Source organism: Hyperoodon ampullatus (genome assembly GCF_949752795.1).
Source record: "Hyperoodon ampullatus genome assembly, chromosome: 7".
Lineage (NCBI taxonomy): Eukaryota > Metazoa > Chordata > Mammalia > Artiodactyla > Ziphiidae > Hyperoodon > Hyperoodon ampullatus.
In genome coordinates this window covers 62,938,240-63,211,490 of record NC_136920.1, presented here as the reverse complement: position 1 = coordinate 63,211,490, position 273,251 = coordinate 62,938,240, and the positions used below count along the sequence as shown (strand labels likewise).

Sequence of the window (273,251 nt, the reverse complement as noted above, 5' to 3'; positions counted from 1 at the left end):
CCATTCTGAGGGTTGTCTTTTGGTCTTGTTTATGGTTTCCTTTGCTGTGCAAAAGCTTTTAAGTTTCATTAGGTCCCATGTGTTTATTTTTGTCTTTATTTCCATTTCTCTAGGAGGTGGGTCAAAAAGGATCTTGCTGTGATTTATGTCATAGAGTGTTCTGCCTATGTTGTCCTCTAAGAGTTTGATAGTGTCTGGCCTTACATTTAGGTCTTTAATCCATTTTGAGCTTATTTTTGTGTATGGTGTTAGGGAGTGATCGAATCTCATACTTTTACATGTCCCTGTCCAGTTTTCCCAACACCACTTATTGAAGAGACTGTCCTTTCTCCACTGTACATTCCTGCCTCCTTTATCAAAGATAAGGTGACCATATGTCCGTGGGTTTATCTCTGGGCTTTCTATCCTGTTCCATTGATCTATCTTTCTGTTTCTGTGCCAGTACCATACTGTCTTGATTACTGCAGCTTTGTAGTATAGTCTGAAGTCAGGGAGCCTGATTCCTCCAGCTCCATTTTTCGTTCTCAAGATTGCTTTGGCTATTCGGGGTCTTTTGTGTTTCCATACAAATTGTGAAATTTTTTGTTCTAGTTCTGTGAAAAATGCCAGTGGTATTTTGATAGGGATTGCATTGAATCTGTAGATTGCTTTGGGTAGTAGAGTCATTTTCACAATGTTGATTCTTCCAATCCAAGAACATGGTACATCTCTCCATCTATTTGTATCATCTTTAATTTCTTTCATCAGTGTCTTATAATTTTCTGCATACAGGTCTTTTGTCTCCTTAGGTAGGTTTATTCCTAGATATTTTATTCTTTTTGTTGCAATGGTAAATGGGAGTGTTTCCTTGATTTCACTTTCAGATTTTTCATCATTAGTATATAGGAATGCCAGAGATTTCTGTGCATTAATTTTGTATCCTGCAACTTTACCAAATTCATTGATTAGCTCTAGTAGTTTTCTGGTAGCATCTTTAGGATTCTCTATGTATAGTATCATGTCATCTGCAAACAGTGACAGCTTTACTTCTTCTTTTCCAATTTGGATTCCTTTTATTTGCTTTTCTTCTCTGATTGCTGTGGCTAAAACTTCCAAAACTATGTTGAATAAGAGTGGTGAGAGTGGGCAACCTTGTCTTGTTCCTGATCTTAGTGGAAATGGTTTCAGTTTTTCACCATTGAGGACGATGCTGGCTGTGGGTTTGTCATATATGGCCTTTATTATGTTGAGGAAAGTTCCCTCTATGCCTACTTTCTGCAGGGTTTTTATCATGAATGGGTGTTGAATTTTGTCGAAAGCTTTCTCTGCATCTATTGAGATGATCATATGGTTTTTCTCCTTCAATTTGTTAATATGGTGTATCACGTTGATTGATTTGCGTATATTGAAGAATCCTTGCATTCCTGGGATAAACCCCACTTGATCATGGTGTATGATCCTTTTAATGTGCTGTTGGATTCTGTTTGCTAGTATTTTGTTGAGGATTTTTGCATCTATGTTCATCAGTGATATTGGCCTGTAGTTTTCTTTCTTTGTGACATCCTTGTCTGGTTTTGGTATCAAGGTGATGGTGGCCTCGTAGAATGAGTTTGGGAGTGTTCCTCCCTCTGCTATATTTTGGAAGAGTTTGAGAAGGATAGGCGTTAGCTCTTCTCTAAATGCTTGATAGAATTCGCCTGTGAAGCCATCTGGTCCTGGGCTTTTGTTTGTTGGAAGATTTTTTATCACAGTTTCAATTTCAGTGCTTGTGATTGGTCTGTTCATATGTTCTATTTCTTCCTGATTCAGTCTTGGCAGGTTGTGCATTTCTAAGAATTTGTCCATTTCTTCCAGGTTGTCCATTTTATTGGCATAGAGTTGCTTATAGTAATCTCTCACGATCTTTTGTATTTCTGCAGTGTCAGTTGTTACTTCTCCTTTTTCATTTCTAATTCTATTGATTTGAGTCTTCTCCCTTTTTTTCTTGATGAGTCTGGCTAATGGTTTATCAATTTTGTTTATCTTCTCAAAGAACCAGCTTTTAGTTTTATTGATCTTTGCTATTGTTTCCTTCATTTCTTTTTCATTTATTTCTGATCTGATTTTTATGATTTCTTTCCTTCTGCTAACTTTGGGATGTTTTTGTTCTTCTTTCTCTAATTGCTTTAGGTGCAAGGTTAGGTTGTTTAGTCTAGATATTTCCTGTTTCTTAAGGTGGGATTGTATTGCTATAAACTTCCCTCTTAGAACTGCTTTTGCTGCATCCCATAGGTTTTGGGTCGTCGTGTCTCCATTGTCATTTGTTTCTAGGTATTTTTTTATTTCCTCTTTGATTTCTTCAGTGATCACTTCGTTATTAAGTAATGTATTGTTTAGCCTCCATGTGTTTGTATTTTTTATAGCTCTTTTCCTGTAATTGATATCTAGTCTCATAGCATTGTGGTCGGAAAAGATACTTGATACAATTTCAATTTTCTTAAATTTACCAAGGCTTGATTTGTGACCCAAGATATGATCTATCCTGGAGAATGTTCCATGAGCACTTGAGAAAAATGTGTATTCTGTTGTTTTTGGATGGAATGTCCTATAAATATCAATTAAGTCCATCTTGTTTAATGTATCATTTAAAGCTTGTGTTTCCTTATTTATTTTCATTTTGGATGATCTGTCCATTGGTGAAAGTGGGGTGTTAAAGTCCCCTACTATGATTGTGTTACTGTCGATTTCTCCTTTTATGGCTGTTAGTGTTTGCCTTATGTATTGAGGTGCTCCTATGTTGGGTGCATAAATATTTACAATTGTTATATCTTCTTCTTGGATCGATCCCTTGATCATTATGTAGTGTCCTTCTTTGTCTCTTCTAGTAGTCTTTATTTTAAAGTCTATTTTGTCTGATATGAGAATTGCTACTCCAGCTTTCTTTTGGTTTCCATTTGCATGGAATATCTTTTTCCATCCCCTTACTTTCAGTCTGTATGTGTCTCTAGGTCTGAAGTGGGTCTCTTGTAGACAGCATATATATGGGTCTTGTTTTTGTATCCATTCAGCCAATCTGTGTCTTTTGGTGGGAGCGTTTAGTCCATTTACATTTAAGGTAATTATCGATATGTATGTTCCTATTCCCATTTTCTTAATTGTTTTGGGTTCGTTATTGTAGGTCTTTTCCTTCTGTTGTGTTTCTTGCCTAGAGAAGTTCCTTTAGCATTTGTTGTAAAGCTGGTTTGGTGGTGCTGAACTCTCTCAGCTTTTGCTTGTCTGTAAACGTTTTAATTTCTCCATCAAATCTGAATGAGATCCTTGCTGGGTAGAGTAATCTTGGTTGCAGGTTTCTCTCCTTCATCACTTTAATTATGTCCTGCCACTCCCTTCTGGCTTGTAGAGTTTCTGCTGAGAGATCAGCTGTTATCCTGATGGGGATTCCCTTGTGTGTTATTTGTTGTTTTTGCCTTGCTGCTTTTAATATGATTTCTTTGTGTTTAATTTTTGACAGTTTGATTAATATGTGTCTTGGCGTATTTCTCCTTGGATTTATTCTGTATGGGACTCTCTGTGCTTCTTGGACTTGATTAACTATTTCCTTTCCCATATTAGGGAAGTTTTCAACTATAATCTCTTCAAATATTTTCTCAGTCCCTTTCTTTTTCTCTTCTTCTTCTGGAACCCCTATAATTCGAATGTTGGTGCGTTTAATGTTGTCCCAGAGGTCTCTGATATTGTCCTCTGTTCTTTTCATTCTTTTCTCTTTATTTTGCTCTGCATTAGTTATTTCCACTATTTTATCTTCCACCTCACTTATCCGTTCTTCTGCCTCAGTTATTCTGCTATTGATCCCATCTAGAGTATTTTTCATTTCATTTATTGTGTTTTTAATCGATGCTTGATTCATCTTTAGTTCTACTAGGTCCTTGTTAACTGTTTCTTGCATTTTGTCTATTCTATTTCCAAGATTTTGGATCATCTTTACTATCATTATTCTGAATTCTTTTTCAGATAGACTGCCTATTACCTCTTCATTTGTTAGGTCTGGTGGGTTTTTATCTTGCTCCTTCTCCTGCTGTGTGTTTTTCTGTCTTCTCATTTTGCTTATGTTACTGTGTTTGGGGTCTCCTTTTTGCCGGCTGCAGGTTCGTAGTTCCTGTTGTTTTTGGTGTCTGTCCCCAGTGGCTAAGGTTGGTTTAGTGGGTTGTGTAGGTTTCCTGGTCGAGGGGACTAGTGCCTGTGTTCTGGTGGATGAGGCTGGATCTTGTCTTTCTGGTGGGCAGGTCCACGTCTGGTGGTGTGTTTTGGGGTGTCTGCAGACTTTTTATGATTTTAGGCCACCTCTCTGCTAATGGGTGGCGTTGTGTTCCTGTCTTGCTAGTTGTTTGGCATAGGGTGTCCAGCACTGTAGCTTGCTGGTCGTTGAGTGAAGCTGGGTGCTGGTGTTGAGATGGAGATCTCTGGAAGATTTTCGCGTTTGATATTATGTGGAGCTGGGAGGTCTCTTGTGGACCAGTGTCCTGAAGTTGGCTCTCCCACCTCAGAGGCACAGTACTGACTCCTGGCTCCTCAATTTGGGATGATTTGTTGTCTATTCATGTATTCCACAGATGCAGGGTACATCAAGTTGATTGTGGAGCTTTAATCCGCTGCTTCTGAGGCTGCTGGGAGAGGTTTCCCTTTCTCTTCTTTGTTCTCACAGCTCCCGGGTCTCAGCTTTGGATTTGGCCCCGCCTCTGCGTGTAGGTCGCCGGAGGGCGTCTGTTCTTCGCTCAGACAGGAAAGGGTTAAAGGAGCAGCCTCTTCGGGAACTCTGGCTCACTCAGGCCGGGCGGGAGGGAGGGGCACGGAGTGCGGGGCGAGCCTGCAGCGGCAGAGGTCGGCGTGACGTTGCACCAGCCCGAGGCGCGCCGTGCGTTCTCCCAGGGAAGCCGCCCCTGGATCCCGGGACCCCGGCAGTGGCGGGCTGCTCAGGCTCCCGGAAGGGCGGTGTGGACAGTGACCTGCGCTCGCACACGGGCTTCTTGGCGGCGGCAGCAGCAGCCCCAGCGTCCCACGCCCGTCACTGGGCTCCGCGCTTTCAGTCGCGACTCGCGCCCGTCTGTGGAGCCCCTTTAAGCAGCGCTCTTAATCCCCTCTCCTCGCGCAGCAGGAAACCAAGAGGGAAGAACAAGTCTCTTGCCTCTTCGGCAGCTCCAGAGTTCTCCCGGACTCCCTCCCGGCCAGCTGTGGCACACTAGCCCCCTTCAGGCTGAGTTCTCGCCGCCAGCCCCAGTCCTCTCCCTGCGCTCTGACCGAAGCCCGAGCCTCAGCTTCCAGCGCCGCCCGCCCCGGCGGGCGAGCAGACAAGCCTCTCGGGCTGGTGAGTGCCGCTCGGCACCGATCCTCTGTGCGGGAATCTCTCCGCTTTGCCCTTCCCAGGTACGTGGGGAGTTTCTTGCCTTTTGGGAGGTCTGGGGTCTTCTGCCAGCGTTCAGTAGGTGTTCTGTAGGAGTTGTTCCACGTGTAGCTGTATTTCTGGTGTATCCGTGAGGAGGAAGGTGATCTCCGCGTCTTACTCTTCCGCCATCTTACCCGGAAGTCCCCATGTTGTTTTCTATAAGTTGTAGTGTTCTTCTTGCCCTTTTATGACTGCTAAAAACAGCATTCTTAGAAAGACAATTCAAATGTCTTGTCCCTCGGAATTCTCCTCGAACCTCCCTATGTGTGTTAGTCATTTCTTCTTTTAGGTTTACATCATTTTATTGTGAGGAGGTTGGGGTTTTTTTGTTTTTGTTTTTGTTTTTTGCCTGCCATGTGGCATGTGGGATGTTAGTTCCCAAACCACGGAGCGAACCTGTGCCCCCTACAGTGGAAGCATGGAGTCCTCACCACTGGACTGCCAGGGAATTCCCAGGAGGTTGGGTTTTTGTTGTTGTTGTTTGGGTTGTTTTGTGTGTGTGCTTGTGTGCGTGTGCTTGACTCCTGTACTACACAGAGCAGAGACTTGTTTTAAAATTTTGTATGCCCCAACTTGCATCCTGAGCCTAGTGATTGTAGAATTTTTACTAAGGTTAGTTGAGAAGCTATAGGGAAAAAATCCATATTCTTCAGAAAGCCTCCATGCTTATACTTCAGTGCATTTGTTAACCCCTCTTCAATACGCCACTTGTTCTCCTTAGTATTTATTTTGTTTGATGTGTACAAAGCATAGTTGGTTTCTCTCTAAATAGTTTTAAGAATAATGTCACGTAGCATTGTGAACGCATGTATAGATGCTTTCTACATTCTTTTTAATTTTTTAAAATTTTTCTTGAATTTTATTTTATTTTTCTATACAGCAGGTTCTTATTAGTTATCCATTTTATACATATTAGTGTATACATGTCAATCCCAAGCTCCCAGTTCATCACACCACCACCATCAACCCCCCACTGCTTTCCCCCATTGGTGTCCATACGTTTGTTCTCTACATCTGTGTCTCAATTTCTCCCTGCAAACCGGTTCATCTTACCATTTTTCTAGGCTCTACATATATGTGTTAATATACGATATTTGCTTTTCTCTTTCTGACTTACTTCACTCTGTATGACAGTCTCTAGATTCATCCATGTCTCAACAAATGACCCAATTTTATTCCTTTTTATGGCTGAGTAATATTCCATCATGTATATGTACCACAACTTCTTAATCCATTCGTCTGTCGATGAGCATTTAGGTTGCTTCCATGACCTGGCTATTGTAAATAGTGCTGCAATGAACATTGGGGTACATGTGTCTTTTTGAATTATGGTTTTCTCTGGGTATATGCCCAGTAGTGGGATTGCTGGGTCATATGGTAATTCTATTTTTAGTTTTTTAAGGAACCTCCATACTGTTCTCCATAGTAGCTATATCAGTTTATGTTCGCACCAACAGTGCAAGAGGGTTCCCTTTTTTCCACACCCTCTCCAGCATTTGTTGTTTGTAGATTTTCTGATGCTGCCCATTCTAACTGGTGTGAGGTGACACCTCATTGTAGTTTTGATTTGCATTTCTCTAATAATTAGTGATGTTGAGCAGCTTTTCATGTGCTTCTTGGACATATGTGTGTCTTTTTGGAGAAATGTCTACTTAGGTCTTCTGCCCATTTTTGGATTGGGTTTTTTAAAATTTTATTTATTTAATTTATTATTTTTTTATTTTTTATACAGCAGGTTCTTATTAGTCATCAATTTTATACACATCAGTGTATACCTGTCAATCCCAATCGCCCAATTCATCACCCCCCGACCCCCGTGGCTTTCCCCCCTTGGTGTCTATATGTTTGTTCTCTACATCTATGTCTCAATTTCTGCCCTACAAACCGGTTCATCTGTACCATTTTTCTAGGTTCCACATATGTGCATTAATATACGATATTTGTTTTCCTCTTTCTGACTTACTTCACTCTGTATGACAGTCTCTAGATCCACCCACGTCTCAACAAATGACTCAATTTTGTTCCTTTTTATGGCTGAGTAATATTCCATTGTATATATGTACCACAACTTCTTTATCCATTCATCTGTTGATGGGCATTTAGGTTGCTTCCATGACCTGACTATTGTAAATAGTGCTGCAATGAATATCGGGGTGCATGTGTCTTTTTGAATTATGGTTTTCTCTGGGTATATGCCCAGTCATGGGATTGCTGGATCATATAGTAATTCTATTTTTGGTTTTTTAAGGAACCTCCATACTGTTCTCCATAGTGGCTGTATCAGTTTACATTCCCACTAACAGTGCAAGAGGGTTCCCTTTTCTCCACACCCTCTCCAGCATTTGTTGTTTGTAGATTTTCTGATGCTACCCATTCTAACTGGTATGAGGTGATACCTCATTGTAGTTCTGATTTGCATTTCTCTAATAATTAGTGATGTTGAGCAGCTTTTCATGTGCTTCTTGGCCATCTGTATGTCTTCTTTGGAGAAATGTCTATTTAGGTCTTCTGCCCATTTTTGGATTGGGTTGTTTGTTTCTTTAATATCAAGCTGCATGAGCTGTTTATATATTTTGGAGATTAATCCTTTGTCTGTTGATTCATTTGCAAATATTTTCTCCCATTCTGAGGGTTGTCTTTTCGTCTTGTTTATGATTTCCTTTGCTGTGCAAAAGCTTTGAAGTTTCATTAGGTCCCATTTGTTTATTTTTGTTTTTATTTCCATGACTCTAGGAGGTGGATCAAAAAAGATCTTGCTGTGATGTATGTCAAAGAGTGTTCTGCCTATGTTTTCCTCTAAGAGTTTTATAGTGTCCGGTCTTACATTTAGGTCTCAAATCCATTTTGAGTTTATTTTTGTGTATGGTGTTAGGGAGTGTTCTAATTTCATTCTTTTACATGTAGCTGTCCAGTTTTCCCAGCACCACTTATTGAAGAGACTGTCTTTTCTCCACTGTATATCTTTGTCTCCTTTGTCATAGATTAGTTGACCATAGGTGCGTGGGTTTACCTCTGGGCTTTCTATCTTGATCCATTGATCTGTGTTTCTGTTTTTGTGCCAGTACCATATTGTCTTGATTACTGTAGCTCTGTGGTATAGTCTGAAGTCAGGGAGTCTGATTCCTCCAGCTCCGTTTTTTTCCCTCAAGACTGCTTTGGCCATTTGGGATCTTTTGTGTCTCCATACAATTTTTAAGATTTTTTGTTCTAGTTCCGTAAAAAATGCCATTGGTAATTTGATAGGGATTGCATTGAATCTGTAGATTGCTTTGGGTAGTATCATCATTTTCACAATGTTGATTCTTCCAATCCAAGAACGTGGTATATCTCTCCATCTGTTGGTATCATCTTTAATTTCTTTCATCAGTGTCTTATAGTTTTCTGCATACAGGTCTTTTGTCTCCCTAGGTAGGTTTATTCCTAGGTATTGTATTCTTTTTGTTGCAGTGGTAAATGGGAGTGTTTCCTTAATTTCATTTTCAGATTTTTCATCATTAGTGTATAGAAATGCAAGAGATTTCTGTGCATTAGTTTTGTATCCTGCAACTTTACCAAATTCATTGATTAGCTCTAGTAGTTTTCTGGTGGCATCTTTAGGATTCTCTATGTATAGTATCGTGTCATCTGCAAACAGTGACAGTTTTACTTCTCCTTTTCCAAATTGTATTCCTTTTATTTCTTATTCTTCTCTGATTGCCATGGCTAGGACTTCCAAAACTGTGTTGAATAATAGCAGTGAGAGTGGACATCCTTTTCTTTTTCCTGATCTTAGAGGAAATGCTTTCAGTTTTTCACCATTGAGAATGATGTTTGCTGTGGGTTTGTCATATATGGCCTTTATTATGTTGAGGTAGGTTCCCTCTATGTCCACTTTCTGGAGAGTTTCTATGATAAATGGGTATTGAATTTTCTCAAAAGCTTTTTCTGCATCTATTGAGATGATCATATGGTTTTTCTTCTTCAGTTTGTTAATATGGTGTATCACATTGATTGATTTGCATATATTGAAGGATCCTTGCATCCCTGGGATAAATCCCACTTGATCATGGTGTATGATCCTTTTAATGTGTTGTTGGATTCTGTTTGCTAGTATTGTGTTGAGGACTTTTGCATCTATATTCATGAGTGATGGTGGTCTGTAATTTTCTTTTTTTGTAGTATCTTTGTCTGGTTTTGGTATCAGGGTGATGGTGGCCTCATAGAATAAGTTTGGGAGTGTTCCTTCCTCTGCAATTTTTTGGAAGAGTTTGAGGAGGATAGGTGTTAGCTCTTCTCTAAATGTTTGATAGAATTCACCTGTGAAGCCATCTGGTCCTGGACTTTTGTTTGTTGGAAGATTTTTTTTTTTTTTTTTTTTTGCGGTATGTGGGCCTCTCACTGTTGTGGCCTCTCCCGTTGCAGAGCACAGTCTCCGGACACGCAGGCTCAGTGGCCATGGCTCACGGGCCTAGCCACTCTGCGGCATGTGGGATCTTCCCGGACCAGGGCACGAACCCGTGTCCCCTGCATTGGCAGGCGGACTCTCAACCACTGTGCCACCAGGGAAGCCCTGTTGGAAGCTTTTTAATCACAGTTTCAATTTCATTACTTGTGATTGGCCTGTTCATATTTTCTGTTTCTTCGTGGTTCAGTCTTTGAAGGTTATACCTTTCTAAGAATTTGTCCATTTCTTCCAGGTTGTCCATTTTATTGGCATAGAGTTGCTTGTAATAGTCTCTTAGGATGCTTTGTATTTCTGCAGTGTCTGTTGTAACTTCTCCTTTTTCTTTTTTAATTTTATTGATTTGAGTCCTCTTCCTCTTTTTCTTCATGAGTCTGGCTAACAGTTAATCAATTTTGTTTATCTTCTGAATGAACCAGCTTTTAGTTTTATTGATTTTTCTATTGTTTTCTTTGTTTCCATTTCAGTTATTTCTGCTCTGATCTTTATGATTTCTTTCCTTCTGCTAACTTTGGGTTTTGTTTGTTGTTCTTTCTCTAGTTCCTTTAGGTGTAAGGTTAGATTATTTATTTGAGATTTGTCTTGTTTCTTGAGGTAGGGAATAGCTATAAACTTCCTTCTTAGAACTGGTTTTGCTGTATCCCATAGGTTTTGGATTGTCGTGTTTTCATTGTCATTTGTCTCTAAGTATTTTTTGATTTCCTCTTTGATTTCTTCAGTGTTATCTTGGTTATTTAGTAATGTATTGTTTAGCCTCCATGTGTTTGTGTTTTTTACGTTTTTTTCCCTGTATTTCATTTCTAATCTCATAGCGTTGTGGTCAGAAAAGATGCTTGATATGATTTCAATTTTCTTAAATTTACTGAGGCTTGATTTGTGACCCAGGATGTGATCTATCCTGGAGAATGTTCTGTGCGCACTTGAGAAGAAAGTGTAATCTGCTGTTTTTGGATGGAATGTCCTATAAATGTCAATTAAATCTGTGTGGTCTGTTGTGTCATTTAAAGCTTCTGTTTCCTTATTTTCATTTTGGATGATCTGTCCATTGGTGTAAGTGAGGTGTTAAAGTCCCCCACTATTATTGTGTTACTGTCGATTTCCTCTTTTATAGCTGTTAGCAGTTGCCTTATGTATTGAGGTGCTCCTGTGTTGGGTGCATATATATTTATATTGCTATATCTTATTCTTGGATTGATCCTTTGATCATTATGTAGTGTCCTTCCTTGTCTCTTGTAACATTCTTTCCTTTAAAGTCTATTTTATCTTATATGAGTATTGCTACTCCAGCTTTCTTTTGATTTCCATTTGCATGGAATATCTTTTTCCATCCCCTCACTTTCAGTCTGTATGTGTCCCTAGGTCTGAAGTGGGTCTCTCATAGACAGCATATATATGGATCTTGTTTTTGTATCCATTCAGCAAACCTGTGGCCTTTGGTTGGAGTGTTTAATCCATTCACTTTTAAGGTAATTATCGATATGTATGTTCCTATGACCATTTTCTTAATTGTTTTTTTTTTTTTTTTTTGCTGTACGCGGGCCTCTCACTGTTGTGGCCTCTCCCGTTGCGGAGCCCAGGCTCCAGATGTGCAGGCTCAGCAGCCATGGCTCACGGGCCCAGCCGCTCCGTGGCATGTGGGATCTTCCTGAACCGGGGCATGAACCCGTGTCCCCTGCATCGGCAGGCGGACTCTCAACCACTGCGCCACCAGGTTTGGGTTTGTTTTTGTAGATCCTTTTCTTCTCTAGTGTTTCCCAGGTAGAGAAGTTCCTTTAGCATTTGTTGTAGAGCTGGTTTGGTGGTGCTGAATTCTGTTAGCCTTTGCTTGTCTGTAAAGATTTTTTTTTTTTTTTTGGTAAAGCTTTTGATTTCTCCATCTCAGATTCTCCATCGAATCTGAATGAGATCCTTGCTGGGTAGAGTAATCTTGGTTGTAGGTTCTTCCTTTTCATCACTTTAATTATATCATGCCACTCCCTTCTGGCTTATAGAGTTTCTGCTGAGAAATCAGCTGTAACCTTATGGGAGCTCTCTTGTATGTTATTTTTCGTTTTTCCCTTGCTGCTTTCAATAATTTTTCTTTGCCTTTAATTTTTGCCAATTCGATTACTATGTGTCTTGGCATGTTTCTCCTTGGGTTTATCCTGTATGGGACTCAATGGGCTTCCTGGACTTGTGTGGCTATTTCCTTTCCCATGTTAGGGAAGTTTTCGACTATAATCTCTTCAAATATTTTCTCAGGTCCTTTCTTTGTCTCTTCTCCTTCCAGGACCCTTATAATGCGAATGTTGTTGAGTTTAATGTTGTCCCAGAGGTCTCTTATGCTGTCTTCATTTCTTTTCATTCTTTTTTCTTTATTCTGTTCTGCAGCAGTGAATTCCACCATTCTGTCTTCCAGGTCACTTATACCTCAGTTATTCTGCTATTGATTCCTTCTAGTGTACTTTTCATTTCAGTTATTGTATTGTTCATCTCTGTTTGTTCGTTCTTTAATTCTTCTAGGTCTTTGTTATACATTTCTTGCATCTTCTCTATCTTTGCCTCCATTCTTTTTCTGAAGTCTTGGATCATCTTCACTATCATGATTCTGAATTCTTTTTCTGGAAGATTGCTTATCTCCACTTCATTTAATTGTTTTTCTGGGGTTTTATCTTGTTCCTTCATCTGGTACGTAGCCCTCTGCTTTTTCATCTTGTCTATCTTTCTGTGAATGTGGTTTTTGTTCCACAGACTGCAGGATTGTAGCTCTTCTTGCTTCTGCTCTCTGCCCTCTGGTGGATGAGGCTATCTAAGAGGCTTGATGGGAGGGACTGGTGGTGGGTAGAGCTGACTGTTGCTCTGGTGGGCAGAGCTCAGTAAAACTTTAATCCACTTGACTGTTGATGGGTGGGGCTGGGTTCCCTCCCTGTTGGTTGTTTGGCCTGAGGCAACCCAACACTGGAGCCTACCTGGGCTCTTTGGTGGGGCTAATGACAGACTCTGGGAGCGCTTACACCAAGGAGTACTTCCCAGAATTACTGCTGCCAGTGTCCTTGTCCCCACGGTGAGCCACAGTGCCCCCTCTCCCGCCTCTGCAGGAGACCCTCCAACACTAGCAGGTAGGTCTGTTTCAGTCTCCCCTGGCGTCACTGCTCCTTCCCCTGGGTCCTATGTGCACACTACTTTGTGTGTGCCCTCCAAGAGTGGAGTGTCTGTTTCCCCCAGTCCCGTGAAAGTCCTGCAATCAATTCCCACTAGGCTTCAAAGTCTGATTCTCTAGGAATTCCTCCTCTCGTTGCTGGACCCCCAGGTTGGGACGCCTGATGTGGGGCTCAGAACCTTCACTGCAGTGGGTGGACTTCTGTGGTATAAGTGTTCTCCAGTTTGTGAGTCACCCACCCAGCAATTATGGGATTTGATTTTACTGTGATTGTGCCCCTCCTACCATCTCATTGTGGCTTCTCCTTTGTCTTTGGATGTGGGATATCTTTTTTGGTGAGTTCCAGTGTCTTCCTGTCAATGATTGTCCAGCAGCTAGTTGTGATTCTGGTGTTCTTGCAAGAGGGAGTGAGAGCTCATCCTTCTACTCCGCCATCTTGGTTCCTCCTCTATGCTCCCTATTATAGGAGCAGTTATGGCAATTGTGTCTTATTTGATGCCACAGAAAGTGAAACATATTGTCCAGGCCAGAAAGTAATAGTCCTCTTTTCTTTGTTCCAAGTTTAGAGGGGGAGAGGGGAAATACGCTTTATTCATTAAACAAACATGTATTAAATACTGGTATGTATTTACTTTTTTCTTTGCTGAGTCATGCATTTATTTATTTATTTAAACTAATTTCATCCCTGGTTTCCTACTCTTTTGCCTGTCTTTTTTTATTGTTAAACTATAGTTGATTTACAACATTGTGTTAGTTTCAGGTGTACAACTTCAGATTCTTTTCCATTATAAGTTATTACAAGATATTGAATATAGTTCCATGTGCTATAAGGGAAATCCTTGTTGTTTTCTATTTTATATATAGTAGTATGTATCTTTTAACCCCATACTCCTAATTTATCTCTTCCCTTCTCCCTTTGGTAACCATAAGTTTGTTTTCTATGTCTGTGAGTCTGCTTCTGTTTTATAAATAAGTTGATTTGTATTTTTTTTAGATTCTAAATATGTGATATCATATAATACTTGTCTTTCTCTTTCTGACTTACTTCACTTAGTATGATAATCTCTAGGTCCATCCACGTTGCTGCAAATGGCATTATTTCTTTCTTTTTTATGTCTGAGTAATATTCCATTGTGTGTGTGTGTCTGTGTGTATATATTATATATATATACACACACATATATATATATATCACATCTTCCTTATCCATTCATCTGTCAGTGGACATTTAGGTTGCTTCCATGTCTTGGCTATTGTGAATAGTGCTGCTATGAACATAAGGGTGCATGTATCTTTTCAAATTAGAGTTTTCATCTTTTCCCAATATTGCGCAGGACTGGAATTTCTGGATCATATGGTAACTCAATTTTTAGTTTTTTAAGGAACTTTCCAGCTATTTTCCATAGTGGCTGCACCAATTTACATTCCCATCAACAGTGTAGGAGGGTCCCCTTTTCTCCACCACCTCTCCAGTGTTTATTATTTGTGGACTTTTTAATGACGGCCATTCTGATTGCCGTGAGGTGATAGCTCATTGTAGTTTTGATTTGCATTTCTTTAATAATTAGCTAATGTGGAGCTATTTTTCATGTGCCTATTGGTCATCTGTATGTCTTCTTTGAAGAAATGTCTACTTGGGTCTTCTACCCATTTTTTTTTTTTTCTTTTTGTGGTACGCGGGCCTCCCACTGCTGCGGCTTCTCCCGTTGCGGAGCACAGGCTCTGGACGTGCAGGCCCAGTGGCCACGGCCCACAGGCCCAGCTGCCCCGCGGCATGCGGGATCCTCCCGGACCGGGGCACAAACCCGTGTCCCCTGCATTGGCAGGCGGTCTCCCAACCACTGCGCCACCAGGGAAGCCCTTCTACCCATTTTTGATTGGGTTATTTGGTTTTTTGATATTGAATTGCATAAGCTGTCTGTATATTTTGGAAATTAAGCTCTTGTTGGTGGCATCATTTGCAAATATTTTCTCCCATTCCATAGGTTGTCTTTTCATTTTGTTTGGTTTCCTTTGCAATACAAAAGCATAATTTTGATTACGTGCCATTTGTTTATTTTTGCTTTTATTTCTATTACCTTGGGAGACTGAACTAAGAAAATGTTACTGCAATTTATGTCTGAGAATGCTTTGCCTATGTTCTTTCTAGGATTTTTATGGTGTCATGTCTTATATTTAAATCTTTAAGCCATTTTGAATTTGTGTGTGTGTGTATGGTGTAAGAGAGTGTTCTAACTTCAGTGATTTACATGGGGCTGTCCAGCTTTCCCAATACCACTTGCTGAAGAGACTGTCTTTTCTCCATTGTACCATCTTTCCTCCTTTGTCAAAGATTAATTGACTGTAGACGTGTGGGTTTATTTTTGGGCTGTCTATGTTTGTTCCATTGATCATATGGCTGTTTTTGTGCTCAAACCATGTGGTTTTGATTACTGTAGCTTTGTAGTATTGTCTAAAGTCTGGGAGGGATGTGCCTCCAGCTTTGTTCTTTTTCCTCAGAGTTGCTATATCAATTCTGGGTCTTTTGTGGTTCCATATAAATTTTACGATTATTTGTTCTAGCTCTGAGAAAAATGTCATGGGTAATTTGATAGGGATCACATTAAATCTGTAGATTGCCTTGGTAGTATGGCCATTTTATCAATATTAATTATTGCAATCCAAGAGCATGGGATATCTTTCCATTTCTATCATCTTCAATTTCCTTTATCAATGTTTTAGTTCTCGGCATATAGGTCTTTCATATCCTTGGTTAGGTTTATTCCTAAGTATTTTTTTTTGATGCAATTTTAAATGGGATTTTTTTTTTACTTTCTGATATTTATTTGTTAGTATAAAGAAATGCAACAGTTTTCTGCATATTAATCTTGTATCCTGCTACCTTGCTGAATTCATTTATTAGTTCTAATAGTTTTTATGTGGAGTCTTTACGGTTTCTATAGAGTATCATGTCCTCTGCATACAATGACAGTTTTACCTCTTCCCTTCCAATTGGGGTACCTTTTATTTATTTTTCCAATTGCTGTGGCTAGAGCTTCTAATACTATGTTGAATAGAAGAGATGAGAGTGGGCATCGTTGTTTTGTTCTAGAATTTAGTGGGAAGGCTTTCAGCTTTTCAGCCTTGAGTATTATATTAACTGTGGGTTTGTTGTAAGTGGTATTGGTGTGTATTGATACTATCACAATGCTAGGTGATGTGGCTATATCTTAATGGGTCTTGAAATGTATTGAAAGAGACAGTGAACAACATTTAGCACATGTCCCATTTAAGTAAATGACAGAGAAAACAATTTAATTGGAAATAATTAGTCAGTGCATCTAGAAAGAAAACAAGGGACGCTTCCTGGGAGAAGATGTCACTCCATTTACTCACTGAACTCTCATGACATAAACTTTTATATTTACCATATTTTGCTCCAGGTAGGATACAAAATGGTAAAATAGTCCTCTGCTCTGACTAGTATAGAAGTCATATATGTTAAAATGTCATCCTAATACAATCAGACATGCACACAGAACTCATAAACTCAATCAGTGATTGAAGATGATTTTTTAGGAAGGTGACTTTTTTTTGTAGAATTCCATTTTAATAAAATTCAAAAGCAATCAAGATGAAACTGTATTTTTTCTGTAACATATATATGTGTAATGAAATTATTTTATTGAATGAAAGATTCTTTAAATTCTGTAGTGCTTTTCAGTTTTAAAAGTTTCACACATGTGATTTCGTATAATCCCATAATAAGCCTTTTCCCTGCCCTTACCCCTTTATTGCCCCGCCTCCCTTCCCTCTCTGCACTGGTAACCACTAGTTTGTTCTCTATATCTGTAAGTCAGCTGCTTTTTTGTTTTATTCACTACTTTGTTGTGTTTTCAGATTCCACATATAAGTAATATCATACAGTATTTGTCTTTCTCTGTCTGACTTATTTCAGTTAACATAACGTTCTCAAAATCCATCCATGTTGCTGCAGATGGCAAAATTTCATTCTTTTTTGTGGATGAGTAGTATTCCATTTGTGTGTGTGTGTGTGTGTGTGTGTGTGTGTATATGGTGTGTATACATGTGTGTTTCCATTCATCTGTTGATGGATACTTAGGTTTCTTCCATACCTTGGGAATAGTAAATAATACTATGAACACTGGAGTGCATGTGTCTTTTTGAATTAGCGTTTTTGGGGTTTTTTGGGTTTTATACCCAGGAGTGGAATTGTTGGGTCATATGGCTGTTCTATTTTTAGCTTTTTAAGAAACTTCTATACTGTTTTCCCCAGTGGTTGCACCAATTTACATTTAGGGAGGTGACATTTAAACTGGGTTTGAAACAAAGACTGTGGTTTAAGAAGCAGGGGGGAAGAACACTGCAAATAGAGAAACAATGTGTGCACAGTAGGAGAGCCACCAAGGGGCATTCCATGCTTGGGAGATGATGGGATGCTTTCCATGTAGAGGAGGTTGGTGGCAGAAGATGAGATGGACAGGTAAACCTTGAATGTCATGCTAGGGCACTTGCACTTGCAGGGACTCTTTAACTTTACTAGTTAAGAAGGTGTTCTCCCAAGTGACTCTGCCTGGGTATAAATACCAGCTCCTCCTTTAACAAACTTTATCACCTTCACAAATTAAGTAACTCCCTAAGCCATAGTTTCCTTATTTCAAACATGAACACAATACTACTATTTATCCCGTAAGGTATTTAAGAGAATAAATGAGAGAGATGGTCTGATTACATTGGCTATCTTGATATTCTTTAAATATGTCAAGCTCATTCCCACCATGGGGTCTTTGCAGTAGTGTTTCCTGTGAGTGTCATGTTTTACCCCTAGATCTTATATGGTGCATGCTTATCAATTCTAGTCGCAAAGTAAATATCAGTTCCATAGAAAAGGCTTTCCTGACTCTACAACTGGAAGTAGCCACCTAGTCCCACACTCTCATATCACTTTCCTTTAATTCTCTTCATGGCATTTTTCTCAGTCTGAGATAGGAGAGGTCATATGTGTCTTATCACATGTTATATTTCCCATCAGAGAATTGACTAATACATCATAGACATTAACTAAATATTTTTGGAGTTAATTTATTGACTTTGCATAGTCAATTAAGCAACCTGTACCTTGGTTTCAATTTTTGTAGCATCAGGATTGAAATACCTACCACACAGAATTGTTGGGAGAAACCTAGTGAGAAAATTCTATCAAACACACAGCGTATTGTCCAGTATATTTCAGATTTTGAATAAATACTGGTTACCTGCATCACTGCCTTGTAAATTTTTTCCAGTATTTCAGTACATAAAGAACACACAGACTTTCCAGATAAAGGTATATTTTCTCTTTTCTTCAAGCTTTGTGGATCCTACAAAATACTTTCCAGTGTTGTCTCTACCAGTCTTTCCCCAACCTACAACTCCACACCAATGTCTTCTCACTTTTCCTTTCATTCCCTAGTGCCTGAAACCAAGCTCTGTATTGTTTGGAAACTCTGTATGTTACTTTCATGCTGTCATCTCAAACACAGAGTGGATATTTTAACAATGGATGAAAACGACCTGAGGAAGTTGAGTTCTTAAAAGAGCTGTGCTGCGAAGAAGTCCTATCCGATACCAGTATATCAGCTAGATTTATCCTGGAAGTTTTCCTGAAAGCTCAAGAGTTGATCAGAACATCATGAACCAAATGAGCTATTCAGGATGGGAATAGTCTATCCATAACCATTTTTTAAAATTAATTAATTAATTAATTAATTTTGGGCTCTGTTGGGTCTTCATTTCTGTGCGAGGGCTTTCTCTAGTTGTGGCAAGTGGGGGCCACTCTTCATCGCAGTGCGCGGGCCTCTCACTATCACGGCCTCTCTTGTTGTGGAGCGCAGGCTCAGTAGTTGTGGCGCACAGGCTTAGTTGCTCCGTGGCATGTGGGATCCTCCCAGACCAGGGCTCGAACCCGTGTCCCCTGCATTAGCAGGCAGATTCTCAACCACTGCACCACCAGGGAAGCCCCTATCCATAACCATTTTGCTTCCAAGATCTGACTGAATGACAGACAATTATTGAAAAACTCCACTTCAACTCATTGTTATGTACAGAAAATAGTACAAATTTCAAAATGGTAAATTCACTTATTAAGTCATCGGCATAATTGTTAGCCAAGCAGCCACTGCCTTCTGGAGAGCACCTCTGAAGATATAATTATTTTCCAAGAATGTTTGGAAGCCATTCGAAAAATTTTCCTTACTTCTTAAGGTAGTATTGATTCAGTCAACATAGTTAAGTACTTATGTATGCCAGGCTGTGATTAGACCACACATAAACATTGTATACCCTTTACTCCTCATACTCCTGTAGGTGAGAAAATGAACTTTCTTTTTTCATATTTCCCTCATTCATTCAGATTCTGACTGTAGAAGATAGAAAGGGGTAATAAATTAGGGGGTTCCCAGAATATATTTGGGGCTACTGTATGGCATTTACATACATTCTCCTATGAGAATCTTTTTCTTCATCACTCTGAGTCCTGACCTGGAATTCAGCCAGGTACATTTAACTTCCATTTCTCAGGCTTTCTCATTAAGAGTTGTCTGTCAGTGTCCTCGATTAAAGGCCAGGTGACGTCAGTGCTTTCTACAGTCTCATCAGAGTTTTGACCCCAAGAAGCTCTGCACCTTTGGAGGAGAGTTGTTATGTGCACCAGGAGGATGGACAATCATACCACAGTGAGCACATTCCTTCTGTGGGGATTTTCCAGTTTTCCAGACCTGCAAGATCTCTCCTTCGTGATGATTTTCTTCTCCCATGTGACCATCCTAGTTGCAAATGTGTCCATAATGGTGGCCATCAAGCTCAATCACAATCTTCACACCCCCATGTACTTTTTCCTCTGTGGTTTGTCCTTTTCAGAAACCTGTACCACTATGGTAATCATCCCCCGCATGCTAGTGGACTTGCTATCAGAAAGCAAGACCATTTCTCTTCCTGAGCGTGCTACACAGATGTTTTTCTTCTTTGGATTGGGAGCTAACAACTGCTTACTCTTGGCTGCCACGTCCTATGACCATTACACTGCTATTCACAACCCGCTGCACTACACCATCTTGATGACCCAAAAGATCTGCTTTCAGCTCATGACAGCTTCTTGTGTTACTGGGATTGTGGTGTCACTGTGCATTGTCCTTGTAGTATTCAACTTGTCGTTCTGTGACTCCACCATCAAGCACTTTTTTTGTGACATTACATCTGTAGTCTCCCTTGTCTGTGATTACACCTTTTTTCAGAAAATGGTTCTTCTTGCCTTCACTGCCTTTGTTTTGGTGGGGAGCTTTATTTTCATTATGATTTCCTGTGTCTTCATTGGGTCCATAGTTAAGAGGATGCCATCTGCCCAGGGGAGGTATAAGGCCTTCTCAACTTGCTCCTTCCACCTCACTGTGTTGTGCATACACTATGGATTTGCTGGCTTTCTCTGTCTGAGACCCAAGGACAGTGACTCATTCTGTGAAGATATGCTGATGGCTGTGACATATACAGTACTGACACCTCTGCTTAATCCCCTTGTTTACAGTCTAAGAAACAAACATATGAAAATATCACTAAAGAAAGTACTAGGCAATATATGTAGGTTTTCCCCTAGATGGTAAATAAAAGAGCTCTGAACACTTTTTAAAATTTTTACAGAGCATTGATAAATTAAAGTGGAGAAAGTGGAGTACTTCCAATAAAAATCATCACGTTGTATACAAAGCAATTAAAGTGTGTTCTAACTGCCTGAAATGCTCTGGTCTCACTTCTTTCTTACTATGAAACCAGATGTAGTTGTAAAATATTTTAAAATGAGATAAAATATTCTAAAATATTATTACATATATATGTACATATACAGATATACACATCCATGCATACACACATGCACATATGTATGTAGTAAATGTATCAAAAATGTTTTAGAATACTCTATTTTCATAATTTTGGTTTCCTTTGGAGAAGGAAGAAAATTATATTAAAAAGGAAAAGAAGGAAAGAGAGGGAGAGAGAGACAGCGAGAGAAAGAGAAGGAGGGGAAAGAGAAAGATCACTGATTTACTTAAAAAAGGAGAAAGCACAAACACACAAATTTAGTGCTGAAATGAGTGAAAGACCACAATGCAGAGAAATTTCAAAACATTTTTTATTTTTTAATTTATTTTTTTACATCTTTATTGGAGTATAATTGCTTTACAGTGGTGTGTTAGTTTCTGCTTTATAACAGTGAATATATGAATATACATATGTTCCCTTATCTCTTCCCTCTTGCGTCTCCCTCCCTCCCACCCTCCCTATCCCACCCTCAAAACATTTTAAGAAAATACCTGTTTAACTCTATTCAAAGAAACATGGAAACTAGATGGGAATGGATGAATTTCTGAAAAAAAAATAAAATGATGAAAGTTACTGCAGAAGAAATATGCATTTTTAACATACCAAATTCCAGGAATAATATAGACGTCTGTCAAAGAGCTATTCTTTCCAACCCCCAACAAAGGAGTAGACTAGATGGTTTCATAATGAACTTCCACAAAAATCAAATAATTCAAATGTTGTTTGAGTTACAGCATAGACAAAGATAAATAGCTTGGAATTTTTGAAAGCCACAGAGGTGGAAGGTGCTATAAATAACTGAATCTAATCGAGGCCATTGTCGTAAGGTTCTCACGTGGATACTTAGGGAGATGCTGTAGGGAGGGCTTGGCATTTTGAGGTCACATTGTCTAATGGTAAATCCGTATGGTGAGTGATGTTACCAATGCTGTGGCAGGACTGAGGGACCGAGATGGGAGAAAGAATCAAGGGGCTGGTGGCAAAGTCTTTAATAAATGAGAAGAAACTGGGTGGTCAGTAAAAGACTCTGAAAACAGTAGTATATTGTTTCATATCTGGATAGTATTTGTGTCAATGAGTGAAATGTTTTGTCATGCAGATTGCCAATAAATGATTTCGAAATATGGTAAGGAGCTAGGAGAATGTCAACATTGTGTGCAGATATCTGTAGAATAGGAGTGAGCAGCTTCTCTTCAATATTGCTGAGAAGCATATGTGCCCTCCTCGGACAACTAGGTTTGGTTAAGATGGAGAGGTGGAGCATGTACTCTGGGAAAAGTTGATGGGTGGAATAGAAAGGAGATTCCAGAATGAAAGTAAAACATATAGGAGAAACCCCAGCAAACAAAGAGAATTTCAAAGAGATGAAGCCGAGAGCTGTGAATAAGTGAATACTGGCGGAGAGAGTTCCCAAAAGGCTTGCAGCTGAGATTCAAATCATAGCTCCATTGACTATAGGTGGTGTCGGAGCCTATTGGGTCTACAGTTCTCATTCTTTGCTCAGCATTGAATTAAAGTTTGGCTAGAGGTTCTGTGACCGACCATTTCATAAACTTCACCATTCCATTTTCACAAATGTCCTTGTTTAGTGTAAAAGTGTCTGCCTCCTCATGTAATTATCTAAACTTTTTATTTCATTCATTATTTTAAGACTCAAAATTTTGACCAAATGGTATTTATCCCTGCGATGCAAGGTTGGTTTAACATATGAAAATCAATCAGTGTGATACACCATATTAATAGAATGAAAAATAACAACCACACGATTGTGTCAATAGATGTAGAATATATACACAATGAAATATTATTCAGCCATTAAGAAAGAAGGAACTCTTGCCATTTGTGACATCATAGGTGTACCTGGAGACATTGTGCTTAATGCAATAAGCCAGACACAGAAGGAAAAATACTGCATGAGCTCACTTATAAGTGAAATCTAAGAAAGTCAAATTCATAGAAGCAGAGAATAGAATGGTAGTTACCAGAGTTGGGGAAATGGAGGGAATGGGGAGATGCTGGTCAAAGGGTACAAAGTTACAGTTACATAGGACGAATAAGTTCTAGAGATCGAATGTAGAGCCTTATAACTGTAGTTAATAATACTGTATTTTATACTGGATATTTTCTAAGAGTAAACTTAAGTTACTCTTATCACACCTAAAAAAGATAAAGAGATGTGAGTAGATGGATATGTTAGCTTGGTTATATTTATCACTTCACTATGTATATGTATGTCAAAACATCATGCTGGGGCTTCCCTGGTGGCGCAGTGGTTGAGAGTCCGCCTGCCAATGCAGGGGACCACGGGTTCGTGCCCCAGTCTGGGAAAATCCCACATGCCGCAGAGCGGCTGAGCCCGTGAAGCATGGCCGCTGAGCCTGCGCGTCCGGAGCCTGTGCTCCGCAACGGGAAAGGCCACAACAGTGAGAGAGGCCCGCGTAGCGCCAAAAAAAAAAAAAAAAAAAAAAAAAATCATGCTGAACACTTTAAATCATAAATTTTATTAAAAAAATAAAAACATCTTAAAATTGTTTTAAAGGTTAAAAGAACATGTCAACTAGCACTTTATTCATACCGCTTGAATGGAAACCATTGTATTTTTAAGAAACATTTCTTTGTTGTGAACTTCTTGAAAGAAAAGCACATAACCTATTTAACTTTGTTTCCTCAGTTCATAACCTCGTGCTAGAAATAAAAGAGACACTAAATATTCATTGAATTAGAGTTAATGTTTAACCAACAGACATTTGTTGAATGCTTGCTGTGTACCAGACACTGTACTTTGAGCTAAGGATAATTAGTTCAACCTCCCACATCACTACTTTTATCCACCCACCAAAGTTTCTGCAACTGCATTACCAGCTCTCAATGACCAGTTAACTCTTTTTTTCCTTATGCCTCAGTTTAAATGTCATTTCTCTGGTAAAGCCTTTCTTGAGCCTCACAAATAAATGCATTTGCCAAATGATATTATGAGGAATAGAGACTGAGCAAAAAGACACAGCCTGGGGCTTTTGGCAGTGAGGTAGGGTAAGTACATAGAACTTTGAGGTCAAAGATACCTAAGACTTGTGAGGCCAAGATCCTGTAGAGGAAAAAGCTATAGAGAAGTGATCCTGAAATTCTACATATAATTCCTTATTATGGAATTTGACTACTCCCAAGTTGCACTTGGGCTGGTGAGATATCAAACACCAAGTGGAAATCAGCCTATGAGAGCCTGATGATCTTAGCAGAGGTTTTGGCATTTTGCTTTGCTGGTTTGATAGAGTTTGATAGATAGACTGTTTAAGGTAGAGGGCCCCACAACACCTTATGCTTTTATTTGAGAGTCCTGAAGTACTACACCTTAGGAGGAATTGCTGCATCTTAGAAATAAGGTCAAACCAGAAATAGATTATCCCCAACAAAGTACAAACACCACATTCTATTAGGATGCAAGTTTAGGAGTTATACTGTACATGGAGACATCAGTTCTTTTTTTATGTGACTGACCCCTTTAGGCACTCTATTTTCATTTCCTCAAAGGGATCAAGCCAGTGCTTTATTTTTCTGCTAGAATAAAATTGAAAACAGTACGGAAGAAGATAATCTCATCTAGAACCTCTAAAATTTTTTTATCCAGATTGTTCATCAATTAAAAAAAAAAGATAAGATATGCCACAAGATAGGACCAAATGCATAAAAACCAGGTATGTAAATATTAAATAAATATTTATAATACATCTAAGAACAATAGGGGAATAATATGAAGAGTCACACCACAGAAATGAATACAAAAAGAAAAAAGAAAAGGAATCAAGTTTAAATCTTAAAAATGAAAAACAAAATAAATTAGGAATTCAGCTGTTGGGTTAATAGTAGATTGGACACAGCAGAAAAGATCAGTAAACTGAAAGGTAGGTTAGTAGAAAACATACACATTACAAGACAAAGAAAAAATCATCAAAAATACAAAAAGAGTGTGAGAGCTGTATAAGAAATTATGAAAAGATCTAAGATATGTGTAATGAACTTCTAGAAAAAAGTAGAGAAATTTCTGAAGAAATATTCAATGATAATTTTCCAGTCTGATGAAGGAACGTGAGCTACAAATTCAAGAAACTTTGCAGGGCTTCCCTGGTGGCGCAGTGGTTGAGAGTCTGCCTGCCGATGCAGGGGATGCGGGTTCCTGCCCTGGTCTGGGAGGATCCCGCATGCCGTGGAGCAGCTGGGCCCGTGGGCCATGGCTGCTGGGCCTGCGCATCCGGAGCCTGCGCTCCGCAACAGGAGAGGGCACAGCAGTGAGAGGCCCGCGTACTGCAAAAAAGAAAAAAAAAAAAGAAACTTTGCAGATTCCAAACATGATAAGTTATAAGAAAAACCACACTCAAGGAAATCATAAAAAGACTACAGGAAGCCCAAAACAAAAGAAAAATATTAAAAGCTTCCAGAGGAGAAGTAAAAGACATATTCCCTTCAAAAAAAATCAAATGACTAATAGCTGAGTTTTGGAAAGTATTGATGGAAGCAAGAAAATTAAATCTTAAAAGTGCTCAAAGATTTTTTACTAGTAACCTAGAATTCTACCTAAAATAGAAATATCTCTCAAAAATGAAGGTGCAGTAAAGACCTTTTTTGAAGAACCTAGGGGTAAGATGGGAATGGAGACGCAGACCTACTAGAGAATGGACTTGAGGATGTGGGGAGGGGGAAGGGTAGGCTGTGACAAAGTGAGAGAGTGGCATGGACATATATACACTACCAAACGTAGAATAGATAGCTAGTGGGAAGCAGCTGCATAGCACAGGGAGATCAGCTTGGTGCTTTGTGACCCCCTAGAGGGATGGGGTAGGGAGGGTGGGAGGGAGGGAGACGCAAGAGGGAAGAGATATGGGAACATCTGTACATGTATAACTGATTCACTTTGTTATAAAGCAGAAACTAACACACCATTGTAAAGCAATTATACTCCAATAAAGATGTTAAAAAATAAATAAATAAAGACTTTTTTTTTTTTTTTTTTTTTGCGGTATGTGGGCTTCTCACTGTTGTGGCCTCTCCCGTTGCAGAGCACAGGCTCCGGACGCGCAGGCTCAGCAACCATGGCTCACGGGCCCACCACTCCGTGGCATGTGGGACCTTCCCGGACTGGGGCACGAACCCGTGTCCCCTGCATCAGCAGGCGGACTCTCAACCACTGCACCACCAGGGAAGCCCAAGACCTTTTTTATGGTTAAAAAAATCTGTTAAAATGCATCACAAGCAAACCTGCATTAAAAGAAGAAATAATAAAGTGTTTTTTAAAGCAGAAGTAAAGTTAATGCTGATATAGGTATAAGGTTTAAAGAAAGGAATGAAGGTCACGAAAAAGAATAAATATATAGGAAACTAGAGGAGGTACACTAGGTAAGGGAAGATCTTTGAGAAATAATTAAGAAACTCAGTTGGCTTACATGGGTAGGTAGATGATGATACTGTCACCACTTCCTATAGACTCAGATTAAAATGGGAAAAAGAAAGAGTACTCTTTTGTAATACCTTCTAAAATAACAACTTTATTGAAGTATAATTTACATATGAACAATTTAAATATACAGGTTGATGACTTTTGACAAGTATAACCACCAACCCAGTCACAATATACAGTGATTTCCTCACCCCCAAGAAATTACCTCTTGCCCCTTTGCTTTCAATCTTCTCCAGCTCTCCATTACAGAGTGAGTATTTTATAGAATCTGGGAAATGTCAATGACTTCATAAGTCCCAGTCCGTTTCAGAAGAAGAAAATCTTCCTGAAATTTATATAGACTAAGAATCTTTTAATACCACAACAGTTCAGGATCTTTTAAAATTTCCCCAATCAAATCCTACCTTCTATGTATCAATCTATAATCCATAGTAAGTAGGGAACTTCCAAAAAAAAAATCTTACAAAAGGAGTTTTTTATTGTCCCCACAGGGGTGTTCTTGATCCTTAGTTTTTGACACACTGTTTAGGGAAGATGCTTTGTACCACTCCTAATATTTTTTTTTCCCCTTTTGGAGCGACATCCATTAGCATAACATTACTGACATCTTTCTAAGCCCTCACTTCCTCTTCCTCTAGGATTAAATTAGCTGATGGTAGACTTTGAAGGGAAAACTAGATATGCAATTGTATTAGTTTGTGAGGGCAGCTGTAACAAAAGTACCACAAAGTAGGTGGCTTAAACAACAGAAATGTATTGTCTCGCAGTTCTGGAGGCTAAAAGTTAAGATGAAGTTGTCGGCAGGGTTGGTTCTCTCTGAGGGCTGTGGGATCTGCTCAGTGCTTCTTGCTTAGATTCTAGTGGTTTCCTGGCAATCTTGGAAGTTCTAGATAAAGAATGGCAATGTATATCCTCTCCAATAAAGACCGTAATAGTGCTACACCTCACTCCCTACATCTGGGTGATTGAATTATTTGAATTCCCTTAGAGTGGAAATAAAAAGGAAAAATGAGTGGATTTATCACAATCAATCGGGGACTATTTATGTGCCTACACAAAATAGATAAGGAAGAGGTCAACATGTGACATGTATTTCATCTGAGAGAAGGAAAGGGATGGAGGGGAGTAGACCATTTTGATGGGTGTGCAGTGAGGGTCACCCCAAATTTATTGGAGTACTAAACCTCACAAAGATTTGCCATTTATTGGGACTTCCCTGGTGGTGCAGTGGTTAAGAATCCGCCTGCCAATGCAGTGGACATGGGTTCGATCCGTGGTCTGGGAAGATCCCACATGCCATGGAGCAACTAAGCCCATGCACCACAACTACTGAGCCTGTGCTCCAGAGCCCATGCTCCACAACAAGAGAAGACACTGCAATGAGAAGCACACACACCACAACAAAGAGTAGCCCCTGCTCGCCACAACTAGAGAAAGCCCACGCACAGCAACAGAGACCCAACACAGCCAAAAATAAATTTATTTTTTTTAAAAAAGAGTTGCCATTTATTGAGAAAGGAACAGAAGGGAAGGAATAGTTTGGGGAGAAATATAAAAATTTCAGTGAGGGCACAATGAGTTTGAGAGTCTTGAGGAAAAGGCCAGTGAAGAAGTTCATCTGTCCTCCAAGGAAGGTTGTATTTGGAGATAGGGATACTGTCCCCACACAGGTGGCAGCTGAGCTCATGGGAGAAGATGAGCTCACCCAAGAAGACCATGGGGGATGGAGAGAAAGGCAGAGGGCTAAGGATAAACGCGTGAAAAGCAAGAAATAGTGGGAAATGTAAAGAGGAATACTGCCAGAAACAGTCAATAAACAACATCCACCACCAGAGTGCAGAGCACCCACCGGAACTCTAGGATGGCCCTTTCCAAGACTGAAGTCATACCTTTGAGCTCCTTCTCTTTGCAGGGGACAACGTCTGTGCTGTCTCTTTGCAGGGGACAATGTCTGTCCCCAGAATTATTGCACTGGCGGGGTTATAGGCCTGTAATTGATGTAAGAAGTATGAATGGGGAAACAGGGCCAGAGAAATCCCACAAAGAGGCTTCCAGGCAGAAAGCTTCCTTGATCTGGTCAGTGAAGAGCCCAGGAATAGGAAGTCAGCTTATAAAGTGATCTCTCCAAACTGTCTCAAAATTTGTCTGACATTATTAATATGCTAGAAATAAAATATACTAGCTAAAATATTAATCATAAGCATTATGAAAGGAGTACAGGAGGAAGGGAATCAATTTAGAGACAATTGCTATAACCAAACTGGATCATAAGCACCTTCAAAAAGGGCAGTGGAAGAAGTAGTGACAGTGGACAACTCCATGAGAAACGGTACAAAATGTGTGGTGGATATTCTTTGCCTAAAACAAAATTTCAAATGTCCTACCTTTCGACTGTTGTTAAAAGAAAGTCCCAGCATCCCAGCCTCCCACTCCAAAGAAATGTCAGCGTCCAAAATCCTACTGCAGTATTCATCTGGTAAGACCACCTATGAGAGGAGTCAGCTGAAATTTATACAGCTTCTTCTGTGTTATCTGGGTTGGATCTTTTAATTGTCAAACAGAGGAATCATAATCTTTGCTTTGGCTTAAATAAAGTAAAAATAGATAAAAGCTTTTCTGAGACACTAACATCTATGTTTCCAAAAGTTGAAATATCCATTGACCAAGGGAGGGCAGTACCTTTAATGGAAGTACCCTTAACTGCTGACCTGTGAATATCGTCACCTATTATACATTGTTGGGGAGAAGTTTCTTTCCTGAATGTTATTTTACAAGATGGTATTCAAGTAAATTTGATCTTTGGTTGAGATCTCTCTCCATTTAAATAGGACTCTATCATTGGTAAATGGAATTTTAAGTAGAAATTATTTTCCAAAGGTATTCTTAACTTGAAAATTCTATATTTAATTTGAACCAAGCAGACATCCATGTTAGTGATACACTTAACTTTATAAATAGAAGTAAACATTGGATTTTTATATTTTCGGGAGCTTATCACTATAAAAGTGATAAAGTTAATGATAAATATCATTAAAATATCCATCAAAAATGTTCCCCAAATTAATGGTTTGTTATTTATAGATTTATATCTGATTTAATTCAGGAAAACCAATGTGCTCTAGCCCTTAGTTTTCTCATAGCCTCTTTCACTTCCTTGTTCCTCAGACTGCAGATGAGGGGGTTCAGTATGGGGACCACCACTATGTAGATTACAGATGCCACTTTGACCTGATCAGCTGAATAGCTCGATTTGGGCATTACATAAACAAACAAAACTGTCCCGTAAAACAAAGTGACTGCAGTGTGGTGGGAAATGCAGGTAGAGAAGGCCTTCTTCCTCCCCTCAGTAGAGTGCATCTTCAGGACTGAGTGGAGGATGTAGCTGTAGGACACGATTATGGTAAATAGTGTGCTTTTGAGGACTGATGCAGAAGAGATGGCAGGAGATATTTCAGCAATAGAAACATGGCCGCAAGAAAGCTTCAAGAGTGGGAAGAGGTCACAGAAAAAATGGTTCGTTTTGTTTGGTCCTTAGAAGGAGAGATTCATCAAACAGCCTGTAAATGAAGAAGCATTTATGCATCCACCCAAGTAGGAGGCCTCCAACAGGAAGAAGCAGACCACTGGGGACATGTGGGTGGAGTAGCACAGGGGAGAGCAAATGGACCCATAGTGATTGTAGGCAATGGTGGCCAGCAGGAAGCACTCTGTAGTCCCAAAGGTGACATCAGAGCCAAGCTGAGCTATACGGCCAGTGACTGGGATGGCAGTTCTCTCTCTTCAGAAACTCGTCAGCATGATTGGTGTGACTGATGTGGAATACCCAATGTCTACAAAGGCCAAATGGCTGAGGAAAAGGTACATAGGCATGGGAAGCTGTGGGCTACTTCGGATTAAGATGATTATGCTGATATTTCCCACTACGGTAACTATATAAACTCCTAGAAAAAAATCAAAGAAGATGGCACATAGTGTGGGATTATCTGTTAATCCCAAAATAATGAACTCTGTCACTGTTGTGTGGTTTGCAGTCTCCATCTATTCATTTAACAGTGCCTACTGAAATCAGAACCAGAGGAGACTAAATTGACTGAAATGACCCCGCATTTATATACCTAAACATAACCTAAATATAACCTTACAAATATTTTAAATGGTAAATTTGCCTCCCTTATAGTATACTTTGTGCATATAAATTTTCTTTTCAATTTCCATGAAAATATTAAAACTGAAGACTTGATTACCTTAGGACTCAGCTATTTTACTCCTATTTATATACCGTGGGGTAAATCTTACTCTTGTGCATGGGTGATATGTAAAAGAATGTTTACAGCAGTATCGATTGTAATAACATGAACTGTAAATAACCTACATTTTCAAAGAAAGACCAGCTCTTGATTTTCCAGCCCCATCCCAAATGTGCCTCTATTCAGTAATCTCTGCCTTAGTAAGCGCTATCTCCATTTATACAACTGATTGGGCCCAAACATATGATGTTGACTTGGACATCTCTTTCTTACCTGATCTTTTTCCTGGAATAAAAAATATCACATCCTTAGTTATAATATTTGATAGCAAGGGCAAGAAGATGTCCATGTTCAGGATGGAAGGGAAATAGAATTTTTACTGTTTTTATGAGATAAACATCCTGGATATTTTGCAAAATCTTTCAGGACTTACCTTCTATACCATACCTTTTCATACTTATGGGATTGTATGAAACAATAAGGAGAGTCTGGATATTTTTATGGGCGAGGATTAAATGCAAAGTGAACTGAAATATTTTGGGACTTGGGTTAGTTAAGTTTTGGTTTCTTCAGTTTTATTAAGCAACTATATAGAAATAAGAAGTAGGGGCATATGATGAGAATGGGAGGAAGGGGTAGTTATGGAGGTAGGAATAGAGGTAGCCAGCAAGGAAAGCTAGGAAATTAGACTGAAAGAAAGATTAGTATTTCAGAATAATGCTCCCTTACTTCAAAATAGATCACACGATCAGGGGCAGGAGAGAATGTGTTAATTACCTTCAGTCATTCCCATGACTCCTCTAATTTAAAGATTAACATATTCTTATGAATAATTTGTTTTTTCAAGAAACTCTATCTTAAGAATTAAGAAAACATACATACATACTATCAGCGACCACACACATTCTACTCGGTGTTACATGTGAATCATGACAATGGTACGTTATAGTATGAATGGTACTAGGATTATGTATATGAATTATCAAGTTCTGGCTTTTTTAACTAGACAAAGACCCAAACATGAAACGAATTTTATATCTTTAAAGAAAATAAATGTATGAAACACACAAACGTTTTCAAAGTTGGATATGAGTACCAGCGTGGAAGGCAAAGTGACATGCAGAATACCATGGACTTTGGAGCCATGCAGACCTAGGATCAGTTTCTAGCTCTGCTTCTTGCTGTCCATGAAATCATAGGCAAGTTACAAGAAATGTTTGCTCTTCTTTTTCCTTACCTGTAAAAAGGAGAAAATACATACCTCATGTGATTCTTGGGTTAAATTACATGATGTGGGTGATAACTCCAAGCACTGTTAACACAACAAATAAATGCTCAATTACTAATAGTTTGCTTGAAATAATCAACTTGTAATTTCTGGTACATAGAAGAGAATCAACTATGTCTGTATCCTTAAAAATGAACAAGTATGAATTAGTGATACATCCACTGCAACACTAGTGATAGTCTCCAAGGAATTGTTGCTGTACAGCAAAGGCATATTTAAGTGAGATTGGTGTCATTTAGGATAAGGCCCAAGTCACCTATTTCACTTGTAATTACAAATTAATTACTTCACTTGTTTTGGAAAACTTCATTGAGAATCTGTTGGGATAGAGAAATTACATGTATACATCCACTGGGACAGAGAAATAACATGTAAACATGATTATGTAAAAGTGTATAAATAAAATATTTCCTAAATACCCTCAGGTTCCATTACTTTTTTTAGTTAAATGGAAAAAAGTGAAAATTTTGGTTTAATTAAATTGTAAAAATTTTGGTTTAATTAAATTGTAAAACATAACATTTTACTATCCTTGAAGTTGATTATTAGATCAACATGACTAATATGGTTGTGAAAATTTGTGGCATTTCTGAAATGTGGCTGTAGTCAGTGGTCCAGGTTTTCATATTACATGTGTTTAGATTTGGGTTCGCTAGTACAATTTAGTTTACAAATATGCATCTAATGGAATTGCAGTATTATTATCAACATTCTAAGTGACATACATTTTTAAAAATTGTATAAAATTTCCATATGTATTATAGAATTGTACTAGGACACTTGAGATACACACCGGGCTTGTTGGCTGTAGACATTTCTCACATACATGGCCTTCCCTCTCCCCAGTGACCTACCAACATGTATGCGTTCTAATAAAACCATGAAGCTCACACTAACATTTTTCTTATCACCCTGCCATACACAGCTGCCACATTGACTAGCAGGTTGTCCAAGATACATGGCCACAGTTGATTCTGGCTGTGTTCTTAGACCATGGCCTCATAGCAGAACACTCTCTAGGTTGAAGGTCAGGCTCCTTTGATTCTGGGCTTGAAGGAGCCTATAGATCAATAACCTTCAGAACAAAGTTAAGCCTGCTAATCCACATAATGAGACTCTGATAGCTCAAAGACCTCAACTCCAACAAGTTAGGAAATGGATATGCTGCGAGGTTCCATCTCTCCTGGAAAGACACAGCTCCTTTAGGCTTTAAGGAAACCCAACTGTGGCTGATGAGTGATACACCAAACATTCCAGATGACATCTGGGAGAATTAAATTCCCTTCACCCCACCCCTGCCCTCCTCCTAACGTTTTGTTCACACCATTTAATTATTACCCATTATAGTTGAAGATCTTGCTCTTTCCCGGGAGTGAAGATGTAGTGTCCATGACAAATTATTTTGTATCCCTTTTTAAATGGTGCAATATTGGGAATATAGATGGCAATAATAGATGTTTGTTAAATTAGTGTTAAACAATTTTTAAAAAGTCTTTCTATGTATAAGACACTGTGTTATGACCTAAAGATATATAGATACTCCCACATCTCTATCTTTACCCAAGTACAAACCATTTTACAATTGTATTCATCACTCAACAACCCCTTCTAATGGAAGACTAACTTCTAGTCACCTTTATGGTCTCAGGTTTAAATTTCAGTGTTGAAACCTCCTCTGACACTAGACTAAGTCATATTCTCCTGGCGAACAATTTCAAAGAATCCTGAAATATGTTTTGCACTTACACACTTTTAATTATATAGGTACTGGAGCAAATAATTGCATTTGTCTTTTTTATCTACTATCCTACAACTCCCATGAGGGAGGGGGTCATGTCTGCCTTGTTCAACAGTTTATTCTTAGAACATTGCAGAGTGCCTGGTACATAGCAGTACTAAATGAATGAATGGGTGAGTGAATAAATGAATGATCTTTTTAATGTTTATTCTGTTGTAGTAAGAATACTTAGCATAAGGGACTTCGCTGGTGGTCCAGTGGTAAAGAATCTGCCTTCCAGTGCAGGGGATGCAGGTTTGATCCCTGGTCGGGGAACTAAGATCTCACATGCCATGGGGCAACTAAGCCCGTGAGCCAAAACTACTGAGCTCGCATGCCTCAACTAGAGCCCACGTGCTGCAACTAACACACAGCGCAGCGCAAAAATAAAATAAATAAAATGTTTAAAGGAAAAAAAAAGCCTTTGCTTTAAAAAAAAATTTAGCATGAGACTTATCCTCTTAGTAGGTTTTTAAGTGTACAATACAGTATTGTTAACTATAGGTACAATGTTCTACAGCAGATCTCTAGAACTTACTCATCTTGCTTAACTCAAACTTTATGTGTATTGATTAGCCTCCTCATTTCACTCTAACCTCAGCCCCTGGCAACCATCATTCCACTCTTGATTCTATGAACTTGACTCTTTTAGATATCTTATAAAGTAGAATCATGCAGTACTGTCCTTCTGTGACCAGCTTATTTCACTTAGCATAGTGTTCTCCAGGTTCATCTATATTGTCACATATTACAGAATTTCTTTCTTTTTTTAAGACTATAATATTACATTATATGTGTTTACCAAAATTTGTTTATCCATTTCTTTGTTGATGGACATTTACATTGCTTTCATATCTTGGCTAGTATGAATAATGCTGCAATGAACAAGGGAGTCCTAATATCTCTTTGAGATACTAATTTCGGTTCTTTTAGGTAAATATCTAGAGATGGGATTAGTGAATTATATGGCAGTTCTATTTTTAATTATTTGAAGGACCTCCCTACAGTTTCCCATAACAACTGCACCATTTTGCCTTCCCAGCAAAACTGTACAAGAGTTTCCTCTTTCTCTACATCCTGGCCCACACTTGTCTTTTTTTTTTTTTTTGGTAATAGCCATCCAGACACATGTGAGGTGATACCTCATTGTGGTTTTGATTTGCATTTACTTGATGATTAGTGATGTTGAGCACCTTTTCATATCCCTGTTGGCCATTTCTATGTATTCTTTGGGAAAAAGTCTATTTAAGTCTTTAGCTCATTTTTTAATCGAGTTATTAGTTTTTATGCTGTAGAGTTTTATGACTTCCTTATATATTTTGGAAATTAACCCCTTATCAGATATACAGTTTGCAAATGTTTTCTCCTAGTCTGTAGTTGCCTTTTCACTCTGTTGATTATTTCCATGCTGTGCAGAAGCTTTTTAGTTTGATGCAGTCTCACGAGTCTATTTTTGTTTTTGTTGCCTGTGCTTTTGGTTTGGTATCAAAGAAATCATTGCCAAAACCAGTGACATGAATCCTTTTCCCTATGTTTTCTTCCAGGAGTTTTACTCTTACAGTTTTAGGCCTTACATTTGTCTTTAATCCATTTTGACTTGATTTTTTTGTATAGTGTAAGATAATTGTTAATTTTATTCTCTAGGGATATCCAGTATTCCCAGCACTATTTATTTATTTATTTACTTACTTATTTATTTATTTACTTATTTATTTTGCGGTATGCGGGCCTCTCACCGCTGTGGCCTCTCCCGCTGCGGAGCACAGGATCCGGACGCGCAGGCTCAGTGGCCACGGCTCACGGGCCCAGCCGCTCTGCGGCATGTGGGATCCTCCCGGACCGGGGCACGAACCCATGTCCCCCACATCGGCAGGTGGACTCTCAACCACCGTGCCACCAGGGAAGCCCCCCAGCACTATTTATTGAAGAGACTATCCTTTGCCCACTGTGTATTCTTGAAGCCCTTGTCAAAAATTAGTTGACTGTATATGCATGCGTTTATTTTTGGTTCACTATTCTATTCATTGGTCTGTATTGTGTCTTTATGACAGTATCATACTGTTTTAATTACTGTAACTTTGTAATATATTTTGGAATCAGGAAGTGTGAGGCCTACAGCTTTGTCCTTTTTTCTCAAGATTATTTTGGCTATTTGGGGTTCTTTGTGGTTCCATATGAATTTTAGAATTGTTTTTTCTATTTCTGTAAAAAATTCTATTGGGACTTTGATATGGATGTATTGAATCTGCTTTGGGTAGAATAGATATTTTAGCAATATTAAGTCTTCCAACTCAAGAACACAGGATGTTTTAATGTTTGAGTCTTGTTTAGTTTCTTTTATCAATATTTTGTAGTTTTCAGTGTACAAGTCTTTCATTTCCTTAGTTAAGTTTATTCCTAGGTATTTTCTTCTTTTTGGTATTATAGTTAATGAGATTGTTTCCTCATTTCCTTTTCAGATAGTTCACTGTTATTGTAGAGTAATGAAAATGATTTTTGTATGTTGATTTTGTATCTTGCAACTTTATTGAATTTGTTTATTAGTTCAAATAATTTTTTGATGGACTTTCCAGTTTTCTCTGTATAAAATTATGTTGTCTGCAAACAGGGACAATTTTTCCTGATTTGTACACTTTTTTTTCTTGCCTAATTACCCTGGCTAAGGACAACCTTACTCAGATTTCCAGATATCGTCATTAGGATGATCGTGAAGAAGATGACTCTTGTAGTGTCTTTATATGGCTTTGCTATTGAGGTGATGCTGAACTCATAAAATGAGTTTGAAGATGGTCTCACTGCTTCTGTTTTTGGAAGACTTTAAGAAGAATTAGTATAATTTTTCTTTGAATGTGTGGTAGAATTCACCCATGAAGCCAAATTATCTTTGGCTTTTCTTTGTTGGAAGGTTCTTGATTACTGATTTAATCTCTTTATATGTCATTGATCTGTTCAGGCTTTCTTTTTCTCTTTTTATTCCCCAAATTTATTGAGATATTATTGACCTGTAACATAATTAAGTTTAAGGAATACAATGTGATGATTTGATGCACATATATATTGCAAAATGATTACCACAATATGGTTAATTAACACCTCCCCCCCTTACATAATTATCTTTTTGTGTGTGTATGTGATGAGAACGTTTAAGATCTGCTTTCTTGACAACTTTCAAGTATATAATACAGTATTGTTTACTAAAGTCACTATGCTCCACATTAGATCCCCAGACCTTATTCATCTTATAGGTGGAAGTTTGTACCTTTGACAAACATCTCACTGTTTCCCCACCTGCAGAGCCTGACAGCCTCTATTGTACCCTCTATTTCTATGATTTTGGTTTTTTAAGATTCCACATATAAGTGAGAACATACAGTACTTGCCTTTCTCTGTCTGACTTATTTCAGTTAGCTTAATGCCCTCAAAGTCCGTCCATGTTGTCACATAAGGCAGGATAGCTTTTTTATGGCTGAATAATATTCCATTGTGTTTGTGTGTGTGTGTGTACATTATGATATATATGTGTGTGTGTGTATATATATATCATATTTTCTTTATCCATTCATCTGTTGATGGACACTTAGGTTATTTCCATGTCTTGGATATTATGAATAATGCTGCAATAAACATGGGAGTGCATGTATCTCTTTGAGATGATGTTTTCATTTCCTTCAGGTATATATCCAGAAATGGGATTGCTAGATCATATGGTAGTTCTATTGTAACTTTATTCTTGATTCAGTCTTGATAAGTTATATGTTTCTAGCATTTATGTATTTTTTCTAGGTTATCCAATTTGTTCACACATAATTGTTTGTGTAATCTCTTATGATACTTTTTATTTCTGAGGCGTCCTTTTTTTAAAAATAAATTTATTTATTTTTGGCTGCGTTGGGTCTTCGTTGCTGTGCATGGGCTTTCTCTAGTTCGGTGAGCAGGGCTACTCTTCGTTGCAGTGTGCGGGCTTCTCTTGTTGTGGAGCAGGGGCTCTAGGTGTGTGGGCTTTAGTAGTTGTGGCTTGTGGGCTCTAGAGCACAGGCTCAGTAGTTGTGGCACATGGGCTTAGTTGCTTCGCTGCATGTGGGATCTTCCTGGACCAGGGATCAAACCCATGTCCCCTGCATCAGCAGGCAGATTCTTAACCACCACCAGGGAAGTTTCTTCTTTCATTTATGATTTTATTTATTGAGCCCTCTTTTTTCCCTAGTCTAGCTACAGATTTCTCTATTTTGTTTATTTTTTAAACTACAACTCTTAATTTTGTAGATTTTTAAAATTATTTTTCGATTTTCTATTTCTGCTATATCTTTATTTAATTAATTTATTTTTTTGAGTTATGAGTTGTGTTTTATTTGGGGCAAAATGAGGACTATAGCCCAGAAGACAGCATTTCAGATAGCTCTGAGAAACTGCTCCAAAGAGACTGGGGGGAAAAGTCAGTATATATGTGAATTTGGTGAAGGGGGAGTACATGCAATCAAGCATACATTTTTTTGCAGCAGGTTTCTGCTAGTCATGAGGAGCAGACGTCACCATGAAGGATTTTAGTGCTTTTCTAGTTATGAGGAGATATAAGAATTGGGCTCATAAAATCGACTCCTGAAAATATCTAACTATCTGAAGACCTGTTCACCCAGTCTTTTCCAGAGTACAGAGTGCCTCATTTCTCCTCTCCACCCTGAACTCCTTTCAGGGAGTATTGAAAGTCATCTGCTATGATCTTTATTTTTTCCTGCCTTCTGTTTGGGTTTAGTTTTTTCTTCTTTTTCTAGTTCCATGGGATGTAAAGTCAGGTTGTTTATTTTAAATTTTTCTTCTTTTTTAATGTGATATTTATCACTATAAACTTCCTTTTTGGTACTGCTTTAGCTGCATATCCTAAGTTGCATTTCCCTTTTCATTTGTCTCAAGGTTTTTTTTTCACATCTTTATTGGAGTATAAATGCTTTACAATGTTCTGTTAGTTTCTGCTGTACAACAAAGTGAATCAGCTATATATATATCCCCATATCCCCTCCCTCTTGAGCGTCCTCCCACCCTCCCTATCCCATCCCTCTAGGTTGTCAGAAAGCACCAAGTCGATCTCCTTGTGCTATGCAGCAGCTTCCCCCAGCCATCTGTTTTACATTGGGTAGTGTATATATGTCAATGCTACTCTCTCACTTCATCCCAGCTTCCCCTTCCCCCGCTGTGCCCTCAAGTCCATTCTCTATGTCTGCATCTTTATTCCTGCCCAGCCACTAGGTTTTTCAGTACCGTTTTTTTAAATTCCATATATATGTGTTAGCATACAGTATTTGTTTTTCTCTTTCTGACTTACTTCACTCTGTATGACAAATTCTAGGTCCATCCACCTCACTACAAATAACTCAATTTCGTGCCTTTTTATGGTTGAGTAATATTCCATTGTATATATGTGCCACATCTTCTTTACCCATTCATCGGTCAGTTGGCATTTAGGTTGCTTTTATGTCCTGGCTATTATAAGTAGTGCTGCAATGAACATTGGGGTGCATGTATTTTTTTGAGTTATGGTTTTCTCAGGGTATATGCCCAGTAGTGGGATTGATGGGTCGTATGGTAGTTCTATTTTTAGTTTTTTAAGGAACCTCCATACTGTTCTCCACAGTGGCCATATCAATTTACATTCCCACCAACAGTGCAGGAGGGTTCCCTTTTCTCCACACCCTCTCCAGCACTTATTTGTAGATTTTTTGATGATAGCCATTCTGACTGGTGTGAGGTGATACCTCATTGTGGATTTGATATGCATTTCTCTAATGATTAGTGATGTTGAGCACCTTTTCGTGTGTCTCTTGGCCATCTGTATGTCTCCTTTGGAGAAATGTCTATTTAGGTCTTCCTACCATTTTTGGATTGGATTGTTTGTTTTTTTGATATTGAGCTGCATGAACTGCTTGTGTATTTTGGAGATTAATCCTGTGCTATGCAGAAGCTTCTGCATAGCAGAAGCAACTGACGTTGCTTCATTTGCAAATATTTTCTCCCATTCTGAGGGTTGTCTTTTCGTCTTGTTCATGGTTTCCTTTGCTGTGCAAAAGCTTTTAAATTACATTAGGTCCCATTTGTTTATTTTTGTTTCTGTTTCCCTTACTCTAGGAGGTGGGTCAAAAAGGATCTTGCTGTGTTTTATGTCATAGAGTGTTCTGCCTATGTTTTCCTCTAAGAGTTTTATAGTGTCTGGCCTTACATTTAGGTCTTAAATCCATTTTGAGTTTATTTTTGTGTATGGTGTTAGGGTGTGTTCTAATTTCATTCTTTTACATGTACCTGTCCAGTCTTCCCAGCACCACTTATTGAAGAGGCTGTCTTTTCTCCATTGTATACTCTTGCCTCCTTTATCAAAGATGACCATATGTGCCTGGGTTTATCTCAGGGCTTTCTATCCTGTTCCATTGATCTATATTTTTGTGCCAGTACCATACTGTCTTGATTACTGTAGCTTTGTAGTTTAGTCTGAAGTCAGGGAGCCTGATTCATCCATCTCTGATTTTCTTTTTTAAGAGCGCTTTGGCTATTTGGGGTCTTTTGTGTTTCCATACAAATTGCAAAATTTCTTGTTCTAGTTCTGTGAAAAATGCCATGGGTAATTTGACAGGGATTGCATTGAACCTGTTGATTGCTTTGGGTAGTATAGTCATTTTCACAATACTGATTCTTCCAATCCAGGAGCATGGTATATCTCTCCATCTGTTTATGTTATCTTTGATTTCTTTCACCAGTATTTTATAGTTTTCTGAGTACAGGTCTTTTCCCTCCTTAGGTAGATTTATTCCTAAGTATTTATTCTTTTTGTTGCGAGGGTAAATGATATTCTTTCCTTCATTTCTCTTTCTGATCTTTCATTGTTAGTGTATAAGAATGCAAGAGATTTCTGTGCATTAATTTTGTATCCTGCAACCTTACTAAATCCATTGATTAGTTCTAGTAGTTTTCTGGTGGCATCTTTAGGATTTTCTATGTATAGTATAATGTCGTCATCAAACAGTGACAGTTTTACTTGTTTTCCTATTTGTATTCCTTTTATTTCTTTTTCTTCTCTGATTGCCATGGCTAAGACTTCCAATACTGTGTTGAATAATAGTGGCAAGAGTGGACATCCTTGTCTTTTTCCTTGTCTTAGAGGAAATGCTTTCAGTTTTTCACCATTGAGAATGATGTTTGCTGTGGGTTTGTCATATATTGCTTTTATTATGTTGAAGTAGTTTCCCTCTATGCTCACTTTCTGGAGAGTTTTTATCATAAATGAGTGTTGAATTTTGACAGAAGCTTTTTCTGCATCTGTTGAGATGATCATATGGTTTTTATTCTTTAATTTGTTAATATGGTGTATCACATTGATTGTTTTACGTATATTGAAGAATCATTGCATCCCTGGGATAAATCCTACTTGATCATGGTGTATGATCCTTTTAATGTGTTGTTGGATTCTCTTTGTTAGTATTCTGTTGAGGGTTTTTGCATCTATATTCATGAGTGATATTGGCCTGTAATTTTCTTTTTTTGTAGTATCTCTGTCTGGTTTTGGTATCAGGGTGATGGTGGCCTCATAGAATGAGTTTGGGAGTGTTCCTTCCTCTGCAGTTTTTTGGAAGAGTTTGAGAAGGATGGGTGTTAGCTCTTCTCTAAATGTTTGATAGAATTCACCTGTGAAGCCATCTGGTCCTGGACTTTTGTTTGTTGGAAGATTTTAAATCACAGTTTCAATTTCATTACTTGTGATTGGTCTGTTCATATTTTCTATTTCTTCCTGGTTGAGTCTTAGAGGGTTATACCTCTCTAAGAATTTGTCCATTTCTTCCACGTTGTCCATTTTATTGGCATAGAGGTGCTTGTAGTAGTCTCTTAGGATGCTTTGTATCTCTGCAGTGTCTGTTGTAACTTCTCCTTTTTCATTTCTAATTTTATTGATTTGAGTCCTCTCTCTCTTTTTCTTGATGAGTTTGGCTAATGGTTTATCAATTTTGTTTTTCTTCTCAAAGAACGAACTTTTAGTTTTATTGATCTTTGCTATTGTTTTCTTTGTTTCTATTTCATTTATTTCTGCTCTGATCTTTATGGTTTCTTTCTTTTTGCTAACTTTGAGTTTTGTTTGTTGTTCTTTAGTTCTTTTAGGTGTAAGGTTAGATTGTTTATTTGAGATTTTTCTTGTTTCTTGAGGTAGGCTTGTATTGCTATAAACTTCCCTCTTAGAACTGCTTTTGCTGCATCCCATAGGTTTTGGATCATCATGTTTTCATTGTCATTTGTCTCTAGGTATTTTTTGATTTCCTCTTTGATTTCTTCAGTGATCTCTTGGTTATTTAGTAACGTATTGTGTAGCCTCCATGTGTTTGTGTTTTTTACATTTTTCCCCCTGTAATTGATTTCTAATCTCATAGCGTTGTGGTCAGAAAAGATGCTTGATATGATTTCAATTTTCTTAAATTTACTGAGGCTTGATTTGTGACCCAGGATGTTATCTCTCCTGGAGAATGTTCCGTGCGCACTTGAGAAGAAACTGTAATCTGCTGTTTTGGGATGGAATTTCCTATAAATATCAATTAAATCTATCTGGTCTGTTGTGTCATTTAAAACTTGTGTTTCCTTATTAATTTTCTGTTTGGATGATCTGTCCATTGGTGTAAATGAGGTGTTAAAGTCCCCCACTATTATTGTGTTACTGTCGATTTCCTCTTTTTTTTTTTTTTTTTTGCAGTACGTGGGCCTCTCACTGCCGTGGCCTCTCCCGTCGTGGAGCACTGGCTCCAGACGCGCAGGCCCAGCGGCCATGGCCCACGGGCCCAGCTGCTCCGCGGCATGTGGGATCCTCCCGGACTGGGGCATAAACCTGCATCCCCCACATTAGCAGCCAGACTCTCAACCACTGCGCCATCAGGGAAGCCCCCAATTTCCTCTTTTATAGCTGTTAGTATTTGCCTTATGTATTGATATGCTCCTATTTTGGGTGCATAAATATTTATAATTGTTATGTTTTCTTCTTGGATTGATCCCTTGATCATTATGTAGTGTCCTTATCTCTTGTAACAGTCTTTATTTTAAAGTCTATTTTACCTGAAATATGAGTATTGCTACTCCAGCTTTCTTTTGATTTCCATTTGCATGGAATATCTTTTTCCATCCCCTCACTTTCAGTCTGTATGTGTCCCTAAGTCTGAAGTGGGTCTCATGTAGACAGCATATATATATAGGTCTTGTTTTTGTATCTATTCAGCCAGTCTCTTTCTTTTGGTTTAATACATTTACATTCAAGGTGATTATCAATATGCATGTTCCTGTGACCATTTTCTTAATTGTTTTGGGTTTGTTTTTGTAGGTCCTTTTCTTCTCTTGTGTTTCCTGCTTAGAGAAGTTCCTCTAGCATTTTTTGTAGAGCTGGTTTGGTGACACTGAATTCTCTTAGCTTTTGCTTGTCTGTAAAGCTTTTGATTTCTCCATCAAATCTGAATAAGATCCTTGCCAGGTAGAGTAGTCTTAGTTGTAGGTTTTTCCCTTTCATCACTTTAAATATGTTCTGCTTCCTGTGTCTTGCAGCGTTTCTGCTGAAAGATCAGCTGTTAACCTTATGGGGATTCTCTTGTATGTTGTTTGTTGCTTTTCCCTTGCTGCTTTTAATATTTTTTCTTTGTATTTAATTTTTGATAGTGTGATTAATATGTGTTTCAGCATGTTTCTCCTTGGGTTTATCCTGTATGGGACTCACTGCGCTTCCTGGACTTGTGTGGCTATTTCCTTTCCTGTATTAGGGAAGTTTTTGACTATAATCTCTTCAAATATTTTCTCAGACCCTTTCTTTTTCTGTTCTTCTTCTGGGACCCCTATAATTCAAATGTTGGTGCCTTTAATGTTGTCCACAGGTCTCTGAGACTGTCCTCAATTCTTTTTATTCTTTTTTCTGCTCCCTAGCAGTTATTTCCACCATTTTGTCTTCCAGCTCACTTATCCATTCTTCTGCCTAAATTATTGTGCTATTGATTCCTTCTAGAGTATTTTTAATTTCATTTATTGTGTTGTTCATCATTGTTTATTTGCTCTTTAGTTCTTCTAGGTCCTTGTTAAACGTTTCTTGTATTTTCTCCATTCTGTTTCCATGATTTTGGATTATCTTTACTATCATTATCTGAATTCTTTTTCAGGTAAGTTGTCTATTTCATCTTCATTTATTTGGTCTTGTAGGGTTTTACCTTGCTCCTTCATCTGTAACATGTTTTTTTGTAGTTTCTTTTTTTTTTTTTTTTTATGGGTGCAGCTGTTTTCCTGTCTTACTGTTTACTTGGCCTGAGGTGTGCAGCACTGGAGTTTGCAAGCAGTTGGGTAGAGCCAGGTCTTGGTGCCAAGATGAGGACCTCCAGGAGGCTTCACTCTGATTAATATTCCCTGGGGTCTGAGGTTCTCTTTTAGTCCAGCGGTTTGGACTCAGCACTCCCACCACAGGAGCTCGGGCCTGACCTCCAACCTGGGAACCAAGATCCTGCAAGCCATGTGTTGTGGCAAAAAAAAAAAAAAGATAAAAAGAAAAAAAGCAGTACAATAATAAAGGATAAAAAATAAAAATAAAATTAGAAAGATAAAAAATATATTAGGAAAAAATATATAATTGAAACAACTGTAACAAGGTAACACAAAACCTCAACAGAAAAAAGAGGGAAAAAAAGGGAACAAGTCAAAAGGAGAAGAACAGTAACAAAGTGTAAATAATAAAATAAAATTAGAAAAATAAAAGATTTATTAGAATAAATAAAAATATAAATGAATCAACAGCAAGGTAAAACAGAACCCCAATCTAAGAGGAAAAAAGAAAAAAAAAGCCTTGGCTATGGGGGCAGAGTTTAAGCAGGAGGTAGAACTTAGGCAGAGGCGGGGTTTAGGGTGGGGTGGGACCTCTGCTTAGGACCTGCGTGGAAGGGGAGAGGCAGCACGTCCAAAGCGGGGCCTCCGGAATGTGGTGTTTGGAGGTAAGGTCCTGGGTGAGGATGTGTGGGTGGGGTTTAGGCCCAGGAAGGTTGGAGGGGGTCCCAGATGGGGTCTCTGTGTGTAGATGTAGGGCCCTGGGTGGGGGTTTAGGGGTGGGGCTTGGGCTCTGCACAGTAGGAGGGAGCCTCCAAGGGCAGAGGATTAGGCCTGGGAGCCCAACAGGCTCCCGGGTGCCTAAGTGGACAGGGAAAGCACTGGCCACTTTCCCTCACATTCCTCTGTGCCCCACCCCTGGGTCTCCCCCATCCCTGCTGGACCCCTAACCATAGGTGTGTCCCACTGGGTGCAGGAACTCCTCCCCTCCCCCAGTGCCCCTCAGGGGTGCTGGTCCCAGAGGTCTGGCCTTTACTTTTGCTCCCACTTCCCTCCCTCCCACTCCCTCAGGACCCACACGGCTGGAGTGGGCCTTGGTGGGCAGAGGATCAGACCTGGGATCTCAGCAGGCTCCTGGGGGCCCAAGTGGTCAGGGGAAACTTGGCCACACTCCCTTTTGATCCTCTGCCCTCCAGGTGGTCCCCCAAATTCCCCCTTCGGGTGTGGGATCCCTTCCCCTCCTCCACCTGCCCCTCGGGCACCAGTCCCCTCCCACCTCCACTTCTCCTCCCTCCTCCCCCCCACACCCCACGTCCTACCCCGTCGCTGGCGTTAACTCCCATCCCCTTAGGTGCCCATGGTTCCTCACTGGTGCCTGGTAGGTGCCCTAGTTGTGTGGAGACGTGAATTCTGTGTCCTCCTAGTCCACCATCTTGACTCAAGATATTTTTATATTTTCTTTTGATATCCTCTTGGACTCAGTGGTTGTTCAACAGTGTGTTATTTTGTTTCCATGTATTTGTGAGTTTTCCCCCTTTTCTTGCTGTCATTGATTTCAAGTTTCATTCTACTGTGGTTGGAAAATATACTTAGTATAATTTCGATTTTCTTAAATTTGTTAAAACTTTTTGTGACCTAATACGTGATCATTCCTGAAGCATATTCCATGTCTGCTTGAGAAGAATGTGTTTTCTTCTGCTGTTGGGTGAAAAGTCCTGTATATGTCTGTTAGGCCCATTTGGTCTATAGTATTGTTCAAATACACTGTTTCTTATTGATCTTCTGTCAAGATGTTCTTGACATTATTGAAATTGAAGTATTTAAAAATACTATGATTGTATTGTTGTCAATTTCTTCTTTCAGATTTATCAATATTTGTTTCATATAATTAGGTGTTTTGATGTTGAGTTCATATATCTTTATACTTGTTATATTTTCCTGTTGAAGTGATCCTTCTATCATTATGTAATCATCCTCTTCGTTTCTACAGACAAAAGTCTTTTTGACCTAAAGTCTACTTTGATATTAGCAGAGCCACTAAAGTGAATTTTTTTATTTCTATATGGATCTTGATTTTTTATTCATTCAGCTATTCTGTCTTTTTATTGGGGAGTTTAATCCATTTACATTTAAAGTGATTATTGATGGAGGATTTACTGTTGCCATTTGTTAACTATTTTCAGTTTATCTGATAGTTATTTTGTCCCACTTTTCCTCTCTTGCTGTCTTTCTTCATCTCATTGTGTGTATGTTTTTAAATTGATATGTTTTGATTCCTTTTTCTTTTGTGTAACTTCTGTACATATTTTCTTTGTGGTAACTAAGGAGTTTACCTAACATATCTTACAGTTATAATGATCTATTTTAAGCTGATAACAACTTTACTACAAAAGTTGATCACAAATCTAGTCTCAATTTTTTTTTCAGGTATTTAAATCTTTCATTATACATCCTTTGTCAATAATATATATAACTTGAATGAATATTGCCAAAATTTTGGAAAATAAACAATATATTTGTAAATAATACAAAATTTAAGAAAGAAATCATGGTAAAAATTAGATGTGTTCAGTTAGATAACTAAAATACAACACATTAAATCTTACTGGACACCACTAAAACAACAACTATAAGGAAATTTATAACCATCAATGCTATATTGCAAAAAAAAGACTAAAAACTATTATCAAAATGTCTTTCTCAAGCCTTCTCAAGAATTTAAATAAAGAACTTTAAATTAAACCCAAAGAAGTAAAGAAGAAAATAATAAAGATGAATATAAATTTATGAAATAGAAAATTAATGTACAATACAGAAAGGCACAAATTAAAAGTTTATCCTTTGAAAATGCTAATAAAATTGATAAACCACTAGCAAGATTTATTAATATATATAGAAAATACAATATTGGGATGAAAAGGGAACAACATTACAAATCTTACAGAAAATAAAAATAAGATATAATTTTAAAATATAAAGGAATTGGAAAACTAATTTGAAGAATATGTTAACAAAAATGACAAAGAGGGCTTCCCTGGTGGCGCAGTGGTTGAGAGTCCGCCTGCCGATGCAGGGGACACGGGTTCGTGCCCCGGTGCGGGAAGATCCCACATGCCGCGGAGCGGCTGGGCCTGTGACCCATGGCCACTGAGCCTGCGCGTCTGGAGCCTGTGCTCCACAACGGGAGAGGCCGCAACAGTGAGAGGCCTGTGTACCGCAAAAACAAAACAAACAAACAAACCAAAAAAATGACAAAGAAATAAACTGAGAAACTAAATATTTCTTTATTCATTAATGAAAATGAGCCTTACAGTGAAAAACTTTTCCACAAAAATGGAAAGCCCAGATGGCTTCACCATTGAAGTCTTACAAATATTACAGGAATAAATATCACTGATCCTGTAAAAGTTCTTTTGAGAATAGAAAACAAAGAAACCCTTTCCAAATCATTTTTATATTTTGATATCCCCACCTGAAAATTTCATTTCAAGAATGGAAAATGATAAGCCAAATTCTCTCATGAACATAGATGCAAACATCCTAAACCAAGTATTAGCCAATCAAATCCAATGATAATAAAATGGATAAAAAAGCAAACAAAGTTGGTTTATTCCAGGAATTCTAGATTGATTTAGTATTCATAAATCAATCAAAGTTGTACTTGCATCTCTGAATTAGGATGTACAAGGATGTGAAAAACATTTGATCATATGGTAACAAGATAAACCTTAATGAAATGGAAATCGTACCCATATATTCGATGAACCAGGAGTAGAGGATTCAAGAAAGCCTTGATGAACTGACATCCATATAGGTGAGCAGGTTGCACACCTAAGGACAGGTGCATAGTCTTGTCTGCCATACAGAGACAATTTGAAGGGATGAGAAGGCATCAGCCAATTCTTGGGTGACAGTGTAAACTGTCTGGACAGATAGAAATTTAGAAGAAAGCCAAATGCAAAGACAAATCATTTCACCCCAAAATTCCCTTCCCTTATGCTCCAAGGGTTTTACCTAGAAAGCAGCAACAGAGGAGGAGCTGATAATAAGAGAGAAATCATATAGTCCCACACAGCCTCACAGCAAATAGATGTTATTGCATTCATAGATGAAAAAAAAAATCTAAAATTGCTGTTCAATGCTTAGTTTCAGAAGTATAAAGCCTCTAGAAGATAACATGAGAGACTATCTTTATAACCTTGGATTAGGCAAAGATTTCTTGAACTTGTCACTAAAACATTAAAGAAAATATTGATAAATTAGACCATTAAAATTAAAAATTTTGTTCATCAAAACATACAGCTAAGAGAGTGACAAGGCATACTTCAAAATAAGGGTATACCTTTTATGTATAAATCTGACAAAAGGATTTGTAGACAGATTATAAGAACAAATAAATAACAAAAGTTCAATCTGAGAATAAAATTGGTAAAAGGCCTGACGATACATTATACAAAAAAGGACATACAAATAACTGATAAATATATATATTTTTAAATGCTTAACATAAGAGGCCCAGGGAGATGAGAGTGGACACTGCCTACTTGTTTGTGAAAAATTGTGTCTATTCCTGGATTTTATGGTGATATCCTTTTTTTAAAAAAATATTTATTTATTTACTTGGTTGTGCTGGGTCTTTGTTGCAGCAGGTGGGCTCCTTAGTCACGGCTCTAGGGCTCCTTAGTCGCAGCTCGCTGACTCCTTAGTTGCGGCAGGTGGGCTCCTAGTTGCAGCATGCATGTGGGATCTAGTTCCCTGACCAGGGATTGAACCCGGGCCCCCTGCATTGGGAGCGTGGAATCTTCACCACTGTGCCACAGGGGAAGTCCCGATGTTATCCTTTTTAACAACTGTGGATACATAACTTTTTGTCTACCAAAGTGCTGAGTTACTGGGACTCCTTTAAGCCAGCTCTTTCCATAGATTGTCTTCATATCCCTGACCCTTGTGTAGTAAAATTGCTTTACAATGTTGTGTTAGTTTCTGCTGTACAATGAAGTGAATCAGCTATATGTATACCTATATCCCCTCCCTCTTGAACTTCCCTCCCATCCTTCCCACCCCACCCACCTAGGTCATCACGAATTGGGAAATTAGGTTTGACATAAATACACTAAAGTGTAAAATGTATAGCTAGTGGGAACCTGCTGTATAGCACAGGGAGCTCAGCTCGGTGCTCTGTGACAACCTTGTGGTTCTTATTGCAAGATGCTCTCAGCAATAACCATCAGGAAACTTTGAAAGAATCAAAGCTTGTTACTTACAAGTCCTGGAAATCATGTAGCACACCTGGGGTCGCACAGGGTCATGGGATAGAGTGAGAGAGACAGAGATCTTAGGGTTCTGCTTTTATTGGGGTAGAGAATGGGAGCCTAGGGTTTAACGGGCTCACTCTTTATTGGTGACTTTGAAACATAAGAGCAGGAATTTAAAGCAAGGGAAGAGAAAATACAAGTCGTCCAAATGGTCAGTTATCTAAGGAGCTTGGGAGTGGGGATCAGCCTGGTTCTTTAGTTGTGTGGCTGGCAGTGTTTATTCAAAATATCTGAAGTGGCTGCCTCAGTCAGTAAAGCTTAAATCTGACACTTGCCTTACCAAAACAAACAAACAAACAAACAAAACTAACTGTCAGGGCTTATGCTACACACCTAGAATAAGGCAGTGACAGAAGTGGTAGCAATAAACACCTTCTTGAGAGATATTACAAAGAAGGATGGCATGCATATTTCATGCCTGCATCAGCCTAAGCATCTTAATCTGTAATTTTATGCCTTGGAAATACCAACTAGCTTGCTGAAAGAAAGCTCCACTGTGCCTCAGCCCCCTCCACACCACCACTCCCCAGTAGTTTTTCCTACTACTCAAAGGCTTGTCTGCAAAAGTTCAAAGACAAACCTTAGCAAGCCAACCTTTGCAAACAAACCTTTGAGTAGTAGGAAAAACTTAAGGGAACTCTCAAAGGCTAATAAGCCTTTAGAGTTCCTTCTTTGTTATCTGGATCTAGTCTCCTGGTGGCAATACTGTGGAATTATTTTGGTCTGGCTTACATTAGGTGGGAATGAAACTTTTCTAGATCCCAGCATCACTATTTCCAAAGATAATGATAACCCTGTATAAGAGGCACCAAGTCTTCCATAGAAAGTAACCTGGCCTGTCAATACCACCATCAATTGCATTTCCAATTGAGTTTATGATACCTTCTGAGATGTTAATTTACAAGGTGATATTTTTTTAAATGTATAATTTAACAGAAGAAAAAGAAAACACCCTCTAATCAGACTCCCGAAATAATGAACAGAGGAGAGGAAAAAGTGAAACTATGTTTCCTCAGGTATCTTCATCCTGAAATATACACACTTAATTTGAACCCAGCAGATTTTTGTGAAAATGCTATACTTTGTGACTCTAGAAAATTATAAATTAAAGTTGGCATTAATCGACATTCAGGTATTTTATATTTAAGATAGTTCTTCACATAAAATAAGACTAATGGACAACATAAACGCCCATCACATATGTTCCTGAAATTATTGTTTTGTAGTTTCTGGATTCACATTGTATTCATTTCAAAATGACTGATGTATTCTAGCTATCAATTTTCTCATGGCCTCTTTCACCTCTTTGTTCCTCAGACTGTAGATCAGAGGGTTCAACATGAGGATCACCACTGTGTAGAAGACAGACACCACTTTAATATGTTCAGGTGAGTGGCTCGACTTCGGTATGATGTAAACAAATGTGACTGTCGCATAAAACAAAGTAACTGCAGTGAGGTGGGAAGTGCAAGTAGAGAAGGACTTGTGCCTTCCCTCTGTAGAGTGTATCTTCAGGATTGTGTGGAGGATATACAGATATGAAACTATTTTGGTAAACAGTGTGATTACAGTGATTGACCCAGCTGAGATGGCAGGAGATATTTCAGCAACATAAACATGGGTACAAGAAAGCTTCACTAGTGGTGGCAGGTCACAGAAGAAATGGTTGGTTTTATTTGGTCCACAGAAACTCAGACTCAATAAACATCTGATAAATGATGAAGCATTCACACATCCTCCCAAATAGGAAGCAATCAGTAAGATGACGCAGACCCTGGGAGACGTGTGTGTAGAGTAGGGAAGTGGGAAGCAGATGGCCACATAACGATCATAGGCCATGGCAGCCAACAGGAAGCACTCAGCTGTTCCAGAGATAACATCAGAGCCAAGCTGAGCTATGCAGCCAGTGACAGGGATAGTAGTTCTTTATTTTAGGAAACTCACAATCATAATAGGTGTGACTGATGAGGAGTACCCAAGGTCCACAGAGACCAAATGGGTGAGGAAAAGGTACATTGGGGTGTGAAGCTGAGGGCTTCTTTGGATTAACATGATTATGCTGGTATTGCCCAACATGGTAGCAACATAGATTCCTAGAAAAACCACAAAGAAGATGGAACAAAGTATAGGATTCTCTGTTAACCCCAAAATAATGAATTCTGTCATCATTGTGTGGTTTCCAAGCTCCATCTTATTTGGAATGATGCCTGTTGAAATAAAACCCAGTGGATATTAAAATGAATTGAATGATCTCATAATTAATATATTTACCAGCCAACCTATCAGAAAATCAAAACATCGACCTCACTTTTGTCTAATGCTTTCACTTTACAAAATGTTTCCAAATGTATTTACATTATGCATGATTTGAGAATATTAATGTCCATTACCTTAAGGCCAAAGATACAAAGGGACCAATGACTCAGATCAGAACACAGCACTCACGTTTGTATCATTTGATCAATTCAGGTTGTTGAATGAACACTTACAGCAATTGTATTATTAATTATACTTTAGGTACTGTATAGACCTAACAAAAGAATACATTTCATAGTCATACATGAGTAAGGTATATATTAGAATATGTTGACAAAATGCCTACATGTGTATATTATACCAGCCACATGAGAGCAAAAGAGTAATACACAAATGTTAAAAATATCAAGAAGTCTTTTCACTTAACAAAATATTAATGAATAGGTTTAATCATAAAAATGCAAAAAACTGGGGCCTGGTGGCGCAGTGGTTGAGAGTCCGCCTGCCGATGCATGGGACATGGGTTCGTGCCCTGGTTCGGGAAGATCCCACATGCCGCAGAGTGGCTGGGCCCGTGAGCCATGGCCGCTGAGCCTGCGCGTCCGGAGCCTGTGCTCCGCAATGAGAGAGGCCACAACAGTGAGAGGCCCGGGTACCGCAAAAAAAAAAAAAAAAAAAGCAAAAATTAAAATTAAATCAGATTTTCATTTTAAGCCATACAGTGTACATGAAATATCTGAAAATGTTTTCAACAGAATACTTGGGTAAACTATTAAATAAAAATTTTAAATGTTCAGAATACAAAAGTGAGCTTCATGTGATAAGGGAAATCTCCACCAACCAAAAATGATGTGAGAATTGATAATCAGCAAAATAAGCTGAACCAGAAGTGCAACTGTCTAGACTTATTTGCCAATCTCCACGAGTAAGGACCTGGTGCTTTAATAGCTGTGCAGGCATTGGAAATAAGGGTTTGGTGGTATGTGCAAGTTGGAGAGTTTAAACTGAGACCTTCATGCCCTTCCCCACATTTCTACTCATAATTCAAGAGTCCTTTCCTTCAGCCTCAGTGTAATGATAGTCTTTAAAATATCCTCTTATTAGTCAAGGGAGATGAGAATTTTCTGTCTCTGCTTAGTCCCTTGGAGAAATAAAACAACGACAACAATAATCTTGTATCTTCAGAAGTAACTGTAATTGGTTTATCCTGATACAGGTTTGGGATTTGACTTTACTTTCTTTGTTTAGTGTAAAACCCCAAACTGAATTATCATAAAGTAGTCATACATGGGCAGTAATGTACAACAGATTACTGTAATTCATTAAAGATGTGTTATATCAAAGGTGTATCTGTGGTAGATTAAAGATGAATGCAAATTTTGTTCTACTACTCCCACTGAGGAAGGAGTCTAATTCTCTATCAATTAAATTTAATCAGGAGTTAGTAACTTGTTTGACAGGCTGAAGTTCTGGGACTTCTGAAGCTAGGTCACAAGAAGTCTTGCAGTTTCCTTTTAGGATTCTTGGAATGTTCATCCTTGGAACCATCCCTCTGGGACCCCAGCTGCCATGTTGTGAGAAGCCTAAGTCACCCACCTGGAGTAACAATGTGTAGTTGTTCCAGTTGACAGTTACAGCTGCCCTCCCAGCAGATGGCTAACATCAACAACTAGCCAGTCCAGTCCAAGCATGTGAATGAAGACCCCATCTGGGAATTGGATCTTGTAGCCTCAGCTGTCCCAAGTGATGCCACATGGATCATAGCTAAACCACCTAGATGAACCCTTCCCAATTCCTGACCCATAAAATTGTGAGGAAAAATAAAATGGTTCCTGTAAACCATATTTTGGTGTAGTTTATCAGCAATGGATAACTAAACATTGCCTAAAAGAGCAAAATGCCAATACTATCTGAAGAGGCATATCTTCATCCAAGTCCCAAAGGATCCCACACTGATAAAGCTGCACCAGAGATAAATGAATAATTCAAAATTACCCCACACAAGAAGAAATGAGCCACCATGAATAAGAGTTAGCACAAATAAATAAATAATTATACGCTAAGATTTCAGATAATAGAATTATCTAAAACAGAATACAAAATAATTATCTTAAATGTTTAAAGAAATAAAATACATTATTAAAAATCAGAAAGATTCAAGGTACTATATAAGAAAGCAAATTTTATAAAAGAATAAAAAAGAACTACTAGAAATGAAAAATATTGTCATTTAATTAAAACTCAATAAATAGTTTAAATAGATTAGACACAGCTTAAAAAGAAGATATGTAACCTAGAAATAGATGTTAAGGTTTTGTTGAGAAACAGAGAGACCAAAAATAAAATTGAATAAATAAAAGAGAAATTACTTGAGAAGATAGAATGAGAGGGCTCATTTTTACATTCAATGAAAGTTCCAGAAGAAAAACTTTGAAGGAATAAGAGAGAGGTAGTTTTTTACATAGACAATGACTGAAAATCATTTTTGATAATGATGAAAAATATGAATTCTCATATTTAGCAAGCACAACTTCTGACAAGTAGAATAAAAAGAAATGCTCACATAGTAAAACTAAAAAATAACAATGAAAAAATATTTAAATTAGCCAATGATAATAGATAATAACCTATGAAATCATGAACATTGAGACTAACAGCAGACTCTTCATCAGTAACAATAGAAACCAGAAGACATTGACATAATAACTTCAAAAGCATGAGAGAAAATAATGACCAGAAAGATTAGCCAAAGCAGAACTACAATTGTCTGCAGACATTTTTTTCACCTGAAATTCAATAACTAGAGGTAGCATGAAGAGAATAGATAGAAAGAAAAAATTGCAATATTTATCACAAACAGAACATCAATAAAAGAATTTTCAAGTCAGTGAAGGAAGAAGGAAAATGAACCAGAAGGAAGGTCTTAATACACAGGAAGGAATGTGTAAATATACTGGCAAATATGTGAATAAGTATAAATAAACATTGAGTGCATAAAACAGTGATAATAATGATTAATTTGGATGTAATAATAATAATAAAACTAGACTTCTGGATTGCAGGACAGTATATAGGTGTTTAGAAATAAATTATCACTCCTTCCTAACAAGAATATAAAGCTGAATAAACTGAAAAACCAACTCTTCTTAATCCATAAGAGAAGTGACATCACAGGGCAAGCCACTGCCCCCAAAATTGGAGAGACAGACAGGCAGCTACAGAGGATCACAGCTTAGTGGAAAAGAAATCCATGCGCAGAAATCTCCTCAGGAACCAGTACTGGGTTAGGAAACCCTCAAATGTAGTTGATTAATTGCTGGAGGCTCAATGTGGACAAGCTTGAGAAATAAAAACTCCAAGGGGGCTCAGTCATGTGGGGTACCTCACTTATGAGTTTTACCTCCAGGAGCTCTTACCATGTCCTCAGAGCGAGTATCAGAGAAAAATCCCCTCAGACTTCCAACGGGAAGGGAGGAGAGGAGCCATTTTGATATATGCCAGAGAGTTCTGTTCTTCTTAACAGGGTCTGTCCTCAGGAGAAACTATTTGACCAGAGCCTAACCTACCTGTGGTAAGGAAAATACATAACTCTAGTCTCTTCCACTAGAAGAAAGGAAATACGCAGCGCCAGCCCCTTCTAGCCATTCTCTCCCATCTAAGGAGAAAAAAACTGAGAAGCATTGGTGAAATTCACGGTCCAGGGGCATGGGCTCAACAAAAACTGCGACCCAATCATAAGACTGTGGAACACTTCCTCACCCCCCAACACCTTACTACAACATTACTAAAGGCCTCTTTACTGAAGTTTCTTTTACCTAGTACATCATGTCTGCCATTTAAAAAAAATTCAAAGCATGCTAAAAGGCAAAACATACAATTTGAAGAGACTAATCAAGCCATCAGGCCCAGAGTCAGATATGGCAGGAATGTTGACATTAGCAGACCAGAAATTTAAGTATCAGACTAGGGACATCACTACAGATCCCATATACATCAAAAGGATAATAAAGAAATACTATGAACAATTTTATGCCCATAAATTTGATAACCCAGATGAAATGAACAAATCCCTTGAACACAATCTACTAAAACTCACTCAAGAAAAAAACAGATGATCTGAATAGGCTTATATCTGTTAAAGATATGGAATCAGTAATTAATAACTTTCCAAAACAGAAAGCACCATATCCATATGGGTTCACTGGTGAATTCTATCAAACGCTTAAGGAAGAAATGATACCAATTCTCCACAACCTCTTCCAGAAGATAAAATCAGAGGGAATACTTCCTAATTCATTCTATGAGCCCAGCATTACCCTAATACCAAAACTAGACAAATACAGTACAACTAAAGAAAACTATAGAACTGTATTTCTCAAGAATACAGATGCAAAAATCCTCAACAAAACAGTAAATTGAATCCCACAATATATAAGGCACAAAACTACATATTCCAGAAGTGTTTGAGCAAACATGACATGGGGAGAAAAAAAAAAACCTCTCATAATACATAGATGATATCATAGTCTGATCTATATAGAAAAATTTAAAGTGTATAAATTAATTACTATGATTAAAAAGTTTGGCAATGTTTTTGGATTTAAGATCAAAAATTTAAAATAAATGACAAAATTCCACTTCCAGAAAGATGGAGTAGTACATTTCCCTATTCGTACTGTTAAGAATAATTTTAAACCCTGGATATCATATATGAAATAAGCATAAGGAGACTCTAAAAGGTAGAGAATGGAATACAGACTGGCTAGGAACCCCAGGACCAAAAGAATGACATAGAAGTGAGTTGCCAGGCTTTTCTTTTTGTCTCTTATATCCCAGACTTGGGGCTGACAAAGCCAGCAACTTAAAAGCACCAACAGGTGAAGACCAAAAAATAGCCCCAACAAAGTTTAGCTCTTTCTAGCCAAAGAACTGGAGAGGAGGCAGCCTAGTAAGACAGAAAACTTTTGGACAATAAGTGTTCTACTCCAGCTAAATATCACATGCACACAAAAATCCAAGTCTCACTCCCGCCAGAAAAGGATGAATGGGGAGCCTAGACTTCCATATTCACCAGGATATAATGAGATATCTCAACCCTCTGCTAGGATGGTGTCAGAAACGACTGAGTAGGAAGCTAAAACTTTCATCTCTGCCTCTGCCCCTCAGACCACACTGTTATTGGAGACCCCATGGGGAACCTAAACTTCTATCCCCATCTGACAATAATAAGGTAGCACCCTCACTCTCCACCTTTCCCCAACAGAGCAGTGTTGGAGGAGGCCAGTTGCACAGAAGATTTAAGGGGGAAAAAAAAGTTTTAAGGAATATTCAGAGTCTCATAATGTAATACCCAAAAGTCAAGGACTCAGCTGAAAATCACTCATTATAACAAGAACCAGAAGAATATCAACTTGAATGAGAAAAAACAATCAACAGTCATTAACACCAAGATGACAGATGTTGGAATTATCTGACAAGGATTTTAAAGTAGTCACCATAAAAATGCTTCAACAAGCAATCAAAAACATAATTGGGGCTTCCCTGGTGGCGCAGTGGTTGAGAGTCCACCTGCCAATGCAGGGGACACGGGTTCGTGCCCCGGTCTGGAAGGATCCCACATGCCGCGGAGCGGCTGGGCCCGTGGGCCATGGCTGCTGGGCCTGCGCATCCGGAGCCTGTGCTCCGCAACGGGAGAGGCCACAACAGTGAGAGGCCCGCACACCGCAAAAAAAACAAAAAACAAAACATAATTGAACTATTTTTTTAAAATAGAAAGTCTCAGCAGAGAAATAGATATAAATAAGATGCAAATGAAAATCTTGGAACTGAAACATATACCTCAAATTAAAAACTCAGTGAATGAACTCAACAGCAGAATGGAGGGGATCTAGGAAAGAATCACTAACATAGTGGCTAGAACAAAAGAAAGAACCCATTCTAACACTGAGAGAAAATAGACTAAAAAGAATGAAGAGAGACTCAGGGAACTGTGGAACTATAACAAAAGATCTAACATTTGTGTCATCAGAGTCTTAGAGGAGAAAAAAGGTGGTGTTGAAAAAATATTTGAAGGAATAATGGCTTAAACTTTTTCAGATTTGGCAAAAGACCCAAAACTATACATTCCAGAACGTTTGAGCAAACCACAGAAGTATAAACCCAAAGACATCTACACCAAGATACATCATAATCAAATTTCTGAAAACGAAGGACAGAAAAAATTTGGAAACTAGTGAGAGAGAAATGGCACGTTACCTATAGCAGAAAACCAATTCAAATTATAGCCAAGTTCTTATGAGAAACTATGGAGGTCAGAAGGAGAATTTGTAGGTGCTAATGAAAGAAACTGTCAACCATGAATTCTATATCCAGCAAAAATATCTTTCAGGAATGAAGAGAAAATTGAGACATTCTCAGATGAAGGGAAACTAAGAGAACTGATTACCAACAGACAAAAGCTAAATTAATGGCTAGAGGAATTTCTTTAAATATAAAATAACTTAAAGAATATTGAAACATCAGGAAGCAAGAAAGTAAAACAAGTTAAAATATGGATAAACAAGATATTCTCCTTCTTCTCCTTAAGTTTTCTAAATGATGTTTGATGATCATAGCAAAAACTATAAGACTGATGTGGTTCTTAACATATGTAGAAGAAATACTTAAAACAACTGTAGTGTAATAAACAGGAGAGAGTAAAGAGACAGAAACATAAAGGGAGAAAAGGCTTCTGCTCTTCACACCCATTCATATGATTATGGCATAGATTTTGTCATTATAAATAACTTTATCAATTCCAAAATAACAATTTCAGACATTCCACTCTGTTAGTGTCAACTCTAGGTCCATTGTTCAAAATTTCTTTGATCCCACTGGAAGCACCAATCATTGATGCAACCACATTTTCAAACTCTGCCCTCTGTTATGTCTCCACATCCCTTCTTACCTAGTTAGGATTCCACAAATCATCATTATAATCATTCCTGTGGTTACATCTCAATTTCCTTGCTGCTCTTCTCTTTTATTCTCATAAAAGTGATTGAAAGCACTTTTCAGCTTACTCTATACCTATACTCTAATATCAAACTGTGTGTTGAGAAAAACACACAAATATGTTGACTGGTATCACTAAGTTCTGACCACAATCTTCAAGTTTGCCTACATAGATGTCCAGTTATACTATATTTTCCTAGTAAATTCATTTTTTTATCCTTCCATTCCAACCTCACGTCTCATAAAGAGTGAGTAAACTGTGGCCTACAGAGATTAGAAAAGTTTGTCATTGTCATACATATTATTGTTAACTAAGCTGAAAACTGGAACATATATTCCATTCACTAATTGATGACTACAGCTGAAGAGCACATAGCTTCCATGCAATTGTCCAAAGAAGAAAATCAGATATCAGAATGCATACTGGATTCATTATATCTAGGAAAATATCTAAAAGGCACAAATTATTTTTCATTTAAAAATATTTATTGAGTGCTTTCTGTTTATCAGACACTTATCTAGGTATTGGTGAGTTTCTGCTAAAAGAGACAAGAACACTGCCCTCTTATGTTGTACATTCTATTGTGGAGAGCAGACAATGCAAAAAGAAGGGAAAAAAGTAAATAAGCAGGAAATTTTAGACAGTGATAAGTGCTATGCAGAGAACTAAAATAAGGTGATTTGATACTGAGTTTGTGGCTAATTTTAAATTGGTCAGGAGAAACCTCTATGTAGAGGGGGCATTTAAAATAAAGCATAAATGACACAAAACAACCACGTGAAAATGAAGTTTAAACATTATTCTAAGTCAATGGGAACAATGCAAAGTCTTAATCAGAATGTCATACTCTAATTTACATAATAATAAGATAACTCCAGCAAATCTAGGGAGACTAAATTGTAGAGGAGTAAGAGAATTAACAGAAAGCGCTGCTAGAATGTTGTAGTAGTCCAGGTGCAATATGGTGCTGGCTTGGGGGCAGTAATAAGGAATGAGGATAGTGGACATATTAGGGAAATATTTGATGTGTCAAAGAGGAATATGTAGTTGAGTCAGGGGAAATGTGAAGAGAATGCCAATACAGGATTTTTTAAAAAGAGAAGAAGCTCAACTAAACTGCAACTACCTATAGTTTTGAGGTCATTCCAGCATCCCAGTAAGAAATAAGCCAGACCACTGAAAAAGCAAGTACAAAACAATGAAAAAAATCAGCAAGTACTATCAAATATCAAATAGTACTTCAGAAGTACTGCTATCAAATATCAAAAGCCTTGAGGGAGAAGAAATATCATTGATTTTGAAAGGAACAGAGTTGACCATGTGTAGACTCCTGAATTGTCAATTGGAATATTTGCTACTTTTTAAAAGACCTCAACACTGAAAAATTTTTTACTGAATGTACAGGTAAATAACTATCTGTACCTTATTTTTAACCCAATTCTTAGTTAACTATGAAAACCTTATACTCTATGAAGTGATGATTAAAACTAATTCATTTAATCAATTGTTCATATAAATTCATAATAATAATGTAAGAATGCTAAATCTCTGACTTCATTAATTAGTCCCAGGATGGTGTCAGAGGTTCAAAAGACACAAATCTGGAATAAATCTTATATTTTTATAAGAAAATATATACATGAAAGACTCAGATGAATTCAAAATATGATACGAATCCCAGTATGATATGGAAAGCATGACATACAGTGCTACAATGAAAATAGAAGATTTCAGAGCCAAAAGCTCTAGGGATAAAAATCCAGGTCTGCCACTTACTAACTAGGTGATCCTGGAAAAGTTACAAAACCCTTTTGAGATGGAATTTCCTTATTTTAAAAATTGAGATAACAATAATATTTACCTCACAAGGTCACTGTGTTAAATGGTATATATTAATACACCTAGCAATAGATGGCAATGAATGAATAATCCATAAATTAGGATCACTTCAAATAAGCAAATATAAGCTTCCACTGCAAGTGCAAAGGACATTTATAAATCAGTAACAATGTATGAACGTTACCTGCTTAATATTATGATGGGGACAAACTCCAGGAATCACCTCTGTACAACAGGGCTTATTTTTGCAGGATTTAGGACCATTTGGAGTACAAGAAAGACCATAAGTGCCCCAGCATCAGACATGCACAGGTTTGTTAATATCCTATTGAAAATCCAATGGGAGAAAATCCAGTGAGATTGAGAAAATCAGATGTGTTTATATGTTCCTACCTGATTATGCTTGCCGGGATATTTATTAAGGTCTCAATGGCTTCATTTACTCTCTTCATTATTTTTATACAGTTATTATAACTACAAAGATCTAATTAGGTTTGAAACTTGATTTGGACCAACATAATTAATGTGGGCTATGCTGTGATTATCTGTGACATTTCTGAGAAGCAACCATGACAAGGTACCTGGAACTATTTTCTTGAGTACGGTCCTGTAGTTCCTGTTTAGCTGCACCTGTGGAAACTGCAGGAAGAGCCAGATGTTTTTCTCTGTGTCAGAGTGACCCATGATTTAATTCAGCCTTGGCATTTCCCACTTACCATAGTGTTTTCCTCAAACTCTGGACTCTTGAGATAGATAGATAGATAGCCAATTATCAAAGATACTTATTCCTTATAACAAAAAAGAAGCACACTCATAGATATAGAGAACAAATTAGTGGTTACTAGTGGAGAGAGGGAAGGGGGAGGGGCAGTGTAGGGATAGGGGAGTAAAAGGTACAAACGATTAGGTATAAAATAAGCTACAAGGGTATATTGTACAATATGGGTGATATAGCCAATATTTTATAATAACTATAAATAGAGTATAGTCTTTAAAAATTGTGAATTACTATATTGTACATCTGTAACTTATATAATATTGTACAACAACTGTACTTCAATTTTTGAAAAAAGATACTTCGTCCTTTCCCTGCTCCATATTTATCTCCATCCCAACCCTCCCTTTCTGATAAGCCAAGAATATCTTCCTTGTTCCTGATTTCCATGTGGTTTTTCATAAGTGATGTTACTGTTTGTACTGCTCTGAAATTGGTTTTCTTTACTAAAAAATATTTTTAGACAATTTCATGTGAGTATGTATTAATTGCCTTCATTCTTTGTAATGATTCACAGTATTCCAGAGTAGTTAATGAGTATTTAACTATACCCCTGTTAGTGCTTCACTGTGCTTGTATACCAGTAGTTCTCTTAGATGTACTCTAACAAGTGGAATTACTAGGTCAAAAGGTTTTCACAGTTTAAATTCCAGCAGATACTGCCCAATTACACTTAAAGAAAACTACATTATTTTTAAATGATGTTTATATTAATAATCTGTTAGATCAAACTAACTTTTTAGTTGTTTATTTGACATACCAACTTCTGAAAGTCTTGCATTATGATTGCAGATTTTTCAGTTTCTCATATTCCTATTAGATTTTGCTTTAAATATTTAGGCAGTGTATTACTGGGTTTATAAATGTTTAACACTGCTATGACTTCCATGTAAATTATACCTTTTATTTTTATAAACCCTTTAAAAATATCTGTGTTGATTTGCTCTCTACTGGCAGTATCTGAGGGTACATGTTCCCTCACTCCTTAGTTAACCATTGATATTATTAAACTTGTTCATTTGCAATGAACAATGTGATCTAATGTGAATTATCAAGTTTTCTATTTACTATGTTCTCTTTGTTGTTGTTTTGTGGTTGTTTTCCTATCATTATTTACTCTAGATTGAATCAGTTTCCTTTGAACTATTTTTTAATCTAATAATATAGAATTTATGCATCCTATTTCTATTCTTTCACAACTCTTAAAGTTTCAACACTTTGTTTACATTTTCTACCAATGTCTGGAATTAGTTTCTCTAAATTAATTTTATTTGTTCCTTTGCTCATTCCAGCTTATTTTGTTTTATGTGCCTCCTTAGTTTCTCTCTCTCTTCATCCAGAAAAATATGTCAGGTGAGTAGTAATAATTTCTGAGTCCTTCCATTATATGAAAATGTCTTTGATTCCCTCTTGCTTGAATCATATACTTTTAAAGTATAGAATTCTGTATACATAAGGATTCCCCACCTCCCAGCTTAGAGTTCCTTCCTTATCTTCTTTCCTTGTACCTTGCTGATGAAAAGTCTGATGTCAATATTTTGTCCTTCTATAGATAGTTATTGCTATTTATAGAAACTTTTAGGGTGTTTTCTATATTTCATCACACAATTTTGAAGATAGCACTTTCTCACCATTCTTCATACTTAGTATTGAAGGAGATCTTTGTCTCTGCAGACTCTTGTCTGTTCAGCACTGAAATGTTTTCTTTAGTTATGTCATTAGGTATTAATTCTCTTCTCCCACTCCTCCATTCTCACTCTCTCTTCTGTGACTCCCACTAGATACATGTTGGAACTTCTTGATCTAGCCTCCACAGCTCTTAACTTTTCTTTACCTCTTTGATCTTTTTTGCTACATGTTGGGCACATTCTTCAGCTTTGTTTTCCATCTCACTAATAGAGTCCTCCCTATGTCCATTTTGATGTTCAACCCATCTCTTGATGGTTTGTTTTTTTATTTCAACAATAAACTTATTTCCAGCATCTCAAGTTGATTTTTATGTATGCAGTATATTCTTATTTTCCTCTGAGTATATTAATTATACTTATTCCAAAGTCTTTATTCTAATTACTTTATTAACTCATTTCCTTAGGCGTTGGATCTTTTGATGATTACATTTAGTATCCTCTTTCATGGTATTGGGTTTCTGGTTTTTTTTGGTCAATGGTTAGCTCTTTCTTGCTGTTTGGTCAACTTTGTACTTCCAATTATCCATTAGCCTTTATATGAATGCCATAAACATTTACCAAAGCCACCTCAGTGCCTCTGAGACAAGATATACTGTCAGATAGGAAGTCCCAGGGGCTGGGCTTCTGGACTTGTTCATTTCTTATTCTTTCTGGATGCTGCCAGCCACCTGGAATGCTGCCTTTGTTTCTTGGACCCAAATAATCCCTTGCATTTCCCTTCCAGGGGGAAACACTGAAACGGATTCCTGCTTGAAGTAAATTAGAGTGGAACAGATTAAAATGCCTAATTCTTCTACTGGGATACCTCAAAAAATGGTCCTATTTATAATCCAGGAAATTTCTTCTCACCTTTGCTAGTGCCTCCAAAGTTCTATTAATCTTGAACTTTTTCAGCAGTTTTCTCCTAACAGGCATCTTTCCTTTGGTTGGATTTTATCTGCTTTTTATCTTTCTAGGAATACTAATAATTTGGGCCCATTAAATACCCTTCGCCTTTCTGGTTTTTCAGAACTGCCATTAGTTCATTTATTCAATATGCATTTCTTATCATGAATTTGGATCAGGAACAAGAAGTTACAGTATGTTCTCAGACTTCCACTTTAATCCAATCTCTAGGTGGGAGTCACTGACTCTGTCTTTATAGATGCCTTGTTTATTCCCTGTTGGACAGGAGAAAATACACTTGACACTGAAGGCAAGTGAAAGGTGGAGATTGTGAGGTGAACTATAAAATAACTAAGGGCAAGCAGAGAATGCCATGAAAACAATAAAAAACTATGAGGGTTTTATTTTAAAACATCCAGTGTAAAAAGGAAGAGATGATTTGGAAATGAGAAGTGTAACAGTGGGAAACTGTAAAGAGAAAGAAGCACTCCTCTCCTCACATTATGAGTCTTAGAATATGAATGGGAGGATTCCAGAGAAGAGAAGAGGTTGAATTATGCCCAGGAATTTCAGGGATACTGGGGAAAGGAAGAGTGGGAAGAGTGTTCCCAGAAGTAGTAAAGTAGGTCACTATCCACACCTCCCCTCCCGGGAGCCTTGCAGCCCGCCACTGCCTGGGTCCCGTGATCAGGGACAACTTCCCCGGGAGAATGCACGGTGTGCCTCCGGCTGGTGCAACATCCTGCCAGTCTCTGCCGCTGCAGGCTCGCCCCGCATCCGTACCCCCCCCTCCCCCTGGCCTGAGTGAGCCAGAGCCCCCGAATCAGCTGCTACTTTAACCCCGTCCTGTCTGAGCGAAGAACAGATGCCCTCAGGCCACCTACACGCAGAGGCAGGTCCAAATCCAAAGCTGAACCCCGGGAGCTGTGCAAACAAGAGAAAGGGAAATTTCTCCCAGCAGCCTCAGGAGCAGCGGATTAAATCTCCACAATCCACGTGATGTAACCTGCATCTGTGGAATACCTGAATAGACAACGAATCATCCCAAATTGAGGAGGTGGACTTTGGGAGCAACGATATATATTTTTTCCCCCTTTTTCTCTTTTTGTGAGTGTGTATGTTTATGCTTCTGTGTGTGATTTTGTCTGTATAGCTTTACTTTTAGCATTCGTCCTAAGGTTCTGTCTGTCCATTTTTTTTTTTTTTGCTTTTTTTTTTAACTTAAGAAAACCTTTTTTATAATTATTTTTTATTTTAATAACTTTATTTTAGTTTATTTTACTTTATTTTATTTTATCTTCTTCTTTCTTTGTCTCTTTCTTTTTCTCCCTTTTATTCTGAGCCATGTGGAGGACAGGCTCTTGGTGCTCCAGCCAGGCGTCACGGTTGTGCCACTGAGGTGGGAGAGCCAAGTTCACGACACTGGTCCACAAGAGACCTCCCAGCTCCACGTAATATCAAACGGCAAAAATCTCCCAGAGATCTCCATCTCAACACCAAGACCCAGCTCCACTCAACGACCAGCAAGCTACAGTGCTGGACACCCTATGCCAAACAACTAGCAAGACAGGAACACAACCCCACCCATTAGCAGAGAGGCTGCCTAAAATCATAATAAGGTCACAGGCACCCCAAAACACACCACCGGACGTGGACCTGCCCACGAGAAAGACAAGATCCAGCCTCATCCACCAGAACACAGGCACTAGTCCCCTCCACCAGGAAGCCTACACAATCCACTGAACCAACCTTAGCCACTGGGGATAGACACCAAACACAACGGAAACTACGAACCTTCAGCCTGCAAAAAGGAGACCCCAAACACAGTAAGTTAAGCAAAATGAGAAGACAGAAAAATATACAGCACATGTAGGAGCAAGGCAAAAACCCACTAGACCTAACAAATGAAGAGGAAATAGGCAGTCTACCTGAAAGAGAATTCAGAATAATGATAGTAAAGGTGATCTAAAATCTTGGAAATACAATGGAGAAAATACAAGAAATGTTTAACAAGGACCTAGAAGAGCTAAAGAGGAAACAAACAGAGGTGAACAACACAATAAATGAAATTAAAAATTTTATAGAAGGGATCAATAGCAGAATAACTGAAGCAGAAGAACGGATAAGTGACTGGAAGATAAAATAGTGGAAATAACTACTGTAGAGCTAAATAAAGAATAAAGATGAAAAGAATCGAGGACAGTCTCAGAGACCTCTGGGACAACATTAAACGCACCAACATTCGAAATATAGAGGTCCCAGAAGAAGAAGAGAAAAAGAAAGGGACTGAGAAAATATTTGAAGAGATTATAGTTGAAAACTTCCCTGATATGGGAAAGGAAATAGTTAATCAAGTCCAGGAACACAGAGAGTCCCATACAGTATAAATCCAATGAGAAACATGCCAAGACACATATTAATCAAACTATCAGAAATTAAATACAGGGCTTCCCTGGTGGTGCAGTGGTTGAGAGTCCGCCTGCCGATGCAGGGGACACGGGTTCGTGCCCTGGTCCAGTAGGATCCCACATGCTGCGGAGCGGCTGGGCCCGTGAGCCATGGCCACTGAGCTCGTGCATCCGGAGCCTGTGCTCCACAACGGGAGAGGCCACAACAGTGAGAGGCCTGCGCACCGCAAAAAAAAAAAAAGAGAGAGATATATACTGAATTGTTTATAGATAAAATAATGCCTGGGATTTGTTTCAAAAGAAGATTATAGAGAGAAAATGCTAAAGGCACAACCAGGGCTTCCCTGGTGGCGCGGTGGTTGAGAGTATGCCTGCCGATGCAGGGGACATGGGTTCGTGCCCCGGTCTGGGAGGATCCCACATGCCGCAGAGCAGCTGGACCCATGAGCCATGGCTGCTGGGCCTGCGCGTCTGGAGCCTGTGCTTTGCAGCAGGAGAGGCCACAGCAGTGAGAGGCCCGTGTGCCGCAAAAAAAAAAAAAGAAAAAACAAAACAAAACAAAACAAACAACCAAAATACTACTAGATCTCATCAATGAATTTGGTAAAGTTGCCAGACACAAAATCAATGTACAGAAATCTGTTTCATTTCTATATGCTAACAATGAACTATTAGAGAAATTAAGAGAACATTCCCATTTACCATTGCATCAAAAAGAATAAAATAAAACTAGAAAGAAATCTAACTAAGGAGTTAAAAGACCTGTACTCTAAAAACTATAATACACTGACCAAGAAACTGAAGACAATACAGATGGAAGATACAACTTGTTCATGGACCGGAATAATTATTATTTTTAAAATGATCATACTACCAAGGTAATATACAGATTGAATGCAATCCCTATAAAAATGTCAGTGGCATTTTTCACAGAACAATTTAGGAAAAAATAGTTCTAAAATTTGTATGGAAATACAAAACCCCCAAATAGCCAAAACAATGTTGAGAAAGAACAACAAAGCTGGAGGTATCAACGCTCCTTGATTTCAAACTGTACTACAAAGCTACAGTCATCAAAACAGTATGGTGCTGGCACCAAAACACACACATAGATCAATGGAACAGAATAGAGAGCCCAGAAATATAGCCACTTATGGTCAATTAATCTACAACAAAGGAGGCAATATTATATACAGGGAAGAGACAGTCTCTTCAATAAATGATGCTGGAAAAACTGGACAGCTGCATGTAAAAGAATGAAATTAGAACATTTTCTCACACTGTATACAAAAATAAACTCAAATGGACTAAAGACCTAAATGTAAGACTGAAAAAACTTAAAACTACTAGAAGAAAACATAGGCAGAACACTCTTTGACATATATTGTAGTAATATTTTTTGGATCTGTCTCCTAAGGCAAAGGAAACAAAGCAAAAATAAACAAAGGGGACCTAAGTCAACCAAAAAGCTTTTGAACTGTAAAGGAAACCATCAAAGATGTGGTATATATATATATATATACACACACACATACATACATACATACAATGGAATATTACTCAGCCATAAAAAGAATATAATTTTCCCATTTGCAACAGCATGAATGGACTTGGAGGATACTATGCTTAGTGAAATAAGTCAGACAGAGAAAGACAAATACTGTGTGTTATTACCTATATGTGGAACCTAAAAAATAAGATGAATGAATATAACAAAACAGAAACAGACTCACAGATATGGAGAATAAACTAGTGGTTACAAGTGAGGAGATGGAAAAGGGTAGAGGCAGGATAAGAGTAGGGGATTAAGGGGTACAAACTACTATGTATAAAATAAACGAGCTGGAAGGATATATTGTACAGCACAAAGAATATAGCCAATATTTTATAACAACTTTAAATGGAGTATAATCTATAAAAACTTTGAATCACTATGTTGTACATCTGAAACTAATGTAATAGTGTAAGTTAACTATACTTCAAGAATATGTATAAGATTATAGAGTTGTGAGAAAGTTGTAAAAGAAATAAAATGGACCAAATGTGGGTTGTTGTTGAAGCAGAGTGATAGGTACATGGAGGTTAATTATACTAGTCTCTCTACTTTTATAGAGATTTTAAGTTTTCCATCACAAAAAGGTGAAAGGATAACCAACCAAGTAGAAATATGAGCAAAGGATACAAAACTGCAATACATGGAAAAATAAATACTAATTACTGTTAAATACATTTGATGTCACCGATAATTAGGCAAACTAAAAATTAACAACTGTGGCTTATTTGTGCACATAATGAGAAATTTGATGCAGACCTCCACAAAATATTAGGTACCTAGACTTCTATCTTTCCACTCAGCCATCTTTACCTTGTGCTTCTTGCTTTGGGACTACAGAATGGTTGCTCCGGCTTTAACCATTTTGTTCATTTTTCAGGAAGGAGGAAGGGAAAATGTCCAGAGCCAAAATGTTTATGTCAGCTGAGTCCATCTAACCTTTTTATAGAATATTCCATGAACCCTAAATCAACAACAAGAACTGAGTAACAAGGCCTCATCATATGCAAGGGAAGCTGGAAAATATGTTTTGTTTTGTTTTTAAATTGGGCACTTTGAAGGACCCAACAAAATCAGGGTTCTGTTTCCAAGAAAAAAAAAGGAGACTATATATTAGATAGACAACTAGATACCTTCACCATATAATCTCAAATTAGTCATTACTGTTGTTACTTTATGCTTGATTAGATTTACATACAGTTTACCCATTTTTTTCTTTATTCATCATTTCGTCTTATATCCCTCTCCTTCCTCCTGGACTTAATTTCTATCTTCTGATGTACTTTCTGCACTAGTGGCTCTCTTAGCAATGGTATGCTGTTAGTAAATCCTTTCAAGTGTTTTTTCTTTCCTAAAACTATCTTTATTTCACTCTTTTTTTTTTTTTTCTCTGTACGTGGGCCTTTCACTGTTGTGGCCTCTCCCGCCGTGGAGCACAGGCTCCGGACGCTCAGGCCCAGTGGCCATGGCTCACGGGCACAAACCCACGTCCCCTGCATTGGCAGGCGTACCCCCAACCACTGCGCCACCAGGGAAGCCCTATTTCACTCTTAGATGATCACTTAGCTGGGCATAAAATTCTAAGTTGATAGTTATTTTTGCTCAGCACTTTGAAGATATTATTTTCTTACTGAATATTTGTGGATAAGTCCTCAATTGGTGTTTGCGTGCCCTTCTTTTCATAAGGTTGTAGTCTTGACTGTTCCCTAAATTTGCAGTTCTCACCAAATTTTAGGTTTTAAAACTTATTTGTTTTGCATGTATATTAGTTGTATGTGTTATGTTTTTATAGATTTATTTTGTAGAAGGGCAAAATTTGCCGCAAGAAAGAAATTTCTGGTTTGACAGTGGCTGTTTTGGGCAGGTAATTTGTAAAAGGTGACAGAAAAAAATTCATATTCCGGTGTGCTCATACATGGCAATGGCCAATCCACAAGTGTTTCTTACACACTGACCACATCCCCAAAACTCAGCCAAGGAAGAGGAAGATGAATATAATCAGAGCCACTTCCCCCATGCCACATCATCTACCAGGTTTAGAAACAAAAGTGATTTAGTTTTTGCCTTCCATAAATACAAAAAAAATGGTGAAAGAATGTAGATTCACAAATGCCTCAATGGACAGTATCCTAAATTGAGTTCCCAAGTGTGCTACCAAATTATCTTTCCTCTAACACCTGGCTATAACCATCCATTTACATTTGGAAAACAAGAGAAAGATAAATGTTTTAGCATCTTCTGATGGGATGTTTGCAAGCATGTAGGAAAGCCTATCCTTGCCATCAAGGACAACTTTGATATTCAGTCCTCTTGTAGAAAGTGGAAACCTGTCACAAGAAGCAAGTAATGTTTGCAAATGAAAGCCTTAGGCACCAACCACTTGGCTAGCCAGATAGACTCTGGGGGAAGCAACGAATGGATGTGGGTGTAATGGGACATGTACTATTGCTTGAGCAAGACTATGCTTCTGTGGTTGACTCCCCACACCTTGCAAAGATCTTTGTCAGAAACCACATTCAGAAACATCATATGGACATGGTTGAATGCCTCGTGTCTTGGTTAATGAGTAACTTTCTTTTAAGTTGGTATATTGCTGCTCTCACAAGGCTTTCCATTTTGGTTCTCTTTAGTCTCTCTAAAATTCCAGAGAAGAACTCTGAGTTTCAAAATGCATATGAGCAAGAATAAGCTCATTTTACTGCTTGGAATGATCTGTTTGGAACAGAGTAAATCTGCAACTCTCTCTCTCCCCAAAGGTAAGTTCCAAATGATCTCTGTAAGTACCTTTATCTGAAGAAATAAACTTTGCTGGCAATGGCTCTCACAGTTCTACTCCATATTCCTTTGGGAGAACAGGAGAGACAAATATATTTTGGAGATCTAATTAGTTTTCATGTAATTAATTTGGATTTCTCTCCTGCAATCATCATATTAAACTGAATAGAACAATAATGGAATACAACTTGGACAAGTTGCACTGATCTGGAGAAAACTGGAATTGTTCACTTATTTGGACACATTCCACAATCCCATCTCCTTTCATGGAGCAAATTCTGGAAATCAGCATAAATTTGGAAGCATTTGTAATCTTTTAAAAAATTATATTGCTGGGAAATATGAAGCATGTTTCCTGTAGTCTATTAGTTATATATATATATATATATATATATATATATATATATATATATATATATATATATATACATATATATATAGTCTTTTATTTCCTCAAGTAACATAATCTGAGAACAGTTCTTGGCAGGCTTCTTCACAGTCAGATTTGTACCAGCCTCAAGAATTATCATGTTTTCTATCTTTGCTTCAGTTAGTTCAGGAAATACTAAATTTTGTGTCTAAGGTATTTATGATTCAGTCAGCAGAAACAGCTAGAAAATAAGCTTTGATTCAATATTATACCTGTATTGGGTTCAGAATCAAAAGACAATGTTACATCCATGCTTTGTCACTAATTAGCTGTGTATCTCTTTGATTCTTCATTTTCCCATCACTAGTGTGGGGGTAATAGTGCTTGATTCATAGGCAGAGAATGGGACTTAAAGGAGAAGTTATTTGAAAGAGTTTTATATATTTTAACATATTAATCTAAATAGCTATGCTTTCAAGGATATATTTTCAAGAAAAATCATTTGTTCTTCCAACTTTTAAAAGTGTCTACTGTATGCTAGGAATGTGCTAAACCTTGGAAATACAGAGATGAATAAAACATAGGTTTTTTTTTTCCTCAAGTACTTCATAGTATAATGAAGGAGACAGACAATTCACTATCATAATACTGCATGGCAGAAACTATAAGAGGGGAGAGGAACTACAGAGGAGAAACACTTAACACACTTTGAGGAAATCAAGGAAGAGTTCTCAGTTGAAGTGATCTCCAAGCTGAAGAATAGGGATTAGATAATTCAACTATGTAAAGAAGTGGGGTGATTATGAGACAGACCATGCTAGGCCCACCTAGAGAACTTGTAGAAAAGAAGGACCTGCAATAGGGACAGAACATGGACCATCCTTAAATTACCAGGCAGTCTTCAGCATCTTAATCTAGCCCATCTCTTAGCTGAAGAGTCAAAAACAAACAAACAAAACAAAACAAAACAAAGCAGAACAAATATTGAGAATAAATAAGTAAATGCAACTTTTTCAAGGATAAGATCTTTTCCACAAAAAGGAAAGAGTTCTTTCTCCCATTACCTAGCAACCCCTCTACCCTAACGCCATTCCGGTGTGTGAATCAGGACACTGTCTTCCCTCTACTCCACTATCATTGAACAACCTGATACTTTCCACTCTTACAGCAAATTAAATCCAATATTTGACTGTGTGCCAGGCACCACTGACCATGATCTCAGACTTAGTCTCTTGGGTCAAGCAGAGGAAAAGATGAAAACACAATTACAATCTAAGGCAGACTGTAGTATTACCCATTCAACCAATTAATTGAGCAACTTCTATGAATCAGGAACTGCACTAGATACTGTAGATACAGATATTTCAAGATTAAGTTCCTATTTCTGAGGAGCTCACAGTCTGGTGGGGTTGAAAGGTAACCATAACAGCATGTGATAAATGTCACAGAAGCACAGAGTGCTGTGAGGAGCCTCTAAAGGGTCAGATGGCTCAGTATCAAAAGGGGACTGTATTCGTGCTAACCCAGCAGAGATCTACCTCTGAGGCCCTAAATCTTCATGTCAGAAAAGTAGATCTCTTCATGATATGCACGTCCTATGTGAAAAAGTGGAACAATCCCTTGTACCGCAAATCACAGCAAGTTCCACAAATAACTTAAAGCCATTTTATAGTATTGCAACATGCTCCATGTCTTATAGTATTTCTCACTCAGAAGAATTTGCTGTACCCCTCAGTCCTAAGAGATATCTAATCCCTAAATTATTGTCTTTTTCCCCCTAGCTCCCACTTGTGGGCAGAGTCTGGTTAAGTCACGGCCTTTGAATTACCTTAACATTTTCAGTCGCATTGTTGGGGGAAGACAAGTGGAAAAGGGTTCCTACCCTTGGCAGGTGAGTCTCAGGGAACATTCTCCTGTGGTTGGATTGTGAGCTGTCTCAGGATTGGATCTCTCAGAACCCATGCTGCTCATCAGTTTGCTCTGTTCTGCTTAGTTCATCACCAGAGATCTCATGAGTTAGTACAAGGATCCAAGACGCTCCTGATGTCCATCAGTTGACTTCTAGAAAAGGTGTGTTCAGAATAGTTACAAGCGCTATTGGCTTGCTCCAAAATTTGGAAATGCCATCCCAAACTTTCAGTCCCTGATACAAAAATCCCACTTCAAATTTATAATTTAAAAAATAATTTTCTGATTCAATAAATATATTTAAAACATACTTATCTTGTTATAGTTAAAGATGATGAGGGAAGGTGTAACCATAGGTCTACTTTATGTTTGGGATGTAAGATTCATACCCATACCATAGGACCCTTCAGGGAATAATCAAGAGTACTGCCTCCTTAGTAGTTAGTGTCCTAAGAATTCTGTCTCAATCTAATTTCCTGTTCCTCCTATGCCATAGAAATGCCTTTGTGCTTCTGCCCTTAGTCTATGGCATTTATTGTCTTTGAAAGTCTCCCAATTTTCTTTACCCTGCTATATTCTTGTCTCTTCATTTTGTAGGTAGAACAATAGTTCTTTATTTTTACTTCTCTTGAGCCAGTCAGTCATATTAACTTTTAGATCAGTGGATATTTGGTAACGATTGGTTGATTGAGTCTGTGTTCAGTGAGATGATGGGATGGCTGAATCATTGTCATTTTATTAACTGATGAATTAATTACCTGGTTTGAAGAGTTGATTGATCAAATTCTTACTTGGTCAGTTGGTTGGCTAGTCAATTCAGAAGTCCATATTCAAATCATAGTCAGGGATGACTCACTGACTTTTACTTACTTGTGCTTTATTCTGTTCTTAGCCTTTTCTCTGTATTAATTTTTTTTCAATTGCTCATTGAACAATTTTTGTTCAAAAAGGAGACAATTCTAATAAATTGCTCCTTTTCTAATTTAAACAGTGGAATTAAAAGTATTTGCTTATACCCTATAAGTCATGTTGGAGTCAAGCCAAACATCATGAACAGGACAAGCCAAAGATAGAAAATCTATTGTAGAGACAGATTAAAAAATAAGCTTGAAGCAGTTGTAGAGGTCAAATAGTTAAAAACTATAAGAAAGTTGTAAATCCAGACTCTTTCTTTAAGAGGCTTAGAGGAATTGGAACAGACTTTGGAAGACTCCCTTAGCCCTCACCTTGTCTTTATCTCAAACTTCTTCATCTGGTCTGTTCTGTATCTTATGCTTCTTTTTCTTTCTCTTCATTCACAGATATGATTCATATTGTTAGAGTAACAGATGGTAAACATTATCATATAAATAAATAAATACCCATAATTTTTATTACCAACTTACTAAAACCTTATAGCCAATCATCTCAAGTTAACTACCTCTCCTGGGGGCCAGCAGTAGGAATATTCTGGTTCCAGCATTGCTGTTCTTTCTGAGCTATAGTGTGATTGGTTTACCACTTCACAGTCCATGATTTCTGATATTTATGAGTAAGATATCTGGGTCTCTTTTTCAGAATATGCTCAGTCTCCAGGTTTGGGGGGATCCCAGGGCATTAACTTGCTCCTATTTAAGGTCTTTGCAATTCAGGTGTCTTTGAAACGAAGGCAGAAGCATGTCTGTGGTGGGACCATCATCTCTCCAGAGTGGGTGATCACAGCTGCTCACTGTGTTGCAAACAGGTAGGGAAAGCCCAGCCCATTGATGAAGGTCAGATTACCCTTCTCCCTGGGAATCAGCAGTAATAACTCTATTAAAATATGGAATGGTGTGATGTATGCTTTAGGGGAGAACATGTTAATTGCATAATACAAATAGGGCTCAAGGTCATTGTCAGAGGGTACACAACTTGGTAGAAAACATTCATTCCTTATTTAAAATGGGCTAAAAGTTAATAAAGAAGAATATCCAAGTGAGAAAAAAAGCATCACACAAATAGAGTTCTGAAAGTTCTCTCCTAGTTTTCTTAAATTTCAGTGAAAAAAAATCATCCAAGGGCTTCCCTGGTGGCGCAGTGGTTGAGAGTCCGCCTGCCAATGCAGGGGACATGGGTTCGTGCCCCGGTCCGGGAAGATCCCACATGCCGCGGAGCGTCGGGGCCCGTGAGCCATGGCCGCTGAGCCTGCGCGTCCGGAGCCTGTGCTCCACAACGGGAGAGGCCACAACAGTGAGAGGCCCGCGTACCGCAAAAAAAAAAAAGGGGGGGCTTCCCTGGTGGCGCAGTGGTTGAGAGTCCGCCTGCCGATGCAGGGGACGTGGGTTCGTGCCCCGGTAGGGGAGGATCCCACATGCCGCGGAGCGGCTGGGCCCATGGGCCATGGCCGCTGGGCCTGTGCGTCCGGAGCCTGTGCTCTGCAACGGGAGAGGCCACAACAGTGAGAGGCCCGCGTACCGCAAAAAAAAAAAAAAAAAAAATCATCCAGTTCATTATGCATCTTAATAAATGGATAAAAGAAAACAAAGGGAGGACAGTAGAACACGAAGAAAGCTCCTGTGTCTTCTTTCCTATTGATCCTGCCTCTCTGAACTTCACTCTAACAATTTCCATCTTTTATCCATTTTCTTGTATGCTCCAAATGTTCTACTGTTGCCAGTGCTCTTGATATTCATAAAGCTGCAATGAAGATTATGTCCCCATATTTGCCCTCTTTCTCCACAAACATCTCCTGGATATTTACTTAGTGCTGGACACTAGTGGGTATCAAAGATACAAAGATGACTAAGATATGATTCTTGCCCCCTGAGAGTTGATAGTCTAAAAAAGAGTCAACTGATAATTTCACTGCAATGTGGCAGGTGGTTAGGCTAGAGAGTTGCTATGTATTAGGTTTGATATTTAATATAGCCAAGAGCCAGGGAAATATACCAAAAGAAGATGATGTCTTTTCCAATTTTATATAAAATCATCTATAAAATCATCTCTTCTAGATCCCCAGAGATGGCAAGCCCAAAGCTCTTAATCCACCTCAATGCATCCTATCAAGTTCCTTTCAGATAACTTTGCTGCAGGTAGAAGAGGAATAGAATGGTGTTTCCCGTGTCATGCTAGATCTCTAAATTACAAACATAAAGGAAGTAGGGGAAGATCCCCACTTCCCATTGCTGTAATCAGTCTCAAAGCCCTGAGTGTGCATACCCTCTGGAACATCAGAGTTACGGTGCTATTATGTCTTTCATGGTATGCATTATGCATTAGATCTCTGACATTAAAGCAGCATACTTCATGGGAATCACCAGAAACTCCCAAAGGATCTCACTGATATTGAGGCCAGGCCAACCATCTTTGGTAGCTGAATATAGCTTTAGACCACTGAATTATACTGTATATACACCCTTAGGCATTTAACAAATAACATTGCAAGGTATTCAATTTATCATATTATTGGCTCCATATGAGGCCACTTTTTACTAGTCCCTCACACACATTGGGAACCTCTACATTTGGAATCATTCTCACTTTCTCTGTTCATCAGCTTCACACCTACATTATCTATCCATGTCTTTTTTTTTTTTTTTTTTGTGGTACGCGGACCTCTTCCTGTTGCGGCCTCTCCCGTTGCGGAGCACAGGCTCTGGGATGCGCAGGCTCAGCGGCCATGGCTCACGGGCCCAGCCGCTCCGCAGCATGTGGGACCTTCCTGGACCGGGGCACGAACCCGTGTACCCTGCATTGGCAGGCGGACTCTCTACCACTGCGCCAACCAGGGAAGCCCCTATCCATGTCATTTTGAAGAGGTCATTTTGTCAACCACTGCAATTGTACTCAGAGGTTCAATGAAATCCATCCGTTTTACTCTTTCCTCCTCATAGAAATATTGCATCAACTTTCAACGTTACTGCTGGGGAATATGACTTGAGCTATATAGAGCCAGGAGAGCAAACCCTCACCATTGAAACCATCATCATACACCCATATTTCTCTACCAAGAAACCAATGGATTATGATATTGCTCTTCTGAAGATGGCTGGAGCTTTCCATTTTGGTAAACATTTGAAGCTCACTCTGTATTGTCTACCCCATGTGCTCCAGAACTTCTGTTCCATAGCACATTTCCTACAGTATAAGTTATGCAGCATATGCCCAAGAATTCTGGATCATGTACTTTGAGATAGGAATTTGAGCTGGAGGTTCCCCTACCTGAAACCCTCTTTGCTTGTGGCTTTAGATATAGGATTATGTGGAGTCAGTTACTTTGTTTCACAAGTAACCCCTGGAGGTGCCAAACAGAGATACCACAAAGTCTTTGGGAAACCACCTAGATGCCAGTTGGTGAGTGGCTTATGGTATCCTCTCCTCCATGAATTAAACAAGCCCTGCCTTGCTCTTTTCTTCAGACCAGTCTGTGGGACCCATGTGTCTTCCAGAGCCAGGGGAACAATTTGAGCCTGGATTTATATGTACAACCACAGGCTGGGGCCGCTTGAATGAAGGTAAGAACTCCTACGCTCATATCAGAACTTTCTGGTTGGTAATCAGAAAAGAGAATTTTTAATCTATTTTAAAAAGACAGTTGTGTAGACAATTTTAAAATAGAGACTATCACATTGTACTTTGAAATTCAAATCTTTCCAAAAGACACAAGCCTGAATGGGGCATCTTCAACGCAGAAAGGGTGAAAGAGTGCCTTGCTGGGGTTCTCATTTCTGTGTTTTCTAGATGGCGTCGTCCCACAAGTCTTGCAGGAAGTGAACCTGCCCATTTTGACCCAGGATGAGTGTATTACAGCTCTGTTGACCTTACGGAAACCCATTAGTGGGCGGACCTTTCTCTGCACAGGCTTCCCAGATGGAGGAAGAGATGCATGTCAGGTAGGCAGGAATGGTTGGGCTGATAGGTCCCAGGCAGGGCTTCCCTCAGCTTTGTCATCAGATGAGGGGCTGAAAGAAGGCTGTAGGCAAGCCTGGACTCAGGAAAGAAGGATCAGGACTGAAAAGGGAGGTCAAGTCAAAATAGAGGACAGTTTAAACAACGTGTTTTTAGCAGATACTGTGCTTTCAGAGGAGGTCTTCTGCTCTTTCCAAAAGACCAAATAATGGAGATGATGCCAACAATGAACTAGGGTCCTCCGGCCCTGAAGGATAGGTGATTCTTTCCTACTTAGAGACTTCCAGTTTGTGTATAATGGGAGCTTTCTCTTTCCCGCCATCCTTCCTGCTGACCAAACTTGAGGTTGATTTGACTACTGGACAAGACTTTTCTGAGTCTGTAGGATGAGACAGGAGAAGGAAACAATCTGATATTTGATGAAAGCTTAGGATGGGGAAGAAGGAGGTGGGCTTGGTAGGCTCCAGTGGTATTTGAGGATTGACTGTGAATTGCGCTTGCCTATTCTCCCAGGCCCCTGAGTCCAAAGTATTAGAAGTGAAGAAATTCATTAATCCTCATCTAGCACCTTTGTGGGGCACAGACACTGACAATGACAGTAACAGAGATCTTTTCTCCCTACAGGGGGACTCAGGAGGTTCCCTCATGTGCCGGAATAAGAAAGGGACTTGGACTCTGGCTGGTGTGACTTCCTGGGGTTTGGGCTGTGGTCGAGGTTGGAGAAATAATCTGCAGAAAGATGATCAAGGATCCCCTGGGATCTTCACAGATGTTACTAAAGTGCTTCCCTGGATCCACAAACACATCCAAATTGGTAATCAAGCCAGAACATAAGGTCAAGAAGCTAGGGAAAGAGAGAGCATCAGCAGAGTCTAGACAAGTCAGGACCCCTGAGCAGACAACCTCTGCTTCTGTTCTTAGTGTCTCACATAAGGACTGTGGTATTTACTGAGTCTAAAACAAGGGTAAACTATGATGTGTGGTACAGTGTACAAATATTCAATGAAACGTGAATACATCCATCCTAGACTTTGTCAAATTTGCCTTTAATTGAAACTGTCTCAGCTGGTGATATGTTTCACCACTTACTTCTCAACCCTGCTAGCAAGACTCAGCAAGCTATAGCATGGATCAGTGGTTATCGATGAGGGGAAATTTTATCCCCCAGGGGACAATGTCTGGAGACATTTTTGGTTGTCACAACAGGGGACAGGGGTGCCACTGGTATCTAGGGGGTAGGGGCTATTGATGCTGCTAAGCATCCTACAGTGCACGGGACAGCCCCTCCTCCCACAGCAAAGAATGATTTAGTCCCATATGTTAGTAATGTTGTGGTTGAGAAGGCCTGGCCTAGAGCCAGGTACCATAAGTCTGAAAAGGCCAGGGTCTATATACATCCTTCTACCAGATTCACCAATGAGTTAATTGAAACTTCATTTTTGCCTCCAAATCCAACTTAATTGTTTTCTTAACTGGTGGCTTCCAGCCTAAAATAGGACTTCTGTTCTTTCCCAAAGGGGTTAATTCAAATTAGTTCAGGAAGAACCTGGGTTTGTGTTCAAGTATATGGTACACTAGCAGGTTTCGGAGTCCTCAGTTCAACTTGTAGCTATCCAGCAGTTGTGGGTGTGTTATTTCCATCTCCAGCCTCCCTTTTCATGAAAAATTAGAGGGATAGACCAGGTGACCTCTTCTTGCTTTGTGTAATCCCCAAGCTAAGCAGCCCACTTAATAAAGAGAGTGAAATCATCTTCTTAAAGCACAAAGGCCACTTTGCTGCTTTGTCAATTTATCCCTTCTGTTCTTTCCACAGATTATATTTTCATTAGTTGCAAATTGACTTAAAAACCTCTGCACTTTTGAGCCAGGGAGATGCTAACTTCTTGAAATATTGTTCAGGATATCACAACCTCGAATTGCATCTTTCTTTTTCTTTCCCAGGGAAGCTGAGAAAGCACTCCAGAGGTGGGTATTTCTTGTAGCCTGTTCTTCCAGGAGCATGAATTAATCTGTAGGATTTCTGAATATCGGTTCCTTTATAATCAAAAGTCTTCCTCTGCAAGAGCTCTCCATAATCACTAGGTATAAAACCATCACTAGGAGCACCCACAGCCATTCATCCCCAGCCAGGGAGGGTGAATTCACCCAGCAGGAGTGCCACATTCCCTCTGAGTTCACTTGTCAATCCAGAGCTCCAGTTCAATTCAGCAAACAGTTGGCAAATCCCAGATTTAGATCCAAGACACAAGGGAGGAGGTGGGGCATGGCAGATGTGGTCCGGAAGCTACACACCTTGTCCTGAAAGAATAGGGGACTCACCCCCAGGGTTACATTGCAGGTCTGAAGTGAATTCACTCTGTGACTTTGGGCAGGCTCCTTCCTACCTCTGAACCTGAGTTTCCTCATCCAAAAAGGAAAGAGTTTGGGCCAGGTGGTCTCAAAGGCATCTTTAGCTCAAATCTTCAGTGGTTCTGTGAGTCTGTGGAGCTATCTCCAAAGAGCAAAGTGGAAAAAGAGTACCCTGAGAGCTCAGAGGAGTGAGTGGCTGCTTCTAGCTGGGGGAAAAAAAAAAGACAAGGGAGGCTTTGGAGCACAGACATCTTTTAAGCTTAACCTTAAAGAACAAAGGATGAGTAGGATTTTGTCAGGTGGAAATGGGATATAGGTAAAGAAAAATATTCCAGCTCAAGGAATCATCCTTATCAGAAGATGGATACTAAAATATGGAGATATGAAAATTTAGGATGTAATAGAGACCCAGTAAGTCAATCAAAGCAGTTGAAGTGTAGGCTATGTGATGAGTTTTTATGAGGGAGAAGATTAAACAGGTAACCTGAGAACAAAATATGGAAACTTTGAACACCACTCAAGAAAAGTTAGACTTTATTGAGTAATAGGAAGCTGACTAATTAGATAAACAGATTAGAGCTATACTTTAGTGCTATAAGAACTGCACATAGGGGATAAATTGGAGAGGAAAATGTCAATAATTCAAGGTGGGCTTATGAGATTATGCATTAGTTCAAGAGACAAGAATATAATGCTTGAACGAGGGCAATGGCCAGAGAATGAAAAGGAGGGCATAGAAACAGGATGAATTAGGCCAGGATAGTCACTAAGGTTAAGAGCGGTGAGGGAGGGAAGGAATGAAGGATGACACCAAAGTTCTGAGCATGGAAAGCTAAGAAAAGGGCACATAAGTTAATCAAATCAGAAGTGGAAGCAGTTTTGCAGACTGAGAGGAAGTCCTTTTGTAGCATGTTAAGTTTCAGGGGAGATATCTAGGAGATGGTTGAAAAATCAGAAGTTCAGGTAGAGATAATAGTTGAAACTGATGGTGTGAATGAAATGGATCAGAGGGCTCGTGTAGAGAGAAATGGAAACTAAGCATAGAACCTAGGAAATACCTGCATCTATAGAGTGGAATTATGGGGTCAAAGAAAGAAGAGTAAAGAAGAAGAAATCATAGAATCTCAAGGTTAGGCAGGATCTTCAAGAAACAAAAAATAAGGCATCGTAGAAGCCAAGATAGGAAAAGATTTCGTGGAGAAAGGAAACGTGTGTGAAGAAGAACCAGGAGGTCCCAGTGTCTGTACACGTTCTGGAGGGAAAGGGCTCTTGTGGCTAGCCATCACTGTTAGCGCTGATTCGCGTGGCTTTCCCTCCCAGCCTTGTGCAGTGAGCTGGATCGTGTGATCAGAGCATCAGAAGGGGAGCTGCACTTCCCAGACAGCCCCTTCCTGTATAATGAGAGCAAGCAGTGAGTAGCCCCCACTGCCTCCCCTGCCCTTGACTCCCACCTCCAGTTTGCCTCTGCCCCACTCATTGGACTGTGACAGTCGCTTTCCATCTAGAAATAATACCCTCTCCATGTATCTACCTTCAGACTGTGTGTCTGGACCCTGTTTGTACCAGAGGGAATGCACGTGCTCCTCAATTTTTCCCACTTCGATGCAGAGTCTTGTCACCGCAATTACCTGTTACTATGTTCTTTAGAAGACACACTTATTGGTGAGTGGATTTTCACATTGTCGAATGGGCACTGGTGCTAGGAGGACTTAATGGGGCCTGGTTACAATATGTCTGGCCCTGAGGCATCTATAAGTACCGCACTTCCTGTCTCCAATTTTGAGACTTAGAATTGACAGTGGAAAGGAACAAAATCTGAGCCTGTGTGAGGGCTGTGAGGGCCACAGTGCAATTCACTTACAGCATCTGCTGCCCATGGAAACAGGCTTCCTAGACTCATTTGCCAGACCTGGAGCCCATCAGGAGTAAAATGTAAACACATAGCAGTGCCTCTTGGGGCCTCCCAGGCAGAATGCTGCTCTCCTAAGCATGAAAATGACCTTTACCTGCCTCGTCCAGTTCAGAAGGAAGATACCAACAGATAGCCACAAGGAGGAGATAAAGGTTACTTATACAAGAAACAGAAATGGAGGAGTGTTTCTGTGGTTCTAAACTGCACATGATTTTGCCCACCCCCTCCCTCCCCCAGGAGACACTTAGCAATGTCTTAGAAGCATTTTTGGCTATCACAACGAGAGGGAATGTTACTGGCATCCAGTGGGTAGAGGCCAGGATTGCTGCAAAACATCCTACAATGTGTAGAACAGCCTGAACGCCAAGAACGTTCCAGTTCAAAATGTCAGTAGTGCTGAGGTTGAGCAACCCTGATTTAGACAAGCCTGCACTATCATGAAAGTTCAGTTCCCCGTAAGTCTTTTAATGGGTGCTGTTTTCTAGGCTCTGAACCAAAACTCTTCATTCTTATGTTGCAGGGAAATTCTGCGGAGACAGCCTGGCTTCATCGGTTCTTGTTGGCTCCAACGCTATAAGGCTGAGGTTTATCTCTGATGCCACAGATGATGCTGTTGGGTTTAATCTCACGTTTAAAGCTCTTAAACCAAACTACCTTCCTGGTAAAACCGTTTACTCTTCTCACACACTATGCATTCCTTTTGCAGAAATTGAGGACCCATAGGAATTAGATGAGGGGTAGGGAGCCCCCCACCCAAGGCCCACTGAGCTCCATAGCAGAGAGGAGCTCAAGGCAAGTGAGATACAGGGTGCAGGGGCTCCTTCTGCAGTCCTGCTAAAGTGTGTTTGTTGCATACCCAAGTGAGCTGAGAGGGCCTGATGAGTTCTCGAGAACCAGTGCACAGACCTCCCCCTTCTTGATGGCTCTGCCTTAAGAGTCAGTTCAGGCATCACTTGTATGAGACACAAGGGGGAAAACAAAGAGGATCACTCTGTGCATGGCGATGCCATTGTTTGGACGTTCTCCCTTGTGTTGCAGATTCAGGCTGCAGCTCCTTAACTATCCTTTTTGAAGAAGGCTTCATACAGAGTCTTCACTATCCTGAAGACTACAGCAACATGGCCAGCTGCAACTGGGTTTTTCAAGCCCCCAAACATCACCTTGTTAAGGTACTGACCCTGGTTACCCTTACTTTGCTGAGGATCTCCAGAGAATCGCTCACATAAACACCATGAGGGCAGAGGTTTTATCTGATGTATCTGCTGCTGTATCCCTAGTACCTAGAACCTAGCACCTGGCACACAAGGTTCTTCTTGATAAATATTGATACTTGTTGACTAACAGACTAGCCTATTCTCTACTGTAACTACCCACACTTACCACTAGGTGGCAACTGTGTGCTTTATATTTTGTTGAAATGTGGCCTTAATCTTTGTACCAGGTAACTTGTTTCATCAGTGTCTAGTCCTTTCTAGAAACAAGCATTTCTTCCTTATTAACTAAACTGCTAACAAAACAGTTTGTGGGGAGTGGATAACAAAAGTGCAGTGCAGAACAGTTTCAGAGACTGGCATAAGGTATAGCAGGAGGAGTGGTGGAAGGCGAGGCTGAGATCGAAGTATGGAGGGCTTTGAATGTCAGGATGCAGAGGGTATTCAGCCTTTGATTCGCGGTGTTTGTGGCCATTTGTGTGTCTGTTCAGTTAACACTAGTGGGCCATCTGCAGAAATGCCTTCAGGTAGATGACACTGCAGTCAGGGTGAGGTTGGAATTAGGCATTATTTAGAAGTCTTTCTCTTAAAATAATAATTGAAAGCAAGAGAGTATATGAAGGAGAAAAAGTAAACTATAAAATAACGGGTAAGGAGTAAGGGTGAACAAGACCTCAAAGTTCTTGTATATTTAAGAGGCCAAAAGAGATCTGAGACCCAGGAATAGAACCAAATTGGTGCAGTGTTATGACAGTCCAGAGAATGAAGCCTTTAATTCGAAACACAAAACAAAACAAACAAACAAAAAGGTATGGCCAATAGGTTGGATTTCCCACACCAAGTTAGAGTTTAAAGAGAAGGAGGACTCCCTCCCTCCCTCCCTCCTTCCTTTCCTCCCTCCCTTCCTTCCTTCCTTCCATTCTTCCATTCTCTCTCTCTTTCTTGATAGATCTTGATCTCCTTCCTTCTTTTCTCTCTTCCTTCCGCAGAGAAACCATTGTACAGCTCTGAAACCTTTTGTTCTATTCAAGTGTGCTTTTAAACGTTAACAAAGTAAAAAGACAAAACTTTTTAAAAAAATAAAATAAAGAGAAGGAGGACTAAGCACCCATTATACAGTCCCCACCTCATCCCCCAATAAAAAGGTAGAATAGTTGGGATGGGCAGTAGAGAGGAGGTGGAGGAGGTGTCATCTGAAAGGTCAGGTGAAGTCAGATGTTAGGAGGAGAAACAAGATCACGCAGGAGAAGGAGACACGGAGTAAGTAAGACAAGTGTAGCTGTTGTCTTTCTAAAAGTTTCTGAAACCCAAACAGAGTCAAGGCAGACAGTTCAGGACGAAGCAGGATTAAGGGAAACTATGTTACTGACAGAGGAGAAAATCTTAAGATGAGCGTACGCCTGGAAGGAGGAAGAAGACAAAATTTAGTTGAAAATCTGAACATATCAGAGCTAGAAGTGATTCAAAAACATCTATGCAATAAAATACACTGAGTGCTGTGCATCCATGAAAAGATGCACTCACAGCCGACCAGTGGCAGCATCATCCTGCAGGACCCATCCGGGACGGCCATGTGTAAGTTGGTACGACAGGTCGTAACTATGTGCACACCATTTGACTCGAAGAGAAAAGGGTCTTTTTAAAATTATTATTATTATTCATATATTTTATTGCTCTACAAGTTCTGTTTACCAACTTCAAACATTTTAAATTCTAAATTTTAAATATTATTGCTATTAAAGGAACAGATATATCTGACTTTTAGAAATATTTTAAGTTTTCTTGTAAGTTATTCATTATAGGCATTCTAGATCCCCTGTGATGGAAATTTCTGGTTTAAAAAAGATTTATGTAATTTTCCTCCTTTTCTTAAAACCCTTTCCATAAGACACAATGGTCAGAGTAACCGAAAGGGTCTATTTCCAGAAAGTATCCCAGTAAGGGTTTAAGAAATGTTTGAACGGATCCTGTTTCTGACACGTCTCCTTCTCCCCATGTCTCATTCACCATGAATCATCCTTTCCCTCCACTTTTGTCCTAGCCACGCAGGCCTGTGTCTTTTGCCAAGTGCTCAGGCTCCATTGAATCCCCATCATTTGTGTATAAAAAATCTAAGCTGCTACCTCATCATTTCTATCTCCCACTGCTCCTCTCAATTAGTCAGGGCTATCAGATTGCTCAAATGTTGTTCTTTGCTGTTTCTTTGCTCCTCCAAGGAGGGAACTGGGGAGCTCAAATATTTGCACTTTTTCCCACCTTTCTATTCCGCCTGTAATTGGGTGCTTAGATGTTTCAGAGGGTTTGGGAGCCTGTGGTTTAGCATCTTTTCCTAAGTCATATAACCCACTCATGAATGCCCCATTACATTTCTCATCTAAGGTCACGCTCTAGAGCAAGTTGAACAATCCAAATTCCTCTCCTTGATCAAAATGAGGTAATGCATTCATATTGTTTACTCTGGATGTAACATGGAGTCTTCTCAGCTTTCCTTTCAGAACCTGGAAATAGAAGAAAGTGGAGATTGCACTTCCGACTATGTGAGCATGCACAGGGATGTAGAAAGGAAGAAAGAAATAGGTTTGTGTTCCCTGGGAGCCTCGGCTTCCCAGGTTTGCATTTGGACCCGGTCCTTCTTGGGAATCCTTTTAGGGAATAAAAAGGATGGGGCTCAATGTTCCTTCATTCCCTTGCACCATCTCCGTCACTTCCTATGCTCCCACGACCTCTCCTTCTCCTCCATCAGGGGTGGGAAGAGCTTCAGGGAGGATCGAAGAACCATTTGATCAGAAAGTGTGGAAGGCTCACAATGAACTAGGGGTCAGAGGGAAAGTGACATTGAAATAAGCCCTGTGGCTGGAACAAGTTCCCTTAGTGGCATTCCCAGTGGGAGTGTTTGGGAGATAAACAGAATTGAAATGTTGACGGGGTTAAATACACAGTACAAAGGAGCACTCTGCCTTTCTATTTTGGAAATGAATTGTGACATACACTGGAAAGGTTTATTTCTTAACAATTACCTGAAGGACAATTGTTTTCTTCTATCCAATGCCACTTCTGTTTGCTGGGCCCTTGACCATGTCATGCCTGGGCTGGGCTTGAACCAGCTCGACTGTGTGGCTTTGTTGTCCCCGCCCCTGTGGTGAGCATCTCCAGGGTAATGTCCATCAGCTTCCAGTCCAATGAAAACATGACCTTCAGAGGCTTCCAGGCTACAGTCTCCTTCATTCCTAAAACAGGTAAGAAGATTGAGGCACCAACTCCTCAGGTCCCAAGTCTCATCCTCCTGCTGTGGTAAAAAGGGCAGCATTTAGAGACCAGCATGGATACAGTCAACTCATGATTCACTGAATCTGTGAATCCTGAACCACTGGTCCTGGGGAAATACAGAGTTAGGGACCTCTCAGCCTCTGCTTTTATGTGGGTTTCTGTTTCAAGTCACCTTATTTAATATACATTGCTGATTCATTAACACTGAACTCATGGTCAATACCACTAGAACTCATGCCTGAACAAAGCTTATCCATCACATGTATTTTCTCTGTAAGGCACAACCCAGACTTTTTGCACTTAGGAACACCAGATGGCACTTCAGCACTATGTTTAGGGCCATTGCAAACAGCAAAATCACCAACAAAAAGCCCAAAAATGTAAAAAGCAAAACAAAAAGTGGCGCTAACAGACCGCAGGAAGGACGCTTGTTTATAGTATGAGAGCTGAAACAAGACGGCAGAGTGTGGCCTCACTAGACCTCAGCCAGGACACATGATCAGGTGACTCAAATTTTCCACTGCTCTGCATATGTCCATGAATGACCATGAAAGCACCATGAGTACTGGGTTTTTTTGTTTTGTTTTGTTTGCGGTACGTGGGCCTCTCACTGCTGTGGCCTCTCCCATTGTGGAGCACAGGCTCTGGATGTGCAGGCTCAGTGGCCATGGCTCACGGGCCTAGCCGCTCTGCGGCATGTGGGATCCTCCCGGACCGGGGCACGAACCCATGTCCCCTGCATCAGCAGGCGGACTCTCAACCACTGGGCCACCAGGGAAGCCCTGAGTATTGGTTTTGAGTTAACAAATGTTAGCGAGTAGGTGAATTCAAAAATACAGAATCCGTGAAGAATTAAGATCAGCTGTATGTCTGAATCTTGGCCTGTCCTTACTAGAAGTGTGATCTAAGTGTCATCTAGGATTCATCCTCCTCAGTCTTACAACGGGAGAATAATACATGCCTGGTAAAAATGTAGTGAGGCTTAAATCAGATGATGTATACTTGGCCACAAGCAAGTGTGTGTGTGTGACACATAAGAGAGGCTCAGAAATGTGAAATATCTTCACCAACCCCCAGTCCCTAGACACTTGAAGACACAGCTTCCTTCCAAGCTTTCACACCCCGTGAGCACTCTGTCCAAATCCTACAAAACCAGTTATTGGCTTCTCAAGTTGTTCATTCTTATTGGGTGGTAAACAGCTGCTTATGGGAAAGCCAGGTTATAGTTAAAATACTCCACTTTCCAGTTCAAATACCCATAGAGTCTAACTGACTGAGATGTCCCAGAATTCTAACAATAATAATTTTCTGATAAATCCCAAACATTGGCCTTGTTTGTGTGAATTGAGCAGTTGTATTATGCTTATACCCAGATTTTAACATCTCCGGATTAGAGAATGAATCAGTGTTTCTGGAGACATGGAATGTACTACCTGAAGAATCCAGTGCTTCTGGTAAGCTGTTTTGGAGAATGTGACTACCAGAAGTATACAGATTTTATTACTGTCGGTTCAACCAAGAACCCCAAAAAGATATATTGAAGTTTTAACCTCCAGTACCTAAGGTCACATTTTGTGACCTTTTTTGGAGATAGAGTGTTTACAAAGGCAAGCAAGTTAAAATGCTGTCATTAGTGTGGGCCCTAATCCAGTATGACTGGTGTCCTTATAAAAGGGGAAATTTGGAGAGAGAGACACACACACACGGAGAACATCATACGGACATGAAGGCAGAGATGGGAGTGATGCATCATTTATGAACCAAAGAATGCTAAAGATTGCCAGCAAACCACCAGAAGCTAGAGGAGAGGCATGGAATGGATTCTCCATCACCACCCTCAGAAGGGATCGACCTGCCCAACACCTTGATCCTGGACCTCGAGACTCCAGAACTGTGACACAATAAATTTTTGTCTTCTAAGCCACCCTGTTTATGATATTTTGTTACAGCCTGCCTAGCAAGCTAATACACCAGGAATTGGCTTACACGATTGTGGGAGCTGACTAAGCAAGTCAATCCATAAGGCAGGCAGGCAGAAAGGGAAGGTCACAGGACACTGGAATTCCACAGGCATGGGCTGAGGCCATTCTCCACAAGCAGAATTTCTTCTCTCTTTGGGGGAAGCTTCCACACTGCTTTCAAGGCCTTTCCAACTAATGATGTGAGGCCCACCCAGATGATCCAGAATGGTCTTCCTTACCTAAAGTCAGTGATGAGGGACTTTCATTACATCTGCAAAATCCCTTCATAGCAACATCTAGACTAATGTTTGATTGAATAACCGGGGGCTGTAACCTGGCCAAGTTGCCACATCACAAAAGCCATCACATAGAGCTGGATGGAATGTGGTCACTGTCCCTTTTGCTCAAAGCAACCCTGAAATATTTTCAGTCACAGAACCAAATTTCCCACATCACAAAAGCCATCACATAGAGCTGGATGGGATGTGGTCACTGTCGCTTTTGCTCAAAGCAACCCTGAAATATTTTCAGTCACAGAATCAAAATTCCCATCTTGAGTGATTCATTCAGTAGGGGTGGCTAAATAGCGTGCCAGATTGTGGTCTGACTCACAAGAGCCATCTGCTGGCAAAGAAGTGAGTGAACCACTGTGTCTTCACATTGGTGAGCATTGAGGAGCGCTGGGCTTTCTCTTTTCCTTGTTTCCTCCGTGACATCCACTGACATACACGTGTGACATCCCAGTCCCTATGGAAAACGTGGTGAGGGGGGCAGGCAGAGGCTGGGAGTAAGGAAGCTTTCAGAGTTTGCCATTTTGATAGTTTGTCAAGAGAAAGATCAAGCACCTAATTTTTAATTATTTAAAAATTTTTTTAGTTTTATAAATTATCTGACACTTAGAACACAAAGTAATAGAGAAGGTAGAAGAGGAGTATTCCTTTTAATGAGGAGGGACAGAAGTCTTCTGAGTCTTTTTGTTCTGGCTTCTTGGACCTCAGGATGCATATATATATATCCTGGGTAGAAACTTTTTAAAGTGTGTCTGCGGTGGTTCCTGCTCTTGGCCACCAGGGGGCGATATATTCAGCAGAGCCATTTCTCTCAGGATCTGCCAAGGAGTCTCATTACAACACTTGGCTAGATTTATTGGTCATTTTATCCCACAGCACCTACCATAGTGCCCAGAACACAGGAGATGCCACATAAATATTTGATGAATAAAACTAAATAATCCAGAAATAGCTCCTAGTGTAAAAGCTCAATAAGAGGAATTTTCCTGATTCCCTCTCCCTAAACTCACACCTACTTTAGGGCCTTCTTCCCCTATACAAATACACATAAAAACTTAAGGACAGGAACAGGAATTTACATGTGTCCTGTTTTAAGTAGCACACCTAACCTGGATTCCTTAAATTATTCAGGAAGTAATTTTGTCCTTCCTTCGCTTTTTATTTTGAAATTTTGCAAATCTACAGAACAGATGGAAGAATAATACAATGAACACCTGTTTATCCTTCACCTGTATTCCTCAGTTGTTGACAGCCCATCACACTGGCTTGATACTGATTTGATGTCCTCTCTGGACAAATCTCTGTACCAGAGACCAGGGAGTGGGGGAGGCAGGATACAAAGAGGAACAGGATAGGTACTAACCTATATTCAAGGAATTTATATCCTAATAATGAAGCTTATATGTACAGATAGAGAGTAGATTTATGTAAAACTAAGAGCCTTCAAGATTAATATATGGTGTTAGATGTCAGGATAGCAGTTATGCTTTGCAGGAGCAGTGACTGGACCGGGCTCCTGAAGTGTCTTCTGAGATTCTGCTAGTCTGTTTCTTGATCTGGGTTCTGGTTTTACTTCTTGGAAAAACATTCAAAGTATTTTATTGCTTGAGTATTTTTCTGTGTGTATGTTATACTTCAATAAAATTGACAACAAAAGGGGAAATGTGCACAGAAAACCACAATACAAGAAAATACTGAAAGAACTTCTGAGATCATTAGGACACTGGTGTTTGACTGGGGCCCACAAAGATAAATAGGATATCAACATTATTCCCAACACTGTGAGGAACCCTGGGATGATTTTGACTAGGGGAGTGACATGATCAAAACAAGCGCTCTTTGGTGGTTAATTTGGGAGTGGGAGGAGGACAGGGAAAGCTTAACCCCAGGGAGAGTAGTCCAGGTGAGCAATATTGAAGACCCAAACCCAAAGGTAGGAGATGGATGCAAGATATTTTGTGAATATAGTATCTAAAGTGTTTGGTGACTAGATAATTGAGGCAAAAAAGAGGGGGAAGTCAAGGGTGAGCTTGATATTTTACTCTTGGGTGAAACATCCATTTCTCTCTATATATATGTATATATAAAATATCTCTAGAATACAATAAGCATTTCTCATTATTCCCAGGTGTCTATTAGAGTTTCCAGCACAAGGGAGATGCTCAGACCTGGACTTGACGGTGAAGAGGACCCATGGGTAACGAAGATGTGCCTTCTTGGCCCCCTTCCAGGTGGGCTCTGTGGAGCCACTTCACCCACTTCCAGATCCCTTTCCAGCCAGACTGTGGGAGGCAGGAGGCCACAGTCAGCTCTTGGTCATAGCAGGTCAGTGTGCAGATTGCCACCAGGCATCTCTGGGAAACCTGGGTAGTCACCCCTGCTCATTGCTTCACCAATATGTAAGTACACCCAGGGAGTGGAACATGGTGAGAGCTCGTGGTTTAAGTTGGCTGATCATTAATTCTTCATCTGCCACCTCTGACATCCATCCGGGTCTGCTGCTGCTTCCCCATTCAACCACCATCATGGGCAATCCGCCTCCCCAGCGAGAACTTGAGTTCCTTGAGTGCTCAGGAAATTTCTACCCCCTCACCTTGTGTTTCTAGTATATTTTAATTAAACATGAGGCTGGTTGTTGGATAGAGATACACTTATTTTATCATATCTTCGTTCCTAGGATTTTTAAATCAGAAATGAGTATTGAATTTTGTGAAATACTTTGAGCATCTGTTGAAATGACTAAGTGATTCTCTCCTTTGACTTATTAGTATATTAAATCTGTATTAATAGATTTCCTAACATTCCTACATCCCTGAATCCCACTTAGACATGGTACATTCGTCTTTCAATGTGCTGCTGGGCTCTGTTACTAATATTTCACTTAGATTTTTGCATCAACATTCATGACTGAAATTGACTTATAGCGGAGGTTCTCAAAATGTGATCTGGAGACCACTGGGGATCTCCAAGATCCTTTTAGGGGAGGCCCCCTAAAAGGTCAAAACGATTTTCATAGTAATACTAAGACATTATTATCCCCTTTTACTCTCATTCACTCATGAGTATGCAGTAGAGTTTTCCAGAGACTACATAACATGTGATATCTCAGCAGATTGCGTGTAAAAAGCAGATAGGAAATCCCATCTGTCTTCTGTTTAGCCAGACATTAAACGGTTTTGAAGAAATGTGAAACAATGCCAGTCTTATTTAAAGTTTTTATTTTCGAAGACGTAGTTACTTGAATACATGTCGTGTATTAACTTAATGGTTTTATTATGGTTATCTTAAATAAATTAATAAATACATAATCTAAAAAACTTTTGCTTTAAGTTCTAGTATGTTAACTATTGGTAAATAAACAAAAGCTCTTTAGGATTTTCAGTGACTTTTTTCAAAGTGTAAAGATGTCCTGAGACCCAAAATTTGAGAACCGTTGGCTATAGTTTTCTTTCTGTCGTCTGCCTTTGTCAGACTTTGGTATCAGTGCTCTTCATGAAAAGAACTCGAGAGCTCTCCTTTTTTTTTTTTTTAAGTGAAGTATAATTGACATGTAACATATTAGTTTCAGGTGTGCAATAAAATGATTTGATATTTGTATTTTTGCTAAGTGATCACTGCAGTAAGCGTAGTCATCTCCCACCACCACACACAGTTACAATTGGTTTTCCTTGTGATGAGAATTTTTAAGATCTACTCTCAGCAACTTTCTCTTAGAGCTTTCCTTCTTGCTGTATTCTTTGCATAAATTTATAACAGGGTAATAATAACTAATGATGTCATGTGATTACATATACTAAACATCTACTTAACGGTAGACTTAATGGTAACTTTCACAATTTCCTTCCTTGTAACTGGTTTTTAGGTTTAAAATTTTCACCTTCACTCAATTTTGATAATTTATAATCTCCTAGTAATAGCTATAACACTCAGGTTTTCCTATTAATTGCTTTGTGCTGTGCAAAACATTACCTTATATACTTTTGTGATATTTTCTACTTTCCCAATTTTGTATATTTTTAAAATCTTTAAAAAAAATTAGACTAGCTAGTATCATCATTTTATAGAAATATTATTTTTATTTTAGAAAACAGTTAATTTTTATAATGACCCTATTTTTCTGGCTGCACCCTATTGAGTCACTTCAGCTGACCGAGACAGGCAGGCTGACCAAGGACTGGGGACTGTGACTCTGAGATATTTCCTGCAGATGATGGGCAGGCACAGCAATAACCCATGCTGACGCCAGAATGCAGCTGTGAGACTTGTTTATGTTCCCCTTAGAGCTCTTTTTTTTAAATTATTGTTATTTACTTTTCCCTATTTTTTTAACATCTTTATTGGAGTATAATTTCTTTACGATGGTGTGTTAGTTTCTGCCTTATAACAAAGTGAATCAGCTATACATATACATATATCCCCATATCTCCTCCCTCTTGCGTCTCTCTCCCACCCTCCCTAATCCCACCCCTCTAGGTGGTCACAAAGCACTGAGCTGATCTCCCTGTGCTATGCGGCTGCTTCCCACTAGCTATCGATTTTACATTTGGTAGTGTATATATGTCCATGCCACTCTCTCACTTCGTCCCAGCTTACCTTTCCCCCTCCCTGTGTCCTCGAGACCATTCTCTACGTCTGCATCTTTATTCCTGTCCTGCCCCTAGTTTCTTCAGAACCTTTTTTTTTTTTTTTAGATTCTATATATATGTGTTAGCATATGGTATTTGTTTTTCTCTTTCTGACTTACTTCACTCTGTATGACAGACTCTAGGTCCATCCACCTCACTACAAATAACTCAATTTTGTTTCTTTTGATGGCTGAGTAATATTCCATTGTATATATGTGCCACATCTTCTTTATCCATTCATCTGTCGATGGACACTTGGTTGCTTCCATGTCCTGGTTATTGTAAATAGAGCTGCAGTGAACATTGTGGTATATTATGTGGTACATAATTTTTGAATTATGGTTTTCTCAGGGTATATGCCCAGTAGTGGGATTGCTGGGTTGTATGGTAGTTCTATTTGTGGTTTTTTAAGGAACCTCCATACTGTTCTCCATAGTGGCTGTATCAATTTACATTCCCACCCACAGTACAAGAGGGTTCCCTTTTGTCCATACCCTCTCCAGCATTTATTGTTTGCAGATTGTTTTGATGGTGGCCATTCTGACTGGTGTGAGGTGATACCTCATTGTAGTTTTGATTTGCATTTCTCTAATGATTAGTGATGTTGAGCATCCTTTCATGTGTTTGTTGGCAATCTGTATATCTTCTTTGGAGAAATGTCTATTTAGATCTGCTGCCCATTTTTGGATTGGGTTCTTTGTTTTTTGATATTGAGTTGCATGAGCTGCTTGGAGATTTTGGAGATTAATCCGTTGTCAGTTGCTTCATTTTGTAGATATTTTCTCCCATTCTGAGGGTTGTCTTTTCTTCTTGTTTACGTTTTTGTTTGCTGTGCAAAAGCTTTTAAGTTTCATTAGGTCTCATTTGTTTATTTTTGTTTTTATTTCCATTTCTCTAGGAGGTGGGTCAAAAAGGATCTTGCTGTGATATATGTCATAGAGTGTTCTGCCTATGTTTTCCTCTAACAATTTTATAGGATCTGGCCTTACATTTAGGTCTTTAATCCGTTTTGAGTTTATTTTTGGGTATGGTGTTAGGGAGTGTTCTAATTTCATTCGTTTACATGTAGCTGTCCAGTTTTCCCAGCACCACTTATTGAAGAGACTGTCTTTTCTCTATTGTATATTCTTGCCTCCTTTATCAAAAATAAGGTGACCATATATGCATGGGTTTATCTCTGGGCTTTCTATCCTGTTCCATTTATCTATATTTCTGTTTTTGTGCCAGTACCATACTGTCTTGATTACTGTAGCTTTGTAGTGTAGTCTGAAGTCAGGGAGCCTGATTCCTCCAGCTCCATTTTTCATTCTCAAGATTGCTTTGGCTATTCGGGATCTTTTGTGTTTCCATACAAATTGTGAAATATTTTGTGCTAGTTTTGTGAAACATGCCATTGGTAGTTTCATAGGGATTACATTGAATCTGCAGTTTGCTTTCGGTAGTATAGTCATTTTCACAATGTTGATTCTTCCAATCCAAGAACGTGGTATACCTCTCCATCTGTCTGTATCATCTTTAATTTCTTTCATCAGTGTCTTATAGTTTTCTGCATGCAGGTCTTTTGTCTCCTTAGGTAGGTTTATTCCTAGGTATTTTATTCTTTTAGTTGCAGTGGTAAATGGGAGTGTTTCCTTAATTTCTCTTTCAGATTTTTCATCGTTAGCGTATAGGAATGCAAGTGTTTTCTGTGCATTAATTTTGTATCCTGCTACTTTACCAAATTCATTGATTAGCTCTAGTAGTTTTCTGGTAACATCTTTAGGATTCTCTATGTATAGTATCATGTCATCTTCAAATGGTTATCTTCTTTTCCGGTTTGTATTCCTTTTATTTCTTTTTCTTCTCTGATTGCTGTGGCTGAAACTTCTAAAAGTATGTTGAATAATAGTGAGGAGAGAGAACAACCGTGACTTGTTCCTGATCTTAGAGGAAATGGTTTCAGTTTTTCACCATCGAGGACGATGTTGGCTATGGCTTTGTCAGATATAGACTTTATTATGTTGAGGTAAGTTCCCTCTGTGCCTACTTTATGGAGAGTTTTTATCATAAATCGGTGTTGAATTTTGTCAAAAGCTTTTACTGCATCTATTGAGATGATCATATGGTTTTTCTCCTTCAATTTGTTAATATGATGTTTCACACTGATTGATTTACATACATGGAAGAATCCTTGCATTCCTGGGATAAAACCCACTTGATCATGGTGTATGATCCTTTTAATGTGCTGTTGGATTCTGTTTGCTAGTATTTTGTTGAGGATTTTATATTCATCAGTGATGTTGGCCTGTAGTTTTCTTTCTTGTGACATCTTTTTCTGGTTTTGGTATCAGGGTGATGGTGGCCTCGTAGAATGAGTTTGGGAGTGTTCCTCCCTCTGCTATATTTTGGAAGAGTTTGAGAAGGATAGGTGTTAGCTCTTCTCTAAATGTTTGATAGAATTCACCTGTGAAGCCATCTGGTCCTGGGCTTTTGTTTGTTGGAAGATTTTTAATCACAGTTTCAATTTCAATGCTTGTGATTGGTCTGTTTATATTTTCTGTTTCTTCCTGGTACAGTCTCAGAAGGTTGTGCTTTTCTAAGAATTTGTCAATTTCTTCCAGGTTGTCCATTTTATTGACATATAGTTGCTTGTAGTAACCTCTCATATCCTTTGTATTTCTGCAGTGTCAGTTGTTACTTCCCCTTTTTCATTTCTAATTCTATTGATATGAGTCTTCTCCCATTTTTTCTTGATGAGTCTGGCTAATGGTTTATCAATTTTGTTTATCTTCTCAAAGAACCAGCTTTTAGTTTTATTGATCTTTGTTACTGTTTCCTTCATTTCTTTTTCATTTATTTCTGGTCTGATCTTTATGATTTCTTTCCTTCTGCTAACTTTGGGGGTTATTGTTCTTCTTTCTCTAATTGCTTTAGGTGTAAATTTAGGTTGTCTATGTGAGATGTTTCTTGTTTCTTGAGGTATGATTGTGTTGTTATAAAATTCCCTCTTAGCACTGCTTTTGCTGCATCCCTTAGGTTTTGGGTGGTCGTGTTTTCATTGTCACTGTTTTCTAGTTAGTTTTTGATTTCCTCTTTGATTTCTTCAGTGATCTCTTGGTTATTTAGTAGTGTATTGTTTAGCCTCCATCTGTTTGTATTTTTTACAGAATTTTTTTCCTGTAATTGATATCTAGTCTCATAGCGTTGTGGTCAGAAAAGATACTTGATATGATTTCAATTTTCTTAAATTTACCAAGGCTTGATTTGTGACCCAAGATATGATCTATCCTGGAGAATGTTGCATGAGCACTTGAGAAAAAGGGTATTCTGTTGTTTTTGGATGGAATGTCCCATCAATATCTATTAAGTCCATCTTGTTTAATGTATCATTTAAAGCTTGTGTTTCCTTATTTATTTTCATTTTGGATGATCTGTCCATTGGTGAAAGTGGGGTGTTAAAGTCCCCTACTATGATTGTGTTACTGTTGATTTCCCCTTTTATGGCTGTTAGTATTTGCCTTATGTATTGAGGTGCTCCTATGTTGGGTGCATAAATATTTACAATTGTTATATCTTCTTCTTGGATTGATCCCTTGATCATTATGTAGTGTCCTTCTTTGTCTGTTGTAATAGTCTTTGTTTTAAAGTATTTTGTCTGATATGAGAATTGCTACTCCAGCTTTCTTTTCATTTCCATTTGCATGGAATGTCTTTTTCTATCTATCTCCTCCCTTTCAGTCTGTATGTGTCCCTAGGTGTGAAGTGGGTCTCTTGTAGACAGCATATATACGGGTCTTGTTTTTGTATCCATTCAGCCAGTCTATGTCTTTTGGTTGGAGTATTTAATCCATTTACATTTAAAGTAATTATCGATATGTATGTTCCTATTTCCATTTTCTTAATTGTTTTGGGTTTGTTATTGTAGGTTTTTTCCTTCTCTTGTGTTTCCTGCCTAGAGAAGTTCCTTTAGCATTTGTTGTAAAGCTGGTTTGGTGGTGCTGAATTCTCTTAGCTTTTGCTTGTCTGTAAAGGTTTTAATTTCTCCGTTGAATCTGAATGAGATTCTTGCTGGGTAGAGTAATCTTGGTTGTAGGTTTTTCCCCTTTCATCACTTTAAACATGTCCTACCACTCCCTCTGGCTTGCAGAGTTTCTGCTGAAAGATCAGCTGTTAACCTTATGGGGATTCCCTTGTATGTTATGTGTTTTTCCCTGGATGTTTTTTAATATTTTTTCTTTGTATTTAATTTTTGATAGTTTGATTAATATGTGTCTTGGCATGTTTCTCCTTGTATTTATCCTGTATGGGATTCTCTGTGCTTGCTGGACTTGATTGACTATTTCCTTTCCCCTATTAGGGAAGTTTTCTATGATAATCTTTTCAAATATTTTCTCAGTCCCTTTCTTTTTCTCTTCTTCTTCTGTGACCCCTATAATTTGAATTTTGGTTCATTTAATGTTGTCCCAGAGGTCTCTGACACTGTCCTCAATTCTGTTCATTCTTTTTTCTTTATTTAGCTCTGCAGTAGTTATTTCCACTATTTTATCTTCCAGGTCACTTATCCATTCTTCTGCCTCAGTTTTTATGCTGTTGATTCCTTCTAGAGAATTTTTAATTTCATTTATTGTGTTTTTCATCATTGTTTGTTTGCTCTTTAGTTCTTCTAGGTCCTTGTTAAACATTTCTTATATTTTCTCCATTCTATTTCCATGAGTTTGGATCATATTTACTATCATTACTCTGAATTCTTTTTCTGGTAGACTGCCTATTTCCTCTTCATTTGTTTGGTCTGGTGGGTTTTTACCTTGTTCCTTCATGTGCTCTTTGTTCCTCTGTCTTCTCATTTTGCTTAACTTACTGTTTGGGGTCTCCTTTTCACAGGCTGCAGTTCGTAGTTCCCGTTGCTTTTGGTGTCTGTCCCCAGTGGCTACAGTTGGTTCAGTGGGTTGTGGAGGCTTCCTGGTGAAGGGGACTGGCGCCTGTGTTCTGGTGGATGAGGCTGGATCTTGTCTTTCTGGTTGGCAGGACTGCATCCGGTGGTGTGTTTCGGGTTGTCTGTGAACTTATTATGATTTTAGGCAGCCTCTCTGCTAATGGGTTAGGTTGTGTTCCTGTCTTGCTAGTTGTCTGGTATGGGGCGTCCAGCACTGGAGCTTGCTTGCCATTGAGTGGAGCTGGGTCTTAGTGTTGAGATTGAGATCTCTGGGAGAGCTTTTGCCATATGATATTATGTGGAGCTGGGCAGTCTCTGGTGGACCAGTGTCCTAAACTCAGCTCTCCCACCTCAGAGGCAGAGGTCTAACATGCGGCCAGAGCACCAAGACCCTGTCAGCCACACAGCTCAGAAGAAAAGGAAGAAAAAATCAAAGAAAGAGAGAGAGAGAGAGAGAGAGAGAGGAAGAGAGAGAGAGAGAGAAAAAAAATAAAAAGGTATTAAAAGAAAATTTTTTTTAATTGTTAAAAATTTTTAAATTAAAATGTAATAAAAAGAAAGAAAGAAGAGAGCAACCAAACCAAAAAACAAAGCCACCAATGATAAAAAGTGCTAAAAACTATACTAAAATACAAAAACAAAAAAGGGCAGACAGAACCCTAGGAAAAATGGTAACAGCAAAGCTATACAGACAAATTCACACGAAGAAGCATACACACTCATCAAAAGAGAAAAAGGGGGCTTCCCTGGTGGCGCAGTGGTTGAGAGTCCGCCTGCCGATGCAGGGGACACGGGTTCGTGCCCCGGTCCGGGAGGATCCCACATGCCGCGGAGCGGCTGGGCCCATGAGCCATGGCCGCTGAGCCTGCGCGTCTGGAGCCTGTGCTCCGCAACGGGAGAGGCCACAACAGTGAGAGGCCCGCGTACCGCAAAAAAAAAAAAAAAAAAAAAAAAAAAAAAAAAAAAAAAAAAAAAAAATTTTTAAATTAAAATGTAATAAAAAGAAAGAAAGAAGAGAGCAACCAAACCAAAAAACAAAGCCACCAATGATAAAAAGTGCTAAAAACTATACTAAAATACAAAAACAAAAAAGGGCAGACAGAACCCTAGGAAAAATGGTAACAGCAAAGCTATACAGACAAATTCACACGAAGAAGCATACACACTCATCAAAAGAGAAAAAGGGGGCTTCCCTGGTGGCGCAGTGGTTGAGAGTCCGCCTGCCGATGCAGGGGACACGGGTTCGTGCCCCGGTCTGGGAAGATCCCATATGCCGCAGGGCGGCTGGGCCCATGAGCCATGGCCGCTGAGCCTGCGCGTCTGGAGCCTGTGCTTCGCAACGGGAGAGGCCACAACAGTGAGAGGCCCGCGTACAGCACAAAAAAAAAAAAAAAAGAGAAAAAGGAAAAAAATATATGTATCTATATATTAAAAAAAAGGAAGAGAGCAACCAAATCAATAAACAAATCTACCAATGATATTAAGCTCTAAATAGTAAACTAAGTTAAATATAAAACCAGACAAGTTAGATGCAGAAAGTAAACCCCAAGTCTACAGTTGCTCCAAAAGTCCACCGCCTCAGTTTTGGGATGATTCATTGTCTATTCAGGTATTCCACAGATGCAGCGTACATCAAGTTGATTGTGGAGATTTAATCCACTGCTCCTGAGGCTGCTGGGAGAGATTTCCCTTTCTCTTCTTTGTTCAGCTTTGGATTTGGCCCCGCCTGTGCATGTAGGTCGCCTGAGGGCATCTGTTCCCGCCCAGACAGGAGGGGGTTAAAGTAGCAGCTGATTAGGCGGCTCTGGCTCACTCAGGCCAGGGGGGAGGAAGGGGTATGGAGTGCGGGGTGAGCCTGCCGCGGCAGAGGCCAGCATGACGTTGCACTAGCCTGAGGCGCCCCATGTGTTCTCCCGGGGAAGTTGTCCCTGGATCACGGTACTCTCCCTGGCCATGGCGTGCTGCACAGGCTCCCAGGAGGGGAGGCTTGGATAGTGACCTGTGCTTGCACACAGGCTTCTTGGTGGCTGCAGCAGCAGCCTTAGCGTCTCATGCCCGTCTCTGGGATCCACGCTGATAGCCGCAGCTCGTGCCCATCTCTGGAGCTCGTTTAGGTGGTGCTCTGAATCCCCTCTCCTCACGCACCCTGAAACAATGGTCTCTTGCCTCTTTGGCAGCTCCAGACTTTTTCCCAGACTCCCACCCGGCTAGCTGTGGTGCACTAGCCCCTTCAGGCTGTGTTCACGCTGCCAACCCTAGTCCTCTCCCTGGGATCCAACCGAAACCCGAGGCTCAGCTCCCAGCCCCAACCCGCCCCGGCGGGTGAGCAGACAAGCCCCTCGGGCTGGTGAGTGCTGGTCGGCACCGATCCTCTGTGCGGGAATCTCTCTGCTTTGCCCTCCGCACCCCTGTTGCTGTGCTCTCCTCCGCGGCTCTGAAGCTTCCTACCCCGCCCTCCCCCCATCTCCGCCCCCGAAGGGGCTTCCTAGTGTGTGAAAACTCTTCCTTCTTCACAGCTCCCTCCCAGAGGGGCAGGTCCCGTCCCTATTCTTTTGTCTCTGTTTTTTCTTTTTTCTTTTGCCCTACCCGGGTATGTGGGGGAGTTTCTTGCCTTTTGGGAGGTCTGAGGTCTTCTCCCAGCGTTCAGTAGGTGTTCTGTAGGAGTTGTTCCACATGCAGATGTATTTCTGATGTATTTGTGGGGAGGAAGGTGATCTCCACGTCTTACTCCTCTGCCATCTTGAAGGTCTCCCCTCCTAGAGCTCTTAACTCGTAAAGTGATGTCAGACAGACTGCATCATGTTTCTGAGCCGTAGGAACAGAGACAGCATTCTCTAGAGCCTCACTGGGCTGCTGGAAGGGCTGGCTGTTGCCTTCACTGTGATGGTCAAGATGGCAGCCTTGCTTTCCCTCTGATTCCAGGGGTCTTTGGAGAGCCACCTCCCAACCCCATATTTTTTAATGAGGCCATACCTTCAATTTCTTTTCTTCTTACTTTCTAGTTGCCTGGGTGGTGAATGCAAACATCTGTGATTTGGCCAAAGGCTCCCCTCAGGTAAGAGACCTCAGAGCTTCCAGGCAGCCTTATCTCCAGGCAGCCTGGCCACCAGCGTTCACTGTGACTGCCACAGCCCCACTAGATCATGTGGTTCCCACGGTGCTGACCTGGGTTTGGTCATAGATGTTTCTGGTGTAGAATACAGGATTTGGACTGAATTTTCTTTCCCTTTATAAAGAGAGAAATAGGGAGGATTGAAGAGCCAACTCCAAGTCTGTCAATTGTGTCTAGCCTCACAATGGAGGTCCTCTTCTTCTCCTGGGAACCTTCTATTGCCCATAGGTCAGCTTTTCCTGTTTCTAGCCCTACAGGACTATAGAATGAGCAACAGTCATTTAGGAAACCCTCTCTCACACCCTTGTCCACCTGGAGCTATGTGGGCACTTACAACACAAGGGGGAGTCCCACAGCATCCCACATGGTGACCAGGTACCCACACTTCAAGTTGTTTCCTTGCTGGGGAGAATTCAAGCACCCAAGCTCCACGAGCCTCCCTTCTTCAGTGGGTCTATTTTACGCTACTTTTGTCTTATCAGAAGAGGTCCATCACGTACCTCATAAGCCACCCTAGCTCCTGCAGCACCACTATGGACTATGACTTGGCAACACCGCAACTGGTGGACCCACTTCACTTGAATTGGCACCTTCGTGGTCACAGCCACAGGATGGGTGCCCTCATCCAGGTCTGCGATCAGCCCTCACACTACGGTCCTGGGAAACTTCCATCCCTGCAGCCCTTCACAGACTCCTTACTTACACACCTCTCTCAGTAGTTCTCACACTGCCCCTGTGGTGTGAACAGGTGAGGACAGTTACCCCACGTTCACAAAAAGAAAAGAAACTGAGGCTTGTAAAGTCGAAGTGACAGAGTCACCCAACGGCTGAGACAGAGCCTGTGCTTGACTCAGCTTAAGCACAGTCATCTTTGCACTGTCCCCACTTTGGGACTAATTCCACACTGCTCCGGTGCTATGCCACCCTTCCTGCCCCGAGACTGATCCCTTATGTCATTCATTCTTTCACATGGTCACGTGCAAGTCTTCATTGCACGCCATCTTCTTGCCACACTCTCAGTTAGGCTCTGGGAATGCAAAAGCAAATAAAACCCAATCTGTGATTTCTAGCATAGAATTTATGAACTGTGTGTAACCGTCCCCAGAACAAGGTGATATAAATGCTGTAAGAGATGTGAGCGCTATGTTCAGAGGGGACACAGAGAAGGGAGTGACTTCCTACGACTATGAGGGAAGGCTTAGCTAAGGATTAGACACTTATGCTGGGCCTTAAAAGAATCAGAAGTTTTTCAGGGAGACAGAGAGGGGAAGGCATTCCATTCAGAGGGATTGGCGTGAACTAAGGATCAGAAAGGCTAAGCAGAGGGATAGTCAGGGCAAAGGTGACAGTTCTGTGGGGCTGGTGCTTCGACAGGGGGAATTGAGGGGAGTTTATTTAAAATTACAGCCTGAGTCCCAGTTGTGAAGGGTCTTATTTTGGTGCTAATGAAACAGAGCAGGACCCTATGGTCCTTGCCTCCCCCACTATGTCCTCAGCCTGCCTTTTGTCTGTGGAAAAACTTTAGACAAAGAATAAGTTTAATCAGAGAAGTGAGAAAATGCAGAAACAAAGGAAAACAGTCAAAGGAGACCAAATAATAATAGTTTAATCATTAAGCATAGTCAAGGACCTTTAGTTCCTCCTTAAGGGCTATAGGTAAGATTCTGAGCCATATCCCATTAACTGTTTTGCAGACACTGAAGACCCCACCAGGTGGAGGAGGATGACTACACGATGACCAAATTGAAGGCATGACATAAGCTACTCGGCTTCACACAATTCCGAGAACTGACCTCAAAGAAATGGGAACAAACCCTGGAACTAAAGGTTAATGTACTTAAAACAACCAAGATGACGCTGGTCAGACCACCACGTTACTGATTTCAAGACACCTGTCAGAGCTGACTGTGCTGTTCTGCTCCCTCCCTCCACCTACAGCCCTGAAACTCCCCTTTAAAAGCCCCTGTCCCCTGAGCAGCAATTGGGAGTTGGTTCATGGACAGGAGTCCACCCTCTCCCCCTGTTGCCAGCTTCTGAAATAAAGCAACCTTTCCTTTCCTACCAACACTTGTCCGTCGAGAACTGGCTTTCAAGCGGTGAGCAGCCAGACCTGGGTTCGGTAACACTAAGAAGGTTAGACTCTATCTTATAGTCCAGTGATGGGAACTATTGCCCTTCACGTGCAGAGGAGGCAAAAAAGAAAACCTGTACTAAAGAAAAATTAATCTGGCAGTTGAGGAGATGCATAGATGTAAGAGCCCAAATAAAATATGATGAGGACTACAAGTGACAAGGAGGAAAAAGTAATTTCAAAAAACATTGTTTCTACAGACTCAATAAGATTTGATGACCAATAAAAAAAGAAAGAAAGAAAGAAAAAAGATTTGATGACCAATAATGCTTAAAATGGAGGAAAGAAAAGAAAATGTCTCACACACACACACACACACACACACACACACACACGCACACACAACTTCCAGGTACGGAACTCAGGTGATTGCATAGATAAAAGCTAACCATGAAAATAGTTGGCATTTATTATTTACTCTGGGCCAAACCCTTTATGTGCATTATTTCATAGAAGCCTCTCAGTAAACCTGAGAAATTGGTACTATTATTAACCCTAATTTTACAGATGAAGAAATTGAAGCTCAGTGATCAATTTCTTTGCCCAAATACGTGGCCTAACGGATTCAAACCCAGGACTGTCTGAAGTTAGAAGAATTTGGCTCCTAACCAATACACTCTACTGCCTCTACATTTACTCTTGACCCAGAAAGGGAATATCATAGCAGTAGCAGATATAGGGAGGGTGTGAGGGGTGAAGATGAATTAAGTTTGTATTTGGTAATGTTAGAGGTACCTGTGGGATGTCCAGCTACAGTTGTCCAGGGATTAAGAAGGCAGCCAAGGATGTGATTTGAGAGGTAGCAAGTATGGGTGAGAGTTGCAGCCTTGAGAAAGGTTATTTTAAGAGGAAAAGGAGCAAAGGGAGAGAGGAGAACCTGAGGAAAGAAGCTGAAAGGAGTGAGCAGAAGGGCAGGGGGAGAAGCAGGACAGAGCATGGAAGCTGGGGAGGAGCTTAGGTTTCAAGAAGAAGGGTAGTCAATAGTGTAAAATGCTGCACAAAGTCTAGTCCTATAAGAATGGGAAAAGAGGCCTTTTGATTTGGCCATTGGCATGTTGTGGGTAACCTCAGTAAATCAGGATTCCATGGTCTGATGGCCAAAGAAGGAGAATAAACAGGAGGTGACAAAGAGGCAACAACAGAGATAGATTTCCTTTTCAGAAGAATGGTCCCCAAGTACAGTGGCTAGTCTCTGGGCTGCTGATGCTTCTGGCTTCAGGAGTCAAGGAGGTAGATACTAATACACTAGCATGATCCTAATAACCATTCATTTCTCAGCCTTAGTCTTCAAGGGGACTGTTTCTTCTCATAGCCATCACTTCTTATAAATGTTTCGGGTAATATAATTTTCTTTGACAGCTTGCCGAGAAACATCACATACCTTTTAATCCACATAGTAGAATCCTCTTTCCTTTTGTCTTTATGGATAAAATGCACTGAAAATATATTGTTTTTTTTCCTAGACATTAATTGACTTTAACAAAAGTGATTCCTTGCCTTCAAGGTGGAGAGATGTCCAACAAGTTTCTGCAGCTTAACATCTCCATCCTTGCCTCTGAAGCCTGCCAGGTGTGTTGTGCGTCCCTTGCTCCATGGATGCTCTGGAGAGCACTGGTGCTGGCTTCCCTTCTGGGGGAGGCACGGATTCCTTCTGGGTAAGTTCTCCACCCACCATCTCTCTCCTCTCTGGCAGCACTCCTGGGGGACTGGGCAGCTGGCAGCCTGTGGGAAAGATTCTGGTTGTCACCTGGTGGCTTGACAAAAGGGCCCCTGGTGGAGCTGCTGTGACCATGGGAGGTTAGAATCTTCAGGATCCTCAGAGACCCCCTGTAGATAATTTCAAGAACCATCTTTTGAGAATTGAATAGTCCTTTCTAAAAAAGCTTCCTTTGAATTTTCAGAAACGTTGTACTCCAGATAAGGAAAAGGATCCTCCCCTTATATTTTCAGGGGTTTGGTTTCCTTTTTCCTTGCTTCTGGAATTGAATCACTACTGGTTGCAGTATGGGGTAGGGCAGGCAATTCTATGGCTTCAAAAGATTTATTTCATCCTATTTGGGGAAGAATCATACATTCTTTATTGCTCCTCAATTCTCACCAGACTTATTATTACATACATTAAAGTTAAATTAGCAGACAAAATATATCACAAGATTGATCTACAGCTTGCATATCAAGATTGATGACCCACAAACCTTTAATTCTCGTCAGGGGTCCTTATCAGTTTGCAGAGAGCAGGCTCTGGCATAATCAGCTGTTACAAGTGCCCAACCCTCCTGGACCCCAGCAGAAATATCCTCCTATCCTTTCTTTTTCTGGATCATCACAAGTCTGCTCCCTCAGGCAGTGTGGTTCTTCCACCTCCCAACCTAGATCTACCAGGAACTGCATTTCCCTGCTCAGTTACCAGCCCTCAGGGCCACTGCCACCACACTCCTCTGTATCCCCACTCTTCTCCACTGAGTTAGTGGAGCCCCGGTGGTGTCATTTCCTTGGTGAAATGAGGGAGAACGTCTCTCTGCTTTGTGCTACCCTCTATGAGTACTGCTTGGGTCTTACTGTTTAAAAGGGACTTCAGTGAAATTCTTCTTTCAGTTCTGGTTTAAGGACTTCACCCTTGCTTTCTTTAGGATGAGTCTAGCCCAGTCAATAATGGGAGACAATGAAGGGATATTTGTACAACCACATGCATAGCAGCATTATTCATAATAGCTAAAACATGAAAGCAACCCAAGTGTCCATTGATGGATGAATGGTTAGGTAAAATGTCGTATATGCATACAATGGAATATTATTCATCCTTTAAAAGGAAGGAAACTCTAGCATATGCTACAACATAGATGAAACTATAGGACATTATACTAAGTGAAATAAGCCAGTCAAAAAAGACAAAACTGTTTGACTCTACTTATAATAGATACTTAGAATAGTCAAAATCATAAAGACAGAAAGTAGAAAGGTGCTTGCTGGGGCTGGGGAGAGGAAGGAATGGGGAGTTAGAGTTTCAGTTCTGCAAGGTGAAAAAGTTATGGAGATGGATGGTGGTGATGGTTGCACAATAATAAAAATGTATTTAACAGCACTGAACTGTACGCTTGAAAGGTTAAGATGGTAAGTTCTATGTTATGTGTATTTTACTACGTTTTTTCTAATTGGAAGAAAAAAGAATGGAAGACACCACGATATTCTCAGAATAGCCCCCTTAAGATGATTAAGGTTTCTTCATCTCCTCAGACTCTTTATACCTGGATCATTCTTCCCCCAATATAAATTCTTCCTCAGGAGTCTCTTCAGCCCTAAGCAAATAGACTTCTGCTAATTCCATCCCACCAGTTCAAACATCCCTGGAAAAGTCTGAAGCTCAGACTCAAGCTGAAACCCACTCATACATAAGGACATTAACTATGTCTTATAGATAGTCCATACACCATAATTGTTGGGGTTAATTTCTATGTTACACTTAAGATTCTGGGCACAGGATCAAAAAATAAGAAGCAAGAAATAAGCTCTTAATGCCTGTTGAAGCTTGATTTAAGAGCCAATGAAAAAACTGTTTCTGTTTCAGGGAGGGGGTCTGGCTCCTCAAGCAGAGTCCTGGAGGTGCCCTAAGAGTCCAGGTCCTCAGCCCCGTCGGCCCAGAAACTCAACTGTGTCAAGATTCTCGCCGTGACGAGGCTCACAGGAAATGAGTCCCAGACTCAATGGGAGGATATATAAGCACAGAGGTGGGTGTATTAACATGGGACCGGGGCAATTCACTTCTAGTGAATGTAATATGTGATATGGGATATGTACATCCACCCCTCCCAACTTCTGCTGCCAAACTTTTCTGATGGACAGCAAAGGTCAGACATCATCCTCAGGGGCATCTCATCCAGGTATGGGAGAGACCTACCAAAGCATTCCCCCATCACCGTTCCAGTAAGCAGAATGTTCATGATGCTGGGCAGGGTAGCAAACACCTGCTCTCTGATTTCCCTTCTTTCAGGCTCCATGAATACCCATCTCATGTTAACACTGTCCGTCTTCAGGATAGACTATAATAATGGCTCAGACCATAGGTTTCTTAACCACAGACAGGACAACGGTGCTCTGCACAGTGCACTGCACCCTAAACAATGTGATCAGATTCAGGTGTTGCCTATCATCCTCAATCATCCATTTATAAAGAATGTCCTGGCTTGTAATGAGGCTAGCCCAGTTCCTGCACATAGGAGACATTCAAGGATGGTTAATAAAGCTCCACCTATTACAGAAAGGTAGTCTCACTCATTATACTTCAATTCTAGGTCATTCTCAAGAGTTCTAGGGCCACATGAGTTTGCCCCTATATACAGTCAACACACATAGTAGGCATTCTAGTTTTCTCAGAATAATAATCATTTGGAACAATATACATTAACAAAAGTGGAATAGGGAAAATTTAAACTATTGATATATGACTGTATTAATCTCAGGTGTTTGCATCCTGAAACCCATTCCAATAAGACTGTGGTTTCAAATTGCCTTGAGTGAAATCAAATTGACTTGGAACAAGATTGTGAACATGATAATGTAGTTGAAATGATAAGTATGGTCAAAAATGAGTATTTCCAGCCGTTGCTATTTATCGATAACTTTAATACACTCGAGCATTTTATTTATTTATTTGGTTGTGCCAGGTCTTAGTTGCGGCAGTCGGGCTCCTTAGTTGTGGCATTCGAACTCTTAGTTGCGGCATGCATGTGGGACCTTGTTCCCTGACCAGGGATAGAACCCGGGCCCCCTGCATTGGAAGTGCAGAGTCTTAACCACTGCACCACCAGGGAAGTCCCTCTGGAGCATTTTATATCTCTTTTTTGCATCTTGAAAAAGTTTTGGTCTATTTTTCCTAATTTAAGGGGTGGGGAGAGGCTGACTTGCTTTTATGTCACTAATTTCTGTCCAACTCAGAATATAAATATCCAGAATAAGAACTCTAAAAGGATGTATTCCAAGGGGTTAGTAGGGATTTTCTTTGGGTTGATGGGGTATGAGTGTTCTTTAGGTTCTTCTTAGGCTTATCTCTTCATTTAATCAACAGGCATTTGTAAGGGGCTCTATCTGCACCAGTTATCTAGGCACAAGGGATACTTCAGTGAGCAAAATGGACAAAAATCTAATGGGGATGGGGAGGCAGATAATAAGCAAAGAAGTAAAAAATATAGCAGTTGATAATAAATGATATCGAGTAAAATAAATCAGGGATGAGGGGTAGTGAATGCTAAATAGAAGGACATTTGCAATTTAAAAAAATCTCTTGTCAGGGAAGAACTGATACATAGACATCTGAGGAAAGACCTGAAGGTGGTAAGGGTGAAGGCTAGGCAGATATCTGGGGATTAGAGCATTCTAGGCACAGAGGATGGCAAGTGCTAAAGACCTGAGGTGGGAGCATGTCTGAGATGTATAAAAACCCACTTGGAAGGTCAGTATGCTGGGAAAGGCATAGCCACAGGGAGATCAGAGAAGTTAGGTGGGAAAGGCGGCTTCTGTGGGACCTTATGGGCTAGTGTAAAGACATTGGCTCTTACTCCGAGTAGAATGAGAGGACATCAAGTGGAGTAGCAGTTAAACCCATTTTAACACGTTCACTCTTGCTCCTGTGTTGAAACTAGACTGTTGGGAGAGGGCACGGGACAAAGCAAGATCAGTCGGGAGGCTACTGCAATAATCAGGGCAAGAAACTGACATCTGAGTGGTAGCAGTGGGCTTGGTGAGCAGTAGAGTCTGGATATACATTAAAGTAAACGCCAACAGGATTTCCAGAGAGACTGAATGTGAGGTATGAAAAGGAGAAGTAAAAAATGACCCCAGGGGTTTTGGCCTGAGCAACTGGAAGTATGATGTCGCCATTTCCTGAAATGAAAAATTCTGAATAATGTACATTAACCAATGTGGCATAAGAAGGATTTGAACTATTTATATATGACTGTGTTGATCTCGGGTGTTCTCCTCCTGAGATGACTTCTTTAGATGACTATAAGGTACAAGAATTCTGGGAGAAGATTGGGAGTTTGTATTTGATCATGTTAAGTTTGAATTGCCTATGGTCATTCAAGAGGAGACGTCAAGTAGACAGATGGATATACGAACATGGAGTTCAGGGGAAAGATCCAGCCTGCATATGTAAACCATCAGCATATTGTTGTTACTTAAACTCATGACATAGGACAAGATCACCAAGGAAACTGAGATTTGAGTTCTGGAGCACTTCGACGTTTACGGGGTTGGGGGGAAATGAGAAGGAATTGACAGAGAACTGACCACTACATTTAGCAATGTGGATTTATTGAAATCTCAACAAGGGCAGTTTTAAAGGAGTGGTGAGAGTGAAAGCTTTTTTTGGAGTAAACTCAAGAGAGAATTTGATGGGCAGAATTGAAGGTGGCAAGTATAGGTAACTCTTTCAAGAAATTTTATTGTAACTGGGAACACGGAAATGGAGTAGCACCTAAAGGTGGATATGGAAGTCAAGAGAAGGTTTTATGACTTTTTTAATATGAGAAAAATGACAGAACACATGTACTCTGCCAGGAATTATTAAGTAGAGAGAAGGAACTGATAATGAGAGGAAAAGATGGAGGAACTGCTGGGGCAATGTTCCTTAACAGGTAAGAGGGGAAGAGAACTTAGAGGGGAACACAGCAGGTGATACAGAGTAACAGGAGGAAGGGCAGAGAAAAGAGGTGGCTTTCTACATTTCTGTACTTTCTGAGTTCTCTCCCACCATGGAAGAAAGTTATACTTGCTCTTAAACTGCAGGCTGCGAAAGACTGAAGTCTCAATACAAATGACCCAATCAGAGTCCTTTCTCCAAGAGCATCATTTGACATCTCTGGGCCTCAGCTTTGGCACCTGAAAAATGGAAGCCTCCTTTAAATTGGAAGTCAGGAATTCAGTTTAAGTTTGCGTGGCATCACGAAGAAAATGTTTTTGAATTTTATTTATTTATTTATTTTTGGCTGTGTCGGGTCTTCGTTTCTGTGCGTGGGCTTTCTCTAGTTGCGGCGAGCAGGGGCCACTCTTCATCGCGGTGTGCAGGCCTCTCACTGTCGCGGCCTCTCTTGTAGCGGAGCACAGGCTCCAGACGCGCAGGCTCAGTAGTTGTGGCTTGCGGGCTCTAGAGCGCAGGCTCAGTAGTTGTGGCTCACAGGCCTAGTTGCTCCGCGGCATGTGGGATCTTCCCAGACCAGGCCTCGAACCCGTGTCCCCTGCACTGGCAGGCAGATCCTCAACAACTGCGCCACCAGGGAAGCCCGAAGAAAATGTTTTTATGCATTGACTGTATCACAGGTTGCCGTGGTGTAGGGGAAAGACCTACGTTCAGAAACATGGGCTTGTGTCCTAGCTTTGTGACCTTGGCCAAGGCATGGAATCCCTCGGAGGTTCTTTCTCCAAACTAAAGTGGTTGTAAAAGGATCACAGCAATTTCAGAGGGATATCTCCCACTATGGGAAATGCTTTGCATACCCTACAGTTCCATGAAAAAGAATGTTTTATAATGATTCTCAGAATGGAGGCTTTAGCCCAGTTTGTTCCATCTTCACTCGTTCTTGCTTTAAAAAACAAACAAACAACAGAAATTGCCCCCACAAACACTGGCTGTGTTCAACTAGGAGGCAGGCATGTGTTCTTTCATTTCTTTCTTTGGGACATTTTCCCATTCTCCCTTCCTGGAGGCCAGCCTTTCTCCTCATATAGGTCTGAGGCTCCCAGCCCCGGGCAGGCAGCCACACCCCGTCTGTGCAGGTGGCACTCTCCCCCCGAAGCTGCATCAGCTGTCCTAGTTACTCCCTGTTGTCTCCACCACCCAAGCTGCGAACTCACAATTACATACTACCTTCTGGAGGCTGTACCCCAGCCCTGCCACAACAGATGTCGTTTGGGAAGAGTTGAAGCAACTGCTGTAAACACTGGGGGGGAACTCGACTAGCAGGGTTGGCGTAGCTCTGCAGACAGAGCTGCTCAGGGAGGATTCCTCTGGGTGTGGGAGGGACGACAGGAATAGGACTCCTCGAGCTATTCTTTTTTTTTTTCTTGAAATGTTTTTAGTTTTTATTTTTTATCTCTCTATATTTTTTAAGTGGAGTATAGTTGATTTACAATGTGTTAATTTCTGCTGTACAGCAGCAAAGCGATTCAGTTATACATATATATACATTTTTAAAATATTCTTTTCCATTATGGTTTATCATAGGATATTGAATATAGTTCCCTGTGCTGTACAGTAGGACCTTGTTTATCCATTCTGTATATAAAAGCTTAATCTGCTACACCCAACCTCCCACTCCACCCCTCCCCCAACCCCCTCCCCCTTGGCAACCACCAGTCTGTTCTCTATGTCTGTGATTCTGTTTCTGTTTCATGAACCTGTCTCAAGCTATTCTTTGACTCCTCCCAAACATACTGTTTCTGGCAAATTCTGGTCATTCCCAGCGTCTCAAGCCTCTTGTCTTTATACAGTCTTATCCCACCAGGCCTATGTCAGCACCAGATTGCCAGGAGCATGCCAAGTTTTCCATGCCACATTTCCATTCTACAAGCCAAGGTTGAAACATTCCAGAAAGCAAAGTGTTACCATTGCTTTATGTGCAATGCTTTATTTGCAGTGCTCAGTGGAGAATTCTGATCAGGTAGCATCAATGTACTTTAGTTTAAAATCCTTGAAGAGGAAAACCAAGGAAACTCCAATTCAAGTAATATTCTGCCTAGGTCATGGTTGATTGCTTGGAGTGGGTTAGGTACTCCATCTGTGTTCTCTTATAAAGTTTACCCCAGTCAACTAGATTTGTCTGCCTAGGTCCTTTGTTCAGGATGACATTTTTGCACAATACACAGGCCAGAACCCAGTGCAGAGGAAGGGATGGAGTGGGTGGGCTGCCCATGTGGCCTGGCAGAGACAACAAGCTGAAGATGTGGCCAGGCAGCAGGAGGCTGCTGAAAGAAAAGAAACCCATAATTAGAGCAACAAGAGCATCAGGACCAGAGGGGAGGGCCACCTCCTGCCTTCTCTTATCCAAATTAAAGGAAATATATTTTTGGAATAAATCTAAGTATAAGTAAGCCCTAAGAGACAAAAACAATAGTTCATTTAGTATGTTAGTTTCTCATTGCTGCTATAACACATTATCACAAATCTACTGGCTTTAAACAGCACAAATTTATTCTCTTACAGTTCTGGAAGCTAGAATTATAAAAATCAGTTTCACTGGGCTAAAGTCAAGATATTAGCAGGGCTGGTTCCTTCCAAAGGCTCTGAGGGGAAAGTCCTTTTCCTTGCTCTTTTCAGCTTCTAGTGGTGCCTGCATTCTTTGGTTTGTGTCCCCTTCCTCCATCTTCAAAGTCTGTCACTCCAATTGCTGCTCTGGCATCACATCACCTTCTTCTCTGACCTCCTGTGTCCTTCTTATAAAGAATATTGTGACCACATTGGGCCCACGAGGCAATCCAGGATAGTCTCAACTCAAGATCTTTAACTTCACTGCAGCTATAAGGCAGTATTCACAGATTCTAGGATTTAGGATGTGGTATATTTGGGGGCCTGTCACTGAGCCTACCACAATTTAAGCTTAACATGTCCATAGGTGCTCATTTGTTCAAAGGATAAAATAGAAATAAATCATTTTCAAAGTTAAAAGCTAATGACAAGCCCACAACAGCCTGGAAATTTAAGAAGCAAATACTCTAAGCACCAACTTGGTCAGGGCACCGGCTTTCCCAGGGGAATCTCAGCAGTGAGAGGGGTTCAGTACTGTCATATATGCTCAAACAGTGACAACAGATGTTCATTCTTTCTTTTTTCAGCAAATACTTGCTGAGGGCCTACTCTTTGCTGGGCCCTCTTACCAAGCTGAGGATGTGAGGAGTGAGACATGTGCTTATAGTCTATTTCAGGAGAAGAGTAGAAGATGAACCAAAATGCAGGCAGCACACGAACATATGAGGGACACATATAAAGTGTGCAGGAGTGCTGAGGAGAGAAAAGAATTATTGCTCTCTTGAAATTACCAGGAACCCAGATAAATGCCTACCTTCATCCCACTCCAAGATTAACAAAGCAGGTTGTGCCATCTGTCCCTCTAGTAACATGGAGGGACCGTGCAGGGAACATGAGAAGGGAGAATGGAGGGTACAGGCAAAGTACTAAGAAATCCACAGTACAAAGTGAGGCATCTTTAGATTCCAAAGCCAAAAATAGACTTTTGATTGAATCAAAGGAAGAAGATTCATTCATTCATGCAATAAATATTTATTGATCATCTACCAATTGCTAGGCACTGTTCTGGGCCTAGGATACAGCAGAAGTTAAAACAGACAAAGCAATTCCTGTGCTCATGGATCTTATCTCCCAGCAGGAAGAGAAAGACAATAAGCAAGTTGGTAAGATATTGTAGTATGTCATCTGGTGATTTGTCTTACAGAGACAAATTAGGCAAGCAAGGCACATAGAGTACTGATGGAGAGGATTGGTCCTTTCTTTAGTATTTATGGAGCACCTACTAAACATAGTATTTATGAGCATCTACTCTGGGCTGGACAGTGTGATAAATGCTGCAGAGCAGAGATGAATTTATTCACTCATTTGTTAAATATTTATTAAATGTTATCTATGTGACGGTCACTGTGATAAGCCCTGGGGACACAGAGTCTCTGCCCTAGTGGAATGTCCAGACTAATGTGAGCCAGCCATTTAACAATTAAATATTCAGAAGTAACAGCTATGAATAGAATGTAATATGTACACCTCCTTTAATTGGGGGATTGGAGCAGGCATCTCTAAGGAAGTGATATTTGAACTCAGACCCAAATAAGAGTGAAAGATATAAACAGTTGTTATGAACTATTGTAATTAGAGAAGTATGGCATTGTCACGAGAGCTGGGCAACTAGATCAATGTAAGAAAACAGGGAGGCCAGAACCAGACTCATAAATATGTGAAAACTGATATATGACAGGGGTGGCATTGCAGGCTAGTAGTGACCAGGTATGAGCAATTCAATAAATGTTACTAAGACAACGCATTATCCATATAGAAAAAATTAAACTGGATCCCTTCTTCACATCATACACAGAAATCAATTCCAGGTGGTTGAGAGACTTAAAAGGGAAAACCTTTGTCTTGTCAGAGAAAATACAGAATATCTTGAACTTAGGTAAGAATAGACAAGTCACAAAAAGCACTAACCATAAAGGGAAAAGATTGAAGATTGATACATACGATTATATCACAATTTCAGACTTTTATTCATCCAAAGACAGAGGGAGAAGGAGAGAGAGAAGGAAGGAAGACGGGAAGGAAGAATAAGTTGCCTACTGGGAGAAAACATTTGTAACATTTGATATAATTGGCAAAGAAGTGGTCTCTAAAATATATAAAAGACTCCTAAAATTCAGTAAGAAAAAGACAGCTCAATACAAAAATGGGCAGAAGTCATGAGGAGCCTTTTTTTTTTTCAAAGAAAGACTCTCCATGAGAAAAAAAACCTATGGAACATGTTCAACCTCCTTAGCAATTAGGTAATGAAATTAGTTCATAAGCCATCAATTGTGAAATTGACTAATAGATTAATCAGTTCATTTCACAATTAACAGATCGCCAAAAATTAAGGTATCTGACAAAAATACCCTGGCATCTGGAGGTGTTGGTGGGGGAGGTCCATTATGCATGTGCCTGTAGTGGTGTGTGTTTGGGGGCTGGGGGTGGGAGTCCATTTCCTGGCTCCTCTGTCTTACTCAGGCCCGGGAAGCGGGGATTTACCTTTGCCACTGGCAGTGGGAGAATTGATGGGGGAGGGGGTTACCAAGGTTCTGAAATGTGCTGTAAAGAACCCCCATAGCCGTCTATGCCTGCAATTCGGCATCCTCTTTGGTCTTGTGTTGGGTACCTATCACCTCTCTCTCCCAACAGAGAATGAATGAATGAATGAATGAATGCTTTGTCTTCTTTAACTCGATCACACACTCCCCCGCCCCCCCAAACACCTGGCCCGGGGACCAGGCTCAGAGTAGGAGCTCATTATGGATGTCTACTGAATATATTTCGGTGCTCTTTGAATTGGCGTGAATTCCCATTTCTTTAACCAGCACACACTTCCTCCAGGCTTGCCACAGTTTAAACAAGCGGAGGAGAGGGAGTTCTCCGTCAGGGATGCTCAGAGTGTGAGCCAAGAGGACCAGGATGCAGAGGGAGCCACGTAATAAACCAGGGACGTTAAACTAGGAGCGAGGTAGCCCCCAGCTCCCCGCAGGGCCTCGGTCCCGCCCTGGAAGGCCCCGGATTGGGGGCCCTGGGGGCAGGGCGGGAGTCCCGCGAGAAAGAACCTTCTGACCCCCGGCCCCAGCCCTCGGGGTAGGGTCGGAGGAGGTGCCGCGCGCCGCCGGCCCTGGGCGCGCGTTTCCCGGCCTAGCTCCCGTCCTCGGTGTCTTCCTGGCCTCCCAAACAGCGCCACTTCGACGACATGTTCGGCGTCTGGGTCCGGGTGACTTCCCGGCGGCGGCTAGACGGCCCGGCGGGAAGAGGCCCGAGACGAGGGGGCGGGCAGGAGCCGGGCGGAGTCCGCCGGGGCCCGGGAACCTGGACAGGCTGGGGGAGAGGGCCGGCAGCCAGTGTCTGTCCGCGGTGGCCTGCGAAGGGCGGGGTGGGCGCTGGGCCGGGCGGAGCCGGAGGAGGCCTGGCGCTGGCCTGGGGCGTGAGAAGAGGGCGGGGCGGACCTTTCCCAAATCTGCTCCGGGCATATTTGCAGGCAGGGTGGCGGGCTGGGGGGCGGATGCGGGGAACCTTGCGGAGCCGCTGGCTGGTGAGTGTCCAGGCCTCATTGCCCTGCCTCCCAGGGTGTTGGTGTGTCCTGAGGCGCCAAGGTAATGGAGTACTCAGAGGTGCTACCGAAGTAAGTCGTTTGGACCCTACCCGGGCCCTAGCCGGGTGGCCGGAGAGCTCTTTCTCCATTTGGGTTTGAGCAAGCGAGTATAAGGCACAAGATTTATTCAGGGGCCAAAGAATGGGGACGGGGGAACTAAGTTCACAGTTCAACTTCGCGCCCACCTGGCGGGAGGGACTTAATTTTAAAGAGTAAAGACAAAGCGAGGAGGAGTGAGGCTTACTATGTGGAGGCATATGCAGTAGCCTACCGGGAAGGGGCAGGGCTTTTTCCGAGGGACTGGGGTGCCACCCCCTTGTTATCCTGTTTTGGTCTTTAATGCCTGGTCTTGGCCTCCGGTAGGTGTGTCATTTAGTATGTTAATGTAATGAAATCAGTGTATAATGAGACTCAGGGTCTGTTGGAGGTCAGATTCATCACCATCTTGGTACCAGCTGGTTCTATCTGGGTTTTTCTTTTTTTGTGTATAGTTTCTTATCTCTGCACCCTTTACCTTAAAGAGTTATTATGTTCACTCCTGCTAAAGGTGGGGGTTTGATGGGTTTTGAGCAAAGACCTCGAGCAGCTCTGGCAACAAAATCACCCCTTTCCTTGTTACTGCTCCTCATTCCTTTTTTGGGGGGGGGGTACGCGGGCCTCTCACTGTTGTGGCCTCTCCCATTGCGGAGCACAGGCTCCGGACGCGCAGGCTCAGCGGCCGTGGCTCACGGGCCCAGCTGCTCCGCGGCATGTGGGATCTTCCCGGACCGTGGCACGAACCCGTGTCCCCTGCATCGGCAGGCGGACTCTCAACCACTGCGCCACCGAGGAAGCCCTGCTCCTCATTCTTTTTTTTTTTTTTTTTTTTTTTTTTTTTGCGGGACGTGGGCCTCTCACTGTTGTGGCCTCTCCCGTTGCGGAGCACAGGCTCCGGACGCGCAGGCCCAGTGGCCATGGCTCACGGTCCTAGCCGCTCCGCGGCATGTGGGATCCTCCCGGACCGGGGCACGAACCCGTGTCCCCTGCATCTGCAGGGGGACTCTCAACCACTGTGCCACCAGGGAAGCCCCCTGCTCCTCATTCTTGAAAGGGGAAGGTCTGACTTCTGAAGCTGCTTCCTGCTTAACCTGGGCGTAATTTTTCCCTGGATTAGAGGAGCAGAACTGTTCCCTGACTAGCCTAGAATAAGTCTGATTGTGGCCAGGCTGCAGGCCCAGTGTCAAGTACCCTTGTGTTAGTATCATGAGAAGTTTGATGGCTTCAGGCTGTTTACTAACAAAGTTGACAAGGCAGCTAAGGAGGCAAGGCCTGAAGATAAGCAGGAGGATAATAGCAATTAGTGGGCCAAGAAATGGAAGAAATCAAGTTCAGCTGGGGAGGCTCTGTTTGACCATATTCCAGATGGAGCTGGCTCTGGACCTCGTGTGTTATATCTATATAACCGTTGAGCTTGTTCATATATCTTTTTTATGTTTACCTCAATCTGGCCAGAGTTACTGACATACATGCAGCAGGTTTTGTTAATAACTGTGCATATGCCTCCTTGCTCAGCCTGGAGATAGTCAAGAGCTAGCCTGTTATCGAGAACAACATGTACTAGTGAGTCCAGAGAAGTACGGATCCTTGTAAGGCATTCGCCGGATTTTTAGACAAGTACTCAAGGGCCCACATGAGATTTTTGTAAAGTAATTCCATGGTATGTGACACCCTCCCCCCAGTCTGAGAGCAATCCCTCCTCCTGCCAGAATGAGTCCTATTGCCCTTTTATCTCAGGATTAGGTGACGTTATGAATGGTTATGCCTGGGTTCCGAGAACTTTGCTGGTCTAGCGTGCTTTGTCCCCAAAACTGGGCATTATCTGAACACTCATAGGCTAGAGCCCATCTCAGAGAAGGGAAGGAGGAGTTGGGGTTGTTCTGATGGGGCAATTGGTTTATTCTCAGGCCACCAAGGAGCAGATACCCAGGGGGAGCCCATGCCTTACGCACTTCTGAGTTAAACCGCCTCTGTAAGTGGATAGCCCAAGAGAGGGTGCCTTTGCAGTGTGGGGAGAGAGGCCCACCTGCATAGAGGGGGTTACTGGGGGATTCTTGGCTAGTGGCTTTTTCCCTGGCCTTAGGAGGGCCATATACTAAATGCCAGACAACTGGCATTTTTCTTCCCCAATAAATACATCTCCTACCTGGTCCTTGTGTGTATCCACCAAATCAGTCCAGAGGGCACCAATGGGTGAGATTTCTGTAGGAGTCAAATCCTGGGGCAATGGAATTGGAATTAAATTGTGGGGTAATGGAAGAAGAATTGATCAGAGTCCAGAGCAGCCCCAGGGTGTTATTGTAAGTTCCTCCCTTTGGTAGGGGCATTTGATAGGAGCAGTGGCAGCAAGATGGCTCTTCAGAGTGAGTGCTTTGTGTTCATTAGAAATGTTAATGTAAGGGGTGAGATCCAAGCAGGAAAGCAGAGTTAGGGATGGGATATGAACTTCAAGAGGGGTAGGTTTAGCAGAACAGTTAGCCAAGGTGAGAGTGAGGTTGTCGTTCTTAGGGATAAAATGTAGTACGGGGGGGCTTCCTTGGTGGCGCAGTGGTTGAGAGTCCGCCTGCCGATGCAGGGGACACGGGTTCGTGCCCTGGTCTGGGAGGATCCCACATGCCTGGAGCGGCTGGGCCTGTGAGCCATGGCCGCTGAGCCTGCGGGTCCGGAGCCTGTGCTCCGCAACGGGAGAGTCCACAACAGTGAGAGGCCCGCGTACCGCAAAAAAAAAAAAAAAAAAAAAATGTAATACAGTAAGTCCCCTACATATGAATGAATTCAGTTCCGAGAGTGCATTTGTAAGTACAATTTGTTCGTAAGTCCAACAAAGTTAGCCTAGGTACCCAACTAACACAATCGGCTATATAGTACTGTACTGTGATAGGTTTATAATACTTTTCACACACATAATACATAAAAAACAAACACAAAAAATAAAACATTTTTAATCTTACAGTACCTTAAAAAGTACAGTAGTACAGTACAACAGCTGGCATACAGGTGCTGGCATCGAGTGAATAGGCAAGAGGAGTTACTGACTGGAGGAGGGAGAGGAGGTGGGAGATGGTAGAGCTGAAGGCCCATCAGCAATAGGAGATGGAGGGCAAGCTGCAATTTCACTCACACCTGACGTTGATGGCACAGGTTCTGGTTCCTTGCTGGAACCAGATGCATGTTCACATCTTTGAAAGTTTACAACTTGAAGGTTCGTATGTAGGGGACTTACTGTACCTTTAGTCCATAGGCGTCACTTTGAGGGTAGGGGTGGAGATAGATTTTGTCCAAGGGCTATAATTCTTGAGAGATTTACTATTGCATCGAATTCCCATTCTGCGTGGACAGTTGTAAGAGATAGGACAGAGAGAGTTGAGAAGAATAAACAATAGCCATTCATCCTGCTTCCAATATTAATATGCCTATATCCAGAATGGACAGAGGAGATGTTTGCCAGAGGGAGGGTTTTGGCAAAACAGCAGAAGCCAAGTAAAGCAGCAGCAATGAAAAGGCCAGCTACTGAGCCTATCCATCACATTACTTATTTATTGGTAAGTTTGTCCTTTTGAAAAGTAACTTAAGGTCTTTGACATGTTCACAGGTGTATTGAGTGTGTGGCTCAGTAACTTCTTCCTCAGGCTGTCTTCACTCTGATATGGTGGGCCCATGGAGTAATGCCCCGTAATTTTAAGGCAGATAGAGTAGTCAAGATTACTAGATAAGGTCCTATCTGCTTGGGGGTCTAACTGATCTTGTGGATTCCTAGCCATCCAGGTTTTCAAATAAACCCAACCCCCAGGGGACAAAGGATGTAAAACCATGTCAGAAGGGGAAGGCAATTCCTGATTCCCGTCAGCATGTAAGCCTTGATTATTTTCCCTGTGTGTACAGCATATTTCAGTCAGTCCATATCCCTAAGGTTGGCCTTGTAGCTGGCTCCTTCAGGAATGGGCCTCCCATACATTATCTCATATGGACCTAATCTGAGCTTTCCTTTAGAGGCTGTTCGCATTCTTAGAAGTGCTATGGGGAGAAGGGAGATCCAGGGTTGATGAGTCTCTTGACATAATTTGGCAAAATTTCTTTTGAGAGTTTGATTTCTTCTTTCTGCTTTCCCTGAGGATTGTGGTCTCCAAAGCAGAGTGCAAACTCTATTTAATTCCTAGGGCTCTAGAGACTCCTTTAGTAGTTTGAGAAATAAAGGTGGGCTCATTGTCATTTTGAGTGGATTTAGGGAGCCCAAACTGAGGGATCGGTTCCTTGAGCAGGGCCTTAGAGACCTCCAAGGTGGTCTGTGTTGGGGTGGGAAATGCCTCCATCCAGCCGGAGAAGGTGTCAGTCAGACCCAACAAATACCTAAAATTTCCTTGTGCCCAAGCCTTTACTGTAAATTCACTTTGCCAGTTCTGACCTGGATATGTGCATCTATACTAGGTGGGGGTCACTCCCTTGACCTTGTGGGGGTGAGTGTTGGGGTTATTCTGGAGGCAGATAGGGCAAGCTTCAACCACCTGTTTCAGGAGTAGTCATGGATTTGATGAGCCATTGATATAGGGTCTCCTGCCCATAATGTGTGCTCTGGTAAGCTTCCCAGATGGCTTGGAGTACAATAGCTGACAGGAAGAACAGCTGCCCATGATCATTAACCATCCATCCTAGTTATTCTGGGCTTTTAAAATAGCCCCATCTCAAAGCCTTTTCTCTTTCTTCTGGAGTGGATATGGGAGTGTAGGAGTTAGGGTCTGGGGAGCTGATAGCAGTGGCATTTGAGGTCTGTCCCCACCTTCTGTTGCTTGTTTAGCTGCCATATCTGCCCTGTTATTTCCTCTTATTATTTCTGCTTCTCTCTTTTGATGGTCTTTACAGTGAATAACTGCTATAGGAGTATAGCCTTCAGCATCTGTATAATCCACACCCCCCCTTTTTTATCTGTTTATTTCCTGAGGTCAGGATTCCCTTCTCCTTTCAGGTGGCCCCATGGGTGTCATGGCCCCATGGATGTGTAGGATTGAATAGGCATATTTAGTGTCAGTGTATATATTGACAACTTTCCCTTTCCCCACTTCTAGTGCTCTGATTAGGACAATTAATTCAGCCCTCTGAACAGAGCAGCCAGAGGGTAAGGCTTTAGCTTCTACCACTTCAGTGATGGATCCACAGCATATACTGCCTTTCGTTTTCCATCTTTCATAAAGCTGTTCCCAGCAGTGAACCATTTCAATTCTGCATTCTCTCTAGGGGAGCTCTTTAAGTCAGGCTTGTGACATTAAGCCTGTTCCCGAACTTCCTCACAGTGATGAGTTAATTTTGGACCTGTCTGAGGTAGCAAAGAGGCAAGGTTAAGGACATTACAGAGCCTCAGAGTCACAGCTGGGTTGTCTAGAAGCATGGCTTGGACTTGGAGGGTTTGATGGGTGTTGGGGAGTGGGGGGTGTGGAGTGCGGTGGCTTGAAGTGGGATCTTAGTTCCCCAACTGGGGATTGAACCTGGGTTGCAACAGTGAAAGCTCCAAATCCTAGCCACTAGACCACGAGGGCCATCAGGCCTGAAATGGGACCTCGGTCCTTGTCTTCTTTGAAAAAAGAATTTAGCAGAGATGTAATCAAGACAATATGGTCCTGGCACAAAAACAGAAATATAGATCAGTGGAACAGGATAGAAAGCCCAGAGATAAACCCACACACCTGTGGTCAACTAATCTATGACAAGGGGGCAAGGATATACAATGGAGAAAAGACAGTCTCTTCAATAAGTGGTGCTGGGAAAACTGGACAGCTACATGTAAAAGAATGAAATTAGAACACTCCCTAATACCATACACAAAAATAAAGTCAAAATGGATTAGAGACCTAAATGTAAGACCGGGCACTATAAAACTCTTAGAGGAAAACATAGGAAGAACACTCTTTTTTTTGGGGGGGGGGGCAGTACGTGGGCCTCTCACTGTTGTGGGCTCTCCCGTTGAGCACAGGCTCTGGATGCACAGGCTCAGCGGCCATGGCTCACAGGCCCAACCGGTCCGCGGCATGTGGGATCCTCCCAGACCGGGGCACGAACCCGTGTCCCCTGCATCGGCAGGCGGACTCTCAACCACTGAGCCACCAGGGAAGCCTGGAAGAACACTCTTTGACATAAATCACAGCAAGATCTTTTTTGGTCTACCTCCTAGAGAAATGGAAATAAAAACAAAAATAAACAAATGGGACCTAATGAAACTTCAAAGCTTTTGCACAGCAAAGGAAACCATAAACCAGACAAAAAGACAACCCCCAGAATGGGAGAAAATATTTGAAAATGAATCATTGGACAAAGGATTAATGTCCAAAATATATAAACAGCTCATGCAGCTCAATATTAAAAAAAACAAACAACCCAATCCAAAAATGGGCAGAAGACCTAAATAGACATTTCTCCAAAGAAGACATACAGGTGGCCAAGAAGCACAAGAAAAGCTGCTCAACATCACTAATTATTAGAGAAATGCAAATCAAAACTACAATGAGGTATCACCTCCCGCCAGTTAGAATGGGCATCATCAGAAAATCTACAAACAACAAATGCTGGAGAGGGTGTGGAGAAAAGGGAACCCTCTTGCACTGTTGGTGGGAATGTAAATTGATACAGCCACTATGGAGAACAGTATGGAGGTTCCTTAAAGAATTAAAAATAGAATGATCCAGCAATCCCACTACTGGGCATATACCCAGAGAAAACCATAATTCAAAAAGACACATGCACCCCAATGTTCATTGCAGCACTATTTACAATAGCCAGGTCATGGAAGTAACCTAAATGCCCATTGACAGACGAATGGATGAAGAAATCGTGGTACATATATACAGTGGAATATTACTCAGCCATAAAAAGGAACGAAATTGGGTCATGTGTAGAGACGTGGATGCATCTAGAGACTGTCATACAGAGTGAAGTAAGTCAGAAAGAGAAAAACAAATATCATATATTAACGCATATATGTGGAACCTAGAAAATGGTACAGATGAACTGGTTTGCAGAGCAGAAATTGAGACACAGAAGTAGAGAAGAAACATATGGACACCAAGGGGGGAAGCAGCGGTGGGGTGGGGGTTGTGGTGTGATGAATTGGGAGATTGGGACTGACATGTATACACTGATGTGTATAAAATGGATGACTAATAAGAAAATAAACATTAAAAAATAAGTAAATTAAAAGAAAGAATTTAGCAGAGAGACGGAAGGTAGTGTAGTGGGTAAAGCATTTATTAGAAGCAGAGTACATGTGAAAAGGAACACACGGGTGGGTTCAGAGAGAGAGTCACGCTTTGGGGGTGTCCTAAATTGCTTATATAGCGTCAGTTTTATGGGTCTTTGTTTTCCTCTGGCCAGTCATCTTGCTTCCTTCCCATATCTGATCTGACTCAGGCTCTCCCCCATGTGTGCTCACATCTTTTAGCCGAGATGGATTCCAGTGTGAGGGTTTCTGGGAGGTTGGCAGGACATATTATGGGTTAGCATCCCTTCCCTTCCCTGACCCCTGAGGATCATTTCTGCTCATGTGAACTTTGGGAGGTCTTCTTGACCTCAAGAATGGGAAGTATGTAACCTCCTTATCTTTTTACCCAAGCAGGGCTTAGCTCCTCTCTGCTCCTCCCATTGTGTTTATCTTTAAGTGTCTGGAGACAAATTTCAGCTGCTCAGCCTGGGGCCTGTCTATCCCCTGCCTCAGAACTAGGGGATACCTGCCCCCGCTTTCCTTAATGAGGGCTCAGAGGTCATGGGAGGTCTAGATCAGGGGTCCCCAACCCCCAGGCCATGGACCAGAATCGGGCCACATGGCAGGAGGTGAGCGACAGGTGCGCGAGCAAAGCTTCATCTGTATTTACAGCCGCTCCCCATCGCTCGCATTACCACCTGAGTCCCGCCTCCTGTCAGATTAGCAGTGGCATTAGATTCTCATAGGAACGCAAACCCTGCTGTGAACTGTGCATGTGAGGGATCTAGGTTGCAAGCTCCTTATGAGAATCTAATGTTTGATGATCTGAGGTGGAGCTGAGGCAGTGGTGCTAGTGCTGGGGAGCGGCTACAAATACAGATTATCATTAGCAGAGAGGTTTGACTTCACAGGGATCATAATAAATTATTTGCTTGCAGACTCATATCAAAACCCTGTCAGTGAGTGTCAAGTGACAGTTAAGCTGCATCTGGTGGCAGGCTTTAAGTCAGAATCCGACACTTAATTTAGTCTGCACGTGGCCTGCCCATTATTTTATTTACCACTTCTGTCTGTGCCTCTTTCCTGCACTGTGCACTTGTCTCAGTCACAGTTTTGGTAAGCCCACAAGCTAGCAGTAGCCAAAATGAGTAAAAAACAAATGTCACTGGAAAGCTTCTTTGAAAAGGGGGAAAGACCCAATAATGAGATAGCAGAAGACTCTAAGACTGCCAACAAAAAGACAGCTGCATTTAAAAGAAAATACCAAGAGTTCTACTTAAATTACGGGTTCATTGCAACAGGTGATTCACATTCTCCAAGACCGCTTTGTATATAATATGTGGCGACTGGCCATCCAACGAAGCCATGAAACCTCCAAGACTGCTTCACCACATGGAGACCGAGCACCCTGCATGAAAAGACAAGGCTTTGGAGTTTTTCAAAAGAAAAAAACGTGAACACGAAGAACAGAAGCAATTATTGAAGGCCACCACTTCATCAAATACGTCTGCACTGAGAGCATCATTCTTAGTGGCTGACCGCATTGCTAAAGCTGAGAAGCCCTTAGTATTGGTGATGAGTTGATCCTGCTGCTGCTAAGGACATTTGTAGTGAACTTTCAGGAGAGGCTGCAGTTCAAATGGTGGCACGTGTTCCTCTTTCGCTAGCACCATAACTAGATGAATTGGTGAAATAGCAGAGGATATTGAGGCACAATTTTTAGAGAGGATTAGTGAGTCACCATGTACGTAATCCAGGTTGACAAATCTACCAATGTTGACAGCAAGGCAACAATGCTTGTTTTTGTGCGGTATATTTTTCAGGAGGATGTGCATGAGGATATGTTGTGTGCACTTTTGTTGCCAACCAATACCACAGCTGCAGAACTATTCAAGTCTTTGAATGATTACATATCAGGAATACTGAATTGGTCATTTTGTGTCAGTATATGCATGGATAGAGCAGCTGCCATGACTGGACGGCTTTCTGGTTTCACTACTTGGGTCAAAGTAGTCACTTCTGAATGTAAGTCTACACGCTGTGTCATCCATAGAGAAATGCTGACTAGCCGAAAAATGTCACCTGAACTTAACGTTTTGCAGGATGTGATTAAAATTATCACCCACATTAAAGTACATACCCTTAACTCACGTCTGATTGCACAGCTCTTTGAGGAGATGGACGCAGAGCACACACATCTTCTCTTATACACAGAAGTGACATGGCTTTCTAAAGGTAGATCACTGGCCAGAGTTTTTGAGTTAAGAGAGCCACTCCAGAGATTTCTTTTAGAAAAACAGTCACCACTGGCAGCACATTTCAGTGCCACAGAATGGGTCACAAAACTTGCTTGTGTGACATATTCAACCTGCTCAGCAAACTCAATCTGTCACTTCAGGGGAGAATGACAGCTGTGTTCAAGTCTGCAGATAAGTTGGCTGCATTCAAAGCCAAATGAATTATGGGGGTGACGAGTGAACATTGGGATTTTTGACATGTTTCAGACATTAACAGAGACTTTGTAAGAGACTAAGCCAGGGCCTTCTTTCTCCCAGCTGGTGCATGATCATCTATCTCAGCTTTCAAAAGAGTTTGAGCATTATTTCCCAATCACAAAAGACCCCCGAACTGGGAAGGAATGGATCCATGACCCATTTGTGAATAAGCCAAGTGAATCAACTTTGTGCTAGAAGAGGATCAACTGCTTGAGATCACAAATGATGGCGGCCTTAAAAGTCTGTTTGAGACCACGTCAGATCTCCATACATTCTGGATTAAAGTCAAGGCGGAATATTCTGAGGTTGCCACAAAAGCACTGAAAAGCCTGCTTGCATTTCCAACATCCTACCTTTGTGAAGCAGGGTTTTCTGCAGTGACAGCAACCAAAACGAGATTACCGAGTAGATTGGACATAAGCAACACGCTGCGGATGGCACTGTCTCCCATCACCCCAGATGGGACCATCTAGTTGCAGGAAAACAGGCTCAGGGCTCCCACTGATTCTGCGTTATGGTGAGCTGTATAATTATTTCATTATATATTACAATGTAAAAATAATAGAAATAAAGTGCACAATAAATATAATGCACTTGAATCATCCTGAAACCATCCCCACCCCCCACCCCCCGGACTGTGGAAAAATTGTCTTCCATGAAACCCGTCCCTGGTGCCAAAAAGGTTGGGGACCGCTGGTCTAGATAGTCAGGGGCTGTCCAAAAGTTAAGTTGTTAGCTTCTTTGAGAGGCTGAGCAGTAGCCGCTACAGCCTGTAAGCATAGGTGCCATCCTTTAGGGGTTTGGTCCAATTGTTTAGAAAAATAGGTTACAACCTGAGTCAGAGGTCCCAGTTTTTGTGTAAGCACCCCCAGGGCAGTTTCTCCTCTCTCAGTATATATAGATGGAGGGGACAGCTCAGGTTGGGTAAGGCTAATGCGGGGGCTCTTATGAGGTGGTTTTTCACTTTCAGGAATGCCCGGTCACAATTGGGGGTCCACTCAAAAGAGTCAGGGTCCTTCCCTTTAATTGTTCATACAAGGGCTTAGCACCTAAGCCAAAGTTGGCAATCCATATACAGCAGAACCCGGCCATCCCTAGGAACCCCCAGAGCTGTTTTCTCATACTAGAGGGTGCCATCTGGCAAGCCAGTTCCTTCTTCTCCTTAGATAGTGCCCTGTGTGTTGCCGAAATTTCAGCTCTCCTGTGCACCGATGCCGAACAGAAATACGGAGGCAGAGATTTTGGAGGAAGAGAGAGATGGCTTTATTTTTCTTGCCAGGAAGAAGGGAAGACACAGTAGGCTAGCACCTCAAGAACTGTGCCCCCCTGTCTTGGGGAATTGCAGAGGGTCTTATAGGTGGAACTTGCAGTCCAGGATAAGTGATAAGGAACAAAGTGGTGAAGGTCTTGCATTCTTCTTCTTCTTGCAGTATTTTAAAACAGTCACTGCTGCTGTCAGGCAGCCTGGTAATTGGGTCCATTCATCTCTGGGTTATCGGCCTGCGACCTTCTTTCTGAAATGTAAACAGCTACAAGGGGTAATTTGCTACAAGAGAATGCAGAGAGTAAATGCCAGGTGCAGGGTACAATTCATATGGAATCAGAGAGTAATTAGCTTTGTTTAGCTTTGTGAAGGACGTGTCTAGCTACAAGTATTTGTTTGTAGTAACAGCTAAAGAATAACCAAGATTGCTTAACTCTTTCAGGCCTGTTTATGCTGTTTCCCCAGCCTGTTCATTGTTGCTTATTTTCCTTGTTTATCAGAAAAATCTCATTTCTATTTTTGCTGCAACATGTGCCCCTTTTCTGTTATAAATCCTAAGTATTCTACCCGCTGGAGGGAGATCTGGGCTTTTTGCTTTGAAACTTTATATCCTCTCTCAGCCAGATGATACAGGGTGCTAACTGTTATGGTCAGAAAGCTCTTTCGTGGGGCTGGCGATTAGAATGTCATCCACATATTGAAGTATAGTTCGCTGTTCAACTCAAGATCACTAAGATCTTTAGCTAAAACCTTTACTAAAAGGGTGGGGCAGTTTTTAAGTCCCTGGGGCAGAACCTTCCAGTACAATAATTTTTTCTAGAGCTGTAGGGATCCTGCCATTCAAATACAAAAATCTATTGAGATACTGGGGCTAAGGACACACAAAAGAAGGCATCTTTTAAGTCTAACACTGAATACCAGATCCTCTCAGGGTTTGGGATAGAGAGTAATGTGTACAGGTTGGGCACCAGGAGTGAATTTCCTCTGTAGCTTCATTTACTGCTTGGAGGTCCTGAACTAGCTGGTATTTCCCATTTGGATTTTTTTACCGGAAGAATAGGAGTGTTGTAAGGGGACTGACAGGATCTAAGAAGCCCTTGTTTGAGTAGCTTTCTGTTATAGGCTTAATGCCTACTAGGGCTTCTTTGGTTTAAGGGGTATTGCTTTTTACTTGGGTGATTGTAGTTGGGTCACAGCTTGACTATGACTGGTGGTGCCCTCCTGGCTCTGCCAACAGTATGGGCTCTGTCGTGGGCCCATACTGAGGGGTTAATCCCCTCAAGGTGAATTGGGCCATTATTATTGTCAGAGGGTGGTAGCGCTAGGGCTACAGAATGGAAGGTGGTCTCGGGTATTTCAATGATAAGGTTTTTGTCTCTGAGATAAATTGTAGCTCCCAATTTATATAGTAAGTCTCTTTCTATTAGAGGAATTGGGCATTCCGGGATATATAAGAAAGACTGAGATGACGTTTTTCCTTCCAAAGCGCACTGAAAGGGCTCTATAAAATTGCACTCCTGTGGCTTCCCTTCCATTCCCATGATCTTACATTTATCTTTGGTCATTTTGCCTTGTCGAGTGTTCAAGACCAAGAAGATGGCCCCTGTGTCAACTAAAACGTCAACCTTTTTACCCCCTATGGTCAGGGTCAGCTGAGGCTCCTCAGGGGTAATTTCCAGGGTGCTCTGAGGAGCACCTAGGCCCCTTCAGTTCTCTTCTTCTTTTATGTGCGCAACCAGTGAGGTTGGGCCAGGACACAATGGTCCACCTAGTTTCCTTCCGAGGCATTTGGGGCATTCTCCCTTCCAATGACCCTCCTCCATGCAGTTTGCACACTGATTGGTTTTAAGCCCTTCTCTCCACTGTGGGTGTGGTCTTTGAAATGCAGGGCGACTCATCAATGTCACAGGGTCCCTTGGGGGGCCGTCATTCCTGGGAGGTCGATTGACCCTGAATCGCTAAAGCCAGAATACTGGCAGTTCATTCTGCTTCTTTATCTTCCTTTACATTCACCTCCAGATCCCGGTTGTTGAACATCCGAAGTGCTGATTCCACCACCCGGGAAGTGGGCATGGTGGGCCCTCTCCCCAACTTTTGTAATTTTCTCACAGTGTCTGGGGCGCTCTGGGACTTAAGAGTGGCCTGCCCTTCCAATGGCTTCAGATTATATTTGCATACACTTGGAGACACTCCCTTAGGCACTCAAGGAAGGCTGAGGGATTTTCCTCCGGTCCCTGGATGACTCCCTGTACCCTACTTCAGTTTATGGGTTTCTTCCCCGCTGACTAAGCCCTTAAGAATCAAATCCCTGAAATGTGTGAGGTTCTGCCAACTGTTTTCCTCTTGATGATCCCACCCAGGGTCCGTGTCGGGGATGGCTGGGGCTCCAAGCTGTTATACAGTGTGCCCTGCATAATTTTAATTGGTCTTATCCACTTTCTCCCTTGCATTAGTTATAATCAGTGCCTTTTCTTCCCCAGAGAATAAGATATTTTAGGAGGGTTTGGACATCCACCCAAGTGGGGAAATGAGAGTGGAATATTCCCCAGACTAAATTAAGGACTCCCTCGGGGGTCTTCCCATAAACCCTGGGATTGATCCTTCTAGTTGTATAGATCTGAGAAAGAGAGAGGTACATACATGGTGGTCAGCACCCCCCTCTCCATTGGGGACCTCCCAAAGGGGGAGTACCTTATTGATTCAGAGTTCTGGTACTGAACTCTGTGGACGTGCATTGGACTAGATCCCAGGGGAGGAAAACTGAGAGAGAATGAGATTTGAACTAGCCTTGCATTTTTTATGGAGGCCCTTGTTTTGGCTAAGTGCCATGAAACATTGTACATGGGGATCTCATCTCATTTTTTTAAATGCTGGCAATAGAGATCCAATTGAAAAATAGCATTATAATTTAGCGAGCCATTAGTTGGCCAACTTTCTCCATCTGCCAGTTTATATTGGGGCTACATGGTGTTGCAAAAGAAAATAAGCTGTCGCTTTGGTAGTGGGCAGTACTCGAAGAATTTCCCGTTATGGAGAATGCACCCTAGCAGCAATTTCACTAGGACAGAGGCTTGGTTACCCATAGTGGGGAGTCCTTATTTCTGGTCTGTTTCCAGCTTCCCAGTGGCCTCTTCCTAGGGTTGGTAGCAACACAGATCCCAGAGGATCTGGCCCACACCAAGTTGTCTAGGCACTCTAACTGAAATCTGAACCAATCTTCACAGGGGCTGGAAGGGGAGATGCTGTCTAAGAGGGCCCTAGTTATAAAGTCCCCTCTAAGTCAGCAAGTAGACATTTCCAGGCCTACTGTGGGACTGTAGGAGATACCCAATGTAGGTGAGTGCTTTCAGCGAGCAGTCCTCGGAGATAGGGTAAAGGAGGAATGGGAAATAAGCGTTCTCTAATCAGATAAGTTGCTCGGAGAGCCTCTCTGGCAGTCAAGGAGGCTTGTTCAAAAAGGGCTTGACCCTGCTTGGTTACAGGCAATCAGGCAGGGAGGCCGAACGCCCATTTGGAATGTGTCCAGTTGTCTTTACTCTCAGCTGCAAGGACTCAAGGACTTTGGATGATTTGGGTGTCCTCTTCTTCCTTCTCTGGCTAGATGGTGATTTTCTGGAAATCTGGCAAAAATAAGATTTTTAAAGGGTTTGTGTCTCAGAGGAAGGATCCCCTAGGGATCTGTGATAGAGGGTAATGGGGAGAGACCTACCCAACAGAGCCATATACCCTGCCCCAGGATGGCAAGTTAGGGCAAGACGAACCAATACAGAAGATGTGCTTTTGGATTTTTGACTATATCCTAGAGTCGGGAGAGCTGCAGGGGTCAGGGCTGTGAGTGTTTTACAGTGTGCCAACTTACATGGATATCTGCTTCCAGCCGGCAGGATACCTAGTGCTCATCTACCCTGGTCCATGACCGACTTACCCTCTCACAGGAGTCTTCCAGTGGAGAGTGCCCTAGTGGCCTTTAAGTGCTCGACCCATGCCCACAGTTGTGGCAAGTATTTCCAAGAACATCAGGGCAAACAAGGCCACATAGAACAGAGATTGAAGTTTCACCCTTATCAAGAACAGAGACTAGGGCTTACGTTGCACACACAAAACAAAGATGTTCTTACCATGTGGTGGCCTGGAGGGCTCCCCGTCCAGTCCATTCAGGCAACCAGTTGTCCAATCTCGCCTCCCCCGTTATCAGAGCATTGGCTCAATTTAGACAACCAACTGTCCAGTCCAGTCTTCTCGGCAGAGGTCTGGCTCCAAGCAGGTGGCCAGGATCCTTTCCCTTAATTAGCCAACCCCTACAACCACCATTGGCCTTATCGACCGAAGTGGGGTCAGCGCCCCCTGTGTTGGGCATCGCCTGGACACTACACCAATCTGTAGCAAGTATCCTTGGAGATGTGCCGGGGTGGGGGGTGTCTTAACCTGGGGAGCACCCCACTTGATTCTTGGCTGCTTTTTGATCTCAAGCTTAATTTAGTAGCCTTCACTGGCTCAGGGATCCAGAATTGGAGCAAACTGCTCAGTTATTTAACTTGCCTTGTTGGCGAGTAAGCCCTGAGTTACCAGACGGAATGGGCCCCCCATTGGATGCCAAAATTTGTTACCGAATTAAGTCGTATGGACCCTGCTCCAGCCCTAACCCAGTGGAGGCCCTCAGCCTTGGCGAGGGAGGTTTTTTTTTCTGTTTGGGTTCAAGGAGGCGAATAACGAAACCCAAGCTGTGATTGACCCAGCACAGTCTTTATTCAGTGGCCAAAGAATGGTGAAGTGGGAACTAAGTTCACAGATCAAATTCTCACCCAGCTGGTGAGAGGGGTTTAACTTTAAAGAGTAAAGACAACCGGAGGAGGAGTGAGATGAGCTATGTGGAGGCATATGCAGTAGTCTACGGGGAGGGGCAGGGCTTTTTCTGAGGGACTGGGGTGCCACCCCCTTTTTATCCTTTTTTGGTCCTTAATGTCAGGTCCTGGCCACCAATAGGTGCATCATTTAATATGCTAATGTAGTAAGATGAGACTCAGGGTGTGTTGGAGGTCAGATTCATTGCCCTGTTGGTCCCAGCTGGTTCCATCTGTTTTTTTTTTTTTTTCTTTTGTGTGTGTAGAGCTTCCTTTTCTTATCTCTGAACCCTTCAAGTTAAAAATATATATTCACTCCTGCTAACGGTGGGCGTTGGTGGGTTTTGAGCAAAGACCTGGAGCAGCTCTGGCAACAGAGGTACTCACCCCACCCCTACCCCTGCCCTAGCCAGACCTGGAAGGGGGGAGTGGAGGAAGCAAGCCCCATCCCTCTTAGCTCAGCAGCTAATCCCCCCTCCCTAGCTCTGTCCCTGGGGGTTGGGGCCCTCATTCCAAATTGTGTACTAGAAGCGGCATCCTCACCCCTTCCACCTCAAGGAGGGGACTGCCAGGGCTTGCACCCTTGGCTGTAGCCAGGATAGAGGCAGATGGGCAGGAAAGGCCTGGTGACATTAGCACTCCTGAGCCATCAGACTGGGAGTTTAAAGCATCCCTCCTTGTCTGATCTGTAGCTGGCCCCTCCCCGCCTCCAGGTCCACCAGAGGCTGAGCCTGCCTTCTAGTTTAGTATCTTTACCTCTGCCTAGTTTCTTTTAGGCACAGTCCGGCTTCATACATGCCTCTGGTGTGGAGCGGGTGCCGCTGGGCCTGAGAGCTGTCCTGCCCGGGGCCGGCAGGACCTGAGGTGCCCTGCTCACATGTGCCTGGTAGGACACGTCCCTGCTCCTCGCCATCCCTGTAATTGGGACCACTGTGCTCCTGTTGGCCCCGAAGAACAAGAACGTAAGGAAGAGACGTCCTATCACCTTACAGCACCCTGAAGCCAAGTTCCTGCTGGCCCTGACTGAGAAAGAGGTGATGGGTCAGCCCTCCCCCTCTGCTGTCAGGAGCAGGATGGGGGGGTGATGTGAGAGGAAGACAAAGCGGTGGGGAATGTGTTGGCTGGGGAGGCCAGGGCAGTGGGATGGGCATTCCATGGCCTCTAGTTTGCTCCCCACTGACACTGTCTGTGTATGTGTGCTGGGAGCTCCTTTCCCAGGCATCTGAGCTGCCCAGCAAAGCTTCCAGAAAGCTGACAGAGCCTGCCTCTGTTTTCTGTTTTATTAGCAAATCAGCTACAACACTCGGAGGTTCCGCTTTGGACTGCCCTCGCGGGACCATGCCTTAGGGCTTCCTGTAGGTGAGTGGAGTTTGGTGTCGTCACCAGGACCTGGGCCTGGCGGGCGCTCTGCTCCTATCAGAAACTCGGCTGAGGTGTAGAGGTTGTCCTGCTACCTTTCCTGAGCCACATACGCTCAAAGAGGTAGGGAGATAGGCTTAGGGACAGTCCATTCCCTTTCTCATTGTTCCATTGGGGCTGACACAAAAGCAGTATCTTAATGAGCATTGAAAAGAACCGAGTCTAGAGTCAGAAGGTCTAAGATCCCATTGCCAGCTCCTTGCTGGGCAATCTTAAGCAAGTCCCTCAACCTCTCTGAGACTCTGTCTATGACATGGGGTTTCCCAGGCCTGTCTGCTACTTGCATTGTTGTGAGAATTAAGTGACTGATGGATGTGAAAATTCAGAAACTGTAAAGTGCTGTGCACTTAGGACAGATGGGAGGAATTGATGTTCCCCTACTGTCACGAGAAAGGCCCAGAAGGTTTGGAGGGGCAGGAGGGGGTTGGTGCCCTTCCCCTCCAGTACGTGGATTCTCAGCAGGGGCCTCAGACGCATGCACGAAAGGAGGGACCCGTTGTGGATATGAGCCCTAGCAGTCCTAGAGTTCCGAGTTATCGCATTTCTAATCTGTACCGCCACCAGGTGGCTGCGTCAGTCTTCGCGCTCTGCTAGGCCCACAGCCTGAAACTCTGTGCTGCTAGTGCTGTTGCCTTCCTGGTGGAGGTCCTCATCCATAACCTGCTTGTCCTGGGTGCATGGGACAAAAGCTTGACGCCACCTCTTCAGGTGATGAAATTACCCACTAGGCAGGCAGCCTGGCCCCTGAGCCTCCTTGCTGCTTCCTCTCTCCCTCTTCATCCATGAGAGCTGGGTGTCAGCCTGCCTTCCAGCCCTCTGCCTGGCTGGTGAGACCAGCCCTATTGGCAAGAAGGCTGAAGAATAAAACCTCTGAGAAATAGAATTTCTTAGAAACTGTCGTGACCCACTCTCTCCTCAGCCCTGGTGTGGGCAGTGCACAGTTAGTGCACAAGGTAATTTAGAGGCTTCAGGGAGAGTCTGCTGTGAAGGCTTGGAGATTGCTCATGCTTGCCAGCTCTGCTGAAATGAAGCTGGTTAGAGATGCAGTCTGCGGGACCAGCCGGGCAGCCCCGTTTTCTCTGAGGTTGCTGCCAGGCCAGGCCCAGGTTGGCTGCATCTGAAAGAGTCTGTCTAAGGTTTCCAGTATCAGATGAGTTCTCAGCAGGAAGCTGCCACTGGTGTTTATTCCTGGGTATCCCTGGTTCCCAGCCAGGGCATAGCCAGAGTCATTGAGCCTGTCCTTTCTTTTTTTTAATTTTATGGAAGTACAGTTGATTTACAATGTTGTGTTAATTTATGCTCTACAGCAAAGTGACACAGTTATATATATTCTTTTTCATATTCTTTCCTATTATGTCTTAATCACAGTATATTCAATATAGTTCCCTGTGCTATACAGTAGGACCTTGTTGTTTATCCATCCTAAGCCTGTCCTTTCTTAACCCAGAACGTTTGCACCTCAGGCTTCAGGGCCCTTCAAAGACTGTGTTTGGCCCCTGCAGTGCCTCCTCCTCCTTTTCCTCCTTCCCTCCCTCCTGCCCTTCTCCTCCTCCTCCTCCCTGGGTCTCTGCTTCTGTCTGCATATGTTCTCTCTCTGTCCTGTGCACACACAGCTTCTACCCCCTCAGGTACTCTGGCTCCGAACTTCCTCTTGCCTTTGTCTCTTGGCATCTCTTGATTGCAGCTTCTGCCCTCACCACTAATTGCCTTAGTCACTGAAGTCTCCCATGTTGGATGCAGCAGAAATCTGAGTGGCTTAGCCCATCATGTGACACTGGATCACGTAGTCATGATCCATAGGTCTCTGGCCACCCTGGTCTGTTCCTGTCTACCCTGGGGGGACAGAATTACATGATTCAAAGTTTCCCTGCCGCCCTTCAGCAGAGCCATGGGCCAGGGAGACACAGTGCTGCTGCTGGAACTCACGGTCCATGGCTGTTTAAATCCTGGAGCCCTGCATACCTGTAAGCCCAGGCCTGCTCCATGCCAGGGAACAGGATACAGATGAGGGAACTGTGATTCATTCATAGACCCCAGTGATACATACAGTTTAGGAAGAAATGACTTTATGAAGGCAACATATTTTGCTTTAAAAAGGAAACACTTTTCTGTAATTTTTTTTTTTTTTTTTTTTTTTTTTTGCGGTACGCGGGCCTCTCACTGTTGTGGCCTCTCCCGTTGCGGAGCACAGGCTCCGGACACGCAGGCTCAGCGGCCATGGCTCACGGGCCCAGCTGCTCCGCGGCATGTGGGATCTTCCCGGACCGGGGCATGAACCCGTGTCCCCTGCATCAGCAGGCGGACTCCCATCCACTGTGCCACCAGGGAAGCCCACTTTTCTTTAATTTTTAATACTCAGCCTCCAACTTTAATTAGCTCTTCCTGTCCCACAGAGCACTTTGACATGGTAAGCCTGCACTGATAGTAGGCTTCCTGTGTGTGAAGCTCACAGCTATGCTGTGATGGAGTCAGAGCAGGTATGGGGTGAAGTGACTTGTCCAGGCTTGCACATGGAGTGATAAGGGCAGGCCTAGGATCTAGGCATCCTGGACTTGGGCTCCTTCCCTCCTTGGCCCTCCTCTCATGCACCCTGTTGTGCTATGCACCCCCTCTGCCACCAAAGCTCAGTCCTTTAGAGAAATCTTTGGTCCTGTTTAGGCTGGGCCCTGCTCAGTCTTAACATCTGGTGCCTTTTCTGTAGGTAACTCTGTTAATCTCTTGGCCAAATTTGATGGTGTGTTGGTGGTCAGGGCTTACACACCTGTGTCCAGTGATGAGGATCTAGGCTTTGTGGACTTAATTATCAAGGTAAATGATGCCTGCCATGTCCAGCTGCCTCACCGCTACAAGCTTGTTCAGGGTGGTGGGCAGAGAAGGGGCACGTGCCCTGGACAGGGCTTCCCAGCGGTGTCATTTAACAGTGAAGCTGTTGACCTAGTGAAGTCTTCAGGTGTTGCTTTAGAGCAACTGTGAGTGCAGAGGATTTGCTCCTCATGGTTTCTGGTAGCAAGTGTATTCTTGAGCTGTGTGTGGCTGTGGCCTCGGGGCTGAAGGTGTGAAAACCATGCTGCCTTATTTTTCAGATCTACTTCAAAAATGTACACCCTAATCATCCAAAAGGGGGGAAGATGACTCAGTACTTGGAGAACATGAAAACTGGGGACACCATCCTTTTTCAAGGGCTATCTGGGCGCCTGTTCTATCATGGGCCAGGTACTGGGGGGTTCACACTGGGCCTCCAGCTAGGAGGAAGAAGATGCCTATGGTTGTTCCATTGTTCTAGAAAGCTCCTCAGATTTGAGTCACATGGACTTGTTCTTGAAGTCTTCATACATTCATTCACACACCCACTTCATGAGATTATAAGCTTCATGAAGGTAAGGGAGTGATTTGGTGTTTCCTCATCACTGTATCTCCAGCACAATGCCTGATGCATGAAAGGCACTTGCTGTTGCTGAAAACTGGAGGATGGGTGGATGGATGGATGGAATGCACACTCATCCATTTGCTCACACACTCATCACTTACTCATTCGCTGCTGTGGGTGAGAGGGCTGTGTGACACTCCATGTTAACTTCAGCCTGCCTTTCTCCTTCCTCAGAAGAAGAGGTGCAGTTATTCCCCCAAGGATGCCCAGGGTCTACTCCCACTTTGGGCCCCGGTGGACCAGGGCTGGCTAAGGAGGCCACCCTGGCTTTCTCCTCTGGTTTAAAATGGCATAGCCACTCCCTTAGGTGGACTTGCTTTCTGGGAGGCCCAAGGAACTCAGTGATGTTTTGCAGGCTCAGTCAAGAGCTGTAGACATCAGAAGTATCCTCTCTGTTTTCGGGGAGGTTTGTGTTCAAACCATACAAAACAAGTGAGCTTGAAAATAAACTGGTCCATCACCTGGGAATGATTGCTGGGGGCACAGGCAAGAGGCTACTGGGGGCTTCATCCACAGGGTGAGCCCTGAGACCTTTCTGACTTCGGAGTCATTTGGTCCTAGAAGGGGTGATGTGAGAGGTTCCTTCCCTGGCTCTTTGAGATGAGGATGCAGGGTCAATGACAGGTCTCGACACTGACCCTGGACGCCCTGCTCCCCTTAACCAGCATGGTGGCTGCCCCACGAGCCCCTGGAGCCTCTAAGGTGAGGCTGAGGGCCAGGCTGGGCAGGCCCACACGGGCCCCCAAGGGCTCCTGGATCCTGTTCAAGCCTGATGCTCCCCATCCCTTGAAAATGAATGCCTGAAAGATGAGAACAAACGTGTAAGGAGAACTGCAACGTGCCAGGCACTATAACGGGCATTCTTTAAACTGTCACATTTACTTGTCATTAAATCTGTTTTACAAATGAGGACACTGAAGAGCTCAGACAGGTGCCTGACTCACCTTAGTCAGACAGTTAGGGAGCTAGACGTGAAATGCAGTCGTTTCAAAGCCAGTGCTTCCATGTGAAAATGAGAAGTGCTTTTGATGGATTGTTACATTAGAAGGGAAAACCAAAATGAAGGGTGGTTCTGCACTTTGAGTTCTGGGGACAGAAGTGAGAGAAGTAATCGGGGCCAAGGAAACTTGCGAAGCTGCTGCAGACGAGGGACTGTGAGCACCAGTGGGGGAGGGAAACCCGGCCTGCCTGCCAGCTGTGTTCCAGGGGTTACACCCATGCTGCAGCTCATCCGCTGCATCACCAAGAAGCCCAGTGACAAGACCAGGATGTCCCTCGTCTGTGCCAACCAGGTCAGTTCTGCTGAGTCAGCCTTGAGCGAGGAAGGAATGTTCCACTGTTTGCTGAGCCGGCCTCTGCATTCTTTTCCTCCCCACTCACCATCGTCATGCTGCTCGGGCGCCTGCAGCTATGGGAGGGCTCACTGGGCTCAAGTAGGGCTGCTGGCAGCCATAGAAGCTGAGTCCAGGCCTGTTTTTCCATTTGTTTTTGTTTTTTAACTCTGTCTCCCCAAACAACCATAAGCACTAAGCTTTCCTTCTTTCTTTAATTCTATGCTTTTCCCAATGTAAAATCATAGATGCCTTGCCCTTAGTGGAAATTTCAGAAAATATGGAAGTATATAAATAATGTACTTCTTCTTTTGTTTGCTCTATACATGCTATATATTCACAATTATATTTGTATATATATATATATAGTTTTTCATTTTTAGTTTTTTTACTCAACATTACCACACAGGCATTTTCTTATTAAAACTCTTTATAAATATTTTCATCAGTCTATATCAAGTCGCACCATCATTACTAAATCTTCTCCTCCATTCAGGTTGTTTTCAGTTTTCACAGTTATAAATGATACAGTGATGAATAATTGTGCCCAGGCTTAGATTATTTTGTTAAACAGAATCCCAGAAGTAGAATTGTTGGGACAAGGATCGTGATGAGTTTTATGGTCCAGGTCTTGTGTGCAGCATCTCTGAGCCTGCAACAGATCTTTTGGCTTTGTGCACTTTCCCCAGCGGAGGCTACAACCTCTATCTCCCTCTGCTGTAGCTCTCCAGTGCCATAGATTATATATATCATGTCATATATCACTGCCTTAGCCCCTCGCATTCCCTGCAGGAGATCCTGGGCCAGTCCGGTTTGCCTTGCCTGGCGCTCAGAGTGGATGCAGGAGCTGGGCTGGGACCCCCAGTGTTCAGACACAGCCTTCCAGCTGGAGGGCAGTCACCCAACGCCTCCCTCCACAAGAGGGCGTTTGTTGTGTCGGAGCCTCAGCAGAACTCTTTGGCCCAGAGTCTGCAGGGAGCACTCAAGCTAGAGTGGGGTGGCTGGGGCAGGAACGTGCTGACCTGTGTGCTGAGTCTGGGGAACAAGCAGGACGCCCTGGAGGGGTGAGGCTCATGTTGCTTCTTTTCTAGACAGAGGAGGAGATCTTGGTGAGAAAGGAGCTTGAGGAAGTTGCCAGAACTCACCCAAAGCAGTTCAACCTGTGGTACACCCTGGACAAGCCTCCTGTTGGTAAGGTCCCCGTTGTCCCCACCGTGGGTCATCTCCAACCCTTAACCCAGTCAGGGGCCAGTCCCTGGGTTGGTTGGTTCTGGGCTGGTTGGCTGAGGCCTTTGACTATGTCTCTACTTGGGAAATGCAGGAATTTGAGGGAGAGAGGATTTGGGATGACCTGCTTGTAAGGGCAGTAGAGGGTAGGTGTCCGATATCTCAGCGGCACTCCACACACTACTGTGAACGTCAGGGGGGACCCTGAGGCCCCGGGCCACCCTGAACACCCACTCCACACAGCATTAGAGCCATCTGATGCCACAGAGCCATCACTCACACTGCCTCCCGTACGGCCACTGACCCTTTCACCCCACACCCCGCACCTCACCTAGGACAGCAGTCCTCATAAGCTGAGCCCCAGCCAGCCCCGGCCGCCACTGCGCACGCTGCCCCCCACAGAGCCCTCACGCTGGCAGGCTGCCTCTCTCACCCAGCGCTGAGCTGGGCCTGCCTCGTCATACAGCTCACTGCCCAGCAGAGGGCGCCACCCAAACGAGCCAGTCCCCAAACAACCACAGCGCCCTCTGCCCGGGACAGCTCCTGCTCACGGCCTCGATTCACACCGCACCCGGGTGCATCTGTCTCACAGTGGCGTTCACCCGCGCCGGTGCTTACAGCAGGCAGACACCAGCCAGGGACTCGGAGCCCCAGCAGTGAGCCTGGGGTCTGGGGTAAATACTGAAAAGGGCTCCCTGGGCCCCCCACGTCCTCTACTCCCAGCTTTCTGCGGAGAGCAGTAGTGCAGATGTCTAAGCCTTGGCAAGTAGCCTTGTGTCCCTCTCCCCGGCTTGAGGGAGGGTGGGCGGGCGGGCGGGGAGGGGGCCTGGGGTCAGGGACGCAACCTGGCCACCGCAACAGCTTTTTTCTGCTTAATCTCAGGCTGGAAGTACAGTCAGGCTTCATTACTGAGGACACGATCAAGGAGCATCTCCCTCCTCCTGGGGGGTTCTCATTCATCCTGGTGTGTGGCCCACCACCCCTGATCCAGAGAGCCACACACCCTAACTTGGAGAAACTGGGTTACACCGAGGACATGATTTTCACCTACTAATGCCTCCCTTCCTCTTAGCAAATTTGCCTGGTCCCGTTCATGTTTCACAGTGAGCTCAGCTTCACCATGTTGTACTGGGAAGTGTTCAAAAGCCCCTCGTAATGCATCTTTGTGTATACTGGCGCTCCTTCCTCTCTTTTGGTGTGGGGCTAAGAAAAAGGCTCAAGAGACTCAAGATAAAGTAGCTTCTGAGGCCTCTTTGCTTGAAGAGGCTTGAAGGAATTCCATTTCAGTATCTTTTCCCATAGTTTAGTGAAATAAAATTCAGTGCAAAGCAGATAGCCATTGAGTGTGGCTCTGTGGGGGACCTGCTAGACAGGTAGAAGGCCTTGGCCTGCCCCACATGTGAATTGGCATTTTGTGTCCTTGGGGGGTCACAATGGTCAAAAATACTGGGGCAGAACTCCAGGAGAATCCAAGGGGGGTCGTGTCAACTCCCAATTTCTCTTTAACCCCTTTCTAGAGTGTTGTTTTTAAGGTCACACCTATCAGAGGGCACAGGCACCCTCCATGTGCACTCTTTCTTCTCTTGTAGGAGACCCTTGAAATGGAAGTGGTGTTAAAAATACATATCAGGGCAATTGTCAAGGTGGGCTCCAAGAATCCTGGACTCCCTGCACTTTACACCACAAATGGAGGTAAGGGGTGCCTCTTTGTTAAGGATCATCTAAATGCCAGGCCCAATTCTGGTGTGGTCAGGTAGGGGTGGTTAGTACAGAAGCTTCTGAAGTTGCAAACAAAATTAGGTTCCTGAGGCTATTCCTTAAATCGTTCATATTTATTGCAAAGGGTATAAGTGTTCACTGTCACCATCTGTTGTTTGTGGTCAGGATGACATGCTGTTGCTTTGTTATCTGTGACTGGATAAAACCACTTCTGCTCTCGAAGTATAGTTGATTTATAATGTCTCAGGTGTACAGCAAAGTGATTCAGTTGTGTGTGTGTGTGTGTGTATATATTCTTTGTCAGATTCTATTTTGTCAGATTCTTTTCCATTATAGGTTTTTACATATTGCATATAGCTCCCTATGCTATGCAGTAGATCTTTGCTATTTTATATATAGTGGTGTGTATCTGTTAATCCCAAATTCCAAATTTATCCCTTCCCTCCCTTTCCCCTTTGGTAACCATAAGTTTGCTTTCTATGTCTGTGAGTCTATTTCTGTTTTGTGAATAAGTTCATTTATATCATTTTTCTAGAATGCACATATAAGTGATATCATATAATATTTCTCTTACTTCATTTAGTATGTTGCTGCAAATGGCATTATTTCATCATGTTTTATGGCTAAGTAATATTCCATTCATCTGTTGATGGACATTTAGATTGCTTCCATGTTTGCCTTGTGTAAATAGTGCTATGAACACTGGGGTGCATGTATCCTTTTGCATTAGAGTTTTCTCCAATATATGACCCGGAGTGGGATTGCGGGAATATATGGCAACCTTATTTTTAGTTTTTTGAGGAACCTCCATACACTTCTCCATAGTGGCTGCAGCAATTTACATTCCGAGCAACAGTGTAGGAGGGTTCCTTTTTCTCTATACCCTCTCCAGCATTTATTATTTGTAGATTTTTTTGATGATGGCCATTCTGCCCAGTGTGAGGTGGTACCCCTTTGTGGTTTTGATTTGCATTTCTCTAATAATTAGTGATGTTGAGCATCTTTTCATGGGCCTGTTGGCCTTTTATATGTCTTCTTTGGAGAAATGTCTATTTAGGTCTTCTGCCCATTTTTTTTATTTTTATTTTTTTGATATTGAGCTGTATGAGCTGCTTGTATATTTTGGAAATTAAGTCCTGTCAGTTGCATCATTTGCAAATATTTTCTCCCATTCTGTAGGTTGTCTTTTTATTTTGTTTATGGTTTCCTTTGCTGTGCAAAAGCTTTCAGGTTTAATTAGATCCCATTTGTTTATTTTTGCTTTTGTTCCCATTACTCTAGGAGATGGATCCAAAAAAATATTGTTGCGATCTATGTCAAAGACTGTCCTGCCTATGTTTTCCTCTAGGAGTTTTATAGTATCTGGTCTTACATTTAGGTCTTTAATCCGTTTTGAGTTTATTTTTGTATATAGTGTTAGAGAATATTCTAATTTCATTCTTTTACATGTCGGTGTCCAGTTTTTGCAGCACCATTTATTGAAGAGACTGTCTTTTCTTTTTTTTTTTTTTTTTTTTGCTGTACGCGGGCCTCTCACTGTTGTGGCCTCTCCCGCTGCGGAGCACAGGCTCCAGATGCGCAGGCTCAGCGGCCATGGCTCACGGGCCCAGCCGCTCCGCGGCATGTGGGATCCTCCCCGACCGGGGCACGAACCCGTGTCCCCTGCATCGGCAGGCGGACTCTCAACCACTGCGCCACCAGGGAAGCCCGAGACTGTCTTTTCTTCATTGTCTATTCTTGCCTCCTTTGTCGTAGATTAATTGACCATAAACATGTGGGTTTATTTATGGGCTTTCTATCCTGTTCCATTGATCTATGTATCACTTTTTTTGCCAGTATCAAACTGTTTTGATTACTGTAGCTTTGTAGTATGGTCTGAAGTCAAGGAGCGTGATTCCTCCAGCTGCATTCTTCTTTTTCAAGATTGTTTTGGCTATTCAGGTTCTTTTGTATTTCCGTATGAATTAAAAAATTTTTGTTCTAGTTCTGTGAAAAATGCCATCAGTAATCTGATAGGGATTGCACTGAATCTATAGATTGCCTTAGGTAGTATGGTCATTTAAACAATAGTGATTCTTCCAATCCAAAAACACGGTATGTCTTTCCATCTATGTCATCCTCAATTTCTCCCATCAGCCTCCTATCAGTTTCCACAGTACAGGTCTTTTGCTTCCTTAGCTGGGCTTACTCCTGGTTATTTTATTCATTTTGTTGCAATGGTGAATGGGATTATTTCCTTAATTTCTCTTTCTGATATTTCATTGTTAATGGATAGAAATGCAACAGATTTCTGTGTATTAATTTCGTATCCTGCAACTTTACTGAATTCATTGATGAATTCTAGTAGTTTTCTGGTGACACCTTTAGTATTTTCTATGTATAGTATCATGTCATCTGCAAACAGTGATGGTTTTACTTCTTCCTTTCCAATTTGGATTCCTTTTATTTCCTTTTCTTCTCTGATTGCTGTGGCTGGGACTTCCAAAACTATGTTGAGTAAAAGAGGTGAGAGTGGACATCCTGGTCTTGTTCCTGATCTTAGAGGGAATGATTTTAGCTTTTCACTGTTGAGTATGATGTTAGCTGTGAGTTTGTCATATATGGCCTTTATTATGTTGAGGTATGTACCCTCTATGCCCAATTTCTGGAGAATTTTTATCATAAATGGATGTTGAATTTTATCAAAAGCTTTTTCTACATCTGTTGAGATGATTATATGGTTTTTATTCTTCGATTTGTGAATGTGGTGTATCACAATGATTGATTTGTGGATATTGAAAAGTCCTTGCAGCCCTCAGATAAATCCCCTTGATTATGGTATACAATCCTTTTAATGTATTGTTGGAGTAGGTTTGCTAGTATTTTGTTGAGGATTTTTGCATCTATGTTCATCAGCAATATTGGTTTATAATTTTTTTGGTGATATTTTTGTCTGGTTTTTGTATCAGGGTGATGGTGGCCTCATAGAATGAGTTCAGAAGTGCTCCTTTTTCTCCAATTTCTTGAAGAATAGTTTCAGAAGGATAGGTGTTATCTCTTCTATAAATGTTTGATAGAATTCACCTGTGAAGCCTTCTGGTCCTGGACTTTTGTTTCTTGGGAGTTTTAAAATTACTGATTCTATTTCAGTACTGGTAATCGGCCTGTTCATATTTTCTATTTCTTCCTGGTTCAGTCTTGGGAGATTGTACCTTTCTAAGACTTTGTCCATTTCTTCTAGCTTGTCCATTTTATTGGCACATAATTGCTCGGAGTAATCTCTTATGATCCTTTGTATTTCTGTGGTGTCAGTTGTAACTTCTCCTTTTTCATATCTAATTTTATGAATTTGAGTCCTCTCCCTTTTTTTCTTGATGAGTCTGGCTAAAGGTTTATCAATTTTGTTTATCTTCTCAAAGAACAAAAGATCTTTGCTATTGTTTTGTCTCTATTTCTGCTCTGATCTTTATGATTTCTTTCCTTCTACTAACTTTGGATTTTGTTTCTTCTTCTTTCTCTGATTGCTTTAGGTGTAATGTTAGGTTGTTTATCTGAGATTTTTGTTTCCTGAGGTAAGCTTGTATCACTGTAAACTTCCCTCTTAGCACTGCTTTTGCTGCATCCCACTGGTTTTGGAATGTTGTGTTTTCATCTTCATTTGTCTCCATGTAGTCTCTGATTTCTTCATTGATCCATTGGTTGTTTAGTAACAACCTCCACATGTTTGTTTTTTCTTGTAGTTGATTTCTAGTCTCATAGCCTTGTGGTTGGAAAAGATGCTTGATATGATTTTAATTTTCTTAGATTTACTGAGACTTGTGGCCCAGCACATGATCTGTCCTGGAGAATGTTCCATGTGCATTTGAAAAGAATGTGTATTCTGCTGCTTTTGGGTGGAATGCTCTATAAATATAAATTAAGTCCATTTGGTCTAATGTGTTATTTAAGGCCTGTGTTTCCTTATTGATTTTCTGTCTGGATGACCTGTCCATTGATGGAAGTGGCATGTTGAAGTCCACTATTATTCTTGTTACTATCAGTTTATGTTAGCATTTGCTTTATATATTGAGGTGCTCCTATGTTGGGTGCATATATACTTACAATTGTTATATCTGCTTCTTGGATTGATCTCTTGATCATTATGTAGTGTCCTTGTCTCTTTTAACAGTCTTTAAAGTATTTTGGCTGATCTAAAATACTGCTACTCCAGGCTTCTTTTGATTTCCATTTGCATGGAATACCTTTTTCCCTCCACTCCCTTTCAGCCTGTATGTGTCTCTAGATCTGAAATGAGCCTCTTGTAGGCAGCAAATGTGTGGATCTTGTTTTTGTGTCCATTCAGTCACTCTGTGTCTTTTTAGGAGCATTTAATCTATTTACATTTAAGGTAATTATCGATATGAATGTTCTTACTGCCATTTTGTTAATTGTTTTGGACTTACTTTTGTAGGTCTTTTTTCCCCTTCTTTTGCTCTCGTGTGACTTGATGACTATCTTTAGTGTTATGTTTGGATTCCTTTTTCTATTTTGTGTGTATTTCTATTATAGATTTTTGGTTTGCAGTTACCTTGAGGTTTTTGTATAGCAGTCTATATGTATACATAATTAAGTTGCTGATCTCTCACTTTCAAATGCATTTTAAATATGCTGCAATTGTACTCTCCCCACCCTCACAATTACTCTTTTTGATATCATATTTTACATCTCATTGTTTTGTTTATCCCTTTCTTATTGTGGATACAGATGGTTTTACCACTTTTGTTTCTTAACCTCCCTGCTAGCTTTGTGTGTGACTGATTTCCTACCTTTACTGTGTGTTTGCCTTTACCGGTGAGCTGTTTCATTACATAATTTTCATGTTTCCTGTAGTGGCCTTTTCTTTTTTCCCTAGAGAAGTTCCTTTAACATTTGTTGTAAAGCTAGTTTGGTGGTGCTAAATTCTTTTAGCTTTTGCTTGTCTATAGTTTTCGATTTCTCCTTCAAATCTGAATGAGAGCCTTGGTGGGTAAAGTATTCTTGGTTGTTTTTCCCTTTCAACACTTTAAATGTATTTTGCCACTCCCTTCTGACCTGCAGAGTTTCTGCTGAAAATTAGCTGATAGTTTTATGGGCATTCCTTCATATGTTATTTGTTGCTTTTCCCTTGGTGCTTTTAGTATTCTCTCTAGCTTTAATTTTTGTCATTTTGCTTCGTGTCTTGGTGTGTTTCTCTTTGGGTTAATCCTGTATGGGACCCTGCACTTCCTGGACTTGGGTGACCGTTTCCTTTCCCAGGTTAGGGAGGTTTTCAGCTATTATCTCTTCAAATATTTTCTCGAATCCTTTCTCTCGTCTCCTTTTGGGACCCTTATAATGCAAATATTAGTGCACGTGATGTCCCAGCAGTGCACATCCTATCCTCATTTCTTTTCATTCTTTTTCCTATTCAGCAGTGATTTCCTCTACTGCCTCATTTTGTCTATGTTGCTATTTGTATTTTTATGTACGTGGTTAGTTATATTTCTCAACCTTGGAGAAGTGGCCCTCTGTAGGAGGCATCCTATGCGTCCCAGCAGTGCACATCCCTCTTGTCACCCAAGCCATATGCTCTAGGGTTCCCCCTAAGAGAGCTGTATGGGTCCTTCTGTTGTGGCAGACTGACCATCTAGGCAGTCTGGGAGGCTTGGTTGAGCCCTAGTCTGGTTGGTTGTGAAACGCTAGGGGCCTCTGGGGCTAGTGCTGGCTCACTGGTGGGTGGAGTCAGAGTCCCAAAGACTCTGGGGCTGCTGCCCACCCACTGGCAGGTGAAGCCAGATCCTGGGGTTAGTGCCAGATACTGGCAGGCAGAGCTGTTTCCTGGGGTCTAGCTGCAGCACCCAGGGACCCCAGAGCTCATTTGTGGAAGGGGCACCAGTTCCTGACACAGCTGAATACGGGGTCCTGTGTGTCCTGAAGGTTGCGTTGGTCTGCTAGTGGGCAGGGCCAGGGCCCAGCTGGTCCCAGGGTAGGGTCTGGCCTGTGTTGGGGAACCAGTTTTCTTGCTTCAGGTGTCTGCTGCCTGGTGGTTGAGGCTGGTCTAGAGGTTTGTGCAGGCTTCCTGGTAGGAGGGGCCAGTGCCTGTCCACTGGTGAGTGGAGCTGTGTCTTGGCCCTGGGCAGGACTGTGTCTAGCAGTAGTGAGCCCAGAGGCAGCTGTGGGCTCTTTAGTCTGTAGGCAGCCTATCTGCTGATGGGTGAGGCTGTTTCCCCACCTAGTTAGTTTGGCCTGAGGCATCCCAGGCATTGTCACCAGTAGGCTGTTGGGCAGGGCCTGTCTTGGAGCTAATGAGCCAAGATGTCAGCTGCCAACACCAACCATGTTCACTCTCCTGAATGCTCCCTAGTATGGCTGCCACCAGTGTCTCTGTCCCCAGGGTGAACCACCCCCACCCCCTAGGAGACCCTTCTAGACCAGCAGGTAGGTCTGGCCCAAGCTCTTATCAAATTACTTTTGCTGTGTGTCCCTGTGCATGTGAGATTTGGCGTGTGCCCTTTGAGTGGAGTCTCTGTTTCCCCTGGTCCTATGGGGCTCCTGCAATTAAGCCCCACTGGCCTTCAAAAACAATTGCTCTGGTGGGGCTCATCTTGCCAGTGCTGGACTCCTGGGCTTGGTAGCCTGATGGGCTCAGAGCTCTTGCTCCTGTGGGAGAATCTCTGTAATATAATTATTCTCCAGTTTGCAGGTTGCCCACCCCAGCAGGGGTTGGGGGGTGTAAATGGGAGTTGATTATGTTGCAAGCCCACCCTTCCTACCTGTTTTGTTGTGGTTCCTTCTTTATGTCTTTAGCTGTAGAAGATCCTTTCTGATAGGTTCCAGTCTTTTTCATTGATGGTTTTTCTGCAGATAGTTGTGATTTTGGTGTGCTCCCAAGAGGAGGTGAGCTCTGGGTCTTTTTACTCTACCATCTTGGCTGCTCTCCCCCTGCTGCTCTTGATTTTATATAATTCTGATAATGAACCAGAAATTCTGTGGGGATTTTGTTCTCCAAGTTACAGATGTGGAAACTGAGGCTTAGAGATGAAATTATTGTCCCCAGGTCATTCAGCCATTAGGTGGCAGGGCTGGGCTTCAAACCTGAGTTTAACTCCAAGTTGTTCGCTTTTTGCAAAAACTGGCAGCGTAGCAGCACTGCTTGAACTTGGTGTCACAGGGTTTCTTACACACGTGTGTGTGCGTTGGAGGGTGGGGCAAAGGGATACAGGAGAGAGAGAGGAACATGGCTTGAGAGCATTCTGTGAAGTACAGCTGTGTAGTGCCCATGGGGTGGCCTAACACAGGACATCTCTCAGATGGCCAGTGGGGACGGGGGCAGGCAGCATCAGCTTAGCCTTTGTCTGCCACCTGTTGAGCTCATCCTTAGTGAGTTCCCTACTCAGAGAAAGATACAATGCTGGGCACTGCACATCGAAGGTCCTACCCTCGTTTTTCTTAAACACCAATCACAACCATGCTTGTCCCCTGCTTTAAACCTCTCACTGCTTTCACTAGTCCGTGTCCGGACACGCTGTGTCTCCAGGATACATTTCAGGAGCCTGGCTTACAAAGCCTTTCTCAATCTGGCTCCAGCTGCCCTCACCAGATTCTTCCTTCCTTGGGCCTCCCCCTCTGACCCCATTCTCTGGCCCACTGGTTCTCAGCTAGAGGTGATTTTGTCGGGAGACATTTTTGGTTGTCCCAACTAGAGGGGTGCTATTGGCATCTAGAGGGAGAGGCCAAGGATGCTGCTAAACATCCAAGAGCACACAGGACAGCCCCCAGCACAATGACTTACCCAACCCCAAATGACAGCAATGCAGAGGTCAAGAAATTCTGCTCTCATCATCCTGGCTTCGGGTACTTCCTTGGATGTGCTGGGTTGTTTCAGGTCCCTCTGCCTGGAGTGCCTTTCCCCACTGGCATACTTGAGGAACCTGATTCATCTTTCAAAATTCAAGTAGCACCTCTCCTTGGAGGCTTTTCAGTCCTTGTCCCCAGCCCTTCATTAAAAATGGCAATTTGCTCTTTGGGGCTGTAGACACTTCTTTTGGAGCATCTGTATCGTTTAGCACACTCTTGTCTGAAACAGATCTGTACTCCCACAGTGGACCATCCCCACCCTCAGGCAAGGACCTTGACATTCATGCCTGTAGTCCCAGTGTTCCTTAGCCCAGAATGGAAGGTACTCAGCCTGCACATATGAGGGAATGAGTGGATGGAGAACTTAGCATCATGGATCTCCTGGGCCATCAGAGGGCTAGGATTGGGTCTTACTTCTGTCTGTATGGGAACCCATCCATAGCAGGTGCTCAGTGAGTTTGTGTTGAGGATAGGTGTGGAAGGGGAGAAAGATGACACATTACTTCAAGGTGAGCCAGGAAGTGCTCGGGCTCAAGGTCAGCACCATGGGACAGAGAGAGACCTCCAACCCTAACAAATACCAGTGAAGGCTTTCTGAAAGAGGCTGGGGCTGTTCTGGACCTCAGCAGGCAGGATTCAGCTTTGTGACAGGGACTAGGAGAAAAATACATTCCATGGGGAGGGAAAGGCAGGAGCACAGGCTAGAGCGTGGAAGGCTGAAGATTCACCTCGGGCTTTTGAACGCTAATCTGTGGTAGTTGTGGAACTGAGTTCTTAGCAGGTAACAGGATGAAACAGTGCTTTGGGAAGGTCCCTCTGGGGATGGGGTGGAGAACACCTGGAGGGGGCTAACTGGAAAGGAAGGGTGAGGGACCAGGTAGGAGACCCACCATGGAAATTAGACGAGAGATGAGGCCAGAGCTAGAGCCGCCACAGGGAGGAAGAAGGGCCATCGCTAAGGGGTTAGGCTGGTTGGGAGGGAATTGTGTGGCCGGTACGTGTGCAGGTACCTCTCCCTGAGGTAGGGCATACCTGAGATGTGTTGCGGTGGAAATGTTGACTTGGGTGCCTGAGGGCCTTCCTCGGGGGGCGAGGAGAGGGGGTTGCTGTTTGAGCAGACTGTTGCCTCTGAGGCTGAGAAGGGAAAGGCTTCGAAGACGCCTCTGCTCAGATGCTGGGAGGCCCCGCAGCCCTGAGACACCACTGCAGACAAGGGTGGCTTGAGGACAGCGGGAAGGGAGTCCGTTACTCCTTCCCTGCTGTCACTCCAGCCAGATTCCTGGGAAAGGAAATACAATACGCGTTTCTGTATGGAAGCAGCCCAGGAGGGGGCTTCCTACCACTTCGCCCTGCTCAGAACATTCAGAATTATTTTTCCAGCAAAGCTTTTATGACTCACAGCCCTTCCCCTTGGGTGTAAGAACCCCCAGCTGTCACCAGGGATGGCGTGAGTCATTGAGTCTGTGCTGGCATCTCATCGCCCTCCCCACAAAAGTGGTCTACAGTCCACGTATAAAAGTACAAAAGGTATAAAAGCTGTGACAAAGAGCACAGCACAGTTGAAAACATGTGGGCCACCTCCTGGACATCTGTTCCACAGCCCTGCTTTGTCCCGTCAGCACCCATGTTGGAGATGCCCTGTAGCCCAGCCTGGACTCCACGGGTGGCCATGGGCCAGCTCCCCATCGAAGCAGACTCAGGCCGTCACACGTGCCTCTCCGGGCTGCCAGCGCTAAGACGGTCATCACCAGTCCTCAGAGTTGGGAGCGGCCAGGCGGGAGTCGGTCAGCAGCTGGTCCTGGCTGAGCATAGTCTGAAAGGACATGGCCGAAGGCACTGTTCAACAGCGTTTTGGTCAAGGCTGCCCTGCGGCCACTGTGTGGGAAGCAGTGGGGCACTGGGTGTGGCCCTGACTCCAGCGCCCTGTAAGTTCCTGGTGTCCCAGGCACCCCACGTGTTGGGTCAGAATAGACAACACCATCAACAATAAATTGCTCCTACCTTTAGAAGTAAAGTTGCTATTTCAAGGCCACCAAAGGCCTATAGAAGTGATAAGGGCAGGGCTGGGTGAATTCATTTCAGTGTGTGAGCCAAGAAAAAAACAAGTTGAAAACAGTGATCTTGTTTGGATTCGGGGAGACCTGCCCCCCGCCCCCTCCTTGACCGTCTTGCCCTTGGATCCAGCCTTCATAACCTGCCTCAGTAAATCAGCAAAGGCCTCAACGGGCTGGACGCTGTGGCTGGTGGGCTCAGTGCTGGGGCTGTCTAGGAGCTGTGAGGCCCTGGAAGGCACAGGGCCTCAACAATGTAAATCTTTTTTGTGACTGGCCTTTTACTGCCAGCTCCGGGCTGCCTAGCAGCCTTGCAAGGAGGATATTAGCCCTGCTTGACAGATAGGGAAGCCAGGGCTCGGAGAGAGAGTGACTTGCCCGAGGTCCCAGACAGGGACCAGGTCAGCCTCCCTCCAGAGTGCCTCCTCTCCCCTGGTCCAAGCTGCTTCATATGGTATGGCTTGTCCCCACTGGACATGCCAGGATGTGCTCACGTGCCTGTGGTGTCCATGAAGCCAGAGGCGCGATAGGAAATATGCGTCTCCTGGATGGAGAGGGCAGAGCAGTGGCCACCAAGCCAGAGGCGAGGGCTGGGCTTTGGGCGGACGAGGCAGGTGACCCAGAGCTGCTGAGCATCTTGGTTTCCTCACCAGCCTTGGGCCTGGGAAGAGGGCCTGAGACCTAGCACACCTTAGCTGGTTTCAGCTCAAGGCTGGCAGCAGGCCAGCAGAGAAGGCCTCTGGGCTGCTTTCCATCTCGGCTGGTTCAGGCTCCAGCCCCATCTGCTGTCCGCCAGCAGAGGCCCTGATGCCACAGGCTCTGGAGTAGGCATGGGGGCTGCCCCAGCACCACCCCAAACGCCCGGGGCCTCCCCAGCACCTGTCCTACTGTGGAGAGAGGGTCAGAGTCCTACCGTGAGGCGGTGAATGTCTTGGGAGAGGAGCCCTATCTGCGTCAGGGTGCCTTCCGAAGGTGCCATCTGTAAAATGGGCAGCAGCCTGGTCAGCACATGTGGACTGAGCTCGTGATTCGCAGAGGTGGCATGCAAGTCCTATCCTGCTCAGGCATGCTCCGCAGGCAAGCAGGCAAGGAGTGAGCCAGGCCCTGAGGAGTGACCGGTGGAGCATATGCTGCTTCTGTCCCTGGGGAAAGGCAGAGCCTCCAGTGTCCCACACCATCACACACACACACTCTCCTTTGTCCCCACCCCGGCGCCAGCACTAAGGGGACACAGGAGTAGGGCACAGACGGGCCCTGTCAGAGCAGCCCTTTAGTACAGGTTCAGTGCTCCAGCTATTTCCAGGAACAGAGGGTGGCAGGGATGGAGGCCTTCAGGATGCTGAACACACTGAAAATTTCTGGCACCAGCAGGACCCCAGACACTGATGCCCCAGTATAGGCATAGCTAGGCATCCTCGAGGAGCTGCCAGGGCGTCCTCACTCCTAGGAGCCTCCCTCCTCTCCTTCTCAGGCAAATGCTGGCCCGCTCCTTCTTCCCCAAACCTACTTGGACATTGTAGATTTGCCCTTTGAGGGCATCGAGTATAATCCATCATTTTATAGGTGGGAAAACTGAGGCCCACAAAGTGATACAGGCCTTGCTTGAGGCTGCACAGAGAACTAGTGACATAACAATTCCATGCAGGGTTTGAAAGCAGGCACATGCAGAGATTCTCCCACCAGGACACGATAAGAAACAAGGGACAAAGCCCACCCTGACTGTGGCTCTAAACTGCAGTGCCCAGGTATCAGCCCCGGGGAGCACCTGTCATTCAGTGGTCCCGGCCCTGGGATCAAACAGCAGCCATGCCAGCTGGCAAGCCTGTGCCCTTATCTCTTGCTGGCTGGACTTCAGGGGAGGCCGGGAGGCCATGGCCTGAGACTGATGGTAGTTTAAGAAGCAAATCTTCACATCGCCTCCATCTGGGACAGAATCAGAGTGTTCAGATTGGGGTCATGAGGCCCTGCCCCATCCGCCAGACAGCTATGATGCTGCCGTCGTGCTTCTGCAGACGAGGCCCGGGGACCCAGTAGAGCCAAAAGCTGCACTGGGACTAACTGGGATCTCATGAGCAGGAGCCCAGACCGGCAGGCGTGTCCCTCCCTCTGTCCTTGGCCAGGCCTGTCTGGAAGACCCATTGTCAGTTAGTCAGCCTCTAAATCAGGAGGACAGGTCTGTGCCAGCTCCGCCAACACAGACCAGCCCCCACGGGCCCAGCACACACGGTCAGTCACAGCAGAGCGGCACAACACATGAAAGAACAGAGGGCCTTTCCAGCAAGGCCGCCTGGTCTCCCCACGCCCCCTTCACTAGGTGGCCCATCCCGCTGGAATGAAAACCAACTTCGGGGTCTGCACGACAGACGTGACCTCCAGCCAGGATGTGAGCCACAAAGTGCCTCTGAGCTTCACACCGGGCAGTGGAGCCTGAGGCGACACCACAGACTCCAAAGGATGGGGGTCCCTCCTTGCTCCAGCCCCCTCACCCAGGACACCCACAAATCCTGACCCAGCTCAGCAGCGTTGACTCTCGAACTGCAGGATGAGCAGCACTCCATCTCTAGATGCGCCCAACTCACTTGCCTTGACAAGATTAAAGATATGCTGTGCAGTTTGTTTTCTACATAAATATAGGGTTTATTACCAGAAAGAAGCGGCCGCCTCTGAAGGAAGGCACAACAGTTCCACTGTCACTGGGGCAGAGGTTCCTGCTGCTGTCCCTTCAGCCTCAGCCAGAACTGTGGTCACAGGCCTAAGGCACTTGGGATTGCCCTCAACGGGGGCGCAGCCGAGGGGCCTGAGAGCTGAGCCTCTCGGGATTGTCCGTGGTCTCTGGACCTGTGTGCAATCTCAGGTGTTGCCACTGGTGCTGAAGGTGGACATTCAGACTTACTGAAAACGTACAAACATCTTTATGTCTTTCCTCCTGAGTCCCCAAGGCTGGCCCCTTAGCAAAGATGCAGCTCCATACCTGGCCACCCTCAGGATTTGGAGAAAGACTGGCCCACGGGTACACAATGGCTGGAATGTTTTCTGCAAGTCATGCACATACAGAGGGGGTGAGTTGCAGTTACATGGTGACACACACGGAGTTACTGTGAGCTCTCAGGACACACAAGACAGTACAGGTGACAAAGGCATCAGCTAATCTGTCCCACCTGGTCCAGCCCATCCAGTTCAGGGGCATCGAGGGGGCTGAGGCCCTGGTAGCCAATACAGACCCTGTGACTGTCACCGACACTGTTGCTGGGCTCCACTGGGCAAATGTAGTCTGTCGATTCATCGAACTTCTTTTTTCTTATGTTTCCAAAATGTGAGAATCCCAGTTTCCTTGGCTAAAACACAGCAGATACAAGACTATGAGAAAGAGACTATCAAGCTAGTGTGCAGCTAGCTACTACTGACAATACATTTTAGAACAGGCTGACGAGGAAAGGAATAAGGCAAACTGCTTCTAGAAAAACTCTTAACAAAATAGAGCTCCTGTAAGCAATTGCCCTTCTGGGGAAAAGCCAACAGGTAAATCATCATGAGCAAGCAGAGCTGCTCCTCCAAGACGCTGTGCCTGAAACTTTTGCCCTGCTGTCCCACTAGTGATGTTCACATTGCCCGGGGGAACTGGGGATTCCCAGAGGCTGCCACAGTCTGTACAGAGGCTGAGCTCAGAGGACTTGGTATCACACGTGGAGCACTCCCTGCCTTCTGTTCACAGCACCTTGGGAAGCCACATGGACAGCCCTAGGTGGCCCTTCCTCCCTGGCTCCAGCTTTGTCCTGAGTTGGCAGGACAGCTCAGGCAGGTGGAATGGGCTTTGTGGGATTCAGAGCCCCAGTGAGCGGCGCTGGTGCTTGGATGACCTCGGGACCTCTGGATGGCTGTGTGCTGGCCACCTCCACAGCACAAGGTGACCACAGCTGGCTACCCACAGGGACACTCCTTATGTTGGCAAGACAGCTTAGACCAGGACCCCACATGGCATGTGGAATGCAGATGGGTCTGACCAAAGGGAAGCCACATTCGGGAACTTGTCTGCTTTGCACAGCGAGTCTAGGCAGCGTTGGGAGAGAGGACCCAATGCTGCTTGTATGTCATTTCTGTGTAAAGAAACCGGCACACCCTTGGACTCAAGAGTGGCCGGGAACTGGGCTAACAAAAGTAACAAAATCAAACTGAAGGAGAAACCAAGGCAGAAGTCAAGAGAGCCTCCTTGTCCAGGTAGCCCACTTGGGTTTGGCTCCAGGCACTGGGTCAGCTGCTACACAACTCAAGGGCCAGAAGGCAGGCCCCTGTGGCCACCCCAGAAAGGGCCTGGCAACTCACCCGGACTTTGGCTGTGGTGGTCAGTGGCATGTAAGCAGGTGAAGTCATTTTCTCTCGCTTCTCCTGCTCAGCCTCAGGGCCAATCAAGGCATTGAATTTGGTGGTCAGGTGGCGCCTGAGGAGTGTCTTTTGTGGTGGGATATTGAGAAGCATGGCCAGCGTGTCCCCAGTGAAGCGTGGCTCCAGGATCTGAGAAGAAACCACAGACAAGCCACCCAATGGCGACCACCAGTGGCTCTAGGTGATGACACTGAGAAACAGGCCCCCAGGAGCCCGGGTGGCCCCAGGGCAGGGGCTGAGGCTCATCCACTTGTCCTGTGTCCCCCTCCCCTCTGTCTCCCTGGCACAGGGCCTGGCTCTGTGACCGACCAGCAGAGAGCTGTGCCCTCTTAGATAAGGCTGTCTCCCAGCGTCTACTCTGGAGGACATCTGAGCCACCCCTTCCTCCTTTCCCTGCTGGCTTTGCCACTTGACAGATGAGTGCTGATGCAGATCGTATCATGACAAGCAGAAAGGTACATTTTGGTGGCCTCCCCCTCCCTCCCAAGTCCTGTGTTCCTCCAGCAGCAGCTGGAGCTGCCTGGTTAACAGGCAGTTCTCATGCAGCCTCTTTTTCCTGGACTACTCTGGGTCTGTGGCTCAGGAAGTCTTTCCAGAAGCCATCTTGTTTGCATGAAATCTATTAATTCTCAGCCACAAATTATCAAATTCTACTTTGAGACTTCAATTTATGCAAGGGGTTCAGATGAAGTATCAACATTTCTTACTGGGATGCCTGTCTAGCCCTTAAGACATCAGTTTCTGGATACCCCAGGTGTCACTGAGGCAGGTGGACCAGCCCAAGGAGCCACTCACAATGAGACCTCCGTGGACGCCACTCCCACGAAGGTTGGGCGCATATTCCGCCAGGTCCACGGACCGCAACCATTCCATCACCCTGTGGTTGGACCACTGCACAACTTCTGAAGGAGAAAGGTTACTCTGTAAGAGAGAGAAGGAGAGTGGAGAAGTTAGGCCTACAGGTCCCACCAGGGTCCTCTGTGGAGCCAGTCCCTGTGAGTAAGCCGGCCCCGAACGCCTTGCCGAAGACAATCCTTACGCCTACAGACCCAGGCCTCCAGGCCAGCTGGCTGAGAGCCCTCCCAGTTTCCAAGAAATAAAGCTCTCACTGAACTTGCATGATCTTCTACACTGAGATATCTGATTCCAGAATCCCGTTACTCCCTGACTCTGGTTACTTTGGGACTAACACATGAAAGCATGGAGTTATTCATTCAGTGATTCAACAGAACTTTAAAGAGGACTATCAGTTACGAGCTGAGTGTTTTATAGAATCAAGATCTCACTGGTGTGGCCAAATGTTTTGGGCGAACACACGTTAAGATACACCTGAGTACCCTCAAGTGGCACCTGGGTCTTCAAAATGCCCAGCAATGTGCCTAACACATAGAAGGTTCAAAACGTGTTTGTGCAACAGGGAGAAAAGAGGGGATGGAGAGTATAGAGATGAATTTTTAATCCCCTGGAAAGCTGAGTTACTCTTACAGCAGGGTTAGTCTTGGCTCCCATGAACATAGGAGACGGCGTGTGACTGACAATCCTGTAGCTTTGGGGCCCACCCAGAACTCCGAGGTTCCTGGGACATTATCAGGGAATTCCCCAGGATTTGGGTTGCTGTGTTTACCTCCACCATTTCTTCTCTAGCAAAACCTGATCATGGATTCCCTGTGCGCCTGGGGCTGGAGGTCAGTTAATTTTCTACCATCGAGTAGGGAGATCTATTTTGAAATGTCTGGTTACTTATGGGTTCCTCTGCCTACTTTGACACCGTCTTTCCATTTTGTCTTGCCCTTCCCTCTCCTTTGCTCCATTTCCTCATCTCCTTTAATCATTATGATGGCCTTGAAAGACTTGCTGCTACTGCTCTCCAGCCCATAAGCATATGTCTCCCAAAAGGAGGGAGGAGTTGGAAGGCTAGTGGCTGCTGTGGGACGCAGAGTTCAGGCCACAGGCGTGTTGGGACACCATGAAGCCCTAGTAAAGGGAAGAATCCACAGCACCATGGTCCAAAATGCAGCCACTTTATGACTATGTCATTCTGGTTTTCTCACACCTGATCTTACAGGTGTCCCGGCTCAGGGCTACCTGGACAGATACAGTGTCCTGCCCTCACCTCATTAGCTGGCCGCCGGTGCAGGCAGTGAGGGTTGAACTTGTTGACATGCAGCACGTGAATGGCACATTTGATGCTGAGATGATGTAGTTGGCTGGTGACTTTTAGGAAAAGTAAATCATTCTGGAAAAGTAAAGTTTTGTTGATGAACCAGAGCTTCCAAAGTGACAAACACCCGCCGAGGCTCCTTCCCAGACCGTACACAGACAAGTGGTCTACTACACGTCAGCAATGTATGTGGACACACAACAGCTTTCCTTGGCGCAATGGTTCGTACTCTGCTAATTGGGACCTCTTATGTGACAAACAACACTGTTTTAGACCTGAAGGATATGAGGGAGGTGTGGAATCAAGTTTAAATACCGCCATGGGGACACCTGAGTTGAGTTGGGTGTTCACAGGGACAACTGAAACACTGGAGGAAGGACCCTCACCACAGTTAGGTACTGCAGCATTCGCCCGTCGACTCTGGATTCATGAAACTGGTCTTTGTACTGGGGTAAGCCAATATCATCAAGCCAACCTACAGAAACAGGGAAGTGAAATTTGTGAAAATGGGAGACTGTGGATGCCAAAAAAAAAAAAAGCAAAAAATTATCATTCTGAGTTCCAGCTACATTTCCCCTAAAGTTTAGTAATCCGTCTGCCTGTCCCAAGGACACAGCTGTCTTTGAGGTCCACATTCCCAGGGAGCTGCCAGAAACATAACACACATATGCCTGTCCTTACGTGTCACCCAAATGTGGTCTAGTAGTGCAGACTTCTCCTCCTGCTTGGTGTTGATGGCTTTCACTGCTAAAACCAGCTTTTTCCTATGAAGAGGGTGTTTAATTCCCAGCTCCTGAAAGTGAAAGATGAAGACAGATGTGACATCTCGGCGGGCAGCCTGGCCCTCAGAGGATGTTGTGCCTCGGTGGAGATACTCCACCTGGGTGGAGCATGGAAGCGGACCTCTGCCCAGCGCCCTGGGATCAACCTGAAGTGACAGAGAGAATCTTGCCCTCCTTTGTCAACTCTCCTGTGTGTGGGCGTGGGTGGGCAGTGGAGGAATGGGGGGCCTCACTTCCCCATGCACTGGTTTGGGGAGAGATGGGAGCCTCCTAGCCCAGGGCTCAGCCCTTACCTTTTCCATGTCCTGAGGGGTAGCTGTCAGTAAAGTGTGGCCAGAAGTCACCCACTGCCTGGCAAAGATCACGTACTGAGCCAGGCCAAAGTCCTCCAGCCATGCACACACACGCTCTGTGCTCCACTGGGCGAAGGGGGCGTTGGCATCACTGGGAAGCAGGAAACAGCATGACCCAGTTACCAGGAGAGCCGGGGCCCCAGCTGAACATAATAGCGCCTCACAAAAAGGGACTAGGTTTAAACAAAAACCCCCATCATGGGATCCAGTTGAACAAAATCCCACTACAATGCACTCATTGGAGGTAGACTCTAGAGTTTCCCGGGATAACCCCTGGTCTGAATCTCAAGTCTGCAGCTGCTGGGAGCTTGGGGCAGTTATATGCTCCTCAGGAAGCTGTGCTCACATGTGCTATCAGTCCACATACACATGCACGCGAGCCAAAGCCCATTTGGATGAAGATCCACACCTGAATCATGTTTTACACAGGGCTTAATATCGTTTTCAGGAAAATGCTTAGAAAACTAGGAAAAGGGTATCTAACATTAAAAAAAAAAAAACCTTCCTCCAATCAACAACAGTTAATGCCTTATTTACTAATGAAACACTAGGGGCATTCACATTAAAGTTAATAAAGGACAGTATTTTTTATCACATTAGTAACACTAGTCTGAGTTGCAGCAAATATAAGAGACAAAATAAAAATAAAAAACATAGCTATTAGAAAGGTAGAAATAAAAGAAAGCCATTCTTTTCAAATGATACGATTGCCCACCTAAAAAATCCAAGAGAGCTCAGTAAGGTGGCTAGTTATAAAATACACTCCTAATATTTATGACATACACAAATCAATAATTTTCTATGTACCATCAATGCACAGATACTAACATTTTTGTTCAAATAATCCACTCACAGCAACCAAAATTACGAAATGTCTAGGAGCTGTCTTTATAAGGAATGTGTGGGTCCTGTGTAACCGTGTGTGGGGATGGGGGGAGGTGGTAACTATGACACGCAACTAAGCAGCATAAAAAAAGACATGAATAAATGAAGAGCTAGATCATGTTCCTAGACAGGAAGCCTGGGTATTACAAAGCCATCCGTTCTTAAAGACATCAATTTTTCATTTAAAGTGTAAAGGTAATGGTACACTCAAAATCCCAGTTGAGTCTTGGGGGCGGGGGGGCATGGAGGTTAACAAAGCAACTTTATATTCATTTTTTAAAGGAGGATTCATGGAATATAGAAGACTAGCTATTCTAAAAGATTCCTTCCAAGAAAGTATTCCTAAAATGCTGGTGCAAAAGAAATTTTTTTTAATGCCTAGATGAGGCATCAAAAATTTTCTTAAAGTGAGGGTGTTCCTTAAAGGGCCAGGATGACCATAAAGCACCATTCTAGAACAAGTGCTGGAGATGATGTGTACCTTAGAGCAGGTGCTGGTCACTCAGCCTGGAGCCTGGGTTTTAATGAATCATGAATAGGTGCAGATCCAGGTTTTGTGAAAACTGGAACTTATAAAATTTGGGGGGCCCGCTAAGAAAAGTACACAGTTTGAATATGGAATTAGGAACAAAATGAGTATTTAGAATAAAAACAAATCACAAAAAATTACAAATCTAATCAAACTGAAAAAGATCATGAAATCCAGAAAAATAATATTTTTATTAACAAAAATAATATTTTTATTTAGTTAACTCCTAGATATACCTCTATAGTACTTTACCTTCATGTTTGGGGTGCATATTCTTTGCTTTATCAATGTCAACAACTCTATAACATAGCTGTCCCTCTGTATCTGCCAGGGGATTGGTTCCAGGATCCCCGTAGACACCAAAATCCAGGGATGCTCAAGTCCCTTATATAAAATGGCATAGTTCACTCAGCCCTCTGTATTTGTGGGTTCCGCATCCATGGATTCAACCAGTGGAAATCCGATCTGCAGTTGTTTGAATCAGTGGATGGGGTGGGGCTGTATTTTCTGTGAGAAGCTTTCCGTCTTCTAGCATGACTGACCAATATTTTTTATTTTGATAGTTTTTTAAGTTTTAGCTTCACAATTTATAAATGGTATTGTCAAATACATTTTTAGAATCATCAAATCTAGGAAAACCTCTATCAAGTGTCTTTTAGATGCGAGCTGTAAAATTCCATAGCGTTCAAGTTTTTTAGTGCTAATCTTAAATATTCTTTGAATTGATAACATTTACTTAATATATATCCTTGTGGCTGTTGCATATTAGGCAACATCATCTTGGTCAATGTCAGTATATCATGTAAAATCAGCAAGAAATTTTCATCTTTTGCCAATGTGTTCATATAATTCACTTTATATGAACAACACTCTAGGAACCTATTTACTATTTTTGTTTGGAATTTATCTGTTGCTCTTAGTGAATTATTGCTTTTGGTTTGATCTGGGATTTTTTCTTATTAGAATAGTTTCTCAATTTCAATGCTCATTTTATCACTTTTATTTCATATTCCATTAGTTTTCAATTTCATTTATTTTCTGGTTTCTTGGAATTGGGAAGAAACAAATATTCTACGTATCAGAGGGATATTTCAGTTCTGAGGGGAAATTAAATGTTTTTGAGACTAATTTGAAAGCCTCTGTCCTGGAGACCTTTTCATAACACCCTAGAGCTCTGATGCTCCTCTACCCTCGATCGTCTCCCCATTTCCCCCTTTGTGACTGGTCTCTGCCCTCCTAAGCCTGTGCTGCTCCTACAGTAGCAGACCCAGCTTCCCTAAATCCTGGGGTTCTGTCAGTGCCAGGGTCTCCCATACTCTTATCCAGGGCCACAGCTGAACATGCTATTAAGTAATTTAGAGATGACAGAGAAAGTACCTTTCATATACAGCCAAACCACTTGTTTTATTGACATGTTCCAAAACATCCTTCCAAATTGCAGTTAAAATGATGTAAGTGAGGTTTATCAAATAGGCCATTCCCATGGTAGACGGAGAACACAGGGTACACTTACAATTGTATGTATATATTTCATTAGTAAGTGCATTTCTGAAAAGAGGGGACTTCTGTTTTGACTAAGCATCTGAGAGGACCAAATCTCCTGCTGAGGATTTGGCAAATATGATTGGAAAGAATTTCCACAGACTGGCTTCTGGTTTTGCCTATTTCAAATGTTCTTTCTTTTTCCACTACCCCATACTTCTGAAACCAAATGCCAGAGGACAAGTTCATTTTGGTACAAGATCTCTGACTTTGCATCTTTGTATCAGAATGCTGGGCACACTGGCACATTGGAAGCCATTTTTATAGTAGGACAGCTAATTAACTAAACCTAAGTAAACCAAACATGAAGTGACTGCAAACCACATAAACATGATCCCATTAAACCCAAACTAAATGGATCCCCAACTCAACCTCCCCATAGCCAGATCCCAAAAATGCCCATGGATATTCCAGCATCATCTGATATTAGGCAAAGTGTAGACCAAGGGTAAGTTGGAGTAAAGAGTCAGCAGTCTTAAAACTGTTTGTTTAAAATATCTTACTTCTGAAAATATTTCAAAACACACGGCCTTGTCAGTACATTGGTTGGATCCTCTCTGGACCATGGAAGGGGTCTAGGCAAGTAACTGACCTTGAAGCTTAAGCTTCCTTACATTCATGATAAACCTGACACTGACAGTGAATATGGGATAAAGGCAGTAAAATGGGGCCTGAAGCAGGGAAGCAGTCTAATCAGAGACCCCTCATAAGCTAGAGTCCCTAAGGGCAATACATTCTGTAGATCAACTCAGAAAACCCCTCCACAGGGATGGGATCCGGCCATGTGGCTTTAAAGACTTGAACATTACACTCTGCTTTTTCTTGGGGGAAAAAATCCTCTCTCACCACACACCAAAATAAATCCCCAAATAGATAACTTCTAAAGTTTTAAAAAATCACTTTTTTAAACTCATAGTTGAAAACCAGTTTTTTAAACAATCAGCAAAAAAATTTAAAACAAAATAATGAAAGAAATCACAAAGGAAAAGTTGATGAACTTCATTATACACAAACCTAAAAATTTCATATATCAAAGTAAAATTCTGCAACAAACCTAAAAAATAATTTGTTACAACTTTTAGATGTGGCTTAGTATCTTAGTACAGAACAGACAGAAATCTATAAGAAAGATGTTAAATAACTAGTTAAAAGATATTAATAACTAAATAAAAATGGGCAAAAATACACAGTTCACAAAAGAAGAAATAAGAAAACATGTAAACTAAATTAATAATAAAAATAATTTTTGGAGGTCTATAAAACTAGAACTTTAAACAAAGAAAAGCTGCAATAACTTAATGCTGACAAGGTTGTAGGTGCAGCAAGCACTCACTGTACAGCAGTGCTGACTAGAATGTAAATCAGCAAAATAGGGAAAAAATAAAAAAATTTATTCTTCTGATAACCTGAGAGAGAGTTCCTATGAAATGTCATGATCAAATGTTATATTAAAAAACAACTGTTTCACTGGAAAAAACGGATTGGGGCTGGAGACTTTCAGTAACAATGAACTTTTCCTATAGGAATGTTGGTGACAAAAATTTTTTAAGGCTATACCTAAATATCTACAAACTATAAATACCAGAGGACATTAGCATATAATTATATCACATTTCTGTTTAGGAGTAATAAAAGCCTTTCTTTCCCACCAGCAAACTCATTTTTGTTACCATAAGCAGAGTGGTAATAAACATACAGTCTCATCAGGCCTTCATTCCCATTCTCCTTGTCATCCATTGCTACTGTTTACAAAGCACAAAGACATCCAAATAAAGCAACCCTGTGGCTGAACTGCAGTTTCGCCTTCGGCAAAGAAGATTCCCTACACTGGTTGCCCCATACCAAAGGGACTTATAAGATGGTGGATGGGCCCTAAGGAAAAATACCTGAGGGTCTTAGAAAAGTTTTACACCCTGACCAGTGATTCCCCCTTCAAGAATCATTCCTAGGGCTTCCCTGGTGGTGCAGTGGTTGAGAGTCCGCCTGCCGATGCAGGGGACAGGGGTTCGTGCCCCAGTCCGGGAAGATCCCACATGCCGCGGAGCGGCTGGGCCCGTAAGCCATGGCCGCTGAGCCTGCGCCTCCAGAGCCTGTGCTCCACAACGGGAGAGGCCACAACAGTGAGAGGCCCGCGTACCGCGAAAAAAAAAAAAAAAAATCATTCCTAAAGGAAAGCCAGAAGTGGAACAAAAATTCATCATTCAAGCTCTGGTGACTTTATTTTTTCATCTCAGAACTATCAGAAACACTCACGTCTAAGGTCAGAAGATTGCCAAGTAGATTAGAATTCTCTTTTCATGGACTATATGGATATGCTTCCTTTGGCTCATTTTCTAATGTCTCTGAATTGGTTTCTGCCTTCTCAGACCATATGCTTAGAGTCTCTAGCCTCTAAAAGCTAACGTTTACTGAGCATTTTTTGTGACTAGAAGCATAAACACCACTCCATGATCCTGGGGGAGCAGAACCAGGAGGCTACACATCCTCAGGTTTCTCTGTAAGGATCCACCTGGAGGATGGATCTGGGGATGCTCACCAAAGGTCCTGAGTGTGTACATGGGAGCGCCTGGCCAAGCCTAGGGACCTGAGGGGGGCTGAGTGGGGGAGCAGGGTGCATGTGTGTGTGCTCCCTTCTTTGGCGGGGGTCAGGTCTGTGAACAATATGCTGCACCAGGGAAGCATTCTTCCCCCTTCATTGGGATCTAGACTGTATGGTTTCTAGAATTAACATGTGAGTTGTGCACATCTTACTCAGTAATCACCTGCACTTGGCACTGGTATATGGCAATCTTAGGGGGATGAAATTTAAGAGGGTTAAATCTTACTTTTCACTGTTTGGTTAGATTTAAAATGTCACAGTCCAATCCTGAGGAAGGCCCCCAGAAGCCTGACCTTGGCTGAGGAGCTCAGACTTTAGGAGATATTCCGCTGGAGACAGTGTATTGTGGGGATCATCTGATGAGAGCAGAGGGTGCAGAAAAGGGTTTCCCTAAGACATAGGAGTAAAGATTCACTTGGGCAAGTCGGAAGGGAGGCACTCTTCTCAGAGCAGGGAGATCTGAGGAAGGGGGGTAAAGCTGGTGACTGGAGGGGGTCCACCAGGGCGATCTCTGGGAAAGTGTCATTACTGATGCTTTTTCATTAGGGCGTGATGGGAACAGTCATGCAAAGCTTCCCATTTTGATCCCTTTACAACTCCCTCCAGTTAACCCTTCAGGAAGGTGTGGTACAGTGTGTCATGAGGGGTAAGGGCAGACTGGCACCCCAGCACCCTTCTGTAGAGGTCTGTGTGGAAGGAGGGGACCACCCCAGAGGCAGGTGCTGCTCTCTCCCCAGTCTCCCAGGGGAAGGTGACCCTTGAATGGCAGACAGCTGATACCAGGGTTAGATGTGCAGGAGCTCACATAATCCTCACAAGAACTTTCACAAATACTTGTTTTTGACCACCCCCACCCCGCCCCACTTCAGAGATCAGGAAACTGAGATGTAGAGAAGTTACAGAACCTGGTTTAGGGCTCACTGCTAGGAAGTGGTTAAACAGAGATTCCAACCCAGGTCTCTGACTCCAGCATCTGTGCTCTGAATGGCTGCAGCGGAGCCTCTCAACCTATCACGCCAAGGCCTGCCCAAAGAGGACTGCAGATGTGCAGAGCTGCTGGGGTTCTTAGCGGGGCTGGAGCGCCACCTCCCGCCCCAGCACCTCTGGCTATAGGCAGCCTCTGCCTTTACCTCGGTGCACCTATGAATAAGCGTGAGCAATGTCCACACATGTCAAAGGGGAAAGGTCAAGAAGCTCTGCACTAAGGCCCCTGCCTTCCATCTCTGGAGGCTCTGGGGCATCCAGCCCCCATTCCCACTCCAGCCTAGACAAGATTTTACACAGTTCCTTGTAGATGGACTGGAGGGAGCCTTACCTTTTCTGACCCTTGGGGTCTCTGGTCCTAGAGAGTCGTGGCCCTGCAGTTGCCCGGAGTCCACCTCGTCGAAACTCGGCCACCCCTGGGGCATCGCTGTTGAAACTTCCTGACTGAGTCCTTCGGATTCTGTGTGGAGAGGAATCCGTGGAGACGTCAGAGGGCAGACTAAAAGCCTGTAGTCAGTGCACGCCTCCCACACAGGGCCTCACGAGCCATAACCGGGGCTCTGGATGTGCCCCGGGGCTCCGGGGCACTGGGATGGAAGCCCTGCCTCCCGGTGCTTCCCCAGAGGTCCAGCATCAAGACCTGTGATAGCTCCTTGGCCAGACCCAGCCTCAATTCTAACCCTGCCTCTGGGATTGGGCCCCTCTCCCCGGGGGTCAAAGTGCAGGTTGCTGCCTGAGAGGAGGCCCCAGTTTCTGCCTCATTTCACAGACTCAGTCAGCAGGGCCAGAAAGGACTCATCTTTCTGTCCTCAAAGATTTCTTAAGACACAGACTGAGTCCTGCAGAGGAAGAAACTGGTCTCATCCATGTACCTCTCCAAAGCACATATGTAAGCCTCAGAGGATGTGCTCAGGGTCTGTGGGATGGATGGATGCCTAAAATGAATGACACGTAAGGCAACCGGCTATATTTAATGGGCTCCTTTCATAGTTCTCCTTGTCTGGGCCCTAAAAAGTGATTCAAAGTCTTCTCTCTACACATAACCACTCAGTACTTACTGCTGTTCCAGCATCTAATTATACAGGGGGTTATGGAGATGTTTTGCCCACTCAGGAACAATATTAATTCCAAGCAATATAATTATGATCATCACCGACTTACTTTCCCCAGAATTTCTTGATGCCTTTGGGGCTCCGTTTACCATCTGGTGTCAGGGGAGACTGGGGGCTGGACTCGGTACCCGATGACGTGGGTGAGATGTCATTGACCACAGCAGTGTCGTCCCAACCACTTTCTGTGTCTCCTGAGATTGAAAGAATGGAATGACATGTGAATGACAAGAAGGAACATGACCTCTGCAAACCTTCTCCCTGAGCCTGGGCCATCCCTTCAGTGGGAGTCAGGAGGTCTGCCCCGCTCTGCCTTCAGGACGGAACTTTACAGTAAGATCTCAGAGACCAGCAGGGGCTCAGGCACACTCCAGGTTTTCTCTCTGGGGAGTTAGCGAGCTTAAGGTTCCAAATCTGGGTGAGCGAATGTCTTCAAATTCTAAGAGTTTGGGGTCCCAAACCTTGCAGGGTAACTCCAGCAAGGAGCTTCCTCTCTTTTCCCCCAGGGAGATGCAGGAATACAAGCAGGAGGGGGACCTGGATGAATGTTCAGGAAAGGGAGGGTGTCACCAGAGGGAAATAAGGGAATCTCACTCCCCACCTCACCTGGAAGGGTACAGTACCTAGCACGGGGGCACTGACACTCCGGCCACGATCTCCAGCCAACCAAGAAGCAGAGAAGCCACACGAAGAAGCAAGAGAAGCCAAAGTCCAGCCCAACAGAGTTATAGGGAAGCAAAGAAATAAACAAGAGTCATCAAGCAAGAGGGAAAAACTCAAACAGAAAGAAAACTAATCCCACGAGGAAGGATGGGGGTGAATGGTGACTGAGCCTGACCTACAGGGTCACGGCGGCGAGAGGCAGCCCTATGTGAGGGGACCAAATGCTCCTGGTGTTGCTTCCTGGCTGGTGAGGCATCCACATGCGGGGAGGGGCTGGGGGCAGCGGGGACGGAATACACCGGGCCACCCACTGCTCTTGTGTGGGTGCCAGAGCTCACTTAGATCGGACGAGAATGGTCCAAAGCTGCAGGAAGTCCACAGTCTGAGTGTCGCTAGGACATACTCATTCAAGGGCTTATCTGGAGTTCCTGTAGCCAAAGGCAGGACTGGCCAAGGGCAGAAGCCAACCCATGGGCTGGCTCGGGGAACAGCCAGGGAAGAGGAGTCGGGGGTACGGCCAGTTGGGACCAGAATGTTCCATTCTGGGCCCCACTGATCTGCTGCTGCTATTGGGGAAATACAGCCTACTGTGCAGAGACCTCCATTTCAGATGCTAAAGCACCAGAAGGACACCTGGGGACTGACATCCTCGCCCAGTGACCACTGATTCCACTTCTCTAAGGAAATGCTCTCCCTTGGAAGAGCAGATAATATCATCCTGTGGGTAATAGGGAGGCTGCAGAGAGGAAGGCAGAGACAGGAAAGAGCAGATCAGGAGGACAAAGGAGGAGGGGGGAGGACCAGGGAGGGGGGATTGAGGTGTCTAAGAGGGAGGGGAAGAGGAATGACGGGAAGGCCAGGAGCAGGTGGAGAGAGGAGGAAGAGAGGAGGAGGGGCAACGGGGGTGGAGTAATTGCAGGTGGAAAGAAGGTGGGTACACACCCTGGTTCTCTTGGGTTCTGAAGTGTTTCTGGCAGGAAACCTTGTGCCCAGACAGACAGCAATCACCTCTGGACGTGGGACCACCCTGAGGTAGGACTTGTCCCATCCACCCGTGCCCACCCCCGTTCTCCAATTGTGGCCTATGGTGTAGGGGGGTGCAGGGACCTCGTGCAACAATGGAAATGCCAAGGCCGAGGCTCCAGAGGCTGCCAAGCCTGCGGCCTGGACACTCACTCAGCCTCAGCAGGCCGCTCCCTGCGGGGTCATGTGGGGAGGCAGTGGGAGAAGATCTGGCAGCCTCTCCATTGGGCGTGGCTCCTGAAAGCTTCCCAGGTAACGTGGGGTACTTGTGCTCCACCAGGAAAGGGCCGTCCTATTGGAAAGAGAGGGAGAGAGCGCCCCAAACCCAGTTAGGAAAAACAACTCCCTGTTCTCTACGAGCCATTTTTAAACTTAGGCCGACTTAAAGACCCCTCAAAAAGGTTATTTATTCCAGGCCAGGAAATGGGATCAGAACTCTGAGAAAGAAAGAAACTTGCCCAAAGCCACACAGTGAGATGGGGACAGAGTCGAGCCCACATCCAGGGCTGACTGGAGTCCAAGCAGAAAGGGAAGCCTTTGCCATCTGGCCTCGCGCTCAGAGGTTCAAGGAATCAACAGCTGTGAACTACCCTTCAAGCTCTTTGAATACACAGACGAGAATTCCAATAAAAGCTATACCTATTGCTTTATTGTATGTTTAGAATATATAATATTATCTATTACTCATATATTATGATAATAGTTATTTTGAAAAGTATCAGGTTAAGGTGAAGCAAGACAGTTAGCACACACTCGGGGAGGTGTGAGCAGAAGCGGGCTGGAGGGCTACATGCCAGCACGGAGCCCCCCAGGAACTCAGGACCACAGTCTGCATGAGGTTCAGCCCCAGTGCAGCGGGCCCCGTGCTCAGACCCCAGCCATAGAAAGGGTCCCAAAGAAACAAGTTGATTTAAAGGGGAAGAAGAATGGCACTTGTTTGGTCAAGAAGGATTTAATGGGCCCTACGTCCACAAACCTGAGGGAAACACAGCGGGATGCATTTGAGTGAAAAGAAAAGAGAAATTAAAGCAACGTTAGCAAGGTAATCAACTGTGGATCACTTAACTGGACCCAGAAGAAAAGTAGAAAAGAAGAAAGACAAAACCGATTTCAAAACTGACAAGTCAGAAAAGTAATGGGAGACTTCAGTGACGGTAACACCTTGTGTTTTGTTTTTTTTTGTTTTGTTATACATTTATTTGGCTGTGTTGGGTCTTCATTGCTGTGCACAGGCTTTCTCTAGTTGGCGCGAGCGAGGGCTACTCTTTGCTGCGGTGCACGGGCTTTTCATTGCGGTGGCTTCTCTTTGTTGCGGAGCACGGGCTCTAGGCACGCGGGCTTCAGTAGTTGTGGCACATGGGCTTAGTTGCTCCGTGCCATGTGGGATCTTCCCAGACCAGGGCTCTAACCCATGTCCCCTGCATTAGCAGACAGATTCTTAACCACTGCGCCACCAGGGAAGTCCCCAGCGGCGACATCTTTTGAAGTTTCATTTAGTTAAAAGCCAAGTGCCCGATAAATTTCTGAATTCAGTTTGCTTATAAAGGCATGTCCTGGAAATTGTTTGAAATCCAATTCAGTCATTGAACATTGAATACTAATCCTCTATAAATCATCTCAGAAAGGAGAGATACGAGAATAGTGGGCTAAATTTTCAAGGGATTCTGAAGGAACTGGCTGGTGAAGTGGAAATAATCGGAACCTTAAGAGACGGAGACCACACAATTCTTAAATTCATGATGACCCATGAGGTACAGGCTGAACCTGATCAGACCTGTGGTCAAGACCAACAGTTTCCAATTACTAGCCCATGCAAGGGCTGCTTCATAATCACCTGGGACACTTGTAAATATAAATTCCCCACGTCCCAACCGCACCCATGAATCAGCCCCTCTGGTAGGGCACCCCGGGAGTCTGTGTTTTTAAAATGAATCTCAGATTACTCTGATGCACAGTCAGACCCAGGAACCACTGATGGTGGTGAAGGCAGAATCCAAACGGTTTCGAGAACTGAAGGGCATGCCTCCCAGCTCCATATTATACAGGAGATGTGGGAGTGGGGAGGGCGCCGGAACAGCTCTCCTGTTGCATCATCACACAGGCCTCCCTAAGGCAGGGCAGAGACAACCAAGGCCTCCCATGTGGGCTGCCTTGGGAGGTCGCTGAGGAGCTGAGATAAAAGAGGGCAGAGCCTCCTGTAAGACGGGCTTCAAAGGCAGCCGAGACCTGTGAGAAAGACGACGAAAGAAACCAAGGGCAACGGAAAGGGCTCTCTCTCAGCTCTGTTCAGCCAAGAAGAGAAGCTAGGAAGGAAGGACTCACTGCTGGAGAAAGGGGTGCAGCATCAGAACAGGACACAGAGGAAACAGAAATGCTTGAGGTCGGTTCTGCGCCTGCAGTCTCTGAGAAGAATAACCCCGGTTACAGGGGTGGGGGATGGAAATCTCAGGCGAGGAGCAGCAGATGGCTGATGACCCAGCTGCCCTGAAACAGCACAGAGGTAGCACACCTGAGCGGGAAGACCCCAGGCTGTGAGTCAGACTGACTCGGGCCAAACCCTCTCTCTTTAGGCCCTCAGAACCTCAGTTTTATTGTTTCTAAATAAAGAATAACAATTCCTGCCTCTGGCCTAGCACACGAGGACAGAACTAAACAGAGGCACAGAGAATTATCCCTTGCCCAGGGTCTGGAGTGACAGCAGTAAGCACAGCATCAGTCCCTGGAGCAAGGTGTGCGCGGGACAGACCCCATCTACAATATCAGCCTCCAGCATGGTCCAGGGCACGACGTAGAGCACACAGTGAGGACCAAGTGCGCATCCTAAGGTGACAAAATAGGAACTTTAAGGGCTTGTGACCTGTGCACATGAGAAGATGGTAACTCGGAGAGGGACTGAGGGACTCCAGTTGTAGAGCTGTGAGGAGCACGGGAGACTGACTCATTCCACGGACTCCACAGCGAGAGCCGATCCGCGGATGCTCCTTCTAGGGAGGCCCAGAGATGGGTCTAACAGAGCTGGAAAAGAACACGGGGGGTGTCTTACAATGTCATGAGCTCTCAGTCACAGAAAGCAAGGGCCAGACACCCATGTGAGGGGACACTACAGAAGGATCCTTGCACCTGAGGCTGAGTGTGCTCCTGGGTCTTTTGTTTGTTTGTTTTGATTATTTATTTATTTATCTTTGGCTGCGTTGGGTCTTCGTTGCTGCGCGCGGGCTTTCTCTAGTTGCGGCGAGTGGGGGCTACTCTTCGTTGCAGTGCATGGGCTTCTCGTTGCAGTGCATGGGCTTCTCATTGCAGTGGCTTCTCTTGTTGCGGAGCACAGGCTCTAGGCGCGTGAGCCTCAGCAGTCATGGCTCGTGGGCTCAGTAGTTGTGGCTCGCGGGCTCTAGAGCGCAGGCTCAGTAGTTGTGGCGCACGGGCTTAGTTGCTCCACGGCACGTGGGATCTTCCCGGACCAGGGCTCGGACCCATGTCCCCTCCATTGGCAGGCGGATTCTTAACCACTGTGCCACCAGGGAAGTGCTCCTGGGTTTTTTTAATCATGACTTATCAGCGCAGAAAGGATGAGAGCTGTCATGTTCCTCTACTTGTGTGCTGAGATCATAATATCCCCTTTCCCAGAGATCAGATCTACTTTGCCTTGTCAAAGAGGAATTATCAGAGCCTATAAGATGGAGGAGATAAGAAATCCTATCCCACAGATAATAGAGATGAAAGCACAGGACCCAGCTGGGTGCACATAAAAAGAACACAGGAGAGGAAGTTTCATCATTCCTGTCACCCTGCTACCCCTTACAGTTAACATATCGTAAGGTTACCAGAGCTGTAACTTGCTAAGTGAAAAGATTCTGGCAAACAGCACAACCTCACATAGACGAAAGGGACATGCGGTTAATGTACCTTGGGTTCTACCACTGGGGAGAGCTGGTTCCCACCGACGCACTATGGGATGGCAAGGAGGATTTCAGTTGTGTGGAGAAAAGGAGAACTGTGTTAGTCACAACAGCAACTCAGGGCCACCTGCCGGCCTGAACCTGCCAGGCTCATCCCTCCCTCCCCGTCTTTATGTCAGATCACCATCATCCGTGGAGGAAACACAGGTCACTGTCCGACCTCATGGACAGATGTCCCCGGGTAGCTGCCAGCTATCTGATTGGGGGAGCGAGAGGCACGTGATTGTGGGAGCAAAGCCACTGCCAGCTCCATCCTTCCTGGTTTTCTACTGTATACCAGGGAGTCTGGCGTACTGCTGGACATCAAGGGATCTATGCGGTAAGGTCACTGAAGGTTGTCTATAGGGCAGGACCCCTGCATCTTCAGTGACCTTGCTGCTCAAGAGCCTGTGACCCTCCCCTTCAGCATGGGGGTTACCCACCTGGTCAGGGGCCGCAAAGCCCTCCTCATGCCTTTCTAGACTCTTTAAAAAGCTTCCTCTCCAATCTACTTTATCCCATAACCCACCCCTGGGGTCTCCTTTATCCACATTATGTCCTCATTCAAAATCTGTGCAACACTCCCAAGTGCCCTGGAGAAACGGGGCCCGGATTCGAGATGCCCTCTGGCTCCATCTGACTCGTGGCTCTGACCTAACCTCCTCCTACTCTGCACCATTTCCCCAAACCTGCCCGTGCCCGCCTCAGCGTCTTCTCTCACCAACTCTATGTAGCGTGTCCTGACTTGCCCTGCCTCTAGGATGCTTTGGGCCACACCGCACCTGAACATTTTCTCAAAATGTTCCTGTAATTCCTGCCTGCCCAGCAAACTTGATAAAAGCTTCCACGAGGTAGGGACAGCACCCAGCCTGTGTATCCCAGCACAGTGCTGGGCACAAAGAAGTAACTCAGACATCTTTATGGATAGACTGATGGGCTGACCTTATCCACGGATTCACTTCTCAGGTCTTCGAGACTACAGGAGAGCTTTTTCTGAGCCCTGGAAAAACACAAAAGAAAGTCAATAAGGAAACAGCAACTGGAGAAGGAGGTACGTGGTATCATTCGCGCAGAGGACACTTCAAATGTTTAACTGGTAGTCTATCTTGGGCTTAGGGTCAAGGGCAGGAAAAAAACAAAACAAAACACCCTCTCATCATAACCATTACACATAAGATGAGAATGGCCCACTTTGGGGATGGCCTGGTCTGACAATGTCTTGGTGAGGGCATGAGAGCATCACTGAAATCCAAATCAAAAGTCCTTGGCATTCCTCAAAAAACCTGAATACACTCAATTCAGTGGCATCGGTGGGAGCTGGCTGTTGTGTGGTCATAAAAGAAGGCCAATGTCTGTGGAGTCAAAAGCCAATACTGCCTTGTCTGTGAGTCTGGCAGTAATCCAGTGAGGGAGGTGGTGCCACCTTGGAGTGGAGATGAGCACATCAGCCACAGCTCCAAAGCATCACCTGCTAGGATCCTTCAACCCTCTGCTCTGTCTCTGTATGCCCTGAGGAGTCTGCTCAGAGGATTTGCTTTCTCCGGGACTATTTTGCAGAGAAGGGCACCAACTGGATAGAGAAGAGGCAACAGGGTTACCTTGTGTCAAGTCTCCTTGGCAGTGATATTTCTCAGTTCATATGAATAAATCAGCATCTGTTAGTACATTAGTCTCTTGTGAGTCTGGTCAGTGTGAGTCACTCAGTGCTGACTTCCGAGTGAACTCATCAACCGAATTTCTTCTTCTGCAAAACTAAGGACTGGCCAGTTGCCCTCCTTGACACTGCCGTTTTCCCCTGAGGCTAAAGGCTCAGGGAACAATGGCTTTCTGGAAAATGGGGTTCAGAGTGCACAGGCTTCAGACCTCTGAAGACTCAGTGCCCTTCTGGGGAAGCTCCCACCACGCTTGTGGCTGTATTCCCCAGATACCTTGGCTGAAAGGCAGCCTGCTCTCGGCAGTAAAGCTCCAGATCCCCATAACTTGGAAATGTGTTCTAAAGAGCTGATGTAGGGAACTAGAAATAGGTTCATTTTCAAGGGAATCAGTCAGGTGGCAGCGAAGTGACCCCACAGGCCAGCCTGTGATAAGCTCATTGCTATGTGAAGCTTCCCCAAAGCAACTGGACCAATTTCCCTGTGAGGAGAAATGGTCCTCCCTGGAGAATGTGGATTGTCACAGGGCTAGATTCCCTGAGAGCAGGAAGGATGTTCCAGAGGGGCTGATGAGAATGACAGGCACACCTCACAAGCTGCTCTGAAGAACCACTAGGGGGCGCAGATGAGGTGCAGCCACCTCTTCTCTGAGGCCCCAACCCCTGGCCAAGTCTTTTCTCAGTGACAACGACCAGGACCTTCAGCCTGTGGGAAGGGAAGGCCCTCTGTGGCCAGGGCAGGTAGGCATGGTTCATGACTGCTCCACCATTTTGGCCCTTGTGACCACTGCTGGGGCCAAAAGGGAGGGCAGGTGTGCTCAGGACATGGTGGCTGTGCTCACTGCCACGTCTGGAGCCCCGAGAGGGGCCTGAGAGCACAGTGGCTCCACGGAGGTGCTTGGGCCTCCTACCTGGTTTCCAGTGATTTCTGCGGTAGCGGGGGTGGTCCCACCGTGGGAGAGCTACCTCTTGGAGATACCTGCACCGGAAATGGAAGAGTCACTGGACACATACTGTTTGGAGACTACCCACCATCCTTTCCCCTTTTTTGGACAATTCCTCTTGGGGAGTTACATCTCCACCCCTGGGTACAGCCATGATGGCTACATCAATTCCAATGCCTTGCTTTTTTAGGATGCCAAAAAGAAAGACATATTGGACAAGATCAGGTGCATTCAGGGTGGTATGGCTGTAGACAAGGAGGAAGGTATATTGAACAACCTTGGCCAACTTGCCTCTCCTTCCAGGACCTAAGTTCACATTCTAGCAGTAGAGTCCTGACAAGTCAGTCCTGAGACCTGAATCCCTGCTGCCCCTGCCTTTTCTGAGCTTGGTTCTTCAGCTTTTCCTTTCATTCAGTGAGCCACTGCACACCCTCTTAAAAACATTCCTTGTTGGCAAAGGTCAGCCGGAGTCGATTTCTGCTGGCAATGAGCAACTCTGTAATTCATATAGTCAATCAACAAACACAAGCAACATCTATCTACTGCCTGCCAGGCCCTGTGCTGGGTGTGGGGCAAGCACTGCCCACATCAGGGAGTCAGGTAAGTTAATTAGGATGAAAGAGCAATGCAACATGTCCCTCTGATACCAATACCTATAATATAATATGGGGATAGAGGGGAGGGAGAGGATCCTTCTTGTCGGTGGGAAGGTTAGGAAGGCTTCAGAGGGGAGAACACTTGAGCTGAATCTTGAGAAATGAGAATGAGCTTAGCAAGGAGGCCAGAAAGGCAAGAGTACCAAGGGTGGAATGAACGTGAGCTAATCTGGTGGTAGATAAGGATGCAATTTGATGTCTTTCCTGTCTGCAAGGGCTGCCTCTATTCTCTAGATCCCAGTATCTTTTTGGTCTACCATAGAAAGAACCCTGGCATCATAGTACGTAAGTTGTTAAAAGCCTGGGCTTTTGTGTTCAAGTCCAAGTTCTGCCGTCTACTTGCTGGGTGACCTAGAGCAGATTACTTACCCTCTCTGAGCCTCAGCTGCAGCACAATAAAAGAAGAATCCCAAAGGGGTCATGAGGAGTAAATGAGGTGAGTTATGTGCAGTGCTCATCACAGGGACCACCCAGAGGTACTGGGTATCAGTTACTGCTATCATTGCCAGCAATCTGGGATGCTTGCTCTGACTACATCACTAGGCCACCAGGTGACACTTCTGCTCCTCCCTTAATTGAAAGGATTGAGTTGGACTGCTAAGATCCTTTTTCATTGTGACTGTTCTGGAGTTTCACGAACCTTTTGGATCCTGGGCTGAAACCCCTTCTTCATCTGAGATCTGTATCTATGAGTTAATTTGCCTACGTGTATCTAGACTAAGTCCAGAGAGGTTCATAGAACTGGATCAAATTTTAAACAAGAAAAAAGGAAATCTATATGCTGGTTATAGGGGCGGGATGTTGTCTGTGAAATAGGAATGTATCACTTCAAAAGTTCAGCTAGGGGGCTTCCCTGGTGGCGCAGTGGTTGAGAGTCCGCCTGCCGATGCAGGGGATACGGGTTCGTGCCCCGGTCTGGGAAGATCCCACATGCCGCGGAGCGGCTGGGCCCGTGAGCCATGGCCGCTGAGCCTGCGCGTCCGGAGCCTGTGCTCTGCAACGGGAGTGGCCACAACAGTGAGAGGCCCGCGTACCGCAAAAAAAAAAAAAAAAAAAAAAAAGTTCAGCTATCCCTGCAAATGAGCAAGATGCATTCATTCATTCATTAAACAAATATTTGTTGAATCCTACTGGGTATCAGGCATCACTGCAGATCCTGGAGAGACAGTGGTAAATAAAACAAGAACACCTTTGGTCTAGGCTTATAGTCCAGAGAGGAAAGGCAAAAATAAACAAGGAAACCAGTTAAAAAAGAAAATTCCTATCCTGGGAAGTCCAGTATCCACTATGCTGTCCCTCCCAACCGGAACACAGGCCCTGACTGCTCCCCAGCCTCAGTGCTCTTCCCAAGGCCTCGGGGGCTAACTCCATTGATTTAATTTTTTCTACCTATCAAGATTTACACCTGAGACATACCCAACTGGTACCTGACTAGATCTTCCCCCAGGCCCAGGGTAAGCTCCTGGGGCCTGCTGAAACTCCACATCATGACTGGAAACACAGTACCTCTGGTTTAAAAAGTTCTTCAGGGCCTTTATTTGCAGTGTTCCAGTTTCTGAAACCTCCCTCCAGTTCTTCCTCATTGATTGAGAGAGTTCTTTCCGAAGGTCCTGGAAGCATTAAGGCAGAAGAGATAATTAATACCACGTGACTTGTTTAGAAACCTCTAATTGTACCACAGAATCCTAACGTTGTTTCTCCTTCATTAAGGAGGACAAAGAGGAACTTCCCTGGTGGCTCAGTGGTTAGGAATCCACCTGCCAATGCAGAGGACACGGGTTCGAGCCCTGGTCCAGGAAGATCCCACATGCCGCAGAGCAACTAAGTCCGTGCGCCACAACTACTGAGCCTGCGCTCTAGAGCCCGTGAGCCACAACTACTGAAGCCTGTGTGCCTAGAGCCCATGCTCTGCAACAAGAGAAGCCACCGCAATAAGAAGCCCGCGTACCGCAACGAAGAGTAGCCCCCGCTCGCCACAACTAGAGAAAGCCCATGCGCAACGAAGACCCAACGCAACCAAAAAAAAAAAAAAAAAAAAAAGGACAAAGAAACACATAAAGGGACATTAAAAGTGTGATTCAGAAGATTCTTCAGGGCAACACAAACAGCTCTCACTGCCCTGTGACTTCCTATGGGAATCCAGGTCCCCAGCAACTCAAAGAAGGCTCCCCAAGTGTCCTGGTGTCTGTTGGGGAAGCTTTTAGATTCTCCAGGAGGTGGGCAAGATCTAATCCCCAACGAGGGTATTAAGTTGCCTTTGGATCCAGGTTTGACTGCACTCATTGCCTCTAAGGGGTGTCCTGGGCAGATGCATAGATCTTCCAAGGGTAGGGATTGCCAATGGCTCGAATTGAAGGCTGTCTTTCCTTGGCGATCTGGATGGTCCCTGGAAGTTCTGGCCTGACTGCCATTTGACACAATTTCTGGAAAGCAACAGCTGCCAGTTTCCCACCACCCAGGGCAGTCTAACCAGCTCCGTTCTCCAGCAGAGCATTTTTCCAAATGAAGATGAGGCCTCTTCTGGCAGGTCTGCCCCTGGATTTAACACAGTAGAGATGGAATATCTGGGGGAGAAAATGGCAAGCTCCCCCTTGCTCTTACCTTGAGCCGCCATCACGATCTCCTTCACCCTTCGGTACTGGTTTAACAGCCCAGTAAGCTCCTCTATCCGACGGTCCTGTCACAGGACAAGACAGATTTCTATGTAAACAACACCACTGGCACCTGGTGATTTCATCCGGGGGCCCTGGCTATGTTCTGGGCACACTGAGAAGAAATGCTATGTGGAACCCATAGAATATTCCAAAGGGAAACACAGTGTCCAGGCCCTGGGTTCTCAGTGGTCTACCTCCTGAGCAGCTGTAAGCACTCCTGCCTCTACCTGAAGGCTATGAGTCCAATCTCTAGTCATAAAACAATCCCTGTTTGATACAGCCTTCGAGGGGCTCAAACATTTCCCGAAGCAGGAAACTCATGTCTCCCTACCCTCCTGACATAGCCATTGAAATCCGCCTCCTGGTCTGAGTATTGTCCTCTGGAGCTACGTGAAAAAAAAAAAAAAAGACTAAAATAAAGCTGTCGTATTTCTCTCAAAACTCTCACTTGCTCCGTAGGAGGCTGAGATTCCTTACACAACAGAGGAAATTCCCAGAGGAGATCATTTCTTTCAGCAAAGGCTGGAGACTTGGGAGGCCACACAGATTTCAGAGTTAGATAAACTTGGGTATGACCCTGGCTCTGCTATCTACTGTTACCTGACCTTGGGCAAACCTATATTAGCACTTTGAGTATGTTTCCTCATCTGTAAAATGCAGGGTTGTGATCCTTAGAGCTGATGTTTTTGCCAGATAGGTACTCTCTAGTTATGGAGGTGGCTATTTTATGATTATGCATCACCAGTTACGATGCTATCACCAGATCATGAACGTGGGAGATTGGTGAACCGTTCTTCTTGAATTTTGCTAGTAGTCTGAGCAGCAGCTATGATATTGGCAGTAACCTCAGTGGTATTTTTTTCCCTACACCTGCATGAACAGGCATGGCTTATTCTGCCTTTGGGAGATGCCATTTAGGCAAAGCTCCCAGGCATCAAAGCCAAAAACAGATGGCTGAGCCACGTGTCTAGGAGGCAGAGGCCATTCTCCTGACACCTCCCTGAGTCAGTGGTCTGATGGGCACAGCCCTGTCCAAAATATCAGAGACTAATAGGACCAAACAGAACCAGGAATGTCAGCAGGGAAAGGGCAGGGCCATTCCATGGCCATCTTACCTTATCTTCATTGGCAACAAGCAAAGTTTCCATCCCCATTTTCAGACGTTGGATTTCTTGGTCTAAAAGAATTTAGGTATAGGAAGAATTATTTACGTAAATGCAGACAACTATTCCCACCTGCTAAGATGCTAAGACTTTCCATATGAATAAGTTACATGTCCCTACTTCTTTAAAGAGCCCATGATGGTGTCTGGCATAGAGTCAGTCTCATTACGTATTTGTTGGACTATTAAACGAATGAACCTACTATTTTATCTTCTCTTTATAGACATTTGTGGGGAAAAAACAAAATGCCATTTATTCAAGGGTGACACAGAGGAACCCCCAAATCTTTCACAACTGACATCCCACAAGGAAACAGACATTTATCCTTTATAACTTGAGTAGGCATGTACCTGGGCTGCTAACTAGTTTTAGAGAGAATTACACTGTCCCATGGATTGTAGCAGAGGAGAATTTAAAATGAGAGAAAAAAAAAAAGGAAGTCTGTAGCTGAACAGAGACAGGGAAAGAATGATTATGGAAAAAAGAGTCAGGCACTTGGCTCAATTTAGAAGGTCACAGTCGGAATTGACTAACAGTATTTAGCTGTATCTATAAATACATTAAAACAAACTCTACTGTTAAGGAAAACAATCTTAGTTCATCATAAGCCTACAGAATTTCTCTATGGGCCAAGGGACCTTTGTCAGTCTGTGGTGGACAACACATTGCCTTCTCTCACTTTGGACCCAAGAAACTCTCTCGAATTCTTCCCAAACTAGTCTGGAGAGCCAGAGCCTAAAGGCCAAAGCCTAAAGGAGCTGGGGGTCTTTCTGCCAAATATGTGGAGGTCTAAGAATGAACACATAGCTAGTTTTTCCAAACAAAGCCCTATACCCACCCCCAAATTGGGTACTACAGAGAATAGGGATGTCTATGTAAGAAAAATACAGGAGACAAGGGGACAAAAATATGTATAGTCACCCCATCTCCTTTTGGGATGCTTGCTACATCTGACAAGAATAGGAAGCATGGATTTATGGACTTTGTGTAAATAGTTGTAGGGATTCATCTTCAGAGGAAGGTGCCGAGCGCTGCTCATTGTCTTAGGCTCTTGGCAGCTAAAGATCAACTTGGCAACCCAGTTTGTGGAGGGGAGGGCAGCAAGCTCCAGATGAAGACTGGCAAACCTTGATGCCTTGGGCAGGCCCCACCCTGAGCAAGGCCCCAAGGATCAGCTCCAGGAGGTGCCCGGGGATGGAATGGGGCGGGGCCTGGAAGGCAAGGCCTGTGGGGAAGCAAGGCCTGCAGGGGGAAGCCTGCCTGGCCCAGAAGTCAGGGCCTGGGGAGCTCTCTATGCAAGTTTAGCATCACAGACAGTCTAGAGCATCTCAGGGGTCTCCAGCCTCCACATTAGGCCGTGTAAAGTAGGTGACATACTCAGTGGCTTGAGAAGACAATGAGAAAGGCTGGCAGTGGGATGAGCATGTGGGTCACTAATTTCCTCCTCCCGCCTAAGCCACTGTTTCAGGGCTTGCACAGCTTCCCCACCCCAGCCAGGGATCTAAGCTAAGCGGTGCCAGAGGCCCAGCTGCAACTCTGTAGTGGGGCTAATTCACAGGGCTATGTGACCTCCTCCAGCACTGCTCTGCAGCCTGGGGGCCAGAGGAGAAGCTGGAGGGTGTGTGACTTTGTATATAAGGCAAATAGCTGTAAATATCAAATACACATTAAGAATATTTGAGGATTTAGCCTCTATTTTTAATCAGCAAGACTTGAACTCCTCAGGGACCATTCACCATCCTTTCACTTATTCAATGAATATTTCTTAGCAGCCATGGGCTGAATGCCGTATGAAGCTCTGTGGATATGGTCTCAAATAAGAGAGACACAGTCACTGCCCCAGAAGGAGGATGACAGTCTATACAAGACCCCACAAAATACAACACTGATCAATTACAATAAGTACTATGAAAGAAAAAAAGAATGCTGAGCTTGAGAAAAATGGGGGCACCTAGTTGAGGTAGGGTGGCCAGGAAAGGTCTTCCTGAGAGGTAACATTTAAGTTGAGATCCAAAGGATGAGAAATAACGAATTTGTTTCTGTAACCTCAGGCTCTTACGTGAGTATCAGGCAGGGATCCATTCAATGACTGAATGAATTGCTAAAGCCTCTTCTTTGGTGATGACACAAAGACAAGTCCTTTCAATTAAGGGACAGAGTAAAAGCTCCAGAGGTAGCTGCACAGAGAGCTTCAATGGTCAGAGTGCATCTGAGAAAAGCCTTCAGAGCTGAGTCCTCCGAACAGGGGAGGCGTTCATTGTAATGATTCCACAATAGAGCTGGGCTTTATAGGCTCACGCATGCACACACGAACACACATACACACACACGTACGTGCACATTGCATGCCTCCTCACACAGCAGTACACACACCCAGAGACACACATGCCCACTTATAAGAGAGGGCCCAGGGCCAAAAGGCAAACTGCATTCTGTCACAGTCAGGCCAGTTACCTTTCTCTGCATGGTCATTGTGCAGAGCTGCAGTCCGGGAGAGCTGACTGTGCAGACGCTCAATTTCTGCATCCTTCAGGGCTACCTGCTCTTGCAGCTGGGCTACCTCAGCCTGGAAGAGAAAAAGCCATCCTACCAGCTCAGAGGGACTACCAGACCATGACAAAGTACCTCAAGTCGGAGCCCAGGGCCAGTGGGTCCGAGGACACATTAGGAAGTTAGGAGCAAAGCTGCCACAGGTGAGCAGTGAGAGGTGTTCACTGCCCTCGCCACAAGGTGGAGCTCTGCGGAATGAATGCACTCTTCCTGGCCATTGAGGACGTGCCCGTGGCCCCGGCCATCCACCTGCTCTTTCTCCTGCATCCTCCTGCCTGACCAGGCTCTTTCCCTCCCATGCCTTCTGCAGCCAAAATAAGACAGAGGCCTGAGGAGGTGGGAACGTGCTCAGTGGGAGGGCCGCCCTTGGTCCCAAGATGGACATTCTCTTTCTGGACATGGTCTACCTTCTACCAAGATATTCCACAGTAGCATGTACGTAAACCATTGTAACAGGCATGTTCATCTTTCATTTTTCCACCCCATACAGGAAATACAGTGGAAATCAAGTCGCTGCTAGTAGACAATGAGTGAGCCGAGAGTTCCCTCCCTCAAACTCTCCCGCCCTGAATGCATAGCCACTGCCTCTGCCCAACCTCAGACATCTAGCTCCTTTACCCAAATGAAATTACATACAAGCATTACATACAGCATTCAGGTGTGCTGAGTGGACGTACTTTTGTAAATCAAGCATACAAGTACAACACAGGCGCATACACACATTCATACGGGCAGCAGTACTGGGTGGTTCCCAAGTCTCTACTAGGTATAGCAGATTAAACTTCACACATAACAGCAAGCCAGGTGGTCCCTGTATTCCCATACTGATTAGAAGATCAGAACTAGGTAGGTTCCATCCTGAGAGGCACAGTGGCTTTAGAGTTAAACTTGGATTCTCTTATTTCCTAGTTGGGTAAGTGGTTTAACATTTCTGAGTCTTGGTTTATCTATAAAACCAGGAAAATAGCATTTAGCACACGGGGCTGCAGTAAGGAGTAAATATGGTAAGGGTTATGAACAATTTAGTCTCATGCTCAGTAGATAGTAAGTCCTCAATAAATGCCACTTCTGTTGCTGCTCTCATCCTATTCCTTCCCTTATGGATAACTAGCTAGTTCTCTGAGCATCAAACCAGACTAAGGGGCTTCCCTGGTGGCGCAGTGGTTAAGAGTCCGCCTGCCAATGTAGGGGACACGGGTTCGATCTCTGGTCCAGGAGGATCCCACATGCCACGGAGCAACTAAGACCGTGTGCCACAACTACTGAGCCTGCACTCTGGAGCCCACGGGCCATAACTACTGAAGCCCGTGTGCCACAACTGCTGAGCCCGTGTGCCAGAACTACTGAAGCCCGTCTGCCTACAGCCTGTGCTCCGCAACAAGAGAAGCCACCACAGTGAGAAGCCTGCGCACCACAATGAAGATGGCCCCCATTGCTGCAACTAGAGAAAGCCCGCGCGCAGCAACAAAGACCCAACTCAGCCAAAAATAAATAAATAAATATATAAATAAATTAAATAAAATCTATGAAAAAGAAAACAAAACAAAACAGACTAAGAAAGGGGGTGAGAACTAACTCCCAGCCAGTCAACGGCACACACAGCAAAAGCTTCTACTCTGGGCACCCTCTCCCCATGTGGTAGCCCAGTCAGGCCCCACCTTTATTCTGCAACGTTATGGTATGGGCTTGTCCTATCCCGAGGTCATTTTTGAACAAGTCAAGTAATCAAATGAGCACTGGTCCTATTGGTGGCCCTTCCACCAAACAGGCCCGTGTTCAGCTTCAGGACACATGGGCTGAGAGCCTACTCTCCATCGGCCCCATATGCTCACTGCATTCTTCTGTCAACCCTCACTCAAGCCTCACAGGAAACCATGGGATGAAGCAGTACCCCTGCATGTCACCGGGGAGAAAACAGGAGTAGGGAAGGATTCGACTCCCAAGTCACAGAACTATTCAGCGACCAGGCCAGGACGTGAACCCTGCCTGCTCCAAAGCCACGGCTCCACCCAGCCTGGGCTGTCTGCTGCTGAGTTAATAGCACAGATGAGGGCTCCTCTTATGGGGAGAGGGCTCCCTGAGCCCACCTCAAGGGGTTCTGGACAAACCTTCCCTAACATCCCCCAAATGGGTCCATGTAAAAACAAAGACGTGGCAAAGGAGTGGGTTTCCTTACCCCAAGTCCCTACAGAGCACTGTCCCTTCACTTGGTTTCCACCCACAGAGGACAGGGAGCTGGGTCCAGCTGCAAGTGGCTTGCAGAGACTCGCGGCCATGGGCAGCTTTGCACAGCTAACCCAGGGCCTTGGAGCCCATGGGCTTAGATTGATGGCGACAGTGGCTTCTGAAAATATTAGCCTTGGGACTCAATCCAAATGCCTCTCATATCTACAAGGGCCAGAATATTCTTGGAAGATATTCTCTTAACTTTTCTTGCACCTTCCACACCCATTTCTCCCCTTCCTTGTAGACAGGGTGAGAGCTGGTCTCTGTTAGGAATCCGGATGCCTGATTCTTGTCTGCGGGCCCCACAGTGGACACCAGTGAGGAGATGCTACCAAGGCAGAGGCTAGGCTCTTCTTCTCTGAGGGCTGCCTCTGGGTGAAGTCACTTATTTACAACTCTACAGACCAAGTGGCTGGGCCCAACCTCCCATGTGCCAATTTTCACAGAATAGGCCAGAAATGACAGGTGCTCTCTTATGCTTAGAAAGGTATCTGTCCCTAAGCTGGGAAGTCTACAACAGCCCAGAGGCCGTGCACCTGACCATGGGGGAAAGTATGCTACTGCCATGGCCACTGAGGCTGAAGCTGTGTGGCGAGAGGTCTGGGACAAAGCCAGGCAGACTGGCTCCAGGCAGAGATGGGGGCTCTGCTTCCCTGAAGGTGCTGGGCCTTATTAAACCCAGGGACCCTGCCCTACTGCCGCTGCACTGAAAGACAAAGCACATTGACGGACTGAGAAGGTTTACACAGAAAATGGAAGAACTTTCAAAAACAAGGCAGATTTCAACTGCAGGGAATTAGGATGACAGAGGGAAAAGAGCATGAGTTTTGGAATGACACAGATCCGGATCAGAACCTCACCTTGGCCACTCTGAGCCTCAGTTTCCTTACCAGGAAAACGAGGATAATAAATCAATAGACCTCGCTGGGTTATTTTATGGACCAAATGAGAAAATGTGTACAAAGGGCTTGACACATTCTGACACACAGGAGGGTCTCCAGACGTGGTGGTTATTAAATAACCCATAGCATCTCAAAGGTCTACATGCCAAGGCAAAGTGCTTAGGTGATTTAAACGAGTTGTTTGGTTTTATAATAGAAGGTGGAGTGTACAACTTCAAAGGTTTCACCAAGACAGGACTCGCTTAAGGGCATCATGGAGATGGAAGGTTCTGAGCTTTTAGAGAAACAGTGCTCCTAGAACTGGGGTTTGTGAAGCACAGTGCACACAAGGGGACACGTAGATAAGAACAGAGCAGTAGATGATCAAGCAGATTGTCTAGCGCTGGAGCTGACTAGCTGTAAGATCTTGGGAAAGTTGCCTAACTACTCTGTGCCTCAGTTTCCTCATCTGTAAAATAGTTAAGAAAATTACATTTATGCAATAGAATATTATATAGACATCAACATCATGTTCGGAGTTTTCTTTTAAAAACATGGTATAAAGTTGTGCATAAATTATCAACATCAAAAATTAAGAGAGACCCCCCCAAAAGAGAAATGCCTGGAAAGAAATATTAATAGTGGTAGCTCCTGGGCAGTATATGAATGATTTTTATTCCTTTAAATTTTTGTGGTTTAGAATTATCTATAATGGTTATTATTGTTTTTAGAATCATTTAAAGGTATAGAAAAAATAAAACTGAAAGTACAAACTAGATGTTAAGAAAACTCTAAGAAGTAAAGATGAAAATGCCTACAGGACCATCTGGTAACACCTGTGGGTGGCGCTGCAGAGCTCTCAGTGGAAATGCAGGCGTGCACCCACCCACCAGAGGGAGCCTGGCCGGCTCCTCAGGCAGGAAGACTGCTTCAGGGTTTTAAAGCTTCCCGCCCCCAACCCCAGAGCGTCCCTCCTCTGCCTGCATGGAAGTCTAACTGTATATGTGAAATTTCCTAATGCTTAAGTGACAGCTAATTCGACGTTTTAAAGTACATCGTTCTGGCCAAAACAATAAATGTGTGGGCTGAATCCATTCCAACTATTAGAGGAAATGGAGGAAACTATTAGAGGAAACAAAGGAGGGAGGGATAAAATTTATTCACGAAAGAATGTATCGCGGGTGTCCTTTAAATAGCAAGCTCCCCAGTTCAATAGAAACCTGATTTGGTTAAAAAAATATTACAAGTATATATTTTTAGGAATTGCTAAAAATAAAGCATGCCTCTTTTGAGAAACTGATTATTAGAGGGACTGCTAAATTTAAAATGATGCAGCCAAGACAATGTTGGCATTCATCTGCCCTAGGACTCATCACTCACTGGTAGAGGCCCTGCTTGGCCCAGTGTCAGCCTTGTGTGTGGGGGGTGCCATGGGACACAGAGAGAGGAAGGAGACTTGGCGACCTCAGCAGCTCACAATCTCATGGGCTTTCCCCAGGAGAAGAGCCCTCCTGGATGAAATCTGTCTGCTCGCACAATCTGGGCACTGTTGTGTGTACACACAGTGGGATCGATTCCCATTCCTCAGCCTTAGGCTACGGCACACCCCAGACCCTCCCCACTGGGCCTCAAAGCCTCTCCATAAACATCAGAACCGCCTTTTACCTTGGTGGCCTTCAGTTTCCATTCATACTGGTTCCGTTCATTTTCCAACTCTTCCACCTTGATTTTGAGGTGCCGGAGCTCCTGCAGTAACTCCTAGGGGGGTGAGGAAGAAAGACAGAGTTCTGATGGTTAAAGAGGAGGATGCTCCTGGAATCTACAACCCTGGGTAAGCACATGCACAGTGGATACCAAGGCAGGAGCGACCGCATCAGGCTCCACGCCGTGGCTGGCTCCAATCTTTAAACACGGTCCTTGTTTCAGGAAAAGCTATGCGCTCATTACAAAACAAAGGCCAGGGAGTTCCAGACAAAAGGAAGAAAAAACTTTCTTCTTTTCAGAACTTGTTCTCCCTGCTCCTTTCTGACATGTGTATTCCCCACAGGGTGTGCCCAAATCATGCACGTATGTGTAGGGGGAAGGACAGGTAGGATTTGGGAGCAAGAGAAACAAGAGATGCAGAAATGAGGCAGCTTGTTACAGACAAAGTAGCAGGAAGCAGGCTAATTGGGAGCATCTGTCTGTGCTGGGGGCCGAGGAACCCAGGGGAGGAGGTCAGTGTTCCTGCAAGGCTTCACAGAGGAAGTGACAGCCAGGAGGATAGAAACAATACGCTAAAAGGACAAATGCTGGGCTTCCCTGGTGGCGCAGTGGTTGAGAGTCCGCCTGCCGATGCAGGGGACACGGGTTCATGCCCCAGTCCGGGAAGATCCCACATGCTGCAGAGCGGCTGGGCCCGTGAGCCATGGCCGCTGAGCCTGCGCGTCCGGAGCCTGTGCTCCGCAACGGGAGAGGCCACAACAGTGAGAGGCCCGCGTACCGCAAAAAAAAAAAAAAAGGACAAATGCTAAGCGTGAAATGCAGACGCGAGTCTGGGTGTTCCAGTTCAGAGGAGGAGTTGGCTTGAAGAAAGGAGGGAGGGAGGAGGCGTCCAGGGAGAGGGCAGACAGCCTGCTGGGCTGGAGCAGAGGACGGGCAGCATTCAGTGGGAAACGAGACCGGGAAGATAAGGTGGGGCCTTACTGTAAAGGCTTTTGGATGAGAATATGAGGAGATCTGATGCCATTCTTTAGACAGTAGGGAGCCTCTGAAGGTTGCTGAGTGGGGAAGTGACATTTAAACAACTTGCCGATGGTGGAGCTGGAAATCAGGGCTGTATCTTCTGACCCCAGGGCCCCTGCTTTCTAAAGTACCCCTTTTAGTAAAGACACCGCTGAGCACCCTTATCCCAAACCTAGGTTCCTTTAATGGACAAATGGTCCTGCTGACTGGTTTCTACCAGAAAAATTAGCATAAAAGTGAGTACTTCCGTAGACCTTCTGAACTCCAGATTTACATAACAAACTTCCCACAACATCTCCACATGGATGGCACAGAGGCATCTTACGACTGTCATGACCCAAGTGTAACCCTTAATTCCCCCTCGTAGACATCCCTGTCTCCCTAAATGGCGTCTCCATCCTGTGCCAGAAACCTGGGCTCCATCCTTGGCACCTCCTTCTGTCTTCCCCCCACATACGTAACATCCCCAAGCCTTCTAAATTCTACGTTCAAGGAAATCACCTGAATCTCTCTTTTATCTCAACTCTACCATCACTAGCAGTTACTGCTGAGAGCCTGGACAGCCTCTCCACTGGTTGGTCTTCTGTCAACTTGCCCTTCTTGAAGCCATCGACCCCCATGGCATCCAGGGGAACAATACAATTAAAGCATAAATCTGATCCTGGCCCTTCCCTGCTCCTCAAAGCTCACGGACTTTAACCCACGACCAGTACAGCCCGGCCTAAACCAGCACCCTGCCTGCCTCCTGTACTACTGTCTCTCCCCAGTTATGCTCCAGCCATGCTGGATACTTTTTAGTTCCTCTTTCTGACTTGGGCCCTCACACACGCCTCTCCCTCTGTCTGGAACTTTCTGCCAGGTTAACCCCTGCCCATCCTTCAGGCCGCCGTGAGCAAAGCTATTCCAACCTCTACACTTCATCAGGTCCCTCTGCTATACTCTCTTGTGGCATCTGTATAATCTCTTATATCATTTGCAATTAAACAGTTACTGGTGTGATTGCTGATGGCTAGTTCTCCTCCTATACTGTGAACTCCGTGAGCTTTGCTAACCTCTGGCACATAGTTAGGTATGCATTATTTCTCGATGAACGAACACTTGCAATTCAAGCCATCATTTAACTGGCCTTTGCATCCTGAGACAATCCACCAGAAAGTTACATTGCTTACACTTGCATTTTGCAGGGATATTCACTAAGATTTTCTTATAACTGAGGTGAACATTTGTTGATGCCCTTTTAGAAACCTATCTTCCAAGCTAAGATTATTGCCTCTGTGATCCGCAACATTAGACTTTAAGGCCTGTTGTGACTTGTAGCAGATCCAAGATCATTTTCTGAGAACATTTCTGGCCCTGCCTGAGGGGACGCCAGGCCTGCTGATGGCAGAACTGAAAGTGTGCAGGTTACTGCTGAGGAGCTGCCACTGTGGGGACACAGAGCATGATGATCTCCAGGCTCTATGACCTCTTTGGCGCATCCTCTTCCTTCTAAGCTATTTGTTGCCCATCATGGGCCATAAACACTGGTGCACAGTGTAACTTCTTATACAAGTCTTTCTGGGGTAACCCACTCCCCATGGGCCATGCCCAGCACCCCTCTCAGAGCTTCCCTTTCCAAATCTACACCTACATCTTGACTCTCAATTTTTTCCCCACTGAGGGCCCCTCCCCTCATGCCCAAGTCTGGGTGGAGATTTTCAACATGTCCCATAGTTGAGTATGGATCATGGCAACTTCCTACAGACATGGCTACTATGCCCTTGACTTTCCCTTGGGCTTCCAAGTCCTCTTCGATAGCAGGCCTTGGAGGCACAGGCTCATCTCTGTGTAGCTACCATCACAAAGGACCTGGTGACACCAGCGCAAGGGGCCAAGTCCAGAATCCCAGGCAGATACACCCCATAGGGCCCACAGGTCATGAAATCCCTCAAATGTGATTACACGGGAGAACTTTTCCTGGAAATTTAGATAATGACAGTTGTCACAGCATATGGACACCTGTGTTCTATTTTCTCACTGGGGATAAACCTCTTTAAAAATAAACTTGAGAGGATTATTTTATGATGCTATTTTTTTCGTAAATTAAAAAAAAAAAAAATCATGTGAGCTGAAACTTTGTTTAATCTCCCAGCCCAGGAGGGAGAATCAGTGTCTGAGTCGTACCTGGGAAGGGGACCCGAAGCTTGCTTTTACACCAACGCCCCATCACTCAGGGTACCTGACACAGCTCATTCCCAGCCCTGAGGGAGATGAGTACCACCACCGGTCAGAGGGTTGGCCTCGCCAGCTCAGACCCTGCTCGGTGAGGGTCACGGAGCTCAGCTCACATCCCGAGGGGAGTGAGTCCCAAGCTCTGCCCAGAGGTGACCACGGATCCATGTTAAGCCAGCGCACACTGTTCCGGGTAGGAGAAGCCCCAGCCCCATCGCCAGTGAGATGCCCCACACACGCATGCTCCGATATACTTATGTGCGGTTCCTACAGGTGACCCCTCCCAACGGGCACACTCCTGGCCGCAGGGCTGGGGCCGGGCCGCACCGTCGCCGCCTGCCACCTCCTCAGGGTGGTCCCTACTGAGTGCGAGGCGCTCTTGAATCTGCCTGTGGATGTCCAGCTGCAGCCTACACATCTGCTGCTGCAGCTCACCGATCACATTCAGAACCGACTGTAGGAAGGAAGAGAGAGGAGAAGAAAAGCACGCAGGGTCAGTGAGCACTCAGACATGGAACTCCTTAGGAGAGCAGAACAGAAGGATGGAAGTGTACGGCAGGGGGCACACAGCGCTCGCTGTCCGTGACCATACGCTCTCTTCACAGGAACCAAAAGACGTGGCATTTTCCCTGACCTGCCCCATCCGTGGGCCTGTCTGCAGTATGGCCCTCGTGCCATACTGGGGGCCGTCCTTGCATGACAGCGTCTGAGGCGCAGAGTCTAGCAAGAGCGGAGATGGGATCACATACGGACACACCCCTTCCACACTCGCCAACACCCTCCCCAAACATGCCAACCCCTGTGCACAGGGGACACATGGCGCACAACACGCTCATGCACGCTACTATGTCCCCAACCCTAAATGCTCCCTCACACCCGACACCAGACCTGACTCCTCTGTAGCCTCAAGAACATTTTGGCCTTTTATGGCAACTTTGGAAAATAACTGCAACCCTTGGAATCCATATCTACTCAGTTCTGAATCCCTTGCACTAGCAGCTCTGCTGGGCTTTCCTTTATCTACTCCACAGACATCTAGCGTCACTCCCTCCGCAGAGACCCAAGGCCACAGTAAGCAATGGTGCTCGCAGGTGAGTGAGGAGAAACACACAAATAACAATCACAACAGGCTGTAAGTGCTACAGCAATAAGACTATGGGGCTTCCAGGGAGTGGTGAGTGACTAATTCTGCCTGGGTCGAGACAAAGAGATGGGACGAGTCTAAGTGATGTGAAGTAGGCGCATTCTAGATCCCGGGCCTGTGTGGGGAAGTAAAGGAGACGAGGAGTCATGGCCCTGGCTGGCAGGGTGGAGGGTGGTGCCACTCATGTCAACAAGAAACCCAAGAGCCTGGGGAAGACTGCGGGCAGCTGATGGGGCCGGGGCAGGGGCATGGAGTTAAGGAGACAGTTGGCAATAGATCCCAACAGAGCCTAGGGTGGGTGGGCCAATTAAAGTGTCTAGCCCCTCTCTGCCCACCTTTACTGACATTCTGAGCACTGGCACCTGGTACTGGGAGGTCTGCCCCCTGGCACCATGAGAGCTGTCCAGGCAGGCTAGAAAGAGGTTTTCCGTCCCCAATAGAAACAGTGTTTTCTAAAAGAAGAAAAGCTCCTCCCCCGTTACCTTGTTGTTTCGTGACCCCCTTTGTTCCAATGTAGAAGGAAAACTGAGGGTCCGGATGGCAGCTTGGGTCTGAGAGGACACTGCTAGGGCCCCTACACCAGCCTGCTTTCCCTCCAGCGGTGCCACTTGAACTCGGAGAGCTGCAGATGCAGGCATCACTGTCATAAGCGGGCTCCTGGCCTCCCAGCCACTCTCTCCTGGAGCTAGCTCACCTGAGTTAGCCCAGAGACAGCCCCACGCTGTCTTCCCCCAGAGTCAGTTGTCAGAGGGTTGGCTTCACCTGCTCATCTGACTTTGGTAAACACCTCACATGGTGCCCTGGCACACGGAGGCCTTCAAAAAATGTGAGTTCACTTTCCCCACTGCTTCTCCTTTTGCCACCAAGTGTTTGATCCATAAGAAATGAAGGAGAGAAACTGGGAGAGCAACAGAAAACACCTCAAGTTCATGCAACACAGTTAAGGCCCATGTGACGTTGATCATTGACAACAAAAGCCCAGTGGCTCTGCACCCGCCAGCATGCTTCCCTTACTGGCCACTCTTCCAGAACCTTTAGTCTCTCCTGGTCACTGGCCCTGCCAGTCTTCACACCTGCTCTTCTCTCTCTTATGTAAGTTTCAAGAACGTCACGGCCCTCACTCTTCTCCTGTTCCCTTCATTGTTGTCTCTCGCAAAGTGAGGGGTCTAGACCCGCTGACCCTGATTTTCATCACCTCATCCCCACCCCCCACTCTCCAGGCAGATGAGCTCGAGCTCTGTCTCCACCACACAAGGGGTCAGCACCCTCCTTGCGGTCAGATCCACACACGCATCCTCTGTCCTCAAGCTGCATGGCTCCCTCGTTTTACTCCTTAGCTTCGGCAGCTCTGCACTACTCAGCTTCTCCTGGCCTCTCTTTTACTCTTTTCCTGCCAACTTATGGATCGCTCCAGTCTGTGTAGGTCTTCATGAATCCCAATGTCAACTGATCCATTTAGTTTTTCTTTGGCTTCCTGTCATCACAACTTGAAGGCCTTCTATATCAGCAGCCAAATTATAGACTAAAAATGCACACCAGGCAGGAGGACTAAAGGCAGATGACATGACCCTCTACAAAAAAAAATCTTCCTAGAGGTAGTCTTAAGGTATTATTCATTATCACTTGGGTACCAATATGCCTATTTTAGCATTCATCCTACATTCCTCTATCTTATCCACAAGACTATCCCAAGCAATGTTTTCGCAGTGCCTCACTGAAGTGAGGGTTTACCCAGCCTACAAGATGCACTCCTGGCCAAACCAATGAGGCCGATCAGACGTAACTTACTCTTAATGGACACAGATCCCTACTTTGTCTTCTGGCTTCTCACAAACCATCATAGGGTTGACCTCAAACTCAATAGACTGAATTTTATAGAACCCTTCTAACTTTCTTTGCCGTTTTGAAAAAAGAGAAGGAGGAGGAAGAGAAGCATAAGAAGAAAATGGTTACTTCCAGTTTTTCAGCAACTCACTTGATTTCTCCGATTCTTTAAAATTCACTTATAAACAAGCAGCCTGGGGACTGCTGTCCTAAGTTCTGTGCACCTGTCAGAGGCATCCGTGGAACCAAGTCCATTCTTTCTTTGATCTTCTTATTGAGAACATAACTTTAAAGGAAAATCTTCCTATTGTCCTCTGAACTGTCCCTTTCTGTGGGGTTTGATCTTCCTGATGCTGTTCGTGCAGGTGCACTTTTCTCTGTCCTTTCTACCTTTTGTACAAGCCCCTTTGAAAACTGGTTCCCCTCAAGGTACCTCTACCTTTTCCTTTTTATTGGTATATTATTTGTGAGGTTACACAGTCAGAAATAAGTATATTTTTATGTAGTTCAATATCCTTGAGTCATCGCTTCTATTTCTGAACTTTCAAAGGTATGATTTCCAAGGTCCACAGTGCACGTCTGTCTATGCCGCGTTCTCCCCTCCCTCCCTGTCATGAACTCTCAAAATAACAGTGGCCACTCTCTCAAGATACCCATCACTTTCACTTCATAAACTAGTTTCTAGCTTTGCTTCAGCATTAGAGCCAGAGTGGTAGTTTTCCTGGTTTCTTTATCTACATTCAGGGCAGAAACTATAAATGGGGGGCTGGAAGGCAAAAACAAAAACCAACCTTTCAATGCCTAGGTGTTGAGCTGGAGGACCTTTTTTTTTTTTTAAGATGTTGGGGGTAGGAGTTATTAATTATTTATTTATTTTGGCTGTGTTGGGTCTTCGTTTCTGTGCGAGGGCTTTCTCTAGTTGTGGCGAGCAGGGGCCACTCTTCATCGCGGTGCGCAGGCCTGCCACTATCGCAGCCTCTCTTGGTGCGGAGCACAGGCTCCGGACGCGCAGGCTCAGTGGCTGTGGCTCACGGGCCCAGCCGTTCCGCGGCATGTGGGATCTTCCCGGACCGGGGCACGAACCCGTGTCCCCTGTATCGGCAGGCGGACTCTCAACCACTGCGCCACCTGGGAAGCCCCGTGGAGAAGCTTTTTAAGAGCCATCCAAATTGCTGCTCCCTCTCATTACTGCCCTCTGTCTGCCTCCATCAGTCTGGGGATCTGTATCAGGAGCACATGTACTTTCCTCCTCTGCTCCATGTGACCATTTATCCACGCCCCAGCTCTTCTGGAACACTCTCCTCTAAACTCCCTATCTGCGTAGAGGTGCTGTTTTCCAGTATGTCCAGCCTCAGGCTTGGCACTTCCACTTACTTTTAAAATCCTTTATTTCCAGGGCTAGCCCCTCTCCTCTCTTAATAGATCTTTTCTCTCCCATAGGGCAGAGCCTTTTGTAGCGGTGTGTTTTCAATCTTGGGTCCCACATCATGAAGTCCAGGTGACATTTATGAGGTTCTAATCTCTGTTCTGCAATCTCAACTCACTTTGTTACTCTTGCTTTGCCAACCGTCAAAGTTTTTGTTTGTTTGTTTTATGGTTCTCTTCTATGTGAAACTAACTACTGGGCACTTCCCATAATCATAGTCTTTCCCCCCCCAACCTACCTGTTAAACTTGTTCACAATTTTACTTAGTTGTTTCTCTCCCGCTTCCTTCATGCTCAGTTTAATACTCTCCTGGCACTCTGACACATAGCAGGTGGGAATACCACCTCCACATCTGTCAAAATGTCAATTGCATTGTACCCTTTGACCCTTCAATTCCACTTCAATATCCTCACACATTTACAAATTTATTCACAATAGCATTATTTGTAAGGGCAAACACTTGGAAACAACTTAAATGTCCAACCAAGAGAGAACTGGTTGAATAAATGAGGGCATAGTCAGAGCGTAAAATAATATGTAAACATAAACATGAATGAGAAAGTTTTTTTTAATGTACTTGATATGAAACAAGCTCTATGACTGCTCAATTAAAAAAAGAAAGGTCTAGAATAATGTGTATCTATGCAAATATGAGGGAAAGAATTTATCCATATAAATTTGCTTGTCCATGCATAAGATAACTCTGAAGGATACAAAACAAACTGACAACATTGATGTCTGACTGCTGGCTGGGGAAGGAGAGGTTTTGCTGCATATACCTTTTTGAACTCTTAATTTCTGAACTGTTGGAGTATATTTCCTATACAAACAAAAATGAGTAAATAAAATAAAAACAAGAATAATAAAACTCTCCTAAGTCAGGCCAGCTCTTCTCTGAGCAAACACAATCTTCCCAGCCTTTGCTCTGTACTCCAGGTTCATCATTCCCATTGCAACTGTTCAGAAATCAGAATCCCTCCCTTCCAAGGTCCCACCCATAGGAAGAAAGGAAGCAGGACACTTGTGCTGTAAGACATTCCATTTTCTGCCAGGAAATCCTAGAGATCGTTTCCAGTTCTCTTCAGGCTTATGTATATCCCTGATCAATTGGGCTGACTTCATTTCCATGCACATGCTGGATCCCTGTTCCACTCTAGAAAGGCTGCTCTGCTACTACACGCAGAACCCTTTGGATCTCACAAAGGGATCCAGATGCAGGCCTCCCTGCATCCCCAGTGCTTAGGGAAGCCAGATGCCCTTCTCCAAGGAAGATCTCTCCAAGGGACATGCCTTTGATAGGTGGGCCACCCCGAGGTTTTCCTTTGCCTCTGGATCCCTTTCTTTCATGTGCTATCCTCCTAACTGTGGTATTTACTTTCCACGTTGGTCACTTTTCCTGCAGTCCTGCTTTTCAGGAATAAACCTAATTGGTCCAATCTTGGGTCTCCTGAAATGACCCAGAACCACTGCAAAAGGCTCAGGAGAAAAGGTACAGTAAACAGGAAATCCAGTATTCACCCACATCTCAGAAGGGTCACCACTGAATCCTGAGCGAGGCTGGCTATCAGGATTGTCTCCATTTAACAAGAAACCTATACCTCAAAGTCCTTGGGTTTATAGACAAACATTTGTAATCACCTCCACAGCTGACTACAGGGCAGCAGGATACCTGCTTAGGATAAAGCCTGAGCTACAAAGAGAAAGTTTATTTCAGATCTGGCTACCTCAAAAAAGCCCTGCCTCCTTTAAACCACAAGCAATCAGGCTTTAGGCTGTGCTCCGCAACGGGAGAAGCCACAACAGTGAGAGGCCCGAAATAAATAAATAAATAAATAAATAAATAAAACAATCAAACAAACAGCTCCACCACGCATGTGACAGTAGTGCAGTTTAAGCAGCCCTCTCCATGGTTCTAAGCCTCGGGTGTTTCAGATAGCTACAAACAGTGGTAGAGAGTCTGAGCATACCAGTAAAGATTATGTTTAATGGCAAGAATGAGAATGTTGCTTCAGGTCATATGGCTGTTTTTCCCTGATTATCACAAGTTTCAACAGCCTGAAAAAGTCCTCCACATGGAAACCTAATGTTTGTACTAGCAACTGGGAAGGGCTGTTATCGGGTAGGACCGAGGCCAGCAGCTCAGGGTCTATGCTGCCTCATGCACGAATAGTCTAATGGAAAACAAAAACAAAAACAAAAATTCGGATTGAAAGATAATCCTTCGGAAAAGAAAAAATAAAGCAAACAGTAGAATGACTGCCTTAGCTGTGCTGGGCCCCGAAGTGGGAGCTCCCTTTCCTTCCCTAGAAAGGAACTGAGCTGCTCCAGCTCGGTACTAACTCGGCATTCTGCCACCATGGACTGACTCTCAGGCTCACACACACCCATGCATGGGCCCATGTCCCCTACAGTGACTGGTTCAGAACCAGGCACGTGACCCAAATTGGCCCACTGATATGCAATCCTGGGGTTTTGCTGGAATCTTTGAGAGAGACAGAATCTCTTTCTCTGCAGAGGTTGCCAGGCTAGTAGGATCTAAAGCTGCTGATGGCCATCTTTGTCACCACATACAGAGAGCCTTCCCGAGAATAAGGCTAAAACAGAACCAAATGAGACACTAAGCCTGATTTCTAACGACATGGTAAAGCCAGCTGGATCTAGTGATATCAGCTTTTTAAACCCTACACTATTCCAGTTGTGTGACCTAATAACCCTCCCACTCTTTCCTTTCTTTCTTTTCCTTGTCCCCCTCCCTCCCTCCCTCCCTTGGTTTTGAGTTGTCTCTACCACTCTAAGCCTTCGTACAGAGTTTATTCAATTCTGCCCCCAGGCCTGAATGTATATCCCCAATGTGATCACACATTTTGAAACATTGGTAAAATAATTCTAAACCTGTAGAAAATCTAATTGCTTCTCCCTGAACATTTAAGAAGCACAGTCTATTTAACTAACACTTCACACAGATAAGCTTTGAGTCTGCGTGAACTTAGCAGTAAGTCAATAATGTAGCTAGGTCTACATTTACATTTCTGGCATGCTTAAAAACACAATCAGTAATTGATAAAAGCTAGTTATGCAGCACTATGCTAAGGACTACACATATACATTATCTCATTCCTTCCTCGGAACAACTGAGCAAATAGGAATTATTACTATCTCCATTTTACAGAAGAAGAAACAGAGGTTTGGGAGGTTAAATTATTTTCCTAAGATCACAAACCTACTGAGTAGCTGAGTTTGGATTCCAGCCAAGAGGTCTGATTCAAAAGCCTGCATTCTTAATCACTAGAAGATAGTGTCCTCAGCTTAATGGAGATAAATTTTCTTTTGGCAACTATACTTCTTACTAATGAGCATGTTCTCAGAAGCAATGCAAGGAATATGCCCCACATATTAGAAGTGTCTCAATCACCAGTGTTTACCCAGTAAACACAGAAATGTGCCAGGTTTCTGGGCATGATGGTGTTGGCACTTAATTGAAAGGAACAATATCCACCTTTAGATTTTAGAGATGCCTGATGGAAGAGAGGATGTCAGATCCTATGATAGAGACTTAGCTTTTGTGACTGTTTTTTTCGACTTCATCACACAGTTACCCATTTTACAGATAAAGAAATTGAACTTCGGAGAGATTAAGTAGTTAACTTGCTGAAGTTCAAAGAGCTATTAAGCAGTTAGGTCAGTAATTAAGCCAAGGTGTTCCTAAACCTAAAGGCTATTCTTTCCACAGCTCACAATGCACAGTGTACAAATATAGGGAACTTGTAGGTAGAGGCACATGGGAGGTGGTTATCTAAGGTTAAAACAGACTGTTCTGAGCTCTGAGCCTAAAATTTATCCAAACATTTATACAAAAAAAGAGGCTGGCATGCACTAGTCAATGGCATATGGAGCCTGAGAAAACAAAAACGAGATACAGGAAAACATTCTAAGAGAAAGCCTGTGCATGGGCTCACCCATAGGAACCATGAGGAAAGAAACATAATCTAAGGGTTGCATCTGGGTCTGTGAAATGCACATCAAAGAATGTCTCTAGACTCCATGGACAATGATGCTGGCTTATTGAGCAGCTGACTTCATCCCAATACGTGGTCATTACCTTGGCTCTCATAGAAGACATCTTGGTCTCTCCAAGTCTTGTCTGATCCTTCCCCCACTACTGTTTCCCTTTCCATCCTTGTCAGCAGCTTGAGGGAGGATACAGCCTTAGAGCCAAAACTGGGTGGTTTGGGCATTGCTGAAATCTGCAGCCACAGCAAAACCTGATAACTTGGTATTAACAGATCACTGTGTCTCTGGTGCATAGATGTTTCTGGCACCCAGTGGCTGCCAGGCTTGGGGTTGACCAGATGGCCTGAAGCCACACTAGGCTAGCTTCCCCTGAACTGAGCTTTGGACAGTATGGGTATCCCCAGAAGGTGATGTATCACACTCACCTCTGCTTTTTTCTGCTTCTCTTCCTGCTCTCTCTGCTCCTTCTCCATGCCCACCAGCTTGAGCTTCAGCTCAGACACTTCAGTCATCAGATCGAGTTTCTGAGTCTCAAGAGATGTACGACTTAGCAGCTCCTGCAGGCAAAAACAGATCTCAAAATCATAAACCTCCATGGCAATAAGAACAACCCTACCTCCATCCATAGGACATAAGGCAATCTCTACATTGTACGATGAAACAGCTATATCTGAGCCACAGTCCTATAGGGGACAGGCCTGGGCTGATTCTGGGTCACTCAAGGATAGCACGGCCTGATGCTACCCACTGTGCTCTGAGAGTCAATGTGAGCTACATTTCTCAAAAAGCACATTTGTCCATAGAAACCATTATTCATTCTTTCCAGGTAGAAAAAAATAGATGGGTCTGCTCAATGAATGAAATTTCTCCATGTCTATTTTTAAGGCAAAGCAGCAGATCCTCTCTACCAAAACAAACAAAAGATCAGCTTAGGTTAACATTATATTTTTCAAAACCAAAGTTTCCATATCATCTCCTGGGCTCAGTCAATATTCAGCCCAGGAGAAAGGGAAATCTCTCCCAGCAGCCTCAGAAGCAGCAGATTAAAGCTCCACAATCAACTTGATGTACCCTGCATCTGTGGAATACATGAATAGACAACGAATTATCCCAAATTGAGGAGCCGTATGGATGAAAGGTTCTTGGTGCTGCAGCCAGGAGTCAGTGCTGTGCCTCTGAGGTGGGAGAGCCAACTTCAGGACACTGGTCCACAAGAGACCTCCCAGCTCCACATAATAACAAACGGCAAAAATCTTACAGAGATCTCCATCTTAACATCAGCACCCAGCTTCACTCAATGACCAGCAAGCTACAGTGCTGGACACCCTATGCCAAACAACTAGCAAGACAGGAACACAACCCCACCCATTAGCAGAGAGGCTGCCTAAAATCATAAAAAGTCCACAGACACTCCAAAATACGCCACCAGACGTGGACCTGCCCACCAGAAAGACAAGATCCAGCCTCATCCACCAGAACACAGGCACTAGTCCCCTCCATCAGGAAGCCTACACAACCCACTGAACCAACCTTAGCCACTGGGGACAGACACGAAAAACAACAGGAACTACGAACCTGCAGCCTGCAAAAAGGAGACCCCAAACACAGTAAGATAAGCAAAATGAGAAGACAGAAAAACACACAGCAGGAGAAGGAGCAAGATAAAAACCCACCAGACCTAACAAATGAAGAGGAAATAGGCAGTCTACCTGAAAAAGAATTCAGAATAATGATAGTAAAGATGATCCAAAATCTTGGAAATAGACAAAATGCAAGAAACAGTTAACAAGGACCTAGAAGAACTAAAGATGAATCAAGCAACGATTAGAAACACAATAAATGAAATTAAAAATACTCTAGATGGGATCAATAGCAGAATAACTGAGTCAGAAGAACGGATAAGTGACCTGGAAGGTAAAATAGTGGAAATAACTACTGCAGAGCAGAAGAAAGAAAAAAGAATGAAAAGAACTGAGGACAGTCTCAGAGGCCTCTGGGACAACATTAAACGCACCAACATTCGAATTATAGGGGTTCCAGAAGAAGAAGAGAAAAAGAAAGGAACTGAGAAAATATTTGAAGAGATTATAGTTGAAAACTTCCCTAATATGGGAAAGGAAATAGTTAATAAAGTCCAGGAGGCACAGAGGGTCCCATACAGGATAAATCCAAGGAGAAATATGCCAAGACACATATTAATCAAACTGTCAAAAATTAAATACAAAGAAAACATATTAAAAGCAGCAAGGGAAAAACAACAAATAACACACAAGGGAATCCCCATAAGGTTGACAGCTGATCTTTCAGCAGAAACTCTGCAAGCCAGAAGGGACTGGCAGGACATATTTAAAGAGATGAAGGAGAAAAACCTGCAACCAAGATCACTCTACCCAGCTAGGATCTCATTCAGATTTGATGGAGAAATTAAAATGTTTACAGACAAGAAAAAGCTGAGAGAGTTCAGTGCCACCAAACCAGCTTTACAGCAAATGCTAAAGGAACTTCTCTAGGCAAGAAACACAACAGAAGGAAAAGACCTATAATAACGAACCTCAAACAATTAAGAAAATGGGAATAGGAACATACATATCAATAATTACCTTAAATGTAAATGGACTAAATGCTCCCACCAAAAGACACAGATTGGCTGAATGGATACAAAAACAAGACCCATATATATGCTGTCTACAAGAGACCCACTTCAGACCTAGAGACACATACAAACTGAAAGTAAGGGATGGAAAAAGATATTCCACGCAAATGGAAACCAAAAGAAAGCTGGAGTAGCAATTCTCATATCAGACAAAATAGACTTTAAAATAAAGACTACTAGAAGAGACAAAGAAGGACACTACATAATGATCAACGGATCGATCCAAGAAGATATAACAATTGTAAATATTTATGCACCCAATATAGGAGCACCTCAATACATAAGGCAAATACTAACAGCCATAAAAGGGGAAATTGACAGTAACACATTCATAGTAGGGGACTTTAACACCCCACTTTCACCAATGGACAGATCATCCAAAATGAAAATAAATAAGGAAACACAAGCTTTAAATGATACATTAAACAAGATGGACTAAATTGATATTTATAGGACATTCCATCCAAAAACAACAGAATACACATTCTTTTCAAGTGCTCATGGAACATTCTCCAGGATAGATCATATCTTGGGTCACAAATCAAGCCTTGGTAAATTTAAGAAAATTGAAATTGTATCAAGTATCTTTTCCGACCACAATGCTATGAGACTAGATATCAATTACAGGAAAAGAGCTGTAAAAAATACAAACACATGGAGACTAAACAATACACTACTTAGCAACGAAGTGATCACTGAAGAAATCAAAGAGGAAATTAAAAAATACCTAGAAACAAATGACAATGGAGACACGACGACCCAAAACCTATGGGATGCAGCAAAAGCAGTTCTAAGAGGGAAGTTTATAGCAATACAATCCCACCTTAAGAAACAGGAAACATCTTGAATAAACAACCTAACCTTGCACCTAAAGCAATTAGAGAAAGAAGAACAAGAACACCCCAAAGTTAGCAGAAGGAAAGAAATCATAAAAATCAGATCAGAAATAAATGAAAAAGAAATGAAGGAAACGATAGCAAAGATCAATAAAACTAAAAGCTGGTTCTTTGAGAAGATAAACAAAATTGATAAACCATTAGCCAGACTCATCAAGAAAAGAAGGGAGAAGACTCAAATCACTAGAATTAGAAATGAAAACGGAGAAGTAACAACTGACACTGCAGAAATACAAAGGATCATGAGAGATTACTACAAGCTACTCTATGCCAATAAAATGGACAACCTGGAAGAAATGGACAAATTCTTAGAAATTCACAACCTGCCAAGACTGAATCAGGAAGAAATAGAAAATATGAACAGACCAATCACAAGCACTGAAATTGAAACTGTGATAAAAAATCTTCCAACAAACAAAAGCCCAGGACCAGATGGCTTCACAGACGAATTCTATCAAACATTGAGAGAAGAGCTAACACCTATCCTTCTCAAACTCTTCCAAAATATAGCAGAGGGAGGAACACTCCCAAACTCATTCTACGAGGCCACCATCACCTTGATACCAAAACCAGACAAGGATGTCACAAAGAAAGAAAACTACAGGCCAATATCACTGATGAACATAGATGCAAAAATCCTCAACAAAATACTAGCAAACAGAATCCAACAGCACATTAAAAGGATCATACACGGGGCTTCCCTGGTGGCGCAGTGGTTGAGAGTCCGCCTGCCGATGCAGGGGACACGGGTTCGTGCTCCGGTCCGGGAGGATCCCACATGCCGTGGAGCAGCTGGGCCCGTGAGCCATGGCTGCTGAGCCTGCGCGTCCGGAGCCTGTGCTCCGCAACAGGAGAGGCCACAACAGTGAGAGGCCCGCGTACCGAAAAAAAAAAAAAGGATCATACACCATGATCAAGTGGGGTTTATACCAGGAATGCAAGGATTCTTCAACATACACAAATCAATCAACATGATACACCATATTAACAAATTGAAGGAGAAAAACCATATGATCATCTCAATAGATGCAGAGAAAGCTTTCGACAAAATTCAACACCCATTTATGATAAAAACCCTGCAGAAAGTAGGCATAGAGGGAACTTTCCTCAACATAATAAAGGCCATATATGACAAACCCACAGCCAACATCATCCTCAATGGTGAAAAACTGAAACCATTTCCACTAAGATCAGGAACAAGACAAGGTTGCCCACTCTCACCACTCTTTTTTTTTTTTTTTGCGATACGCAGGCCTCTCACTGTTGTGGCCTCTCCTGTTGCAGAGCACAGGCTCCGGATGCGCAGGCTCAGCGGCCATGGCTCACGGGCCCAGCCGCTCCGCGGCACGTGGGATCTTCCCGGACCGGAGCACGAACCCGTGTCCCCTGCATCAGCAGGCGGACTCTCAACAACTGTGCCATCAGGGAAGCCCCTCACCACTCTTATTCAACATAGTTTTGGAAGTTTTAGCCACAGCAATCAGAGAAGAAAAGGAAATAAAAGGAATCCAAATCGGAAAAGAAGAAGTAAAGCTGTCACTGTTTGCAGATGACATGATACTATACAAAGAGAATCCTAAAAATGCTACCAGAAAACTACTAGAGCTAATCAATGAATTTGGTAAAGTAGCAGGATACAAAATTAATGCACAGAAATCTCTGGCATTCCTATATACTAATGATGAAAAATCTGAAAGTGAAATCAAGAAAACACTCCCATTTACCATTGCAACAAAAAGAATAAAATATCTAGGAATAAACCTACCTAAGGAGATAAAAGACCTGTATGCAGAAAATTATAAGACACTGATGAAAGAAATTAAAGATGATACAAATAGATGGAGAGATATACCATGTTCTTGGATTGGAAGTATCAACATTGTGAAAATGACTCTACTACCCAAAGCAATCTACAGATTCAATGCAATCCCTATCAAACTACCACTGGCATTTTTCACAGAACTAGAACAAAAAATTTCACAATTTGTATGGAAACACAAAAGACCCCGAATAGCCAAAGCAATCTTGAGAACGAAAAATGGAGCTGGAGGATTCAGGCTCCCTGACTTCAGACTATACTGCAAAGCTACAGTAATCAAGACAGTATGGTACTGGCACAAAAACAGAAAGATAGATCAATGGAACAGGATAGAAAGCCCAGAGATAAACCCACGCACATATGGTCACCTTATCTTTGATAAAGGAGGCAGGAATGTACAGTGGAGAAAGGACAGCCTCTTCAATAAGTGGTGCTGGGAAAACTGGACAGGGACATGTAAAAGTATGAGATTAGATCACTCCCTAACACCACACACAAAAATAAGCTCAAGATGGATTAAAGACCTAAATGTAAGGCCAGAAACTATCAAACTCTTAGAGGAAAACATAGGCAGAACACTCTATGACATAAATCACAGCAAGATCCTTTTTGACCCACCTCCGAGAGAAATGGAAATAAAGACAAAAATAAACACATGGGACCTAATGAAACTTAAAAGCTGTTGCACAGCAAAGGAAACCATAAACAAGACGAAAAGACAACCCTCAGAATGGGAGAAAATATTTGCAAATGAAGCAACTGACAAAGGATTAATCTCCAAAATTTATAAGCAGCTCATGCAGCTCAATAACAAAAAAACAAACAACCCAATCCAAAAATGGGCAGAAGACCTAAATAGACATTTCTCCACAGAAGATATACAGACTGCCAACAAACACATGAAAGGATGCTCAACATCTTTAATCATTAGAGAAATGCAAATCAAAACTACAATGAGATATCATCTCACACCAGTCAGAATGGCCATCATCAAAAAATCTAGAAACAATAAATGCTGGAGAGGGTGTGGAAAAAAGGGAACACTCTTGCACTGCTGGTGGGAATGTGAATTGGTACAGCCACTATGGAGAACAGTATGGAGGTTTCTTAAAAAACTACAAATAGAACTACCATATGACCCAGCAATCCCACTACTGGGCATATACCCTGAGAAAACCATAATTCAAAAAGAGTCATGTACCAAAATGTTCATAGCAGCCCTATTTACAATAGCCCGGAGATGGAAACAACCTAAGTGCCCATCATCGGATGAATGGATAAAGAAGATGTGGCACAAATATACAATGGAATATTACTCAGCTATAAAAAGAAACAAAATTGAGCTATTTGTAATGAGGTGGATGGACCTAGAGTCTGTCATACAGAGTGAAGTAAGTCAGAAAGAGAAAGACAAATACCGTATGCTAACACATATATATGGAATTTAAGAAGAAAAAAAATGTCATGAAGAACCTAGGGGTAAGACAGGAATAAAGACACAGACCTACCAGAGAATGGACTTGAGGATATGGGGAGGGGGAAGGATAAGCTGTGACAAAGCAAAAGAGAGGCATGGACATATATACACTACCAAACGTAAGGTAGATAGATAGTGGGAAGCAGCCGCATAGCACAGGGAGATCAGCTCGGTGCTTTGTGACCGCCTGGAGGGGTGGGATAGGGAGGGTGGGAGGGAGACGCAGAGGGAGGGGATATGGGAACATATGTATATGTATAACTGATTCACTTTGTTATAGAGCAGAAACTAACACACCATTGTTAAGCAATTAATACTCCAATAAAGATGTTAAAAAAAAATTATATATATATATATATATATATATATATATTCAGCCCAGTCTTCCACACATGTCATTGGAAGACCTTACTACAATGAACCTAGAAGGGTGTTAGGACATAAAGTAGATATTCGATGAGTATTTATTGAATGGTTATAGTAGAATCTTATTTATGTGATATGTATCTTTCCTAGAATGTAAATAAGAAAATTGTTCTTTGCTTATTTTGAGGACAGACCTGGAAGGTTATTAGTAGTCCTGCCAAGCCTAAAACAGTAGCAGGCAACAACCTGCCATTAATATATACACTTAATAAGCATAAATAAGACAAAACAAAGGTGATAGGTGAAACACCTGCTCAGCACTACTAGGAATTATGAAGGACCTCAAAAGCCAGGATCACTTCCCAAAGTCCAGGGGTAACATTTCTCCATTGGCAAAAGGCAATGTTGTGTGAGATCCCAAATCTTGGCACATGGAGACATTGGACACACAGGTCCTGGCAAGGAGACCACAATATGATGCTAGGAGGGTAACCGGCCAAATGAGCTGACAGAAAGGACACAGCATCCTGCCATGGTCTGAAATTTCCGTATCATCTTAGGCAACCCAACCCTAGTACAAGAACAGTGATCTCAACAATCTGACCCTACAGCCATGATTTCACGTTCTGAACTGTCCTCAACTCATAAAACCAAACCACACAAGTCAGAGATTTAACTTGGAAAACATGACTCCCTAGGCAAAAGGCCATCTGTACCTCAGAAAGGTGGGCTACAAACTGTCCGTCTGCTAACCTGAGGGAGAGTATCCAGAAGCCAAAGAATTCAGCAAAATGAGCTTAGTACTGGGCTGAGGAGCCCAGCTCTTCCTGGGCCAGCCAGACTTGAAGCTGGCTTACAGGGCAAAGGCAGCAGCAGTGCCATGCCAGAACTGCGAGCTGCTTGGTCATGAGGAGTTAGCCAGCTAAGTATGTCCAGTGTTGGGACTCGGGGTGGGTGGACATAGATGCACTGAGTGCCTCCTCTGTGCTAGACACTGTTGGGTACTTTACATACATCCTCTCAATAAACCCTCCCAGGGATTTGGCAGTCAACATTACTATCCCTATTTTACAGATGAAGAAACGGGCCCGGAGACTGGCCTGTCTTGGCCAAGGGCACACGCCAATCAACAGCAGAGTTAGTTTTAAAACCAAAGTCTGTTTGGCTTCAAAACTCATTTCTGTTTAATGTATCACATTGTTTCCCAAACAGAGAAAGAAGTCCAAGAATTTCAAGGGAAATAAAAAATACATGCTGAAAAAAGCCAGTCAACAAATATTCACTGAGCCCAGGAAAGACCTGCTCAAACTGTTAAGATTTTGTTAACACATACTATCTACTAGGGCCTGGTGCTAAGGCTATGCAGGCCATAAAAGGCCCTAAAATGTTCTTCCCTGCGTGAGGAAGATGGGATTTCTGGGTCTTGAGTATCTTAAGATCTAATCCTTCCTAATGCCGCCTGCTCGTTATCAACATCCTTCTCCTTCTTCCCCACCTTCCCCTTTGCCTCCACCACCTCATTCTGTGTCTTTCTCTCCATCCTTTCATCTAGCTGCTTTGTTCCAGAAATGATTTGAGGTAGTTTGCAAAATAGACAACTCGGGCTTCCCTGGTGGCACAGTGGTTGAGAGTCCGCCTGCCGATGCAGGGCACGCGGGTTCGTGCCCCGGTCCGGGAAGATCCCACATGCCGCGGAGCGGCTGGGACCGTGAGCCATGGCCGCTGAGCCTGCACGTCCGGAGCCTGTGCTCCGCAACGGGAGAGGCCACAACAGTGAGAGGCCCGCGTACCGCCAAAAAAAAAAAAAAAAAAAGGCTACACAAGTTAAAAAATAAACCGTAAAAATTAAAGCGGTTAAGGAAAGAAGTTGAAGCCAGAGTGACTGTCGGCATAAAACTCATACCCTAAAGTTCTATTCACAGCTAGAGATGGAGTACAATGTGTATGTGAGCTTCCCAGCCACCAGCGCAAAGGGAAAAAGGGACGATTCTAGAACTCAAGGTCCATGGGATAATAACAATTGCTTTGGAGTGCTAAGAACTCAGAAAATCTTCTTCCATAAGACTTCCATCATTTGTTCAGCTACCAGATGCCAAGGCCTAGGGATAGGAGAGTTAAAAGTACAGCCCCTGTTGAGCTCCTGAGTCTCTTAAAAAGGTATTTAATGCAGTTGTCTACTGACCAGCATTCAAGATACTGCCTTGGTGGAATGTAAAAAAGCCTCAGAAGGCATCTCTCTTGAAAGCTAAGAATCTACTCTACTTTCATTATTTCCAGAATCCCTCTAGCTGTTTTTTTTTTTTTTGCGGTACGCAGGCCTCTCACTGTTGTGGCCTCTCCCGTTGCGGAGCACAGGCTCCAGACACGCAGTCTCAGCGGCCATGACTCACGGGCCCAGCCACTCCGCGGCATGTGGGATCTTCCCAGACCGGGGCACGAACCTGTGTCCCCTGCATCGGCAGGCGGACTCTCAACCACTGCGCCACCAGGGCAGCCCCCTCTGGCTGTTTTAACTGCCAGGTTGTAATTGGTCATACCAATGTTCCAGTTAATGAGGATAATATTCTAACTGGTTGCATTAACATTCCAATGGCCATTCCAATTGGTCATGCCAGGGTTCTGATTGGTCACACTAACATTCCAAGTGGACATTTCAATTAGACACACCAAAGTTTTAATGAGAAGCCTGGGGCTGCTTAATTTCACATAGTCCACTGATAACAAAACTTCTCCTTACTGCCTCCTAGATTCTATTAGCATGCGCTTCCCCCTTTCATTATGATCACCCCTGGTCCTTGTCATCAATAAGTACTGTCCTACTCCCTGAACTCAAAATCAGCCTTTGACAGCCTTATCCCAGCCCAGCTCCACTTCCCCATCTCCCGGCCCGGCACGGCCTCCAGCCACTGTTAAGTACTGTGACCTCTATCCTAGTTGTCTTAATAGGATATAAATACCCTACATTCTAAACTGCTCTTTCTACTTCCAGCAGAAACCGAACCCTGACGTTTGCATGACATGACATGTCCTTCCCAGTCCTCTCAAGTAGAGACCGTTCTGCTCCAGCAACCCAACTTACAGAACACCTTTCTCCCTATTGCACACTGCTTCTTCCAGATCTCCTACCTCTGCCCTCCTCCTCCTCTAAGGCAGCACCATTCAGTTAAGTCACATTCTCCCCAAATATCCAGACCCCAAGATAGTCTCCCATTTCCATTGATATCCTTGTTAATCAATCTTTCACTCAGTGTCCACCCTGGTTTCACATTTCTTGACCTTGACACCGACAGGCTTTGCTTCCACCTCATTTCAGCTTCTCAGTAGTATGGCCACAGCCTGACCCTCGTCTTGATCCAGAACATGTGTCCTTCACTTCTAAAATCTTCAACTCTGAAATTCTCTCCTCTGGCCACAATCCTCTGACTTTTCAACTGGCCCATTTAGTCACTCAAATCATCTTTAATTTCTTCTTCTGTGGCTACTAGTTACTTAATAACTCCCTATTTTCCTAGTTTATCAACTTCCTTTAAGCAATATTTGCCTCCTTATCCACCCTATACCTTAAGGCCTATCATTTCAGTTGTATCATTTCTGCACCAGAAAAGTCTTCCTCTGATGCATCCTTGCCCCTAGATCTGAAGTGTATTTGCTACACCAGCGCCCACTCCATGCCAAACCTCAAAGACTTTTGTCTATGTTTCCACTCCCCATGGCCTGAGAATTGCTGGTAAAAGTCACTTAATGATGCCAATTGGTTTCCACACAACTTTACGCTATCTAATTACAGCTGATCTTCCAACACTGCCTGGCAAAACTTGTATTCATCTCTGGCTGGTTCCTTTCAGAGATTGTTCCAGATCTTTCCATTCTCCTCGAGCCCTAAACCCCACCCTATCCCCTTCTTCTCCTTAAATAACCTCTCCTCATATTTACTGAAAAGATTTTTAAAGATCATCTGATCAGTCACTGAACTTACATCCTTCCTATTTCAAAGTTTCCCAGAATCATCTCTCATTCCTCTCTCTTGAATCCATGTCTTCGAGAAGGCAAGCCTGCACCTCCTTTTCCGAGGTTAGTCTGACATAACTGCACACAGCCGACTCCTCTGTCAGGTTCTTCTATCTTTAAAAACTCTTCCCAGCCCAATAAGTTTCCAGGTTGCACATTAAAAGCATGTTAAAGGACACAAAGATTCCAGAGTTTGCTCCTGAATTGCTCCACCTGACCCACCTTCCTGTTGCTGACCAGTCCTCCATGCCATCCTCACGCAGCTTGAATGAAGATTCAGGTAACTCCCTGGTTAACCAGTAGCTTTTGGCTTTGTTCTCTGAGTCCTCCTGGTCCTGTTTCTCCCTCTAGCCGGTAGTGCAGAATGACGCCTGCTCACAGGGACCTGGGCCCTCCCTCACCTCTGTACTGCCTTTGAGGAAGTTCTCACCAAGTCTACACTACTCTAGGGTAGGCCCATTAATCATCTGCTCTGACAGGCATTTAATCTCTCCCTCACCATCAGCTTCCATCCCTCAGGCTATAAACATGATCAAATTTCTGACATTCGAAAGAACCTTCCCTCTTGACCTTCCTTCCCCTCCAGGGACCACCATCAGCTCCCTAGTGCTCAGGCTAGGCAAACGCACTCTGCGTGTGGTGCGAGTGTGAACGCCAGCTTTTTCTCCTCCCTCCCTTCTCCCCCTCACAGCCAAGCTCTGAAAAGAATAATCCACTCTTTGCTGCCTCTTCTTCCTCATCTTCCTGTCGCTTCTCAGGAAAACGTCTGCATGCCTGCAACCCAGCTTCTGCCTTCAGCAGAACACAGAAAGAGCCCTGGCTCTGGGACCAGCGTTCCAACTTTCCGAGGCAACTTTCACCTCTCAGCTCTCAACCCACCGACTCACCCTGCATCCCCTCATTAGTGTGAGCCACCCTCCCTTTCCACTTTCCTGACCTTTCTTTCTTTTTTAAAATATTTATTTTGGCTGCACAGGGTCTTAGTTGCAGCATGTGGGATCTAGTTCCCTGACCAGGGATCGAACCCAGCCCCCCTGCATTGGGAGCGCGGAGTCCTAACCACTGGACCACCTGGGAAGTCCCATTTTCCTGACCTTTCTTTTTTCTCCTTTGTCTTCTCTGCTGGCATCTTTTATTCTGTCTACCCCTTAAGAGTAACATTCTTGGATCCTTAGCTCCCATCCCCAAGACTACAGTGATCTCTGATCCAGCCTGTTTGTCCAGAGCACGAAGGCAACGCTTGGCACCTACTGAGACCTGCAGGGTGGGATCCTGCTGGGATCTCTTGGAATCACAGAGCTACTGTAATGGGGTGGGGGGGAATGGGGAGACAGGGGGCTGGAGATAAGGGGCAGAGGTTTCATAAGCAGCAGTAGTGTCTGCTCTCCTCATCGGTTCAAGGCTGCCTGTGTACATGAGAGAGGGCAAGGGCTGAGGAGGGGTGCTATGGGAGGACGGTGGTTTGTGTTTCTTACTAGGCAGGACCATGAAACTGGGTAATGAAGAAAACCAATGAACAAAATTATCACTCACCCCCTCACTTCACCACTACCAGTAATCTCTTCCAGAAGGACAAATACATCTCCTTTCTGGGAGATGAAAAAAAAGCCTCCATCTCAGAGCAAACCATCATTTCCTTTTCCCAAAGCTCAGTGTCTGACTGGAGCTGATAAAGAGAATTTGCCTTTCAACTTTGCTCTCCTTAAAGGGCCACATCTTGAAGCGATTACTTCCAACTTTAAGTGTGGAACCTGACCCAGGGAGTTTCTGACCAATGACGGGGGACTGGAGCCAGACCGGCAACCTGAAACCAGAATGAAAGAATGGGCCATGGAACGACTTGAAAGGAAAAATATGTCCCTCTGCCCTTTGAAGTAAGAGGCCCAGGCCTTGCCGGGAAGCCTCTTTCAGGGAGAGGGGTGCGCAGTCAAGCTGGGTTTGAGTCCAGACTCAGTCCCCACTAACCAAATCGCCTCTCTGAACCTCAGTCCCCTATCTGTAAAAAGGGGTAAAGCACCTACCTCACACTGCGGTCTGGAGATCCAACATCAAAGGAGATAAACTTGAGGAAAGCAGTTATCTCTGCCTCACAAATCTCCCAGGGGGAGTTTTAGGGAATAACTGGCAAATCCCCTCTTTTTCTTCACTCAAGTGTCCTGTCTCCTCGGACAGATTTGTGCTCCCACAGGGTCAGGTGCATAGCTCTGTTTAATATCCTTCCTGAGGTAGAAATACCTCCCTAAAGGTGCTCTCGGGGAATTTATGAGCTGGGTGCTGACGACGCTTTGCTGAGTTCACACACCTGGGCACACTGTTCCCTCACTCGACTCAAGGGCAGGAACAGGACCTAGTGTCCTGGGTCCCATAACCCCCTGGCCATTGTGTGACAGTCCAGTTTTAACAAAACTGCAACAACTGTACTACAGCTCTAGGAGGTGGGCAGTGCAGAGTCCACACTGTCATCTCTGTTCTCTATAAATAAGGGCACAGGTTCACTGACTTCCCCAGATCAACCACAAGTGGTGAATCTGCAGAAAGTCATGTCCATGGACTCCAAATCCCCTAAATTTGTCACTCTCCACACCTCACCTAAAAGGCAGCCAACATAATGAGGTTGCCTGACACCTGGGGCTCCGGGTCAGGTTGGAGGACTGAGATAGAGCCTGGTGTCCTTCCAGGCTTCCCCAAAGCTGGGCTGTGTCCTCACAAGGAGCTTTGCATCCTTTCTTCCTCCCGCCTTGGGTTCCCTATCCTGTCTTCTTTTTGGCACTAAACATGGCTGCTGTGCTTGGCATTGATTACACCTGTCAATGGCCAACCTCTGGAAAATGTTCCATTTGGCTGCCGGCTCTGTATAAGACCTCTTCTCCACTGAACAGCATCGCTTCCTCCCTGAAATCATCACCCGCTGGAGAAGGGTCAGTGATCAGAGGCAGAGGAGCTTGTGGGGCAGGAACCGACAGGACCCCAGAGAACCCATGGAGGCCACTTTAGAAAAAGTCACCAGGGACTTCAAATACATCACAGAGCATAAGGAACTCTCTCTCTGTGATAGATTTCGTTGCCAACATGGTCTAGGCCAATCACAATGGGGAGGGCGCTGGTCCACACCTGTATTCCTGGGGTGTTATTCTGGGCTCTGGGCTCGGATTGTTCAGTGTACAGCCCTCAAAGATGCAGCTGGGCAACGCCTTGACCTGCTTAAAATGGAGGTGAAGGGCTTCCCTGGTGGCGCAGTGGTTGAGAGTCCGCCTGCTGATGCAGGGGACACGGGTTCGTGCCCCGGTCCAGGAGGATCCCACATGCCATGGAGCGGCTGGGCCCGTGAGGCATGGCCACTGAGCCTGCGCGTCCAGAGCCTGTGCTCCGCAACGGCAGAGGCCGCAACAGTGAGAGGCCCGCGTACCGCAAAAAAAAAAGGAGGTGAAAACGGACTCAGGCTGTGGGCCTTTGAAGACCCACTTGTACATTTCCTGGGAGATGTCTCTTCCTAATGGAGAAGCCTCCCCGGGGAATCTAGACACGCTCAGTGAGTCAGAGACCATATCAGAGTAGGTGTTTCCACGGGCAGCTCCAAGAGACGCTTGTAGCTGCCCCATTCCCACCCTGTTTCCTGCAACAGGCTGCAGACAAGAAATATTTTGCCCTCAAATGTGTCTATAATCTATGCGTGGCTCGTGTGGCCCTGCCTCTGTGCTGGTTCTGTTTGGTCCTGGTTTGCCTGTCTAACCCCATGGATATTCATGCTCTCCCTTTCTGGAGACCAGATGGGTTAATGTGCAGAAGAAAACAGATGAGAGCTAAGAGATCAGCACTTAGCAGGGGACCAGGCCAAGCCAGGCTGAGGGGTCCATGGCTCGTGAGTCGGGTGGGGAACACTGGTCAGGAGAACAGCTGTGGGGAGAGACAGCACAGTGGGGTTTGGAACCCATGGACACACAGGGTTTGGACGATGCTGGTTGGGTCTGGGTTTCCTTAAGTCCCCCCAGAGGTCTTCTAGCCAGCCAAGGGGGCGTAGTCTGGAATAGAGGTTGCAGACTGGAGATCTGTGGGCCAGGCTTGGCCTAAAGGTACAATAAATATTGTGTGGTTCACACAATACTTCTTTTTCATTTAAATTAGTTGCCAATGTTTTTAAAATAGAAAGACTGATCTTTAAATTTTTACATCTGGATTTCCAGCTTCTTGTGAGAAGCAGTAATGGGCCTCCATGGGTGGTCAGCTAGAATTGAGTAGTGGCTGGCTCCTTTAGAAAGGATGTATTCAGTGTGTAAGGGCTAGCAGGAGCTGCCTCCCCAGGGGAAGCAGTGTCAATAGGCAGTCAGAAGGCCCCACGCTGTGACAGTGAAAGGGTCTCCTTCAGAGCTCCTCTAACAGGAGGCCAGGCTTGGTTCAGGGCTGGCAGAAAGAGGCAATTGTAGACTTCCCTGGTGGCACAGTGGTTGGGAGTCCTCCTGCCAGGGCAGGGGACACGGGTTCGAGCCCTGGTCCGTGAAGATCCCACATGCCGCGGAGCAGCTAAGCCCATGCACCACAACTACTGAGCCTGCGCTCTAGAGCCCACGAGCCACAACTACTAGAGCCCGTGCTCTGCAGCAAGAGAACCCTCCGCAATGAGAAGCCCGCTCACTGCAAACAAAGAGTAGTCCCCGTTCACCGCAACTAGAGAAAGCCCGCGCACAGCAATGAAGACCCATCGGAGCCAAAAATAAAATTAATTAATTAATTTAAAAAAAAAGAAAGAGGCAATTGTTTGCCTCCATTCTCTGCCTTAAGGACGTGAGTCATGCTTGCTCCTACCATGAGCCCTGGGGCCCAGGATATCACAGTCTAACCAGGCAAGTCTCTGCCTATCCCCAGTTCAGAGGACACTTATGTATGTACTCCACGCTATAGATGGCATCACATCAGCATTGTGATGCAAGAATTAAGCGTCTTTTCAAACAGTATCAAGCAGATTTCAGGAAAGCATCAGCATGTGCAGAACATTCAATGTGGCATTTAGAGCTGGCAACCCAATGATCTCCAGCTCAGGCACCACCAAGCCCAGAGAACACATGAGTGGGAGCGGAGCCTCAAATGCCTATGACATGAACTCAGAATTCTCCAGGAAAGGAGTACTGCACACTCCTTTCATTTTACCCTTGAAAGGCTGAGAGAACACAGTCAAAGTTATGGGCATAAAAATAACTTGGTTAAGTTCAGGAAGATCTTTCAACCCCAGAGGTAGCAAATAAGAGCTACTGCACTCCAGAATATACCAAGCCAACACGTTCACCTCTACGGTACATGCAAACCACATGACTGCTACCTCAGCCACAGCATACAAGAAAGAAGATTTAGAATAAATGGGATATAAGGGGCAGTTGAGCTTAAGACTTTTTTAAAAGTCTAAAATCCAGTCTATGGGATAATGCTTAGAAGGATAAGACAACCTCAGAGAGCTCAGGCACCACGATAGGCCATTTTCTGACCTCCGATCGTGTGGTTACTCACCAGGCACTGCCTTCCTGAAACATCGGCCTTCTGCCATTTTTCTGACATATTCCCTTCCACATGCAAATTTTCCTGGTCTGTCTAGGTTTTGTTTTTGTTTTTGTTTTTTTAACAGCCCCTCCATCATCTTCCTCCCTGGTCCCCACCCAGAACCGCATTTTTGCTGTCTTGAAAATATAATCTAGTGGGTTGTCCCATGCACTCTTGTGAAAATGCTTTTCTGCCATTTGAGATTTTTCCACCAGGCTATTTTCTTTCCTGGGTCCTCAAAAGAAAGATTCAACTTTTAAGAGTAAATAAAAAGAAAGATTCACTCCTGTTGCTACTCAGATTTCCAGGGAATATGATAAGCAAGAGAAATGGCATACAATTTAAACAGAAAATCAAATGGAGCCAAGAATGTGGTAACTTATTAATCAGCAATGAAAGGATAAACTAGTAACAGCTTCCAAGCTGTCGGAACTAGTTTCTACAAAGACATTTGCATAAAAATATTGATTTTTAAAAAAGTTCTTCAAATGCACTCAAAGCTAAGAAACACCTAGAAACTAAGATATTTACCCCTAAGACCAAAGGTCATATTCAAAGCCTCTATTCATTACTATGTTGTGGAGAAACAATTTGAATTTTATGCTGACCAAAGCAATTAAAAAAAAAAAAAAAGATTAGAGCTTGGGGGGTGGGGGAGGGAGATTATAGGCAGTCTTCTAATTGAACATGCTCATTTTAAGAAATGGACTTTCATTCTTTAAATAATTAGTGAGCACCTTTTATGTGCCAAGTACTATACCAGGAGCTACAAAGCATACACACATAAACTACAGTCATGGTTTATTTTTCAAAATAACTGAAATGCAAAAATGATGCAAGTTAAGGAATTTAATTAGATATATTATTAGAGTTCATAAAATAAAATTTCTAATTAGCATCTCAACAGATTCGGAAAAGACTTTTGCTAAAAATTCAACACCTCTTCCTAAAAATTGCAGCTCGTTATTTACAATGGGGTCAGACTGTTCAAGAAGAGTCAATTATGATACTTTTACTAAAAAAAAGAAAAAGAAAAAAGGTATAAGTGATAGTAAAGACAACGATACAGCAAAATTTAAAAGTGGAAAAAAAACTCACTCTATGACGTTAAGCATAGAAAAGCTGAGGACTAAATCATATCTCTGGTGCAAATAGTGTTTTGTATATTATATGTACATATAACAAAAAGGCCCAAAGAGAAACAAGAAGACATTTAAGAGATGTTTCTGAATGGTAAAAGAGCAGCTAATTTTTTTTCATTTTAATATGTATTAAATTATATTAAAATATTATTTATGTAATATGTGATCGGTTTTATCAAAGAAAGCCACACAGAGTGAGAGGGGAAAGAGTGAGGGTAGGAAAGAGGCACAAAATAAGTTAATCGACTTTCGAAAACCCGAGATGCCACTTACAGGGCAAAGGCGACAACAGTGCAATGCCCAAACTGTGGGTTACTTGGTCATGAGGAGTTAGCCAGTTAAGTGTGTCCAGTGTGGTTGGTGTGATGAGATGAGGGGGACATGGCCAGCAGAGAGCTCTGCACTGAACCAAGCCAGGAGAAAGTGCCCTGGGAATCTGTCAAACCAGCCCAACAAGTTATTCCTCCCAGGCCAGCCCTTCCCTGCCCCCCAACTCCGGTTTCACCTGCTGTGTAAACACCACAGGCTAAGCAGCCAACCCTCCCTCCAGGCAGGACAGGAAAGGAAGCAGCGAGCTCTGTAACGTGGACCCAGAAAGGGGCTTGCCCACGTGAGCGGCTGCAGGACCCAAGGCCCTGGGCCCCATCCACCCTTACCTGTTGAAGCATCTCTTCAGCAGCATTGAGTTTCACCTGGTGCCCTTCCAGACACACTTCCAGGTCCCGAATCTTCTCTCCTTGGGCTTCCACTTGGTCCGTGAGGACACTCACCTGTCCCAGGAAATAAAGCAAGGGTGGAGGGCTGGGACCGGCTCCCCGCTGGAGGGGAGCCTTGAAGCCACACCACTGATTCTTGATGTGAGAAGAATGGCTGCTATTTTTGGTGGGTGGTAAGTGGGGGAAGTGTCCTGGATGACAGGAACCCCGGTTGTTTTCTCACCTGGCCGGGAAGTCCCAGCCACCACCTGGACCAGGTTGGTCACATTTCCTGCTCTTGACAGACTCAGGAGAAAAACATCCAGCAGCCACGAGAGTGGCCTCTGGGCTGGACTCTGGTTCCTTGCGCCTCTCACAGAGCTCCCTTGGGCAGCCCGACCTCAAGGAATACCTCAGCTGGCTCGCCAGGGCTTCTGCCACCTCACGTGGAAGTGCAATCCAAACTTCTGTGCAGAGTAGCCAATGACCTTACCCCTCTCATCAGGGTGTGAGGACAGCTCACCTATCAGGCGAGGGTTCTGAAGCAATTAAGGAATGTGGGACGTAAAGGGCATGTATTAGCACTGACAAAACTTGGCTGCAGGAAGGTTTTTGTGCTTCACAGGCCAAAACATGACTTTAAGTCATAAATATACACAAGCCACACTGCATATACAGTGGCAGGAAAACAGTCGTCTTTCTGAAGAACATCGAGACTATCTATTGGAATTGTTAGCAAATAAAAATCCATTTACAATAAATCATTTAAATTATACCCTAAATACAGACTGAGGATTTTCAAATCCTCCTCTATCATCAAACAGCCCTTTTCCTTATTTTTTTTATTTTCCTTATTATTTTTAAATCCTTTTCCTTATTATTAAATAATCCTTTTCCATATTACTATTAAATAATTATTATTAAAAGGTGCCTCAGAGCAGGAAGAGGAAGAAAGCATATGAGTGACCTCCCCCAAAATAAAGAAATCAAGGACTGGTAAATTGAGATCCTTTATAGCCTTTTGGTTTTTAACCAGTGGTTGACTCATCACCATTTACATGTAGATGATCATAAATTATTTCTCAGTCTGTAAAGGAATGATAGCTGGAGCATGAGAGTTAATATGAATTCACTTATGCATGCTTAAATAAAGTTATGAATTATAAAGCTCCCTTTTACAGAGGCACTAATCTGAATGAATATGGCTGCTTTAAGCGTTCCATTTTTTATGTTCCTAAGTGATTAATGAATTACTGAAACATACTCCTGGAGCTGACGCGTGGCAGGCTAACATCTCAATTATAAGCCAAAACTGGGCGCCTCATCCTCGCTGGCTGACACGATCAGCCGTCCTGGCCTTTTCAACTACTAACTCTAATTTCAAAAGAGCAGGATGCCAGGGGTGGCCTTTGCTCCCTGGGTTCCAGAGTTTCTGTCGGGGATGTGTTATGGTTAATCTTACTGGGATGATTAACACTTAGAGAGTCTGCACCACGCCTCGGGGCCGTGCGCTGGCGATACCCAGCGGAATAGGCACCCAGACGAATAACGTGTGGTCTCCGGCATTCTATAGCTTATAGCCCAGCTGCTCATGAGACTCGAGATACACCAGGTTGTGGGGTCCTTATGAACATGAATATTCTGTCTAGGTTATGAATGTAGAGGTGTAGAAAATTGGGAGAAAATGTATAAAGGTTCTAAATGTGACCTTTATTCAAGAAAAACAAATATTTTCTGAGCCCCTACCACATGCTAGGCATAATTTTAAAAACCGAGGGCATACAGAAGTGGGGGAAAAAGAAAAAGTTGAAAATCCTTGCATTAAGAAGTTCGCATTCTAATGAAGAAATACAAGATTTTGGTTTTATTTGTTGTTTAATCCTGAAAACAGTATTTTGCCCTGTGTGATTTCCCTTGTTCTTCCACAAGTAAACCCAGGAGAACATTCTGGGCCAAAGGCTCCAATGAATTTGGTCTGGCTGAGCTGTCTTGTGAATTAATCAAGCAAGCGGCTCCCCCATGCTGAGGATCTGTCTAATCTGCTCCGTGGAGCCTCTAGAGACAGCAGTGAGCACGCAGGAGCAACTCTGAGAGTCTGTCCACAAGCTCCTGGAGGGACAGAAACCACTAGGATCCACTTCTGACTTTTCTGATAAGCAGCTCCCCAGTTGTGCTAGAATTATTTCATTAAGGATTATTCAAGAATTTGGAATTTTTAAAATATCAGAGATACTATCACACAGGAATTCTTTATTAAATTGTAACCCTCTAAATAGAAATGTCTCATTTCAGCCATGAAGGTTCCGGGTTCATTAGTTTATAGCTTGATACTGTTTGTGGCAAAATTCTAAACTGGACGCTCTTCCATCAGTTGTGTCATTGGGATGGGGGTTCAAATTACACATCCCTCAAGATGTCTGCACTCTAACGTGTTATATAATCTGGCCCCTGCTACCTCTCAGTAGGCAGTTCCCAGGCTTCTCAGGGTCACCAGCTCCAACCACACAGCCCCTTCCTGTTCTTCCCACACACCAAGTACACGCCTACCTCAGGGTGCTCACTGGACCAACCATTTCCTCTGCCTGGCATGTGCTTCTCCCAGTCTCTGTGGGGCTCCCTCCCCAGCTCCTTAAGTTTCCTCTTAACGGGGAGGTCTTCCCTGACCACACAGTCTTACCCTGCTTTATTTTTTTCCATAGCATTTATCATCACTGGAAACATTTTGTGAATTGGTTTGTTTATCGTCCATGTACGTGTGCACACGCGTGCATGCGCACGCGCACGCACACACACACACACACACGAATGGAAGCTTGAGAACAGGGACTTTGTCTATTTTCTTCACTGCTACAACCCCAGCACCTAAAACCAGTATCCACTGAGTTGTGGGCATGCAAATAGTTTTTAATGAACAAATCAATGAAGTGAAGAAAAAAATAACCTAGGATGCAAAATTGTGTAATTGTATATTTGGTCTGAGCTTAATTTTTTAAAATAGGGGCAGGACAGGAAAAAAAAAGGACTGGAAGAAAGGGCCAACATGTTAAATTCTTTTTGACTTTCCAAAGTTTCTAAAATAATCAGATATTATACCTACATTCATAAAATGAAGTGAAATAAAAGAAATAAGGTAAAACGGAAGGAAAAAAGCCAAACATACTGCAGCCTCTTAACTCTAGTGCTAACTCTAGTGCTCTAAGCTAAGGCCCATAGTCTAGGGAGGGTCCCAGAACCCTACCTGCCCCCTTGCTTCCATCCCACTTACCAGTCTTAATCACCACCCTTCAAGCTTTTTAAGGAGCTGGGATTAGGATATTAGTCTTATTATTCTCTAAATTGTCAATCACAGTGTCTGAGGCATACCAGACCTTGAGGCTTGATTCATGTGTTTGAGAAGTAACACAGCAAAGAGCTCCTACCTCAGCAAAAAGTGTCCCATGAGAAAGATCAACTTTTCAGAATGCAATGCAAGTTTTCAGACCTGAAACTACGTCTTTGACTCTTTGTCCCTGAAAAGTTTTGTAGCTCCTTTCTTCAAAGTAAGAGAGTCATCAAAGGCTTATTAACCCATGTTAACAGCTCCAGGGGGTTTGGCCTCAAAGTGGTCAGTCTAGATCCAACTCCGATGAACTGGGCCTGATCCTGTTAGCATCCACCCTGGGGCTTTTTAAGAGGCTTTGCTTTATTAGTGACATGAGGACACATCTTTGCAAGACTTCTGGAAGACAGGGCCCCATTAATCAGCCTGGCCACAGAGCTTCCAGTGTATAGATGCAGGTACTCTTGTAGTCCATGATAAATAAATGAATCCATTCACAGCCCCCAAAAGCCAAGGCCAGAGTTAAATTGTGCCCCCAGTTACTTTCTCCTTTGTTTCAGGAAAAGTCTTTTGAAAAACATACACTTTGGGAGCAGGAGACATCCAACAGAGAAAACCCTTTAGACTTCCCTCCTACTTAAGGCAGCTACAGAGTTGGAGGTAACAGAATAAGCTGGTTCCCACCAAAAAGGACCCACCTGTAATATGAGGGACTCCTTATCTCCTTCTAGACGTGCTAAGCGTTCCTGGTACGTTTCATTACTAGCAGCACTGTGGTGATTTACCTGGGACTAAAGGGAAGAGGAAAAAAACACACACTTAAAAGGCTGGAAAAACATCTTACCAACTTCCAAATGATGTATGCAATTGGTGAGGACAGTTTCGCTCATTATCTATGCAAAACCACCCACCTAAACAGGAAACCACAGGATTTCAAAACTACTACAAGGAGGACCAGATCAGATGCCACTGACAGGCGTGCCATGAAAGTTGGCAAAAACCACCCCCTGGGTGACCTCACCTTTGGCTAGAAAGGCCTTGGTGGAACTCCAGACCCTGCGGTGTTTGACGTGACTGGGCGTGTTGGGTCTGGTTTAGCTGGAGGCACAGCCATCCAGCAGCACCAATAGCAATAAGGGTCTACTCTTTGAGACCAGGGAGCTGGTACCATTCACTGAGGAACTATACGGGAACAACTCCTGCACAGATCTTGTCTCCTGACTCTCACGCCAGAGTTCTCCAGAGCCGAGGCAAACCTCACGGTGTGGAGGCCCATCCTGAACATCGCAGAGAGCCTGAAGGATGAGGGATGCCAAACGGAAGGCCCTTCATCTACTCGCACATCCCTTTCAGAAGTGGCCAATCGCACCCCTCAATAAGGGCTCTGGCAACCAGGGTGGCACGTGGAGTTGCTGCAGTGTTAGAGCTGAGAGGAATAAGTTAAGATGAAACGTCTTGAGAAGAACCCAAATGACAGCCAGAGGAATCTCAAGGGCCAAGCAGAGGGAAAACACAGGAAATACCAAGTAGCCGGAAACCATGGAAAACAGAGGAAAGGGAGATTTGAGATGGCAGTCGAGAGGCAAAGCTTATAAAATGCCCTGAGCTAGAGACAGGAGCTGCAGTCACTTCCTGGGTGTGTCTGCCCTGGTTGTAGGCAGGGAGGAGGGAGGTAGCTGCTAATGGAACTGAACTGGCCCAGTGCTACGACTATGCCCTTCTTCCACAAGGAATTTAAGGGCCCAAACCAGAGGCGCACAGTAGGCCATCCAGGGGCTCAGCGGTCTGAAAAAGCAGATCTTATTGCTAAACGGGGAAATGACACTCCTTGACACCTGGGCTGGTCCAGAGGAGTCAATGCTCCAATGTTCGTAAGGCGGGTATCCTACATCCCAAAGGAAAGCCACGATTGTACAAAGGAGAATGTCAGAGAGGAGACCAGGCACAGGGGCCCAGAGGTGGTCCCCTTCTCCTGAGCCCATTTAGCCACATTCCAACCTTCAGAATGGGCTTTCCAACCACACCCCACCTGCCCCATTAGGAAGAGATACCTCCTGCCTTCCCTTGCCCCATCCCTTCCCCAGAGCACTGCCTAGGTGAGGGCAGGTGGCAGAGCCAGGCCTGGTTCTAAAAAGAAATAGGGACCAAGAAATCTGCATTCAAGCCCTGGAGTGTCACCTGCGAGAGAAGCACTGGCTGTTTGTCGAAGGTGCAGTGGGAGGGTGAGCCCAGGGGCCATTTCCCAGGGCAGCTGTGCCAGGCACAGGCCAGACGGACAGGGCACCCCTGCCATTCCACTGCCTTTTCCTCTAGCCCTTCTCCAGTCTGCGTCTTGTTCAGTGTTATGGAAGCTCTTTCATACCATAAACAAAGGGCCTTAGCAATCACTAATGGCTTCTTTGTGTTGATGGCAGTTTATTATTGTTCCATTAATTAATATTCCAGTCATCACATGGTCAAACACTGACTAGTATCCAAAGATATAATTATAACCTACATTTCTCAGAACCTAACAAGAAAAGAAAGGAAAATAGTTCTTAAGCAGCAGGTCAATTGCTTCTCTGTCCAAGAACTCACATGATGGTGACTTTCAGAGGAGAGAGACTGAGAACAGAAAGGACCCAGGCACCCAAGTGAAGCTGTGTAAATCCAGCGCCAGTGCCAAAGTTAGCACATGCACAGGGCCACCCACCACTGGCAGCTGGCACTTCTCCAGCAGGAGATGAAGGGAAGGCTCCTTCCACAAGACTCCAGCCAGCTACGCCACCTGGGCCTCAGTCAAATGGAGTGCAGTGTGTTCGTACGATAAAAGACCTACCCACACAATCACCCAGAGAGGCAGCTAGTTGACAAAAAAAAAAAAAAAAAAAGAGGAAGGAAGGAAGTTGATATCGTAAGTTCAGTTAATACACAAAATGCGTGCCATAGAGTCTATAACACGTGCTACAAGTAGATTAAAAAAATAAAAACGGAATCTACTCTAGCAGCCAATGGAAAAAGGGAAGCACAACTGAGTTAAAAGATGCACAGATCAGTATGACAAAGTCAAGCTGACTGCCTAGGAGAAGCACAGCTCTTCCTAAGGAAGGGAGAACCATCCTTTTTTCCAGAGACTTTGTGTAGTGGGATAAACAACACTGATGATGATATCCTCACAGTAGAGCCCAGCAGAACTCACTGCTTTCCTGTGATGTTCTCAAAATAGGTCAAAGGTTAGTGGATAACGTGGACCAAAAACCAAAGCAATTCTATGGAGACCAATACAATGTGGTCCAAGTATCGTGCTCTAGACACATAGTGGGCACTTAGGCAGCGCTCACCATGTGCCAAGCACTGTTGAGAGCACTTTACGTATATTAATTCATTTAATCCTTCCCACAACTCTGCTAGATAGGTACTATTTTTATTCTAATTTTACACTTAAAGGAACTGAGACACAAAGTATATGAACAGGGCACAAATGGATTATTTGCCCAAGTTACCATGTACGAAACCAGTAAGCTCTCTGTTACAGCTTGAGGAACCAATCAGTATAAATTTTGTTTTATACATTGTGATTGTATGAAAGTTCACTTAAAATAAGGTGTAAAAATGCTGTCTGAACCTAAATATCCATTAATAGAGGAGTGGATAAATAAACTGTGGTTCACCCATATTATGGACAATTTGTAGCATTTTTACATGAGGCAGATTTTTATGAACCAGGACAGAAATACAAGACATTGGATAGTGAAAGCAGCAAGATCCAAAGAATCATGTGGTGTGATACTAGAAAACACTACTATCCAGCTCTGCAAGTATTGATATATATATGAAGGTAAATAGATCCAGTGTCTGGAAGGCTATAGAACAACCCTTAACAGTGCTCTCATTTGGGGAAGTTTCTGGGCTATGGAAAGTTGGGAGTGGGAGGTTTGGTCAAGAGGGGCTTTAACTATAATATTTGAGCTTCTTATAAAAATATGTTTGGGTTTCCCTCGTGGTGCAGTGGTTGAGAGTCCGCCTGCCGATGCAGGGGACACGGGTTCGTGCCCCGGTCCGGGAAGATCCTACATGCCACAGAGCAGCTGGGCCCGTGAGCCATGACCGCTGAGCCTGCGCGTCCGGAGCCTGTGCTCCTCAACGGGAGAGGCCACAGCAGTGAGAGGCCTGCGTACCACACACACACACACACACAAATATATATATATATATGTTTATTTACTTGAGTAATTAAAATATATTTTAAAATCTAGAAGCACTGTTTGAGTAGCTAGAACAGTTCTTGGTGATTTTTTTCCTCCCCTAACAGACTTGAGGGGCACATCCTTTCCCAGCAGTCACACTGGCCCATGTAGCAGTGCTGCTTGTGGTGGAAAAGTCCCTCCCTCGACCCAAATCGCCATTTTAGGGGAGCAGAACATCTTCCTCTCATACAGTTGACCAAGATCACTGCTGTTCTCTAGCAAGCTTTTGAAAGGTATTAAACAACAGTGAGATGGAAACAATGTCCCAGAAAGGAGTCTGCCACATTGTTATCCCTTGCTTTTGGTGAAGTTCAGAGTCCTGTGTTTTCACATTCTACAGAAGATGGACAGCTCTCAAGAAAACTGCACTCAAGGGCTTCCCTGGTGGCACAGTGGTTGAGAATCTGCCTGCCAATGCAGGGGACACGGGTTCGAGCCCTGGTCTGGGAGGATCCCACGTGCCACGTAGCAACTGGGCCCGTGAGCCACAACTACTGAGCCTGCGCGTCTGGAGCCTGTGCTCCGCAACAAGAGGCGGCGATAGTGAGAGGCCCGCACACGGCGATGAAGAGTGGCCCCCGCTTGCCACAACTAGAGAAAGCCCTCGCACAGAAACGAAGACCCAACACAGCAAAAATAAATAAAGTAAATTAATAAACTCCTGCCCCCAACATCTTCTTGAAAAAAAAAAAAAGAAAACTGCACTCAAGCCTTAGCTGGGCACAGACCAGGATAAACCACCACCTCTGCTTGAAGAAACTGGAAAGCAACTGAGAACAGGGCCAAGAAGAACATCTTGTTGAATGCCAACATTTATTAGCCAAAGGTGAGGAATTGAGTTTTGAGTGAATAAATGCATACTCCTTATTCCAGTAATTGGGCAACAGGTTCAGTCACTTTTTGGCATCATCCTTGGATTATAAAATGGCTGTATCATCAAGGCATAAAAGGCCAGGTCATGAAAATTATTGATGCTTAAACATGTTTAAAAAGACAGAGTCGGGACACAGCTCTGTTTTGCCCGACTTTCAGAAGAGCTTGCTTTCTCAGAGGCTACACCTGCTTCCTTAATTCTAACAGTGGAATTGTAGTAGAAGGCTTGGATCAATACTGAGATCATCAACTGGGTCCCTAAGTTGATTCCAGGTTTGGGAGTCTCTGAAAAGTCTTGTCCGTATTCTCTATTAGGTAACTTGGTGATAGAGCAGTTGCCCAGCTCTCCACGCATAAAGTCAGATGGAGAGAACCATGCCAGCATTCCACCAAGGAGGACAAAGTCACACGGAATTCCGAAGGATGCTACATGCTAAGTTTCTATTCCTCCCCGCTCTGGGATGGCAAGTGATCTAAAGAAGAGCTCTATACTGTTCTACCCTGTTAAGGATGCTCATCCCATTGATGAATAGAAATTAAAAAGAGGTCATTTTTACTCAACTAATGATATTAGCCCCTAGGCTAGACCTGTACAATGGACTTCTGATGTACTAAGGTGTGATATACATATATTTGATCAAATTTTTCTCTTCTGTTTTGATGGTTATTTCTACAAATGTGACAGAGGGAAAAATGAATCTTCTTATCCAAACTTTCCATCGTCAAAGCTATTCCTGAAACTACAATTCACATTAGTTACCTGATATAATATTGCGTGGGACCAAGAGATATTGTGAAGGCCAGGGATCTGCCTACCCTATGGAGGTGAAATGGCAACTACAGATTGACATTTCCACGTCCTCTTGTGGCACTTATTGAAGAACGCCACAGTGAAACATACTCCCTCTCTCTTATATCATAGAACTGAATCAGCACAGGAAGTTCTTTTTGTGTGTATATTGTCAATAACTCAGAAACTTTAGCCAAGACTATTGAAGTTAAACCACCTTTGCTTCTATCAAAATTTTACCCTCAAGAGGCTGGGCAAAGTCTTGAACAAAGGAATCCAATTTCTAAAACCCAGATCTCCTGGAGGCAAAATATAAAACACAGCTCAGAAATGTCACATCAAGGTCTTCCCCAGATGCTCAACGTAACTATTAGAGAAATGCAAATCAAAACTACAATGAGGTACCACCTCACACTGGTCAGAATGACCATCTGCAAAAAGTCCACAAATAATAAATGCTAGAGAGGATGTGGAGAAAAAGGAACCCACCTACACTGTTAGTGGGAATATAAATTGCTGCAGCCACTATGGAAAACAGTATGGAGCTTCCTTAAAAAGCTAAAAATAGGGACTTCCCTGGTGGCGCAGTGGTTAAGAATCCGCCTGCCAATGCAGGGAACACGGGTTCAAGCCCTGGTCTGGGAAGATCCCACATGCCATGGAGCAACTAAGTCCATGTGCCACAACTACTGAGCCTGCGCTCTAGAGCCTGCGAGCCACAACTACTGAAGCCCACATGCTGCAACTACTGAAACCCGTGTGCCTAGAGCCCATGCTCAGCAACAAAGAGAAGCCACCGCAATGAGTATCCCATGCACCGCAACGAAGAGTAGCCTCTGCTCGCCGCAACTAGAGAATGCCCGCATGCAGCAACGAAGACCCAATGCAGCCAAAAATAAATAAAAATAAAAAAATTTAAAATACTTAAAAAAAAAACTAAAAATAGAGTTACCACATGATCCAGCAATCCCACTCCTGGGCATATATCCAGAGAAAACTCTGATTCAAAAATATACATGCACACCAATGTTCATAGAAGCACTATTTACAATAGCCAAGACATGGAAACAACCTAAAGGTCCATGGATAAAGAAGATGTAGTATATATATATACAATGGTATATTACTCGGCTTTTAAAAAAGAAGAATGAAATAATGCCATTTGCAGCAACATGGATGGACCTAGAGATTATCATACTAAGTGAAGTAAGTCAGACAGAGAAAGACAAATATCATATGATGTCACTTACATGTGGATCTAAAATATGATACAAACGAACTTATTTACAAAACAGAAACAGACATAGAAAACAAACTTATGGTTACAGAAGGGGAAAGGGGATGTGGGGGAGGGATAAATTAGAAGTTGGGGGGCTTCCCTGGTGGTGCAGTGGTTAAGAATCCGCCTGCCAATGCAGGGGACTCGGGTTCGAGCTCTGGTCCGGGAAGATCCCACATGTGGAGCAACTAAGCCCGTGCGCCACAACTACTGAGCCTGTGCTCTACAGCCTGTGAGCCACAACTACTGAGCCCATGTGCCACAACTAATGAAGCCCACACGCCTAGAGCCTGTGCTCCGCAGCAAGAGAAGCCACCGCAATGAGAAGCTCGCACACAGCAACAAAGAGTAGCCCCCGCTCGCCACAACTAGAGAAAGCCAGCATGCAGCAACGAAGACCCAAAGCAGCCAAAAATAATAAATAAATTTTTTTAAAAGTTGGGTATTAACATATACACAGTACTGTATATAAAATAGATAAACAAGGTCCTACTGTATAGCACAAGGAACTATATTCAACATCTTGTAATAACCTATAATGGAAAAGAATCTGAAAAGGATTATCTGTCTATATATAACTGAATCACTTTGCTATACAACAGAAACTAACACAACATTATAAATCAACTATACTTCAATTAAAAAAAAAAAAAGATCTTCCCCAGGCCTTGCGAGTGATGTTGCTGAGAGTCCTCTGGAACAGAGACAACACAGCACCTTGACTCTTACAGACTGTGGCCCTTTTTCTAGAAGACCCAAAATACTACTGATGCTGAGACTGGGCAGGCTTAATATACAGCTCCAGCTATCAACAGCCTACAGTGGGGCTATCTTCTAAGCCATCTCTAAATGGAAGACAGAGGCTTCAGGATGATGTAGCAGCCGTGCAGGCTGATCCATGGTTGGGGGTCATGGAGTTGACCATGATAGTTAATCAGACTCAGTAATTAGGAGAGAAGCGGGAGGATGGAGAGAGAGCTGTGTGGGTCCAGGAAGCACAGGCCTGACCACCAAGATTCCAGTATGGACAGAGTCTCTATACAAAGGGCATTTGGGGCTACACAAAGACACTAGACTAATCAGAGTCCTGCCTCCACCTCTTCCACGGGTGAATAAGGAGTTTACTCTTGGTTAAGTTCCTCATGCACCAAGAGCTGAATGCTAGCAGACTCAAGAAATAAAATGGGTTTTCCATATCTTGGGGGACATTGCATTTTTATCAGGGATGTGATTATCAGCGGATATTTAAGGTTCCCCCCCACACACACCGGCAAAACTCTTATCATTAGTTGCATAAAAAAAAAAAAAAAACAGGGGCTTCCCTGGTGGCGCAGTGGTTGAGGGTCCGCCTGCCGATGCAGGGGACGCGGGTTCGTGCCCCGGTCCGGGAGGATCCCACATGCCGCGGAGCGGCTGGAACCGTGAGCCATGGCCACTGAGCCTGCGCGTCCGGAGCCTGTGCTCCACAGTGGGAGAGGCCACAACAGTGAGAGGCCCGAGTATCGCAAAAAAAAAAACAAAAAACAGACTAGTCAATTTCCCTCTTGCTCTCTTGCTAAGAGAAAGGAACAGGCTGGGGTCGTTACCTTTGTTATAACTATGTGGCACGAGTGAGGGCTGCCATCTCCTTAGAGATATTCTTACCCCTTCCAACCTCCTGATGCAAAGCTTAGATGGTTGGAATCTTTCCTCTGCATTTTAAAACTTGGGAACAGAAAATGGTAGTAGTTGTGCTACAAGGTTCAAAGGTTGTCAGCGGACATGTCTTCTTCCAGGTGGAGGAAGTTGGTTTGCAGCAGGAGTAAGCTATAAAGCCAACACACATGGAAACACAAACAAAAGCCAAGAAAGAGAGACTGGTGGCATTCTCACCCCTGGTTCATGCTGTCCAAAGGCAATGATACATCCTTGCCCTTCCTGTTGGTCCCCTCTTGGCCTACACTGGTTCAAACCGAGTTTCTGTTACTTGCAACCAAAAGTCCTGGCTAATGCATTTGTCTCAAATGGTGATCAGTCAACTGATTGAAATTTACTCCTCTGGAAACAGACTTACAAGAAAGCATTCCTGCTATTTGGATATACTACTGAATTACAAAGGGATTCTACCTACCACTGCTTGATTTGCTTGAACTGGTAAATTTTAAGACAGAATTGTCAGTTCTGAGCCAACTATAGTTAAAACCAAGATTATCATCAAGGGCTAATAGGGATCTACTTTGTGGCACAGGGTGTGTCTGTGTGGTATGCATGCGGATAAAAAAGGAACCCATTCTCCTTTGTGTGTGAAATGGATGACTTTCTATCCACCACCTGTTGGCCTCCATTGTTATTTCCCAAGCAGAACAAGAAGGTTAATTCAGGGAATGATACAAGATGCAACAGGCCCATGGCATCAACTGCGTGTGTGTGGCGGGAGAGATGAAATAACAAAAATAGGTTAAAACACAACAAGAAATAAACAAGAAGCTAAAGTAGGGCTAAAAGATCTAAGGGTGGATGGGAAATGAATAAATGAAGGGCAATAAGAACATAAAAACACCTAACAACTGTTTAAGAAGCTATGTTGAAAGAATTAACATGTCCTGTATAGCTGTACAAATGCCAGGTCTGAGAGCTGCAGCTTCCCTGTTCCCACCTTTTGCTCAGCTGGATTTCAAGGCAGGGGATCCCTGGGGACTTTGTTGGGGGCTTCCATATTCATGTACAGAATTCCTGCAGCCTCCTCCTCTACAAGGTAGGACCGTCTGTGCAGAATGACAGCTGGGAACGATTAAGAGGCGAGGCTGCACTAACCATGCACAAGCTCAAGTAGGTCACCTCATCTCAAGCTTCCCATCCTTTAAACAGAGATCATACCTCACAGAGTGACAAAGATGATCAGTTAGGTCATTAAAAACAAAGACGTGTGGGAATAAAAGTGCAGAAAGCTCTTTAGAGCAGGATGCTCTAATATTTCCTCTATGTAATATAAACAGTTTTTGAATGATCGTGGAAACACGGAACTCATTTAAATGGCTTTGTTTAGTTTTGGGTTTTTTTTTTTGCGGTACCCGGGCCTCTCACTGCTGTGGCCTCTCCCGCTGCGGAGCACAGGCTCCGGACACGCAGGCTCAGCGGCCATGGCTCACGGGCCCAGCCGCTCTGCGGCATGTGGGATCCTCCCGGACCGGGGCACGAACCCGCGTCCCCTGCATCGGCAGGCGGACTCTCAACCACTGCGCCACCAGGGAAGCCCTAAATGGCTTTGTTTAAACTAAAAGACCGAAATGCAGTTAAGACACAGCTCTTCCCTTGCACTGACAGTTTTAACGAACTCATTCTTTTTGTGCAAAAGAACAAAAAAAGGCAACATTTCTGATTAGGACACCTATGAAGTATCTAAAGATCTGAACAAACAACCGAAAGGAACAATAACGAAAATACTTTCAGGCTGGAAAGAAAAAAAGTGCCTAAGGGACAACACAGAACCCATTGTTAGCTAAGAGCCCTGGAATCATGCCTGCGGTGCAGACAGCTTCGAACCTGTTCACTTTCCATCGTCTCTGAAAAGATGCCCACGTTTGGAGTTGTATCTATACGACCACAGTTTATAATGAGCACAGTGAAAATTTCAATAGCTAATAATGACTAATCATAAACACTTGCATTTTTATTTCTGTTCCAATCTGAAAGTCAGGTCAAATTTAGGTTAAACATGAGCTTTCCAGCTGAGCTGTGCCCCCACCAACCAGCCCCCACCCCCAGCAGCCTCCTCAGAGCCATCACTCTCTGACTCTAGTGGCTGCTCAGCTTCCACGATGCTTGCTCGCTCTTGGCCTGGTCCTTCCACTGTAGCTTGGCAAAGGGATGGCCATATTAGGTCTCTGCAGAATTCTGGAGGGGGTGCTTGGTGGCATGGATGGGGGCCGTGCAGAATCCCCAGGAGTCTGACTCCTTCACAGCCTGGCTGGCCTCTGCTGGAAGGGCATGCCCTCCAAGTGTGCTCTGGTACACTCTCGGGGATGCTGGGTGAAGGCAATGTCCCACGGGACCTGCTGTCAGCATGGCACTTCACTGAACACGGGGAAAGAGCTGGTTCCAGAACAAACAAGTGGTGTGGAGGAGAGGTCGCATGGGGGTGTCACTTGGTATGTGAGCACGGAGTGTGGGAAAAGCCTAAGGCAGTCAGCTCCCCAGTGAGACAGCTCCGGCCATAGTGTTTCCAAGCTGCCTAGTCAAGGGGATCATATCAAATCCAGAAAACCCACCTCAAGAGAGCCATGGCTGCCAGGCACAGGGGAGATGTCAAAGTCACTAAGGCTATACTTCAAGCTCAGGACCAGCACTCACGTAACAAGCTTTTGAGAAACTTGGAAAACGTAGACCTTAAAAAATAAGGACCAAAAAAAGAAGTAGATCATAGAAGCTACAATTTCTATTACATGGCTCAGGTTACCCATCACCAAAGGAATCAAGCAGAATGAATGCAAGCATTTTTTTGCTGATGAGATATTTCAAGACCTTCGGCTAAACATCCAGAGGCTGTGGTTTGAAAGGAGAGGAATGACGGCTACTTGCATAATTACAGATTCCACATATAAGCAACATCATGTATTTGTCTTTCTCTGTCTGACTTACTTCACTAAATATGATCATCTCTAGGACCATCCATGTTGGTGCAAATGGCATTCACTCTTTTTTTATGGCTGAGTGGCAAAGACTTTTTAAAAAAATCAGACCATCACGCCTATGAGTCTTCCCTGCTGTTGTAATTTCCCACTACATCATGATGATGTGATGACTCACAGGATCAAAAGCCACTGAGTGAGTGGTGCCATCATTTCCATGGTGATCAGGACCCAAGTAAAGGTCTATACGTGCATTAAAAAAAAAAAAAAAGGAAAACTTCTCCTAGATTTTTTGGTTAAGGAATTTAAGGCCTTTCTGGCAGTTATTATAAAACCACTTTTTCCCAACAAGGAATAGCCAAGCCAATCCACTACCTCTGGCACAGAGTTAAAGAAGTTTCTTCGAAATGCAGTGTGAGTAGAGTACAGTCAGGTCCTTAGCTACCAGGAGCCCAACAAGAGAGATCCTATCCTGACCTTGACCTCCTTTTGCCCTCCACCTCTCTTAGTTGCAATTATATATAAGGGGAGGCTAAGGGTCGCTGGTGGGGTTGTCACTATCGAATAATCTGCCATCAGGGACGAGCAAAGCAAAGTTCATGAACAGCAAATTAAATAGCTTGGTCAACCAATGTTCACATAATTATGCTTCATTCAGTTATCTATTCAGTGACTAAATATTCCTGAACACCTACTAGGTGCCACTCCCTGTGCTAGGCAGTCCCTGCCTTGAAAGAGCTCTGTAGTCTTACAGTGAGACGTGATAAGTACTGTCATAGAGTTAGTTGTATGTAAGCCAGCAGCAGTGGCATAGAGGAGGGACGAATCGATTATGCCTTCAAGGGAGAGGAGAGGCTTTACAGTGGAGTCCCCACTTGAAAGACTGAGTCTTGAAAGCTATGAAGGAATTCCCCCAGAAGAATAGAGAACAGCATCTTTGGAAAGAGTCTTCCTGATACAGATAGGCTATCCATGAAGCCACAATCGCCACCCTTCAGATACTCTGGTTTCCCAGAACTAACAGAGAAAACAAAGAATATCTTGACAGTCTGTCTATAAGCTTTCCAACCAAGGGGCTGGTGTGATGCCACATGAAGGCTCCTAACTGATCATCCTGGGAAGCAGGATTTGGAGGTGAGAGAAATGCACTGGATTCACCAAGATCTTGTTCCAAGATTATAGCCTTGCATAAGCTTAGTCCTTGCTAAATTCTCTTGATCAGGTGGCTGGATGCATAAGGAACCTACAGCACTTGACTGTAGGAGAAGTGGTATTTACAAGTGTGCTGGTATCTTGTGAAGGGAGTATATTAAAGCCAGGAGCAGAGTAAAAACAGGAGGCTCTTTGAGTGGTGCTCTTTCCTCATCTTGCCAACTCCAAGAGACACACTGACTCATGATTCTTAAAAATACCTGTCGGAGACAGAGGGGCAGCATCAGGTGCCAGAGTTGGGGATGGAGGAGCAACTGTGACTGTTTCAGCTCACCTGGAGGCATTAGAAGTAAACTGCCTGATGCATCTTGGCTCCTGAGATAGAAGGTCCAGGCATTTCATCAATCAAATAGCATAAGAGAAAGATCCACAGGTGGAAATGTGGGATTAGCTAAGGGCCAAAGAGAGGAGCTGGTCCTTTGGCCACAAGAATTTCATTAAACCTACAAGATGCCCAAATGGGAATGAATTACCAGGGAAAATGGATGGGAAACGTTGCTTGGGAACTAGAGGCAATAAGAACATTATAGAAGGACTTCAAAAGCTTTCTTAGGGACAAAGCCAAGGTGAAGTGGGTTTGGGAGTGACCAGGAAGGAGTAGAGATGTTGAGTTTTTAGTCTGCTCTTGATTTCAAGATTCCTGATGGTCAAAGGAGGGTAAGTTCTATAAGGCAGCATGGAGAGACAAGTACATGGTCAGAGACAGTTTTGTTTTTCTCTAAGAATCAAGGAGAAGCATTTTCTGCCAAGGACATGGGACAAGGAGGCAGGGCAGAGTAGAGTAAAGAGAAGAAACAATCGGAGAACAACAGGACGTGGAATAGCATCGGATCATGAGTACAGGATACTGGGATAGCCTTGGTGGAGAGAAGGGACTCCTGACCCATGAAACCAAAGGAAGTTGAAAAATGATGGCTGTGGGGACTTCCCTGGGGGCGCAGTGGATAAGAATCCGCTTGCCAATGCAGGGGACATGGGTTCAAGCCCTAGTCTGGGAAGATCCCACATGCCACGGAGCAACTAAGCCCGTGCGCCACAACTACTGAGCCTGTGCTCTAGAGCCCATGAGCCACAACTACTGAGCCAGCGTGCCACAACTACTGAAGCCCATGCGCCTAGAGCCTGTGCTCCGCAACAAAAGAAGCCACCTCAATGATAAACCCACGCACCGCAGCGAAGAGTAGCCCCCGCTCGCAGCAACTAGAGAAAGCCCACGTGCAGCAAAGACCCAAAACAGCCAAAAATAAATTTTAAAAAAATACACTTTTCATATTCCTTTAAAAAAAAAAAGAAGAATGATGGCTGTGAACACTGTTACCTTTTGTGGTGGTGGGGAGGGAAGATGAGAAGTTCATCTATGTGTGGCTAATTTTTTTTCAATGAAGTAGGTGGTGACATCAGTTGAGAGGGGAGTATAAGGTTGGGGACAAATGGAAAAGTGTGAAAGAGCTGATACAGGGGTGGGGGAGGGAAGAATGCAGGGATGAGTCAAGGGACACCCCGCCCCCCAAGTGCTGATGCCAGTTCATGGAACTACCAACGGCTGTGCTGCTCTGGTCTACCCACCCAAGCTATTCAGCAAATGACCCTGGTATGATGCCCCTTTGCTAAACCCTGCTGGGAAAGAGGCGTGAGGGCCTCTCCAAATAGCTGGCAGACAGGAGTCACAGATGGCAAAATTCTAGCTCCTAAATTATGCTGGGGAATATGATGGGTGGACATTTTGGGTGCATTGGCTAAAGATGGGATGTACCCTTAGGAAAATGGGGACAGCTAGAACCCTTGAGTAACAATACCCACTGTCATCCTCCTCCTGGTCTTGAAAAATCTCTCTGCCCAGAATCAAGTTTGGGCACATGGCTCTAGAGTAACCAGAGGCTGTCAGTTGTGGCCGAGGTCATCGTCACCATAACATCTATGAAGCGTTTTCTAAGCACTTTACATATATTGAATTATTCATCCATATTTTACAATCAAGAAAATTGAGGCCCAGGGAGAGTAAATCAATTGTCCAAGGTCACACAGAGCTGAGATATGAACCCAAGGAGATGGATACAGGATCCGCGTTCTTAGCCAGTAGGAACAGCTTTCACAGAAGCTGCTCCTACTTCAACTTTAACTGCACTCTGACTTGAGTGCAAGGCAAGTCAACGTCTGGGGCCAGGATGTCTTTGCAGCTCTCCTGGCCTAAGTGGCCAGGCTACTGGATCAACCGTTTGAGCACCAGATGACACAGAATAAAGTCTCACATTAGCAGTTTGAGTTCATCCCATACTGTACTACAGAACCCAAGCCAATTGCATGGGGGAGCCATGATGATTCCGTTTTTGTTTTTCTCTTAGGGGGTGGGGGTGGGGTGGACGGGGTTGTGACTTTGGTTCGGAATTTGGCTCCAACACAGAGTCCTAGAAGCCAGCAGCAGTGTGAAGATGCTGACAGTGCTGGGATTTCTGTTCCTGGGAAAATAAACTCCTGCTCAGAGGGCAGCGGGTGGACTCCACAGACCCTGCTTTGTTGCTATTTTAAGAGGCTCTTTCAGGACTATGTGGGTTGGAGCCACTGATCTCAAAGCAGGGCAGGTGTGAGCTGTTTGTGAGTCAGTCAGGAACCAAAGAGCTGAGGGGCGGAGACCCTCTGGATGCTTGTGGTGGGAGATGACCTTGTCCCAGGGATCTGTCTGTTGGGGAAGGCACTGGAGGACCAGCCCTGGCCAGCCTTCTCTCAGCAGCCACTGGGGCCTCTGGCTACTCATGGTGGGCCAGGTCCCAGCTGTCTCCTGCCGGTCTTTGCTTTGAGACCTTGACCTGGAATGTGGAAAGGGGCCTAAGCTGAAGGAATGATGACCTAAGATGCACTCCTAGGAGAGAAGCAAACGGGTCCCATCTGTTCCTCTTTCAATATCCCCCTTCCTGGTAATGGCCAAGAGCAGTTAACTTTTACTGAATGTTCCCTACGTGCATGGTACTCTGCTAAGCATTTAACATACACTATCTTACTTGATCCTCATAAAACCTGTACGTGGCTGGCACTATTACCTTCCTTATTTTATAGATGAAGAAATCCAGGATTTGAGATAATATGCCTAAGATCACACAGCTAGCAAGTGTGGCAAAGCCAAGAGCCCAACCCAGGCTTTACTTCAAACTGCATGTTCTTAGCTAAAACAGTACGCAGTATCCCGTCCCCCAAAGGCCACGAGACAATGTCTCTTTTCTCACCAAATGCTTCCCCTGTAGCTCTGGGCCTTCTTAGCCATAGGCATCTCCCCTTACTGTCCCAAAATTCAAAGACTGTCTTGCTCTGAGGCATTGACCTCCTGGACTGGTCCAAGGGCAAGGGCTCCCAGCCTCCTACCAGGTCACATCTCACCCAGGCACCTCTTCTGCCGGAACCACCCCCAGTGTGTGGGAACATGAAAGAAACAGCATGTTTCCACCTTCAAAAACCTGGGCTAAGAGAAACCTGCTCTCCAAGCCACCCCAGCTTGAGGAAGCACATGGGAAGGGGGTGGGTGAGCCAGGCAGATGGAAAGTGCTGGGCACCCAGGCTGGAGTCCACTGCATGCAATACAAGGATGAGATCAGCAAAGGACTAATGGAAAAGGAGAGCCTTGTTGGAGTCAGATGAAGTGGGTGGGAATTAAGAGGAGGACATGGAGGTAGAAGCTCAGAAAAGGCAGGGACGACATGTGGGAGCTCATCAGATATAAAGAGATGAAATTAAAATAAATATAAATAGATATAAATGATGAAACTAAAAAGGTAAGTTGAGGTCAGGTTAAAAAAATGTCTTAGGGCTTCCCTGGTGGCTCAGTGGTTGAGAGTCCGCCTGCCGATGCAGGGGACACGGGTTCGTGCCCTGGTCCAGGAAGATCCCACATGCCGCGGAGCGGCTGGGCCCGTGAGCCATGGCCGCTGAGCCTGCGCGTCCGGAGCCTGTGCTCTGCAACGGGAGATGCGCAGCAGTGAGAGGCCTGCGTACTGGAAAAAAAAAAAAAGTCTTAAAAGCCAAGCGGGCAGAAAAGCCTCGGCTTTCTCGTCCAGAGTAAGGGCAAATCCTGGGGCTTACGATCAGGGTCAAAGGATGAAAAGGGATTTTTTTTTTTTAAAAGGGGATTTTAAAAAAGAAGAATCTGGCAGTTGTGTTTCAGGTACAGAATAGGAAAGATACTGATTATACTGCCTATGACATATCCAATACTTTGTGCTTTGCTTTTTTTTTTAATGCTCTTTAAAAGTAGAAAAAAAACATGTTTTGCTATGAGTCTTTCCCAGGGGGTTTGAAGTCTCCTCACTTAGAGCTTCTCCCAGCAGACTTCCCACCATCCAAAAGAGTCAGAGCTCACAGCCTGGGTCTCAGGACTGAAAGGACCTTCTTACATTGCCTCACATGCAGAACTAATTCCTCCACAGACAGAACTTCTGCACAAGGTACAAAGGTACAACATCTGTCCCAGCGGCTGGAACATGGCACCTACAATCCCAGGTACATCGAGGCTGTAAGACCTCCTGGTTAAAAAGCTTCAGATGGATACAAGAAAATAAAGAACAAGTGATGGGAAGTGCACTTCTCACCTATTTCCTCCAAACCTTTTCAGTGAGGCTTTTTCAATTCTTAAGACAATGGATGTGAACCTTTACCAAAATGGCTGGTCACCTCAGCCTGTTCTCTGGTGACTGCAATGCCCCCCATCCCAAAGCTGGGATGGGGCTGAGCACAAACAGGATTTCTGCTGAGTTCTAAACCCATAATTTTCTACCTATTTGGCCATAGAAATGAGGAAAGAGAACTGGGCTGGGAGACAGAGAGCGGGGTTCAAGATCAGGCTGCACCACTTATAGCCATAACACCAACAGCCATGAGGTTCCTAGCCTTTCTTGGGCTTTTTTCTTTTTTTCTTTGAGGTACGCGGGCCTCTCACTGTCGCAGACTCTCCCATTGTGGAGCACAGGCTCCGGATGCGCAGGCTCAGCGGCCATGGCTCACGGGCCCAGCCGCTCCACGGCGTGTGGGATCTTCCCAGACCGGGGCACGAACCCGTGTCCCCTGCATCGGCAGGCAGACTCTCAACCACTGCGCCACCAGGGAAGCCCTCTTGGGCTTTTTTAAATGAGGGGTTTGTACTAGTTGATCCCAATAAGCCCTCGAGCTCTCTAATTTGGTTCATTTGCCTCACTCTGCATGACACAGCTTACCATACACCATATCACAGCTAGAGTAATTTTCATAAAATACAAATTAGATCCCCCAACGTATCTCATGCCACTTCCCTGCTACAAGTCTCCCATTATACAAACGATGTCACCCACAATCCTTACTGCGGCCTTCCCTGTCCTGTGTGATCCGGAACCCACCCACAGCTCCCAACCATCACCGAGCTCAGAGGTGTTCTTCACCCCCTTTTCCACCTGACTCACTCCTACTTCTCCTTCAGTTTTCAATGAAGTGTTACTTCCTCAGAGAGGGCCCCTGACTACTCCTTCTCAATCAGTAACAGCCCTTGATGATGGCTACCAACAGTTCCTCTTCTTGGCTGTATTTATCAACTTGTAAATTTCAGACTTATTTCCTGGGACTATTTAACTGGCATCTCCCAAGCAATAGATGGGAGATCCACAAGAGCAGAGAGCGGTTCTACTTTGTGCTCACCACTGGACACCCAGTACCCAGAACTTGATAAATATTTGCTGAGCGAGAAGTGCAGAGGGCGCACGCAGAAGCAGGCCCAGGGTTGGGGCGCTGGAGTCGGGGACCTTCCGAGCTGGACACTTCCTGTCCCTCCTGTTCTTCTACAGTTACGATGTCAGATCTCTTATCTGTCAGCTGCTTCTGCTCTTCCTGCCTCTGAAAACATTCAGCCTCGGTGTGAAAATACACGGATATCCATCTGTGCAGCTCAAAGATGGTGACAGAAGAGCGAGCCTGGGTTCTGTGAGTGCGGACGCTACTCCAGCCCCCAGCATTCACCCGCTGTTGCTCACCCCACACTCTCACGCTCAACCCCGACAGAGTCGGCAGGAACGACTTGCAACGCCAGCCCTCGGCCTCTGAGAAACACGAAGAGGACTTCCGAGAGCCTCCCCCCGCCGCACCCGCCCCCCACCCCGAAACGCAGCAGCTCCTTCGGCTGACAGCAGACTGACTAATCTCCACACCAGATAACTTCCGAGCAGAGGAGAAGCCCAACAACTTCTGAATCCAGTGCGTTTGAAAGGCAGTGGCTCCTTCCCCGCATCCTCACACCAAAAAGTGGTGGGCACCTTCTTCTGGTCACGGTGTTTGGAGCCTCCAACTGTTCACGTGCTAAAGTTAAAATAACGAACTCTCCTCACTTCATTCTTGCCTTTCTGCACAGAGGCTCATTCACTAGAATGTCAGAGGAGAAACAAAGACAGCTGACTGTTTTCTCCCCTAGTGTCTATAATTAGATTCTCATGGAGAGCTTGGCCACAACAGGGCTTCGCCGGACAAACACCTCACCCCTCCACACACGCACACGCGTGCACGCGCGTGCACACACACACACACACAGTGTCTCACCCCTCACTCATCTCCACGGAGACCCAGACAAAGCAGCCAGTCACTTACCCTCTTCAGCCACGCGAAATGCCTGTAAACATCAATGTCCCCATCCATGCTGGGTACCCATGTCAGCAGTTAGATTCCTTGGTTGAAAAAGCCCTTTTTCTGGCCAGAGACCAAATTCTCTCCTCTTCCTTGCTGCTGCCCCCTCCCCCTCAGGAACGTCAAGCTGTGTTCAAATTTCCCCACGTCCCTGGCCTGCGTCCGGCAGCCTTTCCCTAAACAGTTTCAGAGACACAGTGGCTCAGACCAGACCGTGCTGTCCGGTATCCACCTCCCACCCCGCCGGACACACACAGGCACCAGCTCTGGGACACAGAGCCTGCAGAGCAGGGGAACCTAGCAGAAGGGGGGTGGGGGGTGGGGAGACAGACTTGGCCAGAAATTGTAAAAACACACACACACACACACACACACACACACACACATACACACACACATACACGAACATTCTTTTCGGTGATAATACCAGAGCCTGCCAGAGGGAAACAGTCCTGAAGAAAATTCCTCGTCTGGCTTCCCCCTTCTGGAGTGGCTGGAACTCATTAGGGAGAGACCCCGGTTCGGTTTCCTGTCTCAGCTCCACTCTGCATTTACCCACAGGCTCCCAGCTGCTCTCAGTTTATTTGGGACTGGGGAGAAGACTAAAAATAAGCGCTGCTCTTGGAGGAATTGCTGGTTCCCACACACAGCCTGACTGCCACCCAGCAGCCCACGCCCACCCCTTTTCCTCCAGGCTGGTGTCAGGCTGTGCCCTGAGGGAAGCCAGTCTTTTCCAAATAAGAACAAATTCAGAAGCAGCCCCAGTCTGGGTTCTTGGCCCTGCTGGGGGTTTGCCGTCCTGGGCACTGGGGGCACTGTCCGGTGCTGCAGTCTTGGAGACCTTTGCTGACAGCCACCACCACAGGGCGCCCCGGGGCTGCATTCTGCACGGGAACAGACGGGGCAGAGCTTCTCTCAAGTGCTGCCTCACTGGCTGTCCCCAGCCCAGACTAGCTGCTTCACAAGCCAGGTGAGGCCACCTCACGTGTGTCCGTGAGATCTAGGGGGCACTCTGGGTGGGAGCCTTGGGAAGGCAGCAGGCTGAGGAGACAGGGAGCGGCATCTGCCGTCTTACTGGCAGGTCACATGCTGGCTTGCCAGGGTGGTCTGTCCAACATTCCCCACAGGCTGCCCCCCACTTCCTCACATTCCCACCTCCTCTGAGAGCTCCCCTAAAAACAGCTTTTCTCCCTTGCCCAGCCCTCAACGTGTGGCCCTCGGCTATGACTGGTTATGAAAGCAGTCTTTGATGTGGGTGCAATGGGAACTGTGGTTACACGCAACGGTTCTGAGCTCTGCTGCCCGAAATGACTTGCAGACACACATCTTGTGACTGCGTGGGCCTTCCCGGCGCCCCTGGGGGTCACCAGGGGGTTTCCTGGAGCTCCCACCTGAACAGAGGGCTCTGCTGGGTGTATGGCATGCTGCTTAGCACGGCATCTACACTGTCCACAGCCCAGAAGCAGGGCCCGAGGACAAGGCAGAAAACACACACAGTCCCCGGCAGGCTGGCCCAGTCCACACAGAACACAGAGGCAGCAGGAGGAGGGCTGTGGCCAGCAGCTGGCATGAGGGGAGGAGTAAATTCCTGGAGACACACCCAGATCAGAGGCCAGAAAGGAAAAGCAGGCTCAGCTGCCCATGCCCTGAGCTCTAAAGCCTTCTTCTGGCCTCTGGCCCAGTTCCAGAGTGCAGCCCGGGCCTCACTCGCCAAGGTTCCCTGCCCAGAACTAGGATAGGATGTGTTAGTCAAGGTCTCTAAGGCTGCAGGGGTGGATAGGCCGTTTTACTTTTTTCTGTTTAAAAACCTGGAAAAGTCAAATGAATTCATTTGGTCAACACGCGTTTGCCCAGCATCCAAGGCAACTGAAACCAACTTCTTGCCCTGGGTAAAGAACTTTCCACACGGTATGTGACAAAGGTGTTCCTGGGGCTCCAGGGAGGAAGAGGCAAGACAGCTGATTTGGGGGCTGTATGGGGAGAGGCCTGCCCACCCTTGGAGGGGGATCAGTGTCCGCTGGTAGGTTCTGGTGTGAGAGGAGGAAAAAGAGGGAACCAGGCGGCAACATGGCTGCCTCTCAGCCTCGCTGACTCCGACCTGCCTCTGGGGAAGCTGGCTCCCCGGCACCCACCCACGCAGCCCCTCCCCATGTCACCACCTGCCCTGCGGCACTGAACCACACCTGTTTACACGTCTGTCCTCTTCACCAGACGGGAGCACATGTGTGAGCCCTGATTCACGGCTCTGATTTCCACGCCTAGCACGATTCCTAGCATACGGTAAGAACCTGAAAGTTCTCCACGTGAAAGAGTGAGGCTCAAATGGTGAGACTGGAAAGATAAGCCTGAAACTCTATGTGGAGAAAATGAGTTTCCCCAGGGTAAAGATGCTTGACTCAGAGAGGAAAAGACAGAGCCAGCTTCATCTATTAGCTCAACTCATGTGTGATGAATGGGGGTGGGGAGTGAGGAGGGGAGGAGGGAGGGAGGGAGGGAGGGAATCCAGACAAGCTGCAGCTAAATTCTTGACATATTTTTATGGTATCCTCAAGTAGCAATTCTTACCTCAGTCTTTTTTTTTTTTTGAACCCCCTAAGTATACTGCACTTCAACTCAGAATCCACAAAATAGCACTCCAAAGGCCTAGAAGCAAACACATGGCTGCAGCCCCTCACTCAGAAGGCCATCCCATCCAGGGGCTTCTTACCATAGGCCACAGAGGGGCTTCGGAGGATCAGACAGGCCCTTGAGTACGTTCATAAAATGTATATAAAGCACTATTTGGTAGGTATAAATCACTATTTCTCTGAAATCGTTTTCATCAGGTCATCAAAATGATCCATGACTCCCAAAAGATTGAAAGCCTGGGTTTTATCTGGTCTAAGTAGTTACTCAGAAAGATTTAGGCTACCCTTATTAAGGCAGGATGGGGATGGTCCTACTTCTATAGTACTGCCCTGTGAGGTAGAGAGACTCTCAGGGACTCCCTGGATCCATCACTAAAGAGAGACGTTTTCAGGAACCACATAGGGTACATCAATAGGAGTCATTACAGTGACCCTATGGCCCTCGGAGCCTTCCCCAAAGCAACTCACATTGACCAGACTCAACTCACTACTGTCTGGAACATGAGGCAGCCCGCTGAGGGCAAAGGGCAGGCAACTGAGCATTTGGGGAGCCAAAGCACAGCTAAGAGGCCAGAGTGGTCAGGGGAACTCATATAGACTGCCCTCCTCCTCATCCCTGGGTCCAGGAGGGGAACCCAAGAAAGTCACTTATCTGGCCGGAATCCCATGTATGCGTGGGAATGACTGGGGATGGAGTTCCTGAGATTTTCCTCCTCCTGCCAGCGGCCAGGAGTCAGCAGCATCTAACTGGGCACACCTGTGGACCGAGAAGGGGTCACATGCTATTCTGCTGACCTCTCACCAGCATCCTGAGCTCCAGCTCAGCCCTGAGCCTTGGCCTCTGGGCCACGGTGACAGGTGCCAGGACGGACCTAGTAAGTCAGACAGGCTTGTGCCCTTCAACAGGTGCGCTGCACTGGGGGCTTGCCTCTTGGAAGAGGAAGGGGAGGAGGGGGAAGAGCCAGCCTGAGGACACTGCTCCTCGGGGCTGGCAAGCAAGTCCTGCTTGTGAAACAGGCATCCTGGCCACCGCAGCCCAGGTCCCCAGGGTGTCCAAGCATGAAGACCCACCTCCAAAATGAGTTAGCAGAAGGGGCAGCACACTGCCTGTAAAGGGCCAGATGGCAAATGATTGAGGCTTTGTGGGCCATATGGTTTGGGACAGTCAACTCCCTTTTGTAGTGCAAAAGCAGCCACAGCCAATGTGGAAAGCAGTGAGGGTAGCTGTGTTCCAGCAACTTTTTTTGTGAACGCTAAGATTCAAGTTTTATATCATGTTCACATCACAAAATTGTCTTCTTGTGATTTCTCAATCACTGAAAAACATAAAAAATTATGCTTAGCTCACAGGGAATAAGAAATAAGCAGCAGGCCAAATACAGGCCATAGACTGCTGACCCGGGGGTGAGGATGCTGCTTCTCTATCTTTAGTGAATCACCAGGGCTAGAGGGCTTTCTTGTGAAAATGCAGATTCGGACCCAGCAGGTTGGGAATGGGGCCCGAGACTGTGCATCGCGAACAAGCTTCCAAGTGATGCTTATCGTGCTGGTCTCAGGACCGTATTTGAGGAGTAAGAGGTTAGGAGACTACTTTCGGAAGGTCTTGGAGCCCAGTGTACTGAGCAGTCTGCCTGGAAGTGTGACTCCTCTGGAGCCTCCCTACCTGCTAGCGGGTGCCTGAAAGGGAAGGAGGCCCGGTGGTGTGCTGGCAAGCCCTCTTTGCGGGCAGAGGGTTGGGGGGTGTCCACATGCTCAGACCTCAGGTCATGCTAACCAGGCAACACTGCCCACCACATCCCCTGGGCCTGAAGCAGGAAATTTAGTGGGGAAGGATTTATTTGCTCTTTCACCACTGTTTGCACATTCTTGATCATTTATAAACATTGGTTCTGAGGGACTGAAACAGGCTCAAGTCAAGTCTGAAAGAAGCCAGATCTCTGGAATTTAGTAAGGTACAATTTACTTGGACCGGGGTGGGTAGAAACCCAAAATCCAGGAAAATTAAAACTGCTAAGTTTGCAGTGGCTGAAAACCCCCAATCTGGGGTGCTGTGACAGGAAAAAAATCGTATTCAAAATCCCCCAAGGTACAGGAGACTTCTCTAGGGCAGGGCCTGACAGACGCAGGGTCAGGAAATGGAGAGGCCACCCTAATTAATAGCGCACCAGCAAAAGGCACTGGAATTAAAAGGTGTTTGGAGAGATCTTCTCGCCTTTGACGATGGAAGGTCAAGTCTACGCTCCCAGGACGGGCCCTCATCCCTCTGGTTTCCTTCCCCCGCCACAAACAGTGGAGGCCTCCCAGGCCTACCCTTATGTCCACTGGGTTCCAAGGAAAATAATTCTTTTTGCCAGCTGACTCAGGTACATTGTCCAGCGGCTTCATTAATGAGAGGAACTTATGTCCTCTAAGCGTTGGGAGGGGGTGGGGGGAGGCAGCTATTTTCTCATATAAAGCCCATACCTTCTTCCTTGGGCTTTTAGACTTTCCAGCATTTGTCCCTGACTCCCACCTAGTGGCTTCTTCCAGTATTGCACAGGGACAAAGAGCCTCCCCACAACCAGCATACCAGCCTAGCAGGAGTCCCTTGGGAGAGCACAGGAAAGAGAGCGCTGACACCTACAACTCTCGAGCTCTCAAGTTCACACCTATAGTGGGGAGGGCAAGAAACACGCACTGGAAATTGGCTCACATAGGCTTCACTTATTTCTTTTTTTGAAAAACAATCACCAAATTTCCCCTTTTCTAACATCCAGAAAGCCAAGATTTTCCTATAAAACTCCCGTCTGTGACTTTTCAAAATGAACATGTTTGCCACATAAATACCCCACCCATCTCTTGCTCCTGGCCTTGAGCGGAGAACAGGGATACAGAGAGGAATCGCAGGGCACGAGAAACTCAAGCTCACGGTTTATAATTCGTAAAACAGCTTCTCCCCGTTTTTGGTTTTTTTGTTTTTTTGGTAACTCCTCTGGCTTTTCAATACGGTGAGCAGATTTGCTTCTCTGGCCGGAATGAAAGACTGCAGGCTGAACCTGGCGGGAACGTCGGGGCTTTGTGGGAGGCGCTGGGAGCTGAAGGAGCCACCATCTGTGACACGGCGGCTGCGCTGATGACGGGGGTGGCCGTGCACCCTCCTGGACTGGTCTTTTTGTTTCTGGAGAGACTGGTTAAGAAGGTAGCTGAGGGCACGCAAACATCTGACGGACAGACTGACACAGGTCAGCACACAACCCAGAGGGGCCTTACTTCCCTTACAGCTAGGCCCAGAGGAAGCTGCCGATTCAGGGCCTCCCATTTCACGGCTCCAGAGATGACCAGAGATGACGGCCTCGGCCGAGCCCCGACATGGGGCAGCTGTGCCTAGAGGGGCTCCCTAACCTGTCTCCACTTTGCAAACCTAAACGTCTAGACTGAGGAAGGCAGGGGCTGGTGGCTACCAGGGGCCCGCTCTATAGCCTTTAAACTGCAGGACTGGAATGCGTGGCCAGATCCTGCAGACGGACTGTCAGACCAGCTCTCATTTCCAGTAGGGAAACTGAGTCCCAGAGGAGGGAAGAGAGGTTCATCCGTGGCCACATGTGAGTGGCAGAGAGCCGGCCTTTTGCCTCATCCCACACCGCCTCACCCTGGTTTGCTCCCCTCCACCTGTCCAAGCACGCTGACCAGGACACCTGCACCCTGGCTGAGGAGAGCATGGGCCCGCTGGGAGGCCACACCGACTCCACGAACGCTGCTTCCAGAGGGCGGCACAGAGGACAGCCCCTCTGGAGCGTCTCTGCCAAGCCCCACCACCACCACCGCCCTGGAGCCCGGGCTCTGCCCTGACTTGCCCACACTCCGCTGCTGCTGGGTTTACCTGCCTTTCTTCAGACTTCACCTTCAGCCCCAAAGCCTCAGGTCTTCACCAAAAATCTCCCTGACTCACATCCAAAGTAATGAGAGTGGAACAGACTGATGCCTTGCAGATGACGAGTGTGTGTGCCCAACTGTTAGAGAAGGCCCCAGAGCTGCTCCATCTGGAGACCCTGCCGGCTCTAGTATCACTTGGGCATCTCCCAGGAACCTGGGTCACCCGCCCGCTTACCCCGCTAGCTGGCTGTTTCCCCAGCCTTGCAGGGCCCACTGGAAGCTGGCTGACCAGCCCTTTACGGGCTCCACTCTCCCTGAGGGCTTCATCGCCCAGCTCACCACAGGCCTAGGAGGCAGCTGCAGGGAGAGGAACAAGGTGGCCCCTTCCTGGAACTCAGCTCCATTCCCATCACAGCAGAGATGCTGCAGCCTTCCAGCCTGGGCCTCAGCTTCCTCCTCTACGAGTCCTGACCCTGAGCTCGGCCCCGTCTGCCAACCATGAAAGAGGCTCACACTCTTCTGCTATCACAGGACAGCCTCACTGATGCTTCTCTGCAGGCCAGGCTCCGTGATCCCTGCTCGCCTTTCCTATACAAGAGCCCCTTCCGAAGCGGCTTGGCACTCCACCAACTTTCTGAGGCTAAGCCCAGAGTTCAGATACTGAAACTGTGCCCCATAGAGTTAACAGAAGCTGATAATAGAAATGATTGAACTTGTCTTATAAAACAACAGATAAGCGAACAGCTTGCTAAAACCCCTTTGATTGTAAATTGCCTTCATTAAGTTCACTTGTTTTTTTCTTTCTTTCTGTTTTCCTCCCTTTAATTGCATACTGTCCCAGCTTCACGCAGCCCAGCTGTTTTACAGGAACTTGGAGTCAGCTCCTGCCCAGTGTGAGCCGGCCAGGGACTGGTTGGCACCACCCTAAAACTGGGCCTGCGCAGATGTCTAATGAATGGCCTTCTGACATTAAAGGACTGGAAAACTCCACCCTCAGATGATGCTAAGGGCCTCCAACTGGAATATGCAGAAGCATTAACCCAGATGCACTTGCGCAGAACACCGATTTCCTCACTTTTACCCTACTTCCAATCACCTCTCCCCTAGGACCACCCTCTTTTCCCATAAACACTCCAACCCCCTCGCCTTCAGTGAGGCAGATCTGAGACATTCTCCTGTCTTCTCACTTGGCTGCCTTGTGAATAAACTCTTGGCTGTAAACCACAGCATCTCAGCATTTGGCCTGCTGTGCATCAGGCAAACAGACCTGGTTGGGTAACAGTTCTGCTCCTAGAACAGGGGAATCCAGGCCCTTTGTTCCTTTCTTCATTGAAGTCCCAGAGGGACCCCAGCTTAGAGAGACCCGCACATACCCTTCCAGGCCTGAAGCCCACCTTTCCTCATTCTATTAGGGGCCAAGGAAGGGAGGACCCTGTTTTAGGCCCCAAAGCCCTGGAAACTTGCCCACCACCTAGCACCACTGAATCCTGGGCAGTTCTGTTCCATAGATACTTGTGTCTTTAGGATGAGCCTGGTTTGTTTGTAACTATTCCCAGGCCAAGAATCCCCGCTGCTGCCAGCTAATCTGTGTCCAGCCCTGCCAGCACCCAGCAAGGAGGAACCAGCCCCACTGTAAAGAAACAGCTGTCCACACACGGGCTTTCTGACCACGGTGCACTAGGACCACAGCTCCCTCACCATTCAAGACATAAGGGTGGGGGCCCAGGGCTAGTCCACTATGTGCTCGAACCACCAACCGCTTCCCCACATCCACTGCGGCCTCTTCAGCAGCCCCTATTTCTGTGTGCTACAGCTGCCAGTATCTGTGACTGAATATCCCAGTTACAGTTACTGTTGAACAGTAACAGGAGACCACGATTCCTACCCTCTCACCCCAGCTAATTATTGGCCCTTGGGTGGAGACCTGACCCAAGGGCAGCTAATCCAACGCAACAACCTTAAGAAAAATCTCTCCAAGGCAAGCATTCCCCCAACCATTGTAAACAGACCCCAAAACAGATCTGCAAATCTGAATGCAAGCTGTTTTCTGCAATGCATCTTGCAAAACCAACCACAGCTGAGCATAAATGAAAATCTTGAATTTCTATTTCTTTGGCAATTAACATTTCTTCATAGACCTGGAGGGCTTGGCTCAAAAATTATGAGTTAAGCCAATGAGATTCTTTTCTTCAGGGGTTCACACACACACACACACACACACAGAAAATAAGAACTTGTCAGTCAACAAGAATAAAATCACACCTAAAGGACGTGCGACAGTCGCCCTGAGCTGTCTTCCTAAGGGCCATTTATTTCCCCCCCCATCATGGTTCCTTCCCGACAGACGCCCCCCCGCCCCCACCATGATCAGTGAAAGCACCAACACTGGTTCCCCAGCCTCCCTGGCAGCTAGGGTATGCACATGCGAACAAATCCTGACCATTGGGACCATATGAGAAGCTGGGGGGTTTCAGAGAAATCTTCCTATTTTATAAAAAGAGGACATATTCTACCTCTGGACACAGCTGTGTGTGTGTGTGAGGACAGGCTGCCCGGAGCTGCAGCAGCCTTCTTGCAACTGTTAGGGGACACACCTGAGGAAGAATCAACACCCTGAGGATGGTGGGGAGAAAGATAAGAAAAGCTGGAGCCCTTGAGGTCATCCCAGAGTCACTGATTTGACCCTGGGACTGCCCATCCTCTGGACATCTCGTTAGTGACATTTAAAACTCCTTACTGGGGCTTCCCTGGTGGTGCAGTGGTTGAGAGTCCGCCTGCCGATGCAGGGGACACGGGTTCCTGCCCTGGTCCGGGAAGATCCCACATGCCGCAGAGCGGCTGGGCCCGTGGGCCATGGCCGCTGAGGCTGCGCGTCCGGAGCCTGTGCTCCGCAACGGGTGAGGCCACAACAGTGAGAGGCCCGTGCACCACAAAAAAAAAAAACAACAAAAAAAAACAAAACCTCCTTACTGTTTATGCCACTTTCTGAGAAAGAATCCCAACTGACAGGTGTCATAAGGCAGGGTTGGATCACGCCAGGCCAGCACATGACAAAGCAGTAACTGAGGTTTACGACGAAGGAGAACAGGACAAACACCCAAGGGACATACAGATAGCATGAATGAGAAACGAGAAGGCACAAGGACTGCCTGCCTGAGCCCTCGAGCTACCTTGTTAGCTCCAATTTTAAGTCACATGGGATTTTTTTTTTTTTTGGTAATAATTCAAGCGAGTCTCTGGTTTAAAGCAGTGCTTCAAACTTTAATGTGAGTACGAATCACCTGGAAATGGTTCAGTGGATGAGGCAAATTCTAACTTTTTTTTTCTTGAAGACAAGCTATCAAGTGATGCCAAAACTGCTGGTCCATAGACTACAATCTGTACAGCAACATCTTCTAAAAGTACCAACCTAAGGCAATCTAAAACCAGTCTAAAGAGGAGCAGTGGGTTTCTTCACGGCCTTGGATTCTATCTCCATACAGATAAGACCTGCTATGGAATGTGTGTGCCTTGTAAAATGACTTTCAGTTGCTGAGACCTAAAATACACACAGGTGGTCTCTGTCTAGAATCAAAACCTTAAACATCCAGCCCTGGTATCTTGGAATGTTTATATGAACTTCTGACCTCCCTAAAAGTACACCATTCATAGGTTGCTGATGGCCATAACTACTCCAAAAGTTTTATGAATGCAACAACTTTTAGAAAAATCTCTCTAAGGCAAGCATTCCCCCAACCATTGTAAATAGCCACCAAAACAGATCTGCAAATCTGAATGCAAGCTGTTTTCTGCAATGCATCTTGCAAAAACCAACCACCACATCGACTACTTTGGGATCAAAAATATTTTTTAAGAATCTTTCAGTAAATTATAGAAGTTAGATCCATACTTCATGCACACACTAAAAAGACTGAAGATGAATTTGAGTAAACCATGAGATACAAATCAAACTATAAACCTACTGGAGAGAGAATACAGGTGAATATTATTTGATCTGAGGTCAGGCAGGACCTTTCTAGAAAGAAGAACTCAAACAGGAAAGACTGATAAAATTAGTTACAATCCTTTTAAAGTCTTTGCCTCAAAAAACCACCATAAATAAACAACGTTTTAAAACAAAGTGGGAAAAGAAATGTCACAAAGCAAAGGGCTAGTAAAAAGTCATTTAAGCATAAGAAAAACATTAAAATCCTAATAGGGGTGGGGGTGAGAGAACACAAAATATTAACAGACCAGCCTAGGGCAGGCACACCCAAGGGACTCAAGGTGATCTCTGGTTGCGGGGGGTGGGGTGGGGTGGGGGTAGGGGGTGGCACGTGTGAAGAAAATATTCAAGCTATTTTCTTTTTTAAAGTTTTTTTTTTTTATGTGGACCATTTTTAAAGTCTTCATTGAATTCGTTACAATATTGCTTCTGTTTTTATGTTTTGTTTTTTGGCTGCCAGGCATGTGGGATCTTAGCTTCCACACCAGGGATCGAACCTGCACCCCGTGCACTGGAAGGTGAAGTCTTAACCACTGGACTGCCAGGGAAGTCTCTAGAGCTATTTCCTTAATCCGTCCTTTAAAAAGGATTTTCTATCTGGGACTATGTTTTATAATTTACATATATTAGGACAGTTCTCCATATATGAATATGTATATTTGGAGAATGAATTTTTTTCATATTGGGGTAAGAGATCAAAAGTTTGGAGACAATACAGAATATTAATAAGATAATTAAAAAAAAGCCTTCCTAATAAACAAAGAAATGCAAAGATAAAATGAAGCCATTTTTCCTACGAAATTAGTAAAGCTATTTTTTCAATCTTAGTGCTTGTTGATCAGGATATATACCTCAAACCCTGCCAATGAAAATATAAATGAGTAAAATCTTTCTGAAAAGTGGTTTGGAAAAATGTGTCACAAGGCTTAAAGATACTAATACCTTTGATCAGAGTTGCCAGACTTAGCAAACTGTATGAAACATACTTATTAAAAATTCATTGTTTATCTAAAATTCCAACTTAACTGAGCATTCTGTATTTTGTCCGTTAACCCTGCTTTAACTCTATTATTCTACTTTCATGATTCTGTCTGAAAATATTTCGATATAATGACAAATATTTCTAGACAAAGACAGTCTGTGCAGCAATGCCATATCATTAGTGAAAGATTAAAAATAATTTCAATTCAACATTAGAGAAATGGTTCCACAAATTCAGGCACATCTATACAAGGTAAAAATACACAGTCACTGTAAATTATGTATTTGTAGTCTTTCTTTATCCCACTTCATGCAGATATTCACAAGTTCTGCTGAAGAAATGTCCACGTGTTTCCTGCCCTGTATCTGCTAGAGATGGTACATACTGTACAGTACACATGCCCTGTCTCACCTTTCTAAAGTTTAATAAGCTCTGAGTTCTAAAATGCATGTGGACCCAAGGGTTTCAGACTGAGGAATTACGGACCTATCATTTTCTTGAAGCTTCATAACATTTTCTGTGAACACTACAGCCTGAGTCAGTAGTACTTAGCAGGACTGCAGGGGTTAAAAGAGTTAGCGGAGACACAGGTGGGGACTTCTGTCCCATTATCAGCACAAGTCTGAGAGGACCACCAAGAACCGCCTTCATGTGGGGGAGGGATGAGGAGCCAGCTTGCAAACCTGACCTGTAACAGGCCTACCGGAGACCCATCCAGCAACCTTCACCTTCCTCTCTGGGCATTATCGGTTGCTACTGTAACGAATTACCACAAACTTAGTGACTTGCAAAAACACAAATTCATTACCTTATAGTTCTGGAGGTCAGAAACCTGAAATGAATCTCACTGGGCTAAAATCAAGCCATTGGCAGGGCTGCTTTCCCTTCTGGAGGCTCCAGGGGAGAGTCCAGTTTTCCAGCTCCTGGCAGCTGCCTGCATTCTTCGGTTCTTGGCCCTTCCGCCTTCAAAGCCAGCAGCAGTGGCGGGCGACTACCTTCCCCCACCACATCCATCAGACACTGACTCTTCTGCCGCCCCTTCCACTTATAAGGACGCCAGTGATTATACTGGGCTCACCTGGATAATCCAGGCTGCTCTCCCTATTTGAAACTCAACTGATTAGCAACCTTAATTCCACCTGCTTCCTTCCCCTTTGCCACATACAGTAACTTATTCACAGGTTCTGGCCATTAGGATGTAGACATCTTTGGAAGGCCATTATTCTCCCTACCTATGGGTATGCTACAGGGCTCCAGGCAGACAATCTATGTAATGAAAATGTTGAACAACACATATAATGAATATAATAAAGAGTTCTTCGGTGTTCTGAGGAAGGCATGGGGATAAGACTGTATTGACAGACTCCTGAACAGGAGTAGCTAGGACATCTGGGATATAACCTGTCTAATCACAAATGATTTGGCCTCCAGAAAAGAGGATCTCAACCTCCTTCGTCTGTGGTTTTCAACATCAACTTGCCCCTCCCAATTTAGTGGTCCTGTTCCTGTCGTGCTATCTCTGTGCATACTTTCCAATTTTGAATCAGATCCACAGGACTCTAGCTTTGGAAGACTGCATCCCAGCTTTCATCCTCAGACTCAGCTTAGGTAATAATCACATGCTCCCTCTGGCTTCCCAGCCCTGGACGGGGTGCAATCCAGATCATTTCCAGAATGGACTAGTTCCTTGCCTTACCCATTCCCAGATATTACTAGTCTTTTAAAGCTGACTGGCTGGTCTCCACAGGGAAGGAGATGGGTAACAAAAGCCAAAAATTTACAGCTTTGGTGAGTCATCTGCTTCCCTTAGAGACTAGCAGGTGTGCAGGATTGATCTAGAGAGGGCAGAAGAAGAGTCAGGAAACCTGCATTCCACTCTAGGGGCAGGAAGGACTTCTAGGGCAAGGTGGTCTGAAGAGTAGGGGGAGCAATAAAGGGATGGATGAGGGAACAAGGTTCTAGTTTGTTGTAGGAAACGAGGGGCATGGTGGGTTCAGCTGAAAATAGAGACCCCAGCTAGGGATTATAACACAGCAAATTGTGCGTGTACTATCTGGGGGGAAACACCTTCCATGTTCGCTCTTCTCTGGCCCTGGATTTCCCCTTCTCAGGAGAACAACGGGAGGGCACAGGCAGGCTGACTGTGGAGCTTAAGCTGCTTGACCAGGCCCTACCCTTCTGCTGGGAAGGACCACCACCCACTGGGGGTTGGCCAAATCTGGACAGGAAGCAAGAAAAGACTGGACAGTGCACAGATGAAGTAACAGCCCCAGGCGATGGTGGCATGCCAGGGGCTCCGTGACCGTATTCCCCAACCAGGCCATGGGCCTACTCACCAAGCTCTCCTCGAAGCACTCCTTTATGTAGGCAGCTGTGGGGCCTGGGATCTGGCTCAGGAGGGTTGCTCTCTCCTGAGAATGCTCCAGCATCTCCAGGGCCAGCCTTAAGTCCTCGACGAGATGGAGCACCGGGAAGGGGTTCACGTAGGAAGCCGTGGAGGCCAGTCCAGGCTCACAGGTACCATCGCTAATATCTACCCCTGTGTTAGTGCCTGGAACAAGAGAGAGGCGGGAACCTTGGTAAGAAGGGTGGACGCCAAGGGCAAGGAACTGATAAACAGCAAAGTTAGTGAAAGGGGAGAGGAAAGGGATGGATAAGAAGCTTAGAGGAACCACTTCTGCCTCAGCAGAATCACTCACAAAGTGAACTTTGCAGAAATCACCTTTCATCCTGGGTTGGGCATGAGAGAGGCACATGACTGCGCCCATTGGGACTGGCTTAGGGAAGCTCACACCTTCAGACAGCTGCGAAAGCACAGCTAGACCTCACCCACGACCAAGGACATGTGCGCTAACATGGTGAGATGCCAGTCTTCAGCTCTGATATTAATAGATTTGTCCTCTTTTACATTATAGACTGCAGAGATGGCCACCAAAAATCCGTCCCATCCTTGTGTGGGCATTCTACTCCCCTCATCCTGAGGTGGATGCTGACTCTGGGCTGGTCTAGTGACTTGTTCTGATCAACAGGATGCAGAGGAAGGGATGCTGTGTGGGGTCTGGTGAGGTTGAGTGAATCGAAATCTTTCTAGATCTTCCCGGTTGGGAGATTCTATACCCTCTGACATACTCACACTTTTGACTTGTATTTATTACTGTGTGTATCCATATCTCATCTCCCTTTATGGGCCGTGAAGTTTCCAAGGGCAGAGCCCCTGTCATAGTTAGCTAACATAGTTATCACACCCCCTGACCCGTGGATGGTGAGGGGGAATTGGACTGAATGTCTGTACATATGCTTGGATGAATAGCTAAGAGGAAGTGTACCTAGATTTCCCCAGAGATCTGGGATACTGGGTCTTTTTCTAAATTGGTGTGTCCCAAATAGGACTGTTTTTGCCTTTCTAAACCCCACCATTAGGGACTTCCCTGGTGGCGCAGTGGTTAAGACTCCACACTGCCAACACAAGGGGCCCGGGTTCGATCCCTAGTCCGAGAGCTAGATCCCACATGCACGCCACAACTAAGGAGCCTGCCTGCTGCAACTAAGATCCGACACAACCAAATTAAATAAATAAATAAAAGAAACCCCACCATTAAAAAAAAAGTCTTCTTTGCATAATATGTACAGTGATATATTTTTCAAACCAAAACTGGGGCAACAGAGTCTAACAAAGGATTCCTGTGCTTCTTTCATCAGTAAGAAACACTTTAGAAAATATGGTTCATAGTAGAATTTCTAGGGCATTTGGATTGTTTATAAAACCAACAGAATAAAATATTTGAAGTCAGGACTCTTGCTGAAACATGTGGGCTGTAGGGCTACCACATCCATGGTTACACTGCAGCCCTGACGCCTAATTCCAGGTTCCTCTACTCTTTTAAAAGGCAACTTCCTACTTGCCATGGCAGTCTTTGGAATGAGAAATCCACACAGAAGGAAACAATTACTATTTGATTGCCGGTTTGCTTTCTGAAAGGGCAGGATAGAGGGAATCATGGATCACAATCCACAAACAAGCCCATGGCTCTGGGGAACTAGGAAACGGCCCTATTACCCACACTCTGATGTGTGCTCAGCACTTTCTGGCTCCTGCAAATACAATTTAGAGTTGACTAGGAGAGGCCACAGCCAACAACTTCAGGAAAGAAGATGAACAGAAGCAGGGCAAGACCCCCCAATCTCCAAACAAATGCTAAGTAATCCCTCTCCATCCTGGACACACTTCAACACACACACACACACACACACACACACACACACACATTTATAAATGTAGGATAAGTCAGGCCAGGAGTAGGTGGGAAGACTGAGATTTTCATTTACTTTATATCACTCTGTGGCCTTGGACAAGTTCCTTCCATTCTCTGGGCCCCTCCCTGCCCTAAATCCTTGGGATTCTTCCTTACTATTCAAATATTGCGTATGTGTGTAAATGTGTATGAGTACGTGTGTATCTGTGTCTATTTTTCCATATGTATACACATGTAAAAGACTTTAATTTCTATTTCTTTGCAATTTCATCAACACACAGGCTCAGAAAATGGTCCAGAATGGTGAAACTTCTAAGGCCCAGCATTAGCAAAGGCAACAATCACCCAGGGAATTCCCTGGTGGTCCAGTGGTTAGGACTCAGAGCTTTCACTGCTGTGACCTGGGTTCAATTCCAGGTCGGTGAACTAAGATCCCACAAGCCTCGTGGCACAACCGAAATAACAACAACAAAAAACCAATCACCCAGAAGACTCAGTTCCATACTCCACACACATTCCCTACAGATGATCAGTTCCTATGGAAAAACTACAATCACAGAGGAAAATACATCAGAATAGGACTATCAGATGCAACAAATAAGAAAATGCATGCCTTCATACCTGGGTTTAACAAAACAATACAAAAGAGACAATAACATAAGGCAAGGTGTTGACCCCTAAATTACGTCTCAGAAAACAGCAGCTCACCTCATGTTCAAGCCCGAATAAAGTTTCTCTTTGGGGGCAATCTCTCAATTACTTTATCTTGAACAACAAAGCACTCTTTAGGGAAGATAGATTAACATAAGGGACTTCAATTTTACATACAGACTGAAATCACTTGGGGAGTTTTACAAACTACAGATGCCAGGGTCCCAACCTCCAGAGGTTCTAATTTGATTGGTCTGAGGCTGACCTGGGATAACAAAAAGCTCCCCAGGTGATTCCAATGTGCAGCCTAAGTGGAAACCATTGACTAGCAAATCAACGTTGATCAATGTCAAGTTTTGACGTTTAGAGAGGACAACCTGAGAATTTTTATTTTAAGCACCCAAAACCGAAATTTAATACAGATTCAGTCATTGTTAGGGGAAGGTAAGACAACATAAAATGCAAACATAGGATTTCACTGAAAGCCTTTTAATGATCGCTTTCAAAAGCAACTAAGTATGTGTGTAGTAGTAATCAGGGTTATTCAGAAATGTTTTGGTTCTCTTCTACTTAAGCTCATAGTAGGATAACACTTCTGCCCCTTGAAGTTACTCACAGCCACAAGACTTCCTCTGGGCAATAAACAAGAAAAGTGATATGTGTCGCTTCTGGGAGAAAGTCTTTAGGTACCACAGCACAATTCCTCATATCTCTTTCACTTGCTCTGATCTCTGGCAACGGTGGGGACTGAATCAGCCCGTGTTCCAAAGGGACGATGACGTGGACCAGAGCTCTAAGTAGACCCGGGGGGAACCTGTATGAGCTGTTTCAAGCTGCTGACATTTTGGGACTGTTTGTTACTGCAGCATAACTTAGCCTGTCTTCACTTACACAAAGTATATATGTTGAACAATTCAGAAATATATACAGATAAGATAAACTTCTAAAAAATGATCTTTTACTGCATGGACCACTCCACCTGCCACAAGCCACAGCAAGGGTAACAGGGAACCAGCATCCTCAGTGCTCTGAGCCCAATGTGCAGTCTGGTCCCACGAGGGGGTCTGAGCCGGAGAAGGGACCCCCCACCTCTCAGCCACATTCACTCAGTGTTTAGCCCCAAACACAGATCTCTGGGGGGCAGGATGAGAAACGCTGACATGCTGCCCTCCCGGGAAGACAGCCCAGCAGCTGGATGCCAGGAGCGGGGGTCCCTGTGTGTGTGGCTCCCCCAGCCTGGGGTGGGCTTCTGCCCTGTTGAGCCAGAGTGGGGAGGGAGGGCACACACCTTGGTCCAAAGACCACAGACGCGCATAGTTCTTACCAAGTTCTGATAGATTCTATGGAATAAATGTTTCTTCAATGAAATGGCGCAGGATCATTTCCAGAGAATGGCTATTTGCATTTTTTAAAAACTCATTTTCTCCAGCTTCACATTTGAGTGGATCTGCAGAGCTCCTCCCTTGGCTGTCATGCTGAGAGCAGGATGTCCCTGTTGCTTTATTATGCCATGAAATTTGAATTAAGATTATCACGAAACCCCCAAAGGCTAATAAACACTTGATGAAAAATGGCGCAAGAAAAAAAAAGGCCCTCCCAAAGGGACCCTCCACTTGCTTCTCCTCCACTGACCACTACCCACTGTGAAGCTTTCCCTTCTTCCTTGGCAAGTATTTTATTTTATTACCTTACCCTGCACATCCAAACTGTAATAAACTCATTATTGTTTACCTCTAATATACATTTGTTTGTATTACTCAAGGTCACAGAGACTTTCTCCTATGCTTTATTCTAAATGTTTTGTAGCTTCATATTTTGCATTTTGATTTATGATTGATCCAGAGTTAATTTTGTACGAAGTATGAGGATTAGGTCAAGTTTCTTTTTTCTTTTTTTTTTTAACTATGGCTATTCAATTGTTCCAACACCATTTGTTGAAAAATAAATATTTTATTTGTGGATGTTTAAAAAAAAGATCCTTTATCATGCAGATGGGGGTTCTCTGGCATAAGGTGAAATATCTATTGAGAGCATCATATGTGAATTTTTAAAGTGCTGTACTTACAACAACTGAAAAGTGAAGATGATAGGCCCGAAAATGGGGGTCCTGAACCCCCAGGCCGCAGACCAGTACGGGTCTGTGGCCTGTTAGGAACCGGGCTGCACAGCAGGATGTGAGTGGCGGGTGAGCGAGCGAAGCTTCTTCTGCCGCTCCCCATCGCTCCCTGTCGCTCCCCATCGCTCGCATTACTGCCTGAACCAGCCCACCCCCACACCCCGGGTCTGTGGAAAAACTGTCTTCCACGAAACCGATCCCTGGTGCCAAAAAGGTTGGGGACCGCTGCTCTAAAACTTTGCACATCAAAAGTGCTGTGCATGTCAGCTGCACTAGCATTACCTGGGAGCTTGGTGGAAATGCAGACTCTCAGACCCCACCTCTACATTTTATCAACAGCCCCACATGCTCTTCAACTGTTCTGGGATGCTAAAATTATTCAACAAGCAGCTCTCATAATGATAAACACAGTATGTTGGAGATAAATGTAAAACGGTTGAATAAAATTATTATTAAAAATGTGCCAGTGGCTTCCCTGGTGGTGCAGTGGTTGAGAGTCCATGGGTTCGTGCCCCGGTCCGGGAAGATCCCACATGCCGCGGAGCGGCTGGGACCGTGAGCCATGGCTGCTGAGCCTGTGCCCGGAGCCTGTGCTCCGCAATGGGAGAGGCCACAACAGTGAGAGGCCTGCGTACCGCAAAAAAAAAAAAAAAAAAAAAAAGTGCCAGTGAGATAAGAAATCCATAATTATTTTACATAATGCTTATAAATATACAAGTAACTTAATCAATAAATTAATATTATGAGTACTTGTCTATTTGGGAATCTATTTGGACATATATGATATGTTTTACATAATTGAAGGAAAAAAATGAGAGAAATAGAAACTTTAATGAAAGAATAAGAAGGAACGAGAAAAGAACAGGACAATTTGAAAAAGAACCACGTGGAAACCAAAACGAAGAATGCAATTATTCAAGTGAGAAATTAAGTGCACAGGTTAAATAACAGATAAGAAAATTACTGGAATGGAAAGTGGAAGGAAGTATATAGAGTGAAGCAGGAGCAACAAAGAGAAAATGGCTATGGATTTGTCACAAATAAAATCTTGAGTCTTCTCAGTTTAAAAGACACACACTGAGTCCCAAAAACGATACATCAAAACAAACCCATCCTAGAAACAACGCAGTGAAACTGAAGAACACCAAGGATAGAGGAAATTTACAAGCAACCAGAGATAAAAGACAGACTGTCAACAGACTTCTCATCAGCAAACTCCCGATGACCACAAAATAATATCTACAGGTAGCTACCAACCTATAACCTGTACAAGATAAACAACCAAGATTAAGACTAAAATAAGGACATTTTTCACGTAATGACTCGTGCAATTTATTACTGGCAGGCTATTCCTGAAGCGATTTTAAAGGATCTACTTCATGAAGCAGGAAAAGCTGCACCAACCAAAAAGGAGTGGGATGAAAAACACATACGGGGGGGTTCGGGGAGCACCCAAGAGTGGCTGCAGCCAGGGCCTGTTTCCCAGGGTCAGCTGCAGCCACCTCCTGCCTCTCTGCAACTCTTCCAAAACCAGCAGAAGAAAGGCCATGTGAGAACACAGTGAGAAGAAGATAGCCCACAAGCTGGGAAGGGAGGTCGCACCAGAAATCAACCCTGTTGGCACCTTGATCTCAGACTTTCTGGTCTCCAGGACTATTTTCTATTTCTTCTTGAAGCTCTTCAGGGATACACAGTATGACAAAATGCATGAGACAAGAATATTTATAGCAAGTTGTTACCCAGGCAGAGCCTTTGAATCCCAGAGCAGCCGCAGCTTCACCCTCAAGACACAGATCTGCAGCCTCCTGGGCACCATCAGACACCTCCAATGAAGACCCAGAATGGAGACCATTGGACCATATGTCCTGTACATTCTCTAACGACTACTTAGACCTAAGGTCTTTGTTTCAACACCTTCCTTTGAGAGCTAAGACTAGTTTATGTAATATGGGATGATGAAAGAACTTAGATTTTGAGATCTGATGGATCTTGTATTTTTTCCTAATTAAGCTTTCCAGTTAAGTTCTCTATGCTTCAATTTTCTGTCTGTAAAAAGGGGGTGGCAGGGCTTCCCTGGTGGCACAGTGGTTAAGAATCCACCTGCCAGTGCAGGGGACATGTGTTCAATCCCTGGTCCGGGAAGATCCCACATGCCACGGAGCAGCTAAGCCTGTGCACCATAACTACTGAGCCTGTGCTCTAGAGCCCACGAGCCACAACTTCTGAAGCCCGCACGCCTAGAGCCTGTGCTCCACAACAAGAGAAGCCACTGCAATGAGAAGCCCGAAGTCCGTGCACCACAGTGAAGAGTAGCCCCTGCTGGCCACAACTAGAGAAAGCTGGCACGCAGCATCAAAGACCCAACGCAGGCAAAAATAAACAAACAAACAAACAAATAAATAAATAAATTTTAAAAAAGGGGGGGTGGCAATACTGTTCATCTTTCACAAGTTTCACAAGGATTAGGTAAAATAATGCATTATGATATCCGATAAAAATAAATGTTCAATGAATAATAAATAAATAAATAAATAGCACAATATTTTGGGGTCTATAAATCAAGATGACACCAGAACACAAAACTAAAATAATGTGGAAGATGGGGCAGTGATGGGAATTAAAGCATTCTAAGAGTCAGGTATTACTGAAGAGGAAGACAGAATTATTATTCTATAAAGATGCTTATCTTTAGCCTTTGTGTTAAGGACGCATGTTAAAAACGTGAGCATTTTTTTGAGCATTAAAAAAATGCAAGGATGAGGGCTTCCCTGGTGGCGCAGTGGTTGAGAGTCCGCCTGCCGATGCAGGGGACACGGGTTCCTGCCCTGGTCCGGGAAGATCCCACATGCCGCGGAGCGGCTGGGCCCGTGAGCCATGGCCGCTGAGCCTGCGCGTCCGGAGCCTGTGCTCCGCAACTGGAGAGGCCACAACAGTGAGAGGCCCGCGTACCGCAAAAAAAAAAAAAAAAAAAAAAAAAAAAAAAAATTGTAGAAATAGATGTTTAACTTCTTAAAAGAGATTTAAAAACAACTTGATCAATATAACAGAAGCCAGCAAGGCAAAACCAAAAACAAGTTAAAAAAAAGTTAAAAAGAAACAACAGCATAAAACAGAGAAATAAGTACACAGATACCTATATACTAGTAACTATAATAATTATAAATGCACTAAACACCTATTTATTTACTTATTTAGGTTTATTTTTTATTTATTTATTTTTCTTATTAGTCATCCATTTTGCAGTAAACACCTATTTAAACGCAAAAATATGAATAACGGAGAAAAAGTAATCCAGTTCTTTGATGTTATTAAGAGAGACATACAAAAAATTATGACATTGAATGAGTGAAATTTAATGTGTTCAAAAAATAAAACTCAGGACTTCATGCATTGGAGTAGGTATTTTTGATCAAAATATTAAAACCAGTCATACAAACACACACACAATCACTGGATAAAATGACAAAAAACAAATAAAAAATCATCTGAATAGACCTATAAATAATTGAGCCATAATTTAATATTTTTCCACAGAGAAAATACCAGGCCAAATGCTTTTACAAGTTAGCTCTAGCCAACATTCAGGAAGTGAATATTTCTAATCTAACTGGTGTTCAGTAGAGAAAAGGATGGACTGCTCCCAGCTGTCTTGATAAGGAGAGCCTGCCAGTACAACTTGTAGACCAGAGTGTGAAAGGTGCCCCTGGAACTGAACAATTTAGAAGTTCTGAGTACTACAAAGGCAAATTACAAGTCTTCTCACTGATGAACTCACATATCAAATCCTAAACACAAATTTACAAAACTAAATCCCATAGTGTGTAAAAAAGACCCTCTCCTTTGGGAAATGACAGGTCAAGCAGACCCAAAAAGAAAATTAAAAAATAAAGTGGTGATTATCAAAACAGCAAAAGGCACATAAAGAACTATACCCCAAACAACTAGAGATGGCACACTGTATTCAAGCACATATAAAGCATTTTTTCAAAACTGACTACAGACTAGGTCACACACAAAGTCTCGACAAAAATCAAGAATCGCTATTATGGGTACTATTCCAGTCTCCATATTTCTGTGGGAGCGGAGAGTGGTTTCTACCTGCTTCCCCTTACTCAATTTTTCCTCAATGGCGGAAGGCCTCTTCTGATGACAGCACTAAAAGATGGAATTCTCTCTGGCGCTGCCCGTCCCCGTATGCAAGCATTAGCTTCTGAGGAAGCTTTTTCTGAGACAAGCTCTGCCCCAGAAGGTGGAAATCTGTAACCTGGGATTGAGTTCAATTTGGGGTATGTGTGTAGGATGAGTGGATTCAAGGTCCTTCCTGACTGTGGCTTCAGGTCAAGCTAACTTTCCTAATCAGTAAAACTCATGATAAAGCTGATATTTTGATCTCTTTCTGTCTGACTCCTTTGTCTGTTCCTTGACTGGCACCAAACTAGGAGGGGAATAATGGGCTGTTATTCTTTTTAAATATTTTATTGAAGTATAGTTGATTTACAGTGTTGTAAGGGATGTTATTTATTGATCTTTGTGGTAGACAGAATAATGACCCTCCCAAAGATGTCGACATCCTAATCCCTGGAAACTATGAATGTGTTTGTTACCTAATATGGCAAAAGGGACTTTACAGATGTGATTAAGAATCATGAGATGGAGATATTATCCTGGAGTTTTAATCACATGAGCTCTTAAATCATAAAAGGGAGGCAGAAGAATGTGTCAGAGAGACGTGACATGAGGACTTGCCCTGATATTGCTGGCTTTGAAGATGGAGGAAGGGGCCATGAGCCAAGGAAGGTAACTGCATTATAGCTGCAACAGGGCAGGTGGTAACTGACTAGTTGTGCTCAGAAAAATCCCAAAGGACACCCAAAATTTAAAAACACACATACATACACTTTTTAAAGCAACTGAACTGAAAGAAATTTTCAGAGCTCAGTAGCTCAGGAGAGAGAGAGCATGTGAGCTGGTGTTTGTCCTGTAGGCCAATTCCCTGGTGGCTTAACACCTCAGCTTGAATGGGCCACTTGAGGACAGGAGACAAAGCTTAGGGCCTGAGCAAAGGGAGAGGTCAGATGGAAGACCTCTGCATAAAGCCAGGATGCAAAAGGGCAATATCCTCAGTCTACCAACTAGAAAAAAATCACCCCACAGAAGGAAACTTGGCCTTGATTCTGGAATAAGCACACACATAAACAATTTGATGTTTTCAAACATTAAAAAGGGGTAAGGGAAGTGCAGAAAGAGTGGGACAAGTAGAAATCAAAAAATAAAATAGTTGATAAACAAATGGGACCTAATCAAACTCGTAAGCTTTTCACACAGCAAAGGAAACCATAAACAAAATGAAAAGACAACCTATGGAATGGGAGAAAATATTTGTAAATGATGCTACCGACAATGGATTAATTTCCAAAATATACAAACAGCTCACACAACTCAATAACAAAAAAACAAACAACCCAATTAAAAAAAGGCAAAAGACCTATACATTTCTCCAAGGAAGACATACAGATGGCAAACAGGCACAAGAAAAAATGCTCAATATCACCAATAATTATTAGAGAAATGCAAATCAAAATTACATGAGGTGTCATCTCACAACAGTCAGAATGGCCATCACCAAAAAGCCTACAAATAATAAATGCTGGAGAGGGTATGGAGAAAAGAGAACCCTCCTACACTGTGGTGGGAATGTAAATTGGGGCAGCCACTATGGAGAGCAGTATGGAGGTTCCTTAAGGAACTAAAAATAGAGTTACTGTATGGTCGAGCAATCCCATAACTGGGCATACATCTGGAAAAGATGAAAACTGTAACTCAAAAAGATACAAGCACCCCAATGTTCACAGCAGCACTATTTACAATAACCAAGACATGGAAGCAACCTAAATATCCATCAATAGATGAATGGATAAAGAAGATATGAAATATATACACATACACACACAATGGAATATTACTCAGCCATTAAAAAGAATGAAGTAATGCCATTTGTAGCAACATGGATGGACCTGGAGATTATCATACTAAGTGAAGCAAGTCAGAAAGAGAAAGACAAATACCATATGATATCACTTATATGTGGAATCTAAAATAATGATATAAATAAACTTATTTACAAAACAGAAACTGACTCACAGACATCAAAAACAAATTTATGGTTACCAAAGGGGAAAGCTGTGGGGAAGGATAAATTAGGAGTTTGGGATTAACAGATACACACTACTATATATAAAACAGATAAACAGCAAGGACCTACTGTATAGCACAGGGAACTATATTCAATATCTTGTAATAACCTATAATGGAAAAGAATATATATATATATATATATATATATATGAATCACTTTGCTGTACACCAGAAACAACACAACACTGTAAATCAACTATACTTCAATTTTTAAAAATAAATAAATAAAAAAATTTAAAACACCTTCAAAATAGAAGGCAAAATATCCACAAGTATAGGGGATAAAATACACCATCTAGCAGAGTAATTTTAATATGTATTTCTCAGAAACTGGTAAGATCAAGCAGACCAAAAACAAAAAACAAAAAACAAAAAAACCCAACGGGGGCTTCCCTGGTGGCGCAGTGGTTGGGAGTCCGCCTGCCGATGCGGGGGACGCGGGTTTGTGCCCCAGTCCGGGAAGATCCCACATGCCGCGGAGCGGCTGGGCCCGTGAGCCATGGCCGCTGGGCCTGCGCGTCTGGAGCCTGTGCTCCGCAATGGGAGAGGCCACAACAGTGAGGGGCCCGCGTACCGCAAAAAAAAAAAAAAAAAAAAAAAAAAAAAAAAAAAAAAAAAAAAACCCAACGGTACTGGTAGAGAAGATTCAAATAAGTTGGATGTAATGGACAATTATAGAACATGGCACGTAATAACTGGAAAATGCACACACCTTGCAAGCACACATGGAACATTAATGAAAACTGGCAATGTTCTTGTCAAGGCTACAAAGCAAGTATCAATAAATTCCAAAGAGTAAGTATCAGAAAACACTTTAACCACAACAGAATTAAGTCAGCAATCAATTTTAAATACATATTGTTATATATTATTGGTTGATTTGTTAAGTTGAACAGATACATTCAAGTAAGTAGAGCAGAAAATGATAAACAATAAAGAACAGATATTCAAAGAAGTTAAATATGTATATATATTAAGCATAGATACATAATGCCTATATATCTATATATACTGTGATGGTTAATTGTATGTGTCAACTTGGCTAGGCCGTGGTACTCAGATATTTAGTCAACTTTATTCTACATGTTTCTGTGAAGGTATTTTTTTGATGAGATTAACATTTAAATCAGTAGAGTTTGACCAAAGCAGACTGACCTCCATAGTGTGGGTGGGCCTCACCCAATCAGTGGAAGAGCTTAATAGAAAAAGACTGACCTCTCTAGAACAGTGGTCCCCAACCTTTGTGGCACCAGGGGTCGGTTTTGTGGAAGACAATTTTTCTACAGACCAGTGGTGGCAGGAGTGGGGGCGGGTGTTCAGGCGGTAATGCGAGCCAGGGGGAGCAGCAGATGAAGCTTTGCTCGCTCACTGCTTACCTCCTGCTTTGCGGCCTGGTTCCTAACAGGGGTTTCCGGGGGTTGGGGATCCCTGCTCTAGAAGAAGTGGGGATCTTCCAACAGATGGCTTTCAGATTTGAACTGCAGCACTGGCTCTTTGCTGGCGCCCCAGGCTGCTGGCTTATCCTACAGATTTTCGTACTTGCCAGCTTCCACATTCATGTGAGCCAATTCCTTAAAATGAATCTCTCTCTCTCTCTGTCTCTTGCTCTGTCTATGTGTCTCTCTCTCTACACACACACACACACACACACCCTATTGGTTTTGTTTCTCTGAAGAACCTGGGCTGATACATACACACATTTAACTATTTACAGAATAAATAATATACATACCTACTATGGTGACTGATCAGCAAAAACAAGTCAATTCTTTGAAAAAAGTAGTAAAAAAATAAAGTCTCTGGCAAGATTGATCAAAAAATAAAGAGAGGGCTTCCCTGGTGGTGGAGTGGTTGAGAGTCCGCCTGCCGATGCAGGGGACACGGGTTTGTGCCCCGGTCCAGGAAGATCCCACATGCCGCGGAGCGGCTGGGCCCGTGAGCCATGGCCGCTGAGCCTGCGCGTCCGGAGCCTGTGCTCCGCAGCGGGAGAGGCCACAACAGTGCGAGGCCCGCGTACCGCAAAAAAAAAAAAAAAAAAAAAAAAAGAGAAGGCACAAATAAGCAATACTAGGATTAAAAAACAGATATAACAAGCAGCAGAGCTTAAAAAGATAAAATACAATAAGCAACCATATGCTAACAAAATGGAAAACATTGGTAAAATACACAAATATCTAGAAAAATATAATGTGCCAAAATTCAATAGAGAAAAAATTAAAACCTGACTATCCCTAACCATTACAAAAAGACAATCTTCCAATGAGAAAATACAAGGTCCAGATGGTTTTACAGGTCAGTTCCTATAATTACAACTATAAGCAAGTTGTAGTTGTATTTAAGTTGTATTTAAGGAACAAATGATAATTCCAACTTTACTCACACTCTTTCAGAGATTAGAAAATGAGGCTACAGAGCCATAAAGGAGTGAGAGGGCTCTGCCAGCAAGGGAAGAAAACAGAATGATGGCTGTTGAATAGGGCTCGCAGCCCCACTGTGGGCCATTTTGACCTCTTTACATAAAGGGCAGTCTTTGACATCTCAGCCCACTAGAGACCTCTAAAATTCCACCCTGACTCTCCTCAGGTCAATTTCATAGCAGAGGACTCTCAACCTGAGTCCTGACTGGGAAACAGGTGGCTTTGTTACCGATGACCACTCTGCTGATCGGCCTCGGAGAGGGTACAACAAGACCAACGAAATGTTCAGAGCTTGGACTCAATCACCAGCCTTTAACACCACAGCTGAAATCATTCATGGACCAAAGTGAATAATCACAGTCTTGATCAGAACTTTCTCTGCCCTCAGTCTTTTTTAAAAAAAAAAAAAAAAAGCAGACACTAATCAGAGTTGGCAGAAAGGCCAGGACAGAGCAACCTGTTTGTTTAACTGTTATAAAACACATTCCTCCTAACTATTCCTCATCAATGCGTATAGCTCATAGATAACCGCAGGAGTAGCCTCCTGCCCCAGCGAAGAGGAGTAAGTGGTCCCCTGGGTCCTGACCAGGGGTCCTCTGGTCCTATTACAGATGCAGCCGTTGACCCCCATTAGCCCACAGCTGAAGCCCTATGCAAAATTAGCTTATGCGACAGTTGCTCTGGGCTATCCAGAGGGCTGTAATTAAGCAGTATAGTGTCCAATTTCGATCATCAACGGTGTAATTCAATTATGGTGTTATTTGTAGGCTGAATCACAGGGACTAATCAGGAAGAAGACCAGATCAAAGGTTAACATCATACTGGAACTTACAACAATGGTCTTTTATATTAGAAACAAATCATTTTGACAAGAGTCCTGGGTTTTTTAACAGTCACTTCTTCCCAACTTTCTGCTATAAAATTCTTGGGTTCTAATTAAGTACAGTCACACCCGGGATACACTTATTCAGGTTTCAAGAATCCATCTTAGCAAGGAGTTTCACTTCACATTTCTGCTTCATTTCCTACTTCTGCTTAGAAGGCATTTCCTTCTCTCACACCTCCAGAGCGGATGAATGCCTTGAGATGATGAGGGTCACCATGTGTGGCCCTGCAGGGGTGTACTTGGCACTTGTGTATCGGGATGTCCTCTAAGTGTTCCTGGCCTGGTTGCTTCTACGAGTGATAATCTCTTGCACTATTTGCACTGTTTACATTCATTGGAGGAAGGGGGCACCTTTTTTGCATTAAAGGCCTAATTACATCAACATCGGTATCACATGCCCTAAGTATACTCTTTTGGAAACTCTTTTTGGAAAGAGTTTTGGAAAGTGAAGAGTAGCCTATCATACTGTAGAGTAATTAATAAAGGGAAAGTCCTTGTTAGATAGTGTTATGTTATGATTATTAATAATCATTATTCAAGGAATTGTGTCTATTTTAGTAGGAATCCCTGTTGTTTCTGCATAAGTGCTTGCTATTTCGGGCATGCAGGAAGCCCATAAAAATTTCTTCCACTGAAATAAGTGTAATTGTGTTTTCATAAAGTGAGAGAATACAGTCCTCGGGCACTTGCTTGAGTACTTTAACAGATGCAAAAGCAACTGAGTGTTGAAAGTGTTGGTGGTGTTACTTGACATCCTTCGACTTCAAATGAATGAGAGCATAGAAATTTAAAAAGGACGATTTTAATGTTAACACAAAAACGTCACTTCTGTAGGATCTGTGTATCATGATTTGGTGCCACAATCTTCAAACTTTCTTTCAGCTGCTCCACCCTTAAGCAAAGGAGCCCTCACTTGGAAGTTGAATGTGTAAGAGAAGAGAGCAAAGCCATTGTGGCCAAGAGACGGGGTGGGGGTGGGGGCGGGGGTGGGTGTGGGGATGGGCAAGAACAGGACTGGACCCCCCACCCAGTTAACTCTCTTCTCCTGTAGATGGCCCCACAGAACCCCAGGGCTTGGCTACACTTCACCATAAAACCAACCCGGGAATGAATGGAGCAAAGAAGAGGCTCAGATGGCCCTGGACTCAAATCTTAGTTCTGTCATTTACCAGCACTAGAGCTTGGGCAGCGAAAATAATGTCAGTACTAATATCAACAAAACCAAGGGTAACCTAGACCAGCTGAGCACTTGCTAAGTGCCAGGCATTGTGCTAAGTGCCTTCTTTGCCTTAATTTAATCCTCCCAATAATATGAGATGGGTACTGTTATTGCCACTGTGAGGAAACTGAGGCTCAGAGAGGGATTAAGCGATTCGCCTACAGATTCCACAGCTAGTAGTAAGTGGCTGAGCTGGGATTCAAATCCCCACAGCCTATCTAACTCTGCAGTCTACATTAATTAATTACAAAAAATCCCTAAGCTCTGTGGCCCAATTTGGCCCAGCCAACTTGAAAATGAGGATGGTTTTAATAATCTTGAGGAAAAGTATCCCACACAAAAGCATTCAATCATTATCATTCTTTTTATTGCACATGGCATAGAACATATGCCCTCCAGACACTCGCTAATAACCTCAGTGTTGCATTATCTGTCAAATAGCTCCTGTCAAACGTCTGTGTGAGCCAATTACTACATAAGAGGTGGCTCACAGGAGGTACCAACCACCGACTCTTCAAGAAAATTAGTGATTTATTATTCCAAAAGAATCGGCCAAACAAAGGTACAGGTAGAGAAAATAATCAACGAAGTTCAGCATGCAGCCAGATAAAGTATAGGCACAAAAACCAATAACTGCCTCCTAATCAATGAAAAGGGGAGTTTATTCACAAAAGTAAATAAAATACACGTGACAAATATCTATTAAACCTCTATTCTGTGTTGCACTGAAGATGCAGCAACAAAGCCTCTGTCATCATACAGCTTACATTCTGATGCATGAGGCACATAATAAAAAAAGAGACGAATATGAACGTAATGGGTCAGATGGTGGTATGTGCTATAAAGAAATAAAAAAAGGATAAAAGGATGGGGCTGATGTGGGGATGCTATATTATAGAGTGTCAGGGAAGACCTCAGACATGGTGATATTTCAGTACAGATCTGACCTGAGTGTACTTGGAGGAGAACATTCCAGCAGAGGGGACAGCAAGCACAAAGGCCCTGAGACAACCAGTGCTAAAGTGAGACAAGCCAGATGGAAAGTGTAGGGGGTGCAGCCACAAAGGCAGTCAAAAGCCAAATCATATAGAGTGTTGCTCGTTATGACGGGGACTTCAGATTTTTTTTTTTTTTTTTAGATGTTGGGGGTAGGAGTTTATTAATTAATTTATTTATTTTTGCTGTGTTGCATCTTCGTTTCTGTACAAGGGCTTTCTTTAGTGGCGGCAAGCGGGGGCCACCCTTCATCGCGGTGCACGGGCCTCTCACTATCGCCGCCTCTCTTGTTGCGGAGCACAGGCTCCAGACGTGCAGGCTCAGTAGTTGTGGCTCACGGGTCTAGTTGCTCCGCGGCATGTGGGATCCTCCCAGACCAGGGCTCGAACCCGTGTCCCCTGCATTAGCAGGCAGATTCTCAACCACTGCGCCACCAGGGAAGCCCAGGACTTCAGATTTTTATCCTGAGATGGGAAGCCATTGAAGAGTTGTGGGGAGAGTGATATGATTTGATTATTTTGCTGCTCTGTGGAAGACAGGCTACAAGGGGGCAAGAGCAGAGCAGAGACTGCTCAGAGACCATGCATTAATCTTGGAGACCCCAGGCAAGTCTAGGAGGCATGCACAAGCCTTAGTTAGACAATGAAAACTACAAAACACAAATGGGTGAAATTAGGGCCTGAATAAATGAGAACTCTGCTGTGTCCCTAGAGAAGACTCAGTATGGTAAAGATTTTTTGTCCCTCATTAATTTATCAAGAGCTAATATTTTATAGTGCTTACTATATGCCAAGCTTTGTTTTAAGCACCTTACATGTATAAGCACAGCAACCTTCTTAGGTGGGTTCTATTATTATTCCCATTTTAATATGAGGAAACGGAGGCATGGTTCATGCAGGTAACTTGATGCAGAGCTAGGATTTGAACCAAGCAGTCTGGCTACAGATGCTCCCCCAACTAACCCACAAAGAATGCCTTGGAACATCTTAGACCACCTCTCTGCAAAACTCTCATGTCTGTTCCAGAGAATTCCGGGGAACCCTTCCAGAAGAAGCCTGCCAGGGTGGAGGCCTAAGGAAATGGGAGAAGGAGGGAGCATGTAGTACTGGGAGGGAAGAAGGATGGGTGTCCCGGGTTCCACACGACCCACACCAGGGTCCGCCCTCCACACCCACGGCAGAGCCCCAACCAAGGCAAGGCCCCGAGGATCCAGACATGTAGTCCTCTCCCAGAGACATAGGGGATTTTGCCAGAGACTCTGTCATTTCAGGAATGCCTGTGTGGGGAAATAAGGAGGCAGGAGGAGGAACTGACCTCACACAAGGCTACCTTCTTTAGGCGGTGTCCCATTTACCCGTCCTAGCCATCCAAGAGCTCTGCTCACTCCAGGGCCTCTCAGAGTCTCTTCCTTGCCCCTTGGCTGGGGGCTCAGCAGTGCTGACAGCCTGAGATGGTCTCAGAGTCTAACCCTGTGGCTCTGACCTCAATGCACAGGAGGCCCCGGAAGCTTCCAGATGCGACTCTCTGAAAGGACTGCTAGGAAACCCATGCTCTTGGCCATTTCCTCTCAGTAGGGCTTCCAGGACCCTGATCTAGAGCAGGACATCCCAACCTCTGGAGCCTCTGGAAAGTGGGATGTTAGTCACGGCCTCCCAAGGACCCTTCTATCCACTGAGAAATTAAGAGCCTGACAGATGACATCTAGAACACGTCCTCCATCCCAGGTGCAAACACCCAGAGTCTTCAGTGCGTCAGGTGTATCTGCAGGATGGAAGGAAAGGCAAGGGGGCAATGCCTGGTGCTCTGTGCATGCCCTGGGCTCTAGCCACACTCAGCCCAAACCTTCTTCCCTATGTATGGAACCCTAGCTCCATACAATGAGGAGCAAAGTCCCAAAGAAACACACCCAGTCAACAAATAAGGCCACTGACCTGTATCAGGTAAGGACAGAAAGAAGGCCTGGGGCCTGCGGGGAAAGGTTTCCAACAATGACAACTGCTTATTCTAACCAGTATGGGCTTCAGTTGCCCCCATCAAGGAGTTAATCAGCCCAAACAGCCCACTGGCAGTCCTTTCCAATTAACCAGTTTTGCTGGATCTCTTCTAGAGAATAATCCTAACTGGCTAAGGCAAACATGAAGCCAAACAGTTACAATGGATAAAAAAACATATAGGACATTCTTCAGGTGATTAGGTGAATCAATGCAAAACTGCTTCCTGACTCTCAAACAAACTGGAGACCAGCTGGGGAAGGGAGCTGACACCAGTGCTCGGGGCAAAGCCTGTGAGATTGCAAGTTTCAGCTTGAGTGTAACTCAAGCTCTGTGATGTGCTCTGAAAACTTTACAATAAAACCAATCTCACTGCACCTGTTGCAGCCAGGACCCAAACTGCGATACAGTTATACACATGCTGATAGATGGCGCATCTGTACTCTCAACAGAGCCCTAGACTCACACCAGATATCAAAGAGTCCAAGTTTGCACTGTTAAAAAAGAGATGGCACACACAGTAAAATAAAAGAAATCCAACAGGGGCCTTCTCTCTGCATCCAAAAGAAAAGTCCAATGAGAGGAAACGGTTTCTCAGTGCGGAGGATGAGCTTTGGGTTGCCAGGACCCCTCCTGACCATACCTGCAATGATCCCGTCCATCTGCTCCAGGGCAGCTTCCAGCACGTGACTCGCATCAGAAGCCATGAGGCCTTTTCCCTGCTTAGTCTCCTCCTTCTCACTGAAAAATTCAAATACAGAACAAAGGAAAAATTACAGAGTTCCACATTATGTACCCAAGACCGCCAAGCCCTCTCAATTCCACCATCACAACCGCACTCTCATAGGAATCTTGGTAGCCCACGTGTGGTTTCTGCCATCTCCGTGGCTTCGCCTTCCAGGCACGAGTGTTCTTAATCCATGAATCTTCAGCATGTGCTTGTGTCATGAAAAGCCACTAGGGCTCTCCAGAGTGACCTGCAGCAGCGAGACAGCGATTGCCACTCCTACCATCATTACAGTCACGGCTCCAGAAGCTCCAGCCACCCCTGGGGAAGGCTCAAGGCTCCCCTAGGAGGAGCCTTGGGGAAAGCCGGGATGTGCCCTGCAGCCGTGGGTCGCAGCCAGCACTGGCGGTCTTATACCTGCATTTGTCTCACACCTGCAATGCTCTCCTTGGGCTGGTGTGACCCAGGCTGAGAGGCCTCAACTGCCACTTTCACTTCTCAAGTGGGCCAATGGGCCCCATCTAGGAAGGCTGCAGGCGCACTGTGGTGGGGAGAGTACTGTCCCTGGAACCAGGAGCACTGTCTCTTACCATTTTAGTTCTACTCCACCCAGCACCATTCAAGGTACATAATACCACCTTCTCAGGGCTGGAGAATTTCTCCAAAAATACAGTCTAGCCACTCCCCTAATGCTGAGTCTCCCTTCTAATGGTAGAGGTTGCAATTGGTTCCATTCTCCAGACAGCTCTGCCTCTTAGAAAGGTCTTTAAGCTAAACTGTCTTCTTAGAGCCTCTTCTCATTTTTCTTGCTTCCCACTCCCTTCCCGAGTGG

At 43.9% G+C, this 273,251-nt stretch overlaps 5 protein-coding genes and 1 pseudogene across 12 annotated transcripts; 3 read left to right on the top strand and 3 right to left on the bottom strand.

The window, feature by feature from the left end:
* Window positions 1-19,673: 19,673 nt before the first annotated feature.
* On the top strand, window positions 19,674-20,612 carry LOC307055353 (olfactory receptor 10T2-like; the record flags this gene model as incomplete). The annotated part of the gene is made up of 1 exon (XM_079707532.1): window positions 19,674-20,612. The coding sequence occupies one exon, from the start codon at window positions 19,674-19,676 to the stop codon at window positions 20,610-20,612; it is 939 nt and encodes a 312-aa protein (XP_079563658.1).
* Window positions 20,613-29,377: 8,765 nt separating this feature from the next.
* On the bottom strand, window positions 29,378-30,316 carry LOC307055295 (olfactory receptor 5P4-like; the record flags this gene model as incomplete). Its single annotated transcript, XM_079707408.1, is given in 3 exon segments — window positions 29,378-29,809; window positions 29,813-30,058; window positions 30,062-30,316. Coding segments are annotated over 3 exon segments (933 nt in total).
* A 20,145-nt stretch (window positions 30,317-50,461) lies between these two features.
* LOC307055294 (olfactory receptor 5P4-like) lies at window positions 50,462-51,400 on the bottom strand (annotated as a pseudogene). Its single transcript has one exon. The product of its transcript is annotated as an olfactory receptor 5P4-like (transcript).
* Window positions 51,401-70,275: 18,875 nt separating this feature from the next.
* On the top strand, window positions 70,276-115,724 carry OVCH2 (ovochymase 2; the record flags this gene model as incomplete). Its single annotated transcript, XM_079707812.1, has 15 exons — window positions 70,276-70,363; window positions 72,534-72,643; window positions 74,292-74,383; window positions 76,512-76,684; window positions 77,037-77,132; window positions 77,359-77,510; window positions 78,151-78,340; window positions 81,196-81,286; window positions 81,413-81,537; window positions 82,308-82,448; window positions 82,826-82,956; window positions 85,482-85,575; window positions 86,103-86,234; window positions 115,418-115,476; window positions 115,671-115,724. 15 exons carry the CDS (start codon window positions 70,276-70,278, stop codon window positions 115,722-115,724), a joined length of 1,728 nt encoding a protein of 575 aa, XP_079563938.1.
* A 17,064-nt stretch (window positions 115,725-132,788) lies between these two features.
* On the top strand, window positions 132,789-140,451 carry CYB5R2 (cytochrome b5 reductase 2; the record flags this gene model as incomplete). Its single annotated transcript, XM_079707811.1, is given in 11 exon segments — window positions 132,789-132,797; window positions 132,884-133,027; window positions 133,280-133,352; window positions 136,114-136,220; window positions 136,496-136,625; window positions 137,014-137,146; window positions 137,246-137,325; window positions 138,046-138,131; window positions 139,262-139,361; window positions 140,280-140,287; window positions 140,293-140,451. Coding segments are annotated over 11 exon segments (1,029 nt in total).
* A 9,906-nt stretch (window positions 140,452-150,357) lies between these two features.
* On the bottom strand, window positions 150,358-272,414 carry PPFIBP2 (PPFIA binding protein 2; the record flags this gene model as incomplete). Of its 7 annotated transcripts, none has more annotated exons than XM_079707427.1 (25): window positions 150,358-150,762; window positions 151,914-151,979; window positions 154,159-154,335; window positions 155,321-155,509; window positions 156,176-156,301; window positions 157,494-157,616; window positions 157,928-158,016; window positions 158,223-158,334; window positions 158,617-158,767; window positions 165,547-165,675; window positions 166,377-166,518; window positions 168,164-168,302; window positions 171,914-171,955; window positions 172,888-172,945; window positions 174,508-174,575; window positions 176,703-176,806; window positions 177,798-177,873; window positions 178,966-179,027; window positions 181,468-181,579; window positions 186,336-186,428; window positions 198,436-198,567; window positions 216,554-216,667; window positions 220,610-220,702; window positions 253,305-253,519; window positions 272,336-272,414. In XM_079707427.1, 25 exons carry the CDS (start codon window positions 272,397-272,399, stop codon window positions 150,694-150,696), a joined length of 2,745 nt encoding a protein of 914 aa, XP_079563553.1. In that variant the 3' UTR covers window positions 150,358-150,693. The 7 variants fall into 7 exon arrangements, with proteins under 7 accessions (XP_079563553.1, XP_079563558.1, XP_079563557.1 ...); XM_079707432.1 differs by lacking the exons at window positions 253,305-253,519; window positions 272,336-272,414 and adding exons at window positions 166,948-166,980; window positions 239,487-239,534; XM_079707429.1 differs by lacking the exons at window positions 150,358-150,762; window positions 151,914-151,979 and adding exons at window positions 153,619-153,869; window positions 166,948-166,980.
* Window positions 272,415-273,251: the final 837 nt, after the last annotated feature.